The sequence below is a fragment of the Scardinius erythrophthalmus genome (genome assembly GCF_964197995.2).
Source record: "Scardinius erythrophthalmus genome assembly, chromosome: 13".
Classification (NCBI taxonomy): domain Eukaryota; kingdom Metazoa; phylum Chordata; class Actinopteri; order Cypriniformes; family Leuciscidae; genus Scardinius; species Scardinius erythrophthalmus.
The window spans coordinates 23103487-23391844 of NC_138233.1; the positions used below are offsets into that span (position 1 = coordinate 23103487).

Below are 288358 nucleotides of genomic sequence, written 5' to 3' on the forward strand. Positions count from 1 at the left end.
GTGGTGTTTGAGATATTGAGCATTATTTGTTTGGTTGTGTGACGTCACTCTCCACCCCATGTCGTTCAAATCGCTCCAACCAGTGCCATTAGTTTGTGTTCGGTTTGTGCCTTTAAAAGAAACACTTTAACTATTTACCTCCTGCAGGAATAACAAATATTATTTGGGATCTCTGACGTCACTCACTTCTCCATTTTGTCAAGATCTCACAAAACCAATTTGTCTGTGCTCGATTTGTGCTGTTAAAATGAACACTGTACCTGTTTCTACTTCTTAGAAATAACAAATATAATTCTGTGATGTCACTCTTCACTCAATGCCACATAAATTGTGCACGTAAACATATTTATGATACATCAAATCATGCTGCTTTTTCTGAGAAGTGTGATATTATTTTTACAAATAATTAAAAATGGCTGAAAAAATCCCACATACTTGACAAAAACTGTTGCCGAATTTGGAGTGGGTTCTTTGATTTAGGCAGTTAAACAACCACTAAGACTCCCCTGAACAACCACATAATAAGTTTTGCAAGAGCAATCATCAAGTTCATTGAAATAGTAGAATGACACACACAATGTCATACTGATCTCTTCCAGTGGATGTTTATACTGTAGATTTAGTTCTTTCAAATGTGTGCAGTTTTCAGCAGGTTACCTGTGATGCAGGATTCAGGTGAAACTGAAATTTGTTTGGTCTTCACATAATACAATTTGAATCAAACAAACCATCCCTTACAAGCACAAAGCGTCACGCTTGGAAAACTTGAGAGAACAACTTATTACGCATTAGACTTCAGATCTTGCAATGAGATAAAATGAGAGGGGATACCAGGAAAGCAAAATGGCCTCTGGGCAGAATGTCTGTCTTACACAAGCAGAGCCTCTGGGTCGCTGTAGGCAACATTCACGGCAAATGACAGGCCCTGGATGTTTCTCTGAGCATCTTGTGAAACTGCATAGAGCAAACATTGGGCCAGTCACCAACACATGTCAGAGTATTTGAGCCCATCCCCAGCAAGCGGTAGATTCAAGACGGAAGCTACACAGACGAGCGATTCGATTCCTCTGATCGTTATCAGTACACTGCTCTATTTTCACCAAATTCTCTTAAGAACTCATTTCACCTTGGACTCAGTCTATCTGAACCTCTGTGTCTGTGTCATTCAAGTATAGAATATTATATGCACTAAAAACAGAAGAGATCAAGATGTGAGTCAGATGCCTCAGAGGGACTGTAATGTTTTAAGATTCACAAAAATGGAAAGAAATATATCACGCAAGAAAATGGCAGATATATTTGGCTGTTCATGTAGAGTGTTAGTCACTGATACATAAAGGAACAGAGGACAACATTTAATGAGCCATTGAATATGTAATATTGACATTTTCAGTGGCCCCTAAACACAATGCTGTCCAGATGCTAACCTTCTTAGCACTTTTACCACTAAAATACATACTTGCTAAATGCACACAAAAACACATTGCAGACTGGTGCATGATTATAAATTGAAATATGATATTCAGAGCTTCCTCAATGATGGTTTGTTTTCATAATGATAATCAAATTATACTGTATATAATATTGTATGGCCATCTGTATTCAACGATGCATAGCAATGGTTCCGAACACCTATCAAAGCAAAGTCATTTTAGACATGTTTAACACATGGGATATCTAATTTTATTCTAAATTTATTCGAGGTTAGAGATGAAGAATAAACCCACACATCCAAACCTCTTACACACACTTATACATACATAAATATATGTTATACATTTTCTGATGTGAATTTCCTTTTTAAATGTTCCTGCAATGCATATAATATGCTGTTTATTGCAGAATCGATTCCATTGTGACAACTTACTCCATATAGAGAGACAACATGTCCACTATTGGGTTATTATGTGATCATTAAGCTGTAAATTTTCCTGTCCAATAACGGTGGAATTTAGGCATGTCATGAATTTTGCGCTGAAGATTAATTGTCATACAAATAATTGTGATTAATGATTTAATTGTTTTGTTGATGTCACTAAGCCTATTATGTTATTATTATTATTTTTTACTTTAATGCAGTGATTATTTATGATATGATATGATATGATATGATATGATATGATATGAGATATGATATGAGATATGAGATATGATATATGATATGATATGATATGATAATGCAGTCTGATTAAATCCACAAACCTTCATTATTGCAGTTATCACAAATTGTTTCAATTAGTTAGAATAACCACAATCAGACAATTAATTAATCACAACAGGCCTAGTGGAAATGTTCAATAGCATGCTTGTACTCAAGACTCTATAAAGTTTGTCTATGAAGAAATGGAAAATCAAAAATAAACCATCCCTTTTGAAATATTCACAGAAATAAAAATGTGTGACAACTAGCCCTGGTCTGCCCTTTATACATACAGTAAATTGTTGTGTATATCACTGAATTTTAGAGACTATTTCCTCAATGATTACTTACATCAGTACACTCAGTACTACAACAGCCTTTTGGCAGTCACTGATGTTTACCAGTGTGGAAAGTCCATATATTACCCCTGGCATGATAATGAATCAGTTCTATAATAAACACTGATGTGAATTACTCTGAACTAATAAATAAAACAACTAAGACAACCTCACACTGGACATTACACTGCACACTACTCAGGGTATATATTGGTATATTCTTTGCTGCTCTCTCTCTCTCAGCAGTAATGGGAAAACCCTGCGGGATTTCTCTGCAGGCCAGAACCCTAAAAAACAGAGGGAGCACATCTGGGGCCCAGCAGGTGTGGGATGTCCCATGAGAGGTTGTTGCCTGGTAGTAAACTTGTGGACTAGCTTCCCCCAGTGCTCACAGACATCTAGATAAATGTGATAATCAGCAGCAAGCCCAAAAAAGACCTGTTTGCCAGAGGGGCGTAATTGTGTACTCGCCAAAAAAATTTATAGAATTTTTATACATGTAGTCTACCCTCCTCCTATTTCGGGGTAGAAATCATTTTTTACACTGTCATGCCCTAAGGATGGTCTGTGTTTACAGTATAGAGGTTTAATGCACTTTGCATTCCTACTCTGCTGTTCAGCAGTTATTGTCGCCAACTGAATGTGAAGAGATAAAAAGACTGAGTACTGCAAAAAATAAAAAATGGCAAGATAGCATGTATTTCTATTCTTTTGTCCTCACGGAGTGGATGCAAAAACACACCATGCAGTCTAATTCACAAATACATTTATCTTATAAGAGCAAAATGATTCACCTGTTAGATCTTTTGATGTTTAATCTCACAAACCCGAGTTACCTGTTTGAATTACTCAGACTTAGGATCCATCACTCTGTTAATTGAATATGTCAGAGCGGAGTCATTTCATGATTGACTGATACTTTGTGACAGTTCAGAATGAATGAATGAATCTGTTTTTGTAAGGTAAAATTGGTTCACGATTCATTTACATTTCATTTACAAGCACCAAACGTGGTTCCCTTTAAAGGATTCTCGGATCTTGTGTTTCTCCTCGACGGCTCTCCTTGGGAGATGCTTCTGTCCCAGGCAGGTTGTGCAATTCTTCAACACAATCCAGAGTTTTGGAAACTGTGGGCTTGGCCTCTGAGGGGGCCCAGCTCATAGATTCTGGTCTCTCAATAGAGGTTGTTGAGACCATACTTCAGAGATGTTCACAAGTCTTTAAGCTGGAGTCCGAGTCAAGTCTGAAGTATTTAAGCTGGAGTCCGAGTCAAGTCTGAAGTCTTTATCACTGGAGTCTGAGTCAAGTCTGGAGTCTTTTGTCACCAGTCCGAGTCGAGTCTCGATTCATTTCATGCAAAAAAAAAAATTCTAAATCTCAAACTCAAAAATCCTATTATTTGTATTATATAGACAAAATATATGATATTTCTATTATCTGTTTTGTTTGTAATAAAGGTCCTAAGATTTAAGGGATAATGTAAATTCAGCTTGTTACTTTATAATCCATTACAATGTACAAAACAATCATCCTGGCAACAAGACATGTAGACCAGTTATTTTCAATACAATCGCTAAGTGGACGCAAGATGGCGCCAGTCGCGGTTTGTTATACAGTAGTTTTTTATACAGCGGCGTTGTTATTGATGACAGTCATTATCTGAAAATATTAAACCTCGGAATGCTGATTGCAATATGTTAAGATATGTGCTTTAAGTAATAAATTAATTAACATCCTTCTATCTCATATGGTGCGGTTTCTCCCATCATGTTTCATGGGACTTTCATTATGACATTTCAGAGTTTATGCGCAATATACGGACATACATAATCAAATTCTATGACAAGGGTCCGAAGTCCAAACTACTGTGACATGTAGGGAAATATATGTGATGCAGATATAAAACCATTCAAATAAAACACAAATTCTTTTTTTTTATATCAGTAGTTAAGGATTAATGACTTGAGTCGTTTTTAAAATATTCATGAGTCCTTTGGTCGAGTCCAAGTCAAGTCTGAAGTCATTTCAGGTCGAGTCCGAGTCAAGTGTGAAGTCTATTAAAATGTGATTCGAGTGCGACTCGAGTGCGAGTCTCTAACTCGAGTGTCCATCTCTGCCATACTTCACCCCAGAGCTCCCTCCACAAGGAAACTGTATGCCCCAAAGTGGAGAGTGTTCACTTCATGGTGCAGTGGTCGTCAGCTGGACGTCAGTTTACTGCCGTGTTGGTACAGTGCTGGAGTTCCTGCAAGAACAATTTGCTGCAGGGTTATCCCCATCCACCTGAAAGGTTTATGTGGCGGCCATACTGTAGCTGCTTACCACATTCCTTTGGGTGGTATGTCTTTGGGGAGAGACCCATTGGTAACCTGTTTCCTCTGTAGTACCTTGAGGCTGAAGCATGCATTTCATACTAGGGTGCTGGCCTGGGATTAGGCATTGTTTTACAAGGCCTGTCCCTGGCTCCCTTTGAGCCTATTGAGGAGGTTCCAGTCAAGTTCTTGACTCTTAAAGCTTTGTTTCTCCTTGCTATTACATCTCTTAAAATAATAGGAGATTTGCACCTGGTATGATGAAGGCATTTCTTCACCCTGGACCGGGTTACATTCCTAAGGTCCCAACCAATGTGGCTAGATCTATTGTACTGCGGGCCTTTTCGGGATCCAGACCAGGAAAGAAATAATCTGCTGTGTCCAATTCGGACATTAGATGCTTACGTCCATAGAGCTGCCCTGTGGTGTAAATCTGAACAGCTGTTCATATGTTTTGGGTCACCCAGGAAGGGGTCCCCAGCAGAAAAGCATAGGATGAGCAAGTAGATAGTTGAGGCTATCTTGCATATGATTCGGCTGGACAACCGTTGTCCATGTCAGTCCGAGCCTACTCTAATAGGAGTATAACTGCCTCTAAGGCTATTCTATCAGGAGTTTCACTTCAAGATGTTTGTGATGTGGCGGGCTGGTCTACAAGTTTTACAACCTAGACTTGGACTCTATACCAGGGTCCCAGGTGCTCTTGCCTTAGTGCTGCTCTTTACAATTTCACAAAAGACAGACACTTGTCATTATGGCTGCGTGGGTATAAATTAGGTATGGGCATTTTTCAAAAATATTGCATGTGAATATTTGGGCTCATAAAATTTTTCTGAACAAGCTTATGCTTAGGCAATATACACAACAAGCTTAAAGTTTTCTTTTAGTTTAACATTAAACAGTAGGCCTATGTGTAAACAGAAAGTAAAGAACAAAAGCATTTAAGCTCAAGCAGCGCGAACGAAAAAAAAAAAGCCTAATAAAGCAGACTGCGCCAGATATCGTACAGAACGTACACATACACTCTAGTCAGCATATGATTATCGTGTTTATATTGTTTCACATTTATGTTGAGAAAAACAATATGCTTGAGTGAGAAAACGCGTTGTGCTGATAGACGTTTCAGAGACACATAAAGATAACGGTGTTCTAAGTTTCTAACAGCACTTCGCATTTTCTGTTCTGAAATCGGTCTCCCTCAAGGAAACTTCAAGGAAGTATATGTCTCAAAATCATTTTGCTATTCGATAAGTTATCATCTCGGTTCAAACGGGGTCCAGCTGCGCTTACTTGCAGTCGTGAATGCAGTGATGGACAGCTGCCTTTCCTCATTCGACTGCTGTTTGGATTTCATGTGGTTTCTCAATGTGGTGAGGATATATAACTCAGATTAATTAATTAATTTGATCAAAAGTAATTCCATTTTTTAAGATAATTTAGTAAGACCATTTTCAAGTAATTCCAAACATCGCAAGGCAGACGACAACATTATGTGATCAAATACAAGCAACTTGTTAAAATGCTCCACAGCGCCACCCAGTGCATTTAATTATAATTGCGAGTTAGCGCTTGGGATTTACGGCCAGAAAAGCAACGTAGTAAAATTTGAATAGTATTTTATTTTTCGAATAATAATTACAGATCGAATATTCGAAGATTAAAATATTTGTGCACACCCCTAGTACAGTATAAATGTTCCCACAGCGTCAATTCCCGATGTAGCGCAAGTTGAAAAGGGAACGTCTCGGTTACGACTGCAATCTTGGTTACCTGAAAAAGAAACAAGACGCTGCGTTGCCCTGCTATAGGAGGATCTTTGTTGACATCTTTGTACGCATGCGCGAGTGGTTGTGTGGCAACAAATCAAACAGTATTGCGGGCTGTAAAGACGCGACGAGCACTTTCAAGAGAGTTAGCGGGCAAAATCCACAATATATAAGCACTTTAACATCTGAAGACCGGAGGAGGTTTGGAGAGAAGCTCAAAATTTGTATTGGTGACAAAATCGAAGTTATTCAAAGCCCATATGAGATCTCCGCTGACTGTGCGTGCAACTCCCCAAACAGTCGAGGCATTTATACTTGACGCAACTGTTTTGTTTTAGACTGAACACCAGACCATACAACTGATTTAGACGCGCAAACTGGGTGATGATGAGATGTACTAATATCCGTCTGCTCGGGCAGATTCGGCTCAAAGTCGTGCATCTGCGGGGGCGCGCGCGCTGTTAAGCCGAATCTGCCCGAGCAGACGGATATTAGTTTTTTTTATTACCTTCGCGCTCATGCGGACGCGTCGAGTATAAACAAGGTTTTACAGCTCAGCCACTTGTTTTTTTTTCATATTTTTTTTGCAAGTGGAAGATCTTGGTTTACATTTGGACTTGGATGTGATCTTATAAGCTTGAAAAGGTTGGTGACCATTGCATAACGCAAACCCAGTCAAACATTTGACTGCAGTATCTTCTATTCTATGCGCTTTATAATCCGGTGCGCCCTGTATATGAAAACAGTTATAAAATAGGCCATTCATTGAAGGTGCGCCTCTGCTTATAGTGCGGAAAATACGGTAGTCTGGGTGCTGTGGATCGCGGTTTGGGACACCTGAATCAGAACGCGAAAACATATGACTCGGTTGATTTGACTCAGTTTTATTTATTATTTTTTATTTTATTCAATCTTCTATAAATACATCACTAAGACGTAGGCCTACCATGAACAAAATGAGCCTCACAAACTCGATCAGTAACGTTAGGAATCCAGGCTTCGGAGCGTCCAGGTTCAATCGCCTAATTGCACGCAACCATTTCTTTCGTTTTTCGCAATCCTTTTCGGAGGAAATTCGAAAAAACTTTTTATCAGGCCCCCAACGAGCCGTACAATCGACCACACAGCAAGAGTGAACCATCCTCTTCTCTAAATCCTCCTCCAAACGTGCAAAACAGTCAAATTACAGGTATCTAGCGGTGTTTCCTGCCACACGATTCCCGTGATGCAACGCGGCAAACATAAACAATGACGTCACAAAAGATCCGCCTATACTTCCTGCATGCCTGTAAGCAACTTACTTCATCTTATCAGAAGCTAGCGTTGCTCGGTTTGTGCATGTTTTATAGTTTCCTGGTTGTGACGTTACCTGCCTCTGAAGTCCCTTCACACCATTGGACTGATTTCACACGTGTTTCAATAAGTAATAACGCAGAGTGTTCCCACAGCATCAATTCTCCATGCAGTGTTTAATTCCCTTTTCAGGGAACCAAGGCTACAGTCGTAACTGAGAAGTTTCTTGCTAAATAAGTTACAAAATTTTTACCTACAATTCACTGAAATTAAACCAGCAAATTCATCTTACCGGTTGTGAGCGTAGACTGTAAGCTACTGCAGGTAAAGACATCAAAACACAGTAGCCTATATGAAATAAGGCCTACCTTAAAGTACCATAAGGTTAGCTGTTTTTTTTATTGTTGTTTTTAGCATATGCCTTGTAGATATCACCATGGTTATTGTAATCATTTAGTTTTAAGTCAGTATTTATAAAGAATAGACAGACAGAATGCATGTTTTTTGTGTGAGCTATCCCTTTAAGATAAGTGCAGATACATTTGCATGAGACTTTCAAGCAATGGCGTTTTTTAAACAAATATGTCACACCATGAGAAGAATTATCCAAATTTAAGTAAATGTTGCAGGTCATTTACATGTTACATGGGAGTCAATCAATCACGAAAGGAATACTCCAATGTAGTGCTACTGAATTACAAAACACAAATAACAATGCAGCCATTTTTAGATTTTGAGTTTGTGTTGATTAAACCAACAATCAAGCTTGCATTTGCAGGACTCTTGACAGCCACTGTACAAGCTTTGTTTACATGTTTGTCAAACACTAAAAGGACGAGGCAAGGGGAGCCAAGAAAAGTGCCACAATCTCATCAGCATTCTAGAGAGCTTGCTGGTCATATTATCCTTGATAAGGAAGCCTTAAGTAATTGGGAAAGATAGCTTTTATTTCAGCCATCATTAGTTTTAATTGTAATCATTTCCTCCCCAAAATATCATTGACTTTCATATTGTCTATGAGGTATCTGCAGCAAGATCTGAATAATATTAAGGTGTCCAACAAGGGACACATGGGGAAGAATGACTTGGGATCAGAAAAATTGGATTTATTATAGGCTTGAAAAGGGAACAGCATGCAGTAAATGAATTTCAGTGGTGCATACTGCATCTTAAATACATTTTGTCTTAGGACAATTTATATTGTTATTATTTTTTTGTTTATTTTTTTTGTTAAAGAAATAGTTCAACCAAAAATGCAAGTTCTGTCATTTACAGGAGATGTTTTGAAGAATGTTGATAACAAAATAGTTTTGTTTTGACTGAAATTGTATGCAAAAAAAAAAAAAAAAGATTTTCCAAAATAGCTTATTTTTGGTGAACCACCCAATAATTTGCCCAGAAATTAATATTTTGTTACAATTTACTCACCTACATTTATTTAGTTTGTTAGTTTGATGCAACCTAAGGATTTTTTCTTTTAATGTACTTGTTCGATCTTTTCAATACATGCATAAATGGTGACTGCTGTCTAGCTTAAACAGTTAGTTTACCAAAAAAATTAAAATGATTCCATTATTTACTCACCCTCAATCCATCCTAGGTGTATATGACGTTCTTCTTTCAGCCAAACACAATCAGATTTATAATGGGAGTGTATGGTACCATTTTTTTAAGATCAAGGCTCCAGGGGGACCTTCTGAAGCGAAGCGATGCGTTTTTGTCTGAAAAATATCCAGAATTATAACTTCATAAACTGTAATCACTAGCTTCCGGTAAAGGCCGTCTGTGCGTTCACACGAGAGTCGAGTTCTGGCGTATGACATAGGCGTAGCGCAAGCTTAGGTGAGAGTCGACGCCTCTTGCGGTTAAAAAAATAGGGCTAGGTAAAAAAAATAAAAAATCAAGCTCCTCCGACATTTCTCTTTAAACATTTTGGTTTTAGACTTCTAACTTGTGAATTGTGGCCGCTGTTTTGTTTTGCTTTATCCTCTGTGCTTCTGTGTTCGTCAATGCATCATGTGTATGGTCAGAGGTCACTCTTCCACTGGAAGTAGACTCACATACGGATGTCACAGGAAGCCAGTTATTACAGTTTATAAAGTTATAATCATGGATATTTTCCTTGCAAAAACACAACGCTTCACTTCAGAAGACCTTTATTAATCCCCTGGAGCCATATGGATTACTTTAATGATGGATGGATGGAATTTTGGGCAAAAAAAAAAAAAAGAAATAAAAAAGAAGGTACCATTCACTCCCATTACAAAGCTTGGAAGAGCCAGGATATGTTTTAATATAACTCCGATTGTGTTTGGCTGAAAGAAGAATGTCATATACACCAAGGATGGCTTGAGGGTGAGTAAATTATAGGATCATTTTCATTTTTGGGTGAACTAACCCTTTAATACATCTCAACACTCAACATAGAGCATTTAAGTTTTTTCTGAAGGCATAGAATAGTTTTGTGTGATGATCAGCAAGATATTTAAAATATAAATAATGTATTCACTGAACTCCAGAACCATATCACTCTGAATAGCAAACAAATCATTTAGACAGGTTTTGTAAACTGGATCAACCAATTTTTTAAAAATTTGATTCAAAAGAATAATTTGTTCACAAATTTGACATTGCTTCTTCTCTCATGAATACACCAAGACCAGCTTGCATGGATAATCAAGATTTTTGCTTACTTTCATAATATGTGACCCTGGACCACAAAACATGGGTCACATGGGTAATTTTTTTGAAATTGAGATTTATACATAATATACATAATACATAAGCTTTCCATTGATGTAGGTTTTGTTTGGATAGGACAATACAGTATTTGGCCGAGATACGACTATTAGAAAATCTGGAATCTGAGGGTGCAAACAAATCTAAACATTGAGAAAATCGACTTTAAAGTTGTGCATTTCTGTTCGCGATTGTGCTGTATTCACAAAAATAAATGTTTTATATATGTACAGTAGGAAATTTACTAAATATCTTCATGGAACAGGATCTTTGGCATAAAAGATAAATAGATCATTTTGACCCATACAATGTATTGTTGGCTATTGCCACAAATATATCCGTGCGACTTATGACTGGTTTTGTGATCCAGGGTCACATATGCAAATATATAGCCTAGTGGCCAAGATATTATTCAAAAGTTCAGCATTTGTGTTCCATTGAATAATGAAAGTCACACAGGTTTGGAATGATATGAGGGAGAGTAAATGATGGCAGAATACATTTTTTGTTGAACTAATCCTTTAAAACAGACCTTTAATGAATGTACAATTAAAAAACAATGGCAGGTTTATATGACTCACCATTAATCACTTCAGGGGGTAGCAAATGATCATAAAAGTCACGCCAGGCTCTGCGTGAGTGCTTTAGATATATGTCGCACCATATGCGCAAAATTTATCAAGGTAGCAAGAATCATAACAGTCACCTTCGACTTCACCCTGCTGAAATATGCACATGTCTGAAGGACACAATGTAAAGCCCAGGGGTAGTAAATTAATTTTAGATCGCATCGAGAAGACTAGCTGGTAATTTTGGACCAACAAAACTTGGTACTTGAAGGCACTTGAAAACTAAGAGATCCTCAACAGAATTGAGATGAAACATATATTGTAAAACCTGATTACTTGGGCTAAGTCAACTTCTTGAAAAGGGATTGTTTTGACCTTTCTCACCTCCGTTGTATACTCATAGCACAAGGTACACATACACATTGAATGAGGTTATTATCGTGAATTGCAAGTTTTTCCCAGTACATGGCCAATAAAACAGACACGAGAGGCATTTTCCCACACAGAAAAGATGCTAGGGAAACCATTTTTTCTTATAGGTTTCTTAATATGCTTTGAGCAACTACAGTACATATATCTACAGCAGGGTCGTTTTTTTAAGAAAGCGAGGAAGGCAGTGTCTCAATAAAATTATAAGAAAATAATGGAGTTACTAAAAAAATTAAATGTGAGATCCAGTAAAGCGGCAACCTTCCGGTCTCTCTCTAGTCTCTTGAATTCTATACGGAAGTGGCTTAAACTGCAATTCATCGACTGGCCACTAGAGACAGGCTCCAAAAAAGAGTCAATCCCATAGACCCATCATGTTAAAATGCCCAACTTTACAGCAGAAAAAAAATATATATATATGTTTACAGCCTGGTACAAAAAGATGTTTTGGTCTATATATGTAATTTTACCCTTAATGACAGCTGTGAGGGGGATGCATTTTTTTTTTATTCAACCAATTAAATTATATTAAGCCTTAAAGTTCTGCATAATTAAAGGAACACTCCACTATTTTCCAACTCCCCTAGAGTTAAACAGTTGAGTTTTACCGTTTTCGAATTCATTCAGCCGATCTCCGGGTCTGGCGGTACCACTTTTAGCATAGGTTAGCATAGATCATTGAATCTGATTAGACCGTTAACATCTCTCTCTCTCTCAAAAAAAAAAAAAAAAAAAAATGACAAAAGAGTTTCAATATTTTTCCTATTTAAAACTTGACCCTTCTGTAGTTACATTGTGTAGTAAGACCGACGGAAAATGAAAAGTTGCGATTTCCTAGGCTGATATGGCTAGGAACTATACTCTCATTCCTGCGTAATAATCAAGGAACTTTGCTGCCATACCATGGGTGCAGCAGGCGCAATGATATTACGCAGCGCCTGAAAATAGTCCCCAGCTAGGTAACTTCCAACGTAACATCATTGCGCCTGCAGCACCCATGGTACGGCAGCAAAGTTCCTTACTTTAAGAAACTTATCCTAAAAATATCGAAACTCTTTGGTCATGTTTTTGAGAGAGATCCTAACGGTCTAATCAGATTCAATGATCTATGCTAAGCTATGCTAAAAGTGCTACCGCCAGACCCGGAGATCTTCTGAATGGATTCAAAAACGGTAAAACTCAACTGTTTAACTCTAGGGGAGTTGGAAAATGAGCCTATTTCCAAAAAAAGTGGAGTGTTCCTTTAAGGACATTAGCCGTTTGTCTGCTGTATGTTAGCCGTCACGTCACCCAAGCTAATTCCAGCCTCTGAACTTGGCATCTCTGCCGTGTTTGTGCTTTTTTCTGGATTATTTCATACAATTATCAAATAATCGACCGTCCAAGTCTGGGCAATTTTTTTTCCGTTGAGTTAAATTCTAATATAATTTTATCTATTTAAAATAATTTAGTTGTTATTTATAATTGTATTTAAAACTTTACTACACTCCAGAATCCTTCCCACCCTGCTGCGACAATAATATAAACATACAAGAATATTATAGTATTGATTTCTTATCATAAATTCTGTTCCATGTCAAAGTAGAACTTTAATGTTGAATTGACAAAAAAAAAAAAAAAATAATTCATCAGCAGATAGGGAATGCAAACTTCTCCAAGTATGCAAATCAACTGTTCGCTATACATTGGGCACAAGGGTTCCATGCTTAAACAGTCCAAAAAGGTCAAAACTGAAGGATGACGCTGACCTTTTAAAGAGCTGCGGGTCGGACCAGCAATACCTACGTACAGTGCTTAACATTTGCGTGGGCATAAGTTCAAAAATACCTCAATGAATTAGATTATGCTTGGCTTTACCACTCCCTTGTTTAGTGAGAAACACTGTGTGTTTTTTTGCTGCATTTGAATCCTTCCCTTCAACATGTCAGCACTTTGATTCCTTGACAGATTTCCTTGCTGCATTTTTGCTTCAGTGCCATCACACTCTGTTTTCTGCGTACTTTCTGGATCTGCCTCATGTCTCATCATCTGACATGTGCTCAGAGACAGCCCTCTGCTCATCTGCTATTTTCCATATATTCAGGATTTGGCGATCTGCTATGCAAGCAACAGCGTAAACGTCTTTCCTAACAAGTGAATCAGTGCCAAATAACAACTTTATACCATGTCTTACCATGCATTTTGTCGTTGGACTTTTTCTGGAAATGTTTGATGGGCAACGATTCTATTTTGGTCTTTAAAAAAAGTTGTGTTGTGTTTATAAGATTCTGCTCAGCAGAAATCTGTGATATGTTTCTTGCTGCTTTCATCGCACCACATCAAATGATAATCTAAGGATTTGATAAAAACAAAAAAGATGTCTGTTTTTCCCCCAAGCAAAACCATTCTTTCTATTACATGTCATTTGACAAGTATTTACTCCAGAATGTTGTCTCGTGAGATTAGGGAGGAGAAGTGAGAAATAGTCACACCATCAAATCTGGGGCACTATTTCACCTGCTATTTCACAGTCCCAAAAGTACAACTTTATTTTTTGCTGTCTTGTTTTCTGTTAGCGATTACATGGACTGGGGTGAACAACAAAAAACCCTCTTAGAAGTAACTAATGCAGTAGTCCGTCTACAGTTGAGAAACCTTAAAACAGCAAATCATATACAGACGCCAGCTAGTGTTGTATTGTGTGATGTTTGGTGTAATAATCTGAGTCCAGAGAGTCATGGTCTGTTAAGACCAACAGAACTGACAGAGTAAGAGCACTTTCACTAATAATGAAAAATGTGTAGGTGTTCTACAATGAATTCATAATGAACTGAGGTCAGTGAGGTGACTGTGAACAATATGAAGGGATAGCAATTGGATCTCATATGAAAAAAGAGGGGAGTGTTTTAAGAAAAAGGTAAGTATAACTAAAATGTAGAAACAAAAGTTGGTCTAACAGGAGTTGAGAAAAGGTGTCAAATGATTATTAGGACGCATACTGTGAACCACAGTAGAATGTGCTTAGATTTGAAAATGCTTTTGGGAACGTCTAATTTTATATCATTAATATGGCTGTTGATCAGTTTGCATGTGATTTTGTTGCTTTGCTGTTGTCACTTCTTATTTTTTAGAGTTATGTTACTGCCAAACATAAGAGAAGGTTTACAGAGGATGTAGCACAATCTTACAAAACTGCAGCCATACAGTGAAAAGAGCATTGCAGAATGGGTGAGAGGTCAACACAGCAACAGTTGGGGAATGCTGCAGGGACGTACATTAAATTGGATCTGTCATTTCTGAAAATTGTAGAGTTGATTTGATCCTCCTCAGGCTAGAACCGGCGATGTCCATACAGACTGATGAAGACAAATTACAGGTATTCTTCCCATGTAAAATAACATCAAAACTCTTATTTTTAAATGCCTATCATAAAAGTTATTGCTACTTGATGATGTAGTAATATGCACAATCCACACTGTTAATCAACTGATTATAAAGAAATAAAATAAACTTGATTATCTTTTTTTTTTCTATAACTCATTAATTATAATCATCTGTGTCTACAGTGGTAATCCATCAGACATGGCTTTTATACAGAAAATATGTTAAAATAAAGCAATAAGCCACACAAGTGATTTGTTAGGTATGACAAAAGGGTTTTATGAAACAGTAGGCAACAGCAAAATTATTTAAAGTTCAATAAATAATTAGCTTTATTATTAATATTATTAGAAGTAATGATCACAATAAACAATTGTTACTCTAAGTAATATAGTTCATTGGGATTGGTTATATACAGCCATGTAGCATTTTGTGCATTTAAGAAAGAAATCTCTCAAAAAAGAAAATTCTGTCATTACTCTCATTTTGTTCCAGACCGATGTATATCGTTATTATTTTCCTCCATGCACTCTTATGTTCTTTGTGGCATTGATGGTTCCTTGAAGAACCTTTAGTGTGGAACCTTTCTATTGAACAAAAGGTTCTTTATAGTGTAAACATTTTTGAAATGTTCTTCACAAAAAAAAAAAGCTGTAAGAAACTTTTTTTTACTCTACTAAAGCATAAAAATACCATAAAAAGTTTGCAGATATTTAGGAAACATGCTAAGTTCACATACTCGTTTCTCTGAAAAACACTTCTACAGCCAGTTATCTTACTTATTAATTTACACGTTCCGTGTTATCTGACAGTTTTTGTTTTCTGTGTGATATCCCCCACTGCCAGTTCACCCAAAAGTATTTCGACACCCCAGCAAGAAACACATCGTATTGCAGCCAGCAAACAAACTGGGTCAGAGATTGCAGATTCCACACAACCTAAAAAGCCTCGACATCCATCTAAAAATCTCTATGAACGAGAGCAGTGTAAGTCTCCTCTGCTTTCATTGTCAATTGCGCTCGTTTCGGTTGCGTGTCCGCATGCAACCCACATGAGCATTGAGTCTGAGAAGGAGGGGGGCGGTGAAACAACAATCTCTGATATTTTGAATTATTTTGAACTAGTCATTCTTACAGACTGCTCCTTTAACTGAAAGGTTGTTTGGGGAACCAAAAATAGGTTCTTCTACAGCATCGCTGTGAAAACCTCCTTTTGGAAACTTTATTTTTAGGAGCGTGGGACACAAAATTATCAATTGAAGAATCTTTAGGCAGCTTCATATAAGGACACTTAATTGTGACTGTAAAGCCCTAAAAGTACTGAACTACTGTTTAAAGGGACACTCCACCCATTTGCACTAAGCTTTGCATTGTTAGAAACCCAGTCATACTATTGAATGGTCGTGCAACACTCTCTCATTTTCCCCTGAGACGGGAGAAATCCGTTATTTACCTCTTACACTTCCTCCCACAATGACGCAAAAATCGTCATTTTGCGTCATTGTCGGAGGAAGTGTAAGAGGGGGGGGATTTCTGTTGAGACTACAAGCACTAGTTCCTCATCTTTCCCAGGGGGCGGGAACCGCTCACACTACAGACCTATTACAGATCAGTGGGTGGGACTTTACTCTCTGAAACTGAAAGCAATATCCTCCATCTTGTTTGAAGCTAAGCTAACAGGCGCTGTGGAGACAGATGTACAGTTATGACAATAGCGGAGGAGAGTACTCAATATGATATAGAGGAAGATGATTTCGGAAGTCTGATGCTTGAATCAGGTGTTTGTGGCTACCTTTACAAGCCGCATTATAGCGAAGAGCAGCCGAGGCAGAAGACCTGCCTGCCGCGGACGAGGAGCCCGGACTGGCTCGAGTTAGGGCGGACTGGTGGCGCCGGTGATCTCACTATGCAACTCATAGACTGTAAGATGCAACTACGAACACAGAGATAGAGTCCGTCTGCGTCAAAGAATTTTTAACGATGACAATTTCTCCTGGACGAAATCTCTGAATCAGACGAGGACACGGACATTTGTGTTGTGAACTATCCTAGTTTCGCACGACATATGTTCTGACTGAACATCCCAGTACCATGCAATAATTCACCTTTTCGAAAGAAATACATACGAGGAGTAATGCACTAATGAGTTCGCCAACTAACTAGACATTTTGTGTGAAATGAATTTCAAGCTCTGGTGGTAGCTAGCCTTGTAGACGGAAGAGCGATTTCTCTTATAGGCAGATATGCGCTGTTCTGGATTAATGGGAGTGGCTTGCGGAGCTGTGCAATGTGGTGCATTGTGGGAGTTGTTGTCTTTCATACAAGTGCGTCCTGAAGTTATTTTTTGTCTTTCCTCGGTCACAAAGGCACCAAATTCAAAATTTATTTTACATTTCGACTACATATATGACCCACTTTCAATAAAAAACAATGTTCCTATGGGTGGAATGCCCCTTTAAGTTTTCCACTATACTTTTCCTCATTAGCCAAGTCATACAAATTAATGAGTGTTGCTGTTGACATAAAATGGCATTGGTTCTTGTGTGTTGTAATTGAATGTGTAATTTTGAATATGCAAAATAGGGAAGAGTTGCAGAGGAGGGAAAGATTTTCAGTATAAAGTTAAATTTAATTTAATTAAATAACATTTAGTTTCCATTTTGGTCTGTTCATTTTTGAGCTCGATAGACATTGCCAATAAACTGTAGTTGTTTGGAAAAGAGCTGTCTGAATATTCTCTAGAAATAATAACAGGGTGTTAATAATGTAGGTTTGGAACTTCATAAGATTGAGTAAATGTTTAAAATTAAATGTTTTTAGTTATTTTTTTTGCATGAACTGTATTGTATTATAGAATTCAACTAATGGTGTGCTGTATTAGTTGGCCGTTTTACTATGACTTCGAATGTGGTTCAGCCAAATAAAAGCAGATTTACAACTCAAATCAAGCATACAGTAAAGGTGGCTTATTCCACTTTTCCACTCATGCAGGCCTAGCTGTTTTTGGCATTCCAACTGCAGGGCATGAAACATCCAAAATTTCTGCATCGAAGCTTGACTAAGAAGCGTTCCTACAAAGTCACATGTTTATCTGTTCAAGCTGTCAGTACCACATGCTGCGCCCAGCCTAACATATGTACAGCATTTACAGACATTCTTCTTCATCTTTGTTCTTGTTTTTTTTTCTCTTCCCATTTGAATTCTGCAACCAATGTGCAAAACTAAACTGACAGGGAGGTGATGAAAAGAAGTGTGATGTGAAAGTGCAAAAGGGGTGTGAATTTTCAGTCCTCCATGCATAATGTCTTTTTAAAGGCACCTTTAAAAAAAGGTATGATTATTCCTATTTTTTTTTTTTATTATTATTATTATTAATTTCCAAGAGTATTAATTTTCTAAATTAACAAAATGTGTCTTACCCTGATTCACTGATAAGCCTATTATAAGTGTTTATATTGATGGCTTTGTACATATGCCACTCACCCGCACATGTTTTGTCCTACCCGTAAATAGAGAAAAGTTGCTCCGGCTACTTTGATGTGTGTATTGTGTGGGAGTGGTATTGTCACATGTCTGTCCTGTCTTGTTCTGCACTTGGGTGTCTGTTATGTTGAGCCATGTGCTTGTGTTATTGTTAGCCCCGCCCTACTTGTTATCTGATTATTGTTTGAGTTCTCCCACCTGTTCCCCCTGATTAGTTTCCCTTTATTAGTTCCCTCTTGTTTGCAGTCTGTGTGGATCGTTGTCTCTGTTTCCCCCATGTTATGTTCTTGAGTTTTTGGCCTGTCTTGTTTTCCCCCACGAGGGAGTTTTTTGTTCTGTTCTTGTTTATTATTTTTTAAATAAATTCCTTTCCTGCAAGTGATCCTCGCTTTCCTTGACTACCATGACAGAACGATCCACCGCAATGAGGATTCAGCAGAAGGATTCCTGCCCTCACCTTAGGCGCATCATGAGAGTCAGCAACTTGGTTTCTCTCCGACAGCAGGGGACCAGGGTGAAGGATTTCGCCCTGAGATTCAGCGCGGCAGCAGAGGGACTCGGGCTTGGGGATATAGTCCTTAAGGACTTATTTAATGTTTGTTTGGACGATCCCTTGCCTCGATGGGAGATGAAGGGGCTGGAGATTTTAGACTTTCCGAGGTTCACTAAGTATCTCCACTATCGTGCTCGGTGGGATACATCGGACCCGCCTGCAGCCCCGCTGCCCAGCCCAGAGAATGCATCGCCGCTGCCCAGCCCAGAGAATGCATCGCCGCTGCCCAGCCCAGAGAATGCATCGCCGCTGCCCAGCCCAGAGAATGCATCGCCGCTGCCCAGCCCAGAGAATGCATCGCCGCTGCCCAGCCCAGAGAATGCATCGCCGCTGCCCAGCCCAGAGAATGCATCGCCGCTGCCCAGCCCAGAGAATGCATCGCCGCTGCCCAGCCCAGAGAATGCATCGCCGCTGCCCAGCCCAGAGAATGCATCGCCGCTGCCCAGCCCAGAGAATGCATCGCCGCTGCCTAGCCCAGAGCTCCATCCACCATTAATTCCGTCCAGACCAGAACCTGCACCTCACCATCGAAGACGGCGGAGGAGGAGGAAGACCTCCGGCCTCCCCAATGTCCCGGAGGATTCCGTTGCGGAGGAGCCAGAGACTGTTCACGTCACGTCTGCCCAGCCAGAGACTGTTCACGTCACGTCTGCCCAGCCAGAGACTGTTCACGTCACGTCTGCCCAGCCAGAGACTGTTCACGTCACGTCTGCCCAGCCAGAGACTGTTCACGTCTCGTCTGCCCAGCCAGAGACTGTTCACGTCACGTCTGCCCAGCCAGAGACTGTTCACGTCACGTCTGTCCAGTCGGAGCCTGGTCACGTCACGCCTGCCGAGCCTGTGTCTTCGGACAAGATGGCCGCTACCGAGAGTGTTCCCGTCACGTCTGCCGAGCCTGTGTCTTCGGACAAGATGGCCGCCGCTGAACCTGTTCACGTCAAGCCTGCCGAGCCTGTGTCTTCGGACAAGATGGCCGCCGCCGAGAGTGTTCCCGTTACGTCTGCCGAGCCTGTGTCTTCGGACAAGATGGCCGCCGCCGAACCTGTTCACGTCACGCCTGCCGAGCCTGTGCCTTCGTACAAGATGGTCACCGTAGAGCCAGTGTCTGTTCCTGAGTCGGAGCCCGTGTCTGTTCCTGAGTCTGAGCCCTCAGTGACCGCGACACTGGCCATTATGGCCACAGCCATGTGGTGTGTGTGGGCTACACACACACTTGAGCCGGTGGTGTCTGTTCCTGAGCCGGTGGTGTCTGTTCCTGAGCCGGTGATGTCTGTTCCTGTTCCTGAGCCGGAGCCAGTGTCTGTTCCTGAGCCAGAGCCAGTGTCTGTCCCTGAGCCGGAGCCCGTGTCTGTCCCTGAGCCGGAGCCCGTGTCTGTCCCTGAGCCGGAGCCCGTGTCTGTCCCTGAGCCGGAGCCCGTGTCTGTCCCTGAGCCGGAGCCCGTGTCTGTCCCTGAGCCGGAGCCCGTGTCTGTCCCTGAGCCGGAGCCCGTGTCTGTCCCTGAGCCGGAGCCCGTGTCTGTCCCTGAGCCGGAGCCCGTGTCTGTCCCTGAGCCGGAGCCCGTGTCTGTCCCTGAGCCGGAGCCCGTGTCTGTCCCTGAGCCGGAGCCCGTGTCTGTCTCTGAGCCGGAGCCCGTGTCTGTTCCTGAGCCGGAGCCTGTGTCTGTTCCAGTGTCTGTTCCAGTGTCTGTTCCAGTGTCTGTTCCAGTGTCTGTTCCAGTGTCTGTTCCAGTGTCTGTTCCAGTGTCTGTTCCAGTGTCTGTTCCAGTGTCTGTTCCTGTGTCTGTTCCTGTGTCTGTTCCTGTGCCTGTTCCTGTGCCTGTTCTTGTGCCTGTTCCTGGGCCGGTGGTGTCTGAGTCTGAGCCGGTGGGACTAGTTCCAGTGCCTGAGCCGGTGGTGCCAATTCCAGGGCCTGAGCCGGTGGTGCCAGTTCCAGGGCCTGAGCCGGTGGTGCCAGTCCCAGTGCCTGAGCCGGTGGTGTTTGTTCCAGTTCCTGCGCCGTGGCCGCCCGAGGGGTCTTCTCCGCCCTGGCCGCCCGAGGGGTCTTCTCCGCCCTGGCCGCCCGAGGGGTCTTCACCGCCCTGGCCGGCCGAGGGGTCTTCACCGCCCTGGCCGGCCGAGGGGTCTTCACCGCCGTGGCCGCCCGAGGGGTCTTCACCGCCGTGGCCGCCCGAGGGGTCTTCTCCGCCCTGGCCGCCCGAGGGAAAGTCTCCGCCCTGGCCGCCCGAGGGAAAGTCTCCGCCCTGGCCGCCCGAGGGAAAGTCTCCGCACTGGCCGCCCGAGGGAAAGAATCCGCCCTGGCCGCCCGATGGACAATCTGCTCCACCCTGGTCGCCCGATGGACAGTTTGTTTCTCCCGTCCCGCCCTGGTTTGTCTCTTCCGTCCCGCCCTGGTCTGTCCCTCCCGTCCCGCCCTGGTCTGTTCCTCCCGTCCCGCCCTGGTCTGTTCCTCCAGTCCCGCCCTGGTCTGTTCCTCCAGTCCCGCCCTGGCCTGTCCCTCCCGTCCCGCCCTGGTCTGTCCCCCCCATTCTAGTGGAGTGTCTGGAAGCCACTCCTTAAGGAGGGGGTTATGTCACATGTCTGTCCTGTCTTGTTCTGCACTTGGGTGTCTGTTATGTTGAGCCATGTGCTTGTGTTATTGTTAGCCCCGCCCTACTTGTTATCTGATTATTGTTTGAGTTCTCCCACCTGTTCCCCCTGATTAGTTTCCCTTTATTAGTTCCCTCTTGTTTGCAGTCTGTGTGGATCGTTGTCTCTGTTTCCCCCATGTTATGTTCTTGAGTTTTTGGCCTGTCTTGTTTTCCCCCACGAGGGAGTTTTTTGTTCTGTTCTTGTTTATTATTTTTTAAATAAATTCCTTTCCTGCAAGTGATCCTCGCTTTCCTTGACTACCATGACAGGTATAGGTTAGTTGTCACAATGAGCGAGAAAGGTTGACATGGAGCCGCTAAATCTCGAACCTACGGGGAATTACCTGTTTTAAAAAAAATGTTGAACAGAGGAGAGTCTGCTGGCAAAAAGAAAACGCGACAAGTATCAACACTGGCTTGGCTTTTCGGAGATGGCGAGAACTGGGGGATTTGAAATATATTGCTCAAGAGGTGAATTTTTAATTAAACAGATACATTTCCATATGTAGCTCTCTAACAGAGTTCATTGTTAAGAGTTATTTTGTGAAGGGTCATTTCAGTGTTGTTGTTGTAGCGCTGTGCTGGAATGCATTGTCAAAGAAGGACCATGTCTATTAATGAGTATAGCTACTATACAGTAACATTTTCAGCTAGTCAGCTTGAGATCCCTAAGCCTAGTAGTTAATGTTTTATGAGCAGTAGCCATATTCACTCACAGTCACGCAGTCGAAACACAAACTAAACAATGTTCTTGCGCAAAATGCATGAAGTCTTGTTTTTTTTAACCGCGAGAGGGCAAAGTTACAAAGTACAAACCTACATTTAATTTTTTTTTATATATATATATATATATTAGTGGTGGGCCGTTATCGGCGTTAACGTGCTGCGTTAACGCGAGACTCTTATCGCGCGATAAAAAAAATATCTCCGTTAATCTATTCTCCAAATTGGGTTGGGAGATGGCTCTATACTACACAAGCTATGATGACGCAATCTACCCGCGGCCGTGAGGTAAACCCGGCTGCAACGCATCATATTCGTCGTTGTCTTAAGTAAACACGGCTGAAAGTGAAAGCTGGTGAAAAAGATCGGTACAACATCCATTATTTGGATAGACAGAGTGTGTGGGGTAACAGTTCGGTAAGTTAACAAACGACTAATCCGTTCTACCACTTCAAATTCAAAACGAAACATATCACTGAATACCAGCACGCGCGCGTATTATTCCCAATATATCTTAGTGTCTGCACCCGATTTTAAGAATCGTTGTTGTGTTTCTTTTTAACTGAAAAGACATCAGTTAGACAATATTCTAATTTTAAATTTGGGGTTTCATAAGCTCCAAGCCATAATAAACATTAGACCTACTTAAGTCTCTGCAGCTAGTGTACTTAAATTTTATTTATCTGCAAAATTATGTTGTATACTTACAGTTTTGCACAATATATGTTCTCAAAACTACATACACCCTTAAAAAAAAAAAAAAAAAAAAAACCTTTAGCAGTTGTTTAGCAGGGTCTGTGTAACCTGTTCTGAAATGGTTTTATTATAATATATATCGTTATCGCAAGAGGCTGCAATGTATATCACAATATGGATTTTAGGCCATATCGCCCATCCCTAATTGATAGCCTATAGTAGTTGATAATAACATAGGCCTACCTAATGTTGCCTACGGACGGTAACAGTACAGTAGTAACCTTTTACAGTCTATGAGTAGAACAGCTTTCTCAAGCAGTTTGTGATGCATTTTGGAAACAGGAGATGAGCCCCTGGTCTAATGCGCCACCTGGCTTGAGAAACCCGTTCTCAAAGACTCATAGTCATTATTTGGGTAGCACACATATTCTGAATGCCTTCGGCAGAATTCAAATGAGCCATTTTAATCTAGATTAATCTAGATTAATTTCAAAATTAATCTAGATTAATCTAGATTAAAAAAATTAATCTATGCCCACCTCTAATATATATATATATATATATATATATATATATATATATATATATATATATATATATATTAATACAATTTGAGAGAGTTATACGTCTGTAGATTGCGAGAAACTAAATCTATTTTTACACTTGATGTGAACTTATAAAATAACATACTGTAATGAATTATGATCTGAGGACTGAAGTCTGCATGTGCATACTATTGGCACATACACATCCGTATTTTGTATCCATACTGTATATCCATATGTCTTCCTATTCTGCATAATAATAACATTGCGATATATAATTTGCAAGTCTTCATTCGCAACTAATTTGGTTGGTATTGTTTATTTCAAATATCATGGCAAGTTGCATAATTTTCTTATAAACACTCTTAGTCACAGTAGATTTGACTGGAAATTCTCATTGAAATGCAATGAACAGAAATGTATCTTTATGCATGATGACCACTGTAATGGACAGATGTGCTTTAATGTGTATTCTCAAATACACTAATAATAATACCTGAATAAAATCTTTCTTAAATCTTATTAAACACTCTCTGTCTGATTGGTCAATCATGGCATTTAATGGTCAGCACTGCATAACTGATTGCTCGTGCGGGAAACCAGTTTTATACATAGTTGCATTTGATAACATCACTTCAAAAGAGCATCAAAAATGTATTAATCTGTGAAGAAAATGACAAGCTAATTATCCTGCTTATTAGCAGGGTAATTCTTATCCGCAGACAGAGAATGAAGCAAAAACAAGAGGAACAGAAAATGGAAATTCATGTTTTTGTTATTATTAGGCGAAACCCTTAATTAGAACAAATGCACAGAATGAGGTTAGTACTAAGCCAGAAAATAGAACAGTAACTCATGTGCTATTCTAGAATAAGAATACATAGGCTAGCATTTGGTATATGTTACTTTATGTTAATCAGACATATAAGGCAGACCAGGGTTGTCACAGATAGAAAAAGGCATGGTTTTATTATGTAAAAATACAATATAGCTGAAAAAACAAAAATAGGTTACATATGTTTAATGGCAGGTAACAACTTACCCCATATAGTGTGACATTATGCCCTGCTATTGTGTTTAGTGTGCTGCATCTTTTTTCCTTGGCGTGAATGGTGGACAAGCTCAAAACAAATTTTGTAGTAGGGCTGGGCGATATGGCTGAAAACTGTATCACGATATAAGTGTTTTATATCGGCCGATATCGATAATTATTGAATTTTTTTATAACATATTTAAAATAAGGACCAGTTCAGGAGACAAATATATTACATTTAAAGATTTTTTATTTTAAACTTAACCTACCTCTGATTATAATCCCATCAGTTATAAAGGCAGAAATGTCAACACGACCATGGAAAACTCAAAAGTCTAAAATCACAATGAACACTTAACAATTATCTCTTAACATTAAGGTGCAAAATTAAAGAATACGTAATAAATGCTTTATAAAGGGGTGGGCGATATGGCAAAAATATAATATTACAACTTCTTTCTATAAATTCTATAAATCTATTTCTTTCTATTTTCTATAAATTATACATTGATACTTATTAAAGCTATTAATAAAGTTATTAGTCAAGAGCAGTGAGTGATTTTCTCTTTACATTTTGTTGTTTTATTAACATTAAAGGGATAGTTCTCCTAAAAATTCTAATTTTCATAATTTACTCTCTCACGTTGTTTTAAACTCGAATAAGTTTCTTTCTTCTGTTGAAAATAAAAGTTATTTGGAAGAATGACCAACAGTTGATGTACCCCAGTGACTTCCATAGTATATTTTTCTCCTATGGAAGTCAATGGGGACCAGCTACTGTTTGGATACCCACATTCTTCAAAATATTAATATTAGAAAATATTAGAAGGCAATTAATACAGGTTTGGAACAACAGTAGAGTGCGTAAATAATGAGATAATTTTTATTTTTTGGGTGAACTATCCCTTTAGGGACAAGCAGCAATGTGTTTACTATTACTACTGTCTCTTTAAGAACTGCGCGCGACGCGTCTATTATACACGCATTTGACATGCAGATTTTCTCTCAATTTTCTCAAGTTTGCTTTCACTTTAGACATATCCGACTAGTTTATGTAAACCTTGTGTGTATATAACAGTATGAGCAAAATAAGACTCGAAAGATTACTTAGTATTCAGGCGCTGGTAGACAGGCTTTTAGTGCATGTGAGCTTCACATGTACACGCTGAGAAACGCACATGCTAGAACAGCGCATCAGCACGCGAATAACAGAGAAACTGACGACTGTCTTGCATAATCTGCAGATGACATTGGTCTGACTACGGTCAGACTTCAAGTCAGGCGAGCTGACTTTTCCTGTTTTATCTAGTTACTAGAGAGTGAGTGCCTTTGTTCATGCAATCAAACCTGCTTGCTGGTTTCTTCCGACGAAAAAAAAAAATAAAAAATTATCGAACGTTTTATCGAACGCATTTTTTATTGATATTGATTACGTGTCTATCGCGATACATATCGTTATCGTTTTATCGCCCAGCCCTATTTTGTAGTCAGTGTATGTTCTTCTGATTATTTGAAATTGATTTTCAAAAACAAACCCTGAGAAGCATTCAGTAGAGTGAAAGTGTGATAACTAGCTTCGCTTTCTCCTCATTTTTTCTTATTCTGAAAGTGTGATAACTAGCTTCGCTTTCTCCTCATTTTTTCTTATTTTGTGTGGAGTCTATTGCTATGGCAACATATGGATAATGTTTGATTCATTTAAAAGACACAGTTGATGAGAACATGTTGATGACGTGCTATGCAGGTCTCACTTACACTATGTAGAGCGTCTTATCATTTCTATCTTTTCCTATAAAACACAAATGTGTCGGCATTGCGTATGATTCATTGGCATTTTGTTGTGCTGGTTTGAATAGGCTTACTCTATTAGAATCACAGAGGGCCACATCTTTTCCTCAGTAGTGCACATGCGAAAGTAAAGCAGTCCCCGGAGCCTCTGTTTACCAACCAAGTCGGATTTACTCCTTTCATACCCAGACATACGGAGGCTCACCTTCTCCCCCGGGGCTTTCATTTTGTCTCACATCCTAACTCCACTCTTGCCACAATCCGCTCAAAACTTACCAGACTGAGGGGCTTTTATGCAAATCTCTGCACCAAAAACATAGTTACAAGCCCATTCCTCATTCTCAGAAATACACACTTCAAAAAGAAGCCATTTAATTCTCTGATGACAAAATTGAGATCAGTTCCATTATTGCCCGTGCCAGCTAGAGGGGACAACTTAAGGAGCTCGTCTGTAAACATAGCCGTACAAAACCGCTCTCAAGAAAAGCTTCATCAGACAGGGAATCATTTGCATTCTTTTAAACAAATGTTTTGATGGTGAAACAAACAGTCCCGCTCTGCCATGTTTAATCTCCATCATTTCCACAAAGCGCTGACACTAAGTACAAAAACAACTTAAGGTCATTTCTCCATGACTATGACAGACAATTATTCAGCTGCATTTTGCATGAGGAGCTATGGGGGCGGACACAGATGATGGGTGAATGGATACTGAGATTACCGCGTCGTTTCAGCGAACTGACCAAAACAAAGCAGGATTCCTCTGTGTCTAATGGTGTCCAGCGAAAAAGCTTTTGAATCAGATCACATTGAGGATAAATGAAGCTTCTCGAAATGGAATGGGGAGAATGTGGCATGGATTGTAAAACGGGGACCACAGGGAATGGTAAAAGGGCTTGAATGGCAGCCAGATTCATCAAGTAATTTATGCCATTCCTGAAATAAGTCAAACTGCCATTAGGACTGTTCTTCTGATTACTAAAAAGGGAGACAGAATTAAATATATTAATTGGAGATGAGGGTTGTGATTGCATTTAAAATCTAAAAATAATAATAATAATAAGAATAATAATAATAATGACTTGTATCTGTCCTAATCAAGCGGCAACCTTCCGGTCTCTCTCTAGTCTCTTGAATTCAACACGGAAGTGGCTTAAACTGCAATTCATTGACTGGCCGCTAGAGACAGGCTCCAAAAGAGAGTCAATCCCATAGACCCCCCCCCCCCCCATGTTAAAATGGCCAACTTTACAGCAGAAAAAAAATATGTTTACAGCCTGGTACAAAAAGTGGTTTTGGTCTATATAGCTAATTTTTCCCTACATGAAAACTGTGAGTGTGAGGGGGGTGCATTTTTTTTTATAAAAAATTCAATTTAAATCATATTAAGCCTTAAAGTTCTGCATAATTAAGGGAGTGTACATTTGAGTGACAGATGGATTGCCGCTGCTTTCACTACTAGCCGTATGTCTGCTAGCTGTCATGTCACCTCAAGCTAATCCTGCCTCTTTGTCCATTTTCGGTTTATCACAACACAATAAAATGACAGGTGGTGACGCGCTGCCAAGATGGCTCTGCCCACTTTGGGCTTCAAAAATGCTCTTCAGAAACCTAAGGGTGACGTCATGGACACTACGTCCATTTTTTGTTTACACCCTGTGGTCCTAATCAGCCAGGTCAAACACCTAAGTATATTCAGACTTTGTGTGCTACATATAGAGGGTTTGCACCTACGTCACGATTTGGTCAGTTACCCGGATGCGCGGCCATATTGGAGGTACTCGGATGTAAACAACAGCATGGATTGCACTGTTTATGTGCTACTGAACACATTGTTACACTAATTTATGATGTCTAAACCACGGAAAAAACACATGGAAGCTGTGAAATCATATAGAGAAGGACTTAGTAAGCAGGAAAGAGCGCGAAATTGACAAACTTAAGTTAAAGGGGCATTCCACCCAAAGGAACATTGTCTTTTATTGAAAGTGGGTCATATATGTAGTCGAAATGTAAAATAAATTTTGAATTTGGTGCTTTCGTGACAGAGGAAAGACAAAAAATAACTTCAGGACGCATTTGTATGAAAGACAACAACTCCCACAATGCACCACATTGCACAGCTCCACAAGCCATTCCCACTAATCCAGAACAGCGCATATCTGCCTATAAGAGAAATCACTCTTCCGTCTACAAGGCTAGCTACCACCAGAGCTTGAAATTCATTTCACACAAAATGTCTAGTTAGTTGGCGAACTCATTAGTGCATTACTCCTCGTTTGTATTTGTTTCGAAAAGGTGAATTATTACATGGTACTGGGATGTTCAGTCAGAACATATGCGGTGCGAAACTAGGATAGTTCACAACACAAACGTCCGTGTCCTCATCTGATTCAGAGATTTCGTCCAGGAGAAATTGTCATCGTTGAAATTCTTTGCAGCAGACGGACTCTCTATCTCTGTGTTCGTAGTTGCATCCTACAGTCTATGAGTTGCATAGTGAGATCACCGGCGCCACCAGTCCGCCCTAACTCGAGCCAGTCCGGGCTCCTCGTCCGCGGCAGGCAGGTCTTCTGCCCCGGCTGCTCTTCGCTATAATGCGGCTTGTAAAGGTAGCCACAAACACCTGATTCAAGCATCAGACTTCTGAAATCATCTTCTTCTATATCATATTGAGTACTCTCCTCCGCTATTGTCATAACTGTACATCTGTCTCCACAGCGCCTGTTAGCTTAGCTACAAACAAGATGGAGGATATTGCTTTCAGTTTCGGAGAGTAAAGTTCCACCCACTGATCTGTAATAGGTCTGTAGTGTGAGCGGTTCCCGCACCCTGGGAAAGATGAGGAACTAGTGCTTGTAGTCTCAACAGAAATCCCCCCCTCTTACACTTCCTCCGACAATGACGCAAAATGACGATTTTTGCGTCATTGTGGGAGGAAGTGTAAGAGGTAAATAACGGATTTCTCCCGTCTCAGGGGAAAATGAGAGAGTGTTGCACGACCATTCAATAGTATGACTGGGTTTCTAACAATGCAAAGCTTAGTGCAAATGGGTGGAGTGTCCCTTTAATGTGTGGTACGATCTGAACGAGCTAGCTTCTCTAGTCCTTACTGCAATTCTTCCTCCTATTTCTTATCCCGACATTGGCTACGTTCAGATTGTCAGTCCAAATAAAGCACATGAAATCCGTTTCAAGCTACATCCATATGTGGTTTGAAATCCTATTCAAATCACATATCAGGATATCCACTTCAGTCAGAACGCTCTGATCGGATTTCGCGTGGTTTATGTGACTTTCTCACATCATCTCACATCCCCTCCATCAACGCAACATCATTGCCGTATTGTCAAAGAGCTGCGTGGACAGAGCTGGATCTGAACAGTTGCGATACACAGTGTGGACATCATTTTAGATCATATTCCATTAGGATACAAAGATAATCGGATTTGGACTGACAGTGTGAATGTAGCCATAGTGAACTACTTTACGTCAACATTTTAGCCATAGTCAACGCTTCATTTACACATGTGGCTGATGCTGTGCCTCTCTCAACCACAAACGCCATCTTTCATCAGTTTTGCACTCTTCTCTTTAACTATAGAACTCGAAACGCATGTTCTCTATAGAACTCAAAATGTTTTTTTCCCGGTGCGACCGATAAGTACAGACCAAAACACGACCATTTTTCAGCAGCAATAATCAGACAAATTTGCGAGTCCGTTCAGTTCAGTGGCATTGTTTACGTTCAGTGCCTCCAAAATGGCCGACTTCCAGATTGATGACGTGTAGTGAAAACCCTCTATGGAAATACAAAATTAAAGTTGAAAAGTTTATTACCTCATTGAAATACACAATGTGTTCTTGTTTTGGGCATGAATGTAAACAGTAGGCCTACTTAATTTATACTCTTAAAAATAAAGGTTCTTTCAGAATTTATCAATGGTTCCATGAAGAACCTTGAACATCCATGGAACCATTGTAAAAACAAGGTTTTTTTTTTTTTTTTTTTTTTTTTTTTCAAAGTGACCTTCACAGTGGGAAAACAGTTCTTTTTTTAAGAAATGTTCACTGAAAGGTTCTTTGGGGATCCAAAAATGGTTCTTCAGTGGCATCGCTGCTATTTTACATTATATTTCTTCTCATGCAAATTGAGATTTTTACAGTCAGACAACACAAAAATACTGCTTTTTTACGTGAACATATTTTCTAAAACATTTAATGTAGAATATGGCTTTCAGTCTGAAAGTACTCATCTGCCATTAATTTATCAGTGTTTGTGTGTAGTGTAAGAATCAGTTCTTTGTTCTGAATGACTGACGGCTGCCAAGTGCAGCTTGTGTCACCGGGATGCTGAGCCACAGCCTATCACTTCCAACTGTTCTTCCTATGGTCACACGACATGAAATCAATACGGTGCGTTCTGCAGCTGATAGCGACACAGTGAAAAAGAAACATTCCATCGAACAGACTGGCTGCACTATATTTAAGTCTACTGAAGCACATAGCATGACTGATTGACAGATCAAATCAGAAATTATGCTTAAGATCAGGCCAGGTGATTATTTCAGTATCTTTATAGCATTATTGTCTAAAGCCAAATATTAGGCTAGTTGGCAGAACAATACAATCTTATTAGTAATCGTACATGTGGCTATTGCACATATTTTCATCTTTTTGAGACTGAATACATTATTAACATACTAACAGCATCTAAAATGTAATAATTTGACATGCAAACAACTATAGAGATGAACAAATGTTTATGAATCCTTTTATAATACTGAATTTATGGAATGAATATTGTATTTAATCAATGTGATTAATTATACTAAATTTTTAATACCATCACATTTATTAAACCCATTTACCTAATTTGACAATCATAATATTCTTTAAAAAAAAAACAACTAATAATAAAAAACTGTAACTAATGATTGTAACTAATATAGTAACTAATGATTGTCACTGTACATTTATCTGCCCATTACTATTTGTATTGTTGAGATATAAGTGTTTTGGCTTGGGGGCTCAGAACAATCTATGTAATAGTAAAATGTAACTAAACAAAATGTATTCATAATATAAAGATGTATAATTGTTTCTAAAGCTTAACATAGCCTATGTAAGTACTTTTACATTTTAAATGCTGTCAAGATATCCACATTGTACATTTCAGCATTTATCCAAGCATATGTGTAAATGCTGTATACGAGAAAAAAAAAGAAAAGAAAGAAAAAACAAGTGTTGTTCTCTGTTGAAAGCTATTTAAAAGTAATTGTGTAACAAAAATGTTTGTTGCATTAAGTTTGGAATGATAACATTGCTTTCTCCATGTATTTCCTTTGTCTGAGACTGTTTCCATTACTCCCATAGTGAGATTTTTTCTAATACTATATTTTTGAAAGATCATGGACATGGAATGATCACTGGGTAAATGGTAGGCAATTTTGGACAGAGTAGCAATAGCTAGCTTTATAAGCATAAGATCCCACCCTCCCCTACAGAGCGTTTCCCAAGCCACGCCTCCTTCAAAACACATGAACACAGACAGCAGGGTTTGCAATTTAGCGTCACGAGACGAGAGACGGTCACGGGGTTAAATGTCTCAAAGCACATAACATAATAATAATAATGAACGTAAACAACTTACAGAGTTCTAGTTGTACCACTTGACTGCTGCTGATACATTTCGGCGTTGATAGTGTTGCCAGAGGTACATCTTAGTCTGAGGACGTGAACAGCTCCGGGTATAACGTCACGGTTTCCATTTCGTTATTTACGGTTATGACATGGCGTGAACTCAGCATAAACTCCTTGTTTTACATGAGTAACTTTACGCCCTACAGGCGGTGATGTGTCTACAACTCCATCGCCTTACGGAACGCCGATGACGGGTGATGATGTCTGCGCCAGCAGGTGCGCGAGATATGAAGGTGCTTTCCATACAACTGTAAAGGCTGCGTTCCATTCGACCGTTAGTGGACTGCGAAATGGACTTCACCATACGGTATTCCGCCATCTTAAGTGAGATTCTAATCTGATGGGAGCGAACATATTCAGTTCCAGGGGCGTCACTAGGCCCTTTTTAGGGGGGCTTCAGCCCCCCTAAACTTCTGCCCAGCCCCCCTAAAAAATATTTGATTAATATATTTTTTATCGCTTCAGTCCCCTTTAAAAAAACTCATTTGAAACGGCGGCAAGCTGCGTCAAGTTTCGGCTCCTCCCCTTATCTGAGTCTGCTTGGATTTAGCGCATTTTTCAATCTGCAGGGGCGCCGAGCAGAGCGAGGTGTGTCGTGAGTGCATTTATTGATAGATTGCTATGATATTACATCTGCATCGGTGCAGTTCTTTGTCATCTATGCATTGCAGTTTACATAATGTAATATTACTGGAGCATTGGGAGCAACACGGGACGGTTCGGTTTCTTATCCAATACCAATACGTTTCGCTGCGTTCACCTTCAGCCCTTATCAGTGTGATAGTTGTTTTTTTCTACAAAACAAAAATGAAGCGATTAACACCCATGAAAACATACTTTAGAAAACGATCATGATTTATTTTAATTTACTTTTTAAACTTTAAAACATATTATTTTGTATTTCGTTATTACATTATGCTGCCATGCACAGAAATGATTAAAGACACACATCATTGTCTGAAAGCACTAGATGGCCTTGAGAGAGAAACATCATGTGGAGTTATTTTGTTTTGTATTAATAAATATAGTTTTGTATATATATATAATATAACAATGTATATATATAATAATGTATAATAATTAATATAATATATAATAATATAATATAATAAAATATAAATATAATAATGAATCAGTAGAAGTGTATACATATATTAGAGTAAGAGTAGAGTAAAGGGATTTGTGGTTTTCTTTTAAGCACTTGATTTATAGAAGTGGCAAATTGATAATTCATGTTGTTATTTTTAATAAATAGAAATAAATATAGAACAGATTAATCATATTGCCAATAGACAGTTACATTAATACACGTTTAGCTGGTTAGTTAAAGGATTTGAAATTAAATAGATTTTCACGGGGTGACTTGATGAATAACCAACCGTATTGTTGATTACAAAGGCTAAAAAGCTTAAAAAATAAAATAAATAATTTATATTTCATTGTAGATGGACTTATTTACCTAGCTTTCCTGGTAGCTTTGTCTGAGAAAATGATTCATAAATCAACCTATCAGTTGACCCTATGTTTACTTTCTTCACTGACAGACAAAAATTAAAAGCCTGTATCAGTCAAAGCTCAGCTTTAGGAGGGGAAAAGACAGAGCAAGATAAAAACAAAGAGAAAAAGAGTGTGATGCTGATGAGGAGAGAAAAATAAACAGCTGCCCGCACATGGTTTTAAAGCTATTGTCATCCAATTTTTTTGGCCTTCAAAACATCTTAAAATGCACATATGTAGATCAGAGAAATCAAAATTTTCTCGGGGGAGCATGCCCCCGAACCCCCCAAAGTAACTCACATTCGGGACCTCAGTGATTATAAAACTCTGCCATATGCATGTTACTGGATGAATGAATAAAACTACTTAATAATGAGCATTAGACCATAAACTAACTTTTTTTTTTTTTTTTTTACATCATACCCTCATTGGGGGCTGAGCCCCCCTAAAATGAAAATCCTAGAATCGCCCCTGTTCAGTTCCAAGGACACTGCGAACGGCATAGCCTAATAAGGGAGCATCGAACTGTCATTGCGCATCACGCCGCCACCAGTCTGATCTAACGAGTTTTTAAACGGCTCTGCGGTGGAGTTTACCTAGTGAGTATAAATATTTTGTTCTTATTAATATTATACAAACTAGAATGTTTATTATGAATGATAATGGAGATTGATGTTACATTTGCATATTCTATTGAATAAAGAGTTATGCAAACAAAGTAGCTAACATTACAAGTGTTGAGAAGCATCGGAGGCTGTCATTTTTTTTATTTTACTTTAAACCTCAGTGATGTTTAAGATGAGACCGCTACAATTTTTAAGGCCATTGATTAAGAACACATTTACCAATAGTTAACCAAATCAAAATTTAATTTCATAATGAATTAAAGTAACATTAACATTGCAGCTTCAAATATGTTAGGCTAAAAGTCAATTAATAGCTTCAATAGTAAATTCAATATACAAGTAGTATATGTAACAAACATGTATTAATTATAGGCTATGTTTGATTTGTTTTTGTATATTATATTATTTTGGTATGATAAATGTTAAAGTAAATTACGATATTTATGTTCCATTTCAATTTGCCTTTCTTTTATGATGGTGTAGGGGGTTCCAAATGAGCGATTATTGTCAGCGAGGGAGTAGGGAGCAGTGAACTCTGTGTAGGGACCATGTCATTCGAAACACACTACAAATGCTGACAGGCAGGTAGGACATTGTATCATTGCATTCTGACCTTTTTTTTTTTTTTTTGGTCCTGTGACTTCCACATAAGACATGTTTTAATATTTTGACTACTTCTACTGTTGATTGGTAAGAGAGTTTCAACCAGTGAAACAAAAAGTGTTTATGAAACAAATGGCCTACCCTACCTTTAAGGCAGTGTATTGAAGATATATTGATCGTTTGGGTAATGGCAATGCTAGAAGAATTGAAATGTTAATGGATTCAGTGTTTAATGTGAGGAACATCTGTCTGAAGCTCTGATTTATTTAGTAGTACACCGATAGCTCATGTGAAAGATTTTAAATGTCATCGTAAGCATCCCTCTGAGCATTACTTGAGACTGTTTCTTAAAAGCCGAAAGAAACGGAAAAGAGGCTAAAGTGATTTCAAGAATGAGACAAGCAGTCCCAGAAGACCCAGTTTAAGTAGGGCTCCTTTGCACATACGCGATACCTACAGTTGTGACCATTGTTCAAAATCTTGCTTCACCGAGCTCACTGTCTGTGACTAAGAGTCTTTGGAAAGCACTGGCTTATTTCATGCGTTCGTGAGGGAGTATGTGTCACATATCAGATTTAAAATCAGATGGATGTTATTATTTAAGGAGGAAACGCCGACACATAGGATAGTAACCTAGAGAGATCTCAGAACTGCTAAACAGATGCTTCTTTATTTTTAAGGTATAATAAAAGCTTATCAACCACATCTTATATAAAGTGTGGGAGTAGAACTAGCTTGTGAAAAATCTGATAACACAGCCTTAAGCCATTTCAGAGGTCATAACACGCAAGGCACTGCTTTCTCTTTAGAGCTGTGATTCTCTGTGTGCGTGTACATCTTATGAACCTGTCACTCACCCCTTTGGCCTTAATGACAGGGAAAAGAGAAGACTCGAGCTTTTGGTAATATCTCAAAAGGTCATTCTACAGCTGATAATGCATTCATCAGCACTAAAGAAAATTAACTATATAATTTCACATCCGTAGTTTTAATGTGGAGATGAATTTGTGCCACAGACCATGGGAGAGCAATATGCCATTAGTTTTGGTTGGCCGCGTGAGAGTGCTTTCAATGTGTCTACCTGTGTCTAATAATTAAAAGTTTAGTCGTTCTCAAAGGGTTTAGGGTTTTTTAAACCAATGTGTACTCTATGGCATGTGACTTTAGTGTTGCAAAGCTATGATTCACAGGTAGTTGGGCATGAAAAGCTGTGCTGTTTACAAGAGGAATGTTTAAGTAAAAGGTTTTTATTTATTTTTATTTAAAGGGACACTTCACCCATTTGCATTAAGCTTTGCATTGTTAGAAACCCAGTCATACTATTGAATGGTCGTGCAACACTCTCTCATTTTCCCCTGAGATGGGAGAAATCTGTTATTTACCTCTTACACTTCCTCCTACAATGACGCAAAAATCGTCATTTTGCGTCATTGTAGGAGGAAGTGTTAGAGGGGGGGATTTCTGTTAAGACTACAGACACTAGTTTCTCATCTTTCCCAGGGTGGGGCGCGCTCACGCTACAGACCTATTACAGATCAGTGGGTGGGACTTTACTCTCTGAAACTGAAAGCAATATCCTCCATCTTGTTTGTAGCTAAGCTAACAGGCGCTGTGGAGACAGATGTAAAGTTATGACAATAGCGGAGGAGAGTGCTCAATATGATATAGAAGAAGAGGATTTCGGAAGTCTGATGCTTGAATCAGGTGTTTGTGGCTACCTTTACAAGCCGCATTATAGCGAAGAGCAGCCGAGGCAGAAGACCTGCCTGCCGCGGACGAGGAGCCCGGACTGGCTCGGGTTAGGGCGGACCGGTGGCGCCGGTGATCTTACTATGCAACTACGAACCGCTACGAACACAGAGATAGAGTCCGTCTGCGGCAAAGAATTTCAACGATGACAATTTCTCCTGGACGAAATCTCTGAATCAGACGAGGACACGGACGTTTGTGTTGAGAACTATCCTAGTTTCGCACCGCATATGTTCTGACTGAACATCCAGGTACCATGCAATAATTCACCTTTTCGAAAGAAATACAAACGAGGAGTAATGCACTAATGAGTTCGCCAACTAACTAGACATTTTGTGTGAATGTGAAATGAATTTCAAGCTCTGGTAGTAGCTAGCCTTGTAGACGGAAGAGTGATTTCTCTTATAGGCAGATATGCGCTTTCTGGATTAGTGGGAGTGGCTTGCGGAGCTGTGCAATGTGGTGCATTGTGGGAGTTGTTGTCTTTCATACAAATGCGTTCTGAAGTTATTTTTTGTCTTTTCTCGTTCACGAAGGCACCAAATTCAAAAATTATTTTACATTTCGACTACATATATGACCCACTTTAAATAAAAAACAATGTTCAAATGGGTGAAATGACCCTTTAAGGTTTTATCCTTAGCAGTTGTAGAAAGGAGTTTAATACTATAGCAGAAAAAAAAATCATCTTAATTATGGTCAATGTTATTATGGACAATGTTTTAGGGTCAATTGTATAAGTCATCATTAGGCTTTCCCAAACCTTGAAATCATGGCTGCTAGAATCATGAAAAATGCCACTAGCAGTGCACTATTAATCTCTCTCTCACACACACACACTTTGAAGTATTCTGCTAAACTAATCCACAGAAAAAAAAAGTCACCTAAGCAGTTTAGATTGATTTGAAGAATATGTTGCGGTGGTTCAGTGGTGATTTAGTCAATGATTTTTTTTCCTCCTTTAAATGTGTTGTAGGAATCCACCTCATTAAATCTGTTACTTTACTTTTCTTTTTCTTTTATATAGAAAATGTAATGTAAAATATTTTATATACACTACAGTACAAAAGTTTGGTGTCAGTGAGATTTTTTTTCTTTTTTCTTTTTTAAATACATTACTTTTATTCATATGCTGTTCTTTATTCTGATTTCCCACAAGCAGCAAAATAATGTTTTTAACTTTTATTATAATAAGAAATGTTACTGCAGCAAATCAGCATAGAAGAATGATTTCTGAAGGATCATGTGACACTGAAGACTGGAGTAATGATGCTGAAAATGCAGCTTTCATCATAGGAATAGATTACATTTTAAAATATATTATTTATATATATATATATATATATATATATATATATATATATATATATATATATATATATATATATATATATATATATTATAATAACATTTCACTATATTACTGCTTTTACTGTATTTTTTTATTAAAATGTATGCAGCCTTAAGTGACCTTCAAAGACTTCTTTCAAAAACATTACAAAAATGTTACCAACCCCATACTTTTGAACAGTAGTGTATTTTATACATGAAACTTAAGAATGTTAATCTCAGAACAGCCCTTTGTCTCTCTAAAGTTTCACTAGACTACATACATATATAATATTTATTGGATTTGATTGACTGGATTAGATCTGGTATGGGAATAACATAATGGTTTGACTACAGAATTTTTGCAACATTCAGGGGAAAAAAGGTATCATAATTATATACTTTACAGAGAAAAAAAAATATTGTACAAATACTCACTTGGAAATGTGATTCAGAACAGTAAACGATAGTGTCTGTGTGCAGTGACCATGTTGTGTCGTTTTGGTATGCGAGGCTGTTGTAAAATATGTAATTGGTTTTAAAAAAAGATGTTGGAATTTAGCTACAGTAGGTCTCAGAGAGTTCACAATTAATAGCTACTTTTAAGATCATTATAAAGTATATGGAAATAATGTCTGTCACTTTATATAAGGATCAACATTTTGCAACCAGTTGGTACCTGCAAAATATCACTGCAAAGGTGTTAATGAATTCAGAAGGGGGTAATGACTGAGATGGAGGTAAGAATTGCTGGTAGAGGTCAGTCCACATGTGTTCTAGATCAATCAGCTCAACATTATGAACCTTCTCATGTCATATTTATATATGCAGACCCTTATTCACATTTGAAGAGAGAACGGCATATTATCTATATTAAGATAATTTGATTTGGCTTGAATTTTACTTGTATTTATTGATTTATTTGTATGATTCCATCGTTACTATTACTGTAGCTAAAGATTAATGTAAGATGCAATCAATGTAACTTAGCTGCCAACAAAGTTACCATTTTTGACCATGTGTAAACTTTGTATGCTGATGTTAAGGTTAGAAAAAATTGGGAAATTAGTAAGGGGGCAATTCATACACTTGTGTTTCAAAAATATGTTTTAATTTGACTGTCAGTAAATTTTTGCTGTTGTTGATTTACAGTGGTCCCTTTGTGTAACCATTGAAACTGAATGTTACTGAAAGGACCATACACAACACCTGCCTCTGAATGTGTGTATTGTATTACCTGACATATCTGCTGTTCTCTCTTTCCTAGTTAGGGCCTTTTTTACAAATTCCCAGAAGCCACAAAAAAACAAAACATTCACAAACTCCCACCGTACCATATAAAAGTGCTATATTCTTCCTCTTCAGGGCAAATTTGCATATCTTGCAGGTATTGGCTGTCAGTTTCTGGATTCCTAATGTGCAAAGTACGTTAAAATTTAAAGCAGGAATATGGAAAATAGATTTGAGACTAGTACTTAGGCTACATGGTAATTCAACTGGTGCAGGAATGATAAATCAATAGTCTAGCAGAAACATCTTTGACAATGCTCTCATCTATAATGTATAACTCATGCATGTGTAATGAATCAACAAATAATTTGTATTATATTACAGGTCTTGTTGCTCCTTTGTACCATGCAGCAGTTACAATGCATTAAGATGTCTTAGGGAGCGTGAATGATTGGATTGTTGCATGAATATATGTAGGCTATTGCGTCGTTAGAATATATCACACATCAAACCGTCTAAAGAGCTACAAAATCAAATAAAGTTGTAGAAAACTCAAGGGATATTAGCCAGTACTAAAAGGGTTGACCCCATAAAGAGTTGTAGCCTAATTATGATTTCATTAAAGTGTTTATTCAATGGAGGAATAGGGAGGAGATGAAATTGAATTGTTGGATAAGATGATGGCAGTGTTGTATTGAAGCTCGGAGTTGAGCTGGGGTTTCATCCTATTTCTAGGTTAATTACATGGAGCCTTCACTTCAATTGTCAGAGGAGGAGCATCGCTTAACCTAAATTACACCAAAACCCTGAAGAGAAATTGTCTCATCCATGTAAACCCAAGTCCTCTCCCTCTCGCTCATCTATCTCTTCCCCCTGCCTAAGATGCACCACCATCTTGATCCCAGCATGCGTCGCAATCATTACACTTACTCTAGCCACAAAACGTACACCTCAGAGGCTAGACTGGGAGACGGCGAGCATCCTTCACAAATCGCCCCGTTTCCTGCATCAGACGATGGCGGTTTACACGGCATGCCTTCAATTTTCCTCCTCAAACAATGGTTGTGTACACAGCTCATTCAAGGTTTGAAAACCGCAACTAAACGTGATTTGAACATCAAGCGTTGAACCATCTGGGCCACATTACAAGCGCCAAATGATGACCATTGCTTCGCTAATGCGTGTTGTGTTTCACTTATATCTATAGTGCGGAGAAATATCTCGACACGATGATGTTTTCATGCAACCGCCGTCATCTTGTCTGTGCCTAAAAGAAAAGGCTCCATTAAAATTTCACAGACAGGGCTGCCGGGCCTCCACTCGGTTGATGGAGGATCTCAAGTCGCCACATGCCATTCATTTCACCTGCTTTTGTTGCTATCAAGGCCGGTCTAATCCCTGACCATACAAAGACTAGTCATTAAGATTGAGATCTTCAAAACATAAAAATGTATTTAAAATCAATTCGGCAACCTTCCTATGCAAAGACTGGTCCCTTAACTAGACTTTGAGAACCATACGCAAGCTAATTGGCATCACTTGGGCACATTCTGAATTAAGCTTGTTTGTATCAAATCGCTCGTTAATTGTAAACTGCTTATTAATATTCATGCTTTTATTGGTGTTTTATGCAGAGGAATCATTACGTTCGAGCATTTTGTTCTGTCTCCTGTAATTTAGTCAAGGAGCACTTGATAAGTTTCTTTCCTCCATTTACTTGTGATTATCGGTGGGAGTTAAATGTAGAGGTCTGATCCCTTTATATTCATGAGTTCCCTCTGAGAATGAAAAAGAACATTTTGCTTACAATTGGTCCATTGGTCTGAAAGAAAAGAAAGACAGATGGCATAAAAAAGGCATAATACATCAATGGGCTTTTAAAAGCAAAAAGACCCCATCGAAACTATGCGCATGTCTCAAAAAGAGTGGCTTTTTTGTTTAAATGCATGTTTTTTTCAACATGCAGCCTCCGCAATCAAATGCCTTGATTTTTCAAACATGAGTCATCAAGACAAAAAGTATTTTAACGTTACCCCTCCTCTCTTCAATTCTTCTTTCTTGCTGTCACCCTCTCTTTCCTCTCTCTAGCACACACTCTCGTTCTCTCCATCCTTCTTTTTTTTCCTGTGTGTGAGTGTGAACGGTTCATGAGCGTGCATTGCAGCCGAGATCTATGGGGGGGAACAATGTGATAAATTAGTTATGCATGCACACAACAAATTGATCCTGCTCTGTTCTGTCACAGAAAGCAGATGTTGCATGCAGTGATGTATGTGGATGAGCAGCATGACTACAGTGCATTAATATTATTTCTTATTCAAATGTAATGCAGAGGACAAACAGTGTCTCTCATTCATGGCAAGATGTGCAAACAATAATAAGCTGTATTTTTCCATTGCTTGATGTATGAACTAATACATCACATATTCAGGGAGACAAATTTGTTTTGTTTTTTCCTTCTATAAAGACACATTTCATGTCATTTTCTTACTGAACGTTTTATCCTCTTCATTAGAATAAATTTGTTTACGATGTGACACACTAAATTATTGTCTGTTTTGCATTTCCCGTCTGATTTTTTGTATTACTCAATACATTGTTGTGAGACATTTTGATAAATATCAGCAAAAAAGAGACAGCCAGAGACATTTTCTACATTTTAACTTCCATTTACTGCAACCGGATCCATTTTTTTTCCCCCACTGGTATTATAGGAAAAACAAGTTAGCAGCCTGCCATGAACATATTCGTCAACGTGCAACGTGTATGTAAAAAAAAAAAAAAAAAAAAAAAAAAAAAAAAACTGAAACAATCAGGAAGCAAGAGCTGGTATGATTATGTTGCAGTGATGACTTATAGTCATAAACACAATGAATAGCCTGTTGTCAGAATCTACAAAACCCTTCAAATAGCTTTTAAAAGGATGAATAAATATCCAAGGTATTTTTATTTCTCATTAAAAGTTCCACCTAGCAACATCTGGACAGTTGGCATTACTGTAGTTGTCCTTGGTATGCCATAATAATTGGTCCATATTTACATCAATTGAAGCCCCTTATTAGTCTTTGTGGCTCTTTGCACATGTATCCTCCAACATTCAACATTCAGCTCAGGACCATGGAAAACATCCAGCATTACACAAGCGTAGCTGTCACGGATTGGTGGAAGCGGGCTTCGGGACAGATGTATTCTTGCTGTCAGATATCTCCTTGGCCCCCTCACCTCGTAATATTCCCCAAGGACATGGCATAGATCCACTCCATGATTGCAATCAACCTTGACTTCCACACAAACAAACAACTATCCTTCACCCCAGCCATCGCCAAGCTGGCTCATGCCAGGCAATTCATGAGTACCAGCATTCACTGAATCGCTTCGTCTCATCTAACTGAGAAACCCCATGGCCTGTGCAATTGACTCTTCCATGAGCCATACAACAGCTCTGCAAGACTGACAATAATAGACAGCTTTGTGAGGCCATGTGTGCATCAAACACTGAAATCTTTTATTTCCGACTCTCTCCTTATTGAATGCATACCCCTAACGCTCACCCCTGACAAGTCATTGACATTTGGAGAGACAGACAGGATTACCTTCCTCCTCTTTTATAGACAGAAAGGGTTTTATACCTACCTGACAAAAATATAGTATCCAGTTCAGATGGCCTAAATCTTTACACATTTCATTAGATTCCAAAGGCCTTCATAATTCATGGCACTGACTGTATTACTGCCCACTTTTGTTTACGTTTCGCCATTTTCCATCACAGCGCTGGCGATCATCATGCCTGAGGGTTGCTTTCGTTTGAATGCCGGGTTGAGCCGAGGTCTTGAATTTTGTATTTGAAGGCGAAGGTCAAGATATGAAGCTCCTTTCAACCTCAGACACCTCTGTGTCTTTGTTCATTATGTTCAATAGATGATGGCAGCTAGCCGGTGTAGGATGAAAGTGTCCGCCTATGTGCAGGGACGTCTTCATGTATTGGACATAATAGATTTCAATTATAGCTGATGATAATTCAATCATCCTGTTAGAGATAGACAACAGTGGTGAGCCAAATATATATGCAAGGTTAGTAATGATCGCTAATAATGAATACAAGGTTATAGTTTCCTAAACATATTTTAAATACAAGCCTGTTTAGTCGACCCATGTCCATCAGTATGCTAACAGAGAAGTAACTTTGATTGTCTAAATAATACGTATCCTCTGTGTAGCCTGACAGGATTTTTAAGAGGCCAATGAATGCCTGGAGGAAGGGGGAACAGTAACAAGTCATTCTTTAAAGGCAGGTTGGATAATACAGAGGCATGGTCATGTTTTATAGGGAAGAAAGATCAATCCTCTCTGAAAGAACTTGAATGTTAATATACTGAGGCACACCTTGCAATTTACCTCCCTGGTCTTCAGCACCGTTCCCTGCCAAGCTGTGCTAGACTGATAAGGTATATTAGTGTGTTCTTTCCTCCAATGATTTCTCTTTGTGCCGTTAGTAATGAGTCATGGATCCGGTAGGGGGGCCAGTCACATGCAGACTAAGGGATGAATAGAGGAAAACCCCATTTGATCATATCAGCAAAATAAAAAAAATGTGGAAACGGCTTTGTGCAACTCTTTAGCTTGTTCATTCACAGGATCTCATATTATATACACAAGTACCTTTTTATCACATTAAAGAAACTGCATAATCATTAAAACATTAGTTTAGATTTTACTACATGAGGTGTAATTAACACTCTGTGTAGTCATCTTGATTACAAGTGTTGGTTCGATCTGATTTGCCCATGGGAAGTCGCAGCTTGATGTGTTTTATAGGAGAAACTACCATTCGCCACTGGGTGTAATGTGAAAAGTAGTGTAAAACTTTGCTGTTAATGTTCTAGCTAAATTATGAGGCTGGGGAATATGATACAGTTGTTGTCTCATGTATTCTGACTGTAGACCTGTACGTTTGTATATTAAAGTGTATGAATATCGTAAACAAAAACAAACAAAAAAATCTCATTTATTTGATTTTTAGTAATCTGTTATTATTGGTTATTATCCAACAAAACATTTGTTGGATAGGGCACTTTTGATGATCTTTCTTTAAAAGTCATTATCATTATCAACATATTTAGTAGATCAAAATTAGTTGGTATATTAACATTTAAACTTTTAATGACATAGTTATGAACTCTATAAGTTAGGGATAGTTAGTCACCGAAATGCCTCTCATTATGCCTAAAACACATCAGTATGTCAGCTTCCTTCCAGTTTTTCCTGTACATTAGAAGATATTTTTACCATAAAAAAAATACAGTGTAATGATGCTGTGCCAAAAATGGGAAAACCTAAGCAGCGAGAACAATTTTACTGCAGGCTTTTGTACATTGGAAATTAATATAATGTTGCATTCTGAACCCGGCATGAGTTAACCAGTGAGTGTTTTAATTACTGTGCACAAAGCGAACACTTCACACCGTTAAATATTGTCACTCTGTCCTTTATGTGTCCCTAAAAATTCAGACACAGGTATCCAGTGTCACACATCATTAGATTATCATGGTTGAGATGGTGGAGAAGAGCTATCTGAAAATGCTTGGTATACAGTTCTATTGAAAGACAATCTGTAGCAGACGGAGCAAGGACAACAGCAACGACTCTATGAAATCATTATCACTGGTGCTTTCTTTACATGTTAGCAATGCATTTTAAGATTTTATCCACATATGCTTCCTCACAAATGTTACACTCACCGTCCCATTACAGCAGGAAATAAAACAATGTCCAAGATTAGATGTGCAGCATGACATTTAAACTGCTCTGTGCATTTGGTGGATTCTCTAGCCCTATCAGAAATGCATAAATGGTTTCTCTAAAAGTTCATTTTGAGGGTGGCAAAATAGCCATCTGAATAATTCATGTGGTATTTTGTGCCTTTCATTTTGCTTTAAGGCTTTCAGATTTGCATTTCTTTAACATGCCTAGGAGAAGTCCTTCAGTGACATGTAGTAGGAATCTTAAAAATATGAAGGGATCAACCCTTTTAGGTATAGCTCTCGGATAGCTACATTACTTGATGAGGGAGAGAAGCTCTTGGACACTCCAAATTCCTCCAAAGATGTAGATTTCCTGGAGTAGATTGTGTAAATTAGCATGACCATGCTGTCTAAATGGGGAGGCATTTTCCTGCGGTGTTATGAAGGAAGCCATTGTAAATGTAGCCCTAAAATAATGCCTGGTATAATGGGATTTTAAACACTATGATAAAATACACATTAGCCTTGGAGTTCAAGAACTGTAAACATGTAATTGTACACAAGAATTGAATATGATATTTAATAAATGACAGCTTTCCAACCTTAAGTGCAGGTCACACTCAATTGAAAGTGTGACCATTTAAAAGCTTGCTGAGGTGAAGCATCAGGACATGATTGATGTTACGAAGGTTATGGCTTTTGGTAAGAAAAGCTAGCTTGAGGGGACCAGTCAAAGACTGATTTGTTACATTGCAGCAGTGTAAAAATTAATGGGAAGATCAATGTGTACATGTTGTGTGAGTGACCTTTATTGAATGTGGGGCTGTGCAAGATTTTCAGCCGTCCATGGCAATAGAAAGTGCTGGAATTGTGCTGACGAACAACTTTTCAGATAGGTTAAGTGACCGATGTTCTTTCTTTAAATTCTATATGTCTGATGTTAATGCATTAGTGGTACCGGGCATGTCGTAGTACATTATGTTGAAACAACTTTTGAGCCACATCTCCGATTTTTTACAAATATTTGGTAGGCTACACTTTATTTTGATGGTCCACTTTAGACATTCTAATAACTTTGCAACAACATTTCAACTACCAGTCATTAGAGAATTAGGATAGTAGGATGTCTGCTTAATATCTGCTAACACTTTATTGTGATGCTCCCCCAAAAGACATTCTGATTAAGTAACTTTGCAACTACATGCAAATGTATTAACCCGAACCTTAACACCTAACCCTAACCTAACAGCCTACTATTACTCTGTTGAGAGTTAGTTGAAATGTAGTTGCAAAGTTACTTATAGTTAGTGCAATGTCTTATGTGGACCATGAAGTGTAACCAAATATTTTCATGTTTGTCGACAGCAAATTCAAGGAGCTTTGAAATCTAGAATTTATCCCTAAATGATCTAAACCTGTCTGTCTGTCTGTCTGTCTGTCTGTCTGTCTGTCTGTCTGTCTGTCTGTCTGTCTATCTGTCTGTCTGTCTATCTATCTATCTATCTATCTATCTATCTATCTATCTATCTATCTATCTATCTATCTATCTATCTATCTATCTATCTATCTATCTATCTATCTATCTATCTATCTATCTATCTATCTATCTATCTATCTATCTATCTATCTATCTATCTATCTATCTATCTATCATTAGTAAAGTATAATGTAGTAGTTTAACGTTGGACTTCACACACAAACTCGTGTTTATAAGCAAAGCGAACAGTGCCCCCTTTTCCTCTCAGGCGAGTAGCGGCGTTGGTGTGAGGTATTAGTCCGCGGTGAGTGCGAGCGAGCGGGGCTCTGACTCCAGCAGCAGTGCGGCTTTAAGATGATGAAGGCTGTGAAATTTATCGCAGGCTCCTCCTCCCGCGATGATGTCAGTCGGAGGTGGAGAGGTGGGCAGTACTAAGGAACTGAGTTCATACAATACAACAGAGATTGCTAGAGCTCTGCGTACAACTACGGCAAAACGCCTCAGTGTGTGGAAGTGATGCTACACATATAGGCACACTGTTCACCTGCTCCGTTGCACTGACAGTCCATGAGTTTTTCTCAAAATTGATATTAGCTCTCTATCACTCTGCCAAACAACGGGATGCTGTTAAATTACGCGTCCGAGGACGTTTTAAACGATTTTACAAGTTATTTAGTCGTTAATTTAACGCACAAAAAATGAAAAAACAACTTAATTAAACAGTTTAAGTACATGCGAGGAGCATTCCCAGGTTTTCCCGTGATGACTGTATGTATGCACTGAAATAAGAAGTCCTGCACATTGACAAACCCATTTGGAGCACCACTATCTCTCCGCGCGCGTGGGATTCAAGCAGTAGCCAGGCGCGAGACATCTGAGGAATTACATCGTCTCTTCTAAAAGTCATTCACAGATGTTTTTCGCTGTTCGTGCGTGGACCGTGGACTTTTTCATGGACATGGATCGTTTTTTCTAGTTGGATACCGACTGGTCACTACGTGAAGCTGTTTGATTCTGGGATTTTCTTCAGTCTGCACGGCACTTCATCTCCTCCAGCAGTGATGCCGCTACGTGACGGGAATTGAGAGTTTCCATATTCACTGAGAAATCCGAGGTAAGACACGTCTTCTTTATGCTCATTTAAGGGTTATTTATTTATCTTATGCATTTTTCGTCAAGCAAAACATTGTAGGATTTTACCGCGCTACCTACTTATTTAAGACGGCAAGTCGTAGCTACTTAGTCTACTTTAACGTCTTTAAAACATCGCGAATTAGATTCAATAAGGCTACATGCACTTCCACTGTTCGAAAAAAAAAGTCGAAGGCCCTTTGCGCACAAAAGTCGATGTGTTTAAGTTTGCCTGAGGAAAATAAATTCATTAGGTTATAATATTTAAAAATATATATGGTTTATAATAACACGAACTGCAGAATTTCTTAAGCTACCCTATCGCTTCACTTTCCGTTTGGAGATGCGCTAGTCTAGTTTGTCAGTTCGGATCATGACTTGGCTTTATTACACAAAAGTATAGTGCAACGTGTCCGATTTAACGCAAAGGTAAAGTCGGGTTAAAGCATTTCAGTCAGAACGTCTACTGCCAACACGTGAATCATAACAGCATAGCAACTGCAAGACACCATCTAACAACTTCTGAAGCATTCCATGTAACTGTTGGCTTTGGGATGATTTTTGCTTTGTAATTATTTAGAAGCTATGAGCAAAATAATAATATGTTATTCCATAGCTTGCTATTAAGGAAATGGCCACATCGCATAGGTTAGGCTACTCAATAATGCACGGCTGTATGCAGCTCGCGAGACAGAAGAGCATCAGCAGATGAAGTCGGAAGCTGATCCAGGATGCGTCATTTTCTAAAGCGGTGTGCTGGACGAGGCAGAACAGAAATACTGATTAAAATACAGATCCTGTACCTTAAAAAAAAAGAAGAGAAAAAAAGAAGAAAAACTATGATAACCATTTATAGTTCCCATAAGAATTCCATACGCTCTTAGAAATAAAGGTTATTTAATTGCTTATATTTTCAGCCATAACCGGTTTTGGCTGTGAAGTTTTTTTATTTGATTTTTTATGAATATTTGGTTCTCATTAGATTAAAAAGTTATTATCAGTATTAGCGTTGTGGTTCTTTAAATCAGTGTATAGAAAGTTTTCTTGACAACAAGAAAACAATAGCCAATAGCCTAATATTAATAATAAAACGTTTATCCTATTTAACCTATGCAACCTTTATTATTAAAGTGTAGATAGGCTACTACATTTATGGTTACTTCTTTAAAAGTGTTGTTAACTTGATAATGTCCATGTGTAATACAAAAAAAAACAACAAATGCAAATAGCAAAGATTCTTAAAGCCTTACACTGTTTATTGGTGATCATTTCCATTTATTAGTCTTGCTTTAGTAATAACTGTTGTTACTATGGTATTTAGCTGCTAGATTACAATAGTTACCATGGTAATTTCTAAGTGTCCAAATGTAGCCTACACTGGATCGCGATGTACTGTAGATGTAGTCCATTCTGCTTGCTTTGCTCACATTCTGTCACTAAGTTTTGCATCAAGCGACCTTTGACGACACGTATGAGTGTCAAATCTGATGAATTTCTAATTTAGATTTTCATAGGGACGAGAGTTCAACATTGTTTCATGCTCTAAGGCAAAATGATGCAACTGGTTTTCATTTTTACAGTGTATCTCTGGTGGTTGAGCAACACTCAGATATGGAGAATTTCAACAGGCCTTTCTCTTTATAACTTATTGTTTGTAGTAATTCTTATAAGTTCTCACAGCCCCTCATGAAGTGTGGAAAGTACTAAACCCCTAGAGTGGATGCTGAAAGAATGTTGTGAAATTTTTAACAGTATGCAAGAAACCAAAAATCCCGGTTTTAGATAGGACCAACATAATTTGTTGCCACAAGTAACACTTATTCATTTTTTATGCATTACGTCTAGCCTATATTTTCAATTTATTTATCAATTCTTTGTGGTTCTAAATATATTGAATGTTGTGTTGTCACAATATATGCAGTAAACTATATGCAAACAAAATATGTATCTTTATAGATCAAAGTTCTGGCACATACAAAGGTGTGAGTTAAGATTCTTTTTTTGTATATGAAACAGAAGACAAGATTTTTTTCAGTCTTGATCGAGCACTAAAAGGAGGATGTCTGATGTAACATGAAAGCGATATGCAGGGCATGTCTCAAAACAGTTTTGACTGTAATGCAGTTGCCTGTAATCCAATAATGCAACATAAATGGTTAAGGTTTCAGTAATTGATTATAGCCACCATGGTGAAGTCAAATGTTTTAATACACATTTCTGTATTGTTTTATAAGCTACCAATATCAATGTTAATAGTAACAACAATTTGAGTGAATAACTTACCTAGTAGAGACGCAGTAAAACGATATCAATTTTACAGTTTTCCTCTGCAAACTTAAACAAGTAGAAATACTAAATTGGCACACACAAAAAAAAAAAAAGATGCATGCAACAACGATTATCCCTGTCAATGGCGAATACTGAAACTGCACTGCGGTGCTGGTCAAGGTGGTTTCACTTAATACGGTGTCCTAACATGTTATACAAAGTGGTCTTGCATTATCTGAACATTAGAATAAGAGTTTGCCTCCCAACTATATGTAATTATTAATATGAATGGTTATTTATTGTATATTAGTTGTCTTATTTTGACCACACTGTGACCACTCCAGTGCCCTCTATTGGCAGTTTTATTTATTTATTTATCTTGTCCTGCATTGCAATAAGAGAAAAATAATGCTTTATCACCTTCAATAAATAAGATAATAAAGTAGCGTATTTTATATTTTTATTTGTTTATTTATTTATTACATTTTAATAATGTACTGTGTTTTAGAACAAGGTGAGATATAATTTGTAGAAGTGAAAATGCATGGGTACGTGTTTTGAAAAATTCAATTGACATAAAAGTTCTCTAAATATACGACATAAGACGAACCATAAAAGTTGTGGAAAAAGAACAAAAGAGTGATTCCACCATCTTCAGGTCCATAATAAATGATCCTTCATTTGTAAAAAAAAAACCCCTTGTGATTCCCTGCTGTCATTTATAACTTATTGAATTAATACATGTAATAATTTATTTATTCGAAGAGAAAATTCAAGGGGTAAGAGTGAAGATGAATGGTGCATCTTAGGCCAAAAACCATCCTTTAAGATTTAGTTTCATTGGCATGTTATACACTTTGCAATGTTTGTCCATATAAAATCATAGGAGAATGATATATCAACAACTGACATGCTGTTCCACTGAAAGTGCCCACGATAAATTGCCTGATGTTGGTCTAAAGAATTAAATCAAGTTTTACTAAGATTATTTATGATTCAAATTAGCAAAATCTCGATGATGATTCATGGCTCACTATTTTACGTAAACAAAATCACTCTCGGTTCCTTCTCGGCTAAAGCTATAGCCATAAGTTATTTTGTCATCTGACCGTATGGGAACTTTGATAAATTGATGAATGGCAGACATGACTGTTTGGATGCATAATCTTTGCTGACGGATATAAATCGACTCCATCGCGTTGGCTACATCTGTTTATCCGTTGCGACTGGCAGCCTGTTTGGTATGTTAATACCTCCCTATTGATCATTCAATTGATCATTGGTCCTTCGGATCAGTGTAGTCGCCATCGAAGCTACTCAAAGCCAGTTTGTGTATTTCAGTAGGATCCTAACTTTATACGACGCATCAGTCTAGGTACATACGAGTGATTAATGAACAGATGTAAAAATACAATAATGATGTTGCATAACAACAACACAACAATAATAAAAGTAATAAACATATTTAATAATTATACCAGAAGCTTTTCATTACCACCTATTTGATATAAAAGAGATGTCTTCATGATACATAAAGGCTGAATAAATAATTAAAAACATGTTTCCTGTTGATGAAAAGGCTGACATCCTGACTACACAAGAAAGACAGCAGGTAGGCCGGGCGAACAGCTGGCAGGGGGTTATGGGTCTCAAGCTGCTGATGGCAAAAGGTAGAGGGCAAACTCAAACTATATCGAAATGTCAAAGAATCATACTTACAAGGGGTTTCTTTAAACCGATATAGAGAGTGATACTTCTGATAAGAATAAGTTAAGTGACACGCTTCAGGCAGTTGTCCCAGTTTAACTTCCATAAGCGGCTTTAATCATTATTCGAAATGTCATTTTGCTTTAATTACCGTTCTTATTAAATTTGATCGTTTTAATCTGGTGCCTGTTTGGTAGGTGAACTGTATTGATTTTTACACCTCTGCAGCATTCGATTCCTGCTTATTCATATAGACAGAGGTTCAGCGTGAACTCGTGGTTGACATGTAAAATTATTTTCTTCCTCGACAGCTCAGCTCAAAATCAAAATACAGGCAGGCCTGTCCATCACATTGTCACGTAAAGCGCTCCAAAGTCTGTGTGCCGCTCACTCCAGGCTCCGGAGGGAAGAACGGCTTTTGCAAACTCCCTGGAATGCATGGTCCGCTGCTCAGAATAGATCACTGGAACCCTGTGCAAGCAGGGAGAAAGTCTCACCGATACCCATGAGTGCAATTTTCCCAGCTAATTCTCTCTATTCACTCTCAAGCTGGAAGTTTCCAAAGATTGGGAAAGTTGAAACTCAAAGCTTTGCAAATCCATCCAGAGCATAGTTTTGAAAGGATCATTCCCAGGAGTAAATCTGAAAATGGCTCTGCGAGTTTTCACAACAACATAAACTGTCCTAAATATGGGGAGGAGTGACATGTGGGCTCCCGTGTGGAATTGTCTAATCCCAGAACCTCGTCCCAGGGTAGCAGAGCTCCATACAAAATGCCAGACATCACTTACTGAGAGCTAGAGCTTACACTGCCTACACTATTTGGTGCTATTTTGGGTTATACAGGTTCATCAGTGTTCACTCTCCCCGGGACGGTGCGATTCGTTATTGTTGACAGTAAACTGATTACCTAAAGATGCAATGGAACGCGCAGTGCAAGAGACCCGTCGCCCTTCTTGGGTGTTTTAAAGGCCCGTCCACGTTATACTTAATGTCAGTTGTGGTTATTTAGATGTAGATCGTCTTTTCATCTTTTATGCACTACTCTGCAATGCACTCCTTTGCCAGTAAGTCCTCCTCATTATGCATTGTTGGATACTGCCTTGGACTCTTTCGGGCTTATCAGAGTACAGTAGGTGAATAGTAATTGCTATGCTCTCGCAGACTCAAAAATGGTGCAATCTTCAAAAGCAAATCAAATAATTTTTCACTACCTTCTTCAAAGAAAAACATAACAGTCTGATAATATGTGCAGATAGTAAGCTGGCCATTGATCACTGTCATGTAAATACTGTGAGTGGTACACGTCTGCCCAGCAAACCTTTAATGAGTCCCTACAGTCCAGTCGGAGTGTTCACTGTGAAAAACAGAACATCTCGCTGACAGCCGAGACTTGAGCGGCTAAAAAAAACGGGGCCTTCAACTCTCTGTGTGTTTAAAAAAGTCTGCCTTTGTGATGAATTTTTGATGTGTGAAGCACATCTTCAAGGTACACGATCATGTTTCTCTGCTACGTTCAGCTTTGTTTTTAAACAAACAGCCTTTTGGCACATACAAATTACACATTAATGACTTGACAAATGGGGAGGCATTGTTAACAGTATTTCATATCCCATTTAAAAAACATTATGGTGTGATGTTTTTTTCTCAGTGGCTATTGTAAGTAGCATGCTATATCTGAATATTAATTAATTAATTTACTAAATCATACTACTTAATTTACTACATTGGATATTCCTGCTTTGAAAAAAAAGGTGTAACTTATTAATTATCTATATAGTCTTTAATTTAAAAGAAAGTCAAACTCAGTGTGGAGTTTCTGATGTTGTTAAGGTTAAGGGCACTTTATTCAAACAGAAATAGCACTGCATGGACAAGTCTGTACACTAACAAAACCCAGAGTCTGGAAGTGTTAGGCATCTCCACCACCAGTTCTCTGTGACCTAGTTGAGTTGTTGGCACATTGTGAAAGCCTCAGCCCTCTGGCTACTTTTATTTATATAATGCCCTGACAGGATTTGTGCGGCCATCGAGCAAGTTGGCAACAGACACTGAAATGCTGATTCATAAATCATGTCTTGGTGCTTTTGAATTATGGCTTTGTGCTATTCTTCTGGTGGTTATTGACAGTCATTTTGGGCCTATGTCTTTCAATTCTTAAACTTGAAATAATAAAATTCCTACTTACCCTACAGTTGCATCTTGACTACTCAAAATATCAACATACTGTAATCTGATATCATGCATTGTAGTTCTGTTGAGTGTTGCCAATGGCGTAGAAAAGTCCATTATGTGCAGTCTGAAATCTTGAGAACCTCTCTATAGCATTTGACCATTTTAAACAATGAATCATATTGTTAAAACAGCTTATTTTTCCTTTTGTCTAAACAACAAATGAACAAACTCACCCACGTTTACTCACCCTCATGCCGTTCCAAACCTGTATGGCTTTCTTTCTTTAGAATACATGCTACTTTATACCTTTAGAGAATATTTTTCTTTTCTGTGCAGTTATCTTTCTTACCGCATTGGCAAATTGTTTTTTCCCTCTCAATTAATCATTTTACAGAAAAACCTCAGTAGTTTGCATTTTCTATGAAAACAAGGATCTTTTGTGTCTTTAGTCTTGTTTTCAGATTTTTATATATTTTTGCTTAAAAGCTTCACTGCAAATATTTTTGTCTTGCTTTCAAGCTTTAAAAAAGATGCAAAGGACCATAAAAGTATCATAAAAGTGATCTGCTCACTGCTACGTTTGAATCACTGATTCAGTAAGATGAACTTGAAAACCAAATTAGTTCATGAACAAATTATTCACATCAGTTTTGTAAACTATCAGCTGATTTGTTTAAAAACGTTCAAAATCAAGAGTAACTTGTTCACATTGCTACTCTCATAAACATGCCTGCCCCGTTATTGTAAATGGATGGAAAAGAGCAACCAGCACATTTTTCAAAAATTCCCTTTTTGTGTGTGTTCACTTCTGTGTCATACAAGTTTGGAAGGACACGAGAGTGAGAGGAATGAACAGGATTTTTTATTAATGTGGCTGAACTCTCTCTTTAATCTTTTAAAGAAGCCAAAGGATCAAAAAGCTATTTGTAGCAAAACTGTTTCACAGTTGTGAATATGACCATCTTTCTCTTTCCCACCTTTCTTCCTCTAGCAGACCTTGCAGATCTTTGAAGAGAGTGCAGCACCTACTCTGAGTATGGACTTGGCAAGTGAGGCCCATGTTCTGGTGGTTTTACTCACCTGCCTATTCTTGATGTGCCGGGCTCAAGAGAAGGACTACACAGTAAAAGAGGAGCAGTCGGAGAATGTGCGCATCGGAAACCTGCGCAAAGACCTAAACTTGAACCTAGATCCAGACATTAAACTGTCTTCAGCACTACAGTTTAAACCTGTCTACAAGACAGGTGATGTGCCTTTGGTCAGGGTAGAAGCCAGCACAGGAGAGATTTTCACCACAGCCAACCGCATCGACCGTGAGAAACTCTGCTCCGGAGTCTTCAATGAGAAGCGCTGCTTTTACGAGATCGAAGTTGCCGTGCTACCAGACGAGATTTTCCGACTGGTCAAGATACGCTTCCTTATCGAAGACATCAATGACAACGCCCCGCTCTTCCAATCGACGGTTATCAACATCTCCATTCCAGAAAACACAGCCATCAACAGTCGCTACCCTGTACCTTCTGCATTTGATCCTGATATAGGAATAAATGGGATTCAACACTACGAGCTTGTCAAGGTGAGTTCAACATTCAGCTGTGATTTATTATGTGACGCTGCCATTTAATGGGCCCTTAATGTTCAGAATAAAAATAGCACAGTAAGCAATAAAAAAAAAAAAAATGTTTTTTGGCTCAAGGTTTTAAAAGTTTTGTTTAAGGTAAGTTGGTAATTGCACTAAGATAGATATGAACAATGGGGTGAACAGTACTAGTACTTCTAATTGATGTCCTCTGAGAAACTAGCATAATATTCTCAGAGGCTTAATATAGGTGCTCAAACTGGAAAGTAGGATAATGATATGCATGCTATTAAATGATATACAGTAGCAGATATGTTGCATGTGTATTTAACTTAGCCTTTTATACAGTGTCAAAGGGGCAAATCAGCTGAGAAGTGGTAAAAAGTCACTAAGCACACTCGTCTGGGATGTCGGTCAAAAAGCAGAAGATTGCGACACAACATAGTTCAATGAATTGACGGGTATTCCCTAGAAAGATCGGCCTGTATTTTAATTAAAATTCAAATACTGTGTGAAATTCAAATACAGTGTGAAACAAAGAGCCCAAGACTGTCATTAAAGTGTGAAAGAGTAATTTGTACCTTTTCTTTTGAGAATTAGCCGAATCCTTGCTTTTCATGTCTGATTAAGTTACCAATTTGCATTTTTAAAGAGTCTCTCTCTCTCTCTCTCTCTCTCTCTCTCTCTCTCTCTCTCTCTCTCTCTCTCTCTCTCTCTCTCTCTCTCTCTCTCTCTCTCTCTCTCTCTCTCTCTCTCTCTCTCTCTCTCTCTCTCTCTCTCTCTCTCTCTCTCTCTCTCTCTGCCAATCCTGCTGTGGCTCTTTCGATTGCCTGTGCTTGGAAAATGACCAGTGCGTTGCCTCATAAAATTACAATAAATATGTAAAGGCGCTGTTTCCTTTTAGATGATTTCATTTGTTCTTCATCTGCAAGTGTAGTGTTTCTTTTTATGAATCATGCATGCGAGTTTGGTGAGGGTAGATCTAAGTAAACAGAAATGGAAAGGGAGGATATGTTTCATCCTCTGAGGTTGTTGAAAGCATCCCACGAGCAGCATCTGGCCGTGAATCCACCTCTTGGACTGCGTTTGCATGGTCCTATGAGAGTACGAATCTCTGAAGCTCCCACACAGTAATGGTTTAGACCGGCTCACCGTCAGCATGGAGCTGCACGATTAGCATTGTGGGCCACAGCTGCTGCGCACATAGCTTTGAAAGAGCTCTGATAGCAATCCCTCTTCTGCTCCTTACTCATTCCAGTCATGTCCCCTAAGGAGGAAGCCCTCGCTTATGACACAGAGGGCCGTTATTGCCTACCCTGGTTTTAATTGCGGTGCCATATTAATTGTTCCATCAGCATTAGTGTTGCCATGTCACCTGGAACGATGCACAGAAGCACCTCTGGACACTATCAAGGTCAGCCTACAGAAAGTAATACCATGCATGGCTGGAGGAGTGCTTTCCATTATAAGAGATTTTTATCACTTAAAGAGAACCTCTTTACAAGTCCTATCTGGAACCATGTGGATCAGATCAGGCTCATGGGATGAGGATATTGACTTTTCTGTTGTGGGTTCCACCCAACTCATTGTTATTTTTACCCTGCCATTTAAGCACTCTAACCTCACATTAAGAAAGCAGTTTCTCTCTTTTGAAGCCATTTGTGTGTTTTTAATCACCTGGGACCGTTAGTATTGTCAGTTTAGATTTGCAGCACAGTCGAAACTTAAGAAAAGAAAGTATCCATTGGCTTGCTTATTTGGGGAGTCAAGGTCAGCGTTAACGTTATCATTTCATTTCAATAATTTATGTGTATTTTGGTTTTCATCTGTGCCTGATTCTGATTTGAAATGGAAGAGAACTAGCTCAGCTTAAATAATTTATTGTAAGTGTGATTTTTATTTTATTTAAGTTCTCACTTCTCCAGTTATTTCAGTTGAAGACAATGTGTAGAGCCAGTTGAATGATGCATTAATGATCAAGGGCTGACAAGCAACATGCCATAAAGAGTTTCTATGAATGTTGCACCACAAAGGCTTCATATTGATTCTTGAGAAAGATATCATCCTCTTTGAACAAAATAATTGTTGTGCCTGAAGTTGAGCTGAAGGGTTCTGACTCTTTCCACAAAAGGTTAGTTACCCAGGAATCACTTGCAGTATAAAATAAATAAGAATCATCTTCTTCTTCTTCTTTTTCTTTAGCGTTTATCCCGCATAGTAGCAGGGTCCGCTTTTCTGGATCGCTGGCGCCATTTGATGCGATCGTCAGCTTGATCGGTGTGCAAACCGGTAAGCTTGAGATTGTTGTGCAGCGTGTCGAGCCACAGCTGTTTCGATCGTCCCTTCGGTCGCTTTCTGCTGACTTCTAGATGGAAGCCCATTTTGGCAAGCGTTGTATGGTCAGCGCGCAGGACATGGCCATACCACCGAAGCCGGGCTTCACGTAGCTTGTCAGATATTAAGGTAACACCATACCATTGCCGAATGTCATCATTACAGACATGGTTGAAGCGCGTGATGCCGGAGATCCATCGCAGCATTTTTGTTTCCATAACACAGAAACGGCGTTCTACATCTTTCGTCACGGGCCAACACTCAGCACCATAAAGAGCAACAGAATGAATGACAGTCGGTAGACCTACAACTTAGGACGGTCACTGGTCTTCCAATCATACATGAAGCTGGTCTGCATGCACCACTTCAGCCAGGCAGCGTTGACTCGCGCAGTGGCTTCATGGTTCAGACTTCCATCAACTGCAATCGTTTAGCCAAGATACTTAAATATCTCGGTTCTTGGTAGGTCAGTGCCATCGAACTTCTATATAAAATAAATAAGAATAATTATAACAATTAGCTTATGAGAGAATATGCTCATTAAACCAAATATTTTGTAATTTTACTCCCTTGAGAATCAGTCTTTATCAGTCTAAAAGAAAAGTGAATCAACTTTAAGGGTGAGTGGATAAGGTAAACTGATTTCTGGGAGTGTTCTGGACAATAGTGGACGCTGGGGAAATTGTAGCAGATTCTAATCAATTTACTGGCTGTCAGTTGGTTCCAGGTTTCATTTGTACCTAATTTTTGGCTGATTCTTCAGCCAAAGTGTGACCTGGCTAGGAGACAATGCCTGTGTTTTGGTCTCGGTCTCAAATCTGATTAAATTTGATTATAGTTGGTACTGGTAGTAAATTAAGACAGCTTAATGTTTTTTGTTTTTGTTTTATCGTCTAACACCCAGTATCATCCCCAGTCAGTCATTTACTCGAACGAACGAAAGAGATTTATCCCATGTGTCCATCATAATGCTCTACAGTTTAGTTGGTATGAATATGTAGATTTTTTATGCACTACCTGGATTGATTTCAGACATTTTTCACTTCCCATGGGCCTGTGATTCATGTTCTTTTGACTCTACCTGAGTCCGTCTAAAGATAATCAGAATCCCCCAGCCTCATTTTCTATGGGCCTGACATAAAAAAATTATGATTGATCCCCTCATTGCTAGACATTTTAAAACCAGACTCATTAGCTAAACTGTGTTTTATCTCCCTGAAAAAAATCCAAAAAAGTCATATATATTTAGTTGAAAAAAGGCATTTTAGTCACCATGCATGTATTTGTAACTGACAAAATGCAACCCAATTTATCATAACCAAAAGCACACCGAACAGATCCGCTTCTCACAGATTGTTGTGTTGATTCTCATATAAACATTACCACGGCAGTCAGCTTTGTTGATTTGTGTTGACTGTATATGGAAGAAGTGCTGTTCTGCAAATTGCTCCTTTTATAACCTTACTTTTTTATGCTAATTATGTCTTGGATGAGTCTTGATATGTGTGTTTTTGCATGTGTTGGTAGTACTGACAGTAGACCACAGATGGTCACAAAAGTGTGCCAAGAACCACCAAAGGGGGATGTTACATGATTTTAGCATGTACAAAGCTTACTTTGTCAACCAAATAAAGAAATTCTAGTTTGCTATTGTAGTTATTAGTTAACATGTACTGTAGCTGCATGCACTGTGCCAATAAAAAGTGGTTTGTTAGTGCCAGACTAAATGACTCAAGATTACCCATAGCATGAATGCATATAAATATCGTAATCACATTTGAAATATGTGCCTAGACAGAGTAATCTTTCCCAGCTTTATGTGTGTCAGGAAGCTTATCTCTTAAGGAAGTTGCTTCTTCTTGTTCTAGCATGAAAATGTTTTTGACTGAAAGAGCTTCAAAGAGCCTCTTTGTTTCACAAATGTGCTTGACTCTCATTCAGGCACTGTTCCCCTGTCTCCCTCGCTCGCCAACCACGGAAATATAGAATATATGTGATGTTTTGCCGTACCATGTAGCCTGATCTGTAATCATAAATATTAGGGCTAGTTTTGGTAGGAAGGCAATTATTTTAACAGTTGAAGCTGGTCTCTCACGGGAATTACATATGCATTTGTTTTCATTTTCCTCAGGCTTTGCTGTTGCCTAGATTTAGCTCCTTGCCGGGAGAGTTTTTTTTTTTTTTTTTTTTTATGTTCAGGTTTTTCCTTTTCTTTAATCTGTGGTGGTCTTGCAGTATGTTTAAAATTGAAGCTTATCTCTTTTACTCCTTTGCTTTGCTCACATATGAACTTGAAACTGCACAAGTTGTCTTCCATACACTAAATCAGAGTCTTGCTAGTTGGGTAAAACAATAAGTTGTGTGCAGCAAAACAGAATACACCAGAGGATTGGGCTAGAACTCACTGTTTCATTATTATACTGTTATGAGATGCACTGTGGCTTTGTTACTTGTATTGGTTGGTAGAAAATGTTGTTTTTGAATGTTAAATCTGCTATTTTATGTCAGACTGGCAAATGGTTTTAAAATACAAAAAGGTAAACTAAGTGTGTTTATTAAGGAATCCGTAAAGGTCAGGGAGCAAAAAAAAAAAAAAAACCACGAGGGTCAATAAAAGGCTTGCAGTAATTTTTCATACAGGAATATGTGCATCGATTCATGCTCCCCCAAGTAAATATGGAATGACACAAGGTAATTTCCTGTCCAGCAAAATATTTTTGATTGTTTACCACATCTTAGACCTATTTACTTTGGTGGGAGAAACAGTGTTCAGTGCATCGTTTATGGCACATATTTTAGTTTTCAGGTGCTTGATGGAACTGTTTACTGTGTGGGGATCCAGTGTTTGCTTTATAGGATAATATCCCCCGGATGGGCTTTTCAAGTAAATATTTTGAAGACCTTGTGCAGTTGCTCATAGGATTAAAGAACTTTAACCCCAAGGTTTAATGCTGAAGCTAAAGCCAACATCTGTTAAAAGCCAGAATAAATGACTGGCTCAAACACATTAGTATTTGAATGTTTCTGACTAGTGTCTGTAAGTTCTGACATGCATTTAAAGTAAGAAAAAGTAGTTATATGCACAATAACAACAACAACAACAGCAATAACATATGAAGCAGATGGAAAAATGCAGCGTGAGAATTTTAGTTCAAACATAAACATCAAGAGGAGGTGTTCTCTAACTGACGCTTAACTAAACACTTTAAAAATGTACGTTTTTTTTATATATATATATATATATATATATATATATATATATATATATATATACTGCAAACTGTTTACAAGACTTTTTTTAACTGTATTTTCCAGAGTGTGAGCGAATTTGGCCTGGACATCATTGAGACGCCTGAAGGAGACAAATGGCCTCAACTCATAGTCCAGCAGAGTCTCGACCGGGAGACGAAGGACACCTTTGTGATGAAAATTAAAGTTGAGGATGGTGGCACACCTCCAAAGTCCAGCACAGCCATTCTGCAGGTGACTGTCTCAGATGTGAATGACAATCGGCCGGTGTTCAAGGACAGCGAGGTGGAGGTAAACGTTCCTGAGAATGCCCCAATGGGAACATCTGTCACTCACCTTCATGCCACAGATGCTGATCTGGGGTCCAATGCTCAGATTCACTTCTCCTTCAGCAACCAAATCTCCCCTGCCACCAAACGACATTTTGCTATTGACAGCACAACTGGACTGATTACCGTCAAGCAGCCATTGGACAGGGAAGTCAACCCAGTGCACAAGCTTATAGTGCTGGCCAGTGACGGAAGCTCTACCCCTTCAAGGGCTACAGTGATAGTCAATGTAACAGACATTAATGACAATGTCCCCTCTATAGACACCCGTTATATAATTAATCTAGTCAATGGCACAGTGCTGTTGTCTGAAAATGCCCCCCTTAACACAAAAATAGCTCTAATTACTGTGACAGACAGAGATGCAGATCTGAATGGTAAAGTAACTTGTTACACTGATCATGATGTACCTTTCAGACTGAAGCCGGTCTTCAATGACCAGTTTTTGCTTGAAACCGCTGCTCCCTTAGATTTTGAGACCACTCGCGAGTATGCGATTAGGATAGTCGCATCTGACTCTGGGAAACCTCCTTTGAACACTTCGGCAATGGTTCTGATTAAAATCAAGGATGAGAATGACAATGTCCCAGTTTTCCCTCAACCTGAAATCCAGCTGTCCATTCCAGAAAACAATGACCCCGGCACACAGTTGATAAAAATCAGTGCAACAGATGCAGATAGTGGTTCTAATGCCCTTATTATTTACAGTCTTGGGCCAGATGCTCCTGATGGGTTTAACATAGATCCCCGTTCTGGTATCCTTTCTGTTGTCAAAAGGCTGGATAGAGAGAAGCAGGAGAAGTATTCATTTACAGTCATTGCCAGAGATAATGGTTCTACCGCTCTTCAAAGCAACGTCACCGTAAAGCTAATAGTCCAAGACCAAAATGATAACAGTCCAGCCTTTACCCATCCCGAGTACAACTTCTATGTGCCTGAGAACCTGCCTTTGTATGGAACAGTTGGTTTGATCACTGTCACGGATGCAGATGCTGGCGACAATGCAGTCATCACCCTCTCAATCATAAATGGAAAGGACAATTTCATCATCGACCCAAAAACCGGGGTGATCAAACCAAACATAACCTTCGACAGGGAGCAACAAAGTTCCTACACATTTGTTGTCAAGGCTGTGGATGCAGGTCAAATGCAAACCACCTCATATGCCAAGGTCACCATAAACGTTGTTGATGTGAATGACAATCGACCGGTGTTTGTCATCCCCTCCTCAAACTACTCCTATGATCTAGTACCTTCAACCACCAGCCCTGGATCTGTGGTGACCAGAGTGTTTGCCATTGACAATGACACAGGCATGAACGCAGAGCTGCAGTATAGTATTATTGGAGGGTCACCGAGAGGATTGTTTGCCATTGACAAAACGACAGGCAACATTACTCTGCAGGAGAAGATTATAGCGACAGACCAAGGTCTCCATAGGCTAGTGGTAAAGGTTAAGGATTTGGGACAGCCTGAGTCCTTACATGCAATTGCCCTTGTTCATTTGTTTGTGAATGATACTGTCTCTAATGCCACGTTCATCCAGGAGCAACTACGTAAGAGTTTGGAGACTCCCTTGGAGCGGAACATTGGGGACAACGATGTGACACCCCAGACCAATGGCTACGTGATTGTCGTTATTGCCATAATTGCTGGGACTATGACTGTTATCTTGGTGATCTTTGTGACTGCTTTGGTACGCTGTCGACAGACACCGAGACACAAAGTTGTCCAGAAGAGCAAGCAGAGTGGTGAGTGGGTATCACCAAACCAGGAAGGTCGGCAGATTAAAAAGAAAAAGAAGAAGAAGAAGAGGTCTCCAAAAAGTTTGCTGTTGAATTTCGTAACCATTGAGGAATCCAAGTCCGATGACCCTACCCATGAGCACATCAATGGCACCTTAGACCTCCCTGTTGAACTTGAGGAGCAGACAATGGGAAAGTACAACTGGGCTACCACACCGACTACCTTCAAACCTGACAGTCCTGACTTAGCCAAGCACTACAAATCCGCTTCCCCGCAGCCAACATTCCAGATCAAACCAGAGACCCCTGTGGCTCCCAAGAAGCATCATGTCATCCAGGAACTCCCACTGGACAACACATTCGTTGTTGGCTGTGACTCACTATCCAAATGTTCCTCCAGCAGCTCCGATCCCTACAGCGTTTCAGAGTGCAGCTGTCAAGGGAGCTTCAAGGCACCTGGACAAATCCACACCAGACAGGTAATTCATAACTTCCTTTCTTCAACCACTTGCTGATCAAGCTCCCATTTGTACTGTCCTTCAGTGAGAAAGATGTGGAATGGAGGGTGGCAACCACATGTTCTGAGCTTCAACAAGGGCTCAAATATGCATGCATGTAAGGATACAATACACAAATGAAAATCTGAAACTTCAAATTGGGAGGTTCTTGGTTATGGTTGTGTGCTCATATTAACAAAAATGCCATTTCACCTCTTTGCTGAAGAATACTGTAGAAAAAATGCCACAAATTATCAACTGAAGGAACATTCTACATATTAGGAAGACTGTGACAGATAGCGAGAAGTTGGATAGCTTTGATTATGAGATATTTTTCTTTTCTTTTCCAAATTAGACTTTAATTCTAAAGAGTAATTATTAGCAAAACAACTTTTGTGTGTACGAAAAACAAGAGTGCTAGCTTGAGATTACAGCTATGTTTGTTCTTGATTGACATGCCAAAGCCAAGCATGCTTGACAGTAAACCAAACAAGATAGGGTTGCGTTTCACAGGCACAACTGAACAGATGCACACTGCTGAAACAATTGTTTCCCACAGAAATGCTTGATAGAACTCATTAGAGCTAAAACTTGTAACATAGTAGGGAAAGGATGATTATTTTTAAATAGAATTCCGAACTCAGTCCAAAGGAAACATTATAAGTTGTCTCTGAGGGAAATTGCCAGCATTAATGAGACGAAGGTTCATTTGAATACCAGTATTCTAGTCTATGGTTCCAGAGGAGATGTGCCAAATGCAAAATAGCTAATAAATAAAAGCAGGTGAGGGACATAAATGTAAATTGGGGTGGAGAGAGAGGTGGCTTCGCTGCGGCAACTGGTCTTTCTCGCAGAGTGGAAGACTGAGCTGTGCGATTGTAGGTCAGAGAGATCAAGGTGAAGACAGAGCTGTGGGACCGTGAGACTTAAATAGAAGCATATTCACTAATAGCTTGAAACACCATTCATTTTACCTATCAACTGCATGTTTTTAATGACCAGGCATTGAGTCTGCCGCATAGCCATTTTCTTGAGTAGGTTAGAAAGCACAGGATTGCGGTCAGGAATGTAAGTTGGCAATACTCCAGAGGCCCAGATTCAAACAAGTCTGAGCATGTAAATAGTGATAGGACACTATATAAGACACTATCGACATGAACAGTAACTAGATTGCCAAAATATTTATTTATTTTTTTGTTTAGCATTAGTATTCAATCACAGACAATCTTGTTTTTTTTCTGTAATATCATGTCATCCACTGTGAGTCCTTATTGAAGAAAATCCCCCTCTGCATATTTCTTACAAATTACAGTATATCCACTCAGACACATTGTGTGCATGGTAATTTAAGGTGACACCCACACATAGCTGATGTTCCATTTTCACCATGAGGCCTTTATTTTAAAATGCAGTTAAAAGCAACACTCTGCCATGGTGCATTATAAGCCTGCTTACATAGTCAGATTATGGAATGACACATAATTCAGGTTAGGTTTGTAATTTGCCCTGCCAAAGTTGTCCTCCTGCTTCTGTACGTTTTGAAATATGCAGAAATATTTGTTGAAGATTTTGAAACCTTGCATCAGATTCTTCTTGAAATGTTTGTGAAAAAATCCTATTCAAATGGTGCCTTGTGGTGCCTTGTACTGTCAGTACTACAGTTACTATAGCAAATTAATATATATATGAAGAGTTTGGTTCCAAAACGCGATACATCCATTTTGATTAATTTGAGTAAAAATGTGTTTTCTTTACCAAGAAAGTGGCAAGATGAAAACCAATGTTTTCCCGATAATGCAATAAATTCATGACACATTTTTTTTTTTTTTTTTTAAATACAATTAATCCATTGAACCAGTATAAAAGTTTTTTTTCCAGATTGAAACTGTTGAAAATACAAAAACAAAGTAAGTTGATCCACATATAACAGCCTCTGAGCTCGGTCAATACTAATCTTAGGCCTATATTCAGGCACTGGACTAAAAATACATTCAATCAGCCATCGCTAAATACCTCCTGAACTTTTTTGACGGCGATCAGCTGTAAAATGGCTTGGTCCTGCTCGGTTTTCGTTGACTTTGAGTAAAACAATTGAAAGTTTTTCAAAAGATCCCCTGGGGTCAACGTGTCAGCGTGACAGAAGTTTGATGCTGTAGTGTGAGAACAAGCAACAGCCAGCATTTTTCCTCCTCCCAAGTGCCTCACCTTCTTAATCTCCTCACGTAAATGATTAGATTTCGATGGCTTACGTTTCTTCCCTACCGCAGAAACAGTGAGGATTTCTTCAAGACTGCAAGGGAAGCTCAGCTTCCCCTATAATGTCAAAAAATTAATGGTCAAATATATACTGTTGTGTTAACATTTTATTGACTAAAAATGCGTGAGAAAACATTCATCTCAAAGACGAGTTCGTTCAGAATCAGTTACATATACTGTAGCAGGTCAGCTGACTCGATTTCCTTCTCATACATTCCCGAAGCGTCACAGTGCATTTCCCTGTTGAAGCCCAGCGTCCATTGACTTCAATGGGGCTGCTTTGAATCAGTGCTTTGAAACTAGACGGTCATTGGATAAATGCTGCGATTATGTCCCGCCAACGGACGCTCAGTGTCTCTGGGAGTAAATGAGGAGTGGGCTGGCCTGAACTCCGGGCTTCTGCGTGATGATTGGGGGGTCTGTCGAAAGGCTTCATCTCCTTTTGATTGACAGTGATTTCATACAATAAAAAGTCGCTGACGCTGAAGCTATTCAAGCTCAGTCCCATCGCAGATTTTTCAAGTTTAGTCGAAAGACAAACTGCTGCAACCTATTTGTTAGTATTTGCTTGTTGAAATTGCTAGCCAATTTTCATAATACATTTCACACAATTACACATTCATACCTTTATTATATTATTATTTATACCTTTATTATATTATTACATTTATACAATTATACCTAACTCTGCTGGCCATTGAGAGGACACTGGTCAAGTCACTGGAAAAGACGCCTAGTTGGTACGACTGGGTCACAGAGCATTTCCTTAAAAAGGAACGTTGAATTTATGTATAAATAAATGGACAATTTTTATGATGTAGGCCGAAAATGAGCTTACCCTCTTTGAAAGACCAGCGACCGCCACTGCGCAGAAACCACCACAGGTTCATCAATGCCATCAAAATTACAATTTTTTTGTTTGTTTGTTGATCAAAAAGTACAAAGTAGATATGGAAAATTAGGATGCCGGGTGTATTCAAAGCGCCGCTGTTACTTTTTACAATGCGTGAAATGGTGCGCTGTGATTGGTTGAGCGAATTTATCACATTCTGAAGAGAAGGGAGACTGGTATTTGTCGCGGTTTGGAAAGAAAGGGAGAAAACATGACATAATAACACTTTACGCATTTTACGTAAAATTAAAAATGGACTTTCAATACTGACCTTATACAATACTGATTTTTGCGGAAACTTTTATACTGATATACTTTTATACTGGAATACTGATTTTTACGGAAAAAGGTGTTTATCGTGTTTTGGAACCAAACTCTTCATATATATATATATATATATATATATATATATATATATATATATATATATATATATAGAAGAGAGAGAGAGAAGAGAGAGAGAGAGAGAGAGAGAGAGAGAGAGAGAGAGAGAGAGAGAGAGAGAGAGAGAGAGAGAGAGAGAGAGAGAGAGAGAGAGAGAGAGAGAGAGAGAGAGAGAGAGAGAGAGAGAGAGAGAGAGAGAGAGAGAGAGAGAGAGAGAGAGAGAGAGAGATTTTATTATTTTAATTATTATTATTATTATTATTATATTATTGACAGGGATATACTGTAGTAAAAGATTGCATTCTCGAAAATCCTCCCTTTCGAACAGACATTAAACCCTTTCTTTTGAGCAGTTCAAAACCTACTGCAGGGCAGGTTTGACTAGATCTTTCTATTATTTCTATTATTTCTTTTTTTTTCTTTTGGAGATAATTAAACTTAAAACTATTCAATATTTAAAGACATTGGGTTAAATAACAGTGCATGCCTTAGAGATATATGTTATTCCTATACATCTTAAGGTTATCCTGTATGCTTCGACAGGTATAGACTATTGAAATGGCCCATTAAAAAAAAAAAAAAGTTATACGATCTTGAATCATCTTCAGTTCTGAAGTGCTCTGTATGTAGTATCTAAGCATTCCACTTTGGCAAACCTTATTTTTGCTTTCATAAAATAGCTATTGTTTTTAATATTTCTTCTTACTTAGTCGTTGTAAACAACACTTGGAAAGCAGCTGAGAGACATTACTGACAGACAGACACCAGATATTGAAATATCAGATCATGTCCCATACAGGTTGGCCCCATATTTTGTGCATTAGCTCTTGTGTCTCATGTTAGCTATAAAGCAGTGACACAAATGTCAGCATTACTTAACTTTAGTGGCCCCATCTCGATGTCTGAGAAACATCATGTCTGAATGTGCCATGATGAATAGGAGCAAGAACATTTGTAGCGACCATTAAAGGATGCATTTCTCCCAGGAAACACTCGTTGATGAAGGTCAATGGGATGCTTAGGGGCTGGGAATGATGTCAGCATCAAAGAAAAGCTTGTCAAAATACAACATAGTTATGGGCCATATGGCTCATAATACCAATCAGAGGTCCATTCTGCATTCTGCTCAGCACCACAAACCTCTTTCCCACCCCTTCACTCATTTATGCCTTTCTTTTATCTTTTGCACTCCTTGTTCTCAGACAGTGATTTAGAGGTCAGTCCATCCGGAGGTGGTGGGGCTTCTGTCTGAATACACACTTTAGTTGTGGCAGATCAAGTAAAATTCCATCGTACTTGACTGATCCTGCAAGGCCATGAATATGCAAGAACGCTAGTCAAATCAAATGCTATAAGGCCTCTATATTCAGAGATGGGGTGTAGTTGAGGTTAGTAGCTTCACCATTCTAACCTCATGTTACTTGCAAACCCGTCTACATTCGGATTGGTATGAATATGCCCTCAGTCAAACACATTTTCTTTGCATCAGGCTTCATGGTACATTCAGCTTTTCAAAAACATTATAAAATATGGGAGAGGTATCCTTGAGTCCACAGTTTGTAATCTTACCCACCCTCGTTTCAATAATTCAAAATCTACTTCATTTTTGAATCTCACCGGGTATAGGGCAGATGTGCCTAGATTTCTAACAAACACATTTTAGAAATTCATTAAGTGATTATCTCTCCCTGAATTTGAATCTCTCTCTCTCTCTCTCTCTCCTCTCTCTCTCTCTCTCTCTCTCTCTCTCTCTCTCTCTCTCTCTCTCTCTCTCTCTCTCTCTCTCTCTCTCTCTCTCTCTCTCTCTCTCTCTCTCTCTCTCTCTCTCTCTCTCTCTCTCTCTCTCTCTCTCTCTCTCTCTCTCTCTCTCTCTCTCTCTCTCTCTCTCTCTCTCTCTCTCTCTCTCTCTCTCTCTCTCTCTCTCTATTGATTACTTCCAGTTGTGTCAAACTCCAGGCAATTTCTTCAGTGCTTAGCCCATCAGCAGGTCCGGCACAAGCTCAACTGCCGCTCTAGGCAAAAAAATGTCGGGCCGCCCCCACTTCACACTCACAATTAAACACGATCTTTGAGATGGATGTGAAAGACTGGATATTTTGTTTATTGATACAATTGCACTAAAATAAAAGGAAATACAAGCATGTTTTCTGATTATATTTTTTTCATTATGTAATGTAAAAAAACATCTGCAAATGCAAATGCCATATTATATTATTAATAAGAATATCTCCCGGAAGATTCTGTATAATTCCAGGTGGGCCGCAGTACCACTTCGACATAAACATAGTTTTGCATGGGACGCGGAAGCACAAGTCACTAGTTCATTTTCAATGAGAGACACATGGAAAGCAGCAAATCTGTGGTAGTTCTGGTAGCTGCGAAGCTGCAAGCTGTGCTCATTCACCCGGAATCCTGTAACTTGCACATCTCTTCGTAGCAGCTATAAATGTTATAAATATGAATATATGGCATATACAAATATTACGCACACAATAAGGTAAACTATGTCACTTCTCCCCCACTTTCTCTCACAAACACATAAGTTACATAACCCTACCTTTCAGAAGTGAGTGTTGGACTTCAAAATCATTAGTCATCTCCAGCAGTAAAAGTCGTCATCTTTTGTATTCATGTCCTGATAGTTGTATTCGTTTTGATGACATTTTTGGTTGTACATCAGGGTGTTTTGCATGTAGACCGATGCCACTCTAAAGAGTGGGGTGGGGGCATGCTGGGGGCGGGGTGGGAGTGGCACTACTAGGTAGAATGATTGAAAGTATATTTAGATTTAGAACTAATGGGGTGATAACTTTTCGAATACAAGTCTGATATAGTCTAATTATAAATGAATGTCCAAAAAATAAATGAATGAATTAAATTAAAAAATAAAACTCTTTCTTTCTTGCCAGCCTGTCTGTGCTGCTACCCTAGGCGTCTTCCTAGTTTGCCTTTGGACAATCAGCAATTGCCCACCCGCAATTCTTAGTCTCAGACTTTAGTAATATATTCTACATGCTCGTTTAATACTGTTCTCTCTTTTTTTAACCATTTGTTTCAGCCATAGAGAATTGTAAGTGAAGTACAAGTTTGCCATTAACAGTATTGTCCTGAGGCTTTATGGATGATTTGGTTATTGCATAAAAAAAAACAAAAAAAAAAAAACTTTTTGACCAAATTTCTGCTTTTCAGTTGTGGTCATGCAATAATTAAATGGGCTCACATAGAAATCAATACATGTGTTTCTGCATTTTAGAAGTAGGAACAGCAGTGGGAGGTAGATTTTTACCTAAATCCATTATATGCATTTTATCAGCATGTGTTTCCTGGGAAATGAACAATGAGCTTGACATTGTGTTCTACCAATTAAGCTGCACCTTAATGTCACTACTGTCAGCTTGAAAAAGTCTCTTAAGTCGCTTATCTTTTATTTTTATTTGTTGGCATTGTTGAAGAGTAACTATAGAGAGCTTTGAAATGGTACTTTTCTCTTACACATGCTTATTAGATTCATCCACTGTCGTTTGCAGATATATATATATATATATATATATTTCAGTGATGAATTTCAGAGGTTGACTCAGAAAAGTAATAATGAAGTAATATAACCCTATCAGTTGAGTAGAAAAAAAAAATATATGGATATAAAAAAAAAAAAAACTTTTTTAAAAGTTTTATACCAAACCACTATCCAACTATCTTAAAAAGAAATGTTTTAGTCACATGAGCTTCCTGTTGTCATCAATGAATGAGTGTTGCTGTAGTGTGGTGGATGTAACGGCACATTTGGAGCAAAAAGCAATTTGGTTTACCTGCATGCACTGACTAGTCACTTTTACCCGTTGATAACACCCAGCATTCTTCAAGGTAAATCTGACAAGATAAAAATAGCACAAAACTCTTTTAGTCTGTTCCTTGAAGAATGCTTTCTCTTTCTCTCTCTTCATGTATGCATGTGAATGTATATGTCCAGAGAGAGAGAGAGAGGACTTCATTATCATCTTACACAGTACATACTGCAGCTTAGCAAGCCAGATGATTTTGTAACTACAATCTCCCTATATCTGTCTGTCTCTCTATATTACAGGAGACGGCACTGAAACCACCACTCTATGGCACACTCTGTGGCACAGGTACAGCTCGCTCCCACAGGATAAAAATCAATCTCTAGCTGCCATTTCCTAAAGAGAGGGAGGGAGGGAGAGGAAGGCAATCACTGAAGAGGTGAAAACGTGAACTGTACAGAATCTCCAGCCTCAAACGAGTCCTAGAGAGCAACATCAGACTAATTTAACCGTCCGAAACTCTGCTTGTGATTTTTAGGAGGTTTGAAATGCTTTGTTTAAACCCTTTTGTCCTCATTCACCGGTTGCACCGAATAGGGCACGAAAGACACCTCCACTCTGCTTATCCAAATGGAATATGACTATGGCAAAGACCTCTGTATAGGATGTTTATATAGATATGTATTTATGTATAGAAGCATCACAGTCCTTGTCGTCTGTGTGTCTATTTATTGATTTTGTTCACTGATTTTCTTGATTGCCGAATTAGACAAAGTTCGATGAAACTTTGACGTGCCTGCTTGGTTGTTTCTTTTTTCATTCTATATATCCTTTGCTCACCTGCTATTACTGTTTTATTTGTTCATTCTGTGCTCGCACAGGCGCCGTATCCGATAGATCCGTTATCACGGCCTTGATACGGCAAACTCCTCGTCACTGATTGCCAAGGCTTGTTAACGTGTGGCTAACATTGAAATGCATGGCCCTCTATAGGAGGTACCAACACACTTTAGCTGTGACACTGATTGCCTCCGAATTTGGGACGTGGAAGAGTCTAATATAGCCCTAATGCTTTACTAAGCTACAATCATATGGGACAGTGTTCCTGCTTTCTAATCAAAGAATCCCCTTGTACGCAGTAGAAAGGGACACCGGGTCTGACCTTTATATGTTGTCTGTGTAGTTCGCTTTTACCAGAGCCAATATAACCTGTAAGATGTATTTAACTGATTTTGAATAGAAAGCCTCCGGCAATCTGTCATACGAGATGGTAGGTTTTAGTTACATCACCTGGGTGTTTGTATATTCTGAAACTGACATGTTATGTATTCATAAAACCGAGATGGAAAAAAACACATATAAAAAAAACGTATATTAAAAGTAGAAAAAACAATACAGAGCACGAAAATACAACGTGGACTATTCAGATTTTATGTCAACAGCAATACATTTACAATCAAACGAGAACTCACACTACATGAGCACTTTAAAGTCGTGATAACAAGCATCCTACAGCTCTTTTGTGAAACTTAGCAGTCTGGTATTTCCGTCTTGAATGACTATTACATCACTAATGAATTGCTTTGATGGATAGCACTTTTGTTCAAGCAGTAATTTACTCCTTTTTAGCAAATGGGCTGATTTGTAGAAGTGTCTTTGGGCCCAAATGTTTGACCTCTTATTCCTGCAGAGGTATCAGATGTCTTAATGGTGTCAAGTGTAACGCTCTGGAGTAGGAAACACAGAATGACTCACACATAAAACTGTAGCACTGTGCAAGAAACAATTAGACATGCCTGGATATTTGCGATAGACAAAGAAAAGGATGGGCGGGAAAAAAAAGAAATGGAGGTTGTTTTTTTTTTATGTAAGGGTCTCATCACTTTCATTATATATGAAGCACCTTACATTATCTTTGTATTCTTCTTTGATTTGCCAACATGTGAAGTCAACTGTATATAACTGTTTTATGTATGTTTGAGCTTTGGAAGTTTATTAAAGTCTTTTGCATTGTACTGCACATTTCCATGCGTCGTTTATTAACTAAACAATATTACATTTATATGCAGTGGGGTCCAAAAGTCTGAGACCACTATGATAATGTTTCTGTATTGTAGTTTTTTAATGTAATGCTCATTTTTTATTATAAACAATAAAGTCAGGAGAACATGTCACAAAATGTATTATTTGATATTAGTATCTACTTCTTCATTTTTTGATTTTAAAAAAGGATTTTTAATCTGGTCTCCGGTTTTTGGACCCCACTGTATATATTCTCATTTAATATATTACTTAATTTCCTTTTCACAATACTTTTTTTGTTTAGTTTTTTACTGTAAGCATAAAGTAAGAATGTTGTGGTGCATTAAATAAAGCCTATATAAAGCATAAAAGCTGAGCCACATTGGCTCTTTAAACTCACAAGTACTCCTTAGTCTGTGGAAGTACATAAATTACGCAACCACATTTATTTTGCTCAATTATGCAACTGCACTGGAATTTATGCAGAAATGTATTGAAATATACCTTTTTATAAGACTTAACAATTACAATTTTTTAAGGCTCACTGATCACATATTTCCTCAACATCCGTTTGTGAGCAGGCCCAAGAGCCAGCCATTGTTCCCATGTATGTGGTTTCAAAGCATCTGTTCCAGAAGTTCACATGAAAGAAGGGAGAAATGAGAGGCGCAGTGGAAAACAATTTAATTGCTTATCAAAGTTACTTTAAATTGCAAGACTGGAGAGCTACACATTTCCCTTAAGGGAGATGTGTCCTTGGTGATTAGAGAAAATGGTGCACATGCACTACGTTGAGCTTGTCTCCTTTTTTTCTGAGGTAGTGTGCAAATGTCAGCCTGCTATTAATATCACAATGTAAACTCTCAATGTGCTAAACTATGTGTACACTCTATGTTTGCATGCGCACTTCCATAAGAACTGAGTGAGAAGACCATCATCAAAGCACATTTGCTATTTCGTGAAACACTTTTGCTCACTCCAGCTTGCACATGTGTTCCAGATTAATATATACATTAAGAAAAAAAAAAAAAACCTTTTCCGATTCTTTGTCAAATATTTAAGAGATAATGTAGAATCAGCAGGCTGCTGCTTCTACATCACAGCTTCTACCAAATATATAAAGGAATATACATGGAATAGTGATTTATTTATCTTTCAGTAGCTCAAACTGTAGCGCATGGCATCGCTAGCAATGCCAAGGTCATGGGTTCAATTCCCAGGGAATGCATGAATTGATTACATATAAAGCTTGAGTGCAGTGTAAGTTACTTTGGATAAAACCATCTGCCAAATGCATAAATGTAAATATCATTTCATCAGTTGTTCGAGAAGAAAGATCACTGAATGATACAAAAGACTAGCACAGTCATGTAGGAAATCAGTTGCTTTTTACAACGGTCAATTATACTGTCAAGTGGTCATTATACAAATCTGTACGCAGAATGCCGCAATCGACCAATCAAAATGGAGTATTCCAGAGAGTCTTACTGTCTTTGGATTTAAAGAATGGGCAAAAATCTTCCAACAGATTGGTCTCCATCTGCTGGCAAATTATGTTTCTTAAAGATATGTAATTTAGCCATTGTTATTCTTCAAATTGACTGTGACAGCTGAGGAGAGTTTTGTGTGTTGGCTCTGCTTGATTTGTGGCGTTGAGCTTAAATGTATTATTTGTTTGACAGCGTTTAGAGGGAGAATTTTCATTGAAACAAATAGAAATGCTCTAGCTGCTACATGCCATGGATTATGTGGCTCCATGTGGTGTGCACAAAGCTAACGTACCTGCATGTTTGCTCATAATCTAATAAAGCAACTGTCAATAAGGAGACTGATTAACTGTAAAGTTTCAGCCTTAATAATGGAAATGCCTCAGGGATTGAGTACATTAGCCTAAAACAACCTTGAACAGGTTAAAGGTACTGTACAGTTCAGTTCACCCAAAAATGAAAGTCATTTACACACAAAGTGAGACATTATTCTTACAAATGAATACTTTTATTCAGCGAGGATGCATTAAATTGATCAAAAGTAATAGAGACATTTATACTACAATAAATTTGGTTTTCATATGAATGCTGTTCTTTTGAACATTCTATTCTTCAAAGAATTCTGAAAAAAAAAAATTGATCAAAGTTTCCGCAAACAATATTAAGCAGCACAACTATTTTCAGAAATGTTTCATGAGCAGAAAATCAGCATTTTATATTGATTTCTATTGTTATTTTAAATTGTAATATCAAACAAATGCAGCCTCTTGAGTTTTTTTTTTTTTGTGTGTGTCAGTTGAAGGTAGTGGGCTGTTGTTTTGGACCCCATTGACTTTCATTATATGAACCAAAACAGTTCTTCAAAAGACCTTCTTTTATGTTCCGCAGAAGAAAAAGTCATACAGATTTGGAACGGCATGAGGGTGAGTAAATGATGACGCAGTTTAAATTTTAGGGTGAACTTATGTTTAATGTTGCCTTTGATTGCACTCGACTTTCACATCTGACTTCGCACAATGTTACAAATCCTCTGAAACACATAGCTTCATTTTCTCTTTTCCTTTCCTGCGTGTGTTGGTGGGAAATAATACAGTAAATGCATAAATTATTTCTAAAAAATACATTTAATTTGGATGAATTTAAAGAAACTTAATGATTCTAAACAAGCCATGCTTCCACAGCACAATGAAAGTGAAACCAGTGAGGAACTGCATTACTTGACTCTGAATGCCTATGAAAGTACCTCTCCAGCAGGTGCTGACTATGAGAGTACTGCACCATAGAAGAGCTCATGAATTAATAAATCGGCTGGACTTTAGAATGACAAAATGTATCTTGAGGAGGATAGACTAGGATCAGATTGCTGAGAAAGTGCAACAAAACATATGTCTTGAGATCGTATTTATAATTCATATCGATCATATCCTGTGTCCTCAGTATTACATCACACACAGAGGGGCAGAATGGGGCCGGGATTTGAGGGTACCGGAGAGTCGTCCGTCGTTATAAATGATCAGGTACACGAGGGAATTACTGCAGACTGAGAATATTGTGTCCAAGCCCCAGAGGGTTTGCTGATTATCTCTATGTAGTGCTATTTATGCATTTTCTGTGCAGCGGTGTAGGAAACAGGAAGATGGTCTCTGTTATTTGCACTCAAGGCAGTGCAGCGCACTCCTGCTGCCAAATCTCTGCCAAACTGAATAATTCAATCATTTTTTGCAGTTCTACATTTGTGTGTTCAAAAATCGAAGCAGTTCTTAAAGACACCGGTTGTGGCTTGTTAAAATGTGCCCATTGGTTAAAAGTACAATGGTATAAATATTCACAAGCCACACAGGGATAACTATTTTTAGGCTGCACAGATTTACATACAATAGCTCTGCGATAGCTGATATTAATGTCATTGATGAAGGAAATGAATTATGAGTCTGTATATACTGTATGCAGACATTTCTTTCATTACAGAATTGAGCAATGTGTTTTAGTCAATTAGAGAGTCTCTTTCTCACATTCAAAAGCATCCTAATGCAGAAGAGATTGTCCTAAATGGAGCACGTCTGACGTTAAAGCAGCTCTACAGCCATATAGCTTTTTGTTGGTTTTCAGGGGAGATTAGGAATTGCTTTCGAACTTGATTGTCGTGCTTGTTTGTCTAGGATTGCCAGGTTGTATAGGCTTATTATTCCAGAGGGAAAATGTAAAAAAGCTTCAAAATAAATACACTGCTGTCTGATTAAATGCTCTCGAAATTCAATTGAAGAATGTTGTTATACACTAATCTTCAGGAAGACACTGTCTAAGAAATACATTCTTATAAAACAAGGGATCAGAATTCAATTTCCAGAGCATGTTTTTCATTTTGTCTGCATACATCCTAGCAAGGTATATTTTGTATGCCACATTTTTTGCACTGCTCTGCAACATAATTCACAATTCACTTTGTATTTATTTATTTATTTATTTATCAGTGGCATGGAGGTTTTAATGATTTTAATGTTTGTTAAAGGGGAATAGTTCACCCAAAAATCAATATTGTCATAATTTACAATGTTGTTCCAAATCTGTTTCTGTTTTTTTTTTTTTTTTTTTGGGGGGGGGGGGGGGTATCTTATATAAAACATGGTTTACTCACTTTCATTGTAAGGGAAATGATAAAAGTTCTATTGGTGCTGCTGTGAAATATATTTGCATATATTTTAGATAGCTCTGTTGTTTTCTTTGCATTATTCGAGGTCTGAAAACATAGCATATTTTTCCATTATTTTAACCAAATGTCAATTTTCTGCAAATAAATGATCTAAATGACAATATTTTTATGTGGAATTTGGAAGAAATGCTGTCAGTAGTTTGTAGAATAAATCAAACATTTTTTATTTTACTCAAACAGATACATCCAGAGAAATTTTGCAGTGGTCTCTTATTTTTTTTTTTTTTTTTTTTTTACAAATTGAAATAAAATCAAGAAATAATTCACCCAATTCTAATAAGAATGCTGCCATTATTTACTAAATCTCATGTCTCTCAAAATCCTTATGACTTTCTTTCAATTGAATGGTTGAATGAATGGAAAAGAGTAGCATGGACATTTTTTCAACTTGCCTTGTTTTGTGTTTTAACGTGAGAAGAAAGTCAAACAGGCTTGGAACGTCATGAGGGTGAGTAAATGATGACAGAAATTTCATTTATGGGTGAACTGTTCCCTCTAAGAAATATACACAATTGTGACCAACACAAAACGTGTGTTCGTTTTCCAAAGAAAGCATCTTCTTCCTCCATCTTCAGGGCTTATTTCTAGGAAACAGTGCCGTGTGGAACGGACCTTTGCATGAGATCTTTTCTAAGTGGGTAAGCAGAAGATCGGCTAGTCAGGTTGGGAGGCGTTGACTTAAAGACACTGTTCAGAGCCACTGTAATCCAGGTAATCCAGCACAGATTTCTTGATTTACGCTCGCAAAAGAGATTGGAAGACGATAAGAGCCCAGCCACATCTTAGAATAGCTGATAATCTGGTTTGGACAGAGGACTAAGGGGTATTTACCCAGCCTTAACATTTGCTGAAGCAGATGGTAAGAAGGGGGGTTGGTGCCACAAAACTTCCTCATTTATCTACTGGACAAAAAATAAGGGTGAAAAAAGAACAGTGGATGATAATCAATGTTGTTTATTTGCTGCTTGACTCCTTAAGTACTGTCAGCCAGATTATAGGCTTTCCTGGGGATAATCAGAGACAGCAGACAATTGCCTTTTTTCCATCCTGAAAGTGTGATGGCGTAAAGAAGGCGGTTTAGGGTGGATGCCGACTCTTAATTCCTGATTAGTCCTGATCCAAACCTTGCTAAAATTAACTGGGCAGGGTGCTAATCACTGAGCCTCAGACACTCTCTGCTCCGCTCTGCCGGCGATTTTATGCTACATAGCTGACATGGAGTAGACGTCTCTAGAGTGAGACCCAATTAGGGCAGGCTTTTGAACCCTGCTCCGAACAATGTTTGACCACACAATAGACAAGTGATTTGCTCCAAGCCGTTGTTACTTTGTTGACTATATAATAGCCCCTCAACAGAGCTGTCTCTCAACGAGGCTTGCGTTTGTCGCGCTGAACATACAGCTGTCGCTCCTAAGCCTGGTCTGAATAGCTTCTTATGAATGGCATTTCTGATATTTGAAAAGAAATAAAAGGAATACTGAAATACACTACCATTCAAATGTTTGGGCTCGTAATATTTTTATATGCTTTTGAAAGAAGTATTGTTTGCTCATCAAGGCTCCATTTATTTAATAATAATAAAAATAAAAATAAAAACATTTAAACTAATTTCTTTCAATTTTAATATGTTTTAAAAAAATGTAATTATAACAGAGGCCAGCTAAGAGCTGTGTGAGAAAACCTTACTCCCCTGGCCTCTAGAGGCGTACTAGCGATAGATGATAGAGGCTGCGGTCTTTAGTGCCCTTGTTAGCACCCCCGCTTCCCATGTCGGAGACGCCGGTTTGAGTCCTGCTCGGAGCGGAACGAGTAGGACCGGAGGGGTTACAATGGTGCCGTGACCCGGATGGGAGTGAATTTTAGGGGGGTGAGTGTAACGGAGGCCAGCTAGTGAGAACTGTGCAGGTAAACCTCACTCCCCTGGCTTCAAGAGATGCACTAGTGATAGATGCTAAGGCTGCAGCCTTTAGCATCCATGGTTGTATGCCTGCCTCATGACAGAAATTCCTGCTCGGAGCTTACACTGTAAAAAATTCGATAATCAATAAGTCATGACAACATATGTTTTTATATTGCTTTAACTCATCAAAATAAGTTAAGCAATTGTCAACTTTTTTTTATGTTATACAAGATTCAAGATTCAGTCAGTTTAATGTAATTTAAGTTGAAATGACTTAAACATCCAAGTTGATTGTACTTAAAAATTTAAGGCAGCAACTTTGTTTTACAGAATTTATTCCTCTGATGGCAAAGCTAGTCCAGTCATAAGTGTCACATGATCCTTCAGAAATCTTTCGAATATGCTGATTTGCTGCTCAAGAAACATTTTGTGTTATTATCAACATTGCAAACAGCTGCACATATGAGTATAGGAAGTTCAAATTAAATGCATTAATTTGAAATAGAATTTTATAAATGTATCCAGTCACAGTTTGAACAGTTTGATACATAAAATGAAAAGGTTCATTTATTTAAAAAAAAAAAAAAAAAAAAAAAAAGTACCGCCCCCAAACTTTTGAATGGTAGTGTATAACCTTAGCCTAGAAATCTAGATGCACCCTAGCGGCAGCTAAATATGTTTTGCAGCCAGGGTAGTCTAGCAACTCTCCATTGACTTTCGAGCTGCAGAAACCTAAATTGGGTCTGGCCAATCACATCGTAGTATAGAGTAGGCGGGGCGGGCTTAAAGGTGCAGTGTGTGATTTTTAGCGGCATCTAGTGGTGAGATTTGCGAATTGCAACTGGTCAATAACTGCGGCCTTTCCTTCAAATTGCAAACTCGAATGAGAAGCTACGGTGGCCGACGTAGGATCGGAAGATGTCGTCGTCTGAGTCAGCAGAGAGTAGCAAGTCAAGCAATGAGGTTTCTCTATATTATATTTTATATTAAATTATATTTACTTAATTATTCAGTAAAATCACATGTTATTGCGATTGTTATTTTTACTTGTTTATCATTGTGTTAGTCTTTTATTCACTGACTTTACCATAGCTTGTTTCCATGGTAGTTAGTATAAGATTAGAGCATCAAAGCAGCTAACTTAGGTAAGGGGAAATAGCTAACGTTACTATGTCCGAGGCGTCGTTCAGACAGCATGTTTTTCTCCACGTTTGCAGAGTCAGGGACAACCTGAGTTTTCTGCTTCGTCTTTTTCTGCTGCTTCTCATTCAAGTTAGTGACGAAACGCGCTCTGTAGCGCTGTTTGTTCGCTGTCGGTTACGGTAGAAACATGACGTCACAATATGTCGACCTTCATAGAAGGGGGTGGCCGCGGTTATGTAGATATAAATGACTATATCTAAGGTAATAAAAACTTAAAGGTTCATTAAGTAAGGTCTTTATACACCACTGAAAGCATAGTTATGGATCTTATATTGCATTTCTGTCAATAGATCCTCAGAAATATCACACATTGCACCTTTAACATAATGACGACAGAGTTGCGACGGTTCCTTGCTACTTGAAAACAAAGAATGGCGGCTGCTGCTGGCGAACAGTCTTTATAATTTGCTTTGGCCACGACTCTGGAGGACTTGGAGTTAAGTTTTTCTTTGAGAAAAGAGCAAAGAACAGCACTTAAGTCATTCTTAAAAAAAGGAAGATGTGTTCGTAGTTTTGCCGGCCAGATATGGCAAAAGTTGAATCTTTCAACTAGCTCCGCTGTTGGGAAAACGCTCTGGTTGGTTGAAGCGCTGTCCTATTGCGTGCAGAGGGAATTTGAAAGACAGCCGTTTATCCCGCCCCTCGGATTGAGCCGTGTCTATGGTGAGTTGCCAGACCTAACATCTTGATGTAGGCAAGTATAACCTTTGTTTTATATTAAATCTCCTTTGCTATTTAATTAATGCTGTAGAGAAGCAAATTCTCTCAACACCACTAGAATGAACCTTTCGTTTTTGTATCCCTACCTTTTAACCACCTCATCATCAGAGATGGACAACAAGCGCAACCGAGACATATTTATCTAATTAGTCGGCAGCAGACTCATTAGAGCTCGGAACGACAAGAGTGGATGGCGTATGGATGTCACGTAGCCAGGAGACCATATAATGCTCTTTTAAAGGTGAACCGGTGCTAGCCCGGAGGGGGAAAAAGTGTTAACAGAATGGATCAACATTGTATAACGTGGTCAAAAAATGCCAAATGGAATTTAATTCAATTAGCTTTCCTTTTTAATTGGACAAAAACGTGTGATCAGAGGCCAAATTGAATGGCCGGTGCTCTCGATTTAATATGCATCCCCTCCACGGTCTGTGCAGCAGGCGGCCAGATGCGTTCAGAGGACGGTAAACGAGAGCAGACAGACTGTTAAGTTTCCAGGAGACAAAGAAATTAGACTTATACAAGCTTGAATTGACATTCTTCCAAACTTAACTTGCTGGCAGAGGCTATTAGCAAATATCAATATGAGGGCTGAAACCTTGCTATTTTTAAGATCGCTATTCATAGTATGGATCATTATATATTTATGACATCCAAACTTTGTCTTGCTTTCGACTTAAGTACAAAATCCTGATCTGGAATGTCAACAAAATGTCAGCTCGGTATTACATTGCAAAACAGACCCGAGAAGATTTTATTATAGGATAGTGTGTGTGTGCCATTATGCGTTCATTAGATTAAATCTGGCTGCAGGCAGTCAAATGTAAGAGAGGCAGACCTGCTGTTCAGGGGAATGTGAGCAGGAGCTAGAAGCATATACTGTTCGTACAGATTGTCGGCCCCAGAGAGCTGCCCTGTAGACCCCGCATGCCTTCGGATGCCTGCCGCTTGCCTAGTAAGCACTTTGAAAGCTACTGTATTGTTTAATACCTTGCCATACTCTTTGCTTCCCTCCATCTAACAGTAGTGGCTTTTGTCACACATGATGGGTGCTTGAAAAATTGTGTATATTTTCTAAATAAATAGGACAAAGAGGCGCTGAAAGATAAATTACTTTCCTTGGGTGCATTCTTACGCTCCTTTATGAAACACATTTTTTAAAACACCTTTTCAAAACTAAAACAAAATGAATGCCTTTTCAAACCAGGCACTTCTCTTTCACACTGTAAATACACCTAAAGCACACCTTTCAAAGTGTTTGAGATTTTAATATTTGAACAGAACGGCTTGGATCGTATTTCAAACCTTAAAATAATAAAAAAAAATAATAAAAAAATAAAAAAAACACAGAAACACACACACAAAAAAATGAAATCATAAGACCAGACCAAAGTGTCTGCTTTTTTCAAAGCTCACTGATGTTTTGACAACACATAAAGGCATAAACTTCTCATATGGTCATTGCTGTTTCAAAGCAGTGTATTTTTTTTATAAGTTGTTTAATCGGCAGATAAAAGACAGCATACTCTTTTGTGAGCTATGTACTTTCATATTGCTTTGTCTCTTTCTCTCTCTCTCCTTTTTTTATTTTTATTTTAGAATTTTTATAAATGCAAAGAGGCTTTGGCTGTTCTGCAATCTGTCTGCATGGGGCGATGCCTTTTGATTGCCATGGATGGTGGGTATGATAAATCTCAATAAGCAGAAGCCAAGCACATGGACAGATAATGTTATTCCTCCCCCGAAACATTGAGCCACTGTCCCTTAAAATGAACAGCTGAGCTCATGCAATCAAGTGAAACGTGTTAAAACTGTTTCGAACGCTCTGAAACAATCAGACTGGGAGTCATAACTGATTCATTAGCTGAGCATGTGAAGTCTTCCTTTGATAGATCAGTTAAACGGATTATTGCATGTGATTTCCGCCGACACCGTATATTTGTGATGTTTTTTGGCTGGTTAGATCTCACGAGATGAAATATATTCACCTCAGCCTTCACCAGAGCAGATCGTCATTTTGCTGCAGTCACACGTAGTTTGAAGTCTGACTAAAGCGCTGTCAAGCTTTAAGTGTAGAGTGTTTGCTGTGCTTGTTTTCTGTTTGTTTGCGTGGCAAGGACCTCAGGTGTTAAGACACAACAAAGCTATCACACTGAATGATATTGAAATCAATGAGGGATATGGGAGCCATAGCTCGTAGTCTTGCTTTAGCACGTGTCACTCTGATGAGGGAGTCAATCTGTACTAATTAAACATAGGCGAGAGTGCCTGTGGACTGGCAGCTCTGTCTAACTTGATTTAGAGTCTGATAACTCTAAATCAAGTCTACAAAGAGTTTACAGAAGCTCAGCTGCAGTATTTACAGGAGCGCTGGTTGTGGTTGATCCCACAGCTAGTGTACATGTACATTTTGGGTGTTTGGAAAGACAATAACCCTGATTGGTAATACTGTGCAAAAAGGTTCCATTTGTTAGCATTATAGTTGACTGCAGTAGATAACATGAACTAACATTTATTCATCTAAGTTAATATTAATTTGAACATTTACTAATACATTATTAAAATCAGTTGTATCTGTTTATATTTTATTTAATGGGCTAACATGAACTAACAATGAACAGTTGTATTTTTATCAACTAACATTAACAAATATTAATAAATACTGAAAAAATGTATTGCTTGTTGTTATAACTTAAAGTGCTACCCACTTATTAAATGTGCAATATCAACATTTTGATAAAATATCTAAAATAACCCTTTGATATAAAGGACAAATCTTTTTGAATCATATTACAATGATTTATTATTTATTAATTTGTTTGTTTGTTTGCAGGAAGACATGATGGAGAAACTTAGTCTGAGATTAGCAAACATTTATTTGTTTTTTGTATTCACTCAAATCTAGATGGGCCTAATAAAAGTCAAGTTATTTGCATTACTTGTATGACTGAAGTTAATTATTATCAAAGCTTTATTATAAACACATAATAATAATATATTATAATTATGATTATTTGTATAAAAATCCAGTAAAATCAACAATGAATTCAGTATTGTGTGTATCCCAATGTAGGATTTGAAAATGTTTTATATTAGTTTTGTATAAACTTTATACTTTGGATTCGATCATTATGTTTATATCCAAACATAAATAAACGTGAGCCACATTTAACTTATAAATACTAATGAGATGCAATTGGCTGTTTTGCTGGTGCTATATTGTAACATTTACCCTTTTGAGCTACATGATGGCCTAGTAGAAATAACCGTTGAAAGAACATGTAATCTATATAATGTAATACATTTATTGCATGTGCAATGTCAATAACGGGCACAGCAGACAGAGCGGCTAGCTATAATAGCCAACCCTAATGCACAATATGACTAATATAGTCTATTTTCCAGGCGCTGGTTTTGATGTCGGTTCAGTACCAATGCTGTTTGATGGGTTGTAAATCTGCTTTGTGTGCCGAGGCAACAGCGAGCAGACCAGGACAAATTTCTTACGGCTAATTCACTTCATAGATTAGCACGTACTGCGAATACATGTGTTCAGCCCAGGGAGATGGACAACACTTGAGTGCATTGTGAGAACGGAGCTCATTTCATTGTGTGGATGATTGGGTTCTCCTGCTGGAGATAATGACTGTGCCCTCCTTTGACTTTGAGGCAGTGACCTGAAATAAGGCCCACAAGTGAAACCGGAGTCCGCCTGAACCTGTGTGTGATTAAGGTCACCCAGACATACCACATTTTCTTGACCCCTTGCTCACATCGACCACAGCTTGAATTCATCAGGGACTCTTTTGTAGTTCTCGTCACAATCCAAACATCAGACCTTGGCAGAACGGCGGGGGCGAGGCGATGCCGAGGTACTCGAACCGTCTTGTAGCAGTTTCTTTTCTTTTTTGGCCTTTGTATTTTCTGACAACTTGATAACACTCACAGGGGAAGTTTTAAAGCATATGCAGCTCACTAACTTACCAAGGACAAGCATTCAGTCATGACCACAGCGCTAAAACCGGCATGTCGAGTAATTAGTAAGATGGCTACTCATGAAAAAAAAGACACTGGGCTGCAGCTCATGCTGAATGTTCCCAGCTGAATATGGCCTGTAATGTGAGATTTATGAGTTTCAACACAGAGTTTACTCTCAATTCATCTCCTTGCTGTGCCCTATCGGGGCGTCAAAGTCAGCCTTTTTTTATTTTAAAGTGTCCTGTCGCCGCTGACCAATATTCCGTGGTGGCCTGGTGTAGTATAACAGATGATTCCTGCACTTTTTCACTGCCGCTGCTGGCAACGTAGGACAATTTATTGACGTTGGTGGTTACTCTGATGGAACACGTATGGATGAACAGTAATACCTAGAAAAGTGGTTCGATTTTTAAGGCTTCTTCATTATGAAAATACACAGTCTAACCTACTCAAAAATATTTTCCCATGGTGTAAGATTTTATTCACTTAAGATCAGCTTGTTTATATGTCTATGTGGTGTTTTTAATATGCTTTAAGACAAACCTTGAGCAAATTCAAAGTCAAGCAAAGTCAACACCATTGCTGAGGAGTATGTTCTCCTTAAAACTGCAGTGAAGCAAAGACAGTCTCAAAATCACGGTTTGAAATCGCTGGTGTTTCTGACATCACAAACTACCTTGTAACCAATCACGTCAACTAGTGGATCTCTGATCTGGTGTGAGTGAGTGGAGGCGGGGCTAATTTGCATATTCATAGTACCATGTATACTAAATGAGGCAAGGGTGTAAGAAGAGTTACATTCAAGCTAGTTTAAGGCTTTTTCAAGAAAAACAAAAACAAAACAAAAATGTTTAAATATGTCATTTTGGAGTTTTAAGGGATACAATTATTGACTACAGGGGGACTTTAAGTTTTTTTTTTAATTTTTTTTAAAGGGACTTCAAGACCACATCATTTTATAACAGAGCAATATGCGTCTTCTTCTGCATGAGCAAAGTGTCAATGGAAAACCGAAATAACATCTAAGCTAGAGAGTGAGGGCTTCAGTTCCAGCTGGGTGTTTGGAACTACAGTAGCATCTAATGATTGATTTTCAGCTGGCAGATAATAGGAGGATATAACTTTGTTTGTCAGGTTTTATATAAAGCATTGATCAAACTATTTATAATGCAAGACTGAATAGGCAGCAGTGATTATTCAATAAGGATTGTGTTGCTTATTATTCTGCAATCACAATGTAAGGTTTCAATCTAAAGAGCTCAGAGTGAAGTTACATTTTTAAGTAGGCTACAATCAACTTTTTATGTTTAAGTCACTTGAACTTAAATTACATAAAATTGGCTTAAAATTTGTTGAATTTTGTATAACTTATTAAAAAAGCTGAAAATTGGTTAACTTTTTTTTTTTTACATTGTAAGAGACTCTTAAAAATCATAATTATTTCAATATATTGCAATGAACTTAAAATATATTGTTTTTTAGCTTATATCATTAATGGCTTTAAGTCATTATTTTTAAACTATATTGTTGTGTATGATTCAATTAACCCTTCGCAGGGAGTTTAATTGACAGGCGATCTGACCAATCATAATCCGCCATCCGCCAAATCCGCAATTTTTGTCCGACAAAACAGTCAGGAGAGTTAGTAGATTAAAGTTGGAGGATTTGAACTTGAAAAACGGTGTGTACTGACGTCTTTTTGCGGTTAAAACAACATTCCTTCTTATGTTCAGTCATGTTTATTTGATGCTAGAAATTAACTAGAAGAAAGGAATAGAAGGAAGAGATGATCGGTTCACGAGCAGCATTAACTGAGGCTCTACAGTGATCTGTCACGACACATTAAAGAGCCACAAAACGGTATTTATTGTTTAAATTTCTTTAAAAAATGACCAAATTTGAAAGGTGAGACTTTGTTACATATCAAAAGTAACCTGGTCTGTCATGTCTGTCAATGCATTGTCAGTGTCCTCTCTGCTCCGCAATGTATTTTTCACTGCGTGAGAACATGGTGTGGCGTGAGAGCAGCGTGGCTTGTCGGACATAGTTATAGTAACTAAAGGGGGTGGGTCTTTGCGAACGGTCAGTTGACATTAATTAAGTGCACACGTTTTTAATGGTCAGATTTACTAACAGCTTACGGCAGCTCAACCCCTCTTTTAGCGTTAAAAACTACTGTCAGGATTTACTAAAGACACTTAGTGAAAAATTTGCGCTGCAAAGGCGTGGACAGGGTTATTTTTGCAGCTGACCTTATTGCATATGCATTTGTAGGCGTATCCCTTTCAGATACAAAATTTATGGTAGGAGAGTTTTTAAATGAATCATGCAAGGTAATTTACTAAGGTTTGCGCTAGTCAATTTACTGATATTTGCTCCATTATTCACCGCCCAAAACAAACTATGTCTTAAATCAAATACTAATTTGCGCTGCTCTTGGGAGATTGCGTTGGTCAGTATGGAAATGATCCAGATGTGTCTGTGTGCTTTAATTTGCGTGTCGTCAGTAGATCACGCGCAGAACTTTCCACTCCCATCGGCGCTTTTTATGGAATTACTCTCTCACGCTAATTTGTCCTGTTTAGTAGTGGGCCCTAAAAAAAAACCTATTAGTAAAAATATTTAGCCTATTTATGTGCGTTTGTTCGTTCTTTTATTAATTTGTTCATTCATTTATTAATTCATTATTATTGATGAATTTTTGAATGAATGAATTTTTGATTGAATGAATGAATGAATTAGCTGGTTGGTTTCTTTGGTTCTACTCTAAAATTCCTATCGTGAAAATGAAGTGTCACTTCTTACCAGTTACACCGGATGGATGATATTAATAGAGTGCATCCGTCAATGCAATTGGATATTGAAAATTAAGTGTCTTCAAAATCAGTTGTCCTTGACTGCTTAAGTCTAAAGAGAAGACATGAAAGACAGAGCAAGTCAAAACACACATTTCCTGCAAAGTGAGGAATCCTGCCTCTTATCTATTTGATTTTGCACTTGGGGAATTTTTCTTCATCTTGCGCTTCAAACGTCAAGTGCCAAATTCATTTGCATGCGCTTGAGGCTTGGAGAGTTAAAACAAAGACGTGCGACTGGGCTCGGTTTAGACACACAAGCTGTTGATGGAAAGGAAGTGCGGTGGGAGGGGAACCTGGAGGGGGAGGGGTTCTGAAGGCCGCAAATCACATGAAGAGGATAATTTAATCTGACTCAGTCTTTCTGTCACTTCATATAAACTGGTTAGTTGGCTAGGCCTCCTGAAATGAATTAAAATGCATGAATAATGAAACATCTCTGGCTGAGAAATGAGCCAAGCTTCCTGCAACTTCAAAGCTGGACAAAGCAGCTTTTATAATCAACAATTTAGCGTTTTAGTCTTATATTAATGCACGTGTTTGACATAACATAATGAAAATGCAATTAGGTTTTCAGAATCAAAACTATTTCCTTAATCAACCTGCGACAAGAGCACTTGTAATGTTAACAGCCGTCGTGCGCAGCTGTTACTGACATTAAACTAGCTCTAGCTCGCAGGAGAGAAAAACAGAATTAAGCATTCAGTTTGAATCAAGATGCTTTGAACTCGAAAACTAGTTTCCATGTGGTATCTGGTCATGTGTTTTTCAGGAATCTAATGTCAATGCCAAAGTATACTTTTGTGCTTTAGAAAAAGTTCAGACTAAAAAAAAAAAAATTATCAATAAATGAAAACTACAATCCTCAATACAGCAACATACTTTTAAAGTTTTAGTGTTGCCAAGGTTAAGCTGCCTGCTGCAGACCGCTGTCTTTCTATCATTGTTTACTGCTAGAGATAGATGTGATATTCCTTTTAATGTTAAGCTCCTATATAGAAGAGATATGCACATAAAACTTTGACTTGAGCTTTTACTTTAACCCTAATCTGGCGGTGGCAGTGTACTTTAATGTATTTGAGCCACAGTGTGAAGAATGGTGGAACGATAACGCTTTGTGATCTGCCATCCAGTCGGAGATCAATGCTCCGGCAAATAAAAGCATGAGGTCGCTGAAGCCAGAGAATTTATAAGCAGCTGAAAGTATTGCAACTGAAACCTCAGATGCATAATCCAGGGGTGAACAAGCATTCTGGCCTGGCAGTGATGTCCTACTTGAGGGAATAGTTTATTCACCCTCATGTTGTTCCAAACCCGGATGACTTTCTTTCTCCTGTAGAACACAAGAGGGCATTTTATTTTTAACAATATATAGTATAATGAAAGTGAGTGAGAACCAGGGCTGTCAAGCTCCAATGACAGTCCCAGTTCTCACTTACTTTCATTATACTGTATGTTGTTCAAAAAAAAAATTCTGATTTTGGTACTCAAAAAACATCATTATTCATCATTATCTTATTTAAGGGTTCAGTTTGAGCAGACAAAATGTATACTTACACTGTTACACACCTCGGGTCGTTAGCGACCCTATTCAATTTTTACAAAAAAATAATGGGAAAACAGGCATTATTTTCTTGTCATATTATTTATAATAAATTGATTGAGGAATACTAAGAAAGTTGATGTCTAACTTTTAAAAAATTGACAACGGAACCGGATCACTAAAGACCTGAGGTATGCGTTTAAGGGTTAAGGTGACATAATTACATTGTACTTACTCAAATAAGTACTGAGTAATATTAATTAACTACATGTACTTTATAGTTGTACTTTATAGTTACAGTTAAGGTTTGGTTTAGGGTTACTTACTTGTAATTATGCATAATTTACTGTTATTACTATAGTAAGTACATGTAGTAACGTCACATAACTATGTCACCTTAAAATAAAGTGTTACCATGTTACCTTTTAAAAAAAATATATCATACTAAGCTTTAGGAGAATTGGACCGTCGCATGGATCTCTTTTATGATAATTTCAAGGTGCTTTTAAATCCCAATTCACTTCAAAACTTTTTCTTTTAAAGTTCCCAAGAGTTTTTGAGTTCAATTTTAGGTGAACTAATCCTTCAATATTTCCCTGTTGAATTCTCCATTTTAAAAAGCAATGTCATAGAAGAGATTAGATGAGTAATATTGATTTCGAAGTACAGTTTAAATAGTATATTAGCTCATCTGTTAGATTGGTTAGATGTCTGTTTGGTTTTTTGTCTTTTCTCTAATCTGATCAAACCAAAAGAATGCTGATTAAAGTCACCCTCTTATACAAAAAGCCAGTCTAAAGGAAAAGGCAGTTGCTCTGAACAAAGTGGGGCTTAACCATTAGACAAAACAGAGGCGACATGCACTTTTGTTGGATGCAGGACAAGATTAATACAATCATGTTTTAATCACTGACCCGGCTGATTCTAGATACATCCCACCCTACTTCAATGACTTGAATGAAACCAATTGATCTCCACCAAACTCTGTGAAATCGATGTGTGGTGACCATCTTAAAAGGAGAATAATGACTGGCATCAAAGTCTGTGATCACTTGTTTGGCAACTCTGAAAGATAATTACTGGATATGTTGGTCTCTTTACAGCTTGCATAATTAACACATAATTAAGTGTTGAGTTGAGTTGAGTTGATGAGTTCTCTCAAAGTATGGTTGACAATCCTAATGTGCACAACAAAGTCGAGATTTTGCTGCATTGCCTTGATGAAACAAAGCCGAAGCCAATGCAGCTCATTGCCATTGGATAATGGGGAGAGGATGACTCACAACCATTCAAACAAACCACACACATAAGAGTACAACAATTTAAGAGTGTTTCTTTTGTGTCCCGGTGGTGGGTTTTTATTAAACATTTACATTATTTGAAAGCCACATTAAAACGAAAACTTTTCACCATGCCTTTATCAATAGTTTTTGCTGCTTAATTTGGATGTAGTGAGTGTTTTACCCTTTTCCAAGACAGAGAAGTTCAATCCTAAACTGTTAAAAAAATCATAAAAATATTATATTCAAACTATGATAATATGATAAACAGTGAAATTAACATCAATCACTCCAATATTCATTTTGTAGAAATGATTTATATTATTGTTATTATGCAAAGTTTATGGCTGTCCATCAGACATTGTGACAAATAACTTTGCCCCATTTTATCTTAAAAAGTGACTTGTTTACCAATGAGCTAACAGTAAATAACCTGAGATTAAATATGAGACATGCAAAAAAGAAATTAATTAATTTGAGTAAATATTGCTTGAGTAAATAGTAAAGTATTTTGTATCATGTTCAATCTATCTGAAATGTAGTCACCTGATATTTCACAAAATGATTGGTGATTTGTAAATTATGGTTCATGTATATCGACTATATTGGACATTGATAGCGGACACATGAAATGAGTGAAATTTGACCTCTTGAGAAAAGTGTGTTTTAAAGGAGTTTAATTTTTAAAAGTCCACTGCCCATAGTTTGAAGCACAGATATGTTATGTAAATATGGTTTATGAAGTGTTGTTTTTTTAGAGAATTTAAGTCAAGGGGAATGTTATTCTGTCACACATTTCCATCCATTCATGAATATCTGATGCATCAGTTTGTGTTTAAAGAGGCATACAATGTTCAGGAGAAAAGAACATTATTTGACGGGGGGGTAATCCTTTATACTCACCCTGATGTTGCCTGCGGGAGAATAGAACAAGGGAGCAGATTCCTGCTTCTGGCTGAATTCACAACTGTTATCTGGCTTCCCTATCCTCTTGTTTAGTGATATTGCATTCTGCTCCTTGATATTCCAGTTAATCCTTCAAGTAAAAGATTTAACTCGAGATTATGCTGTTTCTATGAACGCTGGCTCTCGCTTGCTCTCGCGTGTCTGAGCAAATGCTCCCGAGGCGATGTCATAATTCGAATCCTACAGAGAGAAAGCGGAAAAGGAAGCACCGGGTTTCCCATTGGCACTTGCATGTACATGATCTACGAGGCCTAAATCTGTATACAACTCTTAATGAACGTGTCAGATTTTAAATCTCCATTTAATGAATTGCTTGATGGTTTAGAAGCATTGTGATGTTATTTGATGTCATTTCAACATGTCACACTCATTGTTTATTTATTTTCACTTACTTTAGAGAACACTAAAGTGCTTGGCTCATGATAAGTGTTGAGATTGATAACCACTTACAACACTTACCAGCTTAATGTTAGATTAGACACTTCAACTCGCAGCTGCATTTTAACTCTCTGATACACGTAGTGCCGCTGTTCACAAACTAACGCACTCATCAGCCATTCATATAGAACAATAATCCACCCAGACCATCAAACATATTACTTGACATTGTTTCCTAATGTTGGTGTGCAGCAGTGGAAGCCTGTCTTATCCTTCACTAAACATATATATTGTAAAAAAAAAAATACTGTTTTCTTTTTAGATATATTTTAAAATGTAATATGTTCCTGTGATACAAAGGTGAATTTTCAGCATCCAGTCTTCAATGTCACATGATCTTTCAGAAATAATTCTGCTATGCTGATTTGGTGCTCAAAAAAATGAATAGCAATGGTTTGGAAACACTGATACTTTTTTTTATTTTTAGGATTCTTTAATTAAACAAAAATCTTTTGTTACATTATAAATGTATTTACTGTCTCTTTTGATAAATTGAATACATCCTTGCTAAAAACAAGAATGACGAAAAAAAATCATAAGAGTCGTTTGTTCACAAATCGGACTGTACTGGTCGCGTTGCATGTTTTTGTGTGCATCTCAAGAGGGCAGCTCTCTAGAAAGATATTTTTTCCCCATTATTTTGTGATAAACTGTGCTTTTATAACATCACATTCAATACAGACTGCAAACTTACATTCTATCAAGAAAAATATAATTTATTTTACCATGGTGCTGAAGATTAAAGCAAAGTGGTTCAGAAAATGCTGATACATAAGTATAAACCGAGACAATACAGGAGGAGACTCTAGACTTTTTTTTTTTATCCTGGAAAAAAAATCCTGTCCGAAGATTTCATCTTAACCATATCTCTACCCCTACCCCTAAACCTACCCTTAAGTTATCCCTAAAATCAGAGGGAAGCGATAGGTAAATAAAACTGTTGTAGAAGCACCTAACCCTGGTTGTAAGCCTAATTGTAAAATTGTCTCTCAAATCTGATTGGTTGATTGGAATGTTGACATGGTTTAGGTTCTGCAGAGGGGCGTGGGAAACTCAAAAAAGTTAATGGCAGAAATCGTAACACTCCATATGTCGGCAGTAGGAATTGAAGTCCCGCCTTTCTGGATAATGAGTCAGTCACCCTTTTTTGGATTTGATAATCTTGAGGGATCTTAATAAACAGTTCTGGCAGTTTTGAGAAAAAGAAAAAAAAACATCCTCATCAAGTACATATGCACTGTATTGTATTCCTATTACCTGGGAAATAGCTGCCGAGGTGTTACCAAAATGGCCGGCGAGTAGATTGACTTGCCTTAAAGGGACTTTAGTATGACATTATCATGTTAAATTACAGTGTCAGGTTTTTCTCCTTCTGAAACAAATTGAACGCTGCATATTTTGCTCAGATAATGGCCCAGGGCCACTCATTTGGCAGCTTGCAAACCAATGTGCTAAGGTCTATCTGGTCTGCTATAATAACGGCTTCTCTTTCTTGCCCTGAACATGAACTCCTGCCTTATTGTGATTCTCTTCTCATGGGCTGTTGTCAGTGCTGCTCCTCTGAAGTCTAAAGGGCTGAAAAGTGCTCTTTTAATTTGATTCGCAGGATTTATGAGTTGGTATTTTGGTCATAGTTGTAGACTTCTACTGTTAAATCTTTAATGTTTCACACATAACAACAGTTTCAAGAAACTTGCATGGCTGTAGTCTGTATATGTTGGCACTTCGGATGGTTGCCTAGTAACATCAGCTGTCTTCCTGCAAGGTCTTTGTATTGTGTTATGAATTCTTTAAAAGTAGCATGTTCCCCAATTCAATCAATTGAAACAATCAAAAATACCTTTTTTCAATGGAGAGTTTGAGCACTGTCACAGGTTATTATTGTCTGATGTTTAGCGGTTTGAAGAGCATCTCGATATATTAGTGGCACCTAATTGCATTACCTGGAGGGAGACGGATGGCGCCGGCTAAAATGGTTGGCTGAGGCTCAAGCTGTGTTGAAGGCAAGTGCATCTTTGCAGCTTTTACATCCATTTCCAGCTAGGATCTTTTATTGGCGACTAAGTGATTTTCCAACAGTTTTTTTTTTTTTTTTTTCACTCAACACTCATGCTTCATCTAAGCAAGTGTATTGCCAGTCAACTTCTAGAAGCATATTAGTAGGAATTTATAATTAGTTGAGTAATACGGCTTCTGTGGCTTCTTGTATTTAGTATAGTATTACATACTGGAAGCATTTGTTTACTTAATTATTTGACATTCGGTTATTGTTCTTCATATGACTTGTTGAACTTGTTGTCTGTGACTATATACACTGAGCACGAAAAGATATAAACTGATGGCATCATATGATAACCAATTTTTGCATATTGTTGTAAGACATCAACACAACATCTATGTGGTATTTTCTAATTTCTTATAGAGTCAACTTTAGCCCTGCAACAGGCTTTCTACAAAAACTACAGATCCAACAAGGTGACCTATTGGTCACTGAAACCCTTTTACTGACCAGCCTCCTCTTCTAGATGAATTATTTATTTATTCTTTGTTTAATGTTGTTTTTCATTAACATTTCTCCATATCAACACACATTGGCTCTTGCCTGACCTACTGAGAACTGAATAAAATTGCAATATCCCACCCACACATTTATTTACGTAAATACACTAAATACATACAGTGTAGAAAAAAATATATATTTTTAAAAAACATTTGTGTGTGTGTTTCTGTCAGGACCACTACCGTCAAATATGATTGACAATTTGCATACAGTTTGGATTGGCAGTATGGTTCCGTTCTGGGCGAGAACTCCCTGCGCATCCATGCAGCCTAGCATGGATAAGAGCAGGGAGAGCAGCAATAATCCCCCTTGGGGTAAACAGAACAGAACCAACATGAAAATTTGCAAATATATTTAATTCAAGATTTTAAAGTACAACATAACGATAATTGTTCTGATTCAAGGGGAATCAGAATGTCAACTCCTGACTGGGCGAGAGGAGGAGCTGGGGATGGAGGAGGGTAATTAGCTCCTGAGAACGCGATAGCTGCTGATAACACTGAAGGAGCTTATATATGTATACGGTGATAGGTGTCGTATTCCTATAGGTAGATGTGGATCAGCTGATGCGAGCTTGACTAACGTGACCTGCCAGAACTAACGCTATGCTTGATGTGTGTGAGTGTGTGTTTGTGTGTGTGTGTGCGTGTTTGTGTCCAGTCTCACATGAACATACTATGAATACTTATTGTAGTAATGCCATTAACTGGGTCTCACTGGGTACTAACTTACTTACCTTACACTACTCAGTACTTTTGTGGGTAAGTACACTGTGATTACTTTGAAAGTGCATATACTGTGCAACCTATATTATTTAATATTAGTATTATGAACTACATGTACTTTTGGGGTTATGGTTAGGTTTTGGTTTAGGATTATTTACCTTATTAAATTACTATAATAAGTGTTACCACATGTGGTATATGGCCTAATATAAAGACAATTACCAGATGTAAGGATAATGTGCAAAAGTGACAATTACACTCTAACAATTTGACATACTAGCTATTATTTTCATATTCCTTATATAACCTTGTTCTGTTTGTTCTGATCTTCTCTATGAACAGAGCAGAAAATATGCCATAGCAATCCTTTCGGTGATAACATCGTAATTGGGGGTTAAAGACAAGGGGAAGTAATTATTTTTTCACAGACAGAAGCACTAGCTCTTTTCAGGTGTTGTTCTTTGTGAGGTGAGAAAGGAATATATTTGAAGTTTAAGATGGTTTAGGGAGCTGTACCTATCGGGACTGTTAACCTCACACCAAACAGCAAGTGTGTTTCATTAAAATGCATAATGCATAAAGTGCAATCATTGCATGCCATTGATCAGCACTTGAATAAATTGAGTTGAAATTCTATTAACATAACCAGTTAAGCATAAAGTGAGATGAATATTTAACAATAGTGCAATATTGCATATATAAACCCATTTGCCTCCTCGAGTGGCTATTGACTATTTTAACGACTCGAACAGACTAAACTGCGTATATGCGTCTGAGCGATACGCGTTCTCAATTACCGCTTAATAAACATTGGGGCAATATTATCTTGGATCCCCTCCACAGACATAAGTGCTTCTTTTATATGGAATCATTAAATGAGCCACGATCAAAAGAACCACCAGCGTTTTTCATCACAACACCATGTAAGAGTCCAGAGATCTAGTTGTTTCCAGCCGTTTTACAGCGTATTTGCTGAGCGCACAATTTGTCACTATGAAATGTGCGGTGAGGTATACTTGGCGGCTCCTTGTTTGTGGCGCCTGTCTCCGCTCGCTCTTTGTCTGTGGGCCAGCCTGACTGCCTGCTTCTCCCCTGTGGCTACCCGGCGCTCTCCTCTCCTCACCACAAAGCATTTGCATGTACTCGCATTTAAAGCAATTAGGCCCTAACCTGTCAGCCTGACAGGTGGCCTCCATCTCACTAAATGCACCTTTAATGTTTGTGTCTGAGTTAAGTCTTTGCAGGCCCAAGTTGACAAACCGTTGAGTTTCTGTATTGTGAATAATTAGGCCAATTATTTCGAGCGGATAGCGATTAAACATATGCGTATTGCTGATTCAATCCGGCAGAGGTCTGTCACTCTCTTCCACACGGGCCGCTCGCTGACCCAAATTACGACAGAAATCCCTCCCCCTGCTCCCCATCAACTTCCACCACAATGGCAGGAGAGTCAGCTAGCGTACACTGCCTTAATAAAACAGTAATGATAATGACTATTGGTACTGCGGCGCTCAGCTCCACGACATCAGGCCGAGGGAGTCGTGTTTTATAGGACGGCTAGTCACAGCCGACAGCCTGATTTATCCAGAGTTTCATTTAATACCTCTATTTAGCAGATAACACTAATTTCTTTAGTGTTATGGGGTTTCCGCTGATTGTTTTTTCCGTGCGTGAGGTGTTTTGGTGGATGCCGCATTGAGACTGGTTGAAAATGATTAGGTTAAGCAGCATTAGTTTGTCTAAAGAGTCTTAGGTCTACTGAATTATTATTGCTGTTGGTCACACATCATTTCATGAACATAATGCTCTCCTAGATTAAGCCATGTCGTATTTTACAAAAAAACACAGCATGGATAATCTTCTCAGCTCTTCGTTGTCTTTGCCTGTGTCTCTTGTAAGCGCACATCGAAACCGTTCGATTCTTTGACGTGTTCCATCTCCATGCCCTGCTAGGGTCAACGAGAGCTTTGAGCAAACCATCTGTCTAGAAACGTGTCAGGAGCTGACCTGAATTCAGCCTAAGTCAATGAAGGTCTTTGTTGTCATATCGAGCTTCCTCATGGAAAAAAAAGCAGTTGTTTTCGCACCCATCTCCATTTGTTAACCCCATGCAAATGGGAACGAAAATAACGCCGGTTGATGCATGCAAAAATGCTGTCACGGTAGAAATATTGACAGTTTGTTTTGCCTGTAGCTACATTTGCATCTGACGTTAATCATCGCTCGCAGGTGAGCCTCGATGTGATGTCTATTATTATGGCCGCGTTGTGGCATCAACCGATGGTCTAAACAACAGATTGCAGGAGTTGGGGAGTTGATAAGATATTACATGCCATTTTTTAAAGGGACTCCCACGCAGCACTGCAAGGCAACTAATGCTGCCTCTCACAGCAACACAGAGAAAGCAGGAGAGGGAGCTATCAAATGTGACTGTCAGTCAGACTCTGGGGAATCACTTCCCCATTCATGACCATGAAAAGGTTGCCAGTACAATGTTTCTTAGCAAGTAAAAAAGCATCTGTTTTTACATTTTTCACTTCATGTCAACCTTTTGCCTCCTCACTGCAGGCTAAACGCAAAACAAAATGTGCTAAGCTCCTTTAGCATGGAGAGAATAGAGAGAGAAACCAATGCTTTGTGTATCTTCATCTTTGTGTTCTAGTAGGAGGGGAAAAAAGAAGAAAAGCTCCTTTTGAACCTACTTTTTCCGAACACATGTAGGGAAACATGGAGCCGTTGTAGCTTTTTAGTGCACAGACGCTTTGAAACAGCGAGTTCTGCCTTTGCCTGATGTGCTATGTGGGCGACACCAATGCAGACTCATTTATTAGACGGCTGTAATTAATGTGTTTGTTGATTCCACTAAAAAATTATAAGAACGCCTTTGTTGTAATTCTCTCGCAGTTCAAGAGCACAATAACCGGATTGTGTTCTTTATTTGTGAAAATATGTTTTCTCCTGTGTGTTAAATCACCAAGCATATGATGTTGGACAGTGTGGGAGTGTCATTGGGAGATGGGGGTAGAACTCCCTTAGAAACCCCAAGAGTTTGTGTCATCTTAGTTAGATCAGGCCCGTTTACAATCAACTATTATCTGCAGTTTGTCATATGGCAGGTGTGGGATCTTCTCAATGCGGACGTAATGAGGACATGTGAAACAATGTTTGAGGAGGAATACATTTACATACTTTTGAATATTTCCGTAGTCTTCTAAAGTTTCTGCCAAATGTCATATTAGACTCGACATCTCTACTGGGGAACAGATAACAGATTTAAAAATGCACATACACGAGATATAGCCTATATACTGTATATGCGCATACCGTTCAAACATTTGGGAGAATTTAATTTTTATTAAAAAAAGAAAGAAAATGGAGAAAGTAACATTTTTCTCCGAGTACATTTTTAACAGCTCTGAGCACAGCATTAAGGTAATTACAACATGGCGTGAAGTCAGCTTATGCATACTTTTCCAGGAAATTCTTTATATGGATAAAGGCATCCACATATCGCTGCAGCTGAACAATATGCAGATAGAGACATTTGAACTGAAATGAAAAGAATAAACACAGTTGCGATTGAATTTGGATCTGTGTTCTTCAAGCCATTTCAGGTATTTTCTTAAGGATAATGTCAATTTTAATGCAATTCTAAGCAACATAGCCTAAGCCTTTATAACCGTATATAATATAATATTATAAAACAATGCAATTTCTGCCTCATTCTGTGATAAGAAGCCACACCAGTTCACAGAAGGAACACTCAGCTGACACTTATTCACATAAATTGTCATACTTTTGACACTGCATTGATCTAAAAACGGTAAGCATTTTAGTCTCCTCTAAATAAATCACGTCATAACCTTAAAAATATATTTTATGAGTTTTGTTTATCAGTATCAGGTAGCATATATGTGTGACTGTTACTGTTTATTTTAATCATATATATATATATATATATATATATATATATATATATATATATATATATATATATATATATATATATATATATAGCATATGTTAATTCATACATTTACATATCGGATGCACCTCCTACCTATTATTATATAATATACAGTATTTTTATTTTAGCACACTTTTTATTAAGACCTATTCAAAAACTGTATGTTGTGTAGCTTTATTAGTAACTACTTTTGTACATCATTTACCAGATGCTTTTATCCAAAGTGGTTCACAATTGAGAAATAATATAACAAAAGCAATTCATCCTAGAGGTACAGAAACATGAGGTAAGCAAACATGATGCCTGGATATTATTTATTCATAATTACTTTCTTTTCAAACCATTAGTCAACAAATCTTCAGTAAACATGGCAGGTGTCATGATGGTGGTAAACACTCTGTACAGATTACACAGGTGGGGGGCAATGTTATGAGAGGGTGGTGGGGTTTGAGATGTCTTTAGTGGCTGAGGTCAGAATCTTAACGTTATTTATTTACAGATTATATTTTCATGTGTTTCCATTTTGGCACACATTATGTAAAAAGAGGGAAATTCAGAAGTAATGCAGGAAAATGTTGTATGGTGTTTCGTGTTGTTACATCAGAAAACAATGTGGGAAATATACTAAGGAAGACATACTTATTTTTTCCTCTAGCTTTTGAGAGTTTCCGTAGGGGAGAGCAGGAAGTGTTGTAACATGCGGTGAGTTGTAGCACCATTAGTTTAACCGATTAGAAAAGAGCTACAGGGGTGATATCACAAACATACATGTCCTTCTGATGTGACAGTAAACAATTTGAAAGTCTGTATAGAAATATAAAGGTTTGAGGTAAAACAATATACAGTAACTTTAGAATTTGCTATGATGTTAATGAATGTTAAATCACATATGGTCAGGTAAAAGCAAAATCAGCAGCTTCAAAATGAGATCTACTTAAAAGTGTGGGTTCAGAACGTTGTTTTTTTCTTGATAGAAATGAATACTTCTATTCAGCAAGGATGCATTAAATTATTCAGCAAGGATGCATACATTTATCAAAAGTGGTAGTAAATACATTAACAATGTAACAAAAGATTTAGCACAACGCATACATGTTTTTGACATAACATCAATACAAATGTCTTCATTGACCTCTTAAGGTTGTATCAACAGCACTTATAGGGAAATGTTGTTAAATTCTAAAAAAAAAAAACTTTAACATGTATTAGATAAGTGTGGTTATGTTAAGACAATAAAACAAAATTTGTTATAACACTCCTCATCTCCTTTACACTATCATCCAGCAGTCTCTCTCTCTCTCTCTCTCTCTCTCTCTCTCTCTCTCTCTCTCTCTCTCTCTCTCTCTCTCTCTCTCTCTCTCTCTCTCTCTCTCTCTCTCTCTCTCTCTCTCTCTCTCTCATCTGCATTTAACCTGACCTCTCTAACTCACCACTTGTTCTCTTGCTGTGCGAAGGCACTTTAATCACTAAATAACCTGGAAAGTGCTCTTTTTCTCTACTGTGTTTTGTGGTTACACGTCTGTTCAAGCATGTAGCCTGCTGAACCTTCATATCCGTATATATCACAATTAACAGAATTTCAAATTATTGGGAAACAGTCTGTGGAGGTTTACCTGAATTTGAAAAGAGTGTGATTTGTAATTTAACTTTTCTGGGAGTTTCTTCCACTGTTATTCATTTCAAGAAAAAAATATGCTGCTTCCATAAATGACAAATTTGAGAGATTTTAACAGATTGCTTCCAACAACACACTGGGTAAGCTTCATCATTTAACTGTGTGGCAAATTTATTCATGAAACACAATTCCATTTATAAAATGAGACTCAATTACAAAGAGATATTTCTTGTGTAGCTTCTTGCGAAACATGCTTTTTCTATATGATCAGTATTGCAAGCATTATTACACTCAGGCGATGTCAATAGTATGACCCATATTAGGGGGTGATAGACATTGCACTATATACTATTATATACTATTATATAATATAAATATACACTAATTGTACTAAATTTCATGAGCTGTGGAAATGTGTTAAATAAGGCTGCTAAATACATATAGACCCCCAACCTTTTCTTTTTGACATCCATCAGGGGGATTTACGCTTTAATTAATAGGGTCAGACCCCCCCTCCCTCCCTCCCTCCTTCGCCCCAAACTGCCCCATTAACTGCACCCAGGCATCAGGTTTGGTACAGCTAAACACATTACATGCATGAATCTGTCCTCATCATCAAATGCTATGTAGATGTCATGACACATAAAGCATTTTCTTAGTTGTCCCAAAACCCATCGATCATAGCTAAACAAACACTCTCTGTGAATGATATTAAACATGCATTTCAAAAGCTAATTAGAATTGCTTGATTTTAAGCTTATAGGCAGAAGCTCTATTCTGAGGTAGGGAAGCGTATCCCCAGTTTCAGCATGTCAGACTGTGGCGTACTGTTGCTCAGTGAGCTCTTTGTATTCCTTGTAAGTAGACAGCCGTTTGACAGTTTGTTTCAAAGAATGTTTCAAAATGTTTCAATACCTAAGGGGAGGTGTGCAAGGAAGGAGAAATCACAGAGGCAATTCAGTTATGCAAATCACATCACACTGTTTTCATTAATCCCACCTGAACATTGCAAACTGTCTGTGCAGAACCCGCAGAGAGAAAAAGAAAGAAAGAAAAAAATAATTTTTCAATCTATCTATCTATCTATCTACCTATCTATCTATATATCTATGTCTTAATGTGATAAAATTATGACAGAGGGAGTTATGTGACATTTTGATGGGCTCTGTGTTAATAAAAATACCTGACAGACTTTGATTGTTGTAGGAGGTATTTTATAGATATTATATATATTTGGACATGGAAATGGTATCACATATGAACGGTTCAAGTTAAATTGCCTTGATTCACTAGGATTATAATTTAAAGGAGTCCTATTGTGTCCTTTTAGGAAGTCTTGATATTGTTTTTGGGGTGTACTAGAATATGTTTTCATGCTTGAAAAACAATCTTTTTTTCACGTTTTACATTATTACAGCTCCTCTCTCCCCAGTCTTTTTCAATGAAGCCCCTCACATTCCAAAATACGAAATGTGCTGTGATTAGTTAGCTGGCCCAGTGTGTTGTGATTGGCAGCGTGTGTTCGGGAAATTTCCCACCCCTACATAACCGCAAGCTCTGCTCAGATGTACATATTAACGATGGCATCAATTTTAAACCAAATCGAGCACGATTCAGACCCTGACAATGTTAACGAACAAGAGGATCGTGCTGAACGGATTTCAAGCACGGACTTTGCAAGCACAGCTTTCACAGGACGTTTCAGAGTGGTATGTTTTTTTTTTTTTTTTTTTTTTTTTTTTTTCTTATAGATACAATGTTATCCACCATTTAATCATATTTGTCAGAAAACTATGGTAATACAAACAGTAATCAATCACAAATCATGGATAATTTTCCTAAGGGGCGGTAAACAGTCTTACAGCAAGAGCTTACAAAAGCTACAGTAAACACAACATCAGTACTATAATTTTAGTTAACAGGCTAGCGGAGGCAAAGCTTTGCCCTTCGTTTAAATCATAGCAACTTAAAATGTATAATTGGAACTGAAAACACAACTACAAATAATCAGACAAAATGGGAATGGCTACATCTTTCAGGTGAAGCTTTTGTGCGTATAGCCTGCATTGTTCTCTCTTCTGGAAGATGTTCTCCGTAAAATGTGCAGAGCACAGACAAACGTTGAGGTTATAAGGATCAGGAACAGTGTTAAAAAGTTTAAAAAGTTTGTAAACCTTAGGACAAACTTTTCCAGGATGTAAAAAAACAGAGACAACACTCTTCATCTTCTCTAATGCAGCTCAACCAGGCCTCGCCAACGTTTTTTTTGCGTATTCCGTGGGCGGAGATTATTTAAATGAGGAACATTATGACTTCATGAGATCCGGACAAAGTCTGTTGTAGTCCAAACGAGCATTGTATTTCTTAAAAAGTGGATTCTGTTAAAGAAAATATCTCCCTATGGAGTGGACTTTGAGCTTTATAACCTTGCAGATCCTTTTTATGCTCAAACAGCAACATTACACACTAAATCAAGTTGAAAAAGTGAAAAAGCATAATAGGACCCCTTTAAATATATAATTTATAAATTATGAAGAGCATGCTCTTCATACAGACCAACATGCTTCAATTCACAAGTTTTGGGTCAGTAAGATTTATTTATTTATTGAGAGAGTTAATATATACATCAAAATTGACATGCAGGTAAAGAACTTTCTATTAGTCAAAAAACCTTGAAAAAAATATGTATTATGGTTTACACAAAAATATTAAGCAGGACAACTATTTTAAACTGATAATAATAATTATAAATGTTTCTTGAGTATCAAATAAGTATATTTGCATAATTTCTGAAGGATCATGTGACAGAACTGGTGTAATGATACTGAACATTTAGCTTTGCCATCTTTACATTTTAAAATATTTGAAAATAGAAAACAGTTTAAATTGTAATAATATTTCACAATATTACTTTTTTTACTGTATTTTTGATTGTAGCATAAGATAATTATTTTAAAAACATTAATTTAAAAATCAAATATTTTAAATATATAATTTATTTGCACTAACATATAATCCTCTAAATCCATATATATATATATATATATATATATATATATATATATATATCCTTTTGAAGTTAAAGCATCGTTTTATCTTTCTCTAATTAATTATTGCATCAAATGCATTCTCACCATTCTGAAATGCCTCTCCACTCACTGTTCTGCTGATGTCTTATTTATTTATTTATTTGTCACTCAATATTTCCCTTTGAAGAGTCAACCGCGGGATCAAGTTGTAAAAATATTCCAGCCAAATCCCATAAAATACTCTATAAACAGGAGAACTGAGGGAATATGTCATGCTAAAAGCATAATTGGCATTATACATTCTGTTTAAAATCTACATCAGGGATGTCCTCATTAAGCCTCTGGCCCGTGCCTTGCCGGAGAAATAAAAGTGATTGCGTTAATTACATCAGCGAGGATGAGGATGATGATGAGGATGAGGAGGAGGCACTTCTGGCTACAGGTGGCTCTGATTAAGTTTAATCTGGCAGCCCTCCTCTTGCTATCTCTTCTCCAGGCTCTGTGCCTCTAGGTGCAAAGGCTCGGAGGCAGCCTTCCCATAATGAGCTCCTCAGCTACACACTGGATACCCTGGAGTACAGTCCCCACAGAGCCATAATGAGCACTCCAGTGCAGCACTCTGTACTCGCAGCCAAGGGCTCCAAGCCTTCCTCCCCGTAGACAATGGCACACGGGTGGGCATGGCTTGTTCGCCATTCTCCTCTCAGTCTTTCCCCAGGGTGCTTGTATGGAAGGTGGGAGGGGTGGCCTGGAGCCTGCAGTTGGCAGCGGTTGCCTCGCAGGGAGAGGCGCTCGTCTTGGCCCGCCGACAGCCCTCCTTCACATCCAGCGCTCATGTGGGGTAGCGAGTGTGAAAAAGCGAGACAGAGAGGCAGCGAGCGGAAGGCATCTTCTGGATGGACTTGGAATCACTGCATCAGTGGAGTGGGAAAACTACTTCCCAGACAGTGTTTAATAGACTGACTGGAATCAGGAGACACCCACTTTCCTAGCATTTGTGATGCGTTCGCTCTTAGTCTTTTGATTATCTTGGTTATTTAAATGGATTTGCATAACAATCAGCTAGATTTTATTAGTCGGAGAGATGCAGAAAACAATCAGTGTGCCGCAGTGTTGATGCAAGACTCTTAATTACAATGTTGAATAATGTCAAGCAAATGAATCAAGCCAAGCACCTCTCACATCAGCTTTCATCAGGATGGAGAGATACAGGAAGCGTGCTCATTACGCTTGCAGAGTGTGTGGGTCGTCGATCAGGGGGCCGAGGTGATGCTGAAGTGCTCTGTAGGTTAGCTTTTCACTGTTCCACAATTACGGATATGGAGGGAAATATGATAATATTGTTTATGCGTTGCGACTGGCAATGGGCACCATTTTTTTTTTTTTTAATTGCTCTGTATTTTAATGAGCCCACCTCTCTTGATCTTGGACAGACACGGTGTTGGCTAGGACTGTCTTTTCTGAAACAGCTCCATCTGGGAATGAGGATTACATAGTTATTATCTTGGGGGAGGATTAAGGATTTGTGTCTATCACTGGGTGGTGCAGCCAAAGACAAATAAATCTCAACATGCTGTTAATACATAGTCTCTATTGTTCCTTTTGTAATAATCAAGAAAAAAAAATACATGGGGAATGATGGCGTTGAGGGGTTTTGGGGTTTACTGCCGCGTGTCCTGTTTGGGAGGTGGGATTTATCGGAACAATGTTTCATCATCAGAGATAATACACTGGATTCCACTGTTCTGGAACACTCAAGCTGTTGAGAGATCAGAGAGTAAATTCATTCTCAAAAACCTAGATTGAAAATTGAGAACAGGATACAAGGTTATATTGCTCTGTCACTGTTATGTTTTGAATATACACGGTTTTATATGGCACGACAGATGCCTTGTTTGAGTGCAACCTAAATCCTAAATCACACTTCAATACATTATTCTGTATGACAGATTTTCTTGCACAAAACTATGACGCTATGCCAGGGTCAGAAATGAATGGGGGCAATAGGTAAAATATACTTTTAACATTTACATTTAAAACTTTATTTGCCTCGGGCTGTCAAAAGATTAAAATTTGTGATTGCAATTAATCACACCATTTTTGTGTGAATAATCGCAGTTAATAGTATACTTATCGTGAAATTAAGCATGCATATATCTTGTTTAACACATCCATTTTGTCATCATTTGCTATATCCAGCAAAGTAAACCTTCAGATTGTATGGTGATTCTCACAAAACTGTATTTTCTGCAAGCTAGGTAAATGTCTTGACTCCAAATAACCAAATGGGAGAGCAGTGGGATGTTTTGATGTTCCGTTCAGTCTGTATTTCACACAGGGCTCACTCTTCTGAAACAGCCACAGAATATGACAGAGCTTGTGTTTTAAACCAAAATGCATTACACATTCATGTAGCTCAAACAGTACAGCATGGCATTAGCAACAATGGGGTCATGGGTTCGATTCCCATGGACATGCATGAACTGATGAAATGTACATTTGAATTCAATGTAAGGTACCTTTAGCAATATTTGACATTTTAAATTGTTAACATGAATCAATATAAAAGTTTGCCCTCAAACATGTCAAATATCGTCTAAAAACACTTGTACCATGAACGCCCCTGGCCACAAGTAACCTTTGGTAGAGCAGCAACCTGATTTGATCCTTTGTGTTTTATGGAAAACCAAAGCTCACAAAGCCTACTCTTATCCTCATCTAAACCCATTAGTTCATCACGCTCAGAAAGTGGCGATACAAGTACCACACCTGTTACTGCAGGCTGACCGGCGCTTGTTTGTAAGTGCGATGTATGTTGAAAGCGTTGACATGTGTAAGTGTTGAAAGCCCTGTTACTAACCGAGCACACGGCCTGATTTGATAGCCCTGAGTAGAGCTGTAGGATTAAGGGGAGCATGCTGTTCGAATTGGTTTAATCATCATGAAGGACGTAGCCATAAATGGAGACGACGTGACATTGTCTTTTCAAACAGCCTCTTTATTAGTGCTGGAGGATGCTGTAATCTAGAGAGCTAAAAGCCTGCCAGCGGTTCCTTTTTGAACGGCTTACCTTTGTGCCGTGCACAATCGCCGCTGCACGTTTGGTCCATCCTTAGAGCCCACGCCATCACAACAGCCATTTAGTTTTGTGCAGACAAAAAGAAAATGAGAAAGAAATGAGTGGCAGGAGAGAGAAAATATGTTGCAAGACATTGTGGGTTATTCAATGTAATTCCTGTAGACATGGAGCATTTCAAATCATATATAAAAATGCCCCTATTATGCTATTTTAAAGGTTCCTAATTTTGTTTTGGAGGTCTCCTACAATAGGTTTACATACATCCATGTAAAGACAAAAATAAAACAGTGTCTGCTGAAACCAGTTTGTTCGAAGATTCAGTCTCTCTAAACCCCTCACCTTCGAGAGCCTATTCTGGCCTAGTCCGTTGTGATTGGTGCACTGCTTACAGACGCCTATTACCATATCTGAATTTCAGCTCAAGAATCAATTCCAGCGTGAGTCCTCATCTTTTGGCCCTTTTTACACCTGGTATTAAGATGCGTTTTGTTCGATCGGATCACAAGTGAGCGGATGAGACACATATCCACAACCACATGCGTTTCCACTACGAAAGCAATCCGGTCAAATGCGTTTTCGATTACCTCTGCAAGTGGTCAAAAGTGGACAAGCTCAAAACGTGTATTTAGCGTCGTCCACTTGTGATCCGATCGACCATAACACATCTTAATACCAGGTGGAAACAGGGCCATTGAAGTGCATCCAAAATGGATTTGCAGCGCTGAAAATAGCATCTTCTCGACATGTTGACAATACTGGATATTAACCGAACTCTTCCAGGCCCCAGCTACAACTACAGTGTAAAGGGTGGGTCAAAGTAGATGTTATTCGCAAGCAGCCAATGAAGATCATGGGCATTATGAAAATGTTTAACATTGTTATGTAGGTATGTAACAGAGTGAGACTGGAATTGCTGACAACTCGTTTCAGCAGTTCAGAATCAATCCTTTCTTTTAAAAGACTATAACTTTATTTGTAGTGCACTTTGATCTTTTAAATTTTGTCAGACCTTTTATATTCACAAACAGATATATAACACATTGCATGAAAGGCAATATCCGAAAACGCATAATAGGGGCACTTTAATCAAAAAGCATTAAATTCCTGTCATTTTGTCTGAAATATGAACATGCTCTTCAAAAATTCAGGCATTTTTAGGTTAAAATATCCAGTATTAGAAATAATCAGGTATGCACTGCATTGAAATATTAAGGTCTTTTATAATCGTCCCTGCATTGGTTCAAAAACAGTCTGAGGTCTTAATGATTGGGATTCGTGTTTCTCAACATAAAGATCACTATTTCACATCTACACCAACATTTGGACTGACTGCTATGTAATTGAGTTAACAGGCTGCAATTTGCATATGAGGTTACCAATTTCACTTCAAATTTTTACTTCTCTTTTGTCCCACAATTGAATCTTTCTGACATCCAGTGCCCTAATCTGGCAGCTGTGGTGTTAAATGTCATAGAATTACTGTATTTAGAGACAATACATCAGCCTGCCAACATTTTCTCATACAGTTGCATCTTTATATGATACAGCGCTTTTTAGCAGATAAAGAAAGGGAATGAGAGCACGGATTCAAAAGAAGGAGAAAAAAAACAAAGAATTATAGTGTCACCAAGGATCAGTTTGCTTTTAAAATCCGATGTTATTTGTCCCGACATACATACGGCCGCAGTGTTTTTCCTTCTCAATCTTATAAGCCAGGCCGAGTTGCTCCACTGACTGTGGCTTAAGCAGCAGATGACTCAATCGAACAATATGCTTATAAACCACTTAGCCTCAAAAACAAAACGAAAAAAAGAAAGAAACCAAAAGCCTCTAAGTGTTGAAGTGCTCACTGTAAGCTTTTTATGAAGCAAAACATAAATCCATCATGAATTGCTTTAAAGTCGAAGTTATTAAGGCTGCACGCTAAAGCTGGGTCAATCACGGCACGTTTTGAGTTTCTGTGCCACATTTTATCCCAAAATCAAAATATTTGTAAAAGACACAGACAAAAGAAAAGTATTGTTTGTTTCATGAATCTCCAAAGGCTATGAATTATTCAGTGTGACCAAATACCAGTTAACATTTTCAGAAATGAGACACTAAATCACTGCAGAGACTCCACAGCCATTCAGAGAAAGCTGTATCTTGTCACACACATTCTAGTGGATGAGCTCTTTACTGGAGCAAAGGAGAAGTTGGGCAAAGCTGGTTCTTCTGCTCCTCTGCCTCAGAGACGAGGATCAGCAGGCAGAATCCTTTATTTGTCCTAGAGTTGAGTCTGTGGAACACTTGGCCTCGTCCCTCGGTGCTTCCAGGATCAGAGCGGTGCGTGGCCATGGTCTCACTGCTGGCAACACACAAAGCCAGCTTGGAATGACAAATTGGTCTGAGACACCACCAGGCACATGCCAAGAAACACTCGCAGAACACACCGCACCAAATTGGCAATCTGAACTAAGTTTAGACAAGCTGAACACACAAGCACAAATCAAATATCTGCAGGGTTTGTATGTGCACATGACTCTGTACAGGATGTTTGTGCATAATTATGATGCACTTTGTTTTTACTATGTGTGATTTTACATGAAGCACACATTCATAATGCTTTTATTTTGGATTGGAAGCAGTCTCTAAGGAGTCTGAGGGAGGTGGGTCATTTATTCTCTCTTTTGTTTTTTATTCATGATATGGAAAAGCATTTCGGATTCACAGTTTTGTTTTCAAAAATAAGATAGTATTTGTTTTCTAATTAACATATTAAAATCTATATGGAAGTAAAATAATGTCAAATGTTTTTGAAACAAAAAGCCTGTTGAATTGCACTACTTGAAAAAAAAATAGGCATTGCATTAACCATGCTTGCATTTTAATGCATTGTATTTTTAGGGCTTGCATTTTTATGGGCTGAAATTCAACATGGTTGAATATTTAAGCTGTGAATATTTCAATTAAAAACATTTCAAACACATTTTCATTATTAAAAATTCAATAATCCATATTCACCTTTCATATTTCACCTCCAAAATATTCAAAATGTTTAAAAATACAACCTATGATATTCAACAGGCAATTTTCAGTCCATTTTATTTCGCTTTGCAAAATTCGCTTCCACAAATTCAGTGGTTCAAATTCGACAGTAAATTCAACGGAACTGCAGGAAAAGCAATAGATTATCGAGATACTCTCCATCTGCTGTTAGTCAACCTCACCAGCAGGAGGTGCAAAAGCGCTTGTTGTTGACGAAGACCAGCAACAGTTAGAGCAAGCCATTCATTCATAAAACTCATTTAACAGCAATGCAAGTGTATTTGTGATTATTATGACGGCAGTTTTATGTCTTCACGGTTACTTTCCCTGTGTAGCCTACAAGCATCTTTCTCTACCGTGAACAAGATTATAATGTTATTCCCCGATGTGGATATACAGATCCAATATTACATTTTTGAGGTTGACATATATTTCTCTTGGTTGTTTAGTTGCCTTAACTTTATATTGTGGTGATATGCTGCATGCAAGCTATTAGGGTTTCCCTCAATACTTAAGGATTCCCCAGCTGGATATATAAAACGCTTTACGTATAGCTTAATGATGAACTAATGAATTAATTACAGTGATATAAAAGACCAAACTCGCAGGCAAGCAGATTGACTCAGAATAACGTGCAAAGTTTAATGCTGAGCGTTTCCTATACTGGCTATAAATTTGGCTTGACATTGGACATTTGCACATTTAGGGACCGTCTCTAAAGTGTATACTACTTTGGTATACACGTTTCTAACTTCAATAGCATTTGAATAGAACGACTTACAGTCATAAAACCAACTGTAAAGTGTTCATGTAGTGTCAGGCATAATGCGCACCCTTTGGATTTTTGATATTTATTCAAATAAATTAAAGTTTGCTATTGAAGTTAGAAACGTGTATGCCAATGTTTTATGCAACTTTTGAGACGGTCCCTAAATGTGTGAATGTCCAATGTCAAGCCAATTATACATTTATTAGGCTACATTTAGTCATTTATTTAGCAGACGCTTTTATCCAAAGCGATTTACAGTTAAACTAACAATAGGAGGACAACAATATGCAAGTCCTATGACTCTTCCCAGTTTAAGCTAATGCAATACACGTAGGCATAGCCTATATATATATATATACTGAGAGAGAGAGAGAGAGAGAGAGAGAGAGAGAGAGAAGAGAAGAGAAAGTGTTAGTATTGATCAAGTGTTGATTTTATGCCAGTATATCACGAAACGTTCAGCATGAAACTTTGCGCGTTACGTTCATATTCTTAGTCCATCTAGCCTATATAGTAGCCTATAGCCTACATCCCCAATAAGGTGCGAGTTTGGTCTTTTATATCAATATTAGTCCATAAACTACGTTAAGCGTTTTGTCCCGACAGAAGGGGAATCCTCGAGTGTGAGGTATTGAGGGAAACCGATTATAATCCTGTTCATGTAGAGAAAGCTGATGACATGTAGGCTACACAGGGAAAGTAACAATGAAGTTGTTGAATGAAACATAAACACAGCTTTTGTGTCTTTATCATCTTTTCCGCATATATACTGACACAGCTCATTTTCATTTTATGAATGAATGGCTTGCTCTAACTTTTGCTCTGTCTTCGTCAACAACATGAGCTTTTGCACCTCCTGCTGGTGAGGTTGACTAACAGCAGATGGAGAGTATCTCGGTAATCTATTGCTTTTCCTGCAGTTCCGTTGAATTTACTGTCGAATTTGAACCACTGAATTTGTGGAAGCGAATTTTGCAAAGCGAAATAAAATGGACCGAAAATTGCCTGTTGAATATCATAGGTTGTATTTTTAAACAGTTTGAATATTTTGGAGGTGAAATATGAAAGGTGAATATGGATTATTGAATTTTTAATAATGAAAATGTGTTTGAAATGTTTTTAATTGAAATATTCACAGCTTAAATATTCAACCATGTTGAATTTCAGCCCATAAAAATGCAAGCCCTAAAAATACAATGCATTAAAATGCAAGCATGGTTAATGCAATGCCTATTTTTTTTCAAGTAGTGCAATTCAACAGGCTTTTTGTTTCAAAAACATTTGACATTATTTTACTTCCATAAATCTACCTCAGAACCAAACAAAAAATAGAGGTTAAGGTTATTTATTAACTTGGTTGCTGTTAACATTTCTGTTATTCTGTTTCCACACTCTTAAGAAAAACGGTAGCAGAACCCTTTTTGGTGCTAAATAACCCTTTGGAAGTGCTATTTAAGTCAAAACCTTTTTATTGCTAGGTTTTTTTTATTTTATTTTTTTATTAAAATATAGGCTATATATTCCATTGAAACAAAAGCGGACTATCGTTTACCAGCGGTGCAGAAGTTTTTTTTTCTTAAGTTCAACATCTGCATTTGCGGCTTATGAAGGACTTGCAAACACTAGCAGAACAACACTAAAATTACTATGTCATTACCATGATTTGAAGGGGATACCTTGGACTACAGTAGGTAGTCATCCAGAATGCCTATTACCACCGCGCCGCAGCAAAGCGACCACGGCAAAATACAACCAGTACCATTTCAAAGTTGTTTGCGAAATGACCTCCAGGTGGCGCTAAGGGACATTTTGCAAAACAGTTGCAATTACCACATTTTTAAACATAAGTGGGGCTAATGTCAATTAACAGTAAGGAAGAAATACTACAACTATGGCAATTTCCAAAAAAGCCTACAACAAACATGAAAAATCAATCATGCGCAGTACATTTCAAATCATCACTATATCATAAGTATATAATAAGTGACTTTTTTAAAAAAATAATTCAATGAATTTTTCAAGAAAGTGCTGCGTCAAATGTTTCAGAGATGGTTGTTGTCAACATAACTATTATTAATAATTAATACACTTTATTTTGTTAACTTGTAATGTAGTTTATGTTTCTGTTGTGATATACCTGTTGATAAATTTTATGAATGCATACTCTCATTTCATTAGTTGATTCATTAAAGGGTTAGTTCACCCAAAAATGAAAATTCTGTCATTAATTACTTACCCTCATGTCATTTCAAACCGTAAGACTTTGAGCTTTCTGTCCCTTTTCTATCCCATTGACAGCCTACGCAACTACTACTTTCAAGCACCAGAAAGGTAGAAAAAGCATCATTCAAGTAATCCATGTGACTCCAGTGGTTTAACCTCAATTTTATGAAGCGTTGTGAGTGCTTTGTTTGCGAAAAAAACATAATTTACCATTTTATTTACAAAATATTCATTTCCAACGTGCATTCACACATCAACGTCTGCTCTCGCATCAACAAAACACGCATTTGTCGTGTCGTTGGAGAATCATATTTTGTAATTCAAGTGTAAATTATGCTTTTTTTGCGCAAATATAGCACTTGCATAGCTTCATAAAATTGAGGTTAAACCACCTGAATCACATCGATTACTTGAATGATGTCTTTTCTACCTTTCTGTGGCTTGAAAGTGGTAGTTGCATAGGCTGTCAATGGAGGGAAATAAAGCTCTCAGATTTCGTTAAAAAGATCTTCATTTGTGTTCCAAAGATAAACGAATGTCTTACGGGTTTGGAACAGCATGAGGGTAGTTAAATGGATAGTTCACCCAAAAATGTTTATTCTGTCATAATTTACTCACATTGTTCAAAACCTGTATTAGTTTTTCTATTCTGTTGAACACAATGAAGATATTTTGAAGAATGTTGGTCACCAGACAGTTGGCTTTAGCAATTGACTTCCATTGTGAGACAAATGGCTACCGTCAACTGTCTGGTGACCAACATTCTTCAAAATATCTTCTTTTGTGTTCAGTAGAATAGAGAAACTCATACAGGTTTAGAACAACTTGAGGTTGAGTAAATGATGACAGAACTGTCATTTTTGTGTGAAATATCCCTTTAATTATAAACAAGGACAATGGTCCTTTTTCACATTAATTGGTGTGCATTTTATTTATTAAAATTAGAGTAAGACAAATCCTGATGCCATGACATTGTAAAAGCAGACATTGTAAAAGCATAAATGCAGCATTTCATTTACACACAAAAACAAAACCTACCTAAAACTGTAACACCGAACCTCTCAGACACAGAGTATTTCCTTCAGGCAATGCAAATGTAGTTAAAATATGTGGATGTTGTTGTGCTGATGTGTTCTTCTTGATATATTCCAGTGTACATATTTTCCTCCCTTCCAATACTAAAGCTAATTTACAAACCACACAAATCCAGATATAGGCCAGAAACAATAGATATGACTCTTTTCCAACCAATATCTGAATTTATAAATTTAGACTGGATATGAATGACAGGACTTATTTCAGTATATGGCAGGTGGGTTCTTCGACTGCCTGGTAGGTTTTTTTATTTATTTATTTTGCCATTAAAATGATATTTGGTCTCTCTTTGATGGTTTGTGCCTGAAACCACGCTTTATCATGATTTCAGGTGGACCACTCAAATTGAAAGCGTCCGTCCCTTGAAGCAGCATCAAATAATTGTTTTGAGTCGTAGTGGATTTTATCCAGAATAGGACTTACTTGTTGAAAATAAACCTGGAGAACAATAAAATGCATTTTTTTTTTCCTCCTCTCGATATGTCTGCAAAAAATGTATGACAGTCTGGTCCGTGGTTATTGAATTCAGGCCCCATATCAGTCACAAACCCAAATTCCCCTTATTTCTTTTGGGGGAGTGGAAGTCCCCAATATGATAAATGTACAGTACGGTCCTTTGATTGTATGGCCGAGGCAGCCGCTAAATTATACTGCTCAGTTTGAGGGCTCCAAGTTGCCTAAGGCTTTTAAATTGCTAATGATCAACTGTGAAGAAGCACTTTGATAGCAGTGCCGGGGGACTTTAAAGCAGATCTACTGTTGTGTGCGAAGCACCCGCTTCACACTGAAAACCCTGTACCATTACTCTTTCAGAAATAGGGGATGTCGAAAATGGAAACAGGAAGAAAAATCCAAGAAAAAAAAAAAGAATAAGAGGCCCAACCCACTCCAAAGGCAGACATGCTGCATGCATAAGTATTACAGCAATAAGGAAGACACATCTGACAACTGCAGCGGGTACTAACTGACTAGTGTGGCTGTTCCATTGTAAACTTGTCCTGTTACACTCTTTATTTTGCATAACTGTCATCACGTTCTCACATTATGTGGTGCCACAGCTGCTAAGATCTATGGACAGAAGCTTTGCAAGATCAAATACATGGAAGTCACGTGATCAAAAGCATCTGATTATCCATGAACTACAGACATTTTTTAATCCCTTGGAGAGAAATGTGGGTGTTGTTGTTGCTTCCTCGTGTTTTTCGTTCTTATTCTTTGGTTTGCTTTTTCATATTACAACAACAACAGCTAAAAAACGTGTCATAAACAGAGACAACAAAATCAAGAGCATGCGAGGGGTGTGCAACTTATTTAATGCTCAGTACTCTTGAGTGTCAGCCAGGAAGTAACAAGTACAAAGTCTCCCAGTGTGTGAGGAGAATGCTACTGGGCCAGAGCATCCTCACTGTGTCAGCCTGCCAGAAAAGCCCTGCTCCTTATTTTGCCTTGGGTGAATAGTGCTCTTGTTTGTGAGTTTAAATGGGAGTCGTCTGAGATCGCGGTGAGTCTTTTCCACCTGGTGCGTAGCGGAGAAGACAAGTTAATGTGACGACGTCAGACCTTCTCTTTAAGATTGCTTTTAGGGTGAAAAGTACTTCGGCGCTCGCTCCTGCCAATTCTCAGCCTGAGGCTTTTTATCTCACGAGGGCTGGCTGAGAGAGCGGAACAGAATTATTTGCGGGTTATTTTAGGAGCTGTGTTGCCAGCACCATCAATATCAAACAGAAAACATTACTGCATCGGCAACGACTGATTGGGTCATTTGTTGGTGGCGTTGCATATACACTATACCTGTGAAAAGTTTGGAATTTTTAATGTTTTTGAAGACTGCATTTATTTGATTAAAATTCTGGTTTAATATATATATTCATATGCTGCCGAAGCTGATTTTTCAGTGTCACATGATCCTTCAGAAATCATTTACATATGCTGAATTGGTTCTTATTAATAATAATAATAAAAAAAAATCATGATTCATGAATCTAATTATTTTACATAATTATTTGATGTACTGTTAAGAAAATTCAAATGAACAGCATTCATTTGAGTATTTCGTAACATTATAAATGTCTTTGCCGTCACTTTTGATCATTAATGCATCCTTTATGAACAAAAGTATGATTATTATTATCATGTATATCTTAATATCTTTCTTTAGCACCAATTCGCATATTAGAATAATTTCTAATTTCTAAAGACTGGAGTAATGATGCTGAAAATTCATATTTGCCATCATAGGAATAAATTACACTTCAAAATGTATTCAAATAAAAACACTTCCTTTAAAGGTACACTGTGTTCGAAATTAACTACATTTATATAATAAGTCAATACATCATCAATCCTTCTTCCAAAACATGTTTTTGTCTTACGCTGATTCACTATGGTAAACCTATATAAGTGTTTATTTTTTAGACCTGACAGGATGGTTTTCACAGGAAATTGCATACTGTACATACGTCATTCGTCCATGTGTGTCTTGTCATATCTGTAAATAGAGAAAAGTTGAATCACCCGTTATTTTCCTTATAAAAGGATAATCAACATTGGCTTGGCTTTCGGAGATTTTGTATATTTTGAACATTTTGTAAAGGGATTTTACATTTTGTAAAGGGACACCAGATGTGACAACAGAAAAGTTAAGTATATTATAGAACAGATAAATTGCCATATGCAACTTGCTAACAGAGTTCATTTTAAAGCGTTTTCTATTGTGAAGGGTCATGTCATCATGCTTTTTGTACCGCTGTAAACTGCTTTAAGAAATATACAGTATAGCTACAGTAACAATTTCAGCTAGAGATCCTTTCCCTTTAAACTGATTATATCTCTTAAGCCTAGTAGCTGATATTTTATGAGCAGGAAAACCATATTTATTCGCAGTCACACAGAGCCGAAGCACAACCAAAACAATATTATTCCGCAAAATGCTTGCAGTTTTGTTTTTGTTAGAGGGCCACAAGTTAATATAGTGCACCTTTAAGTTATTATAATATTTCACAATATTACAGTTTTTACTGCGTTTTGATAAAAAAAAAAGAAAAGAAATGCAGCCTTGGTGAGCATAAGAGACTTTGTTCAAAAAAGCATCTTATTTATTCCAAACTTTTGACCGGTCCTGTACATCTGTCATTTTCTTTAGGTGTCATAATAAATGCACGCACGAGCACGACCAGATTAGATTAGTGTGATGAAATATTCATGCTTGTATTTAAACCCATGCAAAGCAGTAGTAAATGAACATGTTTGCTATGAACCGCTTTGTTTTGCTCAGCTTGAGAATGAAATGTGATTTTTAATGCAGCTAATCCTTTTAAAACACATAGCAGGCTCATTATGGCCTAAGGATACAGTAGTGTCTGTGTGAGAGAGCGTTTTGCGTGGCTGTGCTTCTTAAACTAGCTGTGTGTGTGTGACAAAATTTGCTTTATCTTTGTTGGCAACCGTAAATAAAAAAATATATCATTCCAAATTAGATCTCGACTATTACGTGGCCCACAGCGCTTATGAGCGAAACAGGTTTTTAGCTTTTTTATATTGATAAACACAGTCATGCATACCTGGGTCATCTTATGAAAAAAGTGCCTTTACCATACTATTTTGAAATGGTGATTATTTTTTTTTTAAAGTAATCGTTTTTTTAATACTTTTGTATAGAAAACGAATGAGTTTTTATGTTCTAATAAACTGCATTGTTCCGTTTCAAACTATATTAAACTATTTTTATAGAAAATGTAATGATATAAAGTAATGGTTGGCAGTTTATAGACTAATTGAAAGGTTGTGAAACTACAAGTTGCTTTTCAGAAAGCAAATTTCATGCAGATATTTCAGCAATTAGCATGGTAACAAGGCTTACATTTTAAGACCATTGAAGAATAGAGATATTTGTATTAGTTTATACTGTAGTTTACATGCAAAAAATATATATATATATATGGTAACAGATTTTACATACCACCATCATAATACATTATTGAAACATTTTTTTTAATAATAATAAATAGAAAATCGCCAATGCTCCATTTATTTGATCAAAAATATTGTGAAACATTACAATTCAGAATTGTTGCTTTCACACACATTTTGTGTGTGTGATGGCAAAGCTGAATTTTCAGCATCATTACTCCAGTCTTCAGTGTCACATGATCCTTCAGAAACCATTCTAATATGATGATTTGATGCACATGATTTTGTCTTTCTTCTTTTCTCAATGTTGAGTTGTGCTGCTCAATACTTTTTGGGAAATATGATACATTTTTGTCAGGATTCTTAGATGAATAGAACATCATCTATTTGAAATAGAAATATTGTTGTCACATAAATGTTACTGTCACTTTTGTCCTCGCTGAATAATAATAATAATACAAAAACAAATCTTATTGACCCCAAACTTTTGAAAGGTAGTGTATTATTTTCATTTGCTCATACAGCAAGGCAGATTAAGAGTTGAAATAACAATTATTCATTGTTAAAAAATGGATCTCTATAAATGGGACACACGTAGCACCCAGTTTGTAGAACGATCCACCTGCTGTGCTTATTGTCGTCACAGCATTCAGAGGACCTTGTTTTCCACACGCAGACTGATGCAGCTGTACTGCCAAACTCAGAATCAGTTCACCTGTGCCTCTAACTCATTACAAAGTTCTAATTGAGACTTCTTCCAGCTCTCAAGACCAGTCTAAAAGAAGGGGCTTCACACTGCTTAGCAAATGAGCACACCAGGAGCAGGAAGACTTGGTGTCTTGATGCACTTGTGGGAGGCTGTCGTTTCAAAGAGCACCCTTTTAAAGCGATGGCACATTGAACATCAGTCAGCCTCAACACTGCTGGCAAGGAGATTACGGCTCTTTGCAGCCTACCGCTTGCTCTCTTTCCCCCTCCACTAGCATTTGGAGAGGAAAACGTTCAGCAGAGTGAAGTGAAGAAACCACTTCCATGGCTTGTTTTGGGGAGGAACAGCAGAGAGGTTTAATATTAGCAATTTGGCTTCTCGATAAAAACTAATTTGTCTCTGTACTGTGAAGCAGAGATGTAACACGTAATGAGAAGAGATAATAAATTTGCCTTCAATCTGGCATTTTTCATCATGTTTATTTGACTGCACTTCACAACCTTGACAAAATCACATTTTGCTTTCACAAGTTTACTGGCGCCGCATGAATTATGGAGAGAGCTGTGAAGGAAGGAAGATACCAATAAAGATTTTTTTTTGTAAGAAAGCAACCATTTGAAAACCATTCCCTCCATCCGCACTTATTTTACAGAGTTATCCGCTCTTCACTCTCCAAAATAACAGCAGAGCCCTGACGCCATCAGCTTGTTCCAGTGCAGTTATGTTGCATTTGCATAGCCTAAGCTTTCAGTGCAACATATAATTTCGCCGCACATTACAGAAAGGCCATTCAGTCGAACACACTGGGTCAACTCTGCCTCATAATGGTGCCTGTGTACCTGCAAATGAATAAAGCCCCAGTGGCGTGTGTGTCTGTCGTCTATGTCAGATTTTAATGGGATCATATATTATTTAAACATGCAGGACAAGTTAATACACTCCACGTAGCATACCTGTCATATTAAATAATTAACCGTGGCTGAGCAAAACATTAAACAGGAAATAAAGCATTAATACCAATGCAGTTTTTCCAAAGAGATTCCTTTCTCTTCTCTTCAACATGTTTTCAATTCATAACTGTTGCCTTTATTTAAACAATACCAGGCCAACAAAATGTGTTGTTCTTGATTTCAGCACGACTGTGATTTGGCTGTCGGCACAAAGCCAGAGGGTAATTGATATCCAGTTCTACTGCATGGTTTGATATAGCTTTTTATACAAAAGTTCTGTTGAACGATACGCGACTTCCGTTTCAGACACAACTGACACGTTATTTATTATTTTTCTCAACCAATGAAAAAAAAGCCAAGGAATGCACAGAAAAACAGATTGGAACACATACGGCTCTAATCTGCATTTTACAATTACCATAATACAATGAGCAAGTCTGCCACAAAACAGATTCTCTGACTTTAAAAACGAATCTTGATGTTGGCCTTTTAACGGTTTGTATAACTCTGCTTGTCTGTGTTTGCACATTCCAAACTGTCAGTATGTGTCATATTGTCATACTGTCATTGAATCATTAATTCAACTGATTTGTTCAATCAAACAACTGTTGGTTTTTACGACTGAGTCATCAAATCCATTCTCTCAACCTATTCATTCAGCTACACTGATTCATTCTGGAATGAGTCATTGAATAATTCACTCAACTCGTTCGACTGTTATGATGGGGCTTGTTTAGGCGCTGGCTTAGGCTCCAGCGACAAGCAGTTTGGAAATGTATGGATCGATTTGTTTAAATGCACTGATTAATTCAGGAGAGAGTCATTGAATAATTCACCCGATTCAGTTCACTGATTAATTCAGGAACTATTAAACACCACTAATGTGTGTTGCTCAGAGATGTGCCGTTTCTGCTTTGTTGGTCTTGGAACTATTTGCTGGTGGAGCAAAGAAGTAACCGGCAATGTGTCTAAAGTTACTAAAGTCTAAAGTGTCTAAATGTGTTTTACTCAGTATTAACATATTGTTTACTTTATTTAGAGTAGAATGTTGTATAAAATATCACACTCACAATTTAGAATAGCACTGTTGTTCGTGTTTCATGTGCTGCAATTGAGTTCAAATTGTACTGTTCTTAACAGAACTTAATAGATGTTTTGACTGACCAAAGTAGAGCAGACACGGGTCAATGCGAGTGATGCTGACAGCGCCTCTCCTGAATAAACATGTTGTGTCCTCTGAGTTGCCCTTGCAACCAGGAGAATGTGTTCTTTATTAGTCCTCCCCTACTTGAGTTCCTGTGCCAGCTCTGTTCAGATTACAATATCATGTAGTTTAAAAGTAGCTCATTAAAGGAAAAACTGTCTCCAGGAGTGTATGAGCCAGGTTGAAGAGGAGAAGAATGATTCCTTAATTGGTCAATTGCGCAAAAAAAAAATGTAAAATTTTATAACCTATGTCTCTTTAGATTTTCATCTTTGCAAGAGTGGCACAAAACTCCTTTCTATTATTTCAGACGCCTAGGGCTGACCACGCAGTGTTTGTCTTTCACCCGGCAGTGTGTGTGCAGTGAGGTTACTATACAGCCGATGCTGACTTCTCTAAGTGCTGATGAAATATAGATGTTGAAGTCTGGACCGCTCAATGTTTCATCTCTCTTGGCGATACCATAAGGAAGCCATTAATAGTGTCAGAGAGCATTAGTTCTACAAAAAGAAGATAACAGGGTGTAAGAGAATGACTGGCAGCACCTGCTTGGAATCAACTAGGCATCCCTCAAGTATAAGGGAAAAAAAGTTTGTCCCCCGCTGTGCTGGCTCGACCGCTTCGTTTTCCTCATATGCATGCGAGGTCACTTGAAGATGGTCATTTCCCCCTACACTGCCTTTGTCAGTGTGCAGAGGCCCTGCATCATGCATAATCGCAAACAGCAGGACCATCTGTTGTTGCCTTGTTGACTTACCTACGTGCAACCTTTTTAGTGTTGGTTTTCATGTATCAGTCTGATGTAGCACCATATTTACAATATGCTAATTGGTTAACGAAATCCTGTTTGAGAACCTTTGCATATGTTATGAAGCCTGTGCTATGTGCTTGTGTTTTCGGTATTTGGAGCGCAGGGATAAGCATACATTGAGAAGTTTTGCTGTAGCCATTTGTTGGCTGTATATTCCACCAGCACAGATTGATGACCTTAACCTTTATTCACTCAATTGGCTTTTCCATTTCTTCAGAATAAGTGTACGTAATAGGTCACTTTGTTCTGCCTTATTACGAAACATGCAATTTATAGGAACTTTGCTTGAATGCAACAGTTTTATTCTTACTAAAACAACTAACACAGAGTGATTTGTTTCTCTTCTAGAACCAGAGCCAGACCCCAGATAAAACATTCTCTGTTGTCCCAGCCACGTGCCCTCACAAGGTAAGTCACTGTCTTGCTAATGGTTCTGTTTATTAGAGGCATTGTATTTTCACTATGTGATGAAGCTGTTGCAGCATGCTGCATCTCCATAAAGCACTGGTCCTCAACTGTTCGAATACACACACAGAAGGGAAAAACAATGTGGAAATGTGTCTTTTGTTTGACATCAAAGGCTGTGTTTTGTTGTCAATTTCAATTGAGCATTCTTCTAGCTCTAACAGTAGAGCATGTGCCAATGTCATTGGTTTAACTACTACTCTGTATAAATAAATTACAAATTGGTGATGATTTTATTTGGATATTTATTTAGAGATTTCCTTTAGAAATACAATTAACAGTGTCATTAAATTACCAGTGTATTGAAAGATTAACATTAACTAAGATGATGGCAAAGTAAATAAATATCCAATAATTATCCAATAACTATTGGATCTATCAAATATTCACTGACACAGATCCGATATGATATCAATGTATTGTGCGTCCCTAAAACATATTAAATTCAGATCCAGCAGATGTTGATGTTTTCAATGACAGTTTTCTTTACTTTTATGTGATTTTGCAACTGTGTTGGGTCCTCACTTGGTTTGTGTACTAAAGCAAAAACTGTTGAGAACAGTTGATATACATATACAATTTTAAGCCGGGACAGTTACCCGGAATGACATTTTAGGACTTTTGAGCTCAATAGTTCCTTAAAGATTAATTATTTATTATTTATAATAAATTCTCACATGAGTAATTAAAGAGGGGGAAGTTGAGTCACTTATGAAGTGCATTTAAAAATGTATACATTTTTAATATTATGAATATGCTTTGGACACCAGAATTGACACGCCACGTCATTGACCCATATACACTTTTTTTAATCTGGGAGATCATCTTTTTATTTATTTTGCTTGGATACGTTTGGACAACATTTCTTTTTCTCCACATCGCCATGTACCAGAGCAAGGAGGCATGACAGCAGATATTTCCTTTTTATTGTGTCTTATCTCATGTTGGAAACAAGGCCCTGAATTAAACCGTAATATTGCTACAAGATGTCGAATTATCTGTGATTTCATGCTTTTAGGTTCAGGATTTACCAAAACAGTGACAAGAATCAGTCGTATTCTTGGTGTAGAGGAACAAAAAGAAAGTATATTTTCCTGCTTGAAAGCTGGCTGCCTCTGCTTTTGAGCAGTTCTTTCACGCGTCCTATGTGAGAAACGCAATAATGTGTTATATTGCCAAACCTCGCACTATTGTCAGTCCACTAACCTCAAATGTGCCAAAGTGCTCATTTCCTCTTCTGGTTGACTTGGCAGGTCAAGAGGAAAGACCTCGCAAAAAAGTCAGTCAAAGGCAGACATAGGCACATCTGACAGCCTGTCAACAAGTGTTCCAATTCGACAACCCCTAATATACCAACTGCCATCAAAAGTGACTTGAAGCTGCAAGGGAAAGCTGCAAAATATTTATACAAATCTCCCCAGTGCTCATTGTGAGATGTATGAAAAGGCAATCAGCTTTGTCCTCAACCTCTCGGCACACAACAGGGCTCTTAATTGCTGACCCGTCCTTCACACGAGCCTGCGCGCTTCACCCCTGTCGAGATCACCTCTAATAACACGTTCTATACAGTGCTGATGCGCTCAAACTCACCTGCTCGACACCCAGGCTGCAGCGTTTTGTCCTTGAAATATGGAGAGCGTTGCAATTCCCATGTTGCTGTCAGCTCTCCTTGAAACAGCTGATCTGGATGGAGGTAATGAAGGGATGCCACCGATTTGTGATGCCGTTAACGTTTCCCCGCGACCAGCAGAACATAATCTCTGTCTCGTCGCTTCCCATTAGCGCCTGTGATCTGCACAAACCAATATGCAAAGAAAGCAATGGAGCAGTGGAGTAATTTGGCGTGTCACTCAGCTCCGAATGAAAGTATAATGGCTAAACGGTTAGATATGATTTCTATAATAGGAATGTCGTACTGTGTGGTGCTAAGACCATTCCTATTTTCTTTGCTAGTATTGTATGCATTCACAATGAAAGGGAGCTAATGAACAGGGAGCTTTTAAAAGCTCCGTGATTAAATGGAAAGGAGAGCGGAAGAGAAGGATGGCGGGAGAACGAGAGAGCGAAGCCGAGGGGGGTGGAGAGAACACTAAGTATACATAATTGCTGCTTGACACATTGGCCAAATTCTGCTGTGCCAGTATTGGAGTGAAGATGATTAACGGCTGTCCGTGTGGGTGGGCAACTTGGTCACCCAGGGCTTCTAGTTTCCATAGCAATTGTACTCCAAAGGCCATACATTACATTGTGAGAGTCCCTGAGGCCTGAGCATTGTTAAATTCCCCAATAATATCTTACATTATGCGTTTGTCCTCTCAGCAGTAATTCATTCCAGCCACTGCGATTCACAATAGGTCAGTAGTGAAAGTGGAGAGAGTCCCAATTTCAAACCTCATATCAGAACGTGAAGGAAGGCTCACCTCAACGCTTAACGTTGATGAAGTGGCCCCGGCTTGAGGAAAGTGATCATTTGTCTGACATTACAGCGGGCACGTCTGCTCTGACGATTCAATGGACAACCAGGCTGATATTCTGCAGGTATTTAAACACCATTCATCAAAGCTTTGATTTAACCCTAGCAGGCGTTGCAGAGCCTCCCCGTTGAGCCGCCAAAGCAGATGGCAGATGGAGTTCAGAATTTGACCCTTCCTTCCCTGTGCGTAATGCATGCAGAACCCTGGCACGAGCTGCCTGATCTGGGCATGGTGCGACCAATGTACCCCTGCATGCAAACACAGACACATATTCCATCTGCGGGAGGGAGGGGTGTTGTTGCTCTCTCCCTGTCAACGCTCTGAAACTGGACCTTGTGACCGCACACTCCTCCACATCCTACTCAAAATGGTGTTTTGAACTTGGGGAAACCGGTGGTGAATAAGCACATCTTAAAAATGATTCATTCCAGATAATAAATGGAAATCCCTCCAGCCATGCAACAACAGGCTAGTCATGCAGCAATTAAGCTTCGTAGCATGCAAAACTCAAGGCAGTGTGCTCTGCATTCATACGCTATTCAGGAGGGAGTAGGCGTGATGCTGGAAGACAAGCAGCAAAATGCCCGAACCCATACCGCCGTCTCAGTGTGGTGCCTGAGGATGCTTTGGCATACATCTTCAGACAAACATGTAGTAGAGCTGGAAAAACTCACAATCGGAAAGGTCAGTTGTGACCTCTGGGTGCAGGGCTATGCTGAGCCTGTCACTAGCAAGCACAGCATGTTCATGTCAAAAAGAAAAAAAGGTACACCGGCCGCCTAACTCTCTGAGTCTGCCATGCAGCAGGTTGAGTGTGCATGCATGTGTTCTAAGGATATTTATAGCCGTTTTGATTCATCAGTAGGGTTGGGAAACGAAAACAGGTTCTTATTCTAATTTTTTTTCACCAGTTTATAAAATACCTAGACAAAATGACGTTTGAATCTGTTTACAGTTTTCACATATTCTTTTATTTAGATTTTTTGTTTTGTCAGAAGTATTTTATGAAATAAATGAAGTGCACTAGCCTAAAAAACTTTGGGGTCCGGAAGATATATATATATATTTTTTTTTTAAAGAAATGTATACTTTTATTGAGTATACACTTAAAAAAACATTTGTAGTGTTACAAAATATATATATATATATATATATATATATATATATATATATATATATATATATATATATATATATATATATATATATTTACAGGGTTGAATGACAGTTATGAATAACATAACTGGTGCGCATGCATGGTAAAAAATAAATGATGCACAGCAGAAAGCGTGGAGGGACATTGAGTACCAACATTTTTGGGGACAGGGACACGTTTACTTACTGGTTTAGTATTTTTTTTCTCTGGTAAGATAGCAATCATGATGATAAGTGTCTTCATTAATTATTAGGGGTGCAACGGATCGCAGTTGATCCGTGATCTGTACGGACCAGGCCCCACGGTTCGGCACCGGAACGTATGTGATTTGCGGATTAACTGCTAAATTCAACCATCCTAGAATGAAAGTTTATCATTTGGATGTGTTTTGTCTTGCCAATTTACACATTCAAATGATTTTAAATGTGGAAGAAGAGGTGAAAATCTGGACTCGCGAGAGAGTTTTACTTTCGCGTTTACTTGTGCTTGAACAGACACATACACATAAAATGATATCAAAATACCCGTCTTGGCAAGTATTCTCTTGGTTATATAAAAAGTGTAGCCTGACTACGTCAGACTTCGTACTTCCGCTCAATTTCAGTTCGCGTCTGTACTCAGACTGAGATAGTGACTGTTTTCCCCGTTTTCCTCCGGCCTCAAAACAGCCGGCCAATCAACGAACAGAGGGCGGGCTGAAAGCCGTGACGTAGACGCTGACTGTACCGTGGATGCGTAGATTTACTTCACATAATCTGCAAAAGTCGTTCACAGCCATGTTCACTCCGGTATTTCACTCGATGGTTTTGTTTTCGCATCATACATGTGTTTACAGTGGATGTTAGATGCAGCTGAGCATGTGCATAACACACGCCATAACCAAACGTTATGTGATTGGCTTACGGGTAACCAATGATTTTAAACTTCAGACAAGCCCCCCAGCACCAAATCAGCATATTACAGTATTGTTTTACTGTATTTCTGCTGAATTAAATGCAGCCTTGGTGAGCATAAGATAGTTCTTTGTAAAAACATATAAACAGTAAACAGAAGTGTTTGTTGTTGCCACATTTTATGTGAACACACCTTTTTCTATAATTGTTTTGAATCATATTGTTTTATTGAAATTACCTTATCAATTTGTCAATTGAATTGTTTGCGGTCCCCCATTCAGTTTATTTCGGCCATGCTCTTGTCTGTAATTACAGAAGCAGTGTTAATGTGGTGTCTCTTTAATTGGCAGACATGTTGGTTTTTTACAGCCGTATTAAAGCGGGGTCTGCGCACAGGGTACCGCGTTTATAGACTTGCGCCTCACAAGGTCCTCTGGCTGTGGTTGACCCCACTAATGAAGAGATGAAAGAAATCCTAACCTCTGGAATTACAGCTGTAAACCCACTCGGATTAGATGATTTATGGCGTTAGAACAAGATTAATTTGTCTCATTTTTCATACACATTTCAATATTAATCAGTCATACTTAAAATAAGACAGGAACTAATTTTTCCCCCCCTTGTCACCACAAAGTGCTTGCCTTTTTATAAAACTATGGCACGTTTCCTGCTCTTTCAGTTAAACCAATCAGGGATTTCGCCACATGCTGTCTAATCAATTAAGTCAAATGTGTGCACAGCCCTTTGATATAGAATCATTTGTCAAATCAGTGCAGGTGTCAGAGTGCAGTTACCCAGGAGTCCGTGGCGCTTGACTCCCGTCCACCTGGAAATCTGCTCAGCGTTTGGATTCAGGCATTCCTGGTGTCCTCCATCCTGTTAATGGGGTGTCACTGTGCGCGCTGGATTTAGTTCAGCTAGGGTCCAAAGGCTTTTTCCATGCATTAGCCTCTTGACTACATAGCTTAACCTCTTAATTTTTTGAAAGCTCTGCCTAGAGAAAGCTCGATATTATATAACAGAATGGCAGCCATTAGGATTCAAATGATTTGCTTTTTGCTGTTGCTTGGTTATTGCATTTAACGTTACACGATACAACAACCACATTCAGCGTGACATAGAAGCATCAAGCATAATCTGGTTTTCTGCCATTATTGTGTAATTTGTGATAGGAAGTGAAAGAATCCAGAGTTCTTCAGGTATAGGTAATCTGCTGATCGTGCTGTATGGAGAGGCAGCTTGGCACTGAGGGGTCATTTAGTTCATATATTGCGCTTTTTAATAATTCTCTCATGTTTCTTGGTTCTTATGGCTCTCAGAGGACCTCCTGGAGAAAACTTCACCTAATTTCCTTCTGTAGAAGGCAAGATGCAAAGGATTCTTATTTTTGTGAGATGGATTTACTGGAAGCATTCGAATAGAAATGTTTTGTTTAATTATAACATTTATTAATATTTATGATTTTGCAGTTGCACTGTTCAAATCAGTCTCTATCCACACAGGGGTGTTGAGTAATTATTTTATACTGAAAATATTTTGGGAAATTATATTTCAATTGAAGTATTTTTAACTGTGTGCTTTTACTCAATTAATCCATTTTCTTCAAATCTACTAAATTTCAATTTTTTTTTTTTTTTTTTTTTATATTATAAGAATGTTAATATGTCCATATATTCCAGTCTGATCTCCTTAGTATTCATGAGAGTATGTGTGTATTGTTTACACATTTTTGTACGCTTGGATAAATGCTGTCTGAAACATACGTAGTCAAATTGGCAACAGCTAACATTGCACAGATTTAGAAGTGTAAACATATTATAAATACTTTGTATGTATATTTTGTGTATTTTGATACTAAAACCATTTGTGTAGTTTAATTTTTCTGTGATATACTTTACATATTTTAGAGCTCCTAACCTTACCTTTACCTTAAAGCTGCCAATTTATTCAACAATAAATAAGATAAATGTACATTGACAATAATTTATTATATTATATAATTTGTATAATTGTATAGATATTTCTATGATATTTTATAAGTGATCAAACCACATTTTACATGGATACATATTACTAATGAGATTATAGATTGTCTCTCACTTTAATCCTTTGTGTTGTGTTTGGGTCATTTTGACCCGGAGAGGATTTTCTTTTTCCCCTTAAATGTTATCACATTGGACTAAAGCTTGCTGACTTTCTCACACAGGGTATAACTGCTTCCCAAAATGTTTGTACTTTGTAAGGCTTTTTTCTACACCTTGTTAAACTATTTTTTGTAGGCCGGTAATTTATTTCAGAACAAACTTCCTGGCTAATCATTAAAGTACACTAGTGAGATAAACAGTGCAATTGTTTTCCATATTTTGTGGAATCAATGAGGCCTACGATCAATCAGTTCCAAAAAGTAATACAAAACCTGTCCTAATTTAAAGAAAACAAGTTGAAAAAAAAAAGATTGTTAAAAAAAGGGAACATCAAAGGTGTTACTGGGTTTTCAACACAGTGTAAGGACAAACTTTAAAATAGCAAATAAAATGTATTTCAATTTAAAATATAAAGTGCAGCCTTTTTACGCAACTGTGTTTGACACTTTTGAATTCATTTTCGATGCAGTACAGTAGCTCAATTTCTCAGTACTGTTAACACCACTGCTTATCCACCTCATTATGAATCCGTGTTGTAATGTAAGTTGAGATTAGTGTGAGTCGTCTACTTTTTGTACTCTTTAAAGCGCTTTTGATGTAACACTCTTAATGTACCTCCATAGGAACCACTATAAATGAGCAGCCACAAACAAGGTCTAGTTAAATTAAAAAGGTGCATAGTATGAGCATACTGAGCCAAATCAAAACGCAATTGAAGCGTAGGACATCAAGATAATGCTAGAGCGGTTTCAGTCCCACGATTCTTATCTGATCTTCCATACTGATCAAAGCCATTCAACTCAAGTGCTAAATATTTCAGTATGAATGAAAAACAGTGCGTGGCGACGACCACATGACCCGTTTCTGGGCTCTAAAATGGCTTTTTCCTCTATTTTATCTGCGAATAAGAGGTCTTCAGACAATGTTATCGCACTCCTGCTGCCAAGTGTCATGCAATTAATCAATCATTTGGATCCCTGATTTGTGCGACTCCATGTTTCATTTTGCCCTGTTTTGACAAGGAAGCCAATTCTCATGTTCAGGAATAAAAAAAAGCCATCTGGAGCCTTTATTGCACATGCTTTCCCCACATTTATGGTTATAAGGTATTCCCTATTGATACTTTGCACGTGACGTCACAAGTACTGGCTGGCGGGCAAGAACGTCGTTCTCCAGCAACGAAACCCAGTAAACTAATCAAGGGTCGCCAGTTTTGCTATACATAAGTTGATGTTTTGAGGTGTAAGCGACATGCCAGATAGTTGTTGTGCAATTGGATGCACTAACCGCATTTGAGATAAACCTTCACAGTATACACACGTCTGTGCATATTGCCATCAAAGGTAATTTCAACATTTGTTTGAATACTATGGGCCCTATTTTAACGATCTGAAACGCAAGTGTCAAAGCGCAAAGCGCAAGTAACTTTGTGGGCGGGTCTTGGCGCTGTTGCTATTTTCCCAGCGGGATAAATTACACTTGCGCCAGGCGCAAATCTAAAAAGGGTTGGTCTGAAGTAGCTTCATTACTCATAGGTGTGGTTTGGGCGTAACGTGAAATAAACCAATCAAAGCGTCATCTCACATTCCCTTTAAGAGCAGGTGCGCAAGTTTCATGACGGATTGCTATTATTATGGCGGATTTACCAGGCGCACGCCTGGAGCGGTTCACAGCCGAGGACACTGATGTTCTTGTAAGAGCAGTGAAAGACAGAGAAGTTATGTTGTATGGGGATGGGAGAAACCCACCCAAATCAGTGTCGGTTAAACAGGCGTGGGAGGAAATAGCCACAATTGTTTCATCAGCTGGCATCCCCAGGACGTCGCACCAGTGCCGCAAGCGCTACAATGACATCAGAAGACGGGGGAAATCCAAGCTTGCCAGCATCAATCGGGCACGCCGTGTAACGGGAGGTGGATCTGCCTCTACTCAGGACCTGACGCCAGCAGAGGACATCGCTGCGTCCACCCTCACCGCTGAAAGCGTTGAAGGATTTGGGGGCTTTGAAATCGGCACCCAACCAGAAACGCAAGCAGTCCAACCCCAAGGTACACAAGTTCACATACATTAAGGTTTCTTATGAAAATATTTTATTCGTTATTTACATGAAAAAAAAAATGTAATGCAGCCACACAATAAATAAAAACAATGTAACAGCTTCGCAGGAAGACCCTGGCCTCGTGAGCCGTGCGCACGGGCCATCTGAGGAGGGAACAGCGCAACCATCAAGGTCCAGACCCACTACACGCCGTGGCAGCATCGCTAGACCGGAGGACCACCCATTCCTGCAGCTCCAACAAACCGGATTTGAAATGCTGGAGCGGGAGCTGTCTGGGATGCGGCAAAGTTTGAATGATCATCTTGACCGGATGGCGATGTTACTGCGGCCTCTCGGGTGCATCTCCTCAAGCCTGGAGAGGATTGCTGCAGCCATGGAGCGTGGCCCTTCAAGCGCACCACCACCTCCGGTTGTGCCTCTTCCTCCTCCTGTTGTGCCTCTTCCTCCTTCCCCCACTCCATCTCCGTCCACTCGTTCCACCAGGTGCACATCGCGCAATGCCATTCCCGGACCCTCAGGTGTCCAATCCCGCCGTGGCGCGCGTCGCAAAACTACCAGAGGAGGGAAAAATAAATAAAGTTTTTCTGTTTAAATATTTTTAACCTCATTTTCCTTTTTTTTTATCAATTACTGTTTGCTATTGATTTTTCTTTTTGACAAAATATAAAGAAATGTCACGAATAAATACTTTTGAATGTTTTGGACTCGTTCTCTCTGAATCACGAGTATGGTTATATTGTTGCAATCTAGTATAACATAGACCGAGATAACTTTGCTTACCTCACTATAGACGATGCAGCAGCTCTTCTGCCAAATAAGCTCTCCTCTCCCGTGCTGCTGCTGGGGCATTTGGGTTAAGTGGCATCGGCACATGCAGTTCAACATCACGTCTCCTTAAGTCCTCTAATATTTCCTCATCTATGTCAACAACACAACCTTGATTTATGGAAATGTTGTGTAAAACACAACACGCCACAAAGAATGCTGCGACTTTTTGAGGACTGTACTGTAAAGTGCCACCTGATCTATCCAAACACCTGAAGCGCATTTTCAGCATGCCGAACGTTCGTTCAATTACACAGCGTGTTTGTGTGTGTTTTCGATTAAAGTGCATTTCACTCATTGTTGCTGGCATCAAAAATGGTGTCATCAGCCATGTCTTTAACGGATACCCGTTGTCCCCTAACAGCCACCCATCCAACGGGGGATTCCCCTCGAAGATGGCAGGAATGGCAGAGTTTGCCAGTATGAATGAGTCGTGGCTCGAGCCAGGATAATTCGCAAAGACATGGGTGATTTTACTATAAGCATCGCAAATGACTTGTACGTTGATTGAATAGGTTCCCTTGCGGTTGATGTATACAAGTGCGTTTTCTGATGGGGCACGTAGCTGCACATGGGTGCAGTCTATAACACCAAGGACACCAGGGAACCCATACTTCGCACAAAATGCCTGCTTTGCTCTTTCCTGGCTGTCAGGTGTGACGGGGAATTTGATGTATTCCCCAGCATGTCGGACTAGACCTGATGTAACTGCATGTATAGCCGAACTTATGGCAGATTGTGAAATGCCTCCAATGGAGCTAAGGGGGTGCTGGAACGACCCAGATGCATAGAAATACAATGCCGCTGTAACCTTTACTGCAACGGGGAAGGCATAGGGACAGGGTGCATCAGTCCCCAGCTCATCTGCCAGGAGATGGCAGATGTCTGTCACAGCCTGGCGGGTCAGACGTAGCTTACGTACGCATTCCTCCTCACTGAGGGAGAGATAAGTCTGTCTGGGCCGGTATACCCTCTCCCTCCGGCGTCTAATTCTTTGTCCCAAGACATACTCCATCTCACTGTGCAAAAGAAAAAAATATGAGCAAGCTCAACTTAACTGGTAAGTTGAAGACTAAGGTTTTTAATGTAGGCTACTTACATTATGGTAAAGGTGATTTCACAGTCTTCCGATTTTTTTTTCCTGGTTCTTGACGGACAAACCAATTTGTCAGATGTCCTTATATACATATATGTCTTGCCACTATTGGGCAAACAGGTCTGATCCTTAATTACTACAATTAGCCTGAAAAATGTGTAAGCTACATTTATGCCTATTTTTTCACATCTTCGTGCACACCACAATGATTTCCGTCATCTCATGTGTTAATATTTTTTATTGTAACAATTTATGATGTGCAAAAATAACTGTTGCATCTGTGTAGATTACATAAGCAAAGTATATGCGCGTTGTGCACGCTATACATTATGGTCAAGCATGCGCCCTTAAAATAGCATAATGAACAACGCGCAACGCGCCACTGACTTTAGACTAGGTTTTTTCTGGTCAGTGGCGCAATTGTTTTATGGAACAGGAAAATAGCATGAGGGAACGTTTGCGCCAGAACACGCCTCCTCTTTGCGCTGAACCGCCCCGGGGAGCGCAAGTGTATTTCTTAGTTAACCGACGCGCGTCTGAGGAGGGAAAAGTCCGCTTTGCGCGGGTGCAAAATAGGAATGATACATGCGTCGCTGTACAAAGTCAATTGCGCTGGGTGCAAGATAGGGCCCAATGGGTGTATGATCATGTAATTAATCGTGTCTTTAAGTTACTGTAGTTTTGTCATTCAACACCACCAGTATTCACCAGCTTGTTCGGCGAGTCAGCTGTTTGTGTTATGAGTCTAAGCTAGGCTAACTGTACGTTCACACCGCCGCCAGCGAGAGCGGCAAAATTCATTGAAAATGAATGATTTCCAGGCACTTTGACGCTCTCGCCGGTGGCGGTGTGAACGCACAGTAACAGCTGTCGTCTTTTGCTAACAACAACAGAAGTGTGTGATAGGTTGTTTTGAGGTTTGCGATATCTATGATTTTCAATGAGAACCAGAGATGACCCAACAGTAGAGCTAGATATTTACGGAGGAATTATTACTGCTCGATTATCTTAAAAAAACGTGTCTGCTTTACATAATTTAGCTACCTCGGAGTTAATCCTAGTCCATAGTTATGCAGCTAGCTCGCTAACAGACTTGATATCTACTAGAAAGACAGGACTCAACGTTGAAAATACCCGTTTGTTGCCCGCCAGGTCTCCGTGGTAGTCACGTGACTGCAAAGTATCAATAACGCGGTATAATGATCCACCCATGGAAGGTAGTCATTTTCCTGATGTAGGGTGAGATGCTAATGAGCTTGTGTCACAGGCACTAGGAGTGGTGCTGTATCTTTACAGTGGGTGGCTAAGCGCAGGGAGCATGGAAGAATCTCCCATAAGCTTAAAAGCAAATTAATGCCTCTCACCTTCACGCAACCTTTCCCTCCCTCTCCTCTTCATGCTATTATTCATAGGACTCTCACTGTCAAGTTTAGCAATAATTTGTATACTATTCTTAAATACGTTTCCAGCCACATTCCAAGAGACGCAGAGGGGAATAGACAAGGGAATATTTAAAGTTTTTTTTTTTGTTTTTTTTTGCCTAATGATGAGTGAGTTTGGTTCAAAAACAAGAATTTATTGTTTTTTGAGACCCTCTGTCTGGTCAACAGATGGGAATCTTTGTTCGGGACGGGCTGGAGGGAATTGTGATGGTATGATAATCATTAAACGGATGTAAGTACTCTGTGAAAAAAAAAAAAAAAAAAACTGTGGTAGCAATGCACTAACTGGAATTTTAAATTTGTTCCAAATATTGTATATTCTGGGAATGAAAATTAAGACTTGAAAATGAATAGTAAAACAACACAATTACCAGATGACCTCATTATAGACGAAGCTCCTCCAATCCAGAGTCGCTGTTGCATTGATATCTGATTGTTAGCATCTCCCAAACAGCAGAGAGCTTTGATAATAAGATACTTGTAGACTGTTCTCTAAAGGTCCATGTGGTGATGTAGTTTACAGGTCTTGAAACAGTCGGCTTGACACTCAATATAAACAAGCTCTGGAAGATTTCAGACTGAATCAAGCTCTGAAGATTTCTTGCACTGTTCACTGTGACAACATATGTTGCGTTTGATAGCCATAGCCAGAAAACAGTGAGAGGTCTGGAATAGAAATAATGTTAGGTTTGCTCCCTTGTTACTTCGGCTGATGACATAGACTATATTTTGAGTCACGGGTTTTAATAGAGCATTTTTCATGTGCAGACATGTACTGTTTCTGGCGGTTACATTTTGAATCGTGTTTGTTCTCATACATTATTAATATCTAGTTAGTCATAAATATAAACAGTTTTTGTCAAGCTTGGAAAGCTGTCTGTCATTGATGTTACGGAATATTCATTATTCAGTCACCCTCCCAACCTGTATTTCTTTCTTTCTTGTGTGGAAAGAAGAATATATAATGATTTTTTCCATATATAATGAAAGTGAAGAGTGACACCTGATTTCTCCAACATTCGCATATGATTGTTGCATTTCTTCACTAGTGCAATTCGCAACTTTCAAATTGGCTTTGAAGCAATGTTACCCTTCGCTTATTCACCATGGTAAAATAAATGAATATTGAATGTATCTACACTAAACAAATGACCACCAAAGTAAAGTATTGGACTTTTTCTGGGGCTAATCAATGTAAATAATTATGTTATTGTTTTAAAATAACTATTTTGTACATAATTATTCATAACTGTCCATTTTACAGAAATAGTGTAAGTTTTAGTGCAAAAATATTGGTAATTCTCACTTCACATTTGTCATCATTTGTCGTCTGTCTGAGAAAGTGATTTATATGGGTTCAAAATGAAACGAGGGTGAGTAATTGATGACAGAATTTTAAATTTAGAGTTAACAATCTCTTTAATGTACAGTATATTGTTTCAGGTTCAAATTGATTGAAATACTCATTGATTGTTCATCCAAATAGCCGTTTGTTTCTTATCACCTTAATGTTGTGCACCTTCCTTGGGCTGTTTTGTTCTCTTTTTAGGTCCCAGTGAGTCATGTGGTGCTGTAATGTTTTTTTTTAGTGGGCACACTCTGCCTGCTGTAAAATGTTGATACCTCTTAGCTCTCGGGATATAAAGGAATATCCTCCAAAGTCGAGGCTACATCACACAGAAAAAGCAAGTGCCAGACCAGCAAAATACAAGCACATCAATCCCAGAACATTTTCCAAATATCAGATAGTGTCTGTAATACCCCTGCCATGTGCTTAGTGTTCCTAGAGTAGAAAATCCATATTGAAAGGCCAGTGTGGGGATCTTTTTATGAAGTGATTTGACTGCAAACACCATTTTTATGGCAGAATTTCTACTTTAATATTTTGTACGCCTTGATCCCTGTAGGTTTGTACCTCACCTTTTCGGCGAATCACAAACCAAAAAAGAAGAAGAAAAAGAGAAAAATGTATCTTACAAGCCACCTGCCCAGAAACTGTGATTTACGATTCACAGTTTTTGTTTTTTTATCCTCTGTTTTTGTCCTTTGTTCTCCTTCGTGGACTATAAAGCCTTTAACTTTTTTTTATGTATTTATTTATTTTATTTTATTTTACTGTTTATTACTTTAGTTTTATTTCATTTTCATGTGAAGATAAAACACATAAAACACATGACCTTGTCTTTCTGTTTTCAGCTTTATGAGTTGCAGTCTCATCTCCTGCTATTCACAGACAGTTTTTCATAAAGACTGTGTGCAATCAAAGCTCAAAAATTCTCAGATAGGCTGCCCCTCTTTTGTCATATTGAAAAGCTTCTAGACGGTCTTTTCTTGACAACTGCAATTATGTTTCTGTAGAAAAGAGCTCAAATTATAAGAAAAGACCTGTTCTGAGACCATGAATACTTGAAATGCGGCATATGGATAACTGCTATTTAGTTAATTAGTCTGGGCTTATTAGGATCTCCCCTTCAGTCTTTCTCTCTTGGTATAAATTACTTAAGTCCACCATGGGTATACATCTATTTCCCTCAGTTTAAAATCAATCTTGACAATCAATAACCATTGCTATTAATGTTAGAGTTGGCAAAGCCAAGTCAATACCTTTAAGTGTATCAAAAGTGTAAATAAACACTTGAGATCTTAAATAAGTGGGAGTCATTGCTCTTAAAAATGTTGCTATTAAACTGAAGCATGTATGCATTCAAAAAGATAAATTGCAATATATACACTTTTTTAACGTGTAGTGATAGAGCTTAAACAGACAATTTTTTTTTTTTTTTTTTTGTGATATCTGCATCTGCAGTAATGCAGTGAAATACCTAGTCCTACCTATATGTCATGCTCAAAAGTTTACACACCCCTTGCAGAATCTGCTAAATGTTCATTATTTTAGCAAAATAAGAGGGATCATACAAAATGCATGTTATTTTTTATTTAGTACTGGTCAGAGTACGATATTACAAGACCAAAAAAAAAAAAAATAGCTGAATTTATAAAAAATGACTTTTCAAAAATGTAAATACCCTTGATTCTTCAAACTCTGTGTTGGTTCAGGTCCTGCAAAAAGCTTTTTTTTTTTTTTTTTTTTTTTGCCTAATGTTTTGCCATTCGAAAGCAACATAAGATATTTACGTCTCCCAGAAGACGAATTTACAATTCTTTTTTATTTACAATAAAAAAGTACAATTTACCTTGACCTTCAAATTCAAAAAGTTTCCACCCCCCAACTCTAAATGTTTCTTGAAGGAGCATCACGGCTCTGTGTATATATATATATATATATATATATATATATATATATATATATGAAGAGTAAATATAAGATATTGCAAAGCCTTTAATATTTGAAAAATTATATGGGTTAGGTGACCCCTCATATGGAATCTTTTTAATGAGAATTACTGTCTATATTTGCAAAACAAGGGGAAAAAAAGGCCCCAAATATTGCACCTGGTTCGCTGCGGTTGGTCATCATATTTATGGAAATGCTTAGACCCATATGGTGTCCATATGCTTAAATATGATGCAGATGAAACCTGTGTGGGATTCCCGCTGTTCACACAAACTTATCTGGCATCATTAATCAGTGTCACCATCAGGTGTCTTGTTTGCCAGGCAAGGCCTAAGTGACAGTGATAAGTGATCCTCCGCTTGTTCCAGCATGAGCCCTAATACAGTGGGCTTTTCACATTATCAGCTGCGGACAAAGCCAGTGCCACTCCGAATGAATGGAAGTGTCAAGTCATTCAATAAAAGAACAATCCAAACCATTTACAATTTAAATGTCAAACTGAGGAAGCTAACATTGAACATTGATGCAGATATTAGCTCCTTACTTTTCCCATAATCTGTCCGTCAAAGCTTTGCACTCAAACGACCTTCTGACTCTCTCTTTTCACGTTGAGCAGCAATGACAGAATCCAGGTGCGTGGTGAGAAAACATGTAGACCGAGTTTTGACCTTCGGCCGATGAGGGATTTCAGAAAGCCGTAAAGGGTAGAGGGCACAGTTGTAGACTGATGGGCAGTTAAACATGGACTCCAAATGGCTTTTCTCATGAGTGCGAAAATATTACCTTGCCCTCAGCTGCCAAATCTCTTACTGGCTCATCCAAGCTCTCAATTTTTCTTCTATCAAAGTCAATCTTTTTGTTTGATGATGACTTCACTTAATGTATATCTAATGCATAGCATAAAAATTGAAGCTGTTTCATCAATAACTACATCCTGTTTCATCTTGGACCTGCACACTAATGTAATCAATAAGATCTGATTATTAAGTTAAACATTGAAGATGTGAAGATGTCCTTCAACTCCACCTGCATTCTAGGGATCACTTCAGAAAACTCGCTTTGAATTTGGTTGAAAGTACATGATTGAATTTTAATGCATAATTAAATCAAGCAGTAAATCAATTAATTCCCCTCTGAAAATGGGTATTCAACACTCTCACGCATTAGAAGCCAATTATGATGAAGTTATTATCATAGAGTCATTTAATGGCACAAAATGACTGCATTGGCACCAAATCCGTGTTCTGTGCTCATCAATAGTTCAGAAAGCAAAATTGCAGATACAACGTCTAGTGTGTGTTGCCTCGCATGCTTTTTATCTATTTCACTAAAATAAAGGTGGCCGTTTACCCACACAAATCCACTGGGGGGGACTTAGACTGCTCTCTTGATGAAGAACCAGATCAAACTGGTCTAATTTCCTAAATGAATCCTCTAGAACTATTACCAGTGAGCCCAGCCTCTGCATAATGTGATGAGCAAAGGGAACATTGATGAACTTTTTTAATTATTACGCCGCTTGGGAATTTGACGTACCAGTTCGGGGATCCACACCGTCAGGCCTTGCACTGCTTTTCAGCTCCTTTTTAATTCACCCAATTTGTCGGTCCAAATGAAACACTGAAAGGTTAGAGTGTGGAGTAATTAACAGCACCCGGGCCTAATGAAATCAGGAGGGGATGGTGTGTACCATGAGGATCAATACAGGTCTTTAAGTGTGAGTTGGGTTGGAATTGTTCAGGGAAATAAGGACCACTTAATAGTAATAAGTTGATGAAAAGGCAACCAGCCTGCATGTGCTAAATGAGAATCCGCTGGAACACAGATAGAGGTGTCACTATCACAAGGTGGCAACGTATCGAACTGCAATCGTGTGGTGAAGTGTTGATCTACGCTAGCACGTTCTCAGCTAATCAACTGAGAAGGATGCACTGTGCCTTGGGTTTTAAAACGATGAAGAATGAACGAAACCAAACTGCCGAAGGCTGGCTGGCTGGCTCATCTTAAAATATGTGACTAATATGCAAAGTATTTTTGTGTTTGCCCGAGTAGTGGAGGAACAGATGCTAGCTGTAAATGTGTGCAGTTCTCCTCACATTCCTGAAGCAAGAAGAAGTATTAATCACATGAATACTTCCACTTTAAACTCCTGCTGTCTCGTACATTAATGAGCAGCACGGGATTGATAATTCCACATCTTACGCACAAGTTTCCCATAAAAGGAGCGAAATGTGTGGTGGCGATTTGCCAAAACACACTTAGCAAAGCTGGGCAGAGCTGACCTTTAAAAGTGTGAGGAAAACATCCTTAAACACATTGCGAAATGATACACAGGAGTGTAGTTGTCACATTTTTTACTCTCTCTATCTGTCTATCTATCTATCTATCTATCTATCTATCTATCTATCTATCTATCTATCTATCTATCTATCTATCTATCTATCTATCTATCTATCTATCTATCTATCTATCTATCTATCTATCTATCTATCTATCTATCTATCACTCTCAGAAAAAAAGATACAAAAGCTGTCACTGGGACAGTACCCTTCAAAAGGGTTATAATATATCTATCTATCCGTCCGTCCATCCTTTATTGTTTTATAAATTAGATGACATTTTTTCGTCACCTGTATTTAGGTGGATGAAGTGAGGCAATTATTAGCACATTGATCATCAACTAGAAAGTAGGTCTGGGCGATATACAGTATGTGACCCGTGCTGGCAAAATGAGTCAGAATGCGCACAGGCTAATTACAAGCTACAGGTAAAACATGAAGAAAAAAAGTGAAAAATGTACATTTTGGTCGAATTTGAGGTTTTCTCAAAAATATATCCATTCCTCGTCTAGCCATCCCAATGCTCCAAATAGCAATTAAACATCTAAAAGTATCTTTATTTGTGTTTTCTGAGAGTACCTTTCCTTTTGCCATGAAAAATGCTGTTTTTCTCTGCTCGTCTCTCGACGACTGCCGCTTTCCCTCACAAGTTTGGTATCATTATAAAGCACAGCATTCCAGCTTTGTTTTCGAATTCTCAATGGCATGAGTCTGAACCAATGAAATGTGATTTTCAAACTCATGCTGATATAAACAAAACGATCTTACTCGCACTGACATACACATGTGAGGCGTGTTCACAAAGACGCCTCAGACAGCGCGTGATCCTGATACACACATATACACAGATACAGAAAATACAGTATTTCAAAATATCTGTCTTGGCAAGTATTCATGCAAACATTATCTATTATGTTTTAAATTAACATTTGGTTAACTATTGGAAAAAAACATCTAATGTGTAACATTATGTTAGATCCATGCTTAATATATAGGCTGTTTGTTTCATTACCTATAGATATGGGTGTGTGCCAAATTTGGTGTTATTACAAGGGATTTTAAGGTAGGGTTGCTAGGTGATTTTGGTTTTGGAACCTTCAGAAAACTTTAACTCGATATAATGGCTTTTGCTAAGTCTAACGACTTTAAACAGGTGCAGCTCAGTCATTTTTTTTGTTTGAGTCCAACAAATCATATCATTTTGAAGGTTTTTTAATAGAGAATGTGAAAAATAACAATAACTCATTTTTGACATTCAAAATTTGGACTGTATAAGATTGGCTACAATGCTTAAAGCTATTAAAAATGTTGTAAATAGAAATGTTTGACACAGAACGCTCACACACTTTAAAAGCAGTGCCTATCATCTGTCATACTTGATATTTGAGATATGAGTGAAATTGGCTTATGGTCTTTATAAGCTAAACTTTTAACAGTATTGCAATGAACACAGTATTCCCTATTTTTATATTGTTAGCAAAGACATCATAATAATGTCACTATTTGATGTATCGCCCAGCCCTACTTGACAGTTAGCAAAGCACTTTATTCAAATAGAAAGGGTGATGAGATTGCTGGGATTGGTGAAATGCCTTGAACTTCCCCTTTAAATGGTTTCTACATAATTGCAACTGAGGGAGAAATCGTCATGTGATGCTGAATGTCAAACATCTCCCCCCATTAGTCCGCATATGCCCAATTACTGTTTATAATGTTGCTATGTTTGGAGGTGGGCATATGCTTCAGCTATATGTGTCTGTGTGTGTGGGTTGTTGTGCACATGCCTCAGTGGAACAAGGTGCAGTGAGATATTACACATTGAAAGCTATGTTGTATTTCACCAAATACAGGCACATAAACAAGCCTCCCTGGGCAACTGTCTGATGGCAGGTCACGTGATCCTTTCACCTCCACTTAACAGCTGAGGTGGAGGTCCAAGGCCTGCCAGACAGTTCTGCACGGCTGAGGTACTACGACAGCTTGTGCTTGACCGTCCTGTCACTGTTTTAGCACATTACATGGCACTTCCTGCCAAGGAGCCCCCAGTCATGAGAACAGCTATTTGAAGCATTGGATACAGCAAGAGAACACTGTTCCTCAGACTCCATCGCGGTTTAGACTGAAGACAGTAAAGGACTTCATCGAGACAGGGGTGAGAATAACAAGCGTTTAGACTTTTAGGTATCTGCTGAGAACTGGTTTTAGAACAGTAGACTACATGATGTGATGTTTTTATTATAATTTTTTTATTATTATTATTATTATTATTAAATGGGCTAAATTGAATTGCAAGTAAAAATTAACATTGACAAGTATATGAAGCGGTGTAAAAAATGGCTTACGGCCTTTATGAGCTAAACTTTTGACATGATTGTGATATAATTTTATATCGCAGCATAGCTATCACGGTAATGTCACTAATATTTGATGTATCGCCTAAAAACTAGCCACTGCATGTTTCAGAGTGAAGCCTGAGAGCTCGTGATCTAGTGTATGAGAATCTTTTATAAATATGTTGTCAACAAAAGAATAGCTTTAAGGTCTCCCTGTGGTTTTCCACCAAAATAAACGCTCTATAGTTTAAACGTTTGAAAGCAAAAAGAATTAAGCTATACATTTTTGTTTGGAACTTTTGTTCTGTATAATAATAATAATAATTATTATTAAATACATGTTACATATTTTACAGTACAATAGTATCATTGCGATATTAATATTTCTTTCATTTTTATAATTTAAACTAAATTAAAACATTTCTTCTTATTTTCCTTCTACTTCATCTCCTTCTTTGTCTTCATCTTCTTCTTCTTCTACTTCTTCATCTTCGTCTTCTTCTTCTTCATCGTCTTATTGTATAGTCATATTGAAGGTGGGAAAAAACAGGTTTACTTTCTTATCTGTCCTTTCTGATCACATGCCTGTTTAAGTAGCATTTACAAATAAGCAAACATTTATTAAAAATGTCTAATTTAGTAAATGGTGAATCAGTCTTCTTTTTATTGAATTAAATGCCAGAGGAGAACTGGCCCCTGACTGAGCCTGCATGGGTTCTCCCAATGTTTTTTTTTTTTTTTTTTTTTTCTCCATTAGGTCACCTGATGGAGTTTTAGGACACCATTAGGTCACTTGATGGAGTTTTTCGGTTCTTTGCCACTGTTGCCTTTGGCTTGCTCAGTTGGGGATATTTTAGGGATATTTAATTTTATTTTATCAATCAATAAATTCCACTAGAAACAAACCTTGTTGTATTATTTTAATTTAATACTGTGAAGCTGCTTTGATACAATCTGTATTGTGAAAAGCGCTATACAAATATACTTGACTTGACTTGAAATAGTAATTGGTACTTTGGTGTTGCTATTTAGAGTTTTGGAAGAAAGAAATCATTGAAAAAAGTTTTTAGCTGCATTGTTACCCTTATTATGTCAATATTACACTGTGGAATTTTAGAGTCATTTTGGCCTCCAATGTGATAATATTATGATGTTATGGGATTATATATGGCACAAGATTTTTCCAGACATCTTCCCCCCTCTCAGATGGAATCGATATGGAAATATTTCTGTCCCAGTAACAACAGCCCTCTGTCTCAGTTTGTTCAGTCCTAAGGGCAAAACGAATAGTTCTTTGTCTTTGCTGAGGCATGTGCTTGGCTGCAAACAAGCCATATATTTTAGCTTAATGGAAGGGGTGAACACCGTGGAGCCATCATTATTCAAGGCCAGGCAGACCAGGGTGACTGTTGAAGAAGGTTTTGCTCATCGTATGTTTCATCCTAAATTCCAGGCCGCTTTGACATGAATGTGAATTTCCTCCCTTTTTTTTTTTTTTTTTTTTTTTTTTTTGGGTCAAAGTATTTGGTTTTATAGAGACATAAGCTTTAAAGCAGTGCTGGGATTTGACCTCCCTGGGGTGTGAGCTTAGTCCAGCTATCAACAGTGCAGTTCCAGCCTGGTGGTAGGTCTGAAATTAGCCCATAATAGCACCTCAACACGCCAGATCCACTGAGACATGTTTGGGATAGAGAGCGATTGAAGGACAACACTAAACAAGTAGTCTGCTGAGGATTGAGAGCCCAAAGTGAATGTTTCCTTCTCATCACAGACATCACAAGAGGGCTATGACCTCAGCAAGGACATCTTAAACAACAGCACTGCGCCGCAAGGCTCAAGTACTTAAAACACCTCAAACATATGGCTTGCTAAACGAGCACTCTTGCGATGTTTATTCATGTACTGCCAGAATACCAAATGAAGGAATAGGGAGCCAAAAGGATGGTGAGTTTATATGAATGAGTATTAATTTGAGAAACTGTTGAGCAGGATCCTTGGCTGTGAATATATTAGAGCTTAGGGCTGGGTAAAAAAAAAATTAATTTCTCGATTCTAATCAATTCTCTCTTTTTTTTTTCTAACTGATATCGATTCTTAAATCCCACGAATCGATTTTTAGCCTGTGCTGTTTTCTGTTGATGAATGAACAGAACATTGTGGCTCCCCTTCCATCCAGTAAATCGCTCTGTGCTTTGTTACTTTTGATATGAAACAAAGTCTCAGATTTCAAATTCTTTTCCATTTTGTTTTGAATGCAATTATGAGAACTATATTTCAAAATGTGCAAATGTTTAAAATAGAAGACTAGTGGTTTACTTGAATTTACTATTTTCAATGGCCTGTTCGACTGCAGAAGCTCTATTCAAAGGCACAGCAAATGAATTCACAATCTGCATGATATCAAGCAAAATGACATCCTGTTATGAGTTTATCCCACAACAGACAATGCTGTATTTTTTTTTTCACTGCAGGATGACACACATCCTCTTTTTTATAGTTAACTAAACTTAAAACAATACATTTTATATAAACTGAAATGAATAAAAATGTCAAAACTTATTCTATTTCAGCTAGTTGCCAAGGCATTATTTATTTATTTTGTTTAACTTGATGTAGGAAAGTAACTAAAACTAAAATAATTTAAAAAAAAACTAAGAAAAATGACAAAAACACAAAAAAATTACTAAAACTTTACCTACAATTAAAATGTGAAATATAAAACAAAAAGTAATTAAAAATATGAATAAAAACTATAAAAGTATCTCAGAGATACAGTAAGAACACTGACGCATATCTATATATTTAATTGTTTAAAGGGAAAAGGTGATTTCAAGGTTGAAATAAATTGGGATTCTGAGACGCAGCACAATAAGCCCTGGTGTTTTAATCAATTATTAATCCAATATTTTAATGATCAGAAAGCTGGGGATGATCAAAGGCCTAGTTCATGCCTCTCTGCCATTGCTCACTGAGACACACTCTGGCTCTTTGAAGTGCTGCGCCAACAAATGCACTTATCTCCACATTTCCCTTGCAGGCATACATGTAGAAGCCCTGTGAAAACACTGGCCTAGAGAGCCACTGAGGAGAGACAAGGGTCATTGACCTGGACTTTTGCAATCTGTTAAACATACAATAATGTATAACGTACACCTTTAGATCTGTGCTGGCAGGTTGGCTAAGAGAATTTAGATTTATTTGAAGTGTTCTCCTTTTCTTTGAATTATCGAGAATAATTTTGATTACAATTCCTAAATAATCTTTTCATCATGCAGACTATATTATTATGGACTATTTTGGATTTCATTGATTCACAGACATTCCATGTCTTCTAGAATGCAACATGACCATTGTAAATTTTTACATATTCTTGAAATGTAGTCAACATTTCAATATGTCATAGCCATCTATTTGAGTCAATTTTACTGACTAAGGGTACGTTTACAAGACAACGATGTGTTAAAAACCTTTTTCTTTGCATTTTTCATGTACAGATGAAAACTTTGTCAAAACTATCCCTGTTCACACGGATCTGTGAAAACAATTAGAAATGCTGTGTTATTCATGCCAGGCCAGTAGTAAGAACGGACGAGAACTCACAGGCCTTTGAGGGGAGACGAGGATCCCCCGTCCAAGAGGCAGCGGCCGTCGGACACAGGTGTGTTGCGACTTCACCACTCCTCCGTCAAGGGTAGTGAGGGGGGAGGAGCTACTCAGGCAGTTTCTGGCTGGGAAAGGTGCCGTCCACGACCTGGTAAGCTCTCCATGCACTTTGGGAAAGAAAGGCACTGGGGAGGCGGGCTGAGAACCAGCGCGGACCGCCCGAGAAACCAATCATCCAACCGAGACTGTTCGGGACACGGTGGAGGATTCCACGCGAGTCCAACAGCCTCGGCGGCCCGTTTCAGCATAGCTGACATGTCTGGATCTGGCTCGGGCAATGTTACACTCCCAGAGGGAGATAACGCAGCCAAGTCATCATCTCCAGAAGCTAGCTCACCCTCCGATGCTGCAATCGGCATCCTGTCCTCTGGAGAGGCCCCGAATGAAACGGCTGGTTGGTCCATTACAGAGGGTCCATTAGCGTGCTCTACTAGGGGGCTCCACCGGATGCGGTGTGATAGAGGAGTGAGGGGCCCACAGGGATTGGTAACCGGGCGGGGAAGCCATCACTATGATCCTCTGATCACCCATCCCACACAGCACCCTAGGGTGGGGCGTGGTAATGGGGACTCCACCTTCACGGACGAAGACAAGTCTCGATCTCAACACCGCGATAGTCATGTTCCCGCAATGAGAACATGAACTATCCACAAAAGCTGCTTCAGTATGCTGTAATCCCAAACACATGATGCAACTAATGTGACCGTCAGAGAGGGGCAGGGAACGACCGCATCCAGAAACACACGGGTGGAATGACATCTTTAAAAAAGCCGCAAACACACCGTGTTGCTCTGTCAGGAAATGGAAAAACTCTCACCAGTGCCGGAGCACACAGGGGAATGATCGCGGCAATACTGACAGGGATGGTGCAACCTGTAGCAGTGAAGCACTCACTTTCTTCGCCTTCAATCGGCTGTCAGACAAACAAACGCAAAAAGGAATGCGTGCATTGGCTCGTTTATCAATACTCGAAGAAGACAGGCTCCCTAAGCGTGATCCCAATCAGTCGACTACGTCGAATGTGAGCGAATGAAAGGGAACTTCAGTATCTGAAATATTACAGCACATTTCCTTCAAACATGTGTTTCTGGTTTCAATCTTTTGTCAATTTATGTGCGCATTACACTCTCAATTAAATCTGAATAGTACATTTTGGTCACCCAGTGCAAGGGCAAAGCTCACATTAACTTCCAGCACATGCATCTCTTGCTAAAAAGGGCTCCCTGTAGTGAAAGCACAGTTCCATTCATAGTTTTAACCTAATGAGCTAATTAATTTGTTGATTATTATTTTCAGCCTCAAGATGGATTGTGGCATGGCAGTGTTTGTCTTCTCGAACAACCACATGATTCAAGGGCAATAAATTCTCAAGCTCAATGCCTTGTGATGAACCAATTCAGTCTGTGACATGGCGAAAAGGTGTCTGGGAGACTTTCCTGCCAGCCTGACAGCCTGTCGATGACCTGTATTTATGGATGCGTGCGGTCTGCCTTTAGCGACACAAACCTAAGGCTTCATTGTGTTTGTAAAAGTAATTGTAAAGCAAATTGGATTTTTTTTTTTTTTTTTTTCTGATTCGGATAAATCAGCACTTGTAGATATTGGCCAAAGGAACAGGTTGTTAATATCTGCAATTAATTGCTAACGAAATGCATTTGTTGGGCATGACATATAAATTATTCTCTGGTGACAGTAATTGTGAAATGGGGCTGGGCGGTATGTCAACTTTGTAAGGTACAGTATATCTTTATTTTTTTCAAAAACTATATGGGATAAGACAGTAGCGTTTATATTGATATACAATATCTTGATGTTGTGAATGCCTCTGAAAAATAGCAAGGACACAGAGTGAGCTGCTGTGGTGAAAATGGAAGATTCAAATTGCCCTAAATATGAGACATGCTTTAAATTAAGCGCTTCGAAATATCAGTAAACATATAGTTTAACCCATAAATGTACGAATGTTTCGCCAATCATTATTACATATTCGGGTGTTTAGTGACACGGATTTATATCTAACACTGATAGGTCTCTACCTGTCGCAATAATATAAAACTCTTAGATGATATTAGAGTAACAATAAAAAAAAAAAACGAATAAAAAAAAACTATTCTTTTACCTTTTGGAGCTTGTAAGGGTTCAGTTTGAGCAGATGTTTTATACCATCATCATTGTCCTCGTCAGAACTCATTTCCCAGTACATTCAGCATCTGGCTCATATTCGCCATCTCAAACATATTTTAATACTATAATTTTCAACATCTTCAAAATCAATATTTTGATCGCTGACACTTTCTTCACTAAACCCACCAAGTGACAGTGACACTAATATTTGATTGTGTTCAGTTCTTGCTCTGCAGTAAATCACTGAGCCATTTCAAGTTTTGCTGATGATACTTCCTATTCTTCTATTTTATTGCATGTGGTAACTATGAGTAAAACGACACTTCATCATTGTGTATCAGACATTGCCACCTTGTAGAATAAAGGTGAATTGCACTTATTCAGTCATCAAAGATTCAATTATTGTTGTGCAAGAAAAACTATATACTTTTTATTTTTTAAATATACTTACAAGACTCTATACACTTATTTTTTTTTTTTTTTTTTTACAATGTGTGGGAATTCTTTTGTAGTTGTATTATTTATAGACAGTTTATAATGAATTGATTGAGGAATACTAAGGTTAATGTCTAACTTTAAAATATGAATGAGAAGAAGGGTAGTGAATGACGTCCCAGGTCAATAAAGACCCGATGTATGAGTTTAAGGGTTACGCACTTGCCCTGTTCAGTGCTTTGACATGTGCACTAATACTGTGTATGTGCGAGATGTAATTTCCTTAGAGAATAACTTACATTTAATTTGTAGAAAGTGATGTGATGTCTGTACTTTTTTTTTCTTTTTCATATATATATATATTAATTAAAGAAATGATTGATTAATCAATTTTCTAAATAATCAGTAGTTATTTAAAGATTATTCAGATTTAAAAGATCAAATGAGCAGCAAAAGCATTTCATCTGTAGAGAATGTCATAAATAGGTTGCATTCAAAAGTGAACGTATCTCAAATCTCTTCCACAATTTACAACAGCACCATAAACTGCAGTACAAAGATATGAAACCTAGCTGTGAAATGTCTTCTACCCTGAAACAAAGTGCTTTGCAAGCTTAATTTATCCATGGTGTTCCTTATGAAACAAACTGAACATTTAGCCCACTTTGTATAAATACTGAGATATAATGTATATCACCATTGTGAGTCTAAAAATACCAAGATATAATTTTTGGGTCCATATTACCCAGCCCTACTGTGAAAACATTAGTTATTAATCAGTTTATGGGGCTAACCTCCACCAAGTGAGGCTTTATTCTTAGCCTACTTTCCAAATTGAATATAATCATCTATCTAAACAAGAATGTGCTTTTTATTAAATTCAATCTAGCACACGTTGCATATTGTTCATCAAGACACCAAATCTGGCCGTCCCATGCCCGATGTGTTTTTATCTGGGAACTCATGTAATGATACAGTAGTTGGCTTGATGTGAAACTTTGTTGGAGCCGTTGCACTTATAACACTGCCAGAAGATATAGCGTTGTGCTTGTTGAGATCTACATCTCGTTTTAAATGGGTATACCAGAGGCTTCTGTGTAAATATTTCATTGCCTTGATGAATCTCAGTTGTTTTCCATGACAGAAGCAATTACGTCGGTGGCGTCTGAAGGGATGCTTTTCGCCGCCGTTGTCCCACGCTACATGGAGCGTCTCTGTAGCCATGTTGTCTGAAGCCTTGAAGACCTGACAGGCCACATCAGTCAGCCTGTCCCGAATGCTCGGCTAATGCGTCTGACCCCTGTTACAGATGCACGTGGGCTCTCTTCTCTGTGTGATTTGTTGATTTGTTGACACAAATACTTGGTTTCCGTTCACAAACGCGAATCAAAAGACGCAACCGTCATTCTCACGTCCCATGGTTCTCTGCATCTCTTCATCACCGGTGCTACTTCGACATCACAATCCTGCTTTTCTTTTCAATATCAAATTGCTCATTTATTATCCCAGAAACAAAGAAAACACAATCTGTGATTAAAAATTAAACAACGTTATCTCTTCCTGAGCTATTACAGAGTCCCTCGGGAGAGAATGCTATTTTGCTGCCTCGCAGGCGTCTTTTGTTCTCGTTTTGGAGGCATGTCACTATTTATTGTTAATTTTTGATGCTTCATTTGATATGCAGTTCTCCCCGTGACATGCACGAAAGTCTTCTTCTCTGTCAATGACTGCCTGTGAAGTCCTGATTTGAGGTTCACATAGAGCAGAGAATGTACTCCACCGATAGCTCTGTCAACCTGCTAATGCTGTAATCATAGCTGACTGCAGACTCACTCTGCTCCACCACCCGAATCAATACGTAATCAGACACATCATGCAGAACCCATAGAAACAGTTTCACAGAGGTAAATACGTGTGATGTGGCTTATCAATACGTACTGGTCTAATTTTGGAGTTGCGTCTCAACTCCGTAAACGGAGTCCAAGGTGAAAGTAACTGTTGAGCTTTTCTGTGATGGTCTCCGCATCCTTGTTTAGATGTGTCTGTTTAAAGCACGTGTTGCTTTGTGATTGGACAATAATTGGAGCAGAGGACAACCGTCCTCATTAACAGCCTTTGCCTAATCCCTTTAACCTTGCTGCCAAAGTGTCTAGGCTACAGAGAAACTAACAAGAGCCTGGCATACACTCCTGCACCATGTAATCTGCATTTACCTAGGGCAGTGGCCTTGACCTTCTCTCTTGAGATGAACAGAAGCTACATACAAGATGCACTAGTTAAAAAAAAATGTTGAAACCTGTTGAACATGTAGTGTCTGAACAGTATTTACACTCGAACAGAATTTAATAGTGTTACTTATGATGAAAATCTTGCAACAACACATCAAAAAAGGCCCTCTCTATGTACTTGTATATTTCACAATATAATACATATTTCACAACATTAGTTTTTACTGTATTTTTTGATCAAAAGAACCAGCCTTGCTGAGCATGAGAGACTTTCATAAATGTTAAAAATCTTACCAACTCCCAACTTTTAAATTGTAGTGTACATAAAGATTCAATGTGCAACAGGCACTAAAATATTTAGACTATTTTAGTCACTCATATTATAAATAGAATTATTAAATAGCTGTTTGAGATCAGGGGCTGTATCTTACCACTAAGAGTTCTCCTAAATAGCAGTAAAAGTTATTTGGTAAGAGTCTGAAACCTTAAAACCTATTCACAAAGCTGCTGAGACCAACTTTAACTAAGGAACAGAGAGAAATCTTAAGTTAAGAGAAAGGGTGAGGTTGACCTCTTTGCCATGGATGATGTCAGCATGCTTAATAACTAACTATACAGTGATTGGCTGATGGGGGAAGGGTCTCTGTCAGTGATTTAATCATATAAATATTGTAGAACGAGGTATCATGTCATATTCAAATAAAGATTGTAAAGGCTAATGTCACTATTAAACAAGTATATGTTCAGCTAATTGTCACACCACGTCCTAACTACATGTGACGCGACGCTGCAACACGCGATAAAGGTATCTTTTCCACGTTAATCAGAGTTTTTGTCCTAACCAGCCGCGATGCGCGACGATTCTATTTTAGAAACAGTTTCTATTTTTCTGCGACGTTGTGCTGGAACATCAAACACAAAGTGTGGCACTTGCCGCGAGAGCCCACCCACACGCTGTTCTGATTGGCTGTGGGTTTTTTTATTTGACTTTGACGCATCTCGCAGTCACGTCGCATCTAGTGTGGACAGACAAATAATTTGTCGCTGAATCTTATCACATCGCGTCTGGTTAGGACACGGTGTCAGCCTCTTACATGTCGGAATTCAAGTGACAAATGATGTTTAATGAGGAGCACGCTCCAATGGTCTATCAAATCAGAATGAGTCTTTTTTGTTTTCTAGAAGAAAACAATTGTGTATTTAAATGAATTTTGTGAACATTTAAATTTAGTGTTCACAAGAATGAATATGTGGCATCAAAACTAATAGAGATGGAGTGAAAGCCACATATCTCTGATTTTAATTTCACAGAGTCTTTAATGTTTCAGTGCTTTTAAAAATCCTGCTCTTTCGAATAGATCACACTCATTTGTCACCTCCGGTTTGCTTAAAATTTCAGGATTGTTTGCGTGTAATGACTTCAGTGCCTTGGCCATCACATGCCTAATGAAGTGATAGTTGTTTTTCATGTTTTCTTTTTTTTTTTTCATCAGCCCTTGTCAGAACTACAACAGATTTAACAAGCAATTTTCTGATTCTGCTCCATCAAAAGCCATTTATACTGAGCAAATGTCACTTGCAAATGCCTGGTGAATCAGTGTTCTTTATGCGTAGACGAGGCTTTCGGCGGGGTTGGAGATTGTCTTTTTTGTGTCTGAAGTGCTTGCCCCAGCATGGATGATCTTTTCATTATCATGAAGTGCTAACCCAGGGTCAGCGTGCACAAAGTTATGATTAGAGCAATCTGTAATCTTCGGCATTTAGTTAATTATGTTGCTCTCGAGGCGGCCATCCATGTCAACTTCAATTCCCTTGAAAACTGTTGCCATGTATTTTTTTAATCGTTTGAGGTGTAGTCATAACCTGCTGTCCCTGTGAGCGGCGGTACCATGAAAGCAATGTTCTTAAAACTAATCTCCATTGTTCTAAATTCAATGTCATTACTCACATACTTCACTGAGCCCTTTGGCAACAAAATGCGAAACAAGACAAAGTGTTTTCACCTTCAGCTGATGAGAACATACAAGTCTGTCACTGACCTTTGCACTCGCTAGTCATTTGTCTCAGTAGCTGATATCTTTTTTTTTTTCTTTAGAATGTACCCCATTTGTTCATTTTGCAAAAACATATGGTTTTGTTTAGAACTCATCTAATGATTCATTTGATTGGGTTTGTGGTTTTTAGAACTTGACTCAAAGCAAAGGGTTAAAACAACATCTCCTCGGTCTCAAAATCAAGCACATTAATGTATTCAGGTCAAAAATGTTTAGTTTATTTGCAGGGAGTGATTGGAAATTAAGGATGTGCACCATTTAAACTAATTAACCCTATCTTGCACCCAGCGCAATTGACTTTGTATACCGACGCATGTATCATTCCTATTTTGCACCCGCGCACAGCGGACTTTTCCCTCCACAGACGCACATCTGTAAATTAGGAAATGAACTTGCGCTCCCGGGGCCGGTTCAGCGCAAAGAGGAGGCGTGTTCCGGCGCAAACGTTCCCTGGTGCTATTTTGCAGGTTTAGAAAACAATTCCGCCACTGACCAGGAAAAACCTAGTATAAAGTCAGTGGGGTGTTGCGCATGTTATTCATATGCTATTTTAAGGGTGCATGCTTGGCCATAATCAATGTAGCGTGTGCACAACGCGCATGCACTTTGCTTATCTCATCTACACACAGACGCAGCAGTTCTCATTTTTAGAAAACCATACATTATTACAAGGAAAAATATTAACACACGAGGGAAATCATTGTTGCAGCCATCAAGATGTGAAAAAATAGGCATAAATCTAGCTTACACATTTACCCACATTTTTATACGCCTGTTTAACCGAAGCTAATTTGGGTGTGTTTCTCCCATCCCCATACAATGTCACTTCTCTGTCTTTTATGGCCCTGACGAGAACGTTGGTCTCCTCGGCTGTGAACCGCTCCTGGCGTGCGCCTGGCAGATCCGCCGTTATAATAGCAATTCGCCATGGAACAAGCGCGCCTGCTCTTAAAGGGAATGTGAGATGACGCTCTGATTGGTTTATTTCACGTTACGCCCAAACCACACCTATGAATAATGAAGCTACTTCAGACCAACCCATTTTAGATTTGCGTTGGGCGCAAGAGTAATTTATCCCACTTTATTAATGTAATTTATGTTGCTATAATAGCAACAGCGCCCAAGACCCGCCCACAAAATTACTTGCGTTTCGCGCTTGATACTTGCGTTTCAGATCGTTAAAATAGGGCCCATAGTCTATGAAGACAGTCTGTAAAAGGGATCCATTTAAAATAGCCTACTTTATCTATTAATCAAATATCATTCTGAATTCCACTGAAAGTGGGTATATACATGTGCTGTTCACTATCATTGTGCATTAAACTTAAGCGTTAGCGTTAAACTTAATCAGCATTTGCCAATGTAGACATTTATTAAAGTCAACTGAATCAAGAGGCAGTGCTGAACCAAGTACAAACTCAATTTTATAAACAGAATCCCTCAAATAAATGTTGGTTAACATAAATCAGCACATATTGTTTTTGTTACCTCGCCACCACTCGCATGTCCGTTTTTGAACACACTTCTTATGTAAGAAAAGTACACATGACAGGCCGCAAAATTTTACCTTGACATGCACTGGCAACTAAACATTATTTAAAGGTGCAGTAAGCGATTTCTGAGAAACTCTGTTGAAAGTGGATCGGACTGAGCAGTAGGGGGCGTATACACTCATAATGGGGGAGGAGAGAGAGAGAGAGAGCAATAGGGAGATTTGAAGAAAGACTGTAGAAAGAGAGATTGATAAGAGACATTACAAAAGAAAAAAGGTCAGAGCAATATCACTGGAAAAAGAAGGGCTATGATCAGGCAAGAGCTTTAGGAACCACATAATATTAGTAGGGCTGGGAAATGATTAATCGCGATTAATCGCATCCAAAATAAAAGTTTGTGTTCCCTTTTTATATACAAAATAATTATGGACAGTACACACAAAAATATTATGTGAACACAAACTTTTATTTTGGATGCGATTAATCGCGATTAATCATTTCCCAGCCCTAAATATTAGAAAAGCTTTCCAGATTTTCTACCTATATGACTTATGCGAGAAGGCCTGAAAACAGGTACCGTAGTTTTTCTGCTCCATATGTGTTTAACATTGGTTTTGCTGTTTCACGGAACTAAGATATGCTGTTGTTGTAATGTTAGCTATGGTAGCAGGACAGTTTTGTGTGTCATTGTTTTTCTGGTGCTGGTGTGTTGCTGGCGACTAACAATGAACTATTGCTTGTATATACTCTTGTGTACTCTGTTAATTTTTTGTTCTTCCTTATCGTTTGTTCGCCATCTTCACTTTATTTTTCACAAAGCATTAATTTGCTTGGCTTGAGCTATGATAAAGAGACATCCTCTTTTGCATTGCGTGTTGGTGCATTTTGTGGGCGGAGCAATGAAGGGAGGGGTGTGTTTGTTTGGGTTGATTTCAAATATCAACAGTGTTTCTCAGAAATAGCCTACTGCCCCTTTAAGGGTATTCTATTTGTTTGGATATTGAAATAGGATCTGTTGTGATCAAGTTTCTCCTCTTTAAATTGGTCAAATTTCATACGGGTATTATCCCTCATAACCGGTAGTATAACAAGCAAGCTTTAATTGTTATATGCCAATTTGACATAGAAGAAAACGGAAGGCTTCAAAATGCTGCCTCACCTTGTTGCAAAAAGATAAAGGAAAATATGAATTGTGAAAAAAACAGTAGTATTTTCAATGTCGAGTAGTTGGAGCAATATTTTTTTAGTCGACTGTAGTGTCACACATCCCTAGTAAAAATAATGAAAAGAGAGGCAGCTCATGTTTTTCAGCTGAGCTTGTGTGCAGATCTGAAGAGATGTCTGTTGGTGCCTTACTAGTTCATGAGCAGCAGCAAACGAGAAAATTAAGCATAATTCTATTTCACGGTACTGCACTGTTGGAGATCACCCCTGCCTGGATCTGCAGAGCCATGATGACAGGAAGAGACTGCAGAAGCTCTATGGGTCACTCCATGTGAGTGCTCACATATTTGTTAGCCTATTCATGGCAACATGTTATTAGCCCACCCTTCCAACGATGAGTATTCAGAGTATAGGTTAGTTTGAAAAACATTTTAGAGAACACATTTTTATATGTGTGAAAATTTAGGGGTCAGAAGATTTGTTTTTATGTGTTTTTTTTTCTATATATATTTCATTGACATTTGTCAATAATTTGAATATTTTAAATATATGTTTTTAAATATATTTTAGGATTTAATGTAGTGATTGCAAAGTTGTATTTTCAGCGTCATTACTCAAGTCTTCAGTGTCACATCCTTCAGAAATCATTCTAATATGCTGATTTGTTGCTCAAGAAACATTTCTTATTATTATCAACGATGAAAACATATAATATTTAATAGTTAATATTAACTGTATATATTTAGGAAACGGATTTTCTGATGAACAGTTTTTGCATTTAGCAGCATTTATTTAAAAAAAAAATGTAACATTGTAAATATCTTTTACTTTTCTCTGGCAATTGTGTTTTTTTTTTTTATTATTATTCTTTAAAATAAGCAAATGTCAACTAAGCCTAACCACACAGTATGGTGACAAAGATGGCTATATTCTGTTCCTGCCAGAAATCACAGCACCTTAGGTCCCGTTTGTTAAACAATTCACTGGGAATTAGTTTTTTTACAGCTTGTTTTTTATAGATCCTATTAACCCTCTGTAAAGTTGTGCAGCGTTGGCTTGTAAAACCCGCAAAAACGACTGTTCGTCACTGAGAATGCGGTCGGTGGTCCACAGATACCTGGCTGAAAGAAATGGGGTTGTTTCTGAATAACACTGATGTTGTGGCTTTGCTTGGAAGAAAAGACATGGTGATGCACTGATCTGTGACTTCCCTCTGGAGAAGAGTGGCTGATGTTCTTCTTCCATCTTCTTCATGTTAATATAAGCACCATCTAATTCTCTCACAGAGCAATCCAGCCCCATCTGCACATTGTCTGGGTCGCCACCGGCGAGGGGCTTTGGCAGGAGTTGGCTTGTTGCAACAGAACTTGGCTTATTTATCCTCTTTTTTTATCTCTATGCACATACTTTTGATGGCGATGTTTTATCCTGTTGGACAGGCTTTGTTTGGTCTTGGTATCTCTTCTAGCAGCTTGTGTTTGTTTTAAGGATTTCTGGCATGGTCTTTAAACAAGTGATAATGTTTCACACACCTTAACCCATATGGAGAGGGGGGAGATGACACAGACATTTTCAACCCGCTTTGTATTGTTACAATGTCTGTAATATGTGTAAATGAGCAATGTTTGCTGTGTTACCTGGACCTAGAAATTCTTGTATATTTGTCAGCAAAAGTCTTTTGGGATTATGTTTCGGTGTTTTCACCTGCTTGGTTGCTTTTGAAATTTCTCATCAGTTTTGACCTAAAGATTTGAGATCTCATGAAGATGTGTGCTATCTTTAAAGTTGCACATAAGTGAAATGGTTTGTAAAGACATTTTATTTTACTTTTCAGTGTCCAAACATTCAAGAATGCACATGTACGTTTTATCAATGTATTGATACGTTTCAGAAATGTAATGTCTGAACAACAATTAACATTTATATGTTCTTGTCTCCTCTTCATTTGCTTCCCTTTTCATTTGCTTCTTGCAGTCCATAGACTTACAATAGAGAGTGGAGCCTTGTGGCTATACATTCTCTTGAAATGTCCTTGACAGCTGTATTTAATCAATTATGACAGTAGATTTGGAATGAGTACAGCAATTAGAAGAATTAAAGTGATATTTGTGCAAATTTCTGGACAGCTGACTGTTGTCATCTTTACAGCAATAAATTGCAATGAATTTCCCTTAAGGGGCATTATGATGATTCAGATCAGATCCTGATTAAGTATTCAGTAAAAAGAAGAGGGGAAAAAATGAATAAGACCAGATAAAATGGCTTTCAACAATTCATAGGCAGTTAATGATAACTTATTCAAGATTCAAACCAGTTGTGTTTGATTTTGAAGCCATCTTGAATCTAACTAGCCTCTTTTGCCAAATGTAAGACATGTATGATGATTTAGCCTGTTAGTGTTAGGTGATCATATGCATGTTATTTTACTTTCCAAAAGCAGCAAATAAACTGTTTTACAGATGCAAATCAAGCCAACTAATACATACTTTGTTTTAAGCAGGATCATGAAAAGTGCAGCTTTTGCCTTATTGTGGCTGTGCGGCCTCTGAATTATAGATTGCGTAATTCCCCAGCGACAATCTGTTGTTCTGTCAGCTCAGATCAGAGATGAACCACCTAACATCACACTCAGAGGTCAGAAGCTGCTTTCTGAGACAGAGCAGTGAACGCACACTGACTACCTCATAATTAAAATGAGAAATTAACCTCAGAGAACCTCAGAGAATGAAACGATGGCTCATGACAATATAGCTGCAGTGCTATACAACATTTCACAACATTTTTGGATCAAGAACTCTCTCTGTCTTTTAAAAAATACTAACAAAGTTTAATGTTTCAATGTTTGGACAGTTAAGTAATATTGTTTTAGTGTTACATCTGGGATGCCTGCGGTGTGGCATGACGTACTCCATCTAAAATAACTTTCATCAGTATTTTGCTTATTTTTTTATAATTAATATCCGTACAGTTTTTGACAATTAAATAAATTACTCATTTTAATTCATTTGTCACTCCGCAAAATCATTTAATATGAACTATTGAAGGCAAAAAAGTGACTAAAGTTTTCATCATTTGAAAGTTCACGCAAAGTGGATTTGCAGTGCAGAAAATTGTCTAGACATGTCGACAACATGAACCAAACTCTTCCAGGCCTCAGCTACAACTACAGTGTTTGTGGGCTGCCAATGAAGACCATAGGTTGAAATTATGCAAATGTGTTACAAACCTACGCAGGGAACCCTCCTCCTCATTCATTTTTTAAAGTTAGACATCAACCTTCTTAGCATTCCTCAATTAAAGCTCCAATATGTAAAAAAAATTGACCACAAGAGGGCGCAGTTTCCAACAATAATAAAGGCGAAGCTTGATGACGCTATGAAGGAGGTGACGATGGGAGATGTCGTTTTCAATGCGTTTTCACCATCTAGCGATGTATCTAAATGGAATTAATGAATCATGATCACGGATGAGGTAATTTATTCGTTTTTGTATTACCTGTATGTCTGATCGTATTATTTTGTCATCATAATTAATGAACTGCAAGGAACGTGAAATGTTATGCTATATTATCCCGTTATAACTTACAGCTATTTGTCATTAATTCATATCTATTAAAATCATCTTTACTGTAACTATTACGTTACTTGTACAATAAAAAAAAAATTGATTTGCTTACCTGTCTATCAATACACTCGCGAGAGCAGAGTCTCTGTCTGTCAAGTCCAAGATTGTCGTGCAGCTCTCTCCATCTCGAAAACGCCTGGCCGATATTTATCCGGGTTTTATTCCTCCGTTTGTCACACAGTCTGCATGTATCCGAATATGGACGCTTTCGTTTTGTTGGCACTTCAATACTCTCCAAAGAGTAATCGTGATCCATAACAGCTATAACCATACAGTCTATGGCAATAACGCTATAACCACCACTTCCGCATTTGACCATGTGATGTCCCGGTGTGGTGGAATATCACATGGTCCACACCGGAAAAAAAGGATAGTGCGGACATTGCGTCACTGAGAGGCGACATTTCTTTTCCGGGACGGACAGTTATTTAAAATTGGAATTTCTCTGAAATAAAAAATCTTTGGAGACTTTTGAGATATTGTAAGTACACAACTGGAGGAAATATATCACACTGTTATTTTCAGAAATTTTATTTCAAAATTGTTACATATTGGAGCTTTAATTCATTATAAACAATATAACAAGAAAATAATTATAAAGAATGCCTGTTTTCCCTTCATTTTTTGGAACGACCCCAAGGTGTGTATATTTGTTTTCTGCACAACAATAATTGAATTTTTGATGACTGAATAAGTGTAATTCACCTTTATTCCACAAGGTGGTAATGTCTGATACACAATGATGAAGTGTCGTTTCACTCATAGTTACCACAGGCAATAAAACAAAAGAATAGGAAGTATCATCAGCAAAACTTGAAATGGCTCAGTGATTTACTGCAGAGCAAGTACTGAACACAATCAAATATTAGTGTCACTGTCACTTGGTGGATCTGGTGAAGAAGCTGTCAGCAATCAAAATATTGATTTTTGAAGATGTTGAAAATTATAGTTTTGAGAATGTGTTTGAGATGGCGAATATGAGCCAGATGCTGAATGTACTGGGAAATGAGTTTTGATGAGGACAATGATGATGGTATAAAGCATCTGCTCAAACTGAACGCTTACAAGCTCCAAAAGGTAACAAATTCTGCTTTATTCTTCTGTAACTGTTACTCTAATATCAGGAGAGTTTTATATTATCACGACAGGCAGAGATCCATCCATGTTAGATAGATCCAGGTCGCTAAAGACCCGAATATGTATTTCAGAAACATTAATGCATTTAAGAAAAGAAAATTTACTCCTAAATTTACTAAGTTTTTGTATATGTATTCTTTATTCCATACATTTGTGATGAGTAATGTAATTACTTGTTACATTTTGCATAGCGCCTAACTTTTTCTGCAGCAGTTTATTTCTGCTACAAAATAGGCAATATCGCCATCTACAGGGTATTTAAGGTACGATAACTTGCACGTTTTGCCATTACTCACACAAACTTGTCAACAAGACTACTTTAGGAATATGAGTGCATTAGCAGGTAGTTGCTGAATCGCAGGTGTTTCATGAGATGAGGACGTGGCTGCAGCAGATGATGAGGCCAAAACCAGTACGGCCAGTGCAAGTAGGTCTTTGACTTTTTTAGGCTTTAATTACAGTTAACATTATTTTATTCATCCGTCATATTGAATAGACATTTTTGAAGTATATTGGTTTACTTATGCCCCTTTTGAGCACTTGAGGTTAACTGAGACTTGAGAGTGTTTGTATACGTTCTTGTTTTTCACTGGCATGTCTCTTAGGTGTTGAGCCTACAATCAGTATGAGTAAAATACTTTAGTACTGTTAAAATCAGGGTCAAGACTTTTACACCAGGTGTATTGGAATTGGTGACTAACTTGTAATGGAGTCATTTTCGCTGTAAGGTTTCTGTACTTTTACTCGACTATGGTTTTCAGATTGTAACTCTTTACACCTATTTGGAACGGTTATTTCCATAGTTAACTTGATACTGAACTGTACGTGACCTCTTTCTGTTGATTTCTCAGTTTTGAATATGCCTCTGAAGTGGCAGTAACACAGACAGTAATGAACCTTCACAGCTTTGCATTCTGGATGCCAACCATAAGGATTTAGTTCTGTCAACTCACCAATAGTCTTAAATAGAGCAGTTTGGAGATGTGTATTTTGTTTTTGGAAACACATGCTCTTTATTTGCGCCAAGATTTTTTATTTTTTTTCTGTATTTTTAAATCACAATAAGGCCTTTATTTGTGTATCATAGTGACAGAAGAAAAGTGTTTTTAAAAAGGCTGGTTTAAATTCCCTAGAGCATCTTGAGCATGTGCTAATGATTAACTTTTGATTCTTGATTTCTTTAAACATTGCTTCAAGAATATAATAACATTTGTTCTGCGTGTGTATTTTTGTATTTAATTCCAAACCTATTTTCTTGAATCCAAGTTTGGTGTTTTAATAGAAAGCATATGGAGCAAGTTAACTGAAAGCGCATAGATATATCTTAGGTATATTATTTCCCTTCAAGTCTGAATACTCATATAAATGAAATGCTCAAAATAGACAAATAAAACAAACACAATCACATCAGTATCATTGCTTTTATTCTTTGCAGTAAATTTGACTTTGTGAATTCAATTGCTTTGCCTTTCATTTTGGCTATAATAATGTCACTGGCTATCCAATGCATAAATATGAAAAAGCAAATAAATTGATATTGGCATATTACAGTCTAATGTGATATTAGATGATGAAGAAGATAAAGGTGCCCTGTTTTATATGGATTCCTGTAAAGGCTGTGCTTGCCCGTGGCCATCTTCTTACCGCCAGCAAATTAAGAGACTGCAAAAGGGTCACCTTACGTACATACCAAAATCAGCCCCAAAGAGACAGAGGTTCTCCTCCTTTGAACAAGAAAATCTACATAGTGTTCCCAGATCTGCCTGGTTAAAGCTACTTGATCCACATCCTCCTCCTCCGTCTAAATTGGGCCAGTGGGTCGAAAGCAGTGGAGCCTTGCGAAAAAGAATCACTAGTTTGCATGACTGTGGGCAGTCTCTATCAATCAGAAATACAATGCTTAGAGGGAGAAACCGAGGCTGGAAAATTCAGGCACACTCTCCTGACAAAGCAGCTGAGTATAACCGGTGTCTCCAGAAGTGATGGGACCAGTTTTATTAAAATGGATCAAATGATACTTTGCCAGTCTTGCTGACAGTCATCTCATAACTTTGCTTATTTGATTTTGTTTATTCCTCCAATTTATACTTGGCAAAATAATAACTTTGGCATCAGCACACTACACTCTAAAAAATTATTTTTCAGGTAATCGAAAAATGTGCTTCATGTGCTAAAAAATGTATGTATGTATGTATGCACTGTGTGTATGTGTGTGGTCATTTCTAATTATCAGGTCAATAGAAGTAGTTGCTCCATAGTGAAATACATTTTCCTGTTTCAACATGTATTTTTTGGTCCCACTTTATATTAAGTGGCGTTAAGTACTATGTACTTACATCAACACTTTTGCTGCTATTGAGGTGTGATACGGGTAAGGTTAGGGACAGGTGTGGTGGATTGGGTAGGTTTAAGGTGTAATTACAAATGTAATTAAAGCTGCAAGCAGCGATGAAAGGGCCCTCGCACCCGTGCCATCAACACTCGGTGGCTTTAGGAAGACAGAGCATGGTTGGGAAATGTACATTTAAGGAGGTATATATAGTAAGAGTATGTCAAAGTTAGTAACAAAATGTTTTGTAATGGTGATAATAGCATGCTTCATGACTCAGCTAAGTGTTGCTAGCATGTTTAGTCTGTTTCTAGCATGCTTAGTACACAATAATTATGTGGTTAGTACTGCATTACTGTGTTAACCATGTCAGTTTCTGTTGCCAATAGGTGGCGTTATGACTATTGCTGAATATGAGCATGGATGTGTGTTCAGGACAGAACTCTTATCAAACGTGTGAAGTTTGGTGCAAATTGGAAATTGCCTTCTTGAGTAACAAAAAAGTCATGTTTCATTGAATTAGCATTCTTTAGCACTTAGCTAAGCATTGTTAGCATGTTTTAACATGTTTCTAGCATGTTTAGAACTCAATGGCATTTTTAACATGTTGCTAGAACGGCATCAACGTGTTAAACATGTCACTTCCTGTTGCCAGTAGGTGGCGCTATTACTATAAATGAACATTCTCATGTAGATGTATTCAGGCCATGACTCTTATCAAAAGTGTGAAGTTTGGGGCAGATTGGACATTCCATGCCTGAGTTACAGCAAATTCCTATTTAATTGCAATAATAGCATGCTTTAGCACTTAGCTAAGAGTTTGCTAGCATGTTTTAGCATGTTTATAATATGTTGTTAGCATGTTTAAAACTTGCTGGCACTTTTTTATATGTTATTAGGAGTCCATAACAGTGTTAAACATGTCACTTCCTGTTGCCAGCAGGTGGCGCTATGTCTGTAACTGAATATAAGCATGGTCATGTGTTCAGGACAGAACGCTTATCAAAAGTGTGAAGTTTGGGGCAGATTGGACATTCCATGCCTGAGTTACAGCAAATTCATATTTAATTGCAGTAATATCATTCTTTAGCACTTAGCTAAGTGTTTGCTAGTATGTTTTAGCATGTCTCTAGTATGTTGGTAGGATGTTTAGCACCTACTGGCATTTTTTATATGTTATTAGGAGTCAAGAACAGTGTTAAACATCCCTTCCTGTTGCCAGCAGGTGGCGCTATGACTATAACTAAATATGAGCATGGACATGTGTTCAAGAGATAACTCTTATCAAACGTGTGAAGTTTGGGGTAGATTGTACATTGCCTTCTTGAGTAACAACAAAGTCCTGTTTCATTGAATTAGCATGCTTTAGCACTTAGCTAAGTATTGCTAGCATGTTTTAATATGTTTCTAACATGTTTAGAACTCTATGGCATTTTTAACATGTTGCTAGAATGGCATCAACGTGTTAAACATGACACTTCCTGTTACCAGTAGGTGGCGCTATTACTATAACTGAATTTGAGCATAGACATGTGTTCAGGCCATGATTCTTATCAAACGTGTGAAGTTTGGGGCAGATTGGACATTCCATGCCTGGGTTACAGCAAATTCCTATTTAATTGCAATAATAGCATGCTTTAGCACTTAGCTAAGAGTTTGCTAGCATGTTTTAGCATGCTTCTAGTATGTTGTTAGCATGTTTAGCACTTGCTGGCACTTTTTTATATGTTATTAGGAGTCCATAACAGTGTTAAACATGTCACTTCCTGTTGCCAGCAGGTGGCGCTATGACTGTAACTGAATATGAGCATGGTCATGTGTTCAGGACAGAACGCTTATCAAAAGTGTGAAGTTTGGGGCAGATTGGACATTCCATGCCTGAGTTACAGCAACTTCCTGTTTCATGGCGAAACATCGAAATTTGTCAGGCCGCCGAGGACCCGCCCTTTGACGAAAACTCAAGATCTTCGCAATTTAACGTCGCAAAGGCCTTAAGATTACACTCACCAAATTTGAAGATGATCAGATTAAAACTGTAGGAGGAGTTCGTTAAAGTACGAGGCCTGAAAATGGCAAAAACTGCACAAAAATCTGAGAGGAAGTTCAAAATGGCTGACTTCCTGTTGTGTTTAGGGCTATGCTTCAAGAGACTTTTTTGTAGGTATTAGGTCATTACACGTATGTACCGAATTTCGTGCACGTACGTGGAACGTTGCGGGAGGCGCACTCCGTTGAACTTTTATAGGTGGCGCTATCGAGCCATTTTGCCCCGTCCAATTCTGAAACCTATATCAGATGTAAATTTTCGCCAGTTCTGACGCGTGTGCAAAGTTTCGTGAGTTTTCGAGCATGTTTAGGCCCTCAAAAATGCAATTCAATGCGGAGAAGAAGAAGAAGAAGAATAATAATAATAATAATAATAAACAGAGCAATTCCAAGAGGGTCCTCACACCATCGGTGCTCGGGCCCTAATTACATAAATCAATTACAGCTGTAATTACATGCAGGAATTTTTAAATGTAAAATGTAAAAACATGTAGTTACACAATAAGTACATTGTATCAAATTATTAATTTCATACATTACATAGTACTTAAAGCCACTTAACATAAAGTGGGACCTATTTTTTTCAACTTTCATAATTTAATTTTTTTTGGAGTCTATTGGTGATTGATTGAACACTGTTTTTATATTTAAATAAATAAATAGTTTCTTTATTTTTATTCTAAATATTTTAGTATTTTAATTTAGAATTTTTAAATAAAATGATCAAGTGTTATGCAAAGTAAACTAAATTTACTGTATGTGTCCAATTGATTTTTTATATATATATATTTTTCAGTTAATGTTCATTTTATTTGTCATGTAACAGATTTTTTATATATATATATATATATATATATATATATATATATATAGTTTCAGTTTTAATTTCATTTATAAAAATAGCCCTGCTTTAAAGTAACAATGCCTTGTTTTCTGTTTTTACGTTGATTAAGATATTATAAAATTATAAAATATGTTTTTCATTCAATAACACGCTCCAGAGCTCCCGATCCCGATGCACAGGAACGAATATTCAAAATGAAGTCTCCTGTTCCTGGCTGAAAGCCTAAAGCCATTGCCTGCTCAGCTTGAATGCGTTGTGTTTGTGTGTGTGTATTTTAGCAGACCCAACGCCGCGTGACCTTTCACCTCCCGGACGGCTCTCAGGAGAGCTGCAGTGACAGCGGGCTTGGAGAGCAGGAGCCCAACAGCGGTGCCAGCACCACCCAGCCTCTGCCCTTGGGCTTCCCTCAGGACGAGTACTATGAACAGACCTCACCGAACAGCCGCACCGAGGGTGACGGCAACTCCGACCCCGAGTCCAGTAAGTACTGACCGCTGTCCTTTACCAGCACTTTTTCAGCAGCTGAACAGGCAAAAGGAAGAAGAGGTCACTACTGCAAATGGCCTCCAAGGTTGATGAATTGCTAAGCAATGTTTTTAGCACGGTTTTTTAATTCTTCATCTATGAACACATTCAGATGGTTGTCACATATTTCCCAGGCCTGTACACTAGTTCAAATGTTTGAGGTCGGTCATTTTTTTAATGTTTTCGAAAGAAGTCTCTTACGCTCTCATCAAGGCTGAATTTATTTGATCACAATTAAAATAACTGTTTTTATTTGAACATATTTTAATTTATAATTTTATCCTGTGATGGCAAAGCTGTATTTTCAACATCAATACTCCATTCTTCAGAGTCACATATCCTTCAGAAATCATTCTGATATGATGATTTGATAGTTCTTACTTTTCTTAGTTAGATAGATAGTTACTTTTATCAAGTTTGGCAACATATATATATATATATATATATATATATATATTTTTTTTTTTTTTTTTTTTTTTTTTTTTGTGGAAACTGTTCCTGTTTTTCATTTGATGAATAGAAAGTCTAAATGTCCAAGATTTGGACAATAATTCTTTTCTAACATTTAACAAACATGTAACAAAATTTCTTTACTCTCATTTTTGATCAGTTTAATGCCTCCTTACTGACCTCAAACGTTTGAACTAGTGTATATGTATGAATGCATGTAATATATCTCCATATATCTGACAGTTTTATCACTTTTTACTCAAAAACAAGACAGAAGAATAACATAGCCGCTATGAACCTGAACTCTCCGTTTATGGTCTTATCTTACCTATGAATCAGTACAGGTTTTGAGTTCCATACTTCAAATCAATGGACATCTATTCCAGTTCAAATCTGACCATTCATTTATATCTCATCCAAGAAATCTCTATTTTTCTATCTTCTCTGAGGATTGGTTTTTCATCTGCACTGGTGCGAGAATAGAAATGCATACAGTTTATAGGGCACATTTCTGCTAAGTGAACATTATGCTGCCCTCTGCAGTAGTGCTTTGCAGAGCAAATAATGCATGTTTAGGGAGGGTGTTTATTTGCTCAAGTTGTTATTGTTTAATGAGGCGCAAAAGAGCTGGTTAGTATTTACTGCTGGGCTACTCTGTCTATATCGCACGGCCATTAGTATGACCGACTGCTCTTTGTGAATGTAAGCTTGGTAGATCTTCTTCATCGTGCAGCATATAAAGTGGTCTTTGTGTTTGATTCTTGCCGTAACCCTGGGATGTAAAGGCCTTGTATCTCAGAAAAACCGTAGGACGGTCCAGTGTGGCTGGTGGATCCTTTGATTCCAGGGTTGATTTCAGCATCATCATCAGGAAACTGTGGGGAGACTGTGATCAACACAAATCTCTTCATCTCTTTCTGGCTTACACATCAATAAAATCAGCGGAATGCCATAACTTTATTCATGTTTTTTGAGGCAACACAAGTTTGAGGAGAAAAAAAGCACAGGAGTGAAATAAATTGGCTTGCATACACCTGCAGATATCCTCTCTGTCTGGTACATAAATGAGACAGTAGCATCCCTGACTGAAGCACACGTCTTTGCATTCGGCACTGCAGCAGAGCTGTGACACTCACAGTGTTGTGTAAGAATGAATGCATTTCTTCAGCTTTACCCCTGCCAAGCTATTTACATGCACATGATGGCCAGTCTTTGCTCTTAGATTAGCTGTTGTTGAACCGGCCTGCTGTCTATGATAATGCAATGTTCTCCCAAACCGAGCTGTATCCATGCATTTATATCCCTGTTTTTCATATTAATGTGTGCGTCTTATAAACTGTACAGTATATGCTATCATCATTCTATGCATGATGACACTCATTTTTGTACACACACACACACACACACACACACACACACACACACACACACACACACACACACACACACACACACACACACACAGTAGCTTGGCTATATATGTATATAGAAACTGGCAAAAGGTAGCTATAGCTACATTCAATTACATAAGGAGGTGTTGTTTACATAATTATTTAATTATCTGATTATATTAATGTTTAATTGAGCATTATTTCTCTGAAACAATAAGGATACAGAATTAAAATAAGTACATGTAAATTTGCACTACTAAACAGTAAGCTAATAAAACTTAACTATTTATTTATACAAGTGAATTCAAAACATGGTGATAAACAGCAGTATTTATAAACTAAATATTTATTGCACTGCAAAAATGAAGATGTGAATGCCTTGTAGGAGATACAAGAACAACAGTGAGTGATGATTCATCTAAATCACTGAACTGATTTTAAATCAGTTCATTAAAATGAACTGTCCAGATGAATCTGACTCCTCTAAATGATTTCAAGGGTTGGTTCACCCAAAAATCACAATTCTGTCATCAGTTACTCACCCTCAGGTCACTTTAAAAAAGAATCATTATATATATATATATATATATATATATATATATATATATATATATATATATATTAGGGCTGTCAATCGATTAAAATTTTTAATCGCGATTAATCGCATGATTGTCATGAATTAACTCGCGATTAATCGCACATTTTTTTATTTGTTCTAAATGTACCTTAAATTAATACTTTTCAAGTTTGTAATACTCTAATCAACGTGGGCATGGATAAATATGGATACTTTATGCAAATGTATGTTTATTATTGAAACCATAGTCAACATAGAGCATGAAGACGAGACATGTTTCAAAGGTCATAGATGTTTTTCAAAGAACTTGTTCATGTCTATTAGACACATGTAGAAAGAACAAAGAAATACCAGGTTCCCATTACTTCTCTTTCTTTGCACTGAGCTATTTACTAACACAAACATGTTTAGATGTTTGCATGACAGGGCAGCTCTTCTGAAAATGCTAAATGTACATTTAGCATTTATTATTACATTATAGTTTGTCTCTCTCTGTGCCCATTTTGATGAAGCTAAATTCTCAATAAAACTGTTTTCATTGGTATATTTTACTGTTTCTGTTGTCAAACAACGGAATGAATTTGAAATGGTGACTGAAACGCGACCCATTAAGACATAACCAGCTCTCCCTTCCAAGATGTTAAGTTAATCTGCACAAAAATTCTGATAATCGAGCCGTCGTCTGGTGAAATCAAATACACATAAGATAAAGACAATATCTGTGCTCTGATTTCGGCTATACTTGTAAAATTAGAGAAGCAACATAATATCTGTGTTTAACTGAATTAAAACGCTGCTCCTCAGCGCGAGACGCAGAGAGAGAGAGCGAGCGAGCGAGAGGTGCGCGCGCGTGCTGAGAGAGCAGTACCGGCGGTACCGGTAGATTCTCAGGAACTAAATAAGGTTTGGGCGCTTTGTTGAAGGGAAAAAAATCGCTAAAGGGGTCTGCAATGTCGCTAAGTTGGCAACACTGTGTATCTCCATTTTTCCAACTAGGGGTTGGGCCACGGGTCAAACACAAAATACACGCATTCAAAAAATTAGTGCCGTTAATATGATTTTGCGTTAACGCGTTATTAACACGCTAACTTTGACAGCCCTAATATATATATATAATCATTATGTAAGGGATATTGTGCCACTTCGCGTCGGGGTCCTGATCAGTCTGTTGGGGTTGTATTCGCTATAACAACCGCCTCGCTCTACATTATCCCGCTTATTACATGGCTACCTACCAAATAAATCAATAATTTGACACAAAATATTGATTTTTAAAAAGGAGTTTATTGATTTAAAAACGACTGTATTGCTTCCGCTAAAGAAAATAGTCCGTTCCGTCTCTACGGTTAGAATCCTGCGTCCATAGCAGCGCTCTGTTTTTCATGGCAACGGTAAGAATTCAACCAAGCCATGTAATAAATATATATATATATACAATTTTCAATTATAATTTGCATATGCTAAGTATACATACTAAGTATACATACTGTACATGGACTTTTCTGAGTTTTAATTACTCCCAAAAGTTGAGATAACTTTCCAATTCAAATCAATTGGACACATACAGTAAATTTAGTTAAGGTTAATAAAATGTTTTACTGTGCATAACACTTTTTGATCATCCTTGAAACTCAATGAAGATTTCTCTCCCTCCATTGAAAGCCATTTAACAATTATGCTTCAAAAAGTTTTTAAAGAAATCATAAAATATATCCATATGAATCAAGCCTTTTAATCCAAGTCTTTTGAAAAGACACCATTGGTGATTTAATTAGGATTTAATTTAGGCTTTTATTTGCATATAAACACTGATCAACACAAATAAATAGAGCACATTAAATACTGTCAACAGGAGCTCAAACATTCCTTGTTGATTTGTGAGAGCCAATGATGTTTGTTCTTGCGCATCAAGCAAGCAAGTTTGAGCTTCTGTATACCTTATTTGATGTTCTCTATGTATGTGTGTTGATCAGAAATCTCTCAAGCAGAGCCGATAGCCTCATGGGAAGCGTTTTGACATTTAGCACAACTGTGCCTCTGGCCAAAAATAAAAAGAAATAAAAATGATCATTTGTGTTTCGGGTTTGGAACTACATGAGGGTGAATAGTTAATGACAGATTTTTCATTTTTGGGTATTAAAAGTTCTATTAAACTAACCATTTTTTGGAAGAAAAAAAAAAGGGTTAGTTATCGCTACTTTTTGGAAAATATTATTTTTAGTTAGTTACTCCCTAGCTTGGTAGTTAGCATGCAAAATAACTTGGTTTTGATGTTCAAAGATGTTATAATATAAGATGTAATTTTTAGGCTTGTATACAACAGTCCACAAATGAATAATTTCATATATGACCTTGTATTTATTTATTTTTTTAACTATTTATTTAATACACTGAGAGATAACAACAGGCTGGATAATGAGCTGCTTCTGTGCATCATCCTGTAGAAAGGAACAAACTATAACACTAGCAGTGATTTGCATATGCTAAGTGATTGCTCTGTGGCTCATTAATATTCTGCAATGGATGCATCTCCGGCTTCATAAAATCAGCCTTGTAAATGGGAGCACGACGTTCGTGTCATTTGGGAACTGGGTTAATTGGCAAAGTGGACATAATTTTTTTTTATTTTTTTTGTAATATATTTATTTTTTCCCTCTATCTGATTCAGGAGGCTAAATTGCTGTCAGGTGATTCATTTACAACAGACAGCAAATGATAGCAAGAAATACGAGAGGGAATTGTGAAGTCAATATTCTTATTGCACTGTTTTTTTTTTTTTTTTTTTTTTTCACTTCAACTTCATCCATTCAAGCAAACCATTCTTTGCACAAAAAAAAAAAATTATATATATATATATATATAATGTATTCTATTGACAAAGCATGAGCTGAAAAACCTGAAAGCTTCCAAACTGACAGCCTCATCATGAACAAACATGAGCAATCCAACATTGCTTAAAATGAAAAATACATCATGCACTTTTATCCCAAGATTATTTGCTGTTGATAAAAAAAAAATCATGTCATTTATATATAATCAGCAGAAGATTATGGTACGGAGGGTCGAGATGGCGTAAAGCATAAGAGAAAAGGCTGACGCCATCCCCTCGAGCATGGCGGGACCCCCAGCGTGCGCTCGACGAGGAAAGAAGTCAACCGTCTCATTCGGTCCCCATTTCCTAGCCCAAAAGTTCACTGATAAAAGCTGATGCCGTGGTTGAGAGTTCAAAAAGAGAGATAGATCCCCTCTCTGTTGGCAGACTCTGAGACTGTGAGAGGAGTGCATCGGAGGCGGAGGGAGCCCAAGACGGATTAGATATGGTTTTATCAATGAGCAGCAGGCAGCTGTAGCTGTGGCAATCGCTTATCTTGTCGTCTCAATTTGAAAAGAGTGAGAACAAGAGAGAGAGAGAGAGCAAGACGAAGGGGGATTGAGAGAAAGAACAGAGAGTACCGGTGGCAGACCCAGGGAAAAAGGTGATGTGAAGCAGGTTTACGCGCGAAAAGGTGGCGTGACAAGGTCTCGCGTGTCATCTCGGCTTGAGTAATAGCAGGTGGAAAAGCAGAGGATAGGGCCGCCTTATGACAATGTATTTCTCCGCTCCATTTTTAAAACAGCATCTTTATTAGACCGCCCGCTTTCGAAATAAAGTTCATGTGACATTTATGTTACTGTTATTTATGAGGCAGGAGGCAATTCGTTTTATAGCTCCTTTTTGCTTTGCCTCCTCAGGCTCTCTTTATCAGACGGTCACCAGTGTAGTTTGCTCATTTTCGCCACACTCTGCTCTGAGCGGCTCAAATTTGCCACGGCCTCTGGCCGGTTGGCTAAAAACTCGTTTCTGCTGTTCGCCGAATTAGCATGGATGTTGTTGTCTCTCTGCCACCACCCTTTGCTTCCCTCCTCCCGAACAGCTGGCACAGGGAAAAGGGAACTTCTCATACAATTAACATTTTTAAATCTTCACTGTCCCTTCAGGCGGCCAAACCTTTGTACTTAACATCAAACAGTATTATGCATTAAAGTGTATGTTCGTGATCGGTGCCGCCGTCGAATCCAGGTGGTTACGTCATTGTCAAGCAAACAAACTCTGGAAATTTGATCTTAAATGATTTGTTTCTGGATGTGAATGGAGTGTTTGGAAATACGATGGGTAATATACAATTATATTATATCTTGCCTTGCTGAGTCTTTGAAAGGGGTGAATACAAAGCTAATTTGCCGTAATGGTGTGCTTCATAATTGCATGAGTCACATTGTTTCCTTCCAAATAAGTCAGATTAATTACATAAGGGTTATTTATAGATCTATACTCATGCAGCATTGCGGTGTGTGTTGATTTACATCTTTAATAACCCTCACAGACATTTTTTCTCGTGGAAAACTGGAGGCAATTGCATTGTGTTGTATGGCCACCAAATGACTAATGGAAAAGAGCAGCCAATGAAGATGCTTGGGAACTAGTTGTCGTCAATTTTTTCTTTTGTTTACGTTGTGCTAGCTGATTTGGCCATTATATTAAAATTAGGGCTGTCAGTTAACGCGTTATTAACGGCGTTAACGCAAACCCATTTTAACGCGATTCATTTTTTTATCGCGAGATTAACGGCCTTTTTGGCCTAGCAAACTTTGAAGTTTTTTTCACATGCTTTTGCAACAGGACGCGGCGTGGCGCTGCTCTATGAAACCCATTCATTTCAATGGCTTGCGCCGCGCGAGGACGTTTTGTTGCTTCGTCGACCAAAGCGCAAGCGGATCTAGCAGCTAGCTAGACCGGAAACAAAACAGCAGGCATGCGCACACACTTGTTTGGGCTTGCGAGCCGGCCAAATAGTAAGTTAACGTTACTTTTTGAATGGATGACGAGCGCGAGACGCCGAAATGGATGCCAATAAGATTCTGAATGGAAAGTTTACTTTTAAAAAGTTGCCAAATGGTTCCATTGACTAGACCAAAGTGATCTGTGTGTTTTGTCGTTGTGAACTGAGCTATCATCATCGCAGTACGTCCAGTCTGAAACACCACTTGATGATGGCCACACACACACACACACAGCTGATGCGAATTCTCCAAGCCCTCGTCAATATCAGGACCTCGTCAGGATTTCTTTCACCCTTTTAGTAACGGACAGTGTTACATTGTGTGAGAGATTATTTGCTCCAAGTGAGAATGTTAGTGTGAAATTGAACACAGTATTGGCAATGTTGTTTTCAATAATAAAAAAAATCTGCACAAAGCAAGCCAATCCGCTTTTTTCATGTTGATAAGAGCATTAAAATGAGAAAAAAAATAATGGGACAAAAATAAATCAAGAGACATTTAGAATAGATAAAAATGTGCGATTAATCGCGAGTTAACTATGACATTAATGTGATTAATCGCGATTAAATATTTTAATCGTTTGACAGCACTAATTAAAATGCTATTTATGGTTAGCTATTACTAATTTATTCTGAAAGTGAAAAATGTCCAATGGTGGTTGCGCTACCAAGATCGCAAGTTTATTCTGCCCTCATGAAGCGACCCACTCATACCTGTCAACACTCCCGTTTTCCCCGGGAGTCTCCTGTATTTCACACCCATCTCCCGCCCCCCTCCCGTTTTTTATTTCTCCCGTGAAACTCCCGTAATTTGTATGGCCCAAACGTCATTATATGAATAGTCACATCAATGTATTTTTCCAAGGTTGTCCAGTTGCCAGATCTTGAATGAAACCCACCCTACTCGCACAATCAACACATCATACAAATTTCAACCCATTTGTGAGCTCAACTTGGCAACCTACAACCCAGTTGCGCCGTCGATATCTGCACAGGTAGCGCCTAGACAAATCTCGCGAGAATCACGACTTGCTTTACGGCACGACGTCACATACATCAACAACATATGAAGCAGTCAATGTTACACTAGCACGCATTTCAGACGTGAATCATGGCAGAGTCGACGAAGAAATAGTGGTCGTAAGAGTGCAGAGACGGCTCTGCGTGAGTGGTATTTATGACAGTAATGTTAAAAACAAGTACTCTACAGCGACTCTAGGGGTCGCTGTTTGAGAAAAACGAAAACTGCATAGTGTGCCTTTAACTGAATTTTTCTATGATTTGGCCATGGGGTGTGTAATATAGATGACATGAAACCGCTGTTCAAAATATACGGTTGAACTGACATATTTTCTTTTCATATTGTTGTCTAAAACCTAATTTGAAGGACAAAAAAATACTGAATAGATGCCGTAATGCCACATTCATAGATTTGCTCCTGAATGAAACATTAATCTCAACTCATATATGCAGATTAATGAAGACATATACATTATCAAGTGCCTTCATGAAGTTCTTTTTGCTTTCGAATGTAAAGATTTTCTCATGCGTCTACAGTGCAGTCTAACAGATTTAGTCTCGGGGAGTCTCCATTTCCCCAGCTAAAAGCGTGTTGCCGCCGTGTCATTAGTAAAGAGATTTCCTGATGTGAAGCATATGGCCTCATGTGACCAGCTTATGTCTTGCCTTCCTAATATATAATCTGGTATAAAAAATAAATAAATTCAAATAAACCAATCCATTTTATTCATTCTAAATATAATAAGATTACAGTTTTACTAACATCCATACACTTTTAGTAAGAGCTTTAATGTATATACTTTCCCTAAGTGCATTCATGTGTAATTTTTGTGATTGTTTTCCACTGCAGTGTTTAGAACAGAAACATGCATGGACTTGGTTTAGCCTAAGATATTAAATGCTCTCTCACTCTTTCACTTAGGCAGAGCATAGCTGTTATTGCAGTTAGTGGTGTAAACAGATGCTGGGTTGGCCTTTTCGGATAATCTCAAGCGGAACATGTAAAACAATGTTATAAACACTGCATAAGTGATGGGATGCTGTGTAAAATGCATGTTCATTCAATCAAATCAGGCTGTCTATTATTTTATTCAGCTATCGGTAATGAATATATATAGCTTTATTACACTTATAGGCACAGAGCTGTCTCGCATCCAGAAATTATTGATTATTACCAACAGAGAAAAAGGCTATAAATCTGAAACTGTTTAAATTTCTGCATATTACATCAAGGATTAGTATAAAGAGCGACGCTGTGGATGAAAACCTGTGTTTCAGATGAAACAGTGACTGACTGCGAGTCTCTGGTTGATTTTGAGACAGCCTGAAAAGCAAGCAGTTTTAGCTGTTGTTCCTTTTCATTGTAATAGCAATACTCTGACTGATTTAAGCATACTACAGTATCTCACTTCAAGATGTAATATGACACAACTGCATCAAAGCAGTGCCTGTATTTCAACCATCATAGCATGTCATCTCATCCTCAGCCCAGCATGCATGAATGCTTGAGTTTAAAAGGAATAAAAACAGACGAGAAATGAAACGACTGAGATGAAAAAGCTGCTTCTTCTTTTTTGCTTGCATGCTTGTTAAAGGCCTTCCACGGGACACCAGTAATCACATTGGGACGGTCATTTGAACCAAACCATATTTGCAAAGTTGGCTTCTCTCAAACCAAACAAATAACTGATTTTGTGCTGCAGGGTTTTGAAACCTATTTCCAGCTGCTACATTAAGCCAGAGTTAAATTAAACTAGTGCCAATATGAATCTACACATTTTACTTGTGCCAGTTTTGACCTTTTTTCTCCCGTCTTTGCCTGTTTCATGTCTGGGTCTGTTCAGGTGGGATTTGATTGGTTTCATCTGTTTATCCATCATAGCCAACAGGGATTTGGGAAAGAGTTCGCTCTTTGAGCTGATATTGAGGGGAACCTGTGTTTAGTCTACTTCAAATGCCATTGATAGTTGTCTTGAGGAGACAATGTATTGATTTGGAAAGTCAAGTCAAAGCTCTAAAATCTCCTTTGTTTCCCTGGAAGAGTTAGAAATGTGTCATGCAAGAAAGCTCCAAAACAGTGTATTAAGCAGCTGTGTTGTGCTGCTGGGGAAAACACCAAACATTAAATAATCTTTATGTGATTTATCACAATTTTGTTTTCTTTTGTCAAATCAACTTAATTATATATAGATAATTTGATAATTAATGTGGTCCAGATAACATAATATTTTGAGTTTCTGTTGATTAAACCAATCTCCATTGTATTAACTCAAATTTTTCATTTCAATTAACTCAAAAGGCAACCAGGTAACTTACTTTCAGTTAAACCAACAATATATATATTTTTTACAGTGTGTTAGTGTATGTGTTCATTCAGTTTGTGTCTTCAAAATATTCTGCTAGTTTGAGTACACAGAGCGAATTTCCATAACCATTTATTGGTTTGAAATCGTCAGATTAACTTTTTAATTAAAATTTATGAAGGGGATTAAATAACTGTTTAATGAGAAGCAGATACCTTTTGCCGATAAAATATCCTGCCAAAATATTCTTAGTCCAACAGTCAAGAATATGTCCTTCTGGACATTATTCAGAGGCTCATATGAAGCACTTTCTGAATGAACACAAGTACTGCTTGAAAACCAGCGCAGAACTATCTGACTGGGATTTCAAAGGCTCTGACAATTAAAACAGCTATCTGGTGCTTGTTAACATGTTCAGTAAGTCTCATGTCTGATTTGGAGGATGGATCAATAGCTGTCACGTTTGATTGCATCTCCGGATAAACTATTCGGAACTCTGTGGGGGAACTTCAAACACCGAGCTCAAAAGCACTTGCTAACACTGGCTATCAAGTCGATGTGTCTCATTTTTCTGACAAGTAGTGTGATTCTGAAAATCGAAATCACCTGCTCTTGAAAAAAGTGAAGACTGAAAGAAATACAGATTTACAAACTAACACATAGTTAAATATGCATGCACCCTCTGCAATAGGAGTAATCCACAGGCTTTCAGAATCGACAGGTTTGATAGTGGAGAATTTTCTGAAGGTTGGACCTGACTTTCAAAGTAAACTTCAACAACTAATAGGATCGCTTTTGTATAACATCTCACATAGCTGGACAAATTTGTTTAAAACATTTCTTGGCACATAGCAACAGACATCTGTTTTTTTTTTTTTTTTACACAACTCGTAGAATATTTGGATTTATCATTTGTCATATAATCAGAAATGTAGCATGAGAGAATGATGGCTCACACATTGACCTTTTTTAGTATTTCAATTATTATTTTGCTTAAATATATGTATATTTCAAATTTATAGTTTTTTTAAATATGTACAATACTTAATAATACTACTAATTATTATTGTATAAAGATTGGTTGGTTGGTTGATTTTTTTTTATACAATTTCAAATATATATAAATAAATATATATAGAAATAAATCACATGTGGACCCATCAATAAAGAAAATCATAATAAAAATCATAACAGTAATTGACAAAATAATTATAGGACTGTTATACAGTAGGTAATATTTGACTGTTAGACCTAATAACATTATAACATTAAGGAATTTAATAGACCAATCATGACTGGAACACGGATTGCAAAGGCACTTCTGTTCATGACACTTTGAGGCTTCATCATCTAAATGTCATTTTGATTAGGATTCTCCCAAATGGCATGATTTCTGTGGCCACTTTTAATGTATGGTTGCCAGAGAAATATGTAGAGCAGCTCATTATCAAAGCATTAAAATGCCAGGATATATGTCTTGGATACACATACATTTTTCATGGTCTTGATTCACTTTGTGAACAGAACCAGAACTGCAGACTCCAGTTCCATCAATCAAACGCATTTTGTTAGAAGTCTATCATCCTTCAGAAACACTCACCTCCTTGACATGTACAGAATCCAGCCTGCTCAATTCGACATGCAAGGGATAGTTACGAACAGCCAAACCTGCTTCCCCATTCAGATGCAGCAGGAAAACACAGAAAGCCACTGAAAAAATTATATATTGATGTTTTATTAAATGCCATTTGTTATAGATAGCTTTGACAAGAATGTTGGTCCCTTATACAAACAGTACATCCTAAAAACCTTTGGATTGGTTCTTAAAAGAGAGAATGGAATGGAAGAATGGTAGAATGGAATAGTCTAGTGCATTTTATTCAGACTAAATATACACTGATGAGCCAAAACATTATGACCAGTCACGGTTGAAGTGAATATCGTTGATTATTGCACTCCTGCGTATGGTGCTATGTATCCGCAGACCGATCAGAATACCTATGATGACCCCTGTCCACCGCTGAATACTCCTACAATGGGCAGACAAGCATCGGAACTGGACCTTGGAGCAGTGGAAGAAGGTCGCCTGGTTGGATGAATCCCGTTTTCTTTTACATCACATGGATGGCTGTGTACATGTGCGTCATTCACTTGAAGAAGTGATGGCACCAGGATGCACTGTGGGACAACGACTAGCTGATGGAGGGAGTGTGATGCTCTGGGTAATGTTCTGCTGGGACACCCAGGGTCTGGCCATTCATGTGGACGTAAATTTGACATGTGCCACCTAAACGTTATTGCAGACCAGGTGCACCCCTTCATGACAATGGTGTTCCCTGGTAGAAGTGCAGGGATAATGCACCCTGCCACATTGCACACATTGTTCAAGAATTGTTTGAGGAACATGATGAAGAGCTCAAGGTGTTGCCCTGTCCTCCAAATTCCCCAGATTTCAATTGAGCATCTGTGGAATGAGCTTGATCAACAAGTTTGATCCATGACAGCTCCACCTCACATCCTACAGAAAGATCTGCTTGCTAACAGCTCGGTGCCTGATTCCACGGGACGGCTTAAGGGGGCTTGTAGAGTGCTGTTTTGACAGCATGTGGAGGACCAACAGCATATTAGGCAGGAGTTATGTTGCAGTATTAAATTATAAAAAAGCATATCATAGTTTTTTTATTCAGCTCTTTATTCACTTAATTTATTTGTTTTCGCAGTGCTAAAAAAAAAACATGAATTTGAGGACATTTGCTTCAAGTGCCCAAATTAAGAGTATTTTATATTATTTATATATGATATTTTAACTCAAATTGTGTGTGATTATTTACCAGCATCTAATGTTAGGACAATTGTGGCTACACAGAGAAGTGGGTCTCTAAAATATGCCACAGCGGATTGATTAAAATGCATGTCCTCACCTCTTTCTCATTTTTCTTATGCAGACAGTGCCAAGGATAAAGATGGGCCTCAAATAGGCTTATTGACCAAAATAGCCGAGCGTCAATATGTTCTTTTAGAGCTAAACAGACTCAGCATCTTAGAGATTGTATTTTTGGTGACACTAACTCTATTGATTTTTTTTTTTTTATGTCTTGTTAATAACCATAGCTTTGACACATGTTGAAGCCATTTTAGATGGTGTTATTAGTAAAAATCGTGTATTGCTTATTCATGACATCAAATGTGCAAATTCTTCTGTAAACTAGGGCATTTCGATCTACCTACAGTATAAGGCATCTGGTCCATTTAGGATGGTTGAATTGAAATATTGTAATATTGTTATTTCAAAGCAAAACATAGCTTGCTCTATTTCCAATTTATCAACGAAAGGAGTGAGACGCAGCAAATATGAGGCCGATCGAATGTAAATAAGTTTTTTTTAGCTCCTAGTCCTTTATCTTCACGCAGGTCAGTGGGATCTAATCTAGGTGCGTGTGCGTGTGCATGCAGGAACCGGATTACTTGGTGGCACCCTGTGGTCCAGTGATCAATGTTAGCACTGATTCTTTGATAAATTGGTATTCTCAAACAAATGGATGACTTCAGAAAGAGCTTGGGGCCAGTAACACAGACAGATGGAGTGTGGGAACAAGGGAGCTTTGCTGTGTGGAGGGAAAAGCATTCATTTGGGACACACAGAGGATGGATTAGACTTGCCCTGGCAGGAAATGTTTGGGCTAACAAAATATGACAGGAGATTTTGAGGGCTTGACACTGAACATGGAGGCCTGGCAGAGGCGTAGCCTGTGCACAGAAGAACTGGTGCATTCATCACATTTGCCATGGTCAAGTTTGCGGGCCATGCTGCTGTTCCCAAACATCTGTGGGACCTCCAGGCAGTGGAGGACCAGGAGGGTCAAGCAGTTGCCTGCCACTTTGCGGCGTATGTGTCGAGGCAAGCCACCAAAGTGCACCACTAGCCGCAGAAGCGACCAGCTACGAGTGTCCCTATGCCCTGATTCTTCAACACACCTGCTTGGTTGCATTGATTTGCTCTCATTCCTGGCGGTCGTAACTCCCAGGGGTTTCAGCTGTTCAACATCTGTCACACCATGTAAAATGTTCCATGCTGAACCAGATACTGTATATAAATCTTTATTTACCACATTCCTGCTTTCTAGTCAAAGAGGGGTAGATATAATGGTGTTCGCTGATTAAGTCTCATCATCAACTGTGCTTCTATGGGTCCAAACAGTATGATTTAATCAAGATCTACAGTATGGAATTATGCAATGAAGTTTTTACAAAAGCAGTTGTTGCCACTCATTAGCATTACCACTGAGAATAAATTGAAACCTTCAAATAAAATAAAATAATTTCAGGGTGGTTGTGGCCTAATGGTTAGAGTCAGACTTTTAACCCAATGTTTGCAGGTTCGATTCTCAATACCAGCAGAAAACGACTGAAACGACTTAAGCAAGGCACCCAGCCCCCTGTGCCTGCTTATATTGTGTATGGTACATGAATGTGGTGCCTGTATATTTTATAACCCATATTAAAATAATAATTTACCAACCTTCTTGAAAACTAATCTGTTGTACATTGAAATGATGAAATAACGTGTATAACGTGTAGACTACATTATTTAAGTCCAACTTATAGTTAATTATTTATTCATTCATTCAATGATTCATTTTGCTTACAACCAAATGTGTTTTTTTTTAGCTTCCAAAAGGAATTTAAAATTCCAATTTCCTTTGGAGGTCAATTTTAATTATTTTAATTTTAATTAAATGTCTAATATTCAACATTTTGAAAGGTTCTACTGTTGCATTTTTAATTTTTTTTTTTCTGTTAAAATGGTGAAACTTTTAGTTAGATTTTTTACAGGAGGCTTGCAGTGGTTTTAAAAAGAGGAGCTGAGCGTGTCCTTGATTGTGTAGTTGGCTTAACTAGTCGTCCACAGTGGGAGGCAGATGTTGTCTTGCGGCATGGCCGTTCGCCTCTGCCACTTTGATGCCTGATGTCACTGTGTATGCGGTTGCACTGCTCTTCTGGGCTAACTCTCTCACTCTCCCCTGTCTCTCTCTCTCTCTCATGCCCATGGTCAAAGATGCAAGTGTCACACCAGGGGATATTCCCATTTTAGAGCCAGTGAGCTATAATAATTGATGATCAGACCTGCTGTCAGTGTAAAAATGCAACTCCAAACGAGGCAAGGCATGCTAAGGCACACACACGCAGGAAAGCAAAACTAAACACAGGATTAGGCTCTTGCAAACCACAGAGCAAATGTGAGGATAGCGGAGGACTATTGCACCAGTTGATGAGGGTTTTGTCCTTGAAATTTTAGATTTGCATTCTAATGACGAGAGATGTTCGACTGATAATAGACGTATTGATGCGCTTCAGCTCGTAGATCTCTTTTACACCTCCACACTCTACAGTTTCAGTTAATTATGAATGTCTTTGTAGAGACACCGTGTCTCCAATGGCAACCCGCAAGTAGAACCCATAAACCAGGTCCCGTGTTTATCCAATGATTGCCTGGGCCCGTATTTTCAGAGAAATGTGCCCGCTCTCTATTGCTGTCTCATTTTAAACCCGCCTGTGAAGAGGGTTTCATAAGTTAATAATGAGAGAACCTGAAGGAGCAAAAACACAAGCCGGCTGAGATTCATATCGGTAATGTAACGTCTTCCGCGGCACAGACGCCACCAAGCCAGGCTGATTTTTCAGAAAGACGCATAATGCTGCATTATGGATCTGCTTAGCGCTAAATCAAAGCACACGTTTTTCAAACTGGCCTGTCCTGTGACTAATCGTCCTATTAAGATTGCTAGTAGGCATTTCATTATGCCAAAGGTGTTTTGAATTTATAATTCTCAGCAAACACGGTGTACAAGGTGTATTTAATTAGGCATTTTACACTCCATTTCTTAGCAACACCGGTAAAACACTCTTGAGCTTAGGAACTGGTTTGCATATTTAGATCCCGGTGTGATGATGCACACCTGTTCTTCCCCTCTCTGAGAAATACCGGGTAGCAGAGCAGAGCATCTGATTATAGCTGCCTGTGCCGAACAGTGGGAGACGCTTTTAATCATTCTCAGGAGTTTGTGTCTGTCCGGGTATGCACGGACACGGACCCCTTTTCTTTTTTGTGATGAGCAGCTTTTTGCTTTTTAGAATGATCATTCCCATTATTCCTCAAATTAACTGCCCATAGCTGCACGCTCCCCGAGTCACTTCCATCTGTTTTACCTTTCGGAGCATCTGTCATGGCTTGCAGGGACATCCACCTCTCGAGTCGGAGCGACATGAGGACATCTGTCCCAACAGACAGCCAATCAGGATGCAGCGACCATTCTGTTAACGCTCCACTGGGCCCCGCGCCACACTCGCGAGCATTCGACACGCTATATCCAAGCAAATTGCATTCCTCAGTGAAGTTAGTGTTTCTAATTCTTCACTCACAGCCAGTTGTGCCGGCAGATAATTTGATAAGGCCTGTCATAATGGTGTTGCTGAATCCTGATAAATGTGTCTAATGTGGGTTTGAGTACAGGCTGGAGAAAAAGAAAAAAAATAACAACCAGGATTTCCTGATGAGGAGTGCGAGCCAGGAAGACAAATGGAGAATTCTGGTGTTCCTCGTTTTCAAGTAACAAGAATGAGTATTTGTCCTGTGGCGCATTTCAAGCTGCACTGTATGTTTTAATGCGGTCATGTGGTTTATTATAAAAATCAGTCACACAAATAGCTACACCAATTCACTCTTCGTATTCTCCTACACAATGTCACTACATCACCTCCCCCTCTTCTGTGCATGTACAATACAGTGGGAATTCATTAGACTGGCATAACAGGGATGCATTCATATACAGATATACAGTACATCTTTTTTTTTTTTTTTTTTTTTATCCACATGACCAGGTTTATTCTCAGTTCAGCCAAAAATGAGAATGCTGTCATCAATTACTCAACCTCATTCTTTTCCATGCACTGACTGTGAATGGAGCTTTCAAGCTTTAAAAGAATGCAAAAGTATGATAAAATAAGTCTCCATTTGACTCATGTACTTTAAGTCTTATGAAGTCATACAAAAGTTGTTCAATGAGGATCTTCCTCTCCAGATGTTAACCACTGACAGACTCAAATGAATGATTCATCCACAAATCATATGCTATTCTGTCATAATAAGATTGTTGAAAAACAAACTATCTCATACAAACTTAATGTATGGTTTCAGAAAAAAAAAAAAATGTAACGACGCACAATGTCATAAGTACCACTTTGCGTTGTATGTACTATATAAAAAAAAATTATAAAAAAAAAAAAATAAAAAAATAAAAAAAAAAATATATAACATATTTAATTTCCCCCCCTTAAATTAGTAATGTTTTATTGAAGAACCACTGATTTATTGCCATTTGGAGCCTGAAACACTCATTCACTTTAAAAATCACCTTGTGCGTTCCATGGTAAGAAAGGATGTTGAGACAACGTGAGGGTGAGTAAAGTATGTCTGAATTTTCATTTTTGGATGACCTATTCTTTTAAGTTTGTGCCCCAAATCTTTTCTTTCTGAGGATGATTTCTCAGAATGGAGCTGTTTGGGAAACTGACCAAGCACTGACCTATGAATGCACAAAGCCACGGGTCCTCCATTCTCCCCCATCTACTTATAGTTTAATCTGTGTCAGATTTTCCCCTTCTGTTAAAATATGCTGTCTGTGGCTGCCAGTCTCTGTGAGAGTCTCTGCTTAATCCTCATGAATACATGACTTTGTGCGCATGAATAAATAAAAAGCTGCTTGGCGGGTAATTGAGGTGCCGTGCCACTAACAAATGAGGACACAATTTGTAAATGAGATATTCCCCCATCTAGCTCGACGATGATTTATATCAAATTAAACCATTTACTAAAATCATGCAAGAGGGCTTGGAAACTGTCTCCTTCTAGCAGTTTTATCCTTTTTTTCCCCCTGCTTCTACAGAAGCAGCAATTGCGAAACGTCCTTCAATTGCTTTGTATTGCTCTGTTGGTTAACCGTAAATATATAGAAATTAGATTTTGGGATTTTTTTCATGCATTTTCTATATTTGCTGTATGCTTTCATCTCGTATCTATACGACAGACGGACCTCTAGCTGTGCTGCATCCCATATGGCCTTGCAGAAGCAGTGTCTCTAGTCTAATTTCACACACAATATTAAAGCTATGATTGCTATGATTTCTTCAACTGATTACATCAGTATAGTCATGATTGGGAAAACTTGAATTGGCAATCAGACAAATAGGGGCAAATTGACTCAACAATTGTGGCACAGATTTGGTTTGCCCAATTGTGGTGTAATGTGATTTGTGTCATTCCTTTTGTGCAGAGGTTTTCAAACTGGGGTCAGGGGATGCTCGGGGGCCCATCGGAAAGTTCTAAGTAGTGTTTTACATTTACAGTTTTACATTTATTACTGATTCACTCTGCTTTCTAAAGACCGGTTTAGAGATTAAATGTTGTTGTTTTTTCTATTGGCATCTGGAATTTTATGTTTTTCATCAGGTTTTAACTTAATATCTACGGAGCCCCCCTAGTCCCACTTTGTCAAAAAAAATATTATAACTATCTTGTGGCCTCAAGATAGTAACTCGTGGCCTCAAGATAGTAACTCGTGGCCTCAAGATAGTATCTCGTGGCCTCAAGATACTAACTCGTGGCCTCAAGATAGTATCTCGTGGCCTCAAGATACTAACTTGTGGCCTCAAGATAGTAACTCGTGGCCTCAAGATAGTATCTCGTGGCCTCAAGATAGTAACTCGTGGCCTCAAGATAGTAACTCGTGGCCTCAAGATACTAACTCGTGGCCTCAAGATAGTATCTCGTGGCCTCAAGATACTAACTCGTGGCCTCAAGATAGTAACTAGTGGCCTCAAGATAGTAACTCGTGGCCTCAAGATAGTATCTCGTGGCCTCAAGATACTAACTCGTGGCCTCAAGATAGTAACTCGTGGCCTCAAGATACTAACTCGTGGCCTCAAGATACTAACTCGTGGCCACGAGAAAGTGAGTTTTTTCAAGGCGAACGTTTCCATGTTTATGTTTCCATGGCGACGCGTCACGCGATTAACCACAGCCACAATAATACTGTTTGACAGATGTGTCGCTTTTATTTCGCTTTTCCTTTTTTATTCAAAATATTCACAAACTTGCTTACCATGTCATCAACTAGCCTATCTGATATTCCGATTCTCACATACGTGTAAGTGAGTGCGTTTAGTCGTTTAAAAACCTTTATAAATAATCTTGATCTATAATAACATGATGGGCGCTGCAATGTTGTCCGTCGGATTTACAGCACGTGAATTCATCAGTTTCTCCCGAAAAAAATGCAAGAAAGTGGCCGGTGAACTGAGAAGAATAGAGTAAACTTTATAGTTCCTTGTCTTGCACTATGTTTGTCTGATATGAATAACACATGTCGGCAAATTATATTTGAATAGATTGTTATTGCTGCTTCCACAGACATCAGTGTGTTTTACAAACTCCAAATGTATTGTTTTACTCGTGCTTATGTGTATTTAAATATTTGAAACCAAAAATAAACATTATGAAGTTGAAAAACTGCTTAGTTGTGATGACAGCGCTGAACGCGTCCGACTCTGGCTCGTTTAAAAACCTTTATAAATAATCTTGATCTATAATAACATGAGATGGGCGCTGCAATGTTGTCCTGTCAGTCGGATTTACAGCACGTAAATTCATCAGTTTCTCCCAAAATAAATGCAAGAAAGTGGCCGGTGAACTGAGAAGAATAGAGTAAACTTTATAGTTCCTTGTCTTGCACTATGTTTGTCTAATATGAATAACACATGTCGGCAAATTATATTTGAATAGATTGTTATTGCTGCTTCCACAGACATCAGTGTGTTTTACAAACTCCAAATGTATTGTTTTACTCGTGCTTGTGTGTATTTATATATCTGAAACCAAAAATAAACATTATGAAGTTGAAAAAACTGCTTAGTTGTGATGACAGCGCTGAACGCGTCCGACTCTGGCTCAGCGCTAGCCAATGCGCGAAAGCACAGTTTGGATCTGGCAGCACTGAACATTCTAAATGTGGCGCCGTACTCTCAGGGGCTAGTTGGTGACATGGTAAGCAAGTTTGTGAATATTTTGAATAAAAAAAGAAAAGCGAAATAAAAGGGACACTTCTGTCATACAGTATTATTGTGGCTGCGGTGTATCGCGTGACGCGTCGCCATGGAAACATTAAAAGGAACGTTCGCCTTGAAAAAAACTCACTTTCTCGTGGCCACGAGTTAGTATCTTGAGGCCACGAGTTACTATCTTGAGGCCACGAGTTACTATCTTGAGGCCACGAGATATACTATCTTGAGGCCACGAGTTACTATCTTGAGGCCACGAGTTACTATCTTGAGGCCACGAGATATACTATCTTGAGGCCATGAGTTACTATCTTGAGGCCACGAGTTACTATCTTGAGGCCACGAGTTACTATTTTGAGGCCACGAGTTACTATCTTGAGGCCACGAGATATACTATCTTGAGGCCACGAGTTACTATCTTGAGGCCACGAGTTACTATCTTGAGGCCACAAGATAGTTATAATAATTTTTTTTGCCAAAGTGGGACTAGGGGGGCTCCGTAAATATCAGATCAATATACTGCATGTCAGATATTTTAATCACTTATTTTGGCTTATATACAATGGCAATATAAAAATGAATTATTAAAATGTTGGAAGCATATTGTCTTTATAATATCACACTCCTTATATATAGAAAGAAATGGGTCTGCATATATGAAAATATGTAAAAAAATAAATAAAATAAATACAGATTGATTCAGCAAGGATGGATTAATTTGATCAAATGTGACAGTGAAGGTGTTTACAATGGTACAACATATTAAAAAAAATATATTTTTTAACATCAACTTTTTTTAATATTGATAAGAAATGTTGCTTGAGCAGAAAATCAGCATATTAGAATGATTTCTGAAGGATGATATTACACTGAAGACTGGAGTACTGATGCTGAAGATTCTGCTTTTATATCATATTTATAAAAATATAATAATATTTACTAATATTACTGTTTTAATGTATTTTTGATAGAACAAATGCAGCCTTAGTAATCGTAAGAGACTTCTTTCAAAAACGTTCAAATATATATACACACCGACAACCGAATTTTTGTGTGGCACTTTTTTAGGAAAATAATCCTTTGCTAGACGACCATATTTGCGCCATTGGCATTAAAATGTTTGAAATTTGGGCACACATAATTCATTCACAGTGAATTTCCTTGTGGCGTTGTTGCTTGCATCAGAAACTTCTCATATCTAGTTTAGAAAGTATCGCACTGGTCTGGATAAATCTCCTATATTTAATTCCCTTTGAGCGTTTCTGAACACCTCTGTTCCGTTCCATTGATTCATAGAATGTTCATTAGGCTTGATAACGCCCTACAATTTTCCTTAGCCTATTGTGTTGTATTGTTACCAAAAAAGAAGTGTAATGAGAAAGCAGTTGATGAGCCAGACGTCCTCTCTTTTGCCTGTGGGAGACCTCAAGGCACCAAAGGAAGTGCTAGCTCAAGATAAACCTAACACTGCAATGTAAGGTAGATAACAAGGTTAACCTAGAGCAAAATGGCTTATCTTTGAGAAAACACACCTGTAGTAAGCGGTGAAATGTTTAAGGCACTGCTACAAGTACAGTACATTTAGGGTTGAGAGTAGCAGTGGCAATATGCCCATGGCCAGAATGCAATAAATAAATGATTTCAAGTCGAGGGAGAAGCATGCTGGGTCTCTGATGTGGTTCTTCTGTTTGAAACAGTGACATCTTGTCAGCGAGGTGAGAGATTCGCTGTTCGCTGGACACCTCAGGTATCCGTGCAGAATACACATCAGAGTTGTTTTGGCAGTGGGGTTTGTCTCGGGAATTGTTTTCCATTAAAGCCACAAATGTTCCTTCGCCGTGGTGTCATTAAACAAAGTGGGAATTTTGTGTAAAAGTGCTTTGGATATCACAGGATACTCCTAACGCACATCTTTGTTCCTGGTGGCGTCAAAGTCTACACACAGAGAGAATCCGTGATTACTCCTCACGCTCCAGGGCTGGAGAAGAATAGCGTGGCGGGGGAGACAATATGAACCTTGTCGGCTGGAATGTGTTTAAATGACTGCCATCACCAGAGGATGAAATAATCAAAGCTAAATATAAAAGGATATCACCTCGTCCCTGTCAGCCGCCGCTCTGCTACACATTTTGCAGTGTTCGATATCCCACAAAAGCAACTCTTGAAGAAAGCGGCATTGATTTCATAGGTCCTGTTCCATCCTCGTACCCTTGTGCCTAGTGCTTGACCCACTTATTTTCTCATCTTTCCTGGCTGCCTCATGAGGGTTATGCTTGCCTACTGCTTTTCCCATTACAAAGTGGACGCCTGCCAAGTATCCCGTACAGCCTCTCTCCGAAATGAGTTAGGTGATACCAGCTCAGTTAGTCAACATCATAAATCACCAGACAAATTGACATATGTGCCACAGGAGAGCCGATACTTAAAGGAGGCTGAAGACCACACACAGCTACAGAACCTCACGATCATCACGGCGGCGAATAAATATTGACAAAGCATTAAGTTAAGATATAGCATCAAGCGTGGCATTTAGCCCATCTCAAGTGGATTGCCCTCAAATACATTAGGTGTGCGATTGCCGCCTTTTCTAACAGTTCTGGGTATTCTAGGCTTCTTGCTGCAGAGATGCAATGCTTCCAACCCCTCCTCTTCTTTAACTATGTCCTAATTTCATGTAAGGATGTGATTTACGCTTCAAAATTATTCATGCACCGCTCTCCCTTGCTTTCTTTTTCCAATAAAAATAAAACACAAAAGATGACTCTTAATCGTCTAGAAAAAGCCCATTAGAGCGATTACCTGTCTGCCAATAGATACAGTTCTCTGGGCTCGAACTACCCAAAGCTAATTTCCCATCATGTGGAGATACTTCGGAATAGCATAGCAATAACGCACCCAAATATACTGTTCATTTATAGGCTTGTTACACAGTTATTGCTTACAGTGTTGTGCAATGAAGACACATGACACTGGATTACAGTATTTTTTTTTTATTTAAAAAAACAATTGCGTGGTTTATTAAATAGTTTAGTAAAACATATCTCCCCCATTCAATTGATTTGGTTATCTCTTGAAGAGTTTAAGATATAATGCTAAGTCCCTCTGAAGGCTGCAGATGAATTTGCAAAAGGACCAATGGTTGGCTTGGGGCAGAAAAGATTTCTTTTATATATTCCTTGATTATCTCTTCTAAGCTGTGTCCTTTCAGGCCATTCAAGACGATGGGATTGACTGGCACAGAGGACACATGGGTTTTCATATCTCTTTTCATTCTAAGCTCTTAAATGCAGCTTAGAATTGTAAATGCAAACATCTCAGCAAGTTACGTACGTGATTAAACTGTCTTGCATTGGTATGCAAATAGTAGGGATGTCAGTCAATTAAAAAATTTTAATCAAATCCATTACTTTATTATAATTCGTGTTTTAATTAATCATATTAATCACAGTTAATTGCATGTATCAGTATTTGCTGAGGAAAACCCCCCAAATGAAGATTTTTTTAATTTATTCATTGTTATGGCTGATGAATCAGTCATTGAATAGATATTACAAGAATGGCTTTATTTATTTAATTATAAACTTCAGCATTTTGTGGTCAGTAAGATTTGTATTACTGCTTTGTTTTAATTCAGCAGGGATGCATAAAATTGACCTTAAAAAAACATATAATGTTACAAAATAATTGCTCTTTTAAACTTTATAATCCAAGAAAAACGTTTCCCACAAAAATATTAAATACCAAAGAGACGTAAACAAGTTTTTACGTTAAATATTTCAAAAAAGGCGCCAATATAAGTAAAAAGCTGAAGAATTACAGAGCAATTAGCTATCATCTGTCTAGAAAATTAAGACAAAGTATAATTACATGTCACCATAAGCAACAACACCAATAATTCATTGAATCCAGTACTTGCAGAGAGAGTAACTGATTCGTTCTGTATCGCTTCCATGGATAAGTCAATGCAGGGGTGTAATAGGGCAGGAGTATAGGATAATTGTTGTCTGAATGTATGCCTCCCTTGAGTATCGCACAGAAAAACAGACTCTTTTTTGCCTTTGCAAAGTGATCATGATGCTTTTCATCCACACAATATCAAAACATGTTTAAACATATTCACGCATTCTAAAGAGGCTGCTTGCAAAGAAGTGATATACATATATGAATATAATAATCACCTTTAAGAAACATTCTCAAACTCTGCTCAAAGTGTGTGTAGCAATCTTAAAAGTGATGATTCTTTGTATGCTGCTTGTGAAATCCTTTCTCTATGATCTATTCATTGCAATGGGATTTGCATTTGGATTTGAGCAGGATTTCAGTAAAGAGTATGATCGCTCGCTTTGCTGGTTAAATGTTTAAAGAAGACATGCAATTTGAGTTGGTGCCGAGCTCATCAATATGAAATTGGTGCAGAGCTGAGAGGGAAAAAAATAGAATGAGACAGCCTGACACACCTCCCTTCCAAATCCAGACTCAATCCATTTTCCGAATCCTCCACCTGTCAAGATTAGAAATTGTGTGGAGACAAAACTTCTTACATGGATTTCGGTTTGCCTTTGAACATGACGTCTAGAGACAGGGGAAAAATAAGAGTTTATCTGTGCTATGATGTCATCATGATTCCACTTAGCATATGGACATAATGAAAAGGTCACCGTTTTTTTTTTTTTTTGTTATAGAGATTAATCAATGTGGGCCTGTTGTGATTCTGAAGGGGTTAAAATGAAAAGTCTTGTATAATTTCGTAAATGACTTTATATTATATTTGTATGCTTTAGAAATGTGATCTTTTTGCATATATATGAAGGTAGCTGTTCAAAGAAATCTATTTCGATCTCTGTCGCGTCTAGTCAAATTAGCATTCTAAGATGTGGGTCTCAGCTATATTAGTATGGATGCATTGCATCTGCACTTATAAAAGACAATTTGTTCTGAATTGAAACTTGATATCACTTACAGTCCTACAAAATCAGATGAAAATGCAGTCAGCATTCATTTTTGGCATATAAGGAAGCATATTTTCCTATTCCCTATGGAGTTCTGCATATAAAATAGTTAGGCTACACTGTTACAATATGCATTTTTATATATTGATGGAATATATATTACCTCAGAAATGATACAAATGCCTCGCTTGAAGAAATAGATGGCTATGACACATTGATCCATTTCATTTTAGTTGCTTTTCATGCATTTTCCTAGGGAAAACACACACTTAACTTTGGTGGTTAAGATTTGTAGATGCCGTTCCTCGTAAGAAATTTCAGTCACAGCAAATTATGGCGCACAATCGTCCCGAGGGTTGAACCTCATGCATAATTCTCGTCAAATGCTAATGACCACCTGATAGTTAAAAGAGGTTATAAAAGAAATGGCACAGTGGAAAAGTCCTATGCTATACTGTCGTTGTATATCAGCATTATGTGTCATTGTAGTTTTGATGCCATCAATCACTGATTAGTTATAGTTCTGGTTGAGCACAGCAGGGCTATTGCACAAATCAAATGTCAGCACTCGCTAGTAATTTCTAAAGACTGTCAAAGGCCAACGCAGTTTCATCTAGTCCTATGGGAGATAAAAGGCATATGGCAGTGGATTGAGACGAGACATCCGTTGTGTTGACAGATTTCATCACGAGTGACTTTAGCACACCTACAAGGCGCTCGTATCGGGCCATCATGCCCTCTGTGAACAATGAGAGTGATGAATCTGCCGTTATGGGCTTTCATGATGCCACTGAAGCCAATCTATGGGAACAGCCGTTAAAATAACACACCACATGACTGGGCCTTTTTAACAAGCTCAGAGACACGAGTTCAGAGAGGGGTTGTGTGAAACGAGGGTCCCAGCTTCACATTTGTGTCTAAAAAACTATACGTCCTGCTGCTCCCTGCTGATCCTCCAGAGCAGTTCATCCATCGCAGTGTGCCGGTCCAGCACAACATGATCTTAAGGTTAGAGCCATCGGTTTTAATTATTTAGTCTCTTTTTTTTAAATCTTTTTCCACCAATGCTTTCCCTCAAGGCTTTTTTTGTTTTTTGTTTTTTTTTTTTGAAAAAAAAAAAAAGTTTCAAACAGGTCATAACTGCAACAGGTGTTAATCAGTATGTTTGTCTTGTTTTCATGTAAATCTAAAACAAGAGAAGTTTGCTTGAGAAGCACAGTTATGTAAGAAACCAAGACTTGTTTTCAGCTAATATATATTTTTTGATTAAACTTTGTTTTCCAACTTAACTGGCAAACAGGTTTTTCTTGTTTTCTTGCACACACTTCACGCAATTTTATTTGCAGAGATATATTCTTAAAACAAGAACATGCAATTTGACAGTTTTATAAGCAATTCAAGATGTATTTTCTGAAATTACAACAAAATATCTTAAGTAACTACATTTTCAAAAAGAGTATGAATAATAAACTTAATTAAACAGGATATATTCTCTGAAATCAAGTCTTAATAACTGAAGCATACTGTATTTGTTTTTCTTGTTTTAAGCCTACACCTCACTGAATGTTTGATTTACTCTTAAAACATTGTAAGAATAATCAAGGTAACTCAGGATATATTCTTTAAAATAAAATTTTAACAACCTAAGCAGTCCTCAAGTAAATTCACCTATTTTTACTGAAAAGCAAAACAAAATTACTAATTAAGAAACCTATATTTTGCAAGGAATGTATTTTCGCTGATATTCACATTATATATGTCATTGTCCAAGTCTTTGTCTTTCCTACTCAAAGGACTGAAATGGAAGGTCCAATATAATCAAATTACAGAAAGCTCGGTATTCAGATGCACAATGCCCGAGCAGAAATATGGTGCCGTATTGTTCGTCTATTGGCATCAACTGATGAGCTAATCTCTTTGAAGCCATTCTCCTTTCATCATTAAAGCACCACGCTCTGCAGGCGGCCAAAATAAAGACGGCCAAATTCACACCAAACTTACAATTGTAGAAGCCAGCAGTTTAAAAAAAAAATCAATTAATTAAAGGTATACACTGAAGAGCTGAGAAATAACTGGAAGGACCCATGGGGCATCGACATTTGTAAGTATTAATGGTGCCGTTGAGTTTCTTTGAAAATAAGGAGCGGATTATTTGCTCTACGTTGCTTTTGTTCTTTGTTGTCTTCGTCTTCTTTTCTGCTTCTGTTTAACAAGCACAACAGGAATAAAAATGTATGTTGTGTTAGTACAAAGCATTATTTCAAGCCATCTTTATAAACCGACATACAAACCATCATTATTAATTCATCCATGGACACAAACGTCTCCAAACAGCCTTTTTCACACAGCAATTTACCTCGCATCAGAGAAGTTTTCAGAAAATTGTTCAGGTAGATTGAGCATGGCTTTAAAAGCCTATCAAGAAAATTGCTGGGCTTGTTCAATGACCTTAGCTTTTGTTCGTTTTGACTGTTGCTTGGCATGCGCACGCTCTGATCCTTGCCTTTTTTCATGTTCTCCTGCACACCTACACTTGCTGGGCTTAAGCAGGCTTTCCACAACGCCATCCTGACATGATTGATTGGAGTATAACCTGCCAAATGCATTGCTTTGATAGCTGTGATGTCAGTGATATATTGCTGCATTATCTGATTGCATCACCCAGCTGAACTGAAACAATGCATTCGGTTGGGCCCTAAAGAATGTGCTGCGAAAGCATTAGCGTGTTGATGTGGCCATTAAAAAAAAAGACAAAAAAAAAACATTGAATGATGCTGGCCAGGGTTTTTTGAATGTGGAATCTATCTACAAATGAGTATATACCAATATTTATTATTATCAATAATATTTTCCTGATAATATTTAATATAATATCCAATTATTTACTAGGCGATTTACTAGTGATGGGGACGAGACCGCCTATGCCGAGTCCGAGTCAAAACCGAGTCTTTGAAGGGTCGATTCCGAGTCCGTTGGTTTTCAAATTCAGTCGAGTCCGAGTCAAGACCGAGTCTTTGAGGAAGCAAGTCCGAGTCGAGACCGAGTCTTTGAGGAAGCAAGTCCGAGTCGAGACCGAGTCTTTGAGGAAGCAAGTCCGAGTCGAGACCGAGTCTTTGAGGAAGCAAGTCCGAGTCGAGACCGAGTCTTTGAGGAAGCAAGAACAAGTCGAGACCGAGTCTTTGAGGAAGCAAGTCCGAGTCGAGACCGAGTCTTTGAGGAAGCAAGTCCGAGTCGAGACCGAGTCTTTGAGGAAGCAAGTCCGAGTCGAGACCGAGTCTTTGAGGAAGCAAGTCCGAGTCGAGACCGAGTCTTTGAGGAAGCAAGTCCGAGTCGAGACCGAGTCTTTGAGGAAGCAAGAACGAGTCGAGACCGAGTCTTTGAGGAAGCAAGAACGAGTCGAGACCACTCGGTCGGACTAGCTCGGACTTGCTCGGACTTGACCACTCGGTCGGAGACTAGCTCGGACTTGCTTCCTCAAAGACTCGGTCTCGACTCGGACTTTGAGGAAGCAAGAACGAGTCGAGACCGAGTCTTTGAGGAAGCAAGTCCGAGTCGAGACCGAGTCTTTGAGGAAGCAAGTCCGAGTCGAGACCGAGTCTTTGAGGAAGCAAGAACGAGTCGAGACCGAGTCTTTGAGGAAGCAAGTCCGAGTCGAGACCGAGTCTTTGAGGAAGCAAGAACGAGTCGAGACCGAGTCTTTGAGGAAGCAAGTCCGAGTCGAGACCGAGTCTTTGAGGAAGCAAGTCCGAGTCGAGACCGAGTCTTTGAGGAAGCAAGTCCGAGTCGAGACCGAGTTTTTGAGGATGCAAGTCGGAGTCGAGACCGAGTCTTTGAGGAAGCAAGTCCGAGTCAAGACCGAGTCTTTAGGAGTCGAGACCAAGACCATAAAAACATGCCAGTTTTCATATTCATGATTTAATATCACCCTAGTTAATAATCAACAGTTAGGCCTACAGACTAAGCTACTGTAGATTGGGAATTGTTTAGAGGAGCAGTCTTAACGTCTTAATATGGACTATGCTTCTACTATCATTAAAAAAATCCCTACCACATGCATCATCTTCTGCCTATTTTTCTAAACTGCTTCAACAGTGCTGCTCTGTCATCAACATGTTAAGCCCACCCTGACTTTTTTAATCATAGTTAGGACATGCAGAGCAAATTAAAAATTTCTAGTGGTATGTATTCTAGTGGACTAGTGATGGGGACGAGACCGCCTATGCCGAGTCAAGACCGAGTCTTTGAAGGGTCGAGTCCGAGTCAAGACCGAGTCTTTGAAGGGTCGAGTCCGAGTCAAGACCGAGTCTTTGAAGGGTCGAGTCCGAGTCAAGACCGAGTCTTTGAAGGAACAAGTCCAAGTCGAGTCCGAGAAAGCAGAAATCGGTCTCGAGACCAGACTCGAGTACTACATCACTACGATTTACTAAGGTTTGCGCTTGTAAAATTTACTGCTGTATACCGCCCCAAAAAAGTGGCAGATTGGGTTGGTCAATATGGAAATGATCCGGCTGTGTCTGTGTTCTTTAATTTGCGTCAGTAGATCACACGCAGAACTTTCCACTTTTTTGGAATTGCGCTCTCACGCTAATTTGTCCTGTTAAGTAAATATAGCCCATAAAATATGTATTTCTTCCTCTTTATTTTAGAGAGGGGGTCCGGAGCAATGGGATCATCATATATGGTGATCAAAAACTTTGATATCCCCTGATACTATTGTGTCTAGTAACTCTAGCAGGGTTTATTACAGCTACTTTAATGCTGCTAATAAGCACGTCAATGTCACAGACAATGTGACCTTATTTGAAAATAATTCTTGTTTCATAATGAATATTAAATGAGTATTATCATCTCTCTGTATAGCAGTACAATATTCCTAGCAAACCTTTTCAGCTTCATAAATGCAACTAGGTGTGACTAGTGTGTAATTTGAAGAAGGAAAATAAAACTCAGAACCAGCTGGCTGTCGTCCAGCTGGGTGAACCTGATTTCACCAAGTACAACATGTTCCTGAAACAACATTCCAATCAACCAATCAGATTTGAGGGACATTTGTCCTAACCCTATATTGAATATTGGCAAAATCACAGAAAAGAAGAAACCTCTCAATACGTGCTATTTCGTCTACTTTTTTTTCTGCACTAATGGAGGTTAATCACACATAATTGCCCCAACTGTGCTGTTTAACGAATAAAAACCTTAAACCCATATTTTTATATATTACTGAAATAAGTTATTATCTGAAGATTATGTTTGTAGTGTTTTCACTCAAAAAAAAAAAAAAATCATGTTGTTACATTTCAGTGATTGCATTAGGGCTTACTGAGTTGACTGTTGTCATTCACACACTAATTACAGTACTTGTGCGAATTCTTAATAACTAAAAATTACAGTGTGTGCCTCTCAGCATCTGAGGGGGTTTCTAAGTTTAAACGCTTTGTTCTTTGTCAGCACAATTTAATAGGAATGTTATTTTGCGTTCGGAAATACAAAGTGCGTCCTTTCCAGACGATTCATAACCTCACAGTTTGCCTGATAAAGTATCTGATTGGTTGAAATATTCCGAAGAGACTACGGATACATGGATTTTTTCCTTTTGTTACGCTTACGTTATCTCCCAAAGCAATTGCAGTTCCTCAGATTGGACTTTCCATGATGATATCACAGACTAATGGATGGCCATTTATCCATTAAAATTACGAATAAATTGACAGACAGACATAAATGTAATTTTGTATCACTTCAAGCTGCCTGTCTGTGTCGGAAAGACTCCTTTCCGTCTTTTCGTAAGTCATGAGTGTTTAATTGTCTTGCTTGGGAATGCGTGCCATTCTGCCGGTGTCTGTTTCTGATATTAATGGAGGAAGCCAGCGTTGTGCCTGCCTCCACCTTCAGCTTGTTTTATGAAGCCACAGGCCATTTCAAGGGCTCTGATTTCTGTGGATTTTATTTGCCTCGTCCTGCATGAAAATAGAAGGCAAATGCAGACGCACACAGAGAGAAGATTCAGGTGCACATGTCACGCAACAGCGAAACAATGTTCGAAAAGCGGGTTAAAAGGGAACTTTTTTGGTTGTTGATTTATCATTATTTATTTGAGAGGTACTAAAATAACTTTCCCACAGTGTAACAGTGACATGGTTTGTCAGACACCTAATTATTTTAACCATGTTCCCCCAAGGTTGTGTTTACTAAGCCTAGGGTAAATGATCGTGGTTGGCTTGACATTGTTTATTTCATTTTCAATGATATTATGATAGTCTCACCCCATTATTCTGTCTGGGCTTTTGTGCAATTTATTCAGATGGTTATTTTACTGCACTTTTGACATATTAAGCTGTAATGGGAGGAAAACTCACAATAGTATGTCCAGTTATTTTTTTGTGTCAGTGAAGGTCATATATTCATCCAAATATGAGGCCTTTTGGTCATTTCTTAGGGTCATTTTTATTTATTTATTTATATATTTATTGCCTGTTAAATGTCACTGCCTGTCTTCAACATGAAAAAAAAAAAAAAAGAAGCAATGCAACAATATCCGACTTGTCAGTCTGTATTTGTAAACGACATTTAGTCTTGTCTCTTTTTTCCAGAGAACAGAAAGCGGGTGCATACCTCATGTATCATCAAAAACCAAGCAGAAACAACACTCAGCTGCAGTCTACTGATGTAAATTTAGCTTTTGTTTTAAGGGCTCTTTATGCGTTTCTTGACCCTAAATCATTGATCATTTTTGCTCTCATTGTCACTTGCTTCTGTTTATGATGATGTGAAGTTTAGTTTTGTCACAAAGGCACACATGCCTCTCGAAGCCACTGTTGTAGTTTGCGTGCCGTAGCTGTGATTATTTCAGAGTGAAACGATTTCAGAATGAAGGATAGAGAGACAGAGCGCAAATGCAACATTATGGTGTAGAACAAAAACCAGGAAGCGACTTTATCAATTGAAATCAATCAAGAGCGCTGCAGGCGAAACTATTTTCTGAATGTTATTTAGCACGAGTGCTTTCTACTTCTGCTTAGATTATTTTCCTGTGACTATTTTGTCATGTTATTACCTGGCAGTGCAAGATTTTCTTTTCTATTGCCGTATTACCTCTACAGGAGAGCACCACAGCACACCATTTTTATACATCCAATTCAAGTGAGCTTCAAACTATGACAAATCCATCCCAAAATTAGGTCTGAGATGAAGCAGAATACCTGGAGACAGTGAGTCATAGGTGAGATAAATCTCTCTGCCAATAGACTATAGGGAGTGATGACTTCCTGTCTTTGTCTGGAGGTTAGCATCAGGAAATCTGATCCTTGCCATTTTTTTTTCTCTTTCTTTCTTTCTTTCTTTCTTTCTTTCTTTCTTTCTTTCTTTCTTTCTTTCTTTCTTTCTTTCTTTCTCTCTCTCTTTCTTTCTTTCTTTCTTTCTACGATTGTTGTCCTTTCAGCAGTCTAATGGCATCCTGATTGGTATCTGTTTCAGAGCAAATGTTTCAGTCCTACAAATGCCCTGCTATTTTCTCAATTGGTGCAATTAATCTTGTCCAAACATTGCAGAGTTTCTGTCATCTGACACTCTTAGCCGGGCACAACCAATGTCAGCTTTCATTACATTTTTGAAGGTTTTAAGAATCCCTCAGGGTGTCGAGTTTTCATTTTCTGAAAATTCAGCTTTTTTTTCTTCTTTTTTTTTTTTTTGTATGAGTGGGTAATACCACTTGTTTTGCTTTTGATCCAGGACCAATATTACTGATACCTGTTTAATTTAATGCTTCGGTGATTTCAGAGAAATTAGTAGTTGTAGTCAACTAACATAATGCCATTATTGACATTAAACTGCTAATTATCAGACTCCTTTTTATTAATTAACAAAAATTATAATTTATTAACAACAATTATAGTGCACAATTGGTTGTGGAACAACTACTTATTTAAAATTACGAGACCACGAAACACAAAAGCACGTCACATATTGTCTTCACAGTTAAAGTGAAATAACTGACGATGACGATTTCTCTGTCATTATCTGCAAGCACTGATCTCTCTTTTTTTTTTTCAAAGCTTACAGTAAACAATAAAGGAATGTTACAGATTCAATACAAGATAAAAAATACATTTGTGGTACAATGTTGATTACTACAGAAAATTATTTTGACTAGAGCTATTATATAGCTACAAAACATACTTTTTCAACAATAAGAAATGTTTCTTGAGCAGCAAATCATCATATTAGAATGATTTCTGAAGGATCATGTGACACTGAAGACTGGAGTAACGGTACTGAAAATTTAGCTTCGCCATCAGAGGAACAAATCACTTTTTAAAAATATATTAACAGAAAACTGTTATTTTAAATTGTAATTCACAATGTTACTGTTATATATATATAAATGAATGTCATTTATTAAATTAATTCAGCCTTGTTGAGAAGAGAAGTGTCTTCTTTCAAAAACCATAAAGAAATCTTTACTTAATCAGAAACTTGTCAATTAATCAGAAAAGTGTGTATATTAGTCATGTTAACCTGACTATTATGATACAAGCGTGTATTAAACTCTGTCTAAAGTTATGTCCAATATAGTAGTTGGCAGTTTTAATATTCCAAGGTCAATCCATCCATCGCTATTTTTTATGAGTGTGTGTGTGCGTGTGTGTTCATGCGAGTGTGTGCCTAAGCATGTGTTTTGGAACTTCCAGGTTGAGGTCTGTCTTTCTCACCTTAGGAAAGGGAAAACTTCAGCAGATGGCCAGCCTTTAGGGTCCATAGCACATTGTCACCACTGAATTACAGTCCAGGGGGAGATGAGATGCCTGATAACCTCCATCCCATGGTTCCATCTGCTGAATCCTAAGCAAGGACACTGAACTCTAGGATGCAAACAGTATTTCAGAATCCTGCTGTAAAAAATTATTCATCGACTATAGCGGAATCCCATCGCTGGGTTTGTCTTGTACATTATGTTTTCAGCACGTTGCCTAAGATATGGTACATTGCGTTTACATGTCTACGCGTGTATTTCCGCGTAGGAATTGGGTTTTATGAGTTCGTGTGCTTAAGCGTGCTTGTGTTGGTGTGCCTTAGAGAGCTCCGATTCCTTCTCACTGCCAGATTGCTTTATACAATAGTACATTATCAATGCAACAAGCACAGTGATGAAGCTCACTCATTCCCCTGAACGCTGTTTGAGAGAACAAAAGCAAAGGCTTGAATGGAGAGTGATCATTACTGCTCTCAGTTGTTCATCCTCACTAAAAATAGGAATTTGTGACTCCTCACACAAGCTTTCAATTCTCCTCATATGAATGACCCAAATACAATAGATGTAAAGCCCTTGTAATACACTTCGCAGGAAGATGCAAAACAGCCTATTGTCTTTATTTGGGCAAGAGGGTGTTTTTTTCCCCTTCTTTTTGCCATGTACGTTTAGCGTCAAAACATGAAAGCATCACAATAGAGCATCTAATTCTGATTGTTTTGCATCAAAGCTGCTCTTGCACGTGAATGGTGAGGAAAGATGGCGTATCTAATTGCAGACACCACTCGCCTCTGTACTCTGGTATAATTTTGTACTGCCTCTGTTTGTCCTCGCAGTCACTGAATCCCTTATAAAGACAATTAATTGTGTCATAGTAGTCGGTGCACAAAGCACACGTACTTATACTGAGAAAGAGTAATTATAAGGCAGCCTTCCCTACGTTTTGTTGTCCTTTGTCTTATAGAGGCATAGCAGTGTGTCTGGAGGAAGATGTATGCAGAATTTTGTCTGCAACGTCCAAACAATGCCAGCAGAGCCACACTTTCCTTTTCTAAATGGGGTCATAATTTTACAATCTAGATAGTAAACGTGCTTATGATGCATTAAAGCTGTTGAGGTTTGAATATTTCCATTTACCTTTTTTATTCCTTATTTTGTAACTTTTCTTACCTGAATTGTTTGTGTATACATTACACAGTATATATACATACTATATGTATGTATTTGAACAGTAAACAGATAAAGCAAATATATGTTTAAATAGTAAATATATATATATATACACAAGTTACTAATAATACATTATTATTATTATTATTAATTTTATATTACTACATATTACAACTAATAATAATAATAATAAAATTAATAATAATAATAATAATAATAATAATAATAATAATAATAATAATGTATTATTGTAATAATAATATTATTATTATAAATAAAAAAATATTATTTGTGTTAGTATTATTATTATTGATTTTTACTTTAATTATTTATGTATTTTATTTAATTTCATATTGAAATTTTAACTTGGGGGTGGGGGTGGGGGATGTGAACTGTTCCCCCGCTCGCTGAAGACCGAAACCAGGCGAAACCTCTTCTGAAATAACAGCTGTTTCCACTTACATAATGGCAGCAAGATGTCACTTCATATTCTGGCTGGCGAAGCTGTCACAAGCCATTAATCCAGGTCCATCCATGGGCCACGCTGTCACATCCAGCACTAGAGCGTGGTGGAGCCGGCCCACAGAATCGGGGGAGAAACAAACAGCCCTGTGTAGTGTAACCTACACAGCACTTTAAATGGATGTCTTACAACCTCACAGCTTTATGCCACCTTCTTCACCTGTCACAGGAGAGCCTGTCCTCCCATTATCGAATGGCACTCTTATCCATCTCACAGACCATGTGACGGATGGCATGTTGTTTTCGGGCACATCCACATAATCTATGCATTGTCACATGTGAAATAGCACATAATTATCAGGTAATTACTTTCTAAAGGGGAACAGTGATGTGCTATTTCACTGGCACGTATAAATTAACATCTGTGGGGCATACGGCACATTTTCAGGAATCATTCTTGATTTCTTTTCCCCCTGCACTGTAATTAAGCAGGGGCTTTTGACTGTATTCTTTTAAACGGTGGCTATGGGGTTGTGTATTCAGTTTTCGGAAGATACAACGTCCTCTCTGTCGCTACATCATTAAAAAACGGGTAGGATTTTGCTCAAAGCAGTGCCTTTGGTAATCATTCACAGCATTGCATCTTCTATTTAGGGATTTCATCTGCCCTCTTCTGGCCAACAAGAAAATGATGGATGCAGTTCAACATAAGAGAGGGAGAGAAAAGAACTTGAACAAACTTAAAACGTTATGAATTCAATGCAGGACCGAATCCCCTCTATGTGATTGTGATAATGATTACTTGTTTGATCGCTTTATATAGGCCACATAATAAAGAATGATCCATGTTGACTGTACATCAAGTCACTGTTTTTTATTGATCAAAAGCTTTTGGTTTCTTTTGGTTTCATCTGAATGCAGAAAGCATTTCTCTAAAGCCTACAGATACAAAATCTTATATTAACACGAGACCACTGGCGTCTGCCTTCCCCTCTCCAGCAATGAATGCTTCATACAATTGGGACCCTATTACTGCATAAAACACACTGGCTTGTCAATGCTTTTGAAACTTGCAGAGATTTGGAGTTCTTTAGAGTGTGTTGAAAGGTCATAGGATGTGATGAGGCACTGCTGGCTGCATTGGCCTTGAGCTTTTCAGATGTGTTGAGCAGCATCAATGTGTTAACAGTTTGAGGCTTTTCTTGGATGTGCAAAATGATTCCTTACACAATGTGCCAGCTGTTCTAAGTAGAGGAGATTTCTTACTGTAATGAAGGAACATTGCATTAGATATCATGGACCTGGGGAAGAACATTCAGTATACAACAACTCCTGTATCTGTTCCAGTGTGTAGGTTATTATCTTGACACTTCCTTACTGATATCCAGCTTTGGTGGGGAGAGGTGCTTCCTTTTTGTTCCCTGTGTGTTGTAATATTTCTTTCCTACAGTAATCAAATATTAATGTGGAGAGAATCAAAAATGCCAACGGCAGAAGAGATACTCCTGGCCTGTGCTCGTGGATGTTATAGGAAGATTTTTTCAGCAAGTTTTTTAGAAACATTTCCTTTGCTCTTGCCTCAGGGGACAATTCGCAGAGAATGAATCATGTCCACTGATGGCGTAATTTATTTGCACAGGCTGTATGTTGTTTTAGCACATCGTTCACTAAAGGAAATATGGTCAGGTGCATATTTCTTATTTGAACACAATTGACATGGTGTAGTTCTCCGTCTAGTGGGTTGGTTCTGAGTGCTATAGGTTGTAGAGGATGTAGCAAACCACCACATTTTAGTAGTGATTGTACAGATTCGCTCAGGTCCAGACACCTGAATCAGCTTTTTAAAATGCTGAGAGTGTGTCTGCTTGTAACACTGTTCTCTATCATTGGAGAACCGCAATGATCAATAGAAGATATTCACAAACATCCCTTTAAATAGAAATAGCTATAATTAGTGATGCAGTTTGTATTAGTAATTATATCAGTCAACAATAATGGGATCACACATTATTTATGGTTGGCCTACCTATTGTTATACTCGTATCAAATTATGTTCCTATGGCAGATGGGTAAAATTATTTTGCTATTTATTCTAGTACTTCAAAGTAGCCATACTTTTTGTTAAATGATTGTGCGTTAGAAAATATTGTTTTCTGAAGTTGTTTTAAAATTAAAAGCAGAAAACTCACTCTAAAAAATAAAGTGTTGGCTCAAAAATTTACGTTCAACCAACAAGCTACATTGAGTTAGAGGAACTTAATTTGTAGCATAAACACACATTTTTAAGTTGATTACTCAAAAAAATTACTAGTCACTCCAACTACCAGAGTTGTAGCCCTGGAACCAATTAATCGTATCTATTTCAGTTCAAAGCAACAGCTATCATAGCACATGCTTACATAACTTATTTAACATGTATATTTAATAAACAAGTAAGATATTACTTGTCACTGGCATTAGCGCAGTCATTGCTTATAGAGTCAATGTAGTGTTTACCTTCATGTATCTACTCTTCATGGCAACCACGCAAACTTCAACATTACAGAAACTCTTTTAAATGTCAAACATAACGGCATTAAACACTAACAGATCTTTCCCTTCACTAAAAACAAATAAATTAACACTTAATTTCCAGAAATCCACTGCATAATTTCCAAAGTTATCAAGACTCTAAAAAATTTCAGTTACTACAACCTAATTTAAAAAAAAAAAAGCCAATTAACACAGCAATTTGAGTTTAAATTACAGACGATATTAATCAAAATTATTATGTCAACAGAACTCTACAAAATTCTGTTTGCAACTTAAAAAGTTTAATTAAAACAATAAATTATATTTTTTAACTTGCAACGCTGTGGTAAAAGGTCCCCTGAATTACTTTTTAGAGTGCTGTTTTACTGCAAGTTTGCTGTTATTTGTAGCACAGAGATCTCAACTTATAAGGTTAGCTTTTTTTAGTAGCCATGAGTCTCACTGAATTTAGATTGATGTATAATATCTGCCAATGTTTTGGTTATCAGCTTCAAAATGTTTTTTTTTATATCAGTATCAGCCATAATTTCCATATCAGTGCATCCCTGTAATATCACTGTTAATTGTGCCGTCACATTGTGAATACAGCACATTCTATAATCAGCCTCATTTGCATAGACAGTTTGCACTATTTACCTAATTTAAATACTAAGCAGCACTATTTGAAAGTATTTAGCACCAGGTAATGATGGATTGTGAGTGGTTAGTGATAAGGTGCATGTGCATTCGATCCTTAAAAAAAAAACACGTGACTTGTAAGCTTAGTAGTACTTACATGAATGTAAATTTAATTAGGCTTTGTGGTGCTAATTGTTCATGCCGTCTTTGTATTGGGGGAGATGAAGAAACCTACTTGAGACACAAAGACACAAAAAAGGAATAGGAAAAAAACACATTAAGTAAGACTTGCATTCCCTGGGTCAGCATTTAATTGCTTTTCAGTGGTGGCCAAAACGAGAGCAAGAGAATGTGTACATTAAAATTATGAGATAAATATGGATTCATAATTGTTGTTGTGTTCATTTCTCTTGTGTCTGACCTGACCCACTGTGTGTTCGAGAGTGACTTGCTGTGTTTTGACACAGGTGGTAATGACTTGACTAGTTCAGAGGTCATATACAATTAGCCTAGAGAATTTCGAACCCTGTCTATATTCAGTTATGTGCCTAATTGAAACATAAGGCATAACGTATCATAGACTTTCTGGTGTCAGATTTCATGTAAAATAATGTAAACTCATTACAACAGGCAATGCTTTTTCTCCAGGAGGGAAACAACCTCTTTATGGCCTGACCTTTTGTGGTGGTCATTGACAAACCCATGATCCAGTGAGGATTTCATTAGGGAGAGAAACTCATCTTCATTGATCAAACTGAGAACTGGCTAGAGTGGCTCAGCAGGGCGTGGAATAGCTACGCACTGATCAAAGAGCTTCAAGCACAGTATCAACAGGCCTTCGCCTTTCACATGCTGCGAAGAGGAGAGAGCCCGCATCCTTGTTAGGCTAGCGTATCGGACAGCAGCTACCGCACCATAGAGTTTGGGGTCAGTGGGTCAGTAAGGGTTTTTTTTGCAAAGAAATGAATACTTTTATTCAGCAAAGATGCATTCAATTGATCGAAAGTAACAGAACAGTAAAAGACGTTTATCATTTTACAAGAGATTTCTATTTTTAATACATTCTTTTGAACTTTCTATTCATCAAAGAATCCTGAAAAAAAAAGTATCCATCTCCCAAAAGTGTTTGAGAACACTTTATTTTACAGTGTCCTTGTTACATGTTGCATGTAGTTACTGTAGTAATAACTATAAATTGTGCATAATAATACAACTAACCCTCTACCCAATTATAATCCTTACCCTGTAGTAAGTACATGTAGTTCATTATTATTATTGAATAGAATTATTAAATTCATAATTACACTGTTACACGGACACCTTAAAATAAAGTGTAACAAAACATTTTAGCAGCTCAGCTGTTTTCAACATTGACAATGATAATAAATGTTTCTTGAGCAGCAAATTAGAATGATTTCTAAAGGATCAATGAAGACTGGAGTAATGAGGATGAAAATTATGCTTTGCATCACTGGAGTAAAATGCATTTGGTTTTGTATTTTTGGATTCCAACAGCTAGTTTAAATCCTTATTAAATTACACGCACTCACTCACTCTGTTCGTTTGTTTTTAATAATGTATCAAAGTGCTTACCACCACCAATGTTCAGCATCCACCTGGATGATGCGACTGCAGCCATTGTGCGCCAAATGCCCACCACACACCAGCATATTGGTGAAGAGGGGATGAAGCCAATCAGCATGATGATGGACAGAGGATAATGGACAAATTTGGCCGGGATTTTTAATGACCACAGAGAGTCAGGACCTTGGTTTAACGTCTCATCCGAAGGACAGTGCTTTTTGACAGTATAGGGTCCCCATCACTATACTGGGGCATTAGGACCCACACAGAGCACAGGGTGAGCGCCCCCTGTTGGCCTCACTATCACCTCTTCCAGCAGCAACCTAGTTTTCCCAGGAGGTCTCCCATCCAGGTATGGACCAGGCTTACCCCTGCTTAGCTTCAGTGAGCAACCAGTCTTGGGCTAAAGGGTGAAATGGATGCTGGTGACCACCTCCTAAATGTAGTCTCGGGTTTGGTACCCGGTACACTCCTAGGTTCGCATGACAGCTATTACATTGCCAATTTGTCATGCAAATCGTGCCTTGCTTCAAACTAAACTGCGAGTGTAAAAGCATCCTTAATTGTGTGACAACATACCCCCCACTGTTGTGTGATGCACTACAACTCGCCCCCAAACTATAACAGTGGTACTGTATAATAGCTTTTTTTAAATATGGTGTTGAGAATAAGCCCACCATGAGTAGCATTCAGCCCAGTGGAAACTAGCTACGGCCTCTCCTATACGTGTGTATATTATATACGGCCCTGCCAAACATTGTGTCCAAATAGTGATATTCTCAGGAATTTCTTTCTTCTTCTTTTTTTAAACCTTATTGATTTGCTTTACTTCATTTCTGCATGACGCATCTATAAATATGCAACCCCGCGCAAGAGAGAAAGCCAGCACACTCGTCTATTGTTCACCTCATTTTGGATTCTCGTTCAAAATGGAGAAAAAAAACATCAAAGGCAAATAGAAGAGGACATGAATTAATTAACAATTTGAAGTGAACATATGTACACAGACCGCTGTGGTGAATTGCTATTCATTTGGAATGAGACGCTTATCAGAGCTTTGCAGACAGCAAGAAACACCTCACACGAAGTTGTATTGACACAAGCAGACAGTAAGAAAATTCGAGAATGATTCACTTCAGAAGCTTCTTTAGCTCCTCAAAAAGAGACCGACATGCTACTAAAATATTCAGGAAAATTAATAATATGTGTTCACGCTGCTTCATAGCTCGTGGCCATGGTTTACTTTCTATTTATAGTTAAGACGGGGCCCATGATTTTTCTTCCAGTGTCCTTCCATCCAAATCGGCTCTCCGTCAGCCCCAGTGAGCCTTTCACGCGGGGGTTCAGACTCCACGTTTGGCCAATCCACAGATATGGAGGCTAATTTTTGTTTGTGCATTATTTGTCAGTTTAATTTTCATTAACTTCTGGGCGCAATGATTGATGATATAACAGATGCTCCATAAATCAGCGAAGAACAACACGGTGCAGACACAGACTTCGGCCATCACTTAAAACATCAACTGCAGCATTCGATATAAATGAAGATGAAACTCTTGTTGGAGTGCTTTTTAATGACTTTACTTTACTTTGCTCTCATCTTATAAGGAACTGACACTTGAAGCATTGGAGCAATCTGTGCCCATTTACAAAAGTTCAATAGCCCAAACACCAGCTCACCGGTGTCCCCTCACTCAATATGTTAGGCAATAGCAAAATGTATAGTATTTTTCATATAAAAAGGCAAGGGAAAAAACTGCAAAGGGCGTGCAACCACTATAAATGGTAATTGTCCTACTTTACTGTGCCTTGTATGAAACGCAGTCCAGTTTATAAATGAGACCTGCGAGCTCCTCTCCCTGTGCACTCCTGCCAGCCGGCCCTGTTTCAAATCACTCGGCCTGTGCTTTTAACTTTAAAGGGTGCCTGTCACCATGCCTTCCTCCTTCAAACGTTTGGGCTTTCTCCACTACTTGGCTATGTAATTCTCCATCATTCCCTTAATGTGGGGTTTGATGTCTGAATATATTTCACTAATGGATCATAAATAAAAATGACCCAGGTCAGCCACAAGCAAATTAGTAAATTAGTTTGCAGCTTGCCAGAGAGATGGATAGGCTTTAGTCAAACCTACACAAGTCAAGCAGAACCGTTTGGAGAGGGATGAACAATTCTGCCTCCATCTGAATAAATAACTGAAGCAAGACACAGCAAAACAAAGGTTGTCAAGGTTCAATCTTAAATAGGGGAACATTTAAATATTTCTTTCCTTCTTTCTTTGTTTCTTCCTTCCTTTCTTTCTTTACTCTTTTTCTTTCTGTCTGTTTTCCTTCATTACTTTACTCTTTCTTTCTTTGTTTTCCTTCATTACTCACTTTACTCTTTCTTTCTTTCTTTCTTTCTTTCTTTCTTTCTTTCTTTCATCCATCTGTAATAACTGTTTTCCTTTCTTTCTCTCTTTCTTTCTTACTGTCCTTAATCATCCATCTTTCCTTGCTTCTGTAATAACTGTTCTTTCTTTCTTTGTTCCTTCATTACTTACTTTTCTCTTTCTTTCTTTCTGATTTCTTTCCCTTTCTTTCTTTCTTGCTGTCCTTAATCCATCCATCTTTCCTTCTGTAATGACTATTCTTTCTTTCTTTTTTCTCTTTCTTTCTTTCTTTCTTTCTTTCTTTCTTTACTCTTTTTCTTTCTGTCTGTTTTCCTTCATTACTTTACTCTTTCTTTCTTTGTTTGTTTTCCTTCATTACTCACTTTACTCTTTCTTTCTTTCTTTCTTTCTTTCTTTCTTTCTTTCTTTCTTTCATCCATTCATCCATCTGTAATGACTGTTTTTCTTTCTTTCTTTCTTTCTTTCTTTCTTTCTTTCTTTCTTTCTTTCTTTCTGTCCTTAATCATCCATCTTTCCTTCCTTCTGTAATGACTGTTCTTTCTTTCTTTGTTCCTTCATTACTTATTTTTCTCTTTCTTTCTTTCCGATTTCTTTCTTTCTTTCCGATTTCTTTCTTTCTTTCTTTCTTTCTTTCTTTCTTTCTTTCTTTCTTTCTTTAATCATCCATCTTTCCTTCCTTCTGTAATGACTGTTCTTTCTTTCTTTCTTTCTTTCTTTCTTTCTTTCTTTCTTTCTTTCTTTCTTTCTTTCTTTCTTTCTTTCTTTCCTTAATCATCCATCTTTCCTTCCTTCTGTAATGACTGTTCTTTCTTTCTTTGTTCCTTCATTACTTACTTCTCTCTTTCTTTCTTTCTGATTTCTTTCTCTTTCTTTGTTTCTCTCTTTCTTTTGTTTCTTTCTTGCTGTCCTTAATCCATCCATCTTTCATTCTTTCTTTCTCTTTCTTTCTTTCTTTCTTTCTTTCTTTCTTTCTTTTTCCTTCTTGCTGTCCTTAATCCATCCATCTTTCCTTCCTTCTGTAATGACTGTTCTTTCTTTCTTTGTTTTCTTTCTTCCTGTTTTTCTTCCTTTCTTTTTTCTTTCTTTCTTTCTAGGCATTTCCGTGCTAGTTACCCAGCTAAGCTGAGGCATATCCAATAAAAAAAAAATAAAAAAAACTGGAAGGAATATTCAATATTGTGCACCTCCACTGAGAATCCATGTTTTGTCATTCCTGTCGTCTTTGTTCTTGACATTTCTAGGGTGCAAAATGTCTATTATGACTTTACACTGCTATATTTCACATGAATTCACATTAACACATTTCCACAGAAATGATCATTTGTGCTTTCAGCTAGTGATTTCAGTCCATTATTCTGGTCATGAACCAGCCGTAGCAGGTTTAAGACTCTGATGATGCAGCGGAGGAAAGGGGAAATAGGCAGGAAGGAGTAAAAATGTCAAACTCAATGAATTCATCTTGGTAACATGTATACAGCTCCCCATTTTAAAACCGCTGTGGAGGAGAGCTGTGCTCTTAATGGCCAACGTATTTGATTACGTGATTCTTGCGTACAATAAAAACGAATTACGATAATTTAGTGCTCAGTATGGAATATACTAGACCGTGCCGAGATGGACGTTGTGACCACAGAAAAGGGTTGTGCAAAATGAATGTCACTATCTGTTTGCAACCACATCATTTCATGTTATTGCTGAGCTGGGGAATCGAAAATGAAAACTCTTATCTATAAGTGTTGTATTGATTGAAGGTGGTAAGGTAAGGATTTTCAGATAGTCAATTACTTCAGTTAGATAGTACTATTTTTGTCATTTGTTCTTTTTGTGTGATACAATTGCTGCAGAAGAGTAGTTATATGTTGCTATTATGCGTTTTCATATTTCCATGGAATCTCCATCTCTAAATGAGATGTTTAGTTATTCACTAATTTAAAAAAAAAGTCATAATCTGTGACTGTCATCACTAAAAAATAAAAAAACTGAAAATGTGCACTTTAAGGAGATCCAACTTCGAAAATGATCTGATCCTACCTGATCCAACTTCGAAAATAATTAATTTAGCCTTTTTTGGGGGGGCTAAATTAATGTAATCCGATGAAACTAGTCATAATACAGTGAATAAAAATTAGTATGTAATACAACCGTTAGTTTAGATATTAAATATTTTTGACTTTTTAATATACAGTAGATGGTATTAACTAAAGCATTTTTTTATTATTATTACCTGGTCATTTTCTCACTGTATACCTGTATATTAGTTTTGCATTTCTCTGTTGATGTATAGAGCTCAGTTTTTCATAGTTTGTTGGCCCATGAAGGCTGACTGTTTTAGTGCCCATAATAGGCTATTTTTGGATGTGGCTCCAGCAATGCCTGACAGCGTATTCGGCACATGCAGGGTGAGGGGGAATCATCAGAAATCAACTTTTTCTATCAGCTCAGAGCAATTGACTGATGATTCACTGCGACATCTCTGCTGATTTCCAAATGAAAAGCAGGAGCTTGCTGAATAAACATTCAGCTGATTGGCACCACATTGAGTTCATGGATTCTTTGATTGCGCACCAGTTATATATTATCTGTTTGTGGCATTATGCAAAATTTTATTCATGTCTAAACCATGCTATAGGCTACAATGGCAAGACTGTATGGGGTGAGTTTGCTCAATTGTTGTGCCAATTTACCATGTGTTTTTTTTTTTTTTTTTACCTCTCGCAATCCACTCTAACCAGACCTAATGTGCACCAGTAGAGCACTGCACTTAAATTAACTCATTAATTCAAATGATAAATAAAGAGCAACAAATAAAAAATAAATAAATAAAATCAAATTAGATCGTTGATTCTTTTTATGCAGTATTCATCCGAAAACTATTTATAAATGCATTTACTGAGTAATTTGCAGAACACAATATTTTGGATTTTTTTTATGTATAGACTGTAAATGTACATTTGAAATATGTACATTCTGTATGCTGCACATATGGAACATAAGGTTTATATAGAGCCCTTTTCAGTCTATGATTTACAGTATGTGGCTGAATCCAAACTGCCAAGTCCACCATACAGCTGGAAGCCAAATCATGTTAACATTTTTCAGAAATCATGTTAACATATTACTCTGTCCACCTTAATTTACCTCCCAGTCTCCATGAAGGTGAACAAGCATTCTGATTAGATGCTGAGGGGTTCAACCTAAATTAAAAAGTATTTTTAAATGGTGCCTGAACCGGTCCATACTAAGCACCGGTCTATATGCAGCGTTCCCGTTACGCTCAAGGTCACGAGGGGCGAAGAGTTTTAATTGAAAATGAAATTGTCTACCTGATGGGTTCACCTAATTATGAAATATTAGAGCGGAGAGCACGGATCAAGAATGTGAGAAATTATGAAGGGATCACCTTGGAATATTATGGTTTGTGATGTGCGGTGAACTCTCATGCTGACCAATGGCAACTAATCTTAGCTCCAAATTAAAGCCTGTGCTCTCTGTCCTCAAACCAGAAACAAATCCCATGAAATAATGAAAATAATCTAAAGGCTGTCGTCTGGCCTGAATTGCCTTAAAGCCTGCTCCTTGAGAACTATTGTATAGGCCACCTTGTCTTGATTTTCGCGAGGAAACATCATTATCATACATATGGTATCGGTTTCGGTATAGACGGGGAGCAAGATGCTGAAGCCACCGAATGGGCTTTGATGACAAGCAGCGACGCTAAGCCTCATCCCTGGCTTCACAACATGATGACAAAAGCATATGACATTTGGAGTATGGAGTTTCTGTCTTTCCATGCCATCACTGAGACACACTAATGGGTCCTGACATTACAGCTGTAAGAGATGCCAGCCATAAAATGTGACAGACAAAGGGTTATCTGGGGGAAAGAAAATACCTAGAACCTGATGACACCCCCTTCCGGTTCCTTTGGAGTCCTCTGGCACTGCAGGACAAATGACCAGGGCTTATCTAGGGCTGGATAGAGGAACAATCCAGTGTGTATGGTGTTAACGTTTGATAGAAGTTGCCTCAGGCAAGACACAAAAACTCAAGGCAATAAGGTCAATAGGTTTCGGGCTGTCTCTTGAACACAGCCTTGTGGCTATTTTCTATTCCTTACACTCTCTAGAAGCCTTGTCGTTCTGAGCTGCCTTCATCGTGACTTGGTGTCTTTTTCCAGAACCGTGGTGTGTCTGCTTCCTTTGAGTTCCAGACCCATGTGTATATCCAGCTCTTTTGAGTTTTCTTATGTATTGATCGACCAACTGTATTTATATTTCATGTTTTAGCCTTTCAAAGCGCATGATATTAGTTCCACCACTATAAGCATTGTGTTCTAAGTGTTCTAACATTTGTCCTGCGATTCAGTTAATCCTCCAAATAAACAAAGGAGGCTGCTGAGAAACTTTAGAGGAATAATTGTGTTTTTCATGCGCACAAGCATGTGAAATGGCTTTTGAGAAAACAGCAAAAACTGAGAGCTCATGTATCACGTCTAATTGATTTTTTTTTTTTTTCTTCTTCATTTCCCCTATTGTCTCGGACCTAAACAACAAACCGATAACATCAAACAACATCTTCCCTGCTCTTAAAGCCTGGCAGCTTTGAGTCTGTACATGATTTAGTTAAACCGTTGACAATTTGTTTTAGGAAACATGATCTTCCTGTTTACATTAACACCAAAAATCACATCCTTCCCATTTTTAATACTCATTATCATAATTTAGTTAGATGTAAATAATCATGTACACAGAATTATTTTAGCTCTAATGCTTTGAGGTGAACAATAACTGGAGGCATTTTGATTAGATATTATTATATCACAGCTCTGGCCCTAATTCATGCCTGTATGTTGCAATTAAAAATTACGGGCCTGAAAATGAAAGACCTCCATAAATACCTGTAAACAATCTGCATCTTGTATATTTGTGCATGAATTTATATGTGAGTGTGTTTGCAGTATTGGCAAATAAATATGTTACTTTGTGCAAAGATGTGATGTAAAATCTAAGATTTAATGGCATATTTTAGAAATAAGGATCTTAATATACTTGCTGCACAATGTGTGATTACTTGTGAGGAATAGAATGCTGGTCTAACACACATCTCTTCTATATTCTGGGCCTTGCCGAAGTGCCGGTGACAGGCGTTTGACAGGTAGTGTAGGAGAAGAGAGTGGAGGAAAAACATGTCTTTGGAAGAGAAGCCCTGGAAATGTCTGCTGTATGGACTCTAAATATATTCATATGAAGCCATACATCGAACACATTCATCTCAACACATCAGCTGTTATATAAGATAGTGCTCTATTGTGCATTGTGAATTGAAGAAGGCTGTGATGTTATGAAACATTAATGTTTGGTGGTGCTTTACAGTATAACAACTTTCATTTATAAGTCATAATGCTTAATAGGTTATTAGTGGATGCACTTTTAAATTGTTTAAATGTAATGAAATTTTTATTCATACTTGTTCATAATATATTCATATTTATATGCACAAGTCAGATTAATTGTTGTTGACAGTAATTCTAAAGTGTTAATATTTTACAGTGCAGTGGCATTTTCTTTTTCTTACATAGCATATCTTTAAAAATTGTGAAGCATATATGTTGTTTTATGACGTATATGTTTATATATGTTGTTAAATAAGTTGTCACAGTGAGACCTGCCATTAAAGCTACACTGTGTCATTTTTTAAGTTGATTCTTAGCAAAAAACACTTTGTTCTTTCAAAATGATATGTGCTCATTAATGTGTAATTACTTCTACCAACTAATCAAGTATTCTTGTAAGCGTAGAATCTGCCATTTAGGATACATACGAGCGAGTCTCGTTTGAATGGTGACAGTGACATCTTGAAAATACATTAGCCAAAGAAGGACATACCTGGAAATTCAAGCTTTGCCTTTCGCGTTTTTACACTCAGTGGCACCGTGACGAATGCGAGAGGGAGAATACTCGCGACTGCCAGCAGATTTGAAATAATACGGCCACCGTAGGAGTTAAAACGCCTTTGGAATGGGAGGCGCTACACTGTAAACCCAGATTTTGTTTCTAATTAAACTTACGAGTAATCATTACTTATTCTTTTATGTTTAGTAAAAACCTGCTATCATTACTAAACAACATTAGTTGTTTGTACTATTTAGCTGAAAGATTCATTGCACTAATCATGTTAAGCTAAGATAACTCGCTATGTTAAGCTTCTGTAAGGGAGGGGCGTGGCCTATTTAAACAGGTGACAGTGCGCAGAGTGCGCCATTTAAATTTTGAACCGAAGAGTCGAACATTACCAGCTTAACTTATTACTAAACAGACTGACTTTATTTCTGTCAGACGTCTACAAAAGATCTTGTTGAGAATCAACAGAGGTTTAGATGTTGATTATTTATTGTTTCATTTGTAGTCACCATGATGGTGAAAGGTGTTGGCTTTAGTTGGGCTCTTGCCTTTGACATTTAAACATTATATTTTCTCTGGCTGCTTTTACTGTGACTTTGTAAGGCACAATAGTTATAGCAAAAAGCCAAGAGTAAACTGATCAATTGATTGTAACTGCCTATTAATGCTGTTATCAATAGAGATTATAAGTCACTAAAGCCAGTAGCACTTGACTTTTCCTGTTATTTTCCAGCAGAAAATCTAACGGAATTGTATATGAATTTCTACAAAGGTGACACTTGCAATGCATGCTGGGTACCCAATAGTAAACCTATTATCCTAAACCCATGTAAATACAACATAACATGTTTAGTTTCAGCTTGTGTAAAAGGTTAGGGTTATATGTTAATACAACTCAACATGTTTAGTTTCAGCTTGTGTAAAAGGTTAGGGTTCCATGTTAATACAACTCAACATGTTTAGTTTCTGCTTGTGTAAAAACTAAAGTGGTATAAGGCAACGGGTTTCCTCGCAATTTGCGAGTAAAGTCAACTAATTCGGGTTAAGAGTGTAGAAAGTAATATTCAGTTGGTAGTCATATACAATTTCACTGCTACATGGGAGAAAATCCTACACAGTGTAGCTTTAAGCTTTAAATGGTAAACATGGGAAAAGAAACAAACATTTTATGGAGCACCAAAAATGTAAGAATGAAACAAATCATTCGGAAAAACGTTCTAACATAAATTTCAGATTCATGAAAGCTCTCAAGGTTGTGGAAAACATCCAAACATTTTGTTCCTTTAGTTTAGGCAAACTGATGACACTGCATATTGAACACTATTTACCATAAAATGTATTCTTTCAAAAGTAGTTACCCATACAGTATATAACATTATTTTCCAGACTTCATTGAAATTTAATTGATAAACAAAAATGATTAAAAACGGCCACAGAGTCTTTTTTTTTTTCTATTAGTAATTATTATTCTGAGCATCAGTAGTATGTCTGCAAGCATACTTAAATTGAATAATTTTGGGCATATGGCCAAATAGTCTCTTTTCATTTATGTAATATACTGGAGCTAAACCAGAAAAGGGAGGTCAGAAGATCCCACCGCATTCCTGTACACGAAATTCACAATGAATTTGCCCACACGCCCTATTTACGAATGATTAGAATTCATTAACATGCATGTTTAACTATCAAATCTGAAGTTTACGAAATGTTTGTAAATTGTGTGAATGTACAAAGTTCTCTGAATTTACTCAAAGTTACAAAAGTTTCCCAGGCCAATTGACCTTTAGTTGGACATATAAACGTTATTGACTTAAACATGGACTACGGAAAAAAGCAATGGAGGTAATGACGAAGGCACAACATATTCACATATTCCAAAACTGATGGTATGTCCCCTTGATGCCTGAAAGACTTTCTATTCCATGCTGAGCAGAGGCAGGCGTAGAGACTTAAAGGAGTGTTGGGGTCAAGAGCAGGGATGGGTGTGCTATTCTGTTTACAAGAAAGTGAGACAAATCATTTCCTTTTCTTTTGCAGAGAACGAGAGAAGCAAAAATGTTAACATTTTACAACAGCTTAAGAACTTGAAAATGTGATTTATTGAAATCATCATATCCCCTGAGGTATCCCAGGCGATCTTTAATAAATAGCAGACTACTGTCACAAAGCAAGTCACTAAAAAAAACATCAGCTCTCCGTTTTTAACAGCAGCATTGGCAAATAATTCACAAATCCATCAATGTTATGAAACCGTATGCCTAATAACGTAGACAACATCTCCTCCATGTTGGGAAACGTACAAACCATCTCAAACAGACGCCCTCACAGCACTCAGGTTATTCTTAGCTCTTTTTCAGAGAATTGGACATGGACCTTCTTTGAATCAGATGTCGAATAGAAAGCGCATCACTCTGAGGCATATATCATGGAAACAAAGAGACCCTGAAGGTTGTTTATTAAAAATTCCTAACAGCTAATTAACCACCCCCACTTCTCCGGATCGCCATTGTTAACGATTCCATCATTTGCAGGTACATTTATTTTGTGAGACAATGGAGCGAGCGTGGCAGCTAGCCTTCTGTCCTGCCAGTAAAGGCTTGAAAGATGGTCCACCTTTGATGCCATGTACTCACTATCTGCCTGACCATAGAGGCAGTTACCAAAATATATTGCTGAGGGGAAAAGAACAAATCACAAGTGACTAGCAGATATATTGCAGATCCGGAGGCATAGTTTATTCCCTCCCATCCCAAAGGAATTTATTTGAAGGTATGGACTATTGTGTGTAAAAAAGTTAAAAGCCCACTGGTGTTCCTGTATATGATGCTACTATGGCTGCAGTATGAAAGCGGTTCAGGCCATACATCTACACAAAACCAATACGCATGAATTTGACGTCTAAACCAGTTTTGGATCTTTTATGTTATTTTCCTCCTATTTGATATCATATTTCCCCACAGCAACGTTGCATTGTAGTAAACACATCAAAAACAGCCCTAACAGAATACCCAATAGCTTAAAGCCTATCTGCAGATGTACTTGGCAAGCCTAAAAACATATTTTGAGGACTACCAATGGTAACTGAGTTCAAATCAGTCACCATGGAGAACATCCCAGCTTTACAAACTGATATGAATGGCGCCTGAGTTTTCGAGTAGGCAGTGCATGGCTCTGTCTGTGCCCTTACCTCCAAAGCTTTCTGTAATCTCTCACACATATTGCTTCATCCATCTTTGTTATCTCTTCATAAGAGCATCAGCTCCGTATACAAGGCGGATATTTTACCCCAAAGAAATTGTTTCCTTCCTTTTACATTTCAAAAAGTGTTGCCCATTGAACATTTCACTTTACTTTGAGATTTCTGCACATATGTAAATCTGGCCTTTTACTTTGCTTTTATCCAGAGGTACATACTGGTTTTATCCAGAGGTACATACTGGTCTGTTTTATCTTCCCATTAATAAGATAAATTCCTTGAAGCGCATTATACTCTTTATATGGCAACGTAGTGTTGTCAAAAATATAGATATTTCGATAAATATCGATACTGAAATATCTGAACGGTACCAATACTAATTTCGCGAAGTATCAATACACCGATACTAGCCGAGCTGTCACTTTCACTTCTCTCCACACGCGCACTCGTCTCATTCGCTCTGGTTAAATGGCAAAAGTGAAGTGAATGGAAAGATGGCGAGTGCGGCGCCCCCGCGACCAGCTTTGGTTGATAAAGAACACAGCAGGAGTGCTATCTGGAAATATTTTGGATATGAAGCAAACGCACTTCAAAAACGCGAGGCGCAGCAGGCGCATAAACAGCGTGCAGAACGCTCGCTACCATAGGAAACCAATTGAAAATAGGCGCCTTTCACTGCAAAAAACGCGTCAGGTGTGATCGGCCCCTTAGGTGTGATTGGGGCCTAATATAGCAAAGCACCTGAAAGACCGACACCCGGATCTATATAAATAATTTCGAGAGGTTGGTAACTCTTCCTCCAATTTGATACTGTTAAGTGCTTTGACACAATCTGTAGTGTTAAAAGCACTATATAAATAAAGGTGACTTGACTTGATTTCATGTCGATCCAGTGAGCATTGTTTCGACTTGCTACTGCTAATAGATACACAGACACGCTGCAGTGAGCATGTAAGACAGGGGTGGGCAAACTTTTTGGCTCAAGGGCCACACTTGGTTTTAAAATTTGACAGAGGGCCGGCCCAGTAGCAGATTATGAAACACGATCTCATGAAAGTGCGTATCTATGCCACGAATTTTATTTCTCGTGCCATTTATACACCAAAATTTTTTTATTTTTTTTTGCGTGCATATGCTACGCACTGTAAACTCCTTGGTTAGGATTAAGGGTGCGGAGTGCGTGCCTATTACACTCCATAAAGTGCGTATCATATGCACGCGAAAACTGCGTATCATAAGCACTACAAATAGCCTACAATTCGTGGTATTCGCATTTTAATTGAGATCGGGCTGAGCAAACACATTTACGTTGTGGCAACGTCTGCGCGAAATTCAACAACTAAACTAAAACGCAGTAGTGTGGACGGGCCTGAGAGACGACATTCTGACAATACATTTTTTTTATGCTAGATATCCCCCATTTAGCATGTTGTTTTGAGGTTAATTTTTAATTAGTCAGATGTTATTTAATTATAGCCTATACTTTTTAAATATTGTTTATCCTTATTATTATTTAATGGGCCTAACAGTAGATTAGAAACAAAACACCTGCAAGTGTACACTTAGAAGAGTAAAAATGACAGAAGGTTACGTTAATTTTACTTTATTAAAACTGCATATGGCAATCAATTTGCACTTCCAAAAGTCATACATTTGTGGGGGGGGGGAAAACGAAATAAACGAATATACAAATTTATTTTAAGAATAATAAAATAAAACATAAAAAGCAAAGGCAGATCAGAACATTTAATGAACAAAACCGGGTTCTGTAACTTTATATGGCAGACAGGGGAGCGTAGCTGAAAACCGGGCGATAAAGGTCGGTGCTAAACGGAATCAGTCAGGATACAATACATCCACAAACCCAGAGGAGCAAAGAAACTAAATAGCAGACAAATCAAAGGAAAAACTAAACAGGTGTGCAAGCGGTTACTAAACATTTTTTTTTTTCTGTGAGTTTCCAAAAAAGGAAAAAACATTAACGTGCAACAAGTCTATGAGCTTAAGTCGCTGTCTGTTTGGTTTCCATGGTGACGCGTCATTGCTTGTTACGTGACACACCGCAGCCACAACAGCGCTGAATGAATGATGATCTGCTTTTATGTCATTTTTCCTTTTTTACATTTGTTAGCTATGGCATGAAATATCTGATATTCCGATTGTCAAATATGCAACGCAATATATATATATATATAACGCAAAGTATTGCAAGAAAAAGGCAAAATGAATGCGATCTTAAGACAATTTTTTAAATACTCGACGGGCCGGATTAAACAGCCTAACGGGCCGTATGTGGCCCGCGGGCCGTAGTTTGCCCACCCCTGATGTAAGATATGCTGCTGCTTCTGCATAAATAGACATATGTAAATCCAGTAACAAATCTAGGCAGGTGGAGCTGGGGGAGGTGGAGGGTTTCAGGGAATCTGCTGGATCAACCTACAGCAAATAGGGCCCTATTATTTGTCGTTTGACTCTGACCCAGGAGAAAACTAAATATTAATTTTATGTTGTTGTGTTTTGTATTTTCTGTGTTTGGTCTTATTGATGGCTTTGTACAGCACTTTGGGCTGCACTTGAGGCAGTAGAAATGTGCTATATAAAAAAAATTAACTAAACTAAGATTTCCATGATGCGGAAAACGCGGACGGAATCGCAGAATCCAGTCATAAAAACGGAATTTACTGTATAAATGTGGAATTTCATTTTTGATGAATAAATAAAAAGCAGGTCAGTTACACTTAAATTGAATCGTTATATAGACTAGTGTCTGTGAATATTACACCGCAAAAATACTATTTAAATATGAATCCTACATGTTCCGTGTATCTCTGTGAAAAATGAATGGTGCAGACATGCTGGTTTCATTTATCAGGTAAAGACGCTCGCTGTGTTTTCAGCCTCTGCCGCCTGACTATATGAGGACATAAATGCATGAACTTCATCTCTAGAGCTGCTCTGAGAGTCACTTCATGAGCATTTTACCATTTCATTTGAGAAAAAAAAAAAATCGTCATATCATACACACAGAAACTCAAAGGGCTTCACGACAACCCGTCAAAATAAAAGTTTGGTTTTCTTCACAACTTGAAGTTGTGACATAAATATATTAATGCTGTACAGAAGAATTTAGCTATGTCTCAATGTAATAATACTAACACTAACACAAATATTATCATCAAACTTGTATTTTATTAATTTATTTTAACTTTTACTGTATTTTTGATTAAATAAATGCAGACTTGGTGAGCAAAAGTGACTTCTTTCCAAAACTTTAAAATTTTTATTTCCAAACTTTTGACAGGTCCTGTAAGAAATGAGTCATTACGAACTAATTTCTTAACTATTGATATGGCATTTTTGTTTTGTTTTTTAAACTTATTTGTCACACCACACAATTAGTCACAGGACCATTTACCATAAATAGCAAATGTCATTATAATGGTGAAATAAAAGTTGCAGCACCTGAAATATGCACTTCCCCTTACACATTATACATTCATATTTATTTTAACCTCAATCAGTGTATCATAGGGCATTGGAACTTTCACCATTTATTCTTGGGGATTTGTGTTTTTTACATTTCAAATTGTGGCTGAATTTATTGCTTCTCTTCACACACTGGCCCATGTACACAATAAGTCCTCCTGGCAGGGAGGGAGAGCGCAGCATGGATCTTGTAGCACTCTCTATGTTATTATCATGATCAGTGCTGATTGCTGATTGTTATGGTGTTTGTACCTCTCTTCTATTCAGCCCATGCTGTGTGTTTGGGCAGTGCTGATTGTGTTGATGCTAACACCCCCTTCTCGTGTCTTCCTAATGGAGGAGAGGTCTGAACACACAAGAGGAGAGGAGAGGTAGGACCACGCCAGACATAATGAACACCAGACAATCAAGACCATCAGTCCACAGGAGAGGGGGAGGGGAGTCAAGTAGCTAGAGGAGTAGAGCGTAGCCAATCTTTTGTCCCCTCCAAAAAAAAGAGAGCTTAAATTCCCTTTACCTCTCATTCCCAACTTTAAACACATGGAGAGAGGGATGTTTGGAAAGATAGGACACCAGCGTCTTATTCTTCGAGTGTGTGAGTGACAGCATGAAGATTTACTTATTTTTTTACTTATAGATCAGACACCAAATGGAATCTTTTATCCCCTGCTTGTTTTTAATCAACGCTAACAAAAGAAAAGACAGTGGAGAGAGTTTGACCCGCCGTGTTCGGGGGACAACCTCTTTCTGTGGTCACTTTGTCCCTGATTTTGTACTGTTATTTGTTTTGCTGTTTTAATCTCAGCCAAGTCAATAATATTCTTTGTTGTCTGAAAATGGTGTGTCGGGAGAAAAAAAGGTCTCCCTCTTTTGTTGAAATTACCTGCCTGTGACTTCTCTCTCCTCAGGACTCGGGGATGAAGTAATCATTAAATGTTGTTTTCTGCCCGCAATTACTTTCCGCTGCATTGGGTCAAACACAGCATGGATAGAGAAGAGAGTGAGGTGGGATGGAGAGGCGTTGTGTGTGAATCAGGAAAAGAGGAAGTAGACTTGGAGAAGTTTGATACTTTATAAGTTTGGTGTCTGTAAGATTTTGAAAGAAGTCTCTTTTGCTCACCAAGGCTGAATTTATTTAATGAACTGTTCTCTATGGTAATATATTTTAAAAAGAAATTTATTCCTGTGATGGCAAAGCTGAATTTTCAGCATCATTACTCCAGTCTTCAGTGTCACATGATCCTTCAGAAATATTTCTAATATGCTGATTTGCTGCTCAAGAAACATTTCTGATTATCATTGTTTTTAATATTATAATGTTGAATTATGTTGTATGCTGCTTAATAGTTTTGTATAAACCAAAATTAAATAATTTAAAGTATTCAAGTATTAATTTTTTACCAAAAAAAAAAAAAAAAAAAAAAAAAAAAAGAGACCCCAAACCTTTGAACGGTACTATGGTGTTACTTTTCAATAGTACTTGAATGGTATCTTTACAAATGGTGGTATTTTGGCACTTAAAGAGATGCACTTTAAAAATTATGATATTCAACTGTAGTTACATTACTTTTTGGATGAACCATTCCTGTAACTATTCCACACTCACATTCCTCAGATAAATATAAAACCATGTGGGTTTTGCGCAACAAAAAAAAAACCCTAAAAAGATGGCTTTTTCCAGCCATTTTAGCTACTACTTTTAACCAAGTGGTCCCAAGATGATTTTTAGTGGATGTATGAAGTCGGTTCGACTAAAGTTCACACAGGTGTCCTATTGCAGACTCACCACAGGTGTAGTTTATCACATTAACGTTCGACTAACGTTTGACAACCATAAAAAGCCGAAATACTTCTTGTCTTAGCCCTATATAAGAACTTTATAGTGTTTCAACTAATTTTTCGACTTGGCTTTACTCGAACGAAAGCACATTCATTTAGCATAATCCTAATTTATCAACATTAGAATGATAGTAACACATTCATGCATGTACAGTACGCACCTGAAATGTTTTTGCACATAAGAACATTTGCAATCATTAGTTAATTATTGTGACTGCTATCAATGAAAGGCCACTTTTTTTTTTTATATAGCTGCACTGTGAACTATGCACCTTAAAGGGTTAGTTCACCCAAAAAAGAAAATTATGTCATTAATGACTCACCCTCATGTCGTTCCAAGCCCGTAAGACCTCCGTTCATCTTCGGAACACAGTTTAAGATATTTTAGATTTAGTCCGAGAGCTTTCTGTTCCTCCATTAAAGTCAATGGACGTGTCACTGTTCACGTCCAGAAAGGCAATACAGACATCATCAAAGTAGACCATGTGACATCAGTGGCTCAATCTTAAGTTTATCAAGCGTCGAGAATACTTTTTGTGCGCAAAAAGTAAACAAAAATAACGACTTTATTCCACTATTCATTTCCTTCTCTCTAGGCCTCGAGTGAGTTCACGTAGTGTTTTTGCGTAGCGCGTCTGTGTTGTACGTCACACGCATCACACATGATCAGCGTCGGCCAATAGTGAGCCTATGTGTGACGTACAACACAGACGCGCTGCGCAAAAACACTACGTGCAATAGCTCGAGGCCTAGAGAGAAGGAAATGAATAGTGGAATAAAGTCGTTATTTTTGTTTACTTTTTGCGCACAAAAAGTATTCTCGTCGCTTGATAAACTTAAGATTGAGCCACTGATGTCACATGGTCTACTTTGATGATGTCTGTATTGCCTTTCTGGACGTGAACAGTGACACGTCCATTGACTTTCAATGGAGGAACAGAAAGCTCTCGGACTAAATCTAAAATATCTTAAACTGTGTTCCGAAGATGAACGGAGGTCTTACGGGCTTGGAACGACATGAGGGTGAGTCATTAATGACATAATTTTCATTTTTGGGTGAACTAACCCTTTAATAAAAAATCTGTTGAGATGCCGTCAGTCGACTCCACCCTTTTAAGAGGATAGACATTTTATACTAGACAGATTTTGAAATATATCACATCTTCACACAGAGGTTTTCATTTCATAAGGATTGAGGCAATTAGATGTGGTTTAAAAAGCTGGATCAAATGGTTTAAATATCAAATAATTTCAGACTATTTAGCAAAAATGTATAAGCCTTACTTCTTCCACAATCATTTTTTGTGAATGCAACGTATAAGCAAACATAATAATTGTCTAATTAAATAGAAAAACACTTTTAAGTATCCTCAGTAACAAAGACAGGTCACAGTTGTTGTGATTAATGTATCTGTATGACAGCACTCTCACTGTGAATACGCTCGTGTTGTAAGCGATGTCTGTTGTGCAGGTGTGAAAGATTATAAACAACTAGCGAATTGAGAAGATACAAGCCTGAACATTTGCCAAGCGTAAAGCTGATGCTTCTCTTTGTAAGATGCTCTTTTTCATGAAGAGAAATCTTCTGTGCCAGATTTTTATTCAAATACAGGAAACTGCACATGTGTTGCCCTGAAGTTTTTTTTACTGCCGACTAACAGATGGTGGGATGTGTACTTTATGTATTCAGGGGGCCATTATTCAAAAAAAAAAAAAAAACTTTTCTGCTGGACCCTAGAGCAACTCAGCTGTGCAATAGTGAATTATAACTTCCCGATGAAACTGTCATGCTGTTTGTCAATCAGTCATTTAATCTCAACAAGGCCATTTTTCATCAAACTATATATAGAATTCCTCAACTCTAAATTTGTCTCCATTCAGCCTTCAATCAAGTCAGTAACTGCACTGAATAACAAGTTAGGGTAACACTTTAGATTAGGTTCATATATTTACTAGTTGCTTATTAGCATGCATATTACTTTCATATTTGCTGTTTATTAGTACTTATAAAGCACATATTAATGCCTTTTTCTGCACGACTACAAAAACTACGTACTTACTATCAATAAGCATTAATTAGGAGCTTATTGAGAGAAAACTCCTAGTTAATAGTGAATACCTGTACCTTAAACTATATATACATACACACACACACACATATATATATATTTATTTATTTTTTTTTATTTATTTTTTTATTTTTTTTTGTGTATATTGCTTTTGTTGTATAATCGGGGCGGCAGTGGCTCAGTGGTTCATGTAGGTTGTCTACAAACCGGAAGGTTGGTGGTTCAATCCCCGGTTCCACCTGACCAAGTGCCGAGGTGTCCATGAGCAAGACACCTAACCCCAGCTGCTCCCGACGAGCTGGATGGCGCCTTGCATGGCTGACACCGCCATCGGTGTATGAATGAGTGTGTGAATGGGTGAATGTGAGGCGTATATACAGCGCTTTGGTGGCCATAGGTCTGTGAAAGCGCTATATAAATGCAGTCCATTTACCATTACCATTTACCATAATATTAAATTATTGCATTGTGTAATTCTTAACAGATTATTAGTCAACATAAATTCCATGAAATGTTGAGTTATATATATATTTTCATATAGGATTGTGCATTGGCTACCAATTTAAATGAATTTGTTAACGAAATGTATTATAAATTGTTATCATTAAGATTAATCCAGAAAGCAGGACTCGTAAAGATGCTGAAAACCTCCATATGGAAAATATGTTGTACGGCTCCACGGAGCCCGGAATTTCCTTAAAATATTGCAGTTGCTGGAGTGTTGCATGCCCCTGGCCTCCAGTTGTAATTTATTTTTGCGATGCATGTCACACTTTACATCCCACTGTACATTTGTACATTTGGGACTTCATGAATATATAATAGCAAAGAGCAGCATGAAATCATACGGATCTCCTCTGCAAAAGTAAAAGTGTAAATCACTCATAAGCAGCGATGAAATACGAGAGTGGTGCTGGAGTGGAGCTGGTGATGAAATGCATCTAGCCTGGAGTAAGTGGCCTTTCCCTGATTCATGAGAATGAAAAGTGGGCCTCTTATTTCACCTGATGGTTTTGTCCAACCCTTGAGTGAAAAATGGCATCTTTCCCCTTGTAAAACACCCATGGGGTTAAATAGCTCCATTATTATTAATGACCATCCATTTGCCAATCTAGATGTGGAGTCAGAGTGGGTGTGTAATAAAATGATAAAGTCCATGTAATTACAAACTCAATTATTATCTTTCAAATTTCATTTTGTTTGACAGCATGGGATTTGTTTGAAGTTTATGCCCTTTGTTCAATCTGTATTACACGCATATACAGAGACTGAGACCACATTGAAAATTTAGAATTCAAAATCTAATTTAAAGTTCACTAATTCTAGTCCACTAATCAAATAAGTATATTTGTGACGCTGACCATATTTTATCCTTCACAGATGGTGAGTTGGTTGTTGCTGAAGCGTGAGATGCTTTTTGATCTCAGTTTAGAGTCAATCACACAAATGTGTGTTTTCTCTTGTAGCAGTTTTGGTTTCCGACAAACATCTTGTTCAAAACCCTCTTAAATGAATTAGATCATTTTTAACTATTAATTAAACTAATGTGTAAATGTATTACTAACTAACGTGTAATGGAAAATAACCTACATTAAACAAAATCAATGCTAAATAGCAGTAGTTTCACTGGTGTTCTCAGAATTTTGGATCCCACTGAATTTGCATGCCCTTACATTTTACAGTATGCATGCATGCACACAGAAACTTTGTGATGTTTTTTTTTTTTTTTGGATGGGTCAAGAAAGTCCAGCTCTTTTTAAGGTTGTCAGCTGATTAAACTGTAATAATATACTGAATTCAGTATGCATATTCTCTCTTGTCATGTTCTTCTCTTGTCCCCAAGGGTTCTAACTGTGCTCATATCAAGTGCACCAATTAAATACATGTACAATTTGCATACATGGCTGAAAGGATACTAAACTTTGATTAAATATGCCACAGTCTGCCCCCTCGGTGGGCATGTTTTGACTCAATGAACTTCATGAAGACTCATTACTTGATCATTTGCATTTTGAAAAAAAAAAAAAAAAAACATAACCCTTAAACCTTTGCCATGATCTCTCATGAAACTTTTATTTATGCTGTTCAACACAAGTAAAAAAAAAAAAAAAAAAAAAAAAAAAAAAATTCAAAACATAGACACTAAAAGCAATTTTACACTGAATCCTGTATTACACTTTTGACATAACATTCTATGTTTATTGAATTTAAAAAAATCAAGGCTGAATTCTCTCGTTCATCACGCAGAAATGTGATGTAGGTGCTACAGAGCCTGGTTTTCTTAAGCTCTACAGTCAACCAGATAATGTTTAGACAGGAGAGAGAGAGAGAGAGAGAGAGAGAGAGAGAGAGAGAGAGAGAGAGAGAGCAGGGAGCGATGATGTTCTGTATTTATGCAATTAGCTCTCTAATTGGTAGTAATGGGTTTGCACATGCTAACATAATGACTTGAGTAATCATCTCTGTGGCATCCTTGATGTAAATCCCATCAAGATATATTCAGGTCGTGCTGCCTTGCTTAACAGCCCTGTCAGAAATTGTCATTTGTGCTTATTGTCTGACTTCAGCATGTCCGTGTGCTGTGAACACTGTATCATCGCACTTCCTGTGACCCATACTGTCATATACCGTGCTTTCAGTTCCTTTATATCACTATACCCCAGCAACATGTCAGTTAATTTTATGTTAACTGTTGTTGTTTTTCCTTTCCACAACAGCATTTCTTGCTGTACAACCTGGTGTATCTGTGTAAATGGTGAGATGTCACATTTAACGAACTCTGTAACAATTACTTTTCTTTTGTTTTAGTTGGTAAAAATAAGCTCAGGTTATGGAACAAAAGACGAGGCCTTTGAGGTTCGTCATACGGGAGCAATCTGATTACCAATCTCTGACGACAATGTTAGACAATGTTTGCAGGGGAAGATTGAAAACATTTTCAAGCGTTCGCACCGCTGTAATTACAGGTGTGAATCAGCCCGGGACTTCAATCAATAGCCAGTGGCCATTTTGCAAAATGTTTCAATCTATAGACAATTTGCTTTGAATGTGAGCCGTTATTAGAAGCCCTATTACTCTCAGAGTAAATAGGTTTGGCATTTGTAAGCGAACGCTTTGCAAGAATGTAAATATAATTTACCCCACACAGCATTCAACTTCACCCAATCATCTGCAGAAGATCTTTGTGGAGAAATTAAAAATGCTGTCTCTTACCCCCAAATGCAAGGTTTTCCAACAAGCATTTATGTATGCGGAGACCGGAGCACAAGGGGTCTGATTCTTTTTTAAAAGCTCGACGGGAGAGTAATGATACCCCCTGAATACAAAAAGCACTTAAACAGCATCAGAGTGAGCCACTGCCTCCGGCTGACGAAAGCATTCAGTGCTGTCACCCACATCAGTCAAGCAGTACTAGTCCCTGTGGAGGAGAAACTGATACGGACTACATTTTTGGAGCCGTTTAATGTGAAATATCACATGCGAAAAATAGTAGCTCTCCTGGCTGTTGACATAGCGCCACTGCCAGCTCGTGCTGTGCCTCTGCACGCTGGAAAGCCACGCAGCGTGGCTTCAAAACACCTTTTACACATAATGTAATTGCACACACACACTCTCCTCTGCTTGTGCTGATTGACTTCACACGAGCACGCACACACAGACCTGCTGGGCAAATGCACTAAAGGTGTCTACGGAGTTGTGCTAGGGCCGCTACTTGTGTCTGCCTGCGCAAGTATCTGTCCACCGTGGCGTGATGCGCTCAGCCCTCCAAAGAACAATGGCTCTGAAAGACACCTCCAATTTCCAAAGCAGCTCTGGGGTGATTTACAGCAGCCTCCGAGAGCGACCTGGCCAGGACTCATTCTGCTTGCTCAGAGAGTGAGTGAGCGGCATCATTTTTCCTTAATGAAGTTAGTGACCCTCTGAAAGGTGACACGTTTACCGCTCCACTGATTTATGCACTGATGCTCTGAGGCAGAGTAAAGACCGGGAGGATGTGGCCACATCTCTCTCTCTCTCTACATTCTTTCTGTTTCTAGCTTTCTATATTTGTGCTATTCTGTCCAGTTCCCTGGTATTTAAACAAACCAACATGCAAAACACAAGCATATTACAGCTCTGTTCCAAAACCTAGTAAAATGCCTAAAGCCCACAATATACTTAGGTTTTTTTTCACAAATATGAGCATACGCACAATATGCACATACTGTACATGTGCAGCCAAATGTTTCTAACCGTGCATACTGTATGCTTAGATCGCTCATGCGCCTTGAATCTTTTGCACTGCTTAGTTTGTCCACAAGGCAACAACACTGCCCTGTCGAAAAAGAAACGGAAGAGACAGAACAACAACAAACTGTACAGTAGATGGGGATTAATGCTGCATTTAAGATGAAGTCGGAGGTGGGAATATCCCAGTTGAATATTTCCAATCATGGCAAAATCATAAATTAAAGTTCTGACTGTCCCCAAATAAGCATATGTTCATTCAAGTGAGCTTTTGGAATGTTAAATAAAGTGGTACACTATTCCGGACTTTAGCTCTAGATTCTTGTCTATCTATTAGTTATTGAACAAGTAAAACAGGCATTTATTTATACACAAAATATTGTTATAGTATATTTATTACATATTAAATGTAGGGGTGTGACGGTTAGTATATAACCGTGAGACCGACGGTTATAGTTGAACACCGTCATTAGAACTCTATAACCGCCAAAACCGTGTTATTAAAATATTTTTTACAAACATTTTTTTATCATAGAGAATGTTTAACTACTAATTAAAAACAATTGTTAACAGTCTGTGTTATTAGTGATCTACGTCGTTTCCAACTGTATTTGATTCTTTGCCAAGTCCCCCTGACCGACCGCCAATCATTTGAGATAGAAATAAAAGCTACGACTATGATATAGTGATGTGCCATCATTATGAGATTTATTAAACAAAGGAAAAACATTTGCAATAATAGACATTAGCAATAAACATTTGCAATAATAACAAATGTATCATTACCGTGATCGTGCAGTTTAGCCCTTGACTGGCCCCAAACATGTTTGATAAACGAAACATATACAGTGTGTGTATATATGATGTGTATTACATTTTAGCTCAAAAAACAATTGTAATAAAAGATTGGATCATAAGATGCGCAATATTTCGGGAGACATGTTTTTTACCACTTAATGAAGTTTTGTAAATCATCAGACATGATTTTTACCACTTCATTAAGTTTTGCTTTGTAGAAAGCCTTTCTTTAAAACGAATTTCGTTTTGTACAAATTGTATCTTAATTTTAATAAATGTTTCATCAACCAATTTCATGTAGCCTATTTAATAAATAAAAAGAAAACATAGTAGACAATATAATAACCGCGACATGCAGGCGCGGGCGCGCCGCGTTCACTTGCATTGCATTTCATTGTGAACTAGAGCGCATCTCATCGTAAATGAATGAAACTCAGCGTAGGCCTATTCCTCATACATTAGCATTAAATATCTTTGCTGCATCCTTTCTAGAACAGACAAGGGCTTTCTTGCGGCTCGCATCAGCAGAGCATTGCATCGTCCATAGACCGCAAAACAATCAACGGATGGCGGGCGGGTGCGGCTTTAAAAAAAAAAAAAAAAAACATTGGTGCGGATGTTGAGATATCCAACACCCCCCCCCACCACCCCCCCACCCCGGCCGACGGTTATGTTATGAACCGTCACATTTGACTCACGTCATAACCGTCATCACCAATTCTGAAACCGGCACACCCCTAATTAAATGTTCATACAATACATGCAGCAGAATACATAAGTGTATTTTTACATTCCACATAAACCAGCTCTGTATGCTCATTGGTCACCTCCATCTTGGAAATGACACCAAATGAAGCTTCACACTGAGGTTGGAGTTGTCTGACTTGTAGTGGCATTTCAGATGTTATTTTCCATTGGGAGGAGGTAAACTGTTAAACTGTTTTTATTGGTGTTTCTTAAACACTGAACACGGTTTATTTGTAATTAACATTTCTTGGATTTATTGACAGATGTTTATGTTTATCAGCATTACTGTGGCTCAAATCCTGCAATTCCTGTCAAATACGTAAATACATCATTCTACTTCTCCAACAGGAGAAGACAAATCAAGTCAACAGGCTTGCCATCTCTGAACTGTCAACATCTCAGGCATTAACAAATCCATGAGATGTCATTGAAAATAATGCAATATTATGCAGCCTATGGTTCCAAGAATCATAGATAGTTCATTGATAGATTGTAGGGATCTTTGATGATTAATAATATTTATAAGAGCTTTACCCAGTAATATTTTACATTATGCACAATTATCTAACATTAATGATAAACGAAAATCAGATGCTAGAGACTACTATAGATTCACACATGAGAATAACTATGGTCTTCTTGCTCTTGAGTGGACTGGCTTTGACTGTTTAAATATGGTGGATGGCTTACGTATAGTGATATATTACGATATCTGTGTATAGATATCTTTGGCACAAACAGTAAATAATGTTTCTAGCCAGACACAGCAAGGTCATGGGTTCAATTCTCAGGAAATGCAAGTGCACTGTAAGATAAATGCGTAAATATTTATTCTGTATTGCTGCTGTTCAATATTTTCTGAGTTCCCTTTGCATGATATTTGTTGGTAAACTATATTGGCTCCTGGTGGTAAAAATAAAAAATAACCTAAGCATGTAGTGTAAGGGGAACCAGACTTAGTCGCTTTTAATTATTTCTAACACCTTTACTTATGCAAATATGCTAAATAATTTCAAGATGACAGCTTGGAGGGGGGACCAGTGATGTTCAGCCCCTTTTCTTAGCGGGTTAAGATATAAATCCGCCGCTGTAGGGCTCCCGCCTGCCTCCGCGAGCACTGTTTTACATTCTAATTATTAGAGTTGACAGGCTTTATGGCTGGGGCTCAATACTGAGGCCTTTTCCTTGGCGCATCTTGCATGTGATGTCAAAGAAGGTTTAATGAGATAAGAAAGTTTGAGTCCTGTAGTTTACTGTTCTCTTTCCTTTGCGTGAATCACATTCCGATCATCACAGCTACTGTAGGACGTTTGCCGAGCCTAATACTGTACGTGTCAGCTGCGTTAACAAGTAGGCGAAGGAGGAGGAATCGCTGCGTTACTGTTTGATTTATCTTAATTGACTTGATTTTAGTGGGAGACATCAGCAGAAGAGAGGTGTGCCACGATGACTAGGATTAAAATAAACAATGGTTTTAGAGCAGTTCATTAATTCCTTAATATGTAAAAAGCCAATCTCAGACACAAACAACAGAGACTTTTTTTTAAGATTTAATTAAGCTACAGGGAATTCAGCGCATATTGTAGGTAAACACTCAGGACCATGGGAATACCATTTAAATTAAAAGAACTGGTGTTGTTTTTCTCATTATGAGATGAATTAAACATTTATCACTGCCTTTCATTTCTCTCAGAAGCTGACATTTACAGGTCACCTTTTGATAGCGCCAATTTTTTATTGTCTCCAAGTGCCTTGGCAATAAGAGAAAGTATGATTTATTTTGTCTTCTTGTGTTCACCTCTTGACTGAGCCTTCGCATTTGTCATTTCATCATCCACAGCTATTGAAGTCAACCTGCAGAAGGCTCTCGCCGAAGCCTCGGAGACCTGTACCCAGGAATGTCTGATCCTGGGTCATTCTGACAGCTGCTGGATGCCGCCAGCGCTGACCCAATTCCAGACGTCCGGCGCCGCCACTCTGCCCTCCTTTGGTTTTCAACAAAGCTGGGCGCGGGGGACCAATACGGATGGGCGTCACACTCTTGGCAGGTCAGTGCCCAAAGATGATCTGGACAAAGGGAGCAACCGGCCCCAATTCTACAACACACTTGAGAGACACTGCAGCAAGAAAGAGGATACTATCAAGGTCATCCCTCTAGCCAGCTTTTCCGCCACGTCCAGCCCTCAGACGTCCGCGAGCGGAGGAGCCTTCCTGCGCGAGCATCAGCTGTAGAAGCGAGGGTAGGCCTCAGAGTACAGCATAATGAGAGTGATTGAAAACGAAAAGCTGACGGGTTTCTGATGATTATTAGCATATGTCAAACGCTTCTTGACACGTGATATTTTTAAACACGGCAGAAGGGGAAGTTAAAGCAAAGGACAGTAGCTTTCAAGATCCTCAATGAAACTGAAACATGTACAGTAGACAAATGGTAGATATAGACCAAAGTAGCTACTCAAGTAAAAAATGAAAACGAAAAAAAAAAAAGTGGTTTAAATATGTGTCTTAGTGACTGATTAGTGGCAAATGAATTAAGCTTTACTGTTGATCAAAAGGGACAAGATTTTTATTTCATTTTTTGTGCACCTTTTGAATGCAACTTGACAGCAAATTACTTTTAAGTGTACACTGCTGGAGGAAATCATTGCATACGTTTACATGCACACCGATATTCCTACTTAATTATGAAATTGCAGTATAAAAAAAAACCTTATGTAAGCGTCATGTTCTTGTTACTTAAAGAAAATGTGTGCATATTCCGAACATTATTTGGTCTAATTATAAATCCGTATCCTTGCACGTCTGCATTTCAGCAGTTAGCGGTCTTCGCGGGTTTAATTGGTGCTCACTAACGGCAAAGCCAGTGCTCATTTCTTTGTGCTTTGCACATGAACGCAGACACACTCATAAACAAAACAATGAAAATTAGGCTCTGAGTTAAGAACCGCATTTGGAATATTGCGACGCATGTAAGCGTAGTCAATAAGGTTAAGTGTTATGTGTGAGCGCTCGGTGACCCTGGTATTTCTTTCGGCTTCGGTGAGGTGTGTCGTTTCTAGCTGAATTTCCACCTGAGTCAGTTTTATTCTGCTAAATAAACTGAGACCTAGTTCCATGCCTCTTAATGTGCTGCTTGCTCTGTCAAGACTACAGATACAGCCAAGCCTCTCTGCAAAAATTAGTCTTGCTCGGTGTTAACGCATAGAAACTTTTATATATTAGGGTGCTTTTTTCTTGTTAAACTTTGACGTTAGCTCTTTTCTCCCTGGTGAGCTTAGAGCCTTCCTCTGATTTTCAGCGTGTTGGTAGTTTCCATGCACCTGACACCCTTTCTCTCCCATTATAAGAAACCCGCTTATTTTCTACATTATCTCATTAGCTGAGGCACAGACATGGCTAAAAAGACATCCTTTGTTTTTTCGCACCCTTACATCAAGTTTTCCTCTTGATATATATAATGTATGCACCACAATAAGTGCCATGGAACCAATTACAAGAATCTCCCAATAGTATAATTACTTTGATCAGTAATCACTGTAACCGTTACAGAAGCCGAGTGCTGCTCTATAATAGTATAATTAGCTACCTTTTGTATGTGCGTGTGTGTGCGTATGCGACTGCTCGCTAGCTAAATGGTACGCACTTCTTTTTAAAACGTACGAAAAAATAAGTTTGTGAGATTTATATATAACGATGTCAAAGAAACAGCCTTAAGATGTAGATGTGTATTGTATGGATGTGATGACTGCTTATTGAAGTAGAAGTTTGCTTACAATCGTGTCACATTTTTTGTCAAAACATTCAGTATATTCAAACAGAGACATCAAGTAATCCCTTAAAGTGGCTATGAGGATTGAGAAATCAGCACAAATTTAATTCGCTAACAGTCCTCCTTAGTATATACTGATGACACAGAAATATTTGGGTCAGTGATCCAAAAAATTACTTCACTATGAAATAGTGTGCGTGCCAGCGACAAGAAACGTGTCACAGCGAAGACGTGTTGGAGTGTGTTGATGTGAGAGAACTGACAATCACTCCGGCAGATGTTCCCTATACAACTGTATAAAATCTGCCGAACACTCATGATTAAGAGAAATAATTGCAGTGTGGGACTCTATCAATGGAAGGAAGCAGTGCCCTGGTGCTAGCTGTGACTGTATTGCTGGGATAAGAGTATTGAGTGACGGTGTAATGACAGCGACTCAACTCGCACTCTCCTAATCCACACAATAAATCTGGAAAGCTCGAAAGACAAGGTATGAAATACTAATATTAGCCGTAATGTTTGTATTGCATAACACTGTTTGAAAATCTCTGCTTCTGTTCATTCATCACACCACAGAAAGCACCTAGTTGCAAATTATTGAAAGATTATCATCAGTTTTTGGAAGTCTTTTGAGCTTCCAATAATTAAAAACAATGAGCTTTAGAGTTTCACATATTAAACTATTTACTTTCTTTTCAGAACTGCATAATTTTAGTGGTTTTACATTCTTAAAGTCAACATGAAATCAAAACTGACCCTATATACGATCTTAAATGCATGTTCCTGCAGGGTCTTTGTGAACAATTCATCTGTACACATTTTTCTTTAATGGAAAAAATGCTAATCTACTAGGGGTGTGCAGAAAAGCCAATATCTGTTTATCTTACAATCTTACACTGTATTCGGATAATACCAGAAGTGGGCGATGCTTTAACCAGAAGTTCGTAATATTGTGGTTTCATTTAACAAATATTCCTTGTATAACTCATAAATATATACATACATGCATACATAAATACATACATATATTTAAGTTAACATTTATTTAAATATCTTCTAATATTATATCGGAGCCGATATGCATTCCGATGGCAAATCTGAATAAATGATAAAGAATACATAAATTCTTGCCGTCTCCCAGAGACAGTGAGACAGAGAAACATATCATGTAGCCTATCGTATCATACAAGGTTTAAAAAATTCAAAGCGACATCAAGTAGTAGAAAATCTGTATGATTCTTTCTTAGTTGATATTACTCTTGACAGAGAGCTGGTTTGTGAGAGACAGGTAGAGACAGCAACGCGGTTATTTGATTCGCGATCGTGCTATGCTCATTTCAATCATTTTTGTATAATATTGTACAAGGTTTAAATAATTGTATGAATTCTGAGAGAACGCACATACTCATTTATAGACCTTATTCAGAGAAGCACCATGACAGGTACAGTATGAAAGTGAGGCTGTGAGGAATAGACTTACCGTTTTCAATGGCATCTGCTATAAAAAGCTGTATAAAGCTCCTAGATCACTTATAATTTTACACAGCTCATGTTGTCTGGAGTTTTTTTGTCTCCTGAAATTTCTTGGAAAGATATTTTTGCAGTGTTTTGTCAGCAGAACAATCCAAAAACAACATGAAGAGATGTATCTCTATCCGTCACAGCCTCGTTTGAATTCCCGTAAAAAATAAATAAAAAAATGCTGTGAATAAGGTCTATTCCGTAGCGATTGTAGAATGATATGTATAATATCATGTAATACAATATCATTCTGGGATAGAAACCTTTCATGGTCCAGTCATATCCCTAATGATTAAATTAAAAAGTCTTTCCTCGCCAGCGTTTTTTTTTTTTTTTTTTTTACATTTTCACAAAAATGTCGTGGCCCACAGAATATTTTGTTGTATAAATATCTGAACATACAACATATATCAAAAGAAAGAACAAAGCCTCTGCTTTTAAAGGAACACTCAACCGTTTTTTTAAATAGGGCTTATTCACCTTCTTTCCTACATTTAGATAGGTGGGCAAATGCATTTTTGTCTCAGTGCATGCATTGTTTTAGTTTGACAGGGTCGGTGCTAGCTTAGCTTAGCATAATGAATGGAATCCTTTGTTGCCAGCTAGCATGTCCTGAGTAAAAGTGATTTAAAAAACAAACAAAAAAACACCTAATTACTTCTTGTGGCCTGCGTATTCACAACGAGTACAAATAGCGATGCAGATTATCACTAGGTGATTTCCTATGCAGATATTGACTTGGGACTATATTGGAGGAAGCACAGGCGAAGCACTGCTACTTGGGCGCAGAGATATCACGCCCAAGTAGCAGTGCTTCGCCTGTGCTTCCCCCTAATATAGTCCTTAATATATAAGTCAATATCTGCCTAGGAAATCGTCTAGTGTTAATCTGCATCGCTATTTGTACTCGTCGTAAATACACAGGGCCACAAGAAGTAATTAGTTGTTTTTTTTTTAGTTTTTTTTTTTATATCACTTTTACTCAGGACATGCTAGCTGGCAACAAAGGATTCCATTCATTATGCTAAGCTAAGCTAGCGCCGACCCTGTCAAACTAAAACAATGCATGCACTGAGACAAAAATGCATTTGCCCACCTATCTAAATGTAGGAAAGAAGGTGAATAAGCCCTATTTCAAAAAACGGTGGAGTGTTCCTTTAAACAAAACCCTGTTTTACTCTAGCTTCATGATTTTTTTTTTTTATTAACACTTGAATGTGGGTAAGCTTCATAAAAAAGCAACATTGAGCAAAAAGCAGAGAAAATCACGTTTTTGTAAGACTACATCCAGATCATATTCAGAACGATGATCAAAACACAGATGGAGTAGATCGAATAAAGCTTTCACTCCCAAAGCTACACAGTCCTATAGCTCGTCCTGGGTCGACATTTCATTTAGTAACATTAGGCAGTTTTGATTTATATGCCGTTTAATGTCATTGCGTTATTTTACATATGCAGTTGATTACATATTATATTGACTGTTTCTACATCTTCTTTGCATGCGTTTTGATCAGGAGATTCTGTACTCTTTCAGAAGATGCGTAATAGCGCCCCCTACCGTATAACATTGAAAACATGGAAAATACAGTCAGTGGCAGGGAAGCGTTGTCTCACAAATGACAGAAATTTCTGTCAATGGCGGGGAAAGAGTTAAACCCTGTTTTTTTTTATTTTTTGTTTTTTTTTTATTGAATAGTCCATTTCTATCAGAAATTTACCACAAATGTAGAATAAAATAAATGCTTTGCAAATGCTATTTCATGTTGACTTCAAAAATGTATGGACTTGAAGAGAAGTATTTTCTGAAATCTGAAATGGACATTTTGGAGTTGTGGACAACTACATTAGTGCCAAGGACAAAAACATGTGCGAGAATGAATGAAAACAACAATATATGTGACTGATAAATAAATGCATAGAAAGTTCCAATATGCATGGTTATTCTCCCCTCTAGCACTTTTGTACTTTTCTAAAAAGTTGGTTCCCTGATGTATCATGTAAGCAGCCTTGATAATGAGGTGTTTCTTTCCTCTGAAATAATATTATTATAATTTTTTTTTTTTTTTTTCGTTTTTTTTTTTTTTTTTTCTGGAAAATATTATGGCAGATCATCTCAGTAGTCTGGCATCTTCATTTGCATGTGTTCCAGTTGACCTTCGCTGGCTGACTGTGTTCTGCACCACTAAACCCTTGTTCTGACACTAATCAGAATCTGTGTGCTGTCAAATGGTCATATCTCTCGGGTTGTGTTATAGTTAGTTTGAAGGATTAGAATGGCAACACACTTTCCGCATCCAACAAGTCAATACACAAATTAAATACATTTTCATCATTACCATACAAAAAATAAAAATAAAAAAAAGTAAATAAAAAAAATATATATAAAAAAAAAAGCAAGAGCAAAGTGTACATAGATATACTTAGCATTAACCCTGGGAAATACATACCGTATGTGTAAACAAAAGGAAAAGTGGTTTATACTTACTGAAAATAGTTGATAAAAGACAAAAATCATGAAAATGAGGACAATCTCTGTTGTAATGTATTTAAAACATATGCATACTGTATATTATTATATGTGTGCGCGTGCGTTTGTGTGTGTGCATGTATGTATACTGGCACAAAGCTGGCCGGATAATGTATGTACACACTATGTATCTTGTATAGAACCTGAAAAGAATATAAAACTGCTGATATATTAAATCTGCTTGTAATTTAAACATCATTTGTTGTATTTCACAATTATTTCTTTCTTTGGAGGCGAGCTTTCACGTGCCAGCATTCAAGAAACGAACATTGTTGAACAACTGAAGTATATCTTGATATCACACCCCTGTAAAATACTGAAAAAGAAATGAAAAGAAAAAGAAAATGCTCATTTACATTTGCTGTAATGTTTTTTCTTGTCTTGAATTTTTTCTTGAACCATTAAATATTGTGTATCTTTAGACACTCTGTTGTGTGTCCTATCATTTCAAAACACTTTAATCCTATTTTCCTCTTATGGACAGAAAAGCCTTGATGTAGACTGCAGGTGGTGGAGAATGCCAACAAAAAAGAAGAAAGAAACGTGGTTCGGTTATGGACCGGCTTCCATTAGAGAACGCGAGCAATATGCATGCGAAACACTGTCTATTTGCGGAAAAGGAAGGCAGGGGGAACTCATGATTAAGTCCGTCTGCACAGACAATAGCAGTTATACAGCCGTTAGAGCCATTGATTCAGTAGGAGGAGGGCTTCGGAAACACACCTGAGAGATTTTAGTTTGAAAGAGAAGAGGCCACCTAGGTGGACTCAAGAATAATTGGTGAGTCTGGGCATATAACCACCATTATGTGCTCTGCAAATGTGCCAGTACTGCAGCTTTGGACCAAGCCCAAGACAGAGGTGGGAGCAAGAAAGGAGCCTTAAAAAGCAAATGAATAAAGATTATCCGAGCAAAAGGGTCTACCTACAGCACTGCAAGTTCCTGAACATTTTGCTGAACTGCCTAGTTACACTTTTTCTGCTGGCTTTACATTTTTAATGCTTGACGAGCACGTATGTGCATATGAGTGTGAGCTTTCATATACTGGTGAGCTCAATTATCCTTCCTTTCCCTCGTTAGTCACAAAAAAAAAATAAAAAATACTGGGCATCCAGACTGCAATGCAGATAGAGTAGTGGAACATGAATCAGAGTTTAACAGCATGCAAATTTTTGTCCCTACTTTTAAAGGGACAGTTCACTCAAATATAAGATATTTTGAAAAATGTTCAAACTGTGTTTGTCCATAAAATACAAGTTAACAGGACCCAAACATTAAGGTCTAAAGGTGTCCAGGTCCAAAAAGGCAGTATTTTAGTATCTTTTTTATCTAATATGTGACCCTGGATCACAAAACCAGTCATAAGTCGCACGGGTATATTTGTGGCAACTGCCAACTATGCATTGTATTGGTCAAAATTATTGATTTTTCTTTTAGGTCAAAAATCATTAGGATATTAAGTAAAGATCATGTTCCATGAAGATAATTTGTAAATTTCTGTCCATAAATATATAAAACATTTATTTTTGTGAGTGAATGCAGCACAATCGCAAACATAAATGGACAACTTTAAAGGAGATTTTCTCTTTTTTTTTTTTTTTTTTTTGCACCCTCAGATTCCAGATGTTCAAATAGTTGTATCTCGGCCAAATATTGTCCTATCCTAACAGATCATACATCAATGGAAAGCTTATTTATTCAGCTTTCAGATGATGTATGCATCTCAATTTCAGAAAGTTGACCCAAGTGACTGGTTTTGTGGTCCAGGGTCACATATGTATTGTTGTTTTTACAGCTTAGTTTTAGTTTTCATTTGTTATAACACAACCAAAAAAGTAGCATGATATTAATCAAAACTATTAGACTAGTGTAAACGAAGTAATCTAAAGCGACATGATCACTCTGTATGATGAACAAATTGAAATCTAAGCCTTTATTCACTATAAAATCAAAGCAAAACATTTATCAACAGAAAAAGAGGACTACAATACCTTAATTATGGCGATACAAACATCAAGGACCATTAAGTTTGGTCCAATGAAGTACAAGAACCAATAAGGTTTAACATTAGTTAACATTTAAGGATTGTGTCGCAATATTTGTTGTAGTTTGTGAATGGATTTATTTCACTTTATGTCGGTTTTGGAGCATGACAGCTATTGGTCCCATTGACTAATAATTGGGACAAAAATGTTTTTCAAAATATATTTTATGTTCCACAGAAGAAAAAAAAGACAGGATTAGAATGACATTAGGGTTTGTTAATTATGACAGATTTTCATTTTTGGTTGAACCATCCCTATAAGAGGGGATTCTAAACAATTGTGTCTGTGCTTGGTGTAAAAACTGCATTTTTTGGAGTGTGCAACCAGAGAGCGCATGTGGAGACATTAAGCGGCTGTGACAATGGGCTGATATGCATGGGGAGACATGATAAAAGGTAATGGGCAAAAGGTTATAGATGGGGTCTTACAGTCACACATGCAGGGAGCCCTTCCACACTTTACCAGCATTATTCCCCATGGCCATTTTATTAGATGAATGAAACATGACTGGCTAGCATAGAGCTAATTCACCCAGTTTAGTTGTAGCGGTTCAAACGGAGGACTAGAAGACTTCAACCGCTTTCAATATGTCCGTTTTGTTCTTTACCTGTAGAGATAGTGAGTGTACTACTGTGGCTCACACTGATTGTGTGGCTGAAGCCCACCTGAGTTTCCTCTGATGCAGCGATCTGAGCGCAGAAGCTAAACGAGTTGCTAGATTCGAGGTTACTACGCGGTGACATTGTGTCTGCAGAGAGGGGGCTTATGTGTACAGAGAGAGTATCTCATCAAGGGCGTCTAGATGGGGTCATCACATCACTGTTGAAGATCTCCGGCTCAAAGCTTTTTCCTTTTGCTCAAGTGGGTTGCTGAAGGCAGTGCAGCAGTGTGGCTTATGTCTCATTGCCGTGTTGACCCAGCGTTTAAATCCAGCAATAGTTTTTTAAATCAGAAGCGAATACAGGAAGACAGAGCGAGTGAGAGTTTAAACTGGTGCGGAGACAAAGTAATAAAGTTACTATTGAATCACAGAGCGAGCCGTTTGTAATTTGTCCCTAGAAAAACCTGAAAATACAATTCGCTACCAAACAGACCACTGTGATGCTGAAAACTGCCTCAATGCTCCAAAGAGGAAATTGATTGAAGTGGCCATTTGCAAGCAACTCACGCCTTCTTACTGTTCATTTGTATCTGACTTCAAGAACACTTGTTAACTTTGCAAATATGTTTCTTTAGAGGAGACGCACTACGTTTTCAAAGTGCCATCTGCAGAGGCCGCTGGTTGAACATATAGAGGGTGTCAAACAGCATGCTCATTTTAAATTGTAATTAAACTGGCCATCAGGTACCTTGAGGCTGTTTAGTCAACAGCAGGATACTAATTACTATAAGATGACCTTTGGAATAATATCTGGTGAATAATTCATAATTGAGGAGATTGCTTCAGAGACCTCCACTCTGAACTTTGTATGCTCAAAACTATTTAAATGAATTTTCAAATCGAACCCTCCGATTCGGTGATCAAGCAGTACAGTACGAGTGAAACGAGTACGAGTACGAGTTTTTACACAAAGGGTGAGGTTCCTTTTGAGCTGGTGATAAAAATTGATGTGTTTTATTGCCTTCAGACAATACCGACTCATATCAATATTACACTTTCATCTAGCTTGACGCATACAAAAAGAAGCATATACTAGTGACTAAAGTCAGATCTCAGTGATATTTTCATTTTCACAATGATACAGGACCTGATTTTCTTGAATGTCAAATGATTACATTCATGCAAATATGATTCTGAAGCCTTAATATAAAAAATGGAACCAGAGAAGAGAAGGTTTATATATAGCAGTACATCCTGATTGACATCTTGGATGGATTTCCTGAACCATTACATAGATGTCAAGTAAAAGACTATCCCACACGTTTTCTAGGGACAGACATCTAAATTAAGGCAACTACATTTAATATTTGTGTTCCTTGTTGGGTAGCTGACTACATCAATGATGAATTATGTAATCAGCATGCAAAAAAAAAAATGCAAAAAAAAAAAACTATTAATGGCAAGATGACTTGCGTTTAATAATTCATGTCACACCATTTAAGTGAATTTCTAAAAGCTAAAAATGAATAAAAATCTTAAAGTTTAACTGAAATTTGATCAGTCCTAATTTTATACTTCTGAAATATATTTAAATAAATATAATAATATATTTATTAATCAATAATATATTTGTATAAAATATAAATATATTTATATGATATAAAATGTAATGTTGAAAAAAGTTTGTGGACATGTTATTTTTCAACTACACATGTGCAGTGTTCTAATGTTGAGTGTTTTCTCTTTAAAAATAAGCTGCTTGCCATGTTTGCAGTGGTAGGTTTAATGTTTTGACATTTTTACCCCAGTGGGGCCAATTTCCATGATCTTGTCTAGGGCCCCACAAACCCATGTGCCAGCCCTTTAAATTAGTTAATACAATTAGTTCCTAAGTTACTGTTTATTTTGTTTGTGATAATACCAGTTGTTTCTACAAGTGAATTCAATTCACTCCTTCTCTCTCAAATGTTTTATTAATGTTTCTTCATTGTAGCTTTAATCCTTAAAGGTAGGTATGCAATTATTTTCATAATCACATTTTGTTACTCTGGTTAAAACTCTCTTCACATCCTGACAGCAATCATACATAAATCTTCTGTGGAAGATTCAGAACATATGTAATAGTGATGGGAAGTTCAGATCATTTTACTGACTTTGAGTCTCTATCAGCAAAATCAACAAATCTTTTTTCAAGACATTTCATTAATTTCAATCATTTTATTTCAGCAGAATATAATTGAAATGTTGCATGTTAATATCCAACTTCCCCAACACATCAACTTATGCAAACATGGATCACATTTAGAATAATATATATATATGAGGGTGAAAAAAAAATGCAGCCAAGTAGGGCTGGGCGATAAAACGATAACGATAATTATCGCGATATAATTTTTCTCGATAAAACGATATCAAGAGTTCAATAAATGTTCGATAATGTTTATGCGCCAAAGCGGAATGAAACTCATTTGAACCGCACGCCACACGGACCGTTTATCCGCTCGGCTCAAAGTCCAAACGGCAGCGCAGCGCGAGCTCACTAGAGCCGATGCGTTTACTCTGATCGCTCTCGTCACAAGATCCAGTGAGAAGCGCTTGAATTCAGCCAAGAACACAATGTCTCAGTGATTTAAACCAGTTTAAAGGCAGATGAAACAGCGCTGACTAACAGGAGAAACAATGTGCGCAGAAGGCTTTTCCGGCTACAAATTACCATCATTTACCATGGATTTACTGTGATGTTAGCCTAGTAATATTAACTGCACCATGAAATGTGGGATATACAAATTGAATTGTATTATATTATTAATGTAGACTATGTATTAAAGGACTGATGGAATATAATTACAGTATTTAATAATGTATTTAGGCTACTGTTTTTCATACAAATACCATAGAAACCATAAAGTTACATTTTGCCATGATAGTGAGGTTATCATGATCTAAATGCATGATACTGGAAGACCAATCGTTAAGTTTAATAAAACTCAAACAGTCAGAATATTACATTTTACCAAATAAAAATTAGCACATGCAGAAACTAAGAAATTAATTGTCTAATAAAGATATTTATTTTGTTAAGGAAAAATGACAAATGTTAGAATGTTCTACCTCAGATTTGTGAAATGTTCACCAGTTTGGCAAGTGTTTGTCCTGATATGTTCTGACAATAAAGAGTAGTTTAAAACCACAAATAACGCTCTGGTTTCTACAACTTTCGCTTAGGAGCAAAAATCTGCCTTTAAACTTGAAAGAAATAAAGATTTGACTTTTATCGTGATAATTATCGATATCGACTGATATCAAAAAAATTATCGTGATATTTTTTTTGGCCATATCGTCCAGCCCTATAGCCAAGGCCAAATTACGAGAAAGATAAATAATAAATGAATTGCTTAGCTGGTTGTTCGGCTTTGCAGTCTGTTAGTTTACCTCACCTCCCGATCTGAGTCATTCGTTCTTTTGTCACGTCACAACCCCATAGGTTGAACCTATGCAGTCTGTGCCGGAAACAGAAATGATTAGTTCACCTCCTGAGTCTTCCATCTGAGTCGCTCATTCATCACGAATTATGGAAAAGAACCATCATGACAGAATTTATAAATTGTAAGCAATGAGACCAGAAACGTATTATGTACTGTAACAGTAAAAAAAATTAACTACACATTTTTTTTTGTATGGAAGGTTGGGAATTTATTAACTAATTTCTGTATCTAAATACGGCTGTCACGTCACATGAAAAAAGAACAAACGACTCATGAGGTGAACTAACCATTTCTGTTTCGGTTCTCGTACTCGGATATATGCGTTTCGCTGGCAACAATATCAATTCTGAAATGAATCTGCAGCAGTCAGGTGGTAGAAGTAAGAGCTCTGTAAGTTGTTTACATTCGTTTTCGTTTTTTTTTTTTTGCAATGTTATGTGCTTTGAGTGCTTTTATGTGCTCTCATGACGCTTTGCAGACTCTGCTCTGGCTGTGCGTTATATTCGTGTGTTTTGAAGGAGGTATGGCTTTGGAGACGCTCTGAAGCAAGGTTGGGATCTTATACTTTCAAAGCTGGCTATTGCTAGCCTTGCTGAAATTGCCTGCCCTGCCTTTAAATAGTAAACACAGTGTATCTGTACCAGTCCAACTAGATTTGATCTGTATTTTCTGAAAATGGGTTTAATATAAAAAAAACAGGTCAAACTAATTCAATCATTAGGCTCAATGCACATTGGTTCTTGCCCTGAAACTGTAATAGTATTATGTTGTCCAGTCTCTTGTGCTTCACACACCGAATTCAATTTCTACCGTCTTGCCATAGGCCAATTCATGTTTTCCATAAGAAGTAAAAAAGAACATTGTGACAAGAAAGCAGCAAGAGCTCATCATGTTTACAGTGATTTTGAAGTATGTGTGACTTGAGATGAAAATATTTGGTTTTCTTAGTATTACAATTGTTCAGTACAGTGCTATTCTATAGGTCCAAACCCCCATTCATACTGTATTACGGGTGAAAGTAGGGATGTGTGTGCAAGATACACTCAGTCTGGAATGTTTTGGAACCAGCAACTTTATATGGCTAAATTTGATGTTAATCACGTGTTTAAAAGCCCCTCTAAATAGCATCTGTAATCATATGTACTTTTGTTTTATTTTATTTTATTTTGACAATCATAATGGATTAGCCTAAGCTTTGTAACCACACACACTATGCCAGCAGATAATAAGTGAATGAAAAAAAAACAAATTATTGACTGTGATAACGAAAACTGTGTGTTATTTTGGAATGGCAAGAAAAAAAATTAGTTGACATAAAACCAATGCAAGGGGCAGAAACTTTCAAATGTCTCTAATCACTTCTTTATAGATTTCACGCTGTCAAGAAAATGAATAATTGGTTTATCTTTCCTGTTCATTACTCAAAACTCAGCTTTAAAACTTTAATCCACTCACAATTTCACAAGTTCTGAAACCGTTGCTAACAAAGACCCTTCCTCAGATAAAAGAGGCTTTCAAAGCCACACTGTTAGTTGAGCAGATGGAACAATGAGAAATGAGGTATAGTCCCCCATTCCCTCCATTCACAAGAACTGAGCTCTGGACCAGGTCAGGTGATTTTGAGATAATAAGGGCTACACAAATCTGCTCTACATGAGCTGACAGGCTTGACGAAATGTAGAAAGTCCTCAGTATGTGCTGATTAATGACTGACAATTGCAGTGACTAATTTAAATAATGCTAATTGTCCAACGGGATAATGATCCATACATTTCCTCTAATTAGAGACAGCACAGTTCTTTGTGACGGCGTTGATGGGAGGGTTTCGGGCTGTTGAACAGGAATGTGCAGTGCAATTGGCAACATTATGTAGACTAAAGGTAAATGGATAAACATTTATGGTTTTGTGTTTCTTTGTTTTAGCACATGTGCTAATCTGCTTTGTTATGGTTATTTTGGCTGTAGTGTCACATGAATAATGATCGATTGTGAATAAAGACATCATTAAGAAAATGTCGGCTTATAAATGTCATTATTACTATGCTTTTCCAAAGGCTGAACATGCAAGTGCTATCATCTAACCATCTGGAGACAGATAATAGCCATGCAGGTTTTTATCTTTTCATAAAGTGCATTGGTAAGTGAGTTATGAATAATATATACAAGGACACTCTATATTCATGTTCATGTTCTCACAGCATCTTCAAATTTCCAAGTTATTCTAAGTACAGCAGTCCATAGCAATAGCACGCAACTAAAAGGAGAAAATAATGAAAACATTTGCAGTATCCTTGAATTCTTTACTAAGGCACAGGGCTGGGCAAAAATTCTGCATTTAGGAATTGTCTCTCTTCAAGAGTTGGATTCTGAGTTGACTTTCCCGCAGCCTGTGTTGAACTGGAATGACAGGAAGAGATAATCACTGAATAACAATTCAGAGATCAATTTCCAGTTACACAACAGAGAAATATTGTGTTTTTTTAGTCAAACTTTATATTAGGTGGCTTTAGGGACAGGTTTGGTGGTATGGTGCGGTTTAAGGGTGGGTTAAGGGGTAAGGGAAGAGTAAAAAAAAGATGTTCCACCCCTACTGGTTACCAACATTCTTTAAAATGTCTTCTTTTCTGTTCAACAGAAGAAAGAAACTCATACAGGTTTGGAACATAAGGGTGAGTAAATTACAACAGAATTTTCACTATCACTAAAATTTCCCTTTTAAGGTTTTCACCCTTTAGCTGCATAATGTTGTTTGCATCTGTTTTGGAGACTAATTTGCAGTAAATTAGAATAATAATGTAGAATAATAAAATACATTTTGTAACACATCTTGTTTAAATGTTTAGAACTTGATGTTTGTGTGCATGAATGTACTGTACTGTGGTAGTTATATTTACTTATGTAAACAAATAGGACAACTTTTAATTCACAACAGTGAATAAAATGGGAAAAAACAACATACAGTAGAAGTGTTTACTGCCCAATCTGGTTGGCTATCATCTTGTGAAGCTGCCGCCTCAGACCTCAGTGAAGACAAGCTGTGATGAAAGGCCTCTCCAACTTCGAGGAGACATTCAATCGGCAGTCTGAAGCAAAGCGGCTGCGGAGGAAGGCCAGGAGCCAAACTATCCAACCTGCCTCAGAGTTCACCTGTAGGTTCTGCAGCAGAGATTGCCACTCAGAAATTGAACTTTTGAGTCACAACCAACTCTGCACTGGTGACCCGCATCTATCCGTAGTTATGTATAGTTATATACAGATATATAATGAAACAAGAGAAACTGCTGATTCATATGATCCTGATTCCGTCATCTAATATGATTAACATGATCACATTTAAAAATCAGACATCAAGTTTTACTTTCCCACCAAAATGGAAGTTGGTCTTGTAAATCCTGACTATCGTTCCTGACTGTGATGAGGGGCCGGGGCCAGGTCAGCTAAATAACATAGAATTGTATGACCCAGACCAAAATGACCACCCGCAGGCCTCATTGTGTAGTAGAGATTACTAGCCTGGCACAGCCATCCCCACTACTATATCCACACTACTATATCAACACTTGATTCCTGGCACATATTTGTTTATCTTTACTAGTGGTTTGCAAAAGTTGTAATCGAGTCTTCACACTTTGTTTTATTTAAAGTTATTCTTCACAAATATTCGTTGGTCCACTGTTCTTTGAAAATTCTGCACTCTCTTTTAGGGGTGGAAGTGGAACAGTACACAGAAGTCACGGTTCGGTTCATACCTCGGTTCAGACATCACGGTTGGGTACAATGAAGGGAAAAGCAAAACAAAAATGCAGAAGGCTTGTGCATGTCTCAGGCTGGACCACCAAAAGAAAAATAAATGTCTTAAGCCTTGTATTTTTTTTAAATAAGTTTTATTAATAAAGTAAAGGCATAGAACCAGTTTATTTGTAGTGCACTAACAATAGTTATATAAAATTGTTCATTAATTCAATTAATAAAAATACCTTGATATGTTTGGTAATTGTACCTGAATTAATTGAAAATTAATCTGCTACATTTCAGATTAATATATTTGTTTTCCTTAAAAATGTAATTAACAGTAACTTAAACACTTTGCAGTTTGAATGATGTCCTGCATAAACTAAATGACGGAGTATGTTTTTATGTTTCCACTGTTCGATCGCGGCCGCGCCACACACACACACACACACACACAAATATAAGTAAACACTTTACGACTTTTCGATCGCGCCCACACCTCTCTCTCAACATATTCCAGCATTGCAATCTTTACACCGCAGCCTGCTTCAGAGCTTCAGAGCTAAGGCGGAGCTACAGATTAGGTGTCCCTAAGAATCCGCGTATCTAACAGTAGTTCCGCATTACATTAAATTGCACGCAAGTTTTATTTATTTTTATACCGTGTATTCTCCGTGTAAATGTATGCACCAAACTGTGACGGCCGTACCATGACGTACCTTGGGGATTGCCTCATAGGGCCGGTTCAAGTAGTGGGGGGCAGAGGGGCTGGGGGGCCAGTCAAAGGGGGGTGGCGGGCCTGAGTCGGCCCGCGGGCCTTAGTTTGGTGACCCCTGCTTTATATTTTATAAAGGCACATGCTTCTGTAGCTCATTTCTAACAGGTTAAACTCTTTAAAAAGCCTACATTTACAGCAGCAAATTTCATTTCAATTGTACTTATTTACTTGAAATGCAAATGATTTAATTCTGCATCCTGTACCTCAATTCAAATCCAGGAACTTAATTGTAATTTAAAGGGATAGTTCACCCCCCCCCCCCCAAAAAAAAAATTTCACTTTACTCATCCTCATGTTGTTCCCCAAACGGTATGTTCTGTTGAACACAAAAGAAGAAATTTTGAAGAATGTTGGTAACCAAACAGTTGATGGTAACCATTGACTTCCATAGTATTTTTTATTTCCCCGTCAACTGTCTGGTTACTAAGATTCTTTAAAATAATGTATCTTTGTTTGTGTTCAACACAGAAAAAGAAACCCATACAGATTTGGAACAACATGAGGTTAAGTGATGACCAAATTTTCATTTTTGGGTGAACCATCCCTTTAAAAGGCACACTGCTGAGGGAAATGCTTGTAATGTAAATCAGTATGCACATCCTTATAATCTTATTATATTATCCTAATGCTCCTTCAATCTCCGACCACAATGCGCTGTGTGACCTCCAAAAAGAAAATTCAAAACATCTTCGTGCCAGTCTTAGAATAATTTATTTGGCAGGAGAGTTAAGAATAAAAAGTGGGAGAAAGGTAGACAGTTGTGATATTGCAGCTCTGTCTCCATGGCCCTAAAGGAGGATGACCCTCTTGTATAACCTTTTTGAAGCACATAACTTGCCGAGCAGCCCCATGGCTTGTTGCCATGGCACTATGTAGACGATGCTGCCTCTGAATGATGGGCTCATTGCATGCTGCTGAGAAAATAGCATCATCCAGAATGATTCATCTTCGAGGAGCACGGTGAAGAGCACACACAGAACTCTCCTCGCAGAGGCGAGGGCTTTCATATTGGCAAGTGGGAAAATTAAGAAAAAAGCTCACAAAGAATTTTAAAAAATTACTTTTCTCAATGTATGCATTGGATGCTCGATGCTGGTTGAAGTGTGCAAACTTTCAATTCGAAATTTCACACTGGCATCCAAATTGAATCACAGCTTAAGAGTCAAAGAACAGCAGAAAGCCTTAGAGGGAATGGAGATGTGGTGTCAGAGGGGGAATAATTGCTTTTGCTGATCTACTGTAATCGGAGAGACAATTCTTCAATTTTAGATCACCATGAAGAAAAGTAATAAACAGGGAGACCAGTGGCAATAAAATTCATACCACAATGGCAATGAGGCTGCCTCTTAATTATAATGAATGGAAAATTAGGTTTAAATTATTCCACTAAAGTGTGCATTAATTGTATAATCTGATGCACAATAGAACTTAATTCAGGGGTGTGAAAAGTTCATTACCTATGACATTCATCATGCCAAATATTGGCCTCGACGGCTCGTGGGAGGGTCATAAAAAGGATCGCTCTCATCCCTGAGCATTGTTTAATATTCACGTCTGACTAATCATGTCTTTGCTCACAGACATTTTTGGAACCTCAGTTCCTCCCTCTGAGTTTCTCAAATCTGGCTGGCTCAGAAACGCATCCAGATGGACTGCGAACTGTCGCTTCTTGAGGAAAATTAACAAGGGAGTCACCAGTAGGACTCATTTTCCATTGCTATACAATAGGAATCTTTATCAGCGTTGACTCTACCCAATATTTCTATTGTGCTAATGTGTTGTTGGCAAAGGGTTACGTTAACTGTTGATTTAACTGAGATTAACTGAGTTTATTGTAGAATTGCCTGTGGACAGTTTGATAGGAATGTGAAGTGCCGATCAAAGATGGTTTTCTCACCCAGTGGAGTTTCATTCTCCACCTGCCACATTAAAAAAAGTCCAAGGACACAAATTCAACAGCACAATGATTCTGGAGTCTTGTAAACAAGTTTAACAATTTCCAAGAAAGCGGGCCAAAATACATCCAATTGAAAGGTATCTTTGAATTTTTTTTTACATTGTAATAAGTTTATTCTTTAATAAGTTTAAAGTTAATCTAATAATAATAATAATAATAATCTTATAAGTTTATACTTAATATGTATGTGTTGCAGTTATTATATACAGGGAATTAATACAGACCTGTTAGTTTTTCTTTAAGAAGCCCTCCTGTTCTCCACTCATTACATGTATTAACCCTCTGAGGTCGACAAACGCGCGGGCGCGTTTTGCTGGATTTTCTCCACATTGTAGCATAAACTTAAATTACTCCGTCATTTATGGTCATACAGAAAAAAGAAATATAAAAAAAGAATCTGTGATATTTCTCCTTTTGTATGTGTCCACTTACAATCAAATCAAAACATTGTGCTTTTGTAAAATAAAGAAAATAAACAGGGTGTGCGTTCTGCCTCTCCGTCGCGGTGAACTTTTTTTTTCTTGAGCACGTCTATAAACTGAAACAAAACTCAGCAAATACTTGTCACACATTTATGAGCCATATACCTTTATAAACATTTAAGTGTGTACTTTTAAATGATCGGATTCAAAACGAAAACAAATATTCTCTGTTTAAGTAATTTGTATAAAACCAACAAGATGTCCAGCTTCTCAAACGCTTGCTCATTACAGTTAATTTGGCCACGCCCACTCGGGCAAAAGATATTCACATGCAAATCTCCACATGTAACGCGGACTCGCTCATTACCTCAACAACAAAACACTTCACTTCACTTTTCGTCGAGTTTGAAAGACGTGCCTGAGCTTACATTGGATTTAGGCTACCTCAGAAGAAGAAGAACGCGATTTGAAGACAAGAAAGATGTAGCCTAAGTTAAGAAATTCTTACATATTAGTTTGTTATTGTTGCATAAATGTCACGTTGCAGTTGAACTGTTGCTAGATATATGGGGAATATTATAATATTTAGACCCGTGTTTACTGTTACTGTGTTTGTGGATATCTGCTCAAACGTAGATATGTATATGGTAACCATAATGTTTTATATTTGAATGCGATCGCGTTTGAATGTATCATATTTTGGATAGCGATCGCGTTTGAATGTATTATATTTTGCTGCGCGATCGCGTTTGAATGTACTGTATCATATTTTGGATGAAAGCAAAACGCACCAAACGGCTTCATGTTTTTATTATTATCTCATTTCATATCATCATAACGGATGGAAAAATTTGAAGTAACATGATAATCAATATATTTTTCTCTAGCTTAATTGTTACTGAAATCTTTTGGAAGATTTATACTGCTATAGGTTATTTATTGTTATTATTATTTTATCCGGCACTGCGCATATACCTTATGCCTACAAGGCACAACAAACCTAGTGTTCATTATATTATATATTGTTGGAAACATTTGTGTGTGTGTGTGTGTGTGTGTGTATTCTGTGAATTTTAAAAAGGAATTTTAAAAAGCAATTTTAACCAGAAAAATCTAATATTTATTTGCAAAATCGTGCAGGCCTTTCTCTTGATATCAGTATGTTCACTTTTTTTTTCAGGGCCCAGATGCCACTGAGGACTTCAACATTCACATGTCTCTGTACGTGAACACGGTAAAGTGAAAATCTTGGAAATGAAAGGTATGTACAATGTTTTTAGGAATGGCACAAAGGTCTCTGTCTTTGAAGTGCTTTTTTGGCATTTGTTGTGTATCTTTGGATTATGTTGTGTTGTAAATAAATCCAAACAATTTAAAAGCCATTCTTTTTTTAAATCTCCTCATTTATAGTATTGTGCAAGGTTGCTCAGAATGACAGGGCCTGATAGCTCCTAATAGGGCCGTTAGGGGAGGTTCTTTGTCTTTCTCAGGTGTGAAAAGCTTACATATTAATGAGCTCCTGCATAAGGCTTTTTCACACAATATATTGTCTTATCTGAATGAGCAGTCAGGGTGATTTTCACATAGTTTTGCAGCAAATATTCTAGGCTACGTCATACAATTTTCAAAAGTCTTGTGAAGAAATAATCAGTATGGGTTTCATGGCCTTATTTCAGTGAGAATTATTTTTTGTATTTTCACAAACCACGCATAAATGTAATTATCTCAAAACTACAAACTTTTACATACATGCTGCTGATATATTATTGTAGCAGAGTTTGTGCTGAATACAGTGTAATTAGACTTTAGCCATGAGCTAAATGTCACAAGTAACAGAAATAACCAGAAATGTCAGAGCATGTAAGAACACCTCCAGGGCCCAGAAAACAGCTCAGACCTCAGAGGGTTAACTCGTTACCTGTATAAAAGACACCTGTACACACACTCAATTAAACAGACTCCAACCTCTCCACAATGGCCAAAACTAGAGAGCTGTGTAAGGACATCAGGGATAAAATTATAGACTTGCACAAGGCTGGGATGGGCTACAGGACAATAGGCAAGCAGCTTGGTGAGAAGGCAACAACTGTTGGAGCAATTATTAGAAAATGGAAGAAGTTCAAGATGACGGTCAATCTCCCTCGGTCTGAGGCACCATGCAAGATCTCACCTCGTGGGGAATCAAATATCATGAGGAAGGTGAGGGATCAGCCCAGAACTACACGGCAGGACCTGGTTAATGACCTGAAGAGAGCTGGGACCACAGTCTCAAAGAAAACCATTAGTAACACACTACGCTGTCATGGATTAAAATCTTGCAGCGCACGCAAGGTCCCCCTGCTCAAGCCAGCACATGTCCAGGCCTGTCTGAAGTTTGCCAATGACCATCTGGATGATCCAGAGGAGGAATGGGAGAAGGTCATGTGGTCTGATGAGACAAAAATAGAGCTTTTTGGTCTAAACTCCCCCACCAGTGACCCACCCCCACCAGTCACTTTCAGACGAAACCTGCACTCACTTTCTCCCGCCCATCTTTCCTCTGCCGTGTCATCTTCTCTTCCCTCACCCTCACAATTATCATCTCTGGATGTGAATACCGCAACAGATACCTTATGCTCCACTCTAACCTCTTCTCTAGACAATATCTGCCCTCTCTCCTCCAGGCCTGCACGAGCTACTCCCTCTAACCCCTGGTTATCTGAGGTTCTTCGTGAACACCGGACTGAACTCAGGGCAGCGGAGAGGAAATGGCGCAAATCAAAAGACACATCTGACCTGAGAATGTATAAATCTCTCCTCTCTTCCTTTTCTGTTGATGTTCATGCTGCAAAATCTTCCTACTTCCATAACAAGATCAACAGCTCCTCTAACACACGATCACTCTTCAAGACATTCAACTCTCTCCACTGTCCACCTTCACCACCACCCACCTCCTCCTTAAAGGAGAACTCCGGTCAATTTTAACATTGAGCTCATTTTTTTGTACATTTGGAGTGCTGTCAATACAGAGAACAACGACAAAAATCGGTGTTGCCTACACCGAGTTATTCTATTTTTAAAATTTGCACCCTGTTGACTTCAATGGGGCAAGTACTAAACCTGCTTTTAGCCCTTTTAACATCCTTGATGTGTCATTACAAGTGCACAGAAAATGTGAGTGATTCCTTCAGAGTGAACACGAGTGAATCTGACTGCAGTAGATGTGAAAGAAATGTATAAAAAGTATGTTATTTCAGCCAGCGCACATACCTGTGTTTACATCCTGTTTTCGGGAGAGGTCCAAAGTAGTCGATTGCCGAGTTCATTGCGCGTGATCATAGGTACTAAACCTATGCGCGTGAACTCGGCAATAGACTACTATAGACTTCACCCGAAAACAGGATGTAAACACAGGTATGTGCGCTGGCTGAAATAACATACTTTTTATACATTTCTTTCACATCTACTGCAGTCAGATTCACTCGTGTTCACTCTGAAGGAATCACTCACATTTTCTGTGCACTTGTAATGACACATCAAGGATGTTAAGAGGCTAAAAGCAGGTTTAGTACTTGCCCCATTGAAGTCAACAGGGTGCAAATTTTAAAAATAGAATAACTCGGTGTAGGCAACACCGATTTTTGTCGTTGTTCTCTGTACTGATAGCACTCCAAATGTACAAAAAAATGAGCTCAATGTTAAAATTGACCGGAGTTCTCCTTTAACTGCTGACGATTTTTCTAACTTCTTCACCAACAAAACAAAATCTATCAGCAGTCCATTCTCAGCTCCACACACACAGGAACCCAGACCGACCCCTTCCACAGCCAATAAACCTCTCTCCTCCTCCTCTCTGCTAACCGAGGAAGAAGTATCTACACTTCTCCTCTCCAGTCTTCCTACCACCTGCCCTCTAGACCCCATCCCCTCACACCTTCTACAAGCCATCTCTCCCACACTTCTACCAGCACTCACACACATCATCAACTCATCCCTCCAGACTGGCACTTTCCCTACAGCATTCAAGCAGGCTCGGGTAACTCCACTGCTGAAAAAAAACAACACTAAACACATCACTTGCAGAGAATTACAGACCTATCTCTCTCCTACCATTCATTGCGAAAACACTTGAAAGAGCTGTTTTCAACCAAGTAACATCCTTCTTGTCTCTGAACAACCAGCTGGATATCAACCAATCCGGCTTCAAGAAAGGGACTTCAACTGAGACTGCATTACTGTCGGTCACAGAAGCCCTACGGATCGCAAAAGCTGCTTCCAAATCCACAGTTCTCATTCTCCTGGATCTGTCTGCTGCCTTCAACACTGTGAATCATCAGATCCTTCTATCCACCCTCTCATCACTGGGCATCACAGGTACTCCTCTCCACTGGTTCGAGTCCTATCTCACAGGTAGGTCCTTCAGGGTCGCATGGAGAGGCGAGGTATCCAGAGCACATCAGCTGACCACAGGGGTTCCTCAGGGTTCAGTTCTTGGACCGCTCCTCTTCTCCATCTACACCACATCACTGGGACATATCATACAGGCACATGGTTTCTCCTACCACTGCTATGCTGATGACACACAGCTCTTCCTCTCATTTCAACCAGATGATCCCACAGTAGCTGCACGGATCTCAAGCTGTCAGGCGAACATCTCAGCATGGATGAAGGAACATCACCTGCAGCTCAACCTGGCAAAGACTGAGCTTCTCGTCCTCCCTGCCAATCCGTCTCTACAGCACGACTTCACTATCCAGCTAGAATCATCATCAATCACCCCATCAAGGTCTGTCAGAAATCTTGGAGTAACATTTGATGACCAGCTGACCTTCACAGATCACATTTCAAAGACCACTCGATCATGCTGATTTGCACTGCATCAGGAAGATCAGGCCTTTCCTAACTGAGCATGCAACACAACTTCTAGTCCAGGCCCTGGTCATCTCTAGGCTTAACTACTGCAATGCTCTTCAGGCTGGACTTCCATCATGTGCAACTAAACCTCTACAAATGATTCAGAATGCTGCAGCTCGTCTCATCTTCAACGAGCCCAAGAGGGCCCACGTCACTCCTCACTGCATCTCTCTGCACTGGCTACCTCTCGCTGCTCGCATCAAGTTCAAGGCATTGACGCTTGCTTACAGATCTATCACCGGCTCAGCTCCCTCCTACTTTCACGCACTCCTACGAGCCTACATCCCTATCAGAAGCCTACGATCGGTCAACGAGCGACGTCTCGTGGTTCCATCACAGAAAGCCACAAAATCACTTTCCAGAACATTCTCATTCACAGTTCCATGCTGGTGGAATGATCTTCCCACCCTCATCCGGAATGCAGAATCCCTGACAACATTCAAAAGACAGCTGAAAACCCATCTCTTCTGTGAGCACTTACAGTAACCTCATAAAAATAAAAATAAAAAAACCCTTTCCTTTTCCCTTTTCCATTTAAATCCTCGCTTATTGGGCTTATGCTACTCTGAATAATGCCTGAACTTCATATTTTGAGCACTTCTTGCGTTGTTTTTTGCCTCTTCACGACGACTCGCTTAATTTAGTCCTAATTTGTACGTCACTTTGAACAAAAGCGTCTGCTAAATGACTAAATGTAAATGTAAACTCCACTCGCCGTGTTTGGAGGAAGAAGGATGAGTACAACCCTAAGAACACCATCCCAACTAGGGATGTTAACCTATGAGCGTTTGACCGATGGTTGACCGTATCAACGTTAACCGATCAAAGTTGTCGGTAAAAAAAAAAAGTGATCTCTAAATTAGGCTATTATAGACAGTGGACTAAACGCTACTACAGTTAGCCATCTCATTCCAAGATCTTTTTGTGTGAAGTGAACAAATCCCTCACACTCAATTTTTCATAACTCATCTGTTTGTACTTAACAAAATAAAAACATTTGGCACAAGGTCACAGCGTTTGGGTTCGCGCACTCACAAGGTTTGCGAAAAGTAAAGGCTACAGGCTAAAACACGAGGTTAGAGCCAGGGCAGATGACAGGAATCATTCATCATCTTTCTTTATTATTGTTAGCAACACCTCAAACTAAAGCGGCGTCTTTTCGGAGCTGTCATTTTCTTAAATGAGCCGCGGCAATGTTTCAAATGAGTTTCTAACGCTAGACAAACACCTTTATTTTCAATGAGATCACCTTGTACCCAAACCATTTCGAAACTAAGGAGCCATTTGTCCTCCGATTACATACAAGCTCTTCGGCGCCGCGTTTGCGGGACTAATGTTTCGCGCTGTAGGGGATTTAAAAAAAAGTGACGTGAGCGGGAGGCAGAGCGGCAGAGAGATGCGACAGAGTTGCGAAATTGCAGGAGTGGCTCGAAATGGTTGTTATTTCAAACAGCGTAGCATATTTTAAACAAATCGGTTAACCAGTTTTAACCGGCTAATGAGGCTCGTGGTGGGTCAAGAAAATTTTTAGTTTTCGCCATCCCTAATCCCAACCGTGAAGCATGGAGGTGGAAACATTTTTCGGGGATGCTTTTCTGCAAAGGGGACAGGACGACTGCACCGTATTGAGGGGAGGATGGATGGGACCATGTATCGCGAGATCTTGGCCAACAACCTCTTTCCCTCAGTAAGAGCATTGAAGATGGGTCGTGGCTGGGTCTTACAGCATGACAACAACCCGAAACACACGGCCAGGGCAACTAAGGAGTGGCTCCGTAAGAAGCATCTCAAGGTCCTGGAGTAGCCTAGCCAGTCTCCAGACCTGAACCCAATAGAAAATCTTTGGAGGGAGCTGAAAGTTCGTATTGCCCAGCGACAGCCCCGAAACCTGAAGGATCTGGAGAAGGTCTGTATGGAGGAGTGGGCCAGAACCCCTGCTGCAGTGTGTGCAAACCTGGGGGCTGTTCCATAAAAGCCGCTTAGAAAAGCGGGGATTAAACTCCAAAACCGGACTTGAATGAGCCTAACAAATGAGTTGGGGCTAAAGTGGTTTCATAAAAGGTAATTGAAGCTCACGCAATCTCACTAATTTGATCCAGGTTTATCTAGTCTAGATAATTGCGTGTGCACGCGTTTCTGAAGCAGCCCTAGAGGTCGATCGTGGATCAAATCGATCCACCATCAAACAGCGTATATTTTGTGCTGTTTTATGCGTTTGTGACATGTTTTTTCCCCCCCTTAGTTCAAAACGGACATTTTACAGTTATATTCTCCATCTGTAAATGTTAGAAAGTCATGCAAATGTATCCATTTTGCTGCTAATTTTCATATTGAACGAGCGCTGCTGCGCGCATGCGCGTCAAATAGGAGCGCAATAATTCTGACTAAAATATACATTTTGCTTGGAAAATTAATATGCGATATTTTATAACACTACAAATATCTTCTAATTATAATAATTTATCTTTAGGATGTTGGATAAGTTGCACTGAACTTCTAGCGAACAGAAGTACTTCAGTGAAGTAGCCTATAATTCAGGGAAGTTTATTTTAAGAAACTAAATAAAGATACAAAATATAGTTTTGGGTATAGGACCTATGCTACTTAATAAAGATGATGTATACTTATTTAGAATGCTGAGAATTACAGCTTTTAATGCAATATTTTTTTTTTGAGAAAGCAAGAATCCCCAGTTTTAAATGAGTAGATTTAGTTTCTAAAGTACATTATGGAGAGGATAACATTAAGACCAAATGTATACATTTTGAAAAGATATGTGCAACTCTAAAATCAAAGAATATTCCATAAAATAAAGGAATATATATTATTAACTACATTTTTATATAACACTCCCTCCCTTTTATTTCTAGTAATTTGTTATTTTATTTATTTACTTATTTAATATTGAATATTTGATATTCAAATAATATTACTTGAATAACTATTAGGAATTATGTCATTATGTCAATATGTCATTATAAGAGTTTGATATAAATATGTTAATGTTAAATTTTTATTACTATTTATTTGTTGTTTTTTGTCTTTTCCCCCTTAAATCATATGTAAAAGTGTCTATGAACTTTTTGGTTATTGTTCTATTCATGTGTGTTTTTAGGCTATGTGTTGGTGGGTATTATCACAAAAGAAAAAAAGTAGAAGGAAAAATAAGGAATATTTATTGGGGGGAAATATGATGTCTTTAAAGGAACTGTCAATTTGTATAATTGTGTTAAATGTGTTTGAATTGAAAGACATAATAAAGTACATCTTACAGTTAAAATTTATACTGTTTTTGTAATTATTTATTTTTAATTTTGTGATTTTAACTTATGCTTTTACAAAGCTTTTTTTAGATTGTGTTCTAATGTTCTTCTAATCATAAACATGTACTACAGCAGCCAAACAAAACCAGAGAGAAATGTATTCATAAATCTTTAAAACAATCTAATTAAATCTTGGGCACAAAACATTCAGCCAGTAAAAAAAAGAAAACCTGTAATATATATATATATATATATATATCATTGTAGCCTTATTTAAGTTGATTTTCTGTATACTGTGTATTTATTTTTGGACTAATAGTGGTTAATAAAGTCCAATAATGGTATGAGAGAGTGTCAGTGGTAATATCATTGTGTTCCTATTGGTCAGTGTTAGAGGATCTGTGTAACAACTGAGGCTTAGCCTGACAGTTAGCCTGCCCTGGACCAGGCTAGTTTCCCAGCATAAGTTGCCAGGGTAACTGAGTTTGAACTATTTTAAGTTTGATTTATGAAACCGAATCTACCAAAAATAAGCCTGACTAACCGAAATAAGCCTGGCTTATACTCTAATCTTGGTTTATGGAACAGCCCCAAGGTCAAGAACTACAGGAAACATATGATCTCTGTAATTGCAAACAAAGGTTTCTGTACCAAATATTAAGTTCTGCTTTTCTGATGTATCAAATACTTATGTCATGCAATAAAATTAATTAATTACTTAAAATTAATTACTTAAAAATCATACAATGTGACTTTCTGGATTTTTGTTTTAGATTCCGTTACTCACAGCTGAAGAGTACCTATGATAAAAATTACAGACTTCTACATGCTTTGTTAGTGGGAAAACCGGCAAAATCGGCAGTGTATCAAATACTTGTTCTCCCCACTCTCTGTGTGTGTGTGTGTGTGTGTGTGTGTGTGCGTGTGTGTGTGTGTGTGTGTGTGTGTGTGTGTGTGTGTGTGTGTGTGGGGTCTTTCCGGCATAGAGAATTATGAGGCGGCCGGCTCTCGACAAAACTCGGACAGACTGTCACATGCTCAGATACACTTGTCCCACCGTGATGGTTCTGTTGCTGTTATCGCTTGTGTCCATTCTCAAACCGTATAGTGCTGCGTGGATCGCCGATAATCCGCGGGTCGGGCGGGCCAAGTAATACAAACATTCCATTCCAATTAATCGAGGGTGGATGACAGATAAATTATTATATAGACACATTATTATGTGTTGAGTTTAGTAAAGACATGGAACCCTCATCACGGTAAAACGCAATGAACGTGCATGACTCTTTTACTTTCGTTTTCAACAACGTAATTCTCTTCAGGGAAAACCAATCAAGGAAAACATATCAGGGCTCGAGTAACGCTTGTCAGGGACCATAGACTGCAAGGGAAAAGTGAGAGATAATTGTAGGCCTACTACTTGCTCAGCTGGACAAATGCCCTGATTAAAACAATTTTTAATATAGGCTAAAAATACAAAAATAACTAGGGAATCACCGAAAACGTGAAGATGATTCTGTTTTATTTCATTTAATGTAAGTGATGATTGATAGCCTATAACGTTAGTTGATAATAATATGCGCCTGACGTTAACTAATGTACTGATGGTAACAATGTTGCGCTGTTGAGGCTTGCGCTGTTATTTATAACATATTATAGTTAAGAAACATTATAGCCTAGGCTACACACGACCAGAGAGCTGTTTTCCTCAATGCCATCAAGATTGAAACTGAGACTGATTTCATAACAGTTCAATAAACAAATAGTTAAAATTAAGTCACTTACATTTTAGACGCAATGACGTTTCTGTTCTGTTTCAGCATCGAATATAGTTCCAAACAAAGATCACAGCAGGATCATCGCGCATCTCAGAGCAACACTCAGCCGTGTTTCATTATTGAATGATTCAGCGTTTCGAACGAATCGGTTGAGTCAAGATTCAATTACCCATTCATAAACTGCCTTATTCTGAATAAATCAGCCTTTTGAACGAATCGTTTGGATGAATGACTCAATGACTCGCTCATTAAAACGGTCGCCTGTCACCTCCTACTGGCGGTTTAGTTTCATAGAGTATCATTCATTTCAACATCCCTTATTTGCATATTCAAAAATATTTAAAATAATCTAATTTAATACAGTTATAATTTTTCAATGTAAATTATTTCATTTGATTGGTAACAGCCTAGTATCTTATTATTTTAATTGAATATACTGATCAAATTTAAGAATTTGAAATGAAAGATGGAGCATACATTTAATAAAATTAGGGGAAATGTGTCCTTTATAAAGGTACAAAAAATTATTCTGAGTGTTTTCAAACAGTGATGTGATGTAATGAAATATTGACAATTTAAGTTTGAAGGGAGTAAAGCATCTGTTTAGGCTATTAAGGAAATGTAATTTTGCCAAAAGAAGAACTTTTATTTTAAATAAATGTTCATTTTAAATCAGCCTACTTCAGTGTGATATGTTACCATATTATCATGCTTAACACTAATTTGAATAATTGTAATGTGATGATCAGATGCAGATATCTAAATCAAAGGATATAGGCGGTTTGCGGTTGGATTATTTATTTTTAACAGTGGATTTGGGTGACTCAGAGTGCACCAGATTAATGAATTTATCTTTAAAATGTACAAAATTTTCTTCTGGGGGGGCATGCACCCGGACCCCCTAGAGGTACCGGGCTCAACCCACAAAAATAATGTGGGAAACACATTAGGCTATATGATGATCTACAAAAAATACAAATTTAATTAGCTTATTATTAAAATACATTATTAGGATTTTACCACCTCCGCCTCATTTTGAGCCAGGAAAAACCCTGGTGTGTGTGTGTGTGTGTGTGTGTTTGTCTGTGTCTGTGTGTCTGTGCGCATATATATATATATATATATATATATATATATATATATATATATATATATATATATATATATACACACACACACATATTATGATTAGCTTGTTTTTGATATGTATCAGAGTTATGTTGTACATGTAAACACACTAAATGCTTCACCCGGCATGGTAGTCATGACTACAAACTATATATATATATATATATATCGACCATCAAGCATAGCTGATCTCAAAACATTTAAAAATGCATTTGTTTGGAGAGTTTGAAACTTTTCCTCAGTCTATAAAAGAAACAAACACTGAAATCTGTAGTAGACATTTGCTTGGACCCCCACCCCACCCAAATAATGTTCAGCGTAAATCCAGCAACCTATGATTACCAGCCTAGAGCTCCACCATTCTGTCAGTCCATGAAATATGTGTTACAATATCTGCAAATAGAGTGTAGTGCTTCAGAAATGTAGTGTATCAAACTTGAAGTCCTTTGAACTTGGAATAGAGTTTTCTATTATTGTTCCCTGGCAACACATGTGCCTTTGTACCATAGTCTCCCAAAGATGACTATTTCGATCAGTAGGGAGGAGCCGCAATTCCAAGGAGGACAAAACTGCAGATCTAGGCCACTTTCAGTCCTGATGCATCCTGATGCTTTGAGATTAGTTGTTTAAGATGACTTGTGAGGTTTACTTGGACGAAAACCTTTGAAATGTCAAAGAAATCCTCATAAGACACATAGATAAGGGAGTAATGTTTTTCCTTCAATGATAAAGTCATGACTGAATGTGTCAGAGCATCCTATTATAGAATCAATCAACTGGATCACACTGAAAAAACAGCCTTTTCATGTTTTGGATGAACATTTTATTGAAAACAGGACTCGAGGGAAAATATAATTACTTTTAGAGTCATTCTATAATTTAGGGTACATTTCATGTCCATTGATGATAATTATATGTATATATATTTTTTTCCTAACAGTTTTCTTTAGAAATATATTTTGATCCGTTAAGAGAATACATTCTATAATCGCACACCTATTTATGCACTGATTTTCAGTTTGCTTGAAATTGCCTTTATGCCCCTTAAATTAAAATGTGTGCAATGTCGTTTTTTTTTTTTTTATTGTCTATAGTTAAAGATAAAAAATGGAAAAGTCAAGATTATCCATATTAAATGTACTCCAATCTAAATACCTTCTTTGAGGTATTTTATTGGACATTTTAATTGTATTAATGTCCAAAAAAATTCTGTCAACTACATTACTAACCAAACAATGGTTATGTGATGTAATGTTGTTCTGCGACGGATATTTTGAACACATTATTGTAAATATCCTCTTAATTTGTTTATTTTTTCTATATTTTATCTCCAATGACCTTTTGTCAGTGAGTAGGCTATATAAATTGCCCATCAGCTATGTTGGGTACATTGTTATGGTTTGCAATAATTGTATGATCTTATTTCAAGTAAAAATGTACATATGAGATTAACCTGATCAAGAAAATAACTTCTGGATGGCCAGACAAGGGCTGCCATTGAAATCATGAGGCAAAAATGATAAAATTGTCAACTATGTCACCTGTCAATGTTGTTTGCGTCAACTATATTACTGTGATTGTCAACTATGAATGTTAAACAATGGTATTGGGTATAGTTTACATCCACACTGACATTCTTTTGCATGTTTTGCATGACATTCTTAAAACTATCAAAATTATCAAGTACATGTATTGATAAATGTTGTTGTCCTTAGTGACCTTGCTGAGAATTTTATACAAATGTCTGCAAGAAATTAAAAGCGTAGATGTCTTTAAAAATAATCACTGTACATATGTCAGATTAGACCAAAAACATTGACTATCTGAGTCACTTAAAGTGTATCACTTAATTGGTGTGTTAGTGGCATAGAGTTTGTCCATAACAGTTGACGAACTTGCCAAGGAATTTTTTGGGGGGATTTTTGATTAAAGTTTGTGTTTGTTTATAATCTCCTTTATCGTGCTCTGTAATAATTTTGTAATCTTTTTTATTAGTAGTATTTTGAAATTATAACTTTTTCTAATTGTATATAACGTATACAACAAATGTGAAATAGCAGAAAAAAAATAAGATCATGACATGTTCTATGAGAGGAATTATGAAATCTGAGAGGAAATCAGTGTGGAAAAATGTAAAAGGCAGCAGGCTATTTTTTTCTGACACACACTGCAAAAATAATGAAATGTAATTTCTATTTCTAAATAGGTTGCCTTTTTGACTGATATGGTATTATGGGCTTATTTCATCAAAAAAAAAAAAAAAAAAAAAAGATATAGCCTACAAATTGTTACTAGCATACCTTGAAGTGTTGTTCTCTGCTTACATAAGTATTATGTGATGTCAACAAGGTACAAAAAAGAAATAAATAAGTGCCATTACAAATACTCAGCACTGATTGAATTCCTGGAGTTCAATTTTATTGTTCCTCTATGTTGTTCTGATAGGGTCTGATTGAAATGAATATCAAAGCTGATGTCATTTATTGTTCCCGTCTGCTCGGCGCATTCCAGATCGCTAACACACAATCAAGATACCCAGCATGCAGTCAGGTTTGGTGGTCCCTGAACCTTCAAGAAAGCGCAGATTGGTTCCAGCTCAATGGATCCTCCCCATTATTTAATGTATTCCAGTCTATTACCACTGCTTGCTGTGACACTTCATTCCTTTCCACCAATATATAAGAGGTCATTCAATAACTGACACCTCCCTTCCATGCCATAGTCACATTTCTGTTACTGTTTTGGCATGTGTCACAGCTGTGAAGCACAAATTCAAAGATATATTTGCTGACAGAGATTTCCCTCATGAGAGCCACAGTAAATGCATTTCTCTCGGATGCCAGACAGATCTGTCGAAGACTATTGATCATGGTATAAAACCAGCCATAAAATCACTGGATGACAGGAAAGATGTTAAGAGTATTTCATGTCGTAGAACTTACAAATGAAGAGATGCTTTCATGTAAGGTGAATTAGGGTAATTGGGACACATAAACCCTGATGTGTGCATTGTTTGCTTTATCGCAACCATATTCCAAGATGGGATTGCATGGCCTAGATGTCGCTAGGAAGATGGGGACAATTGTCAAAGAGCAAAAAATATCCCAAAAGTCAGTAACATGAGATCTTTCACGTGGTTATTGTTAAGAACAAAAAGAAAACAACTTTCCAAACTGATGTTTGTGATGTGTTCACACAATGAAATGCGTTTCAACAAATCTAGGGACATTTTTTTGTTACACAGTTATTCAATGTTTTAGAATGACATGCATGATATATCGGTACCATATCACTGTTAATGGCAAGCTACAATTGTTACCACACAGAGCCGTTTCTCCCTGATTTAACCCTAATATAATTTGTTGTGTTGGTATAAATAAATGTATGCAATTATAAATTAATGTAATCATTATTGACTTAAATAAAACCAGTACATTTATATTTTTAAAAGTATTTGTAACAAAACTGGGCAATTAATTTCTAATTCCCCCAATTTTTACATTAAGATTACTATAGCCATCTTCTATATTACTATTATGCTGTACATTATAATGTTGTGAGGCATAAATGCAGTTTAGAATATACTAATTAAAATGTATTTTACTATTTACTATTTTTATTTTTAGTATTACTTTGTTATTTCTTATAACAACAATGTTATAAGAACATTTTGCCAACAGTCTGAATGTTTAAAATATCCAGTCTTTTTTTTTTTACTCTGTTTATGCGAGCGTTAAAGGAGAATTCCAGTCAATTTTAACATTGAGCTAATTTTTTTGTACATTTGGAGTGCTGTCAATACAGAGAACAACGACAAAAATCGGTGTTGCCTACACCGAGTTATTCTATTTTTAAAATTTGCACCCTGTTGTCTTCAATAGGACAAGTACTAAACCTGCTTTTAGCCTCTTAACATCCTTCATGTGTCATTACAAGTGCACAGAAAATGTGAGTGATTCCTTCTGAGTGAACACGAGTGGATCTGACTGCAGTAGATGTGAAAGAAATGTATAAAAATGATGTTATTTAAGCCAGCGCAAATACCTTTGTTTACATCCTGTTTTTCGGTTGAAGTCCAAAGTAGTCGATTGCCGAGTTCACGCGCGTGATCATAGGTACTAAATATGATGAACTCGGCAATCGACTACTTTGGACTTCACCCGAAAACAGGATGTAAACAAAGGTATTTGCGAGTTCTCCTTTAAGGGAACATCCCATTTTATCATTCAGCAAACATTATGAGAATGTTACTTGGAAATATTCTCTGAACATCCAGAAACATAAAAACAAAAACAAAAAAAAGTTTAATGAACTATGTATAGTTTTTTGAACTATCATTTTGAGAATATTATTAAAGACCATATAACGAGTCAAAGTTCTAGGAAAGTTTTGCATCTCACAGAAGAAAAATCTCACTTGCATCCAAGAAGAAACAATTTATTTTATTTTTTTTTTCTTGTTTTTTTTTTTCTTCTGTGTTGTTGCAAAGTTCAGATATTACAATATCACAGTCAGCAATCATAAGTCACATTTAAATTAATCTATAATCTCTTTGATTTTGTCAAAGAGGCTCGACCTGCATAAATTAGGGCATTACAGACTTAAAAGATTGTCCAAGATAATCAAAAACAGATGAGGTAAGATAAAGCAGATGTAAGAAAACATCTTGACTATACCCACGGTATCTCATTTGTAGCACTGAAGTGTTGTGAAATGACAGTAAGTTAAATAAGTCACAAGTGCAAAATACGTCCTAGATTCACCGTACTTTCGTATACTGCTACTCCAAAGTTTGCCCCGATTAACTCCTGACCATCAAAAACACTTTTCAGTTATTCAGACCCCACAGGAACGGACTGTTGTTGTACGGCGTGCCGTTCCTTCTTCATCATCTTCTGCAGCAGTGAAGCTCAGGCTTTTCATTGAAATTCACAGCCTTGTAGCGGCTGATTAATTTTCCATGTTGTTGTGGTGCTTCTGCTTTATTTTAAGATGCAGTGCAACCTGCTCACTGCAGATCTGGCAACACACACGACAGCTTTCTCCAGTTGGATGGGAGGTGCAGAACTGTCATGGAGCAGGTGTTTAGGGAGTTCAGCTCTATTCCTTTGACTGCAAACAACTGTACCCTGGGACCTTACACATGCCACTTAACATTCACACGGTTCAGGACTCATTAGAGACCCAGCAGCCTGGTTAGGGACTGTGGCATCTGTAGCATCGTCTAATCTTTATGTCATCAATGTCTCAGATCAAACGCTGCAAGTGTTTGCTCTACTTCACTATTAAGAAAGAAAGAGAGTTTGATTTAAGAGTATTTTAATCCCACCCTAGGGCTGGGTGATATGGCCTAAAAAATAAATAAATAAATAAATATATATATATTATATATATAAATATAAATATATAAATAATACATATAAATATACATACATATAAATATATATACATTTTTTGTCCAAAAAAAAATAAAAAATTGCATCACAATAAGTGTATTGTGATTGTCAAAACATTTGGTAACTAAACAGAATTTTATTAAGTTTAGTGACAACACAATGTTTACATGGTACAATGGCTGGTATGCTACTGTTTTTATGCTTGACACAAATTTCAAAATTTCACTTCAATTCTTGTGATTTGATTCTGATCTTGATTCAATATCGATTATTTTGGATAAATATTAGGTAACGTTAATGTGTTATGTTTAATTGTTCTCCAAAAACAAAAATCTCACCTAATGCTGTAAACATACAGAGCCCTGTCAGCTGGTATTACTATTAAAGGTTAAAAATAACATCTCAAATTAAATATAATGCGTTTTTTATATTCGTTTTTTAATAACAATGTTATAATATTTTAATGATATAGGTAAAACATATAATAAATATGTAATCTAGTTATCATATATAGCAAAAAACTCCTCTCTATAACAATTTTTTAAGTCCAACTAACATGCTATGGTCATTAAATGGCTTTCCTCAGGGTAAATGTAACGTTATCTGACATATTGTTCTCCAGCTGTTTTATGAACCTCTTTCCGTGGTTGAAAAACACTGATCGATCGATGTTATTACAAGTTGAACTGTATCTTTCAAATTGCCTATTGATCATTGTGTTTATTTACTATTAACTAGTAGTAAAAAGTAACAGATGATCGGTTCACGTGCCGCTTGAACTCTTTCAGAGATCTGTCACGTCACATTTATAAGCGCCAAAACAGTGTGTGTTGTTTGAATTTCGTAATTAAATTGACAATCTGAGAGCTGAGAATTTGTTTCATATCGATAGTAACCTTCTCTGTCTTGTCTATCGGTGTCAGTGTCGTCTTTGCATCGCGATTCTTCTCTGTGTGAGAAAATGGATACGGCGCGAGAGCGTGTAAAAAGTGATACACGGTGAATTCGTGAGAGTTGGCAGCCCTGCAGATCCAGTTTGTAAATGTTTTGGCGGGTGTGCTTGTACTGTCGCAGTCTTGTTCATTTGCCATGTTGTTTGTGTATCTCTATGGCAAATGCTAAGCCCATTCGGAACTACGGGATCCCAGAGGGGAGCGTTGGCGGATGTTAAAGAGAAAACCAATTTTCATTCAAACAAGTAGACGTAAACTACACATTCGAGTTAATCGATAAAATCTATTTATTGCCCAGCCCTACCCCACCCTATCTCTCTTTCTGTCTCCACCACATCTCTCTATTTCTTGGACAAATTTTATATTTCTAGACGTGTGCTTGTACACCTAAAGATAAACCAGGCAAAAAAATTATATAAAACAGGTTGTATGGAGATAAAGAGAAATTGATTGCCATGTGCAAAGTGAGCTGTGATTGCACCACGATTTACGTCTTTGTGTGTCCTGCAATTGTACATGCTGCATAGAGATTTAAGTGTTTCTGATGATTTTTTTCATAAACACACACACACACACAAAAATGTTCTTTGCCAGCTCTCTTGGGGAGATTGGTATAACAGGCAACAGGACTGTCAGAAGAGCATAAGAGAGACAGACACATCAGGGAGATGGGGAAGGCATGCTTGAGGGACTCCATCTCTTTACATCCGCACACAATATGACTCCTCACTTTAAAGATCTGTACCGGTAGTTTTTGCCATTACACACCGGTTAGATGTAATTCTGACAGGAATTACAAACCAGAAATGAGCAACAAAAATTTTCAACAAAAGTTGTGTGCTGCATGAGCCACCAAGAAAATGCATAGAGGAAACCGAAGGCTAGTTGTCACTTTTTACTCCAGTTTACACAGACCTTAAAGTCTTGACTTCAATCAATCAATCTCTAATTTACCAGCAGCAGGGCGTTATTACAAAGGAAGCTGCTAGTCAACAGATTTTCAGCTAAATTTTTATAACAATGAGGCTATAAAACAAAGCAATTAATTAAACAGCACAAATGTAAAATGTGGCATTCAAAAATATTAAAACATTGTTTTGGCCAACAAGCATTTTAATTAATAAATTGTAAAGATCTTAACCCTAAAACAGGCAACGTGACTCACGAGTCACATAGTTTTTATTGTCTTTTTTGGGACATAAGAACGATTTTTTCATCAAATCCTTTTATCATTTATCACAGCCTGGCCTGTCTTGAGTATGTTGGTCACATGATTTGCTTCAAGTTTTTTTTGTGATAATTAGTCACCCTGACCTAAATCCAACATGGCTACCGGTGGTGCAGGACATTCAGATTTTGAGGAAAGTAAATATATATTAAACTTACTTTTCTTCTGGAAAAATTATAATAATACTGCTAACATTAATTGTGAACATTGTCTTAAAGGTCCCGTATTATGCCCCTTTTCACAAGATGTAAAATAAGTGTCTGATGTCCCCAGAGTGTGTATGTGAAGTTTCAGCTCAAAATACCCAACAGATCATTTTTTACAGCATGTTTAAATTGTCATTTTTCGGGGCTCAGAAAAACGCACTGTTTTAGTGTGTGCCCTTTAAATGCAAATAAGCTGCTGCTGGACGACACAGGGGGCGGAGCTTCATGAGCTCACGCACAGTCTCTCAGGACAATTTCATCTCACAGAATGATGATAATATCAGAAACTCTCAGTAACGGTGTTCATTTCGAGTCGGACAATAATGCCTACAGAGTCAGAGTGCTGTATAGAGATGGAACAGGTATAGTTTAGTAGTTTAATTACGGTTATTATAACGTAATTGTCATCTGCTTGTATGTATCCCTTAAATAGCCTACAATTCTGCTGTTTCGGACCAGGTCCGAATGATGATCAAACATATACTGATGAGTTTAATAAAGTTTATTGTACATCACACAAAAGATGAAGCGTCAGTTTTACTTCAGAAAATCACCGTAAGAGCTGAGTAAACACAGTAAGTTATAAGTAGTGCGCAAGTACATAAACGAATTTCGGTAGAGTTGAGGGAGCATTCCTGTGGGCGGAGGTTAGTCAAAAAACTGTTCTACTGACGTCATTAAAGAAGGAAGTAGAGGGATGTAGTCCAAACGGGCCGTTCGATGTAGGCGACTTCTGTTAAATAAAATATCTCGCTTGGCATTGAACTTTGAGCTTTATAATTTTACAGATATTATTTATACTCTAACAACAACATTACACACTAACTAAAGTTTGAAACACGGGATCACGAAGAACTGGACCTTTAAGGTGCTGAAGAAGAAAATTCTTACAAAAAGAATTACAAGATTTTCAGTAAGCTAGGCCTATGTGTTTAAGGCTTCAAGGTTTTATTGAATGCTACCTTTGACTAAGAATGCATTACTTTGCACTTGTATAGTCTTTTATTTTGGAATTTTAAGAGCAATAAACATATTGCAATGTTAAGAAATTCATGTTTTTTTTTCATTCAGATAAATCAGTAAATCAACATGTATAAATTGCTATTAGTCAATTAATGGTGAGATAATCGATAATCGAATCGGATTAAAAATAATAATCGTTAGATTAATCGATGCATCGAAAAAAGAATCGCTAGATTAATCATTTAAAAAATAATCGTTTATCCCAGCCCTAATGTGACTCCTGAGTCACGTTGCCTGTTTAGGGTATAAAAAAGGGTATAATATCTTTTTATCACCTTTTTTATTACATCACATATTTTAGTAGTTATCATAAATTAGGTATTATTTGAAAGCTTACAAACTCAGAATTCATCCTGTGAAAACCGGTTTGAAATTGGATGTTGCGTTACCATAGAAACGGTAGTCTAAATTCTTTTCTCTGGCTCCACCCCTTTTGAGCGTAATCATGTTTCATAATTTATGATCAAAACCTTTTCTAATCTTGACAAAATATTGCCAGAAAGGTCTGAGTCTCAAGGTTTGATATTTTGTGACAGAAGTGATATTTGGACAGAAATGTATTAATTTGTTAAGGCAGAATGAATACAATTAAATTCAATGGAATGTATGTCACCCGGTGGCTATTTTTGGTATTAACCCTAAACAAAATATCATGGGAACTTTTTTGATATCAACTTCAAATTTGGAACACAACATGGTTAGATATATGGCTTTGATTTATATTAATTTTAGAGTAAAAAATATTTTGTAAAATAGATATTTTATATAAAAGAATATTAAGTACAGTATATGTGATTTACTGTAAATTTAAACTTCCATAACTTTTTCATACTTTCATTTTTTTAAGTGCTTTCACTTCAGCAATAATCTGCAGAGTGTTTTCTTTAAAACAAGACCAAACTTAGGTCTATAACCGAAAGCATTCTTGAATTACAACCATTTAAGTTTGAATAGTGCATTTTAATGTCCATTCTTAAAAAAGGGAGTGACAGTTAAGGGGTTAAAGTACCATTTCTATGGTAACGCAGGGTCCGATTTCAAAACAGTTTCCACAGGCTGAATCTTGAGTTCGTAAGCTTTTGAATGATATATAATTTGTCATCATTAGATCAGGAGAAGTATAGGATATAATTGTTTTAAACATGCAGTGGCAAGTGGGCCAGTAACAGTTAAAGGGATATTTCAGGATTTAGCATTAAGCTTTGTATCAGTAGAAAACCTGTAGTATTTTTGAATTACCATGCTTTCCTCCCTCATATCCCCCTGAGACGAGAGATTTATGTATTTTTTGTCTGGAAAAAAATTTTTGGCCAGAGGCTAGAGACTACAGCCAGTAGTAGGGGCTGTCCTGCATGTTTTCAACCCGCCCATAGAGGGTGGGATCTCACTCACAGAATGTACAAACAGTGTCAGTGTCATCTTTTTTTGGAAGCTAAGCTAACAGGTTCTTATTCTGTGGAGAAAGCGGAGTAGTAGGGGTTACCATCCTCTTTTTCCCGGACATGTCCGGCCATCGAGATGCACACCACCTTTACATGCACACCTTTTGTTTCAATCTAACGTTAACAATTCATTTCGATTGGTGAATCTGAATGTAGTGTTTACATGAACGCTAAACAAGTGATCGGTTGATGTGCGTTTTACCATTGCTAAGAAAATTCACGCTCCTCCGTGAGAGATACGAGACCGGTGCGTCTCAGTAATGACGTCACCGGCCTCGCGTCGTTCTCCCGCGGCCCTAGCCTCGTCCGGCTCGCCACAGTAAACATGATGAATGAGAGATACGAGACCGGTGCGTCTCAGTAATGACGTCACGGGCCTCGCGTCGTTCTCCCGCGGCCCTAGCCTCGTCCGGCTCGCCACAGTAAACATGATGAATGAGAGATACGAGACCGGTGCGTCTCAGTAATGACGTCACGGGCCTCGCGTCGTTCTCCCGCGGCCCGAGCCTTGTTCTGCTCGCCACAGTAAACATGATGACTGTAGAACGCAAAAGCCGAATCCCGGACATTTTGTGCGATCTCAAAAACCCGGGCAGACTTGTCACGGAGACTCACTAGTAGCTTATCTTTGCTGTTTACCTGCTCTCTAACCGATAGGCGTGGCTTGGGAGTGGCCTCCTTGGGCAGCGAAGTAAGTGCATTCTGGGAGTCTTTCATCCACATGAGCCAAAAATACATTTTCTGGCTTTTCTCATTCTAAAAGGCTCCAAATTCAAAAATAATTTTACATTTCTAATACAATTTCTAATTTTAATTTAAATACACATTCATCTTTCCAGAGGTGAAGTATCCCTTTAACAGATTAATGACTTGGTCCTTTTTTTATACCCTAATCAGGCAACGTGACCTGGGAGTCACAACTCATAAAATCCAAAATACATAAAATGTTTCAAAAAGTCTTTTGGATATGTTTTACTTAAGTCCAGATGATATAAAAAAATACATGAAATTATTTTTTGCTTATCATTTTATACTCTTGCCTGTTTAAGGGTAAATATATATATATATATTTTTTTTTTTATTAAACTAGTTATTTGAAACAACATACAAAAGCACTGCTGGAGAAATCACATATGTAGCCTACTTGTTCTTATGACTCTAGTTTTTTAGATTTAGCCCTTCTGACAATTAGCCTCGGTTGAACCTAATACTTGCACACAGCAAGGTTATCCATAAAAAACAGATTCTTTACTTGAAATAAAATATAAAGACCTAAACTCGTCAAAAAAAAAAAAACAGACATTTAAAACAAAAACAATGACTATTCAAAATGACAAAAATATTATAACTGATTTATTTTGACAAAAATCATGTGTGTGTTTGTAGCTGTATTTAGTTCAAATACTGTAGTGATTTAAAATAGTTTTCCTCACTGGATGACTCCTGTAAAATGTTCCCAAAATACTGCACATAAAAGTAAATTGTGGAAAAAATTAATTGAGTCCGTGTGATAGTGAATTTCTCTGCTTTTCAAGTTCATTTGAACACTCCATTCCTAAGTCTTGTCGGCCTTTATCTCAGCAAACATCAAAATCCCTATACAAAAAAGGAGAAAATGAGCTATTGATTTTTGCACTAACGCTTTTTTTCTACTTTCTCCCCACAGCATTATCATTCGAGAGTCTAATTGAAGGTCAGAGTCGGTTTCCTTGTCAAAGTCTGCTTCCTGACAGTCAGCCTGGCTCACAACAAAATGAATTATCTTAGTTTAAGCATTCTCCAACTAAAAATCTCAGGCAGTTTCCACAAAGTGATATTCTCTTACCCTCTCCCTTGTGAGGGTAGTTAACAGTGCGTCAGACTGGCTGAGAATTCAGCTTTATTAAAAGTAATTTGTGTGCCTGTCAAGAATAATAAAACTGTCAATTTTTACTGTACTCAAGATTATGTACCATCCTGGTGAATGTCTGAAGAGGCCTCATTGGCAAAAAATGTCACACGTCAAGAAGGATTGCTAATGATTGGTCTTAATAGAAAGAGGTGGCTTTCCTCACACATCAGTCAATACAGAAATAAAATTGATTCACAATCGTCGGTTTAACAGGACAGTTCACCTATTTACTGGCTGTGGCAATCATGTCTGAAGCCTATTCTTACATGTGTAAATCATGGCTCAGTTGTCTGTTGATACTGGAATAGAAACACGGTATGACAAAAACACAGTGCATGCAATAAGATAAACTGTTTAAACTGCAAGTAGAGCTGTCCATTTAATACATCAATTGAGCGTGATGTCAATGACGTAATGTCTTTGAAAGATTTTAATTTGAGTGCTTTTCTAAGCAAAGTCAGATGTGTGTGATTATTTGTGATAATATCATGTAATTAATTTGATTGCATTTTTAATCAATTGACAGCCCAACTTAAGTAGTAAAATAATACCACTTTTATAGCACCTTTTCCTCAAGGTTGGCTTTGAATTTATTGGCAGTCTCATAGAAAAGCGCACTGTAAGTGAACTACTATTATTAAAATCATACGTTTTTTTATGAACTTGACATATTTGATGTGAGTGTACATTTGACTCAATGTTGTCAGCCAAGTCATTGCCAAGAAAATACTGTTTAAGTATAAAACGGAGCGTAATGCAACTTCTGGCACCCACACAATGAAGCTTTGCCAAACACCTTGTGCAGCAGTGCTATGCTTTTCATTAAAAAAAGTACTCTACTGAGAATGGACAGATTGTTCCATTCCCGAGGAGACTCCCGCAAAAAACACGGGTGAAGCAATCAACGGATGCGTGCGCCCACCATGTGATGGTGTCAAACAGGTGAGACAATGTACTGCAGGTGGAGGGAAATCTGGTGATTCAGACAAACAGATGGTTTACACCTCAGAATACATATACAAAAAAAAAAATAATAATTAAGAAAGAAAATATGTTGGGACATACTCGAACTCAGGTTAATAAAACTTTTTGTAAAAGGTTTTGCTAAATTATGTTACTGTAACTATACATCTTGAAGGCATCCACTATCTTGGTATTGCCCTTTGAGATATAATAACTCATAACATTACGCAATACTAGGCTATATAGTATTAAATGTAAAACAAAGATTTATAAAAAAATTATATTTTATATACATGCTTGCTTTGGTAAATCATAATCATAATCAATGAGATAAAAAAAAAACTTAGTTAAAATTATGACAGAGTCATAAGCATAAACATTACAAGTAACATGAGATATGTAATCAGATTACTTTTTTCAAGTAACTAGTAAAGTAACTAAAAAGTTTCTTTTTCAAAGATGTAAAGCAAGTTATTTTGTTTTCCCATTTATTGACTGACAGCTCTCCTCTCCCCATGTTGAGAAAAATCAGGAGTAAGTGCAGAGGCGTTGTGTGTGCTGTGTGAAGATGATGCTAATTGTAGTTCTAGACTAAATGTGAGCATGCATTTACTCATCTAACTTGCACAAAACAGAATCAGTAGGGGTGTGCATTGGCACTGCCCTCACGATTCGATTCGATTACGATTCACCAGGTAACGATTCGATTCAATTTGATTCTACGATGCATCAAAATTCTACTGCACACAACAAGGCAAATTTTTCATTAGTCATGAGGCAATACAAGCAGTCAGATATTGAACAACAGATTTTATTGGCTGCTATGTGTGTATTATCACTCTCCTGTATCTTTGCCATAAATGTCATTAAATAAAATTTAATGGTACAGGGTATTGGATATGGCATTTTCAAAACTGAAAACTGAAAAAGAAAACATAAATCACTGCTTTCAGTGCTTTGAATGAGAAATGTTTCTCTTCTCTCTGCTTTAGAACCATTTGAAATTAAATAAAGCAATAATAACAGCCAACTTTTTCCAGCAGTGAACATTTCAGTTTTTTCAGACACAAATCAGTTTTTTTTAACTAACTTAAAGGACAAATCAAGTGAAAAATGAACCTGGGGTTAATTAACACATGGTTACCGAGTTGATCGTTCCCTGCGATGCGTTTTCATGAAAATCGAATGTAAAGAGTTTTATTTATAAAAACAGATTAGCTCATAACACTAGTATATGGGGCAGAGAGTAAGTAAAAGTAAATCGCTAGTTAATAGCACTAACAAGGCTCAAAATAGCCTCACACTAACACGGGAGCATAATGAGGGTCCCTACATGCAAAATGAAGCATTGAGAACTTTGTAAGTGTACAGACAGTTTAATAAGAAGATACTTTATAAAGACAGTACATTACGTGTTTACAGGCAGGAGCCATCTTGGAAAACAGTCTCGACTAGTCGAGCCACGAACGCCGTGCGATGTGAGCTGGTCGATAGGAATTACGTTTGTGAAATCTAATGTAGCACGGCGTTAGTGGCTCGACTAGTCGAGACTGTTTTCCAAGATGGATCCTGCCTGTAAATGCGTAATGTACTGTCTTTATAAAGTATCTTCTTATTAAACTGTCTGTACACTTACAAAGTTCTCAATGCTTCGGTTTGTATGTAGGGACCCTCATTATGTTACCGTGTTAGTGTGAGGCTATTTTGAGCCTTGTTAGTGCTATTAACTAGCGATTTACTTTTACTTACTCTCTGCCCCATATACTAGTGTTATGAGCTAATCTGTTTTTATAAATAAAACTCTTTACATTCGATTTTCATGAAAACGCATCGCAGGGAACGATCGACTCGGTAACCATGTGTTAATTACCCCTAGGTTCATTTTTCACTTGATTTGTCCTTTAAGTTAGTTGTATTGCCAACGTGCTTGATTTTAGTGTGGCAGGTTTTGCACACCGCGTAAGGCCGGCAACACACTGGCTGCGTGGCGTGAGCGTCTCAGCTGCGTGGCGTGTCCGTTTTTTTTTCGGCTCCCGTGTTAACAGGTAGAGCTTGCACACTGCCTGCGTGACACGGCGCGGCTCGAGCCGCGCGGAAAACACGTGCATGCTAGAAATAGAACCGACGCCTATTTTTCACGCGACACGCAAGCGTGTTGGAAGCGATTTCAGGCAAAATAGAACAGGAAAAGATGTTTATATGTCATTTTGACAAGAATAAATATTAATAAATGTTATTTAGTCCCGGAAGTAATTGAAACTTAACAAATTTATTGTCTAACTCAAGGTCAGAAAATAAAAGGTGACATAATCGATTATGGCACTTTGCCGCATCGATGCTGAATCCTGCATGCCCCGCATTGCGATGCATCGCCGAAGTGATTATTGTTGACACCACTAAGAATCAGTATTCCTAAAAATGAATAAAACAGGGAAATGCAAGCTCAAAATATTACGCAAACCTGCAATTATGACATGTTAAATAATACAAACAAACTTTGGCAAGGGGCCCATTCCATGATGGTGGTTGAACAGACTCAGGGTTACAGGATTAGTTTCACGCTGACAAAACCAAACTAATTCAATCAGGCTTTGTTGGTACTAGGGCTGGGCGATTTTGCCTAAAAAAAAAATCTTCGATTTTTAAAGAAAAATTCGAGTTTCGATTCGATTTTCGATTTTTTTTTTTCAATAAACTTAAAAAATGACTGCAGACATCAGATATTGTGTGAAAAGTGCAACTTTATTGCTATGACTGTCCTCAAGAGTTAAAATGCGTAGAATCCCAAAACAAAAAGTAAATGAGGCTCTGTCATTCAACAATTTCAAGCTTTAACCACTGATCTATATAGAATGACATTATATAGATCAGTGGCTTTAACCCAGGTTTAAGCAAAAGTGCAACAACTTCACAGTAGCTTAAATTTTCTGTTCAAGAAATCAGATAATTACAAATTTTGTAACATATAACATTACAATTAAAAAAATAAACTCTTCTCAGTATAGTGTGAACTGTGAATATAAAAAATGAAACATGCATGTGGCAGACATAGCCTGCTCAAAGAGTGAACAAATGTAAACTTTTATCTATAACAACAAAACACCTCGCTTTTCGACAGAATAAATTGGCAGCATGTCTGTGGCAATATAAAACGTGATCGCCTCTGTAATCGCTTTCCATCGCGCTCCGTTCTTATAAGGCACACAGTTTGTAAAGCTCTCAGGAAGTGTAATTTGCTTTTAGCAGGTGTGTTAGAGGAGCCGTTTTCGCTACGGAGCCGGCTGCACTTCTCCCATTCTTCGCGATATTTATTCCTCAGGTGCCATGTTGTTTTGATTGTGTTACGCGCTTCTTTTAGTATCTATGGTTACGCTGTCATGGTAGACAAGGGAAGCGAGGATTCAAATTGCAGGTAAGGAATTTATTTAAAAATAATAAACTAGAACAAAGCATAAACAAGAACAGAACCTAAACAAAAACTCCCTCGTGGGGGAAAACAAGACAGTCCAAAACTCGAGAACATAACATGGGGAAAACAGAGACAACGCTCCACACAGACTGCAAACAAGAGGGAACTAATAAAGGGAAACTAATCAGGGGGGACAGGTGGGAGAACTCTAACAATAATCAGATAACAAGTAGGGCGGGGCTAACAATGACACAAGCACATGGCTCAACATAACAGACACCCAAGTGCAGAACAAGACAGGACAGACATGTGACATAACCCCCTCCTTAAGGAGTGGCTTCCAGACACTCCACTAGAACGGGGGGGACAGACCAGGGCGGGACGGAGGGGACAGACCAGGGCGGGACGGGAGGGACAGACCAGGGCGGGACTGGAGAAACAGACCAGGGCGGGACGGGAGAAACAAACTGTCCCTCGGGCGGCCAGGGTGGAGAGATTGTCCATCGGGCGGCCAGGGCGGAGACTTTCCCTCGGGCGGCCAGGGCGGAGACTTTCCCTCGGGCGGCCAGGGCGGAGACTTTCCCTCGGGCGGCCAGGGCGGAGACTTTCCCTCGGGCGGCCAGGGTGGAGAAGACCCCTCGGGCGGCCACGGTGGTGAAGACCCCTCGGGCGGCCACGGCGGTGAAGACCCCTCGGGCGGCCAGGGCGGTGAAGACCCCTCGGGCGGCCAGGGCGGAGAAGACCCCTCGGGCGGCCAGGGCGGAGAGGACCCCTCGGGCGGCCAGGGCGGAGAAGACCCCTCGGGCGGCCACGGCGCAGGAACTGGAACAAACACCACCGGCTCAGGCACTGGGACTGGCACCACCGGCTCAGGCCCTGGAACTGGCACCACCGGCTCAGGCACTGGAATTGGCATCACTGGCTCAGGCACTGGAACTAGTCCCACCGGCTCCGACTCAGACACCACCGGCCCAGGAACGGACATAGACACAAGAACAGGCACCAGAACAGGCACAGGAACAGACACAAGAACAGGCACTGGAACAGACACTGGAACAGACACTGGAACAGACACTGGAACAGACACTGGAACAGACACTGGAACAGACACTGGAACAGACACTGGAACAGACACTGGAACAGACACTGGAACAGACACTGGAACAGACACTGGAACAGACACCGGCTCCGGCTCAGGAACAGACACCGGCTCCGGCTCAGGAACAGACACCGGCTCCGGCTCAGGAACAGACACCGGCTCCGGCTCAGGAACAGACACCGGCTCCGGCTCAGGAACAGACACCGGCTCAGGAACAGACACCGGCTCCGGCTCAGGAACAGACACCGGCTCCGGCTCAGGAACAGACACCGGCTCCGGCTCAGGAACAGACACCGGCTCCGGCTCAGGAACAGACACCGGCTCCGGCTCAGGAACAGACACCGGCTCCGGCTCAGGAACAGACACCGGCTCCGGCTCAGGAACAGACACTGGCTCCGGCTCAGGAACAGACACTGGCTCCGGCTCAGGAACAGACACTGGCTCCGGCTCAGGAACAGACACTGGCTCCGGCTCAGGAACAGACACTGGCTCCGGCTCAGGAACAGACACTGGCTCCGGCTCAGGAACAGACACTGGCTCCGGCTCAGGAACAGACACTGGCTCCGGCTCAGGAACAGACACTGGCTCCGGCTCAGGAACAGACACTGGCTCCGGCTCAGGAACAGACACTGGCTCCGGCTCAGGAACAGACACGGGCTCCGGCTCAGGAACAGACACGGGCTCCGGCTCAGGAACAGACACGGGCTCCGGCTCAGGAACAGACACGGGCTCCGGCTCAGGGACAGACACGGGCTCCGGCTCAGGGACAGACACTGGCTCCGGCTCAGGGACAGACACTGGCTCCGGCTCAGGGACAGACACTGGCTCCGGCTCAGGGACAGACACTGGCTCCGGCTCAGGGACAGACACGGGCTCCGGCTCAGGGACAGACACGGGCTCCGGCTCAGGAACAGGAACAGACATCACCGGCTCAGGAACAGACACCACCGGCTCAGGAACAGACACCACCGGCTCAGGAACAGACACCACCGGCCCAGACACAGGCTCGACGGCGGCCATCTTGTCCGAAGACCCAGTCTTGGTAGTGACCTTCTTGTCCGAAGACACAGGCTCTACAGGCGTAACGTGAACAGGTTCAGTGGTGGCCATCTTGTCCGAAGACACAGGCTCAGCAGACGTGACGGGAACACTCTCGGCGGCGACCATCTTGTCCGAAGACACAGGCTCGACAGGCGTAACGTGAACAGGTTCAGCGGTGGCCATCTTGTCCGAGGACACAGGCTCAGCAGATGTGACGGGAACACCCTCGGCGGCGGCCATCCTGTCCGAAGACACCGGCTCGGCAGACTTGACATGAACAGTCTCTGACTGGGCAGACGTGACGTGAACAGTCTCTGGCTGGGCAGACGTGTCGTGAACCGTCTCTGGCTGGGCAGACGTGACGTGAACAGTCTCTGGCTGCTCCGCAACGGAATCCTCCGGGACATTGGGGAGGCCGGAGGTCTTCCTCCTCCTCCGCCGTCTTCGATGGTGAGGTGCAGGTTCAGGTCTGGACGGAATTAATGGTGGATGGAGCTCTGGGCTAGGCAGCGGCGATGCATTCTCTGGGCTGGGCAGCGGCGATGCATTCTCTGGGCTGGGCAGCGGCGATGCATTCTCTGGGCTGGGCAGCGGCGATGCATTCTCTGGGCTGGGCAGCGGCGATGCATTCTCTGGGCTGGGCAGCGGCGATGCATTCTCTGGGCTGGGCAGCGGCGATGCATTCTCTGGGCTGGGCAGCGGCGATGCATTCTCTGGGCTGGGCAGCGGCGATGCATTCTCTGGGCTGGGCAGCGGCGATGCATTCTCTGGGCTGGGCAGCGGCGATGCATTCTCTGGGCTGGGCAGCGGCGATGCATTCTCTGGGCTGGGCAGCGGCGATGCATTCTCTGGGCTGGGCAGCGGCGATGCATTCTCTGGGCTGGGCAGCGGTGATGCATTCTCTGGGCTGGGCCGCGGGGATGCAGGCGGGTCCGATGTATCCCACCGAGCACGGTGGTGGAGATACTTAGTGAACCTCTGAAAGTCTAAAATCTCCAGCCCCTTCATCTCCCATTGAGGCAAGGGATCGTCCAAACCAACATTAAATAAGTCCTTAAGGACTAAATCCCCAAGCCCGAGTCCCTCTGCTGCCGCGCTGAACTTCAGGGCGAAATCCTTCATCCTGGTCCCCTGCTGTCGGAGAGAAACCAGGTTGCTGACTCTCATGATGCGCCTAAGGTGAGGGCAGGAATCCTTCTGCTGAATTCTCTTAGCGGTGGATCGTTCTGTCATGGTAGACAAGGGAAGCGAGGATTCAAATTGCAGGTAAGGAATTTATTTAAAAATAATAAACTAGAACAAAGCATAAACAAGAACAGAACCTAAACAAAAACTCCCTCGTGGGGGAAAACAAGACAGTCCAAAACTCGAGAACATAACATGGGGAAAACAGAGACAACGCTCCACACAGACTGCAAACAAGAGGGAACTAATAAAGGGAAACTAATCAGGGGGGACAGGTGGGAGAACTCAAACAATAATCAGATAACAAGTAGGGCGGGGCTAACAATGACACAAGCACATGGCTCAACATAACAGACACCCAAGTGCAGAACAAGACAGGACAGACATGTGACATACGCGGGGCGGGGGCCGGCTGGCTCATATCGCGCTATGGTAACGCACAAGGACGAAACGCGGAAAAGTCCGAAAAAACTATTGTGGCAAAAAAACTCGAGTTTGCAAAATAAAAATCGTTTTACACTACAAAATCGATAAATCGATTAAATCGATTTTTTGCCCAGCCCTAGTTGGTACCATGACACTGATCAACTCTGTTAGCTCAGGCTTTGCTCCCGAGTTCATAGAGCACGTGCACATGATAGTGTGACATCAGTAGCAGATAGTCAATAACTTGGTTCAATTTCGGTTTGATATCATAAAGCAAGTTACTAAACCTGCTTTATGGTATAGCCCCTTGTTTCACAGACAGGGCTTAGATTAAGCCATGGTTAGGCCTTAGTTCAATTAGGACATTTAAATAGTTTTTTTTTTTTATATAAACATACCTTAGGAGGAAAAAAATTACTGGTGTGCATCTTGAGACAAAACAATGGCATTGACATTTTAAGACACATGTCAGTGCAAGTTGCTTTCAGTTAAAACAGCTCAAACAGCCTTGTCTGTGAAACCGGTGGCTATATTTAATCTCACTTTATAAACCAGTGTCTTTGCTGCTGACCTCCGATGATCCAATTCAAACATACTCGTAAGCAAAAATGATTTTAGATAAACATCATATTTGTGTTATATATATGACATACAAAGCTGACATAAAAAAGACATTTTCTAAGTCATTTTATATGATGATTTACCAAAGCATGGGATAATTAAAGTAATTAGTAAATATATGGTACGCATTCAAGTTGTTAAATCTCCCAACGCAAGGTGAAATGTAAACAACATCCGTTCCAACAAAGTCATTGCATATTCTTCAGACTTATTTATGGTTTACTGAGCAGGTCACTTCCCTGCTTGCTTGAACAGCTGCTGCCAAGCTAGCCCTTTCAAAAAACGTTGTTGTTTTGAGGACAACACTTGACCTGCTTGCTGTCAGCTTTCTCATTGCTTATGAAGCTATATGATGACCTCTTAAAACAGCCTTTGCCTGGGTCAAATGAATTATTTATCTAGGTTTTGCATGACTGTGACATGTAAATGCTTCATACCCATGAGCCTCCTCTCAACTTCAGTCCCGTTGAGCATTTCTCTGCCTGTGACAATAGGCATAAAGTTCACTTGTCTGTACAAAACTTATTTACATATTTTACCCACCATTTTCCTAGCCTGGCTAACGTCAGACCTCTTCTCATTGAGACGTGGTCTGGGAACCACATGTTCATTTTCTCGTATTTGAGGCGTGGTTTACGAACCCAGAGCCGTTTATTGGGCGCTACGAATGTCTATCAAATGCGCCTGCACGTAGCTCATAGCCAATCGTTTCAGTTATACCAGATGACGTATGTAGAGCAACAGAAATTCGACGAGGAAGAAGACGAAATAAACTTGCGTTCTAAACTACTTAGAACACTATCTAAGGCTGCATCGAAAGGTAACTTTGCGTCTGCTGCCATGCTGGATCCATAGATATAAACAAACTGCTTTGGTGTGTCGCATAGACGTCGTCATTGTCTTGCTGCTCCCTCCCCGTTCTGTGATTGGTTCCCTTTTTGAGGGGAAAATCTGGTCCATGGTATCCAGGCTGCCTAGCAGCGTGAATAAAATCGCGCTGCGCACAAGGCAGCATGGGGAAACCCAGGCTACCATTTTCCAATAATCCATCATGTATGCATTTTTACGTACATTCTCTATTGTGTCTTACACTGTAGGCAAGGCTCAAAAATGGTCGCATATGCTCCTGAAATTTAATCTGTGCGACCTAAAATTGTGCGAGTGCAAATAATGGTTGTGGTGTGACCGGTTTTCATTTCTAAACAAAACGTCCGCAAATTACTGCACAGCGTGTACCTTATGTGAGCTGATACGCGTGGCCGGACAATCATTCTATCCAACGTTACATAACCAATCAAACTTCATCCTTGCGTTCTTAATTTTAAAGCAGATTTTAGATTGGTTAAAGAGGCTACATGCGATTTTTCTGAAATTTAAACTCGCGACTGACACCTGTGGCCAAAAAACGGAACTGCTCTTCCTTTCTGCTCGCTCTCGTACGTGCACACTTCACAAGTCATCTGCTGCAAAGAAGTCAACATTATGTTTACAGAGGTAAGAACAGTCAAATACATATATTGTTTGAGAAACTAAGTTTGTTTGCTGACTAGCGTTGGTGGCAGAGTGATCTGAAACGTTTAACATGAACGCGCTTGACGTCACATCCGCAGCCAGCGCGCGAAAAATCCGACCCGACAGACAATAGGAAAAATAGGATACAGGCTTTTAGGTGCACCCACTGTGAGCTGACAAGGTGTCAGTATGCTCATCAGGAGATGTTTGAGTCATAAATGGTCAAATAAAAAGGCTATTGTTACGTTTATTTTGGGGGGAAAGTTGCATGTAGCCTCTTTAACATTAGCTGTCAATCACTCCAACTCCCTTTCACTGCGCTCCATTGTCACGTGACTACCGCGCAAAATTTAAAGGGATACTTCACCATTTTTTCATATTAAACTATGTTATTCCCTTAACTAAGACGAGTTGATACATACCTCTCTCATCTCAGTGCGTGCACTCAATTGCTCTGGCGACACTTTGATAGCACTTAGCTTAGCCCAATTCATTCATTAGGTTCCAAACAGAGATGAAGTTAAAAGCGACCAAACAACTCCACGTTTTCCCTATTTAAATACAGTTACACGACCAAGTATGGTGACAAAATAAAACGTAGCGCTTTTCTAAGCGGGTAAAAAGGATAACTATAATGTATGGCAGAATAGCACTTGGGAGCACTTCGACTCGGCGCAGTAAAAAGTCACGTTGGTTCTAATGACAGAAGTGAGAGGGAGAGGGGGAGAGGATTTTTCAAGAGTGACTTTATACTGCGCCGAGTCGAAGTGCTCCCGAGTCCCAAGTGCTATTCCGCCATACATTATAGTTATCCTTTTTACCCGCTTAGAAAAGCACCACATTTTATTTTGTGTCACCATACTTGGTCGTGTAACTATTTTTAAATAAGGAAAACATGGAGGTGTTTGGTCGCTTCTAACTTCATCTCTGTTTGGAACCTAATGAATGAACTGGGCTAAGCTAAGTGCTATCAAAGTGTCGCCGCGCGCCAGAGCGATTGAGTGCATGCACTGAGACGAGAGAGGTATGTATCAACTCGTCTTTGTTAAGGGAATAACATAGTTTAATATGAAAAAAAAAACCGGTGAAGTATCCCTGATTTGACGTTTACTTGACTGACAGGACAGCTGTTTCGTCGGTTGCCTAGAAACATTAAAAAACGCAGCGCACTGCTCGTTCTGTGTGATCGGGGCAGTGCTGTGCACCTCGCGTTTTCGAACATGAAAAATGTGTTTGGTGTGATCGGCGAGAGAAGATGAAACGAACGCTGACAGATTTCTTTTGTAAGCCATCACCTAAAGAGGTGGAACACGCCAATGCTGATGGTGAGGATGTTTTTTTATTTTTATTTTATTTTTTTTATTAATATTAAAACATAGCTTATTTAATTATATAGTAATTTTGACAAATATCATAATAAATACTTTGCTTGTTTCATTACTGGATAAATCAACGTTTTTTGAACGAATCTCTTGAATGATTGATTCAAAAACAAATACATTTAAGTCACTTGTCGCCACCTAGTGGTGGAACAATGTAATCGATACAATTGTTATTTGAAGCTCTAAGTTACTTTCAAAAGGTGCTTTTCTCTATTTTGATTGCTTCTGTAGACGTCAGTGTTTATATCCAAACTGTTCTTTAACCCTCTGGGGTCTGAGGGGTTTTTGGGGTCCTTGAGGTGTTCTGACATGCCCTGACATTTGTGCTTTTTTCAGTTGCTTATAAACATATTAATGGCAAAGGTGTAAATTCACTCTATTTAGCACAAACAGGGCTACCATAATATGTGAACAACTTGCATGTACATGTTTGTATTTTTGATAGAATAATGTTTATGCATGTTTTTTTCAAAAACAAAAAACTAAAGTTTCTAAAATAAGGCCATAAAACACATTCTAAATATATGTAAATAAGACTTTTGACTAATGGATGACGTTGCCTAGAATTTTTTCTTCAAAATTATGTGAAAATCATCCTGCCTAATCATTCACATAACACAATACATTGATTTAAATCTTGTAAAACACTTTTTGTTTGTTAAGGCCATATGCGGGTGGGCGTGATTCACACCTGCGGAGACAATGGGGCCCGCATAATGAGGCTGCATACGTAATGAGCCTTTCATTCAGGTGTGTGAATGAGTCACAAAAATGCAAGGACAATATATAACTGGTTTGTTGTTTTTTTTCCACAAATTTTGCTTGCAAATTGTACAATATCCAAGGTAAACATTTCTAGTAATTGTGCAGTTAATTGTTCTCATACTGTATTTTCAGATTTGGAATATATTCTCTTCCCAAATGTGTCACTAATAAAGCATAATAAAATTATTTAAAGAGAAGGCTTATAATGACCTTTTAAGATTTTGTTTACATCTATCCTTATATATATATATATATTTATATATATATATATATATATATATATTTGTTTTTTTTTAAGGTTATACAATTACAACAACATTTAAAATTGTAACAATATTTCCAGTGTAATCTTTCTTTGTATTCGCGATTCATATTAAAACAGTATTTTTGCCAGCTGTAGTAGCTCCACAACAGCGCGCATCTGTGCGTTCATTCATTCAAACGCGATTCATATTATTTAAACAGTATGTTTGCCAGCTGTAGTAGCTCCACAACAGCGTGCATCTGTGCGTTCGTTCGTTCATTCATTCATACACAGAAACGCAATTCATATTTAAACAGTATTTTTGCCAGCTGTAGTAGCTCCACAACAGCGCGCATCTGTGCGTTCGTTCGTTCATTCATTCATACACAGAAACGCAATTCATATTTAAACAGTATTTTTGCCAGCTGTAGTAGCTCCACAACAGCGCGCATCTGTGCGTTCGTTCGTTTATTCATTCATACACAGAAACGTGATTCATATTTAAACAGTATTTTTGCCAGCTGTAGTAGCTCCACAACAGCGCGCATCTGTGCGTTCATTCATACACAGAAACGCGATTCATATTTAAACAGTATTTTGCCAGCTGTAGTAGCTCCACAACAGCACGCATCTTTGCGTTCATT

The 288358-nt window shown here is 38.2% G+C and overlaps 1 protein-coding gene across 3 annotated transcripts; it reads left to right on the top strand.

The window, feature by feature from the left end:
* Positions 1-54665: 54665 nt before the first annotated feature.
* On the top strand, positions 54666-233258 carry pcdh11 (protocadherin 11; the record flags this gene model as incomplete). Of its 3 annotated transcripts, none has more annotated exons than XM_081383210.1 (5): positions 54666-55205; positions 60858-63344; positions 121799-121858; positions 165391-165592; positions 232867-233258. In XM_081383210.1, 5 exons carry the CDS (start codon positions 54666-54668, stop codon positions 233256-233258), a joined length of 3681 nt encoding a protein of 1226 aa, XP_081239336.1. The 3 variants fall into 3 exon arrangements, with proteins under 3 accessions (XP_081239336.1, XP_081239338.1, XP_081239337.1); XM_081383212.1 differs by having other exon boundaries at positions 165394-165592; XM_081383211.1 differs by having other exon boundaries at positions 121805-121858.
* Positions 233259-288358: the final 55100 nt, after the last annotated feature.